At 45.0% G+C, this 268465-nt stretch overlaps 8 protein-coding genes across 8 annotated transcripts; 5 read left to right on the top strand and 3 right to left on the bottom strand.

Annotated features, from left to right (window-relative positions):
- Positions 1 to 17489: 17489 nt before the first annotated feature.
- LOC131260044 (protein ultraspiracle homolog) lies at positions 17490 to 35050 on the bottom strand. The gene is made up of 7 exons (XM_058261697.1): positions 34963 to 35050; positions 27704 to 28181; positions 20098 to 20299; positions 19865 to 20014; positions 19035 to 19205; positions 18693 to 18927; positions 17490 to 18594 (listed from the first exon to the last, which is right to left on the bottom strand). Exons 1-7 carry the CDS (start codon positions 35048 to 35050, stop codon positions 18350 to 18352), a joined length of 1569 nt encoding a protein of 522 aa, XP_058117680.1. The 3' UTR covers positions 17490 to 18349.
- A 17792-nt stretch (positions 35051 to 52842) lies between these two features.
- LOC131270642 (beta-1,3-galactosyltransferase brn) lies at positions 52843 to 54852 on the top strand. Its single transcript, XM_058272451.1, has 2 exons — positions 52843 to 54284; positions 54358 to 54852. The coding sequence occupies exons 1-2, from the start codon at positions 53278 to 53280 to the stop codon at positions 54551 to 54553; spliced, it is 1203 nt and encodes a 400-aa protein (XP_058128434.1). The 5' UTR covers positions 52843 to 53277; the 3' UTR covers positions 54554 to 54852.
- Positions 54853 to 54959: 107 nt separating this feature from the next.
- On the bottom strand, positions 54960 to 55511 carry LOC131270658 (uncharacterized). The gene has a single exon (XM_058272452.1). It carries the CDS (start codon positions 55438 to 55440, stop codon positions 55123 to 55125), a length of 318 nt encoding a protein of 105 aa, XP_058128435.1. The 5' UTR covers positions 55441 to 55511; the 3' UTR covers positions 54960 to 55122.
- A 310-nt stretch (positions 55512 to 55821) lies between these two features.
- LOC131260600 (general transcription and DNA repair factor IIH helicase subunit XPD) lies at positions 55822 to 58605 on the top strand. The gene is made up of 6 exons (XM_058262368.1): positions 55822 to 55899; positions 55958 to 56767; positions 56834 to 57497; positions 57569 to 58095; positions 58165 to 58303; positions 58375 to 58605. Exons 1-6 carry the CDS (start codon positions 55895 to 55897, stop codon positions 58507 to 58509), a joined length of 2280 nt encoding a protein of 759 aa, XP_058118351.1. The 5' UTR covers positions 55822 to 55894; the 3' UTR covers positions 58510 to 58605.
- A 414-nt stretch (positions 58606 to 59019) lies between these two features.
- LOC131260601 (transmembrane protein 104 homolog) lies at positions 59020 to 60997 on the bottom strand. The gene is made up of 2 exons (XM_058262369.1): positions 60811 to 60997; positions 59020 to 60728 (listed from the first exon to the last, which is right to left on the bottom strand). The coding sequence occupies exons 1-2, from the start codon at positions 60847 to 60849 to the stop codon at positions 59217 to 59219; spliced, it is 1551 nt and encodes a 516-aa protein (XP_058118352.1). The 5' UTR covers positions 60850 to 60997; the 3' UTR covers positions 59020 to 59216.
- A 1669-nt stretch (positions 60998 to 62666) lies between these two features.
- LOC131272630 (dynein axonemal assembly factor 5) lies at positions 62667 to 65902 on the top strand. Its single transcript, XM_058274445.1, has 8 exons — positions 62667 to 63562; positions 63625 to 64000; positions 64071 to 64649; positions 64739 to 64834; positions 64914 to 64989; positions 65056 to 65165; positions 65247 to 65613; positions 65684 to 65902. The coding sequence occupies exons 1-8, from the start codon at positions 62745 to 62747 to the stop codon at positions 65782 to 65784; spliced, it is 2523 nt and encodes an 840-aa protein (XP_058130428.1). The 5' UTR covers positions 62667 to 62744; the 3' UTR covers positions 65785 to 65902.
- Positions 65903 to 130076: 64174 nt separating this feature from the next.
- LOC131261152 (isoleucine--tRNA ligase, cytoplasmic) lies at positions 130077 to 134180 on the top strand. Its single transcript, XM_058263084.1, has 2 exons — positions 130077 to 130398; positions 130486 to 134180. Exons 1-2 carry the CDS (start codon positions 130247 to 130249, stop codon positions 134003 to 134005), a joined length of 3672 nt encoding a protein of 1223 aa, XP_058119067.1. The 5' UTR covers positions 130077 to 130246; the 3' UTR covers positions 134006 to 134180.
- A 6187-nt stretch (positions 134181 to 140367) lies between these two features.
- Positions 140368 to 261367, top strand: LOC131258676 (nephrin). The gene is made up of 19 exons (XM_058260036.1): positions 140368 to 140860; positions 211778 to 211910; positions 216123 to 216325; positions 219990 to 220103; positions 220573 to 220776; positions 228282 to 228433; positions 233673 to 233817; positions 237758 to 237891; positions 239726 to 239885; positions 245968 to 246182; positions 250275 to 250356; positions 250757 to 250916; positions 253609 to 253745; positions 253816 to 254091; positions 254148 to 254470; positions 254567 to 254713; positions 258361 to 258630; positions 260958 to 261086; positions 261200 to 261367. Exons 1-19 carry the CDS (start codon positions 140698 to 140700, stop codon positions 261365 to 261367), a joined length of 3315 nt encoding a protein of 1104 aa, XP_058116019.1. The 5' UTR covers positions 140368 to 140697.
- The last annotated feature ends 7098 nt before the right edge of the window (positions 261368 to 268465 follow it).

Raw genomic sequence — 268465 nt, 5'->3', positions numbered from 1 at the left:
GACACTCCCCCCCTCTCTCTCTCTCTCTCTCTCAATCCACCTTCAATTTGAGCTTTACCGGAGTGGCGGGAAAATTCATTCAAAGTTTTCCAAGCCCTGCAATTACGCATCCGCTTACCGCCGAAAGAAACGAACGAAACTCAAGCCCATTAATTAAGGGAAAAAGGGGAAAAAAATCGGTGCACATTAATCTTCAACCGCGACAGGCGTCTTGGTTGATAATGGCATTCATATTCTGGGGATTTCTTTTTTCAAGAAGCAACCTAGCTCTAATGTATGCCAAAGGATGCCAAACGATGTAAAGGATGTTGCATTTTCCCTCCCCCTCGGCCACCACCCATGTAGCTGGTGTGTCCTGTTGCCCGCCGGCTTGGCTGTAGTGGAATAGATTTCACTTTTCATGTATCCTGTCATGGTTGCCAGTTCGTTTTTTTTCTGATGTTGCAAATAAGGTACTAGCTTTGATCTGCCTACTCTACTCTGCGCCTCCAGCGCGCTCAGGCCCACAACACGGCATTCCTGTGGCTTTTCCCACGCATTATAAGAACTCAGCAAAAAAAAAAACAAAATTATAAACCACATTGCAATGGTTGATGACCGCGGGGAAAATAGATGCTTTGATTGAACCTAAGGCATGTTCGTTCATTACCGACCAGCTTTGGTGCAATCATGCAATGAAAAATGAACCCGCAGCAAATGAGACCGTTCTGAGCATGATTTATGTTTGCTCCAAACAGTATTGGACACTATCATTTTCCATCACTCCTGTATGATAAACTGAGCTTTGGCGCAAAGCAGAATGCAGCTTAATGGGGAGGCTAAGGTGATAAAAAATTTAGGGGATAACAACTTATTTTCTTCCAATTACAATGATACAGTATGGTAGGTAAAGAATGGTGTAATAGAGAACTTCATAGATAAAAAAAATGAATTCATACTTTAATCTATAAATTAACGAATAGCGATGTTGTGATTAGTATGATAAAAGCACTTTCTACTTTTATATCTTATCCACATTTTATTTATTTGTTGTATTGTAACAAACAGGGCATGATCAAATATTTATCAACAAAAAACGACTACATCCAAATATTTTCGAAAAATATCACTCGTTCAAAGTTGAGAATTTTCTAGTACTCGGTTAAGGCAGCTTAAGGTTGTCTACAAACATAACAACTATATTTACATCTATTTTGCTTGATAAATCGTGGTAAACAAATTATTCCTGGCTATAAGTTTATGTTCAAAATGATAATTTTCAATGTGTTGCATTCGTAACATTACGGCCAACGTAATGTCATAGAATAATATTAATGGATATAGAATTTGCTAAAATTCGTAAAAATATTTCACATCATCCAAATCAAGTTTGAGTAGTAAAACAATTTGGTTTGAGATAGTCTTTAGGTATCCACACTATTTTTTCCAATTACGGAAGCTCAGAAAGGCTTTATAAAAAAACTTCAAAAATTCTTGCACCTAAAAGGATACGTGCTGTGAGCATCCCTTACTTATTCTCCAACCAGCACTTAGCAACGTGTCCCATGTTCTGTTCGTGTTCCAAATAGTTCTCCCAGTGAGCTGCACTCGAAAGAAGCTGTCGATGGTAATTTTTATCTAACCTCATCCGCCTCAGCCTTCTTGCCAGTTGCATCTCGACCCCATGAAGATCCCCAAACTTTGCTCACCGGGTACGGCGGTAACGGGTTTGAGAGTTTGTGTGTATCACATTTGAAGTCACTAAAAGGCCAGCCGGTTTTAAGGACGCTCCGGTCGTACAAAACGGTATTCATTAATGCGATGTCACATAGCTTGCTTCCCACCGATAATGGTTTTGCTTTCAGAGGTTCTTTAAAACATTCACAATGAGTGCGCGATCCTCTAAGCAGCGAGTCCTGTGCCACCTTGAGACCGCCTGTGGCTAACAACAACGTGATAAGGTTATGCATGCGTGGGTCTACACTTAGCTCCAACTTAAGAAAAAGAAAGAACAGACAACATGCAGATCCTTTCCAAGAAAGCACGAAACATTTCGCACTTAATGGCGGGTACCGGTTCAAAGATGTTTCTTTAATAAAGGTTGTACAACTGTGTGGGTTGTTCGGACGAGCAGGAGGACAGTGAAAGAAGAATCCGTGATTAAATGAAAACCCGCGCGGAGGGGCTCCCATTTCGCCTTCCCGGACTAAGGCTTCACCGTTGACTTTCGAATCGTTCCGGTGTTTGTATTAGATTTTGCACTAACTGACGGCTCCTCCTTTTGGTTCCCGTTGGCGCGATCTAGCTCGGTGGTTCAAGCCTTCGTCGGATTTGTCGTTAATTCACTTAATTCTAGGATTTTCCTAAACCCCTCCCGTCGGTTCGGTTCCCGAGGAACGTTCGATTGTTGTCGTTACGTCCACCTTGACAAGCCCTTGAGCAGTGATACCCTACGGCGCATCGGTTGCTGCTCCAATCAGCTACCAATGTTTCGCGAGGTCTCTGATTATGAGCCACCGGTGCCACGGGAAGGTCACAGAGGTGTTCCGTGCCGTAGGGACGACCCTTCTCTGCGCAGGAATTGCGGTGATATTTGTGTGCCCACGCCGGTACAATTTTACCACCTAATCCCGCTAATCCTATTACCAATTTGGTGCTCGGCTGGTTCTGCTAGTACTTCTACTGCTACTACCACTACTACTACCGTTCGACAACTGAACCATGCAAGAGGTTGAATAATGTTCTTCCTATTCGTCGGTAGAACGCGTTCTCCATCTGTCCTCGAACGACAGATGAGCAGCGGCCTGTCAAAGCAGCAACATGAAGCCACAGCTGAAGCCTATCGTTACCGATGGCGACAAAGGTCATTCGAAAAGTGGTCGATACACGGACGAATAGGGCCATTCGATTCGCCCTTCCTAGAACGCTAGTAATTAGTCCTGTTTTGCAATAATACTACACAACAAACCGATTTGCCACCACCGGTGTCTAATCGGTAACACCACGTGTGTCACTTGTGTGAATCCTTAGGGTGGCTGAATACCTTACTCAGACAATCGTACGTTGGACGATCGATGACAATTTGATCGATAGGAAATTTTACAATCAAAGGCAAATCTAATTATCAAATTCACGCAAGACGAGAATCTGAAGCTGAGGGCATTAGCAAACCATTCTAAGTTTTCACAGCTAATCGTTACTATAAGTCGATTGTCATGGTAACCATCCATCGAAGGTGGTGGTTTGACTTATCGAGTAGCGTAATAAGCCCCGGTTTAATTTGAAGTTCCATCGAAAACCGCACGCTTACTTATCGGCAAACACATGAAGCCCTTTATTTTGGCGTGCCGCACCACACAATCTACATAACAAATCATTCCTCGTGCCATCTGGCTGTTTGTAGTACGGATGGTGGTCTGTTTTGTTCCCCGTTCCACATGCCACAACCGATCACTATCCTCCCTTATCCGCACTAGCACATCCAACTCGAGAGCACTAGCACTGGGCCGCCATTTCTGATTCATCTGCCGGCTGACGCATCTGGCTTCAGTGAAAATAGTAAAACTGATGCCAGAAAATAATTCGCAAACACACGCACATGGGCACGCTGTTGTGGCGCCACCGCAAAATATAACTCCAACGCACAATTTACTTTTCCGGGGGATAAAACAAACAAATAAAACAGCTCGCATGCCTGCGTTTGGTATATTAGATTGGTAAATCTATTTTTACACTTTGTCATTTGATACACACACATGCACACGTGCGGGAGAGTTTAATTTGTAGCCCTAGGCAAGGCAGTGCGCTACACGGACACACTGCACTGGGGAGCACTGGGAAGAATCCATCAGCGGGAACGACGGGAAAGTAATATTAATCATTTCGCGAGCCCGCGTGCTCACATGTCACACCGACCGACTGACTGACTCATCAACACCACCCAGCGGGCACCGATGATTGTTTGCCAGCAAATGCAACTAAATCTCGTCATCCACCATTTTTCCGCCTCCGGTTAAGCACGGGCGATGATTTAGTGGTCAGCTTGCCCCCGGAAGGACACCAGCTGATGGAAGGCGGCGGGATGTAAACAAAATTCACCCGTTGCGGTGGAACAAACGCGCAAAACCCGAAGCCGAGTCGAGCGAAGTAAAACCGCGTGAACCGTCCCGGACGACGGCAGTCAGTCAACTGAGCGCACTCCAACGTCCAACGAAAGGCGGGCTGCGAAAGCTCCACCGAAAAGCTCGTGTGTTTACTTCGGCCGGAGCCGAGCGGGTACTAAGGTTTTTTTTTTTAGTTTTTTGGTGCCGTTTACTAAACGTTTTGTTTTTAACAGTCGTGGTTCTCGTGCTATACTCTTATTCATCTCATGATGTCCGATCATGATGATATTGGCAGAGATAGCGATCTTTTGCTAAGCAACACTTTAACATTCACTTACATAGAGCGCTCATGCTCATAATAATATAAGCGATTTTTAAATATCTATAGTTTCAACTACTTCCTATCATTTAGCCAATTCTTTATTGGTTTTATGCTATCATTTTAAAATTATTTTGGTCTTTCCTGTTTGTTATGAAATTTAATAATTTTTCGGAATACAATCGGAATAATATGTTTAAATCGTTACTTTTATCGTAGTAGCAACGACGACGTTCAATTTTTTGCTCTCCTTGAGATAGCTCAAATTTTACAAAATAAAAACCAGTCAAAAGAAAAGCAGATCATTTCGTTTTCGTTCCCAAAACCACCGCCACTGCATTGCCACTTAAGTAGAAAACGCGATTGAGCGACACCGGGCCAGCTGACACATTGGGAAAATCGCTGTCATTTTCATCACTCATGGCAAACCGGGCAACACTCCGCTCCTTGCCACCGGTACATACACGGTTTTACATTTAGCGGACGGCCCACAGCGAAAACCGGGTGAACCAACGTGGCTGCAGTGGCTTAATGCAAGGCGATGCAAAGCCTGCAATATGTTTTGCGACGCTGTCCACGAACTGGGAAAGTAAGCCCAAGGTACTTTTCCGCGCCACCGATCGAGAGAGGCAATTCTACTGTCCGGAACATGTGACCGGAAATGTGTTTGGCAGTGTGTGTGTGTGTGTTTGTGTGCGGTTTAGTTTGGAAGACACGCTCGCTAAGCGGCGGTCACGAACCACGGAATGAGTTTTCTTTCCAGCGCCGGGCCTGGGGAAAGTGATAAATTGTTGCACCAACCAACGGGAAATTGTCGGTCCGGACCGGCTTGAATTTCCTGTGATGGTGTGGAGTATGTTCTCAGTTCTTTTTAATCTTTTTTTCCCTCCCCGTTTGCTCGGTGTTTTAACCCGTCTGGGAAGTTAATTTTTCAAGCCGGTCGGCCGTACGAAGCACCCGAAGCCTAGAAGATACCGGACGCTGGCGCTGGGTTAGATAATGTTTTGGCAAGCTTATTAAAAAGGGTGAAAAATCGGCACGCCAATCCGTTTAACGCCATTTTTGAGGGCCGACCACGGTCAACGGTGGTAAACAAATGCCAGCCGTCGTAGTGTAATGGTTTTATGGGTCATTCAGATTTACCGCAAAGTAACTGAGCAAAGGTGTATCTAGCGGATCTGTTTTGAAGTGTATTTAAACAATACTTTCACAACATTGAAATTTTATGGCACTTGGCGTAGCATAATTTTAAATATTAATCGTTGTGGTTTTAAATATGAATCGTAATGACCTTTGATGTCATTAACTATCAAGGGAATGCCTTTGTTTACCATGCGATAAGCAATGTTTATTGATCAATATAGTTGTATTTTTACACAATCATCAAATGACATTTCTTTTTATATCAGACCAATATTTCATTCTCTTTGCTATTCATTTTTTTCAGGGCTTTCCTCGACCAGCGGTACAAAGCTTTGTTAACGCATTCATCTGGACAGGTATTGTCCGTACCATACCCCTATACTTGTCCATGCACCACATACCAGTCTTCTCCATTTGTTCATGTCAGCCCAGGGAATTGCATGCAGACCAGATTTGACATGCACAGATTTTATGCTGCATGGAAAAGCTTTCCCACATGGCGGATAGCTTGGCTTTGTTCGGCAATCTTGAAGCAAACGTTCTACAAGTAAAATCCTGCACAGGTTTTTTATTCTGCCTTGGTATAAAGCTTCCAGTGTTCTCTGGAACTCGTTTCTACTTCAAAGCAAATGTCCCACCGTCATATGCTGACTTCCGATAATGAAGATTCTGTCAACCTGCCTGCTCTCGTCATCTCAGTCGTTTCGTTCACTTTTTCAGGGATCCGAGGCTTGCACTGATAAAACTGTGTGCTTCCATAGACATGATTTTTACTCTTTTTATAATTTTCAACCTGAAGGGTGGTTCAATTTGTGCGATGTCGTATAACACTGTCAAAACTTTTGAAGACATTTCTGTCAATCGATTGTGTAATTAAATTTAATTGAAACAAAGCGTTTCTACCCCATTTATCCGTTATATAAATTTTCCTTTGGGCATGCCAACAGCTAGCCATTGTCGAATGTACATGACAGAGATTCGACGGAGATTCCACCAAAGGGCCCATGCGGACAGATAACGATTAACTAAATTCTCATTTCCATTTTCTATTCCAATTGCCACCACTTCCATCATCCCGTCAATCCGTCATCGTCGCTCGTCAATCCGTTCGTTACATCCCATATTGATAATGATGCTCTGTTTCAACATTGACTCAGCGTCCCGTTGTGAAATATGTAGCCCTGGATAATGATCTATTCTGAAACGTTTCGGCAGGATTCCGCCACTCGATACATATGACACAATGATGAACTTTGCTCCCGGCGTTATGCATCCGCTCGCCTTCCTGTCCTGCGGAGTTGGATGAATGTTTAATTACAACCGATCGAAAATCGAAAGTGAACAGCTGGGGATTTTTGAAGCCTCCCGGCGAGGGATTAGTCATGCTGTCAGCGGAGAGATTGACAGTGATGGTAATTAAAATCAGAACTTGTACAGAACGATGGGGCGCATGATGTGTGTGAGGCACAAGTTAACTTCAAAAGCATTTACAATTTTTTAAGCAAAACGAACAATTATTTGCTTTGTGCTTCAGCTTGTGCGGTACAAATTTTTCTACCAAGTACTGCAAATGATGTGGGCATCAGCGAGAATGTAATTTTCATTTGGCAGAAATGTTCGTTTTGTCAGCTCATCCTTGGCCACAAAAGGAGTCCTTAAGATCTCAAAGGTCGAACATTGCAGATACAGGAAACGGTGCCGTGCCAGAAGATGGGAGCAAAAACTGCAGCAAGTTGCATCGGTGCAAGTTTTCTCCGAGCTTTGATTGATTAAATTTTCCCCTTCAATCTTCCAACATCGTAGGCAACAAAACCGTGTCTTCTATATTGCGCTCCCTCCGACAATCCCAAGAAGCCATCGACTGACTTGATGAAATTGGGTGGAAAAGAAAGTCATTCTCGTACAGGAAACGATTACGGTTTAGCTTGCTGGCGCTTTCCCTTTGGATCCCATGGTGGGCGCGTTTCCACTCCACAAAAGAGTGATAAAAGTAGTTGGAAAGCTGCCAGCTGTCCGACGGTTAGAACGCGGGTAGAATGGTATGATTATTAAAAACAATAAAACTAACCTACATGCGATGGGAGTGGTTTCTATTTCTCTTCGTCAGTAAGGAAGTCAAATGTGTAAGGAAGAAAAACACAAACACGGAACTCCTGAACGGGGGAACTAGGGTACCGTTCCGGAGGAAAACGAAAGACAGAGCAGAAGAAATGTTAAATTATGTTATGGTGTAAAACTTCAACCCCGATGACATGGTATGTTTGGTGGAATGTTGCTAGTTCTGCCATTTGTTTCCCTTGTTGCCTTTTTGCCGCGAGCTCCACTCCCACTGGCCCATCGGAGTTCCACGGGAAATGTACCACATTCCAAGGTGACAACTAGCGAAGTGGAAACAAAAGAAACGCGAAATGAAAAGCGAACATCGCGGAACAATAAAAACTTATACCGGTCGGTGCTAGCCGTTGGAGCCGTTGGGATGAATATTTTACACCGATGGAATCAATCCTTCGCGGAAGTGGATGTTGTGGAAATGCAACGCAACAAGAACAATACCATATCAAGCCATAGCGTGGTAACTAATGTATGAGAAAAACAATGTTTTGCGGCGGTTGCTGTAAACGTGTTTTTTTTTTGTACTGCGTGTTTGACGTCGGAAATGTTAGACAGTTAACAATCGTCGGGTTGGAATCTGGCGGGAAGATCTTAAAATAATTGCAACCTTGGAAAGAACAATGTGGGAAGCGTACACTGTGACAGAAAAAAAAGGATACTACCAACAGGGCCATGGCATTGCATTAGTAATGGACCACCTTGTGCTATTTTTGCACACATTATGTTTGTTTTCCTTCAGCACCACCAGATGTGGGTTGTTTGAGTGTTTACTTTTATTTTAAATGTAATCCAATAATAGTGAATCTCATAGAAAATAAGCACACATTTCAAATAAACATAAAATATTCGAAGAATCGAAATAAATAAAACCTCACAACCAGGAAGCTACCCGAGGACCAATTAAACCGATTACACATCATTCAGCATAGTTTTAATGATGCAAAGCGTTGGACATCGTTTCGCGGAAAACTTCAGGAAACATTTCGCCTTTCAATGCGCTTTTACTGACCCGTACGGGGAACGTTTCCATATCAATTAAGTGAATTCCGGTAGGGATTTTGCGCCCCACTGACACCATCGGATCGCTGTCCACCGAGAATTACGTATGGTCGTTTATATTTATTTTATTAGCTCCTACTGCTGCTCCTGTTCGCTTTTTTCTTCTAACGATGGAGGCGCCTGGTGGTTGGTTTGACAGATATGGGGCTCGATGGGTGGGAAAACCCGTAGGGGAAGGGAGTCGTTGCTACGGTTTGCTGTGGGGTTGGTGTTATTAAGGATTTTCGTTGTTTATATAGTCCCTATAAGCCCTCGATATAAAGTACGATCCACGCTGGCGAGTTCTGGGGTTATGCGTTCGCACCTTTACCTTCATCTTTTGTTTATTTTTTTTATATTTTCGTTCTCCATTCAAAACCTAACCCTAGCGAGTGTTTCCACAGGACAGTGTCATTGGTGCTACCTTCTTAGTTTGCATTACGACGGTGTCCGGCTAAATAATTCCCACCGTTCGAAGGAAGGAAGTAAAATCTTTCCAGGAAAAGAAATGTAAAGAACCAGGCCAGGTAGGGGAGAGTGGCGCAAAAAAAATCACTTTCTCGTAAAGAAAACAGATTCCACGCGACGGTGACTTTGGGGTGGGTTATATTTATTGAGGATTTACTTTGCTTCTCAAATCCCCAGGGATAACGCCGTACCGTACAAAGTCACCAGTGGCAAGGGGATCGATTCGTATCGTGCCCACCGTCTGGATACTCCTTGGGGTAGGACACGGGATTTTGGGAAGCCCTTAGCTACTACATCAATTGGCTGCTTGGTCGGGATGATAGGAACCTTTAGGAACACTCGAAACATATCCAACGTTCGCATAGACCCTTGACGGCACCATAAAAGCTAGCACCTTGTAGTGGAGGTAGTACGTGGCGGTGGGTTTCAAATTGGGCCAGATGGGTAGTTGGTATCTTTCATTTTTGATTTCCAGAAAAAAAAAAATAATGAACTCCAGTGCGACTCCTTTTGACCAGAATGACACTCTCTCGAAAGTGACACGTTCTTAGGTCGTTCAGTTGGCAAAGCAATAAGAAAATAAGAGACCAGGTGGAGTGTCAGGGACTACAAGAGGTATATTTCAAAGGAAGACAAGATCGTTTGTTCCCTATTGGCCCTTTCGCTAATGTGAGAAAAAGTTAAGTAAAAAAGGATGTAAGATTGTAAAAAATCACTTGTACAGTTAAAACGTAGTACATAAATTTTTCCCGGTATACATATTCAAAATTTCCACATTGAACTTCACGATTTTTATCAATTTATATAGTCGCTAAAATGTGTATTTCAATATTCTGTCACTTTTGTAAAATAAACACTGTTTTCAAAACAAAGGAAAGGTGAAAACAAAAATTATTAAAATGAAAATAATTTTACATCATGTTTCACCAAATAAAGACAAAGTAAGAAAATACTTTCTTTGCTTTTCATTGACCAGATGGCTTTAAATTGCCACCAATCCCATTTGGGAAAAAGTTTCGGGCTTTAAACTTTGAACCCCAACCGTTCGTATAGAAATGGGTTGTATATATGAAGTGTTGTACACAAGCAAGAAAGAGATAAGAGCCAATATTGTGCGTGTGAGGATTACTTCTTTATGTTTTTTATCAAAAGAGCAAAAACGAGCGATGGAATGAATGTATTTTAAAATGAAAGAATTCTATACATCCCATACTAGCTGGCGAAGGGCGGGAAGGAGACGATAAAACGAAACGAATGAATGGCCAACGGAGGTGACAACTCCGGAAGGCGGCTGGTTGGTAAAACGATATTAGTTTCGGATTTTCGCTGCGTTTTGCCAACTGTAAAGCTTCCTCCCGCATTTTTCGCTCCAAACGGTCGTCGTCGAGTTTCAGTTTGTCGCTTGGTTTGGGACGGAAGAGTGAGATGGAGCTCATAAAGATTTTTCGAGTCAGCTTATACCACCATCGGTATGTTCGCTACCATTTACCATCCTTGCTGAGGGTTGAAAACCTACGATCCGCAAGAGGTGTTTGTAATGGGGAGGAAAGAAATTACCAAAATCATTACCCCACCAAACGGAAGGAAGAACAGAAGGAAGCGATTTAGGATGAAATTGAATCCGTTTTTGTGTGTACTTGGTGGAGAGGATTTTTACCAGTAAAGTCTGTATTGATACAAAGTTTATTGCTTACACCAGGGGAAAAGTAATGCAACCCGGTGGAAGGCGGGAAACCGCAAGAATACGACGTGTGATTTCAGTTTCATAGCAGCTGGAGAATTTCTGACGCGACGGACGTAAGTTTTAGCACCGAAACAAAAACTGAAAACTTTTGAAACACGATAAAAAGGAAACCTGTGCTGGAATCATCCTCCTGGAGGAAATTAAAAATTCCTTCACCAGTTGCTTCACTGTTGAAGTGCGGTTTGGTTGGTAGTTTTAAGCCCCACAAAGGATAAAATTGTTGCCCAAACGGGGCTTCTTCTGCGGGGCTCGTCGAAAGGAAACCAAGCACTTTCACACGTGCGAAAAGGTCGTTGAAAATGGAAACGGTAGACGCAGAAAGATTTATTTTTTCTTCATTAAAATTTTTCGAATCATGTGAAAATAAAACGTTGCATATTTCAAAAATGGCAAGCAGCACAATTGTTGAAATAGTTTGAGTTTTCAAACAAAACCATAAATAGTTATTTAAAAAAATGAATAAACAATCAGAATTAAATCGGATGATACATAATTGACTTGTTCGCAACCAACTAAAGTTGGCTTAAAAAATAATTACCATATATAAATACTACTACTCAAATTTGATTAAGTTTGATAGTTCAAATATACGAATATCCCAAAAGCTTAAATCGGGTGTTGTTGTAGTTTGCGCTCGTTACAGGCAGATTCCCCTTAAGTAGGGTCATAAAACAACCTCAAAATCTTAAAAAAGGTATCAATTTTACCAATCGGCTTTCATTGCTACCTCGCAAAGAAGGAAGTGGACCATCAAATTGAGGGCAACCCTCTTGAGGTTCCGATCGTGTCTTAGAATTTGTTTTTTTTGCGCCAACGCTTTTATCGGGGTCGAAAGCCACGACCGGCTCGTAATGACCCTTCACTTTCTCCCTGCGAAAAAACACAGCTGTCCTCGATGGAGACGCCTGGTGTCTTGTTAAAAAAATCGCCACCTCCACGTGAGAAGCTGGATATGTGCGTGCGTCTGCGTTTGTTTATACTTCACTCGATCGTCAAAAAGAAATAATCAAACAAACCGGACCAAAAACCATTCGCTCGAAAACCGAACCAAATCCTTGACAGCCAGTCGGACCGGTTGAACCCGTCACATCAATAATGCATAATGTTTACCCTCGAACGATGGGCCTTCGAACGGTGTGGAAAAGGAGTGAAATCGGAAAACAAAATCCCTTCCCCACATCCGAGAAAAACTCGGCACGTGTGTTCGGCGTGCAAACGTCTCCCTGAAATATGAACAAAAACGGATAAACTGCATGGGGCCGAGGGGGAAGGTACAAAAAATTGACCACCTGCGGCGAAGCTGGCGCCATCATCGGGCAAGCATAATGTTCCCAGCAGTGGCGGCGACTACGAGCACACACATTCGAACAGCTGTCCAAGCGCACCGTCCGGGACGCTGTGGATTAATTCGTTTATTTCCAGCTTTGGATTGACCTACAAAAAATATATATAAATACACTCGGTTTCTGGGGGAACACACTCTCGTCGCGAACGTTGCCTGCAGACACACCAAAACAAAAGCCCGAGCAGAGATAAAGAGGGAGGGGAGGGAATCGATTTTCGTCCCGTTGTTCTGCCACCCGCTCGTGTTCGGGGCGCTTTGGGAGTTCGGAGATCCTTTGTAAATTTCTTTTGTCGTAGCGCAGAACGGCGTGCCCGTTCTGAGTGGAAAGACACATTTTTCTCTACATCTTATTTGTGTTGGTGGATAGTTGTGTCTAACCACTCCAGTGGGATTGCATCCCCTTCTTACGTCGTGCCCGAACATGTCACGACGAAGCGTGTCAAACCGAACCGAAGGCAAACAAAGAAACCCCACAATGGCTGCCATCGTGAGGTAGTACCCGTGACACGCGGTGGAGGAGGGGTTTTTTTCCCCGTTGCCATGTGCAATTATGAAACTTCACCTTTCTACCCTTGGGTAGCTAGGTTCGTCTGTGTGTGTGTGTGGGAGGGGGGTTGTTTGATTTATATTTTTAAAAGGAACAGTAGGCGACAGACGCCCAGACAAGGCTTGACATTCAGTGCATACTTACATCACGAAGAGCCGAAGGCAGCGTTAAGTTGAATGACTTTGCCGTTGTTGTCGTCGTTTACATAATCCGAAACGGGAAAATCGTTGCCACTCGTTGCTAATTATTGTTTACTCGTGCCCGTTTGGCTTCACGGTCCACGATCCTTCCGCCATTTGCGTCTGTGAAAATTGCGGTTTCACACCGTCCCCTTCACAGCATCCGTTCTCAACCGTCGAGACGATGAGGAAGATGTTTTAAGGTCGCTTGTTGGTACAATAATATAACACCATCGTACTGGTTACCCACACTAACACACTTTTTCACCTAACTGAAAACGCACAGATTTCACAACGAAAACAAAGAAACGAAACTAATGTAACCTTGTTAGACGTGTGTCATATTGCCAAAACGGAAGTAATTCGCGAACGGTAAACGAGCGACACGACTCCACACTGTGCATCAACAACGAAATGGCTACATTTCCGGACCGAATCATAAATCGTTCCAGCGAACGACAATGAGTAAACGACCGAACGACACACAAACGCACACAAACACACGCGATTAGGAAAGACGGTGGACTCAATTCGGTGCAATAAAATGGCAATTAACTACCTTTTCCCCTTCGGAATCGAATTTTCCGTCCAGCCGCGGACTTGACCTGTGTGCAGTTGGAGTCCGTTTTGGAGTGTTCTGTTGTTTTTTTTTATGTTTGGTTCCGAAGGGCAGCCCGTTGCTTAGTTCTTGCTCACCGTCGAGCCAGGAGCCTTCGGCAGGACGACGGACACTGACGCGACCGAGTGAGCGAGCGCGCCTGCACGCAAAAATTCCAAACCTAGAGAGGGGGCTGTCGGATTGGTTGGGAAGTTGGGGGTTAATGTTGTTAATGTTAGTTAGCGGTGGCTCCCCAGTTCACGCCACGACGCCACGTCCAGTGGAAGGTAGCTTGTGTGAGTTGTCTGTGAGTACTTGGATGCTGTACCCCATTTGCACCTCATTTCACCATGGTGATGGCAACGGAAAATGCACGGTTTTCACGGCAAAAATTCCAAAACGACAAATCGTGTCTCTTTTCGTCAGTGCACACTTTCACTCCATCACGGACACTATTACACATCGGCAGACAGTGGCTGGATTACCTTTTCGGTGCAGTTCCAGCGAAACAACAAATGCTAGATTCCTGCCAACGTCCGCCATCAGCGTGAACGGAGGAAATTTAATCCAAGCAGTTTTTCTCTCCATCACGGTGGTTGGTGCGAGTGAGCCGGGAAATTTAAGCCTCGCACGAGACTGTGTGGGTGTGCTGGGAACATTCAAAACATTGGCAACTCAGCGCGTGAACCGCTGCAGCGCCTGCTCGGAAAGGATATTTGCTTTCTTGGGTGGATATGGAAAAACATGCTGTGAAGTTCAAGGAAAACACTCACGACATTCGGTAGCTGTCAGTTTTCATCCACCACTTTCAGTGTTCGGGAACCATAAGAAAAACTAAGTTAAACCAAATACCAAAATCATGGTCAACGGTTTTCACACTGATGTACAAGATTGCACAAAGTTGATTCAGTCTAGAAAAAAAACTGTACACACCTTTTTGAGTTTTTTTTGAGACACTAAAATTATTTTACAAAAATTTGAACAATCTTAAATCCTGGCACATGTAAATGAACCAATTTGACCTTAAAAACAACAACAATAATAATAACTATGAAAATACTTTTGGGTACTATGCAATTAAACAAACAATGCAAAATAATTGCGGGACAGAAATTAGTCATGGGAAAAGAAAAACTTCACCAATTTCTCCGTTTATATGCTTTTTATATTACGATCGTGAAAATCCGTAATCTTCACGTAATAACAAGGGCGATTGTAAGCATTTGAATTTTAAATATCCATTATCAAATAAGAAGAAATAAAAATTCATTTTTAAGACATTTTCTATAACCTACGACACAGAAAAAAAGATTGATAAGAAATAAGATTAAACGTAAGGACATTTTCAGTTCAAAACCTTTATTATCAGCGAAAACAAAAACTAACTCACACTTCAAACCACCAGTTTATACATAATAATGAATAAAACTTGCAGTAAATGAATAAAAATAGTTGTAAGGAGTAGATCTTGCAGAGTCTTTTGCTTTCTCGTCTTGTAGGATTGCATTTGGGAACCCTGAAATACGTTTGTTTGAGTGTGTGCGTGCATTGGAGCCCGTGAGCCACTCTACGAAGGATCCATCCCGGCACTCACAGGAACCCCATCCGGATGTCAGTGGCAAAGCAGGGCTGTGCGACACTACGGCGATGGAAGGTGGGCGAAATTTGTTACCAAAATTGTCACTAGTCATCGCTACTTTTTGACTGCACCGTTTAACTTGGTGCCATAATGATATTTTTTCCTGCACACCAAACAAGAAAGGGAAAAGAATGGCCTAATGGGGTGGAGGCACGATTCGAACTTAATGAGGAAAAATGATTTGCGATTCAAACCCACACCCCCGGTGGTGCTTGTGTTAATGTGTATGGCGATGTTGTTACTTTCCGGGCGAACCGTTGTGACTGAGGTGCTACAATGATGCACAATCTGGCAATAGTGGAATGAAAAGAGCGGGACAGAAAAATCAATGACACTGAAATTTATTGACGTCTTCCTTAATGGCTGCATTATTGCGTGACCCTGCTGTTCAAGCTATCAATCATTCGTCTCGCCGATTCCGGGACAGACCGTCGTCCCATTTAGAGAAATAAATGGTCACCAGCCGGACATACTAATAGCACATTACACGACCGTTTTAATAATTCTTCGCAGCAACTGGTTGTTCCTGGACGGTGTTACGCAAATAAGGCACCAAGGGAGGATGGTCTTTACTTCAAATAATTCATTTATTTCATCACTTTCCACTTGACAGGATTATGTGGGGCGACATGATCGTCGACACAAGCCGTAGGGCGCACGAGTGAAAGGATTCTCGGTGGTCACTGCACATATCCCTTTACGTGCATGCGTGAATACGTTCTTACAGAACATTAATTTATAAGTTTTGTATCTTGCAATCGCCCACTCCAATTCACACCATGCAGCACTTGCTGTGCGTTGCTTGTTTCTCTCTACAATTTTGTTCGCTTGAGTGTCCCTTTTTTATTTCTTTTGAAAAAGCTTAAAAATATATAAATTAGTTTCATCTATGTACCAATGCTTACTACTCGACAATGCAATTTCGATAATTTTCCCTGCAGTTTATTTGCACATTCTGCTTCCATCTCTTACATGTTCCTTATTTTCCTGAGAGAGTCCAAATCATTTATTTTTTTCCTCGGTACATATTGATGCGCTACAGCGTCAACCCTTTCCACTCATCCTGTATGTATCATTGCTCAACGTTATTCCTTTCATCGTCCGCACAAACAATCAATACTAAAAAGCAACGCTTTGTGACTGGAACTTGCATAACTTTTCGATCCTCGAAGTTATCATGCATAACTTTACCGAACGATGCTTATTTGAAGACATTATGTCCCATTCTGTTTTAACTTGAGCGTCTAGAATACATTTACATTTCGCTTCCATCTTAGATTGCGTTCAACAACTGAACAAATTGTTTGCACGTGAATTCTATAGTTTAAAGAAAACTCCTCACTTTCATCTCACTTTAGACGAATCCTTAATCCCCAAATAGTGCCTGTTTCTACTTCTTTGTGAATGTGTGTGACAGATAACGTAACAGGAAGGAGGAACAGGAGAAAAGCTCACTTCACAGGATGATAGTACAAGAGGATCGTTTTAATAGCAGCGCCACCGGAACGGTGATAAAAGGGAATAAATAGATCTCTTTCGAGTGCTCGTTTCGATTCCTGGTGCATGCCAACAAACTGTACATTTTCACTCATTAGTTTGCGTTTGCTTGACCGTATTAGACTTTACTACTTCCATTTTATTTACATTTACGATCATTTCACGTTATGCGGTAATGTTGGCGATTTGAATCAACAACTTTCTTACTCAACAGTGCCTACACGGGATACGTTTATGCGGATTACGTGAAGTTTCAATGCGCCAAAAAGAAGCCAAGCTCTGAAGTGTTTTCCCGAATCCCACGAAGTGCTAGCGCAACTTTAACGATGATGAAATAATAAACTTTCTCTAGGTCCATCAGAACTTGTACCGACGGTGACATAATAAACTGGTAGACAAATGCATTATGCAAGTTAGCTCTTTCATCCTTCTTTCTGCCACCTATAACTTACTTCAACAGAGAGCCACACTCGCGTTGAGAGGGTGGGCACTTACTAAAGGTAACGAACATAGTAGTGAACTGCCTGGAAAGAAGAGAGAGAGAGATCTTGTCGAGGTGAATGACCGAAGGTGATAGGATACGATTAGTTTACCGCTTTGAATTATGAAAGAGAACAACAGGTATTCGTGAAAGCGTCAACTGAATTCTTGTGCTATTTTCTGCATGTTTATTGAAATATGTTACACTAGCAATTGGGCCGATATCGCATCCAAATCTGCTCTCTAGAGAAAAACCAATCGGAAAATATTTCAATGCCCCTCCCCACCTCATCGACCGTCCCGAATCACCCTCCGAAGCCCATTGCCATCCCTATCCCAGTATCACTTTATCAGCTACGTAAAGACTTAACGTGTAAACGGGATTAAGTTTGAGTTGAATAAAATCTATTTGCACCATTTTTTTTGTTTCCTTCCTTGCGTTTTTGCTAATGTGTAGGTTGATTCATTTTTTGTTTATACTTTAGATTTATTTCATACCTTAGCATCATTTATTTTTACAATCAAACGACACGTCACCATTAATAACATGTTTCCTATCGCCAAAGAAATTCAGCATGTTTGCTTTGCTAGTTAGTAGTCAACTTTTTTCTTAATTTGATCAGAAAAATTTGTATCTCAGTGTTTGCTACTCATTCAAATTATTTTTTAATTTTGATTTCTGGTCCACACCCCTTCAGAAGGTTGGGAGGTTTCCACGGAATCCACGGACTCGCCTTCTTTGGAAACCTCCATCGTGGTTTCCTAATATGCAAAGGCGGATAAGTAAAGATATATTCACATTTATGTTTGTAACAAACATTCGAATACGGAAGAAATTCAAGTGTCCTCGGGCCGCCCGTTTCTACGCGATGCCGCGGAGAAAATTTAAACTTTCAACGAACATGTCATTCTCATGTTTTCTTATTTTACTGTAGCCCGCTTGATCATCGTTTGCCGTTTTGTTTTGCTTCAGGAACGAGAAAGAAACGCCTTCAGAAATGCCACCGTGAATAGTAGAACGAACGCTCCCGTGTCCTTCGGAAGGACCAGCGCGAACAGCACCACCAAGAAGAGGGTGCTGCTTAGACGCTCCGGTGCCGCCGCTCGGGCATGTGCCGCCCGACAGTGGTACCTCGATGGTGGGTCGAGGAGTTCCGCCTACAACGGCGTGTCTAGCATTTCGATGATAAAGTTATCCAGCTGTTTGTCACCGAGCAGCCGCAGGAAGTTGAGGTGATCGATACACTTGAGGCTGATCGAGCGCAGGGCAGGCAACCGGAGCAGCAGCTGCGCGAATCGCCCATCCTCCGAGGGATGCTGCGTTTTACAGTACTCGTCCAGACAGGCGTAGATTTTCTCCCTCATCTGATCGATCTCCTTCCGACACTTGAGCCCTCGGATGTCTGGAAAGCAGAGAATAGAAAAAAACCGTTATATATTTCCCGTGTCTTTGTTCGTTTTCACGAATAGCTGTTCTTGCACCCCCGAGTTTGATACTTACCGGAGTTGAATAGTATGATCGCCTTGAGGATGCCCAGCTCGGCCCGGTTCACGTCCAGTCTTTTCATTTTGATCGCCAGCTCGCACAGGATGCGATCGAACAGCGAGTCAACCCCCGCCTGCTGGGCACTGTTCCGGTGTAGGGTGAAGTTGGGTCCCAAGCACATCAGCTGTGGCTGCCGAATTGTGACCCGTCCATCGTTCCGTCCATCCGGCGCCCGTTCCGTTTCGATGTACTACGCAAAGTATCAGAAATAAAACAAAAAAGAACACAGTTTACATTATGAATTTCATTAATTAATTGATGAATTTCAACACGCCGATGCGATTCCACTGCATTTACCTCCATACTTCGCCAGGCTACGGATGCGATCAGCATTTCGTTCCAGCCGCTGCGAAGCAACGTAACCTGGTCCTCGCGCGGAAGGTTCGTGAAATTCGGCAGTCTCCGGGCGAACTCGATCAGCTGGTAGATCTGTTTGTTCACCATCTGACATAAATGCGATACGGCGCCCTGAAAGAAGTGTGATAAATGTTAACAACCTAATGAATCATTGTGTATTTGATATTCATTTACATTTAATAGCCTACAAATCTAGTCATATGCGTGTGTAATTTCAAAGAAAGGCAAACAATAGACAATTCGAAGCGTTTAAATGAAAAATGAATGATTTTGTACACAAATTGACATACAAAAATCCACTTGAAAAGGCATCAAAATATGTATGAATAGTTATGGTATAGTTGTTTATTAAAAACAGTTACGGTGTGACTCATAAAAAGGAAAAATTCGAGTTTTAATTTGTTCAAGTTCTTGTAGCAAGCCAAAACGTCATATTTTTAACTTTGGGTTCCGATCAGATTAGGAAACCAAAAATAGATGCAAAACAGCAGCTACAAACATACGAAATTATTTTAAAAAATAAATGAAACAGTGTCAAAATTATGTAGTCCAGGCTATTTATTGCGGGAGTGTCAGTTTTTATAGCAACAAATTGGAAACAATTCCTTTCTTTGGTTCCTGGAAAATGGCGTTTATTTGAACTCCAAAGAATATGCTACTACACGAGCTCTGAAAAGTACGCCCACGAAAGGATTACATTGAAAAGTATATTTTTCTTAACCACGCTTATGTATGTTTGCCTTAAAGTATCATTCGAACGTCTAACTTACCTTATATTCCGGTGGAATCATCGAGTTCTGGCCAACCCGCAGGTAGGGTATGGCATTATCACCACTCTTCTGCTCGCCCAACTGTTCAGCCTCTAGGAAACGATCGACCACGACGTCCCGCACCGAGCTGGTCGAGTTTATCTCTTCGGTCTAAAAGGTGTGGAGAAAGGAGAAAAACGTGGGACATTAAACACATCCCGGCTTGATTGGGGTGCCGTGCCGGCGGCGCATACCTTCATGGAAAATTTGGAACTCCGCTGCCGTTCCTCCTGGACCGCTTCCCGCTTCATGCCGCAGGCCAGACATTTCTGGTACCGGCAGTACTGGCAGCGGTTTCTTTGGCGTTTGTCTATCGTACAGTTTTTGTCCTCCCGGCACGCGTACGACAGGTCTTTGCGTACCGTGCGCTTGAAGAATCCCTTGCAGCCCTCACAGCTGTGAAGTGAAAGCAAAATGTGCGCCACCGATTGGGCATGAGAACGCGTGCAATGGAACGCATACGCCAAAGGAATGTTAAGTATTAAGTTATGTTTGAAATTCGTCGGCGATTATTTTCGCCTCACAATCCACTCAACTTCGAGCGCCGTTCGGGCATTAGCAAGCTCGTACGTGTGGTTGGGAGAAATTTAAATATTTATAATCATTGGAAGCACCATCCTGCATAACGAAGCAGTTGCAAATGTGACGAAGAACTTTGAGAAGAGTTCCGAGAAATTTCCTAGAATAATGTAAAGATTTATTGCATGCTCAAAGTGTCGAACCATTGGGAAAACTTCTTGACGGAACGGAACAAGAAACACAAGTGGGTCTTTCCGATCCACTAGTAGGGAGAGTATTTTTTTGTTGCTGTACAGGATTACATTTCAAATAAATGGCAATACCCGCGAGGCAAACGACAGGCCAAAGAGGTTTGCCGTATTTACTTGATTATTAATTACCGCTCGCTTTCATCGGAATGCCTCGAAACACCTCGGAACTCGGCCCGGGGAACGAACCGCGTGTGGGTCGCAACCGATCGGTGAGATGGCACCGGTGTCACGAGAACCATTCGACACGCCAGCCAAGCGTTTCCGATGATGCACAAACTGACCGACCGCCGCTCGGAAGCGATGGACACACGGAGGCAAAACCCAGTCGTTGCAGTCGTTGCATGTGCAATTTGTGTATGCAAATCGTAAACCGGCCCCTCCTGGGGGGAGAGAAAAGTTCAACCGAACCAAGAGCAAGCAAGAACGGCATCGTTGCCCGGTGGTGCACCGTCCATCGTCGTCGTCGTCATCTTCTTCGTTTGCGATGCCGCTCGTTAGCTTAAATGTCAAACGAAGGCAGAGCGGCGTCGTCGTCGTCATCGGTTTCGGTCCCGCGGGTGGCATATTAATTATCTAATGGAAAACTGCATTCATGCCGCGGGGAGGAAAGTATCCCGCAACCCGCGCCGTTCCCAACGCCTCCGTCATTCGCATTGCATCTCGCGCTTCGCGGGAGGAAGCAAATGTCGAGGTCAGGTGAATAATTTTCGCGTTAAGATGTCTCCGCCACGGTTCTCCCCGCGGCCAGGCGATTGCTTTGCACCTTTTGGCATCGCATCTAACACCTAACTGCCGTGCCATCTCTCTCCCACCCGCCGTTCGAACGCGTCGAACTGTTCGTTCTCATAAATATTCCACCCGGCCGGTTTTTGTGTGTCGAGTTGGAGTTTCTTCTGGTGTGCCGGCAAAACAGTTGGTAGAACTATTCGATTCATCGTTGTGGCAAGAAAAATCTATATTTTCCCTATCTTTACCATGGGTCAATTTACCGTTCTTCGTAATCCAAGGAACAGTTTGTCTTAGTTAAAACGACATCAATTAAGTAGAATGCCAAACAAATTGGATTTTGTTATAACTGAAAAACAATACTTGCGTTTAAAAAACCTAAAATGATCATATTTACGTAACTTAGCTTAAAGTTAGTAAAGCTTAGTTTTTAAAGAGATCTATTAATATTCAAAAAAACAAAACAAAATAATCTACTAAATTATATTTCCGTTGGTTTGCGTCTTGAAAAAAGAATGCACAAATGCCTTGTGTAATTTAAGCTACAGTCGACTACCGTTTATATGCGGCAAAAGGTAGCCGCGAATGCCCCACAAAAAGTTCGAAGACCAACATGGCGAAGAAGTTGATTGAAACACTGAATAAGTTTCATACTTTGGCAGCCAGTCCAGGGTATCTTTTTAGGGGTGAAAAAAACATTCCGCATAATGAAAATGGGTAGAGAATACAAGGTTTTCGACCTATATTATGGAATGTAGTTTAGTAGAGGGAAAGTTTCATCGACGCAGGGGATGTTTACAGACGCATCGGGGAACTTTACAGCCATACAGGGAAATATGACCAATAGCAAAGGGATTCGTGCAAACCCACCGGAGAACTTCAGGGGAGCAAACTTACAACTTCGTAAAACTCTTCATTTCTTGTTAATAAATGATTTTCTTTTCGAAAGCATTGTTTTCATCCAAGAAAGTATTGTTTTCATTAACTAAAATACGAAATACGAAAAGAGTCTCAGTTCGGCAACGCATCATCGCGAACATTAGCAGTGCACGGGGTTCCTGAAATAGGTTAGCGAAAAGTAAGGTTATGCCGACCGCATGGTGCAGCCGAGCTGGGACTCAAGTCGGACAAATCCCAGCTGCCGCTCATCTCGTGCTGTTTGAGTCAATCAAGCGGACCACGAGTTCTTGTGATCTGACAAACGGAAGGAATTATCCCTCCCGTGGACGGCGGGTGGACATATGGCTATTGAAGCCGGTCCTAAAGGACGAGCTCCTTCATAGGAGTTCGGACAGAGTCGGTACGCCTCTGATTACGAGTAAGGGAACAAAGTGTTCGATTTAGCGTAGGAGGATATACCCCGACTCGTAAAATAGAAGAAGAGGAAGAAAATACGAAAACTTTTTCCTATTTTACATTTCGTTTCGTTTCCTCGAAACGTTCAGTATGGAAAACCATCCTTTTGTTTTCTCGTCCAACATGTAATATTGTTAAATAGTACGTAAGGAAAAATTGTTGTACAAGCGTAAATAAATACCGATTTTATAAAAAAGGTAACCCGATTTAACGATTTCAAACCTCGGATGAAAGATGCATCTGGTGTAATACAGATGAACCGGATGGACTCGAATGAACCCGGATGAACCCGGATGAACCGGATGAACTCGGATGAATCGGATGAACCTAGATAAACCGAAATGAACTCGAATGAACTCGGATGATCCTGGATGAACCCAAATGAACCTGAATGAACTCAAATGAACCCAAAAGATGAACTCGAATGAACCCGGATGAACTCGAATGAACCCAGATGAACCGGATGAATCGAATGAACTCGAATGAACCTGAATAAACTCAAATTAACCCGAATGAACTCAAACTAACCCGAATGAACTCGGATGAACTTGAATGAATATGGATGAATTCAGATGAACCCGGATGAATTGGATGAATCTGAATGAACTCAAATGAACTCGCATGAACTCGCATGAACTCGAATGAACTCGCATCCCCACCAACATTTCGCTATGGAAAATGACTGCTGCTTTTCTGTGAAGTGTTCGGCTACTTTTCCTATTAAAGCAGCTCCGTTCATTTCTGATGCAGCACCGGAGTTCATGAAATAATTGAAGCGTATGAAATAATTAATGAAATAATTCAACAAATTTAAGCTTTGTTTTGAACCTTTGCAAAAAAATGTGAAAAAATTCCAAAAAACATTTCACAACTCTTGTTCCGTTTGTTTCTCTTTCTTCTGTTCTGTTCTGCCTTTCTCGTTCTGCTGCCTCGCTCCCCTCTGCGGTCCTCTTGTTGTGTTCTGCTCCTCCTGATGTGTTCTGCTCGCCTGGTAGCCGGTGTTCCGCCGTTCCTTCGGCTTTGGGAGTTGATATGTTGCCTGAGGGTGAAAGATGTATATATTTATCTTTGTTATTAAAGTTTTTACTTACCATTTGATTCTGCCAGTCCGAAGCGTGTGGGGTGTTAATCTCGAATTGTTCCAGTAGTCCACCGAGATTCTTGTACACCCTCGGGCTTAACTAGGGTTTTCTTTGACCGCTTTGGTGTTTGCGTGACAGTACACGGACGCGTCGCTTGATACACACATGTGTATAACGCACGCGCGTTGACCTTGTAAATAGAACCGCTAACAAGAACCAGCTGATTCTTGTTTTGCCACCCTGGTGTGGCGACAACCGATCGCACCGTATGATTATCTTTGTTATATTTTCGCGCAGCATTAAATATACATATGCGCATGGAATTTCTTTGTGTTATCATTACAGTTGTTCGTCACATTTTTAACATGTAATAAAAGGTACTAAAATATGACCGCAAAATGTTTGATTTAAATTTCAATCCAAACTGGCGCTAGGCCCAGTGTACTGCCGGCGTCATTAAAAGTGACCTAGCGACTAAGTTGCATGTTTTTTATGTAACATGTGCTTTATACGTTAAGAACATGCACAACAAAAGTGGATGCGGAGCAAAGAACAGTACGAATGATGAAAGATGTACTTTTTCCTCTACGAGGAACTTTGCTTCATACCTAGCTTGAAATATATTACAGATAAGTAATCACTTTTACAAAGATAGGCCATGCCAAAATCTGGTTAAAAATAATTGCACAGCTTACCCACATCCACTATATCCAAGTAACTGCAAGTTGCAATGATTTTTTTTCAGATGTCGATGTCGCATCGCATTTTTCATTGCTTAACATTTGATTGTTTCATGAGATTACGTCTTTTGGAAACTAGTAAAGATCTACACACAGATCTATACACCGATTGGAGACAACATTCGGAAGTAACGGATAAAAATCTAGCTCTTATCAAAAGCTACTTTTGTGTGCAAAATACGTTCCAACATCTTCTTCCGCCGGAAACATAATCGTTTCCCAGCATAAGGTGAAATCATGTGTTGACAGTTGTTATCTCGAAAATAACGGAATAGTTGTTTTTAGAAGATGTTCGAATGGCAGCTATATTTCACACAATTTCAATCCTCCATCAAGCCTTCACCAAGCGTTCACAAAAAAAAATACTATTACAACCTCCTCTCTCAAAGTCTTCATTGCAACTAACTATTTCTTGGCTAACCTCTTCTATCTTATTTTACTAAGCCTTCTTTGATTGGCGTTTATTATATTTTTCTGGCAGCGCTAACAACAGTTTAAAAGAGAGCAGGTTAATGACACTCCTTAGTCAAAACGCTTTCGTTTTTTTAAATGCTGGTTACCCTAATATAAATACATAAACTCGTGTAGCAACTGCTCAAGGGGATAGAAAATTAATCACTGCCGGACAAAGATTACCGTTACTTTGTAATTAACATTTGAACTGAGAAACACGGCCACGACGTTTGCATTAAAAAATAGACAAATTTTCGTTGACGATAAGAAAAAAGTCAACCAAGTACATTGAATCAAGTAAATTTTATTGAAGATTACATATTTAATTTGCTTTTAACAGAAAGTTGCTAACGTGTTCCGTTTTTTCATGAAAAGTCGTTAAAATTTGTCTCATATTTTAAATGCCAACGTTATTGTAATATTCCCGAAATGCAAACGTTCGTCACTAATCAAGATTTAATCGGTATAAGGACAGTCTATGTCGATTATGTTGGACCTCTTTCACGCCCGAAGATGAAACTCGAAAAAGAATTCTATATTTCAAATATCAAATGGCGAACATGAATCCTTAACATCAAACACCTCGCAATAGTTGGCGTTCGAGATCATTGATTCAAATGATCAATGTATCACAGGGATATATTTTTGATGTTTTGAATATAATGGACACACTTTGTGAATAGCCGATCATATGTTAGTTTGATATGCATTCGTTTATTCACAGGTGCAAAACGTGCAGCGGTAGCAATGGTAGCAACTGCGGGAGAAGAGTAAAAATTGAATGCGGGAGAAAAAAATATCGCATCCACCCTTCTTAGAACATAACTTGAGCCAGCAACTAGCAAACTTGTAATTTGTTTTTCCAGCGCTATAATTACTGATATGCATGTGCATGTGCATGCGCAAACAGATCGTTCCGAGCTAACAGATAAATATCATCAATTAATTGAATAATATTTGTCTATTTTCTCGTTGTCATTATAAGTATGTAACACTTATACGATTTTGTAATAAAGTAAATGAAAACTTTCCCACATATAGAAATTCTGTCGAAGGATTCTTTATTCTATCAAGTGTTGCCTTGAAGAGACCGCTCGAGAATGCTTCGAATGCTTTTGAAATCATACATCTTTGATCATATAAAACACAATCATTTCTGAGGCAATTGAGATGATATAAATATTATTGCATAGGTATTTAGTGCGACTATCTTTTGTCTGAATGATGCACTTGGCTAGGAATAACCATTAAGGAGCTATTTTTGTTTTATTTCTTCTCTTTATAGTGCATCGATGATAGATTTGAAAGCGTCAATGTTGTTTACATTGGAAAATGCTCTACCGTTGGTGGCAGCGCCGGGGCCATCCAAAGTTCAAAAATACACTTTCCGTTCAAACTGTAACGGTTTATGCTTTCCATCCGTCGCTTTGTTTCATTCTTCATGCAAAGTTTCACTCAAGAGCGGGTTGAAAAATTTCGGCGCTGCAGCGCGAATGCGACGGGGCATAAGTCAGTCGCTGCGTCTCGCTCCGATCCACGAGGATAGGCCTGAGTTCATTCAAAATTGGTAGTAGGGATGAACTCGAATGAACTAGAATGAATATGGATGAATTCGGGGTGCTACTATCGATTATGGTACTAGGGTCAGCGATAGCGCCGATCAGAAAATTGGGGTGGGTTCGAATCCCAACCAAGACCGGACCCTCCCTTGTACGAGAGGACTCACTATCCAGGGTAAAAAGTCTCGTAAGCTGTTAACGGGTAGGCATGACCAACAAGGTCGTTACGCCAAGAAGAAGAAGAATGCTTCTGAGGAACACTCGCGTCCTTCTTATACTGCAATGGAGACCTATACTAGTTACGTACTTTGCTCAAGCCACTAAACCAGGATAATAATATCAACTGCTAAGATTCTGATTCCAACTGACAACATTATAATAAGCAAGATCGCGTTATAAAATCAACTGATGCCGTTGGAATATCATGTGCTGCAGTTAAAAATAATACTGCCGCCGTTCTGATATCATCTGAAAATCCCTGTATTCACTTTTCTTGCGCGAACGTAGTTGATACCGGCGCGGCTCAAAGCAAACAAACAAATTACCACAAACGAGGACTTTTGCGGGTTGGCGTCTTATGTTCCACAAACCGTTTGCATAGCTACCCGTTTCCCATTATCTGTCTGACACATTCCCTAGTATGATTGCAATGTTTTCTCTACCGATTGAATTTATCCCTTATGATTTGGAAGTATACTCTCAACATATTGAAACATTCTAATAAAATCAGCGATATCTGCCGGCATCGAACGTGAATCGCTCGACCATTAAATTGGTAATAGAAACACTATTCCCTTTTTTTCGTTTCAAGAGGCTGATTTGAAAACTGAAGGTACAAAATGAATTCATTCAGGCAGAGGGAACTGAAATACCACGTGTTGTGACTCATATAGTTTTCTAGGAGATTCTTCAACAGTCGGCACATTCTGCCCAACGTTTTCTGGGAAGCAATATTCTAGCTGGTAGATATGTTACTGGTACTGTTTTAATTTTCATTCGTATTGAATGAAATTTATGCAATCCACAAATCTTCCACAAGTCATGGTTATGGCTTAACGTTTTCGGAAGTTCTAACACTTGCCCACCTGACTTGACCGCTGGAACCAGGTCTTACCTGTAGACACCGTAATGCTTTCCACTAGCCCGATCGCCACAGATCGAGCAGAGGTGCTTCGAGCCGCTGAGCGGATGGTTGGGCGGGTACTGCTGCGTGATGTTGGTGGGCGTATTGGATCCACTTCCACCTCCTCCTCCTCCCCCACCACCACCGTTGCTGCCCTGCTGTTGCTGCTGACCTCCGCCGCCCCCTCCACCGCCACCGATCAGGAGATTCTGTTGCCCACCGGGCGTCCCATTGCCGAGGGCGGCCCCGACGACGAGCGCATTCTGTTGCTGCTGCTGCAAGACGGCGACCGCCACCGGATTGAAGACGCCACTGCCACTGCCCGGACTGCCCGGGTTGCCGCAGTTGTTACCGGGCGAGAACGGGCCGCCACCGCTTCCGTTCAGCAGTGAAATGTCCGGTTTCAGGTCGGGTTTCAGGTCCGGCGGTGACAGCGGGCCCATATGCCCGACCAGCGTGGCATCGAAACCTGCATCGCGAGAAGAGAAGGCAAACGAAAAACGGGTAAGTTTCAGTACGATCGCAGTGACATCATTTTCGCTGGGAGAAGGTTGAGATGATGATTTATGCTCCGACGGTCGTCGGTCGACGTCGCCGGCTCCGTCTTGCACTAATTGGAATGCTCTTTGGCCGCGTCCAGCGTCGGCCAAGTATCGGGGGTGGAAAATTCCACCAAACGGATCATCGTTTATAGCATTCCCTTCGCTCGTGCAGAGTGCTTGCCTGTTGGATGAATATAATTAAACTAGGACTGGAGCACGGGAAAGCATGTCTGCCGCGTGAGTTGTTGACATACAGTGCTGGGCCTCGGGAGTGATTGATGATGAATGCAGAAAGTAATACAATTATACACGTCGAAGAAAACAAAGACAATAAATGTGTCCTTTCTCATGTACCTTGACAGTTGTAGTAATTGCTAAACAGTAAAAAACATTTTATCGTGTCCGAGTTTGAAACATTTGCAGTGAGTTAAGCATAGGAAATATACCATCCAGCACCCTAGAGCGACACAAAGTTACGACACCCACCGCACAAAACAAAAAGGATGCAACAAAATTGAATGAATAAATTTTAAACGTTCGTTCGTGCCGGGCATGACAAACCGTGAAGGGCGCACAAGAGTGTTACTGTTAAAAGAAAAAAACACGGCAGTGGTTCGTGGTTACCGTTGCCGAGCGAACGGCTGTCGGTACGGTTGTTTGCGTGCCGGTTAAGTTAAGTAAGTGTACCCCGATGATAGTGCACCCAGATGGCGCACAGCACACCGGCGCGTCGTCAAACGCGACCACAAACGGCCACTTTCAAGGTGAAGGGAATTCCGATGCATTCTCGCTGCACCGCGCTCTGCTGCATCGGGAATGGGGTGGAAGGGGGAGCGGGGAGAGGATAAAGGGGAGAAAAACATAGAGCGAAAGAGTGTGAGGATGCAAAAGAGAGATGCAGTATGAGACGAAAAGAGTGGAGGTATGCTAGCGAAACGCAAATGCAGTTGCGTTTTTATGCAAAGCGTCACTTGGGCGAAGCTGGAACATTGGAAGACGATGGAGGTGGTTAGTGGCCACTGCTTCTCTATAGACAAGGTCTGTTTTTCTTACCCACTACCACCCACTGCCCTGGCCAAACCCTGGTGTACATCGTTCGCAACCACAACGGGACAGTTGCTGCCGGCGATTTGAATATGCATTAGATCTCTCTCTCTCTCTTCCTTTCTCATTGGTTCTGTGATTCTGCAGGAACTTGGGTTCTTTATTTTGTGTGCATGTACTTCCGCAGTCGGTTTGAAGTTCCTTCGTATTTTCAAACGGTTTACTTTTAAAACATCGTCGTCAACGTCAAGACCTTCAAGTGAAACATGAACATTGGCGCCATAATTCCATAACCAACACACTCATAATGAGCCACGGGGCCTGTGTTCGGTTCGCGAACGCAGTGGAGTAACAATTAAAGGTGCACGGTGAAAGTGTATTTCGAGCTTGTTGAGCCGCATGCAGTTTTAGCCTTCCCCTTCGTTTCATTCGCAAGCGTTACTTTTCTAAATACGACTCGGGAGCGGTAGCTCGTTTTCAGGCACAAACAATTTAAACTATGGTTCAACACTGGGTATGGGTAATACTTGTAGGGTGTAAATGTTAAACAAATATTACAATTTCCTACTTATGTTTCACATCAAACTAATCATGTCGAACAGCGTATTGTGAAAATTTTCTCGAGCCACGAACCAAACCAGAAAGTCACTATAGACTAGTTGGTGTAATATTGAACAAGATATTAATGTGAACAAGATGTTATTGTTGTAAAATGATGTACAACTATTACCTGCAACGATTGGATTGTGATCGAAACAATTAGATGCATTGCAAATTAATTGAAAAACCACCAATCAAATCGGTCTTTAACGAGTTCATGGAGGTGAAATGCAGTACAATTCCTTTGCAAACCCAAAACTTTAAGCAACGGGAAAAGTTACCTGATTGCTATTGTACTGTATGCAATTGATAATGCTGCCCATCCATGATTCATTCCGAAACAACAACAAAAAAAAACATTGCAAATGTAAATAAATATTACATCTTAATCGCATCTCGTGCGGTTTCAAACTGCAACCAATCGAATCAGATGGTGCAACATCCACAATAATTTCACTTATAAGTGTCGTAAATTATTGTTGGTGAACCATACATCTGCGAGGCTAGCCAGCTGGCTCAAGACCCCTAGTACGAGATGAATACATTCGATAAAACGCAAGGCAAAGTTCGAAAGGTGCAATTGCAGTCTCAATCCAACGTTGTGGCATGAAACTGCCGAATGAATCTAACATTAGAGCAATCTGTTCTTACCATCTGACCTGCTGCGGATGCAGTTGGCACACTTGTCCATCCTGCACATTAGTTTGAAATTATTTATCGGATCCCTTTTGCCCTGAAGCTGCCGTAAAAAGGATGAACTCACTTGCTAGAGCCACCAAAAACCATTACAATGCAATGATGCATCTACAAGGACGCAACGTACCATGAGTGTTGCAACGCCCGTACACATCTAAGATAACAAATTGAAATAATAATACAATTAACACAAGCAAAGGGGACGAAATCAAATCAAATGCATTGTCGAACGATGAAGAAAATGGATGTAATGGACAACAAAAAAAACGTATGTTATGCTGCAAGACATGTCCAGTGCTGCAGCTGCACTTGAGCAACTGCATACACACAGCTGCTGAATGTCGAAAAATAATTAGAGGAAGACAAAAGCAAATCATGCCGATGGTAGGTAAAGCAAACGCAAACTAAGAAAATGGAACAGGGAGAGGTAAAAACAAAGTGCATTTATTTATTATCACATTGCATCCCCATTAAATGTGGCCCAGTGCTAAGACGAACCACCTTCCTCTTTGCACTTGTTTCTTACGAAGTGCAGCAAATTGCATTAGAGAAACACCATTAGACACCAGCTGCCTTAACGTCGAGGTTCGTCGCTTCAATTTTGGCGTTTGCACCCGATTCCTCCGTGTTTCGCGGACAAGGGGGTGCTGGCGGGTGTGGACATCGGGTATGATAAAAGTGCACTTGTCGACTGTTTTTCGAGTTCGTTACGTACAGTGTCCGCTCCCAAGGCAAGGGCAAGCCAACATATCCGGCAAGACCTTTCTCAGTTACACCTTGTTCATTTTAACAAACTGTGTTTTTTTGTTGTTGTTTTCCGGAACATGTGCAACATTACCACATTGTGTCTAATGATGATGTTGTTTTTTCAAATAGTTTTTTATCATTCCGTCTTCTTAGATGAATGTTTCATACTGTGACATGTTCATTAGCTGGAACATAAGCTGGTCCCGAACACCCCGGAAAATCGACGTTTTTATATCATAAATATCATGTATCGAAATTAATTTAAAAAAAAACTAACTTTTTGAAATTGCAGCGACAACGAGGAAATTCCTTGAAGTACAAAAATAATTTAAGAAGATCTCACATCATACATTGAAATTGGAAAAAGTATCATTAATGAAATTCAGTCGAAACAAACAATAAATAAAGAAAAACATTGATATTTGTGCAAAAATTACACCTAAGCATTGTGAATATTTGCAAATGAAGTGAAAATAAACGACCTTATCGCAATTGCATCGGTAGAGAGGAAGTGCCTTTAAAAAAAACGTACCCATGTATGTACTAAGCAAACAAGTGAAAGGAAAACAAGATGAAAATCTTGACTGATGAGGGAAAGTGAAACACATACCCACACACGGTAGCCAATGGTGCGCGAGCAAAAAACGGCAACCACAAATGGTACCTTCTTCTTACACCATCCTTTCAGTACGAGGAAGAGGAATAAAAAAAACCCTACAATGCATGCTCGAAAGGTAAAACATGGGCCCGCTTGGAGATGGAATTGGATATGGAAGCACCTTCATCATGCATCGGTTGCGCATCGGTGAAAATTGATAACGCAGAGCGGGTTGGGCTTGGTCATGGTATTTTCCGTTCGTTTTGTTTTTTTCGCTTTCGTGTATGTAGTTTTTTATTGTTTTTTGTTTTGCCACTACACTAAATTGTTGACTTTTGTTCCATCTTGTTTTTGTCGCACGTCGAAACGACCATCGCACATGCAATCAGCAGAGTGGAGCTGCTTTGAATAATTGAAAGCATATAACGTCGTATGCGCTCGGTGTGCCGGGTTGCTGGAATGCTAGCAACACGCTTTCGTCCCCCTCCTCCCTCCTCTGGTCAGAGTCGATCGCCATCCGTGTGTCCTTCACCTTTGCAAGATATTCCACGGCAAAACCCGCGCTTGCAGTTTGATTCTTCATTTTAGTTCGGCTCCTTTTTTTCCTTTTTTGTTTTGGCTTGCAGTTTGCTTCTCCTTCAAACACTTGCACGGGAAAATCTTTTCTCGCGCTGCAACGCTTTTATTATGTGCCGAATCGGAACGACGGCGAGCATGCGCGCGGCGGAAAAACTTCGAGTCGAGACAACTCCATCGTTCACAAGGGGTGAAAGAAGAAAAGTGAGGCGGCGGCATGGATACTTGCTCCGCAACGGGTAAAATAAATAGAAATAGCGCACGAAAACGCTGGAAAAAGGACGAGAGGAAAACGCTAGCCCTGCCTGCGGGTGGAGCGGGTTAAAGGAAAATTTAATACCCTCTCCACGCGCGGTAAATGCAGGAGAAAAGTGAATCGCGAGTTTATGTAATCCAGACACGATCCATCCTTCGCTTCTTGTCGAGAATCCTTGCTTGCTTGCCAGCGTCCCCAAACGGAAACACATTTCGTGATTTTTCGTGCCTGCCAGCGATTCGGAGGATTATGTAGCAGGATGGGGAGAAAAAAGGACGGCACCGGCACCGGGGTCTACCTTCGCTCGTCTTTCACTCCCGTCATTCATGCCGACTTCCAAAACATACACACACACAGAGAATACATAAGCGCCTGGAATGGAGTGGCGTCATTTATCGATTACGAACAACCTTCATGACCTTAGTCAATGTTTTCTCCATTGACCTCGGGCCGGACACAATAATGCACAGCTACAACACACAACTCAAGCCCTTTTCCCACCGTAATCCTTTCCTTCTTCCTTGGGTTGTCGTCTATTTTTGCTCGCTAGGACTCCGGCGGTGTGGTCAGAACGGACTCGGAGTGTGGCCCCTTGGGGGGGGCATCGATGCCATTTGCGGTGTGCTGGTGCACCAACCAGCAACAGTTGGGCGGTGTCGCGGCGTAACGGAGGACCATTTGTTTGGTGCAACGGAAGCCACTGGGACTTGATGCCGATGGGATGGGAATGGGATGTGCACTAAAAGTGTTACTTCAAGGATGTCGAATGACCTCGGTAAAGTTCGCACGCCGCCATGTTTGACGTGCGTCTTACGTCAGCGCGGACACACGGACGCAAAGGGTTGGCGGGGGAGGACAATCAAGCTAATCCTCGAACGTGCCGAGCAGTATATAGCGGAGCCCGGAGCAGTTAGGGCCGATACATACGTGGCTGTCAGTTTCGCGAAGGCAAATATTGAACACGAAATAAATACATCTAAGGTATCTTATTTCATTTCTACTTTTCCGGACACTGATTCTTCGCGATGAAGCTGAAACTTGTTGGATAAATGCTGGTACTCGTTTAGATAATTACCGTATCAAATAGTTGGAGCTGGTTATGTCTTGACAAAACTTTAACGATATATCGTCCGGAGGAAGTATTTTCAATTTTGAAAGAAAAATGTTCACTCTGAACTTATTTATTCATAAATTAAAGTTTGTTGGTTTGACCAAATCTGTATTTATCACGTTGAAAACAGATTTAGAAATGGGATAGTTTTTAAAAGATGGTTTAAAAGCATTAAAGCATTAAGCATTAAAAAGCTGTGCTCTTTTTTGCAAAAAATAATAAATACAGAATAAACTACAAAGTTCTTTGTGAGTTGAATTATCAAGAAAACATAATTTTACTAATTGATCACAATTCTGACAATTTACAAAACAAATACAAGTAAATCTAAAGTTACGTAATATTTTTCATATTGCAAACGATATTACTTTTGACTAAGATAAGGCCAATTTTCTACTTTTTTCAGCTTTTTTCATAGCACCGCAAAGGTGCGCACAGTTTTCAAAGCACTTAACATGTCAAATTACCCCCTTCACAGTTTTGCCCGAGCCTGACTTTGTCCGTTTTGTTTCTACTTTGTCGGACTTTTGGTTTTACTTCTACTTCTTATTTTGAGTGTACCTTCTTCGAAAACGCGTTCTTATGCGTTACACTATTCGATGCAATTGAACCATTTTTTTCAATAATTATTGCAAAATTTATACTAAACACAATCACAAATAACATATGTACAAAACATATGTTTTCTTCGTTTTTAGACCAAAAACTATACAAAAAAGTAAAAAACCAGTGTGACATGTTTTGAATTAGTTTTTCGACGTGGCAGGACTATGAAGGGAATTAGCAAAAGATGATGTTTGCAAAACGATTAGTCAGATTGAATAAAATGAGTAGTGTACTATTTCAAAAATAGACTAAAAAGGGCCATAAGGTGAGGGAGAAGTGTACATAGTTTAAAAATTAGGCCTAAACATTTCTGCTCCTTCTTTTTGCTGACGTCTTGATTTTATTTCGTGCAGATTTAACTTTTCTTAATAAGTAGATTTAAAAGCCTATTTTATAACCGTTTTTCTATTCAATTTTGCTACACCCACAACTGGGCTCGCTGTGTCCCCATTTACAACATAATCATTAAAATACCTGCTAATCCGGCCAGTGACCGATCCCACCGGCCTTGCGCTTGAATGATGGCAGCCACCGACAGCATCGGTTTTTCCTTCTTCAACATGTTTACGTCACGATTCGAGGTTGCACTGCACACCGCATGGAACTCTGCTACGGCATGTGACTGCACACAGCTAAACACGACACTGAACCCCTCCTGCTGAAGCTTAGGTCGCCAATTCGACTGCAAACATTGACGTGACGTGTAATGTGTGTTTCCGATTCGGTTCGGTCAATTGAGCAAAAACATGCACTAGGCGTTTAATCACTGTTATGTTTGATGTGTATTTGTTTGTGAGCGGGTGCGCTTAGGCTAACACTCTCTTCGGTCCGCCAAAGTAACGAGATATGCAACAGCGGTTGGAATCACGGCTACCAAAACCAAACATAAACATAAAAATCAAACAAACCGAGCAAACAACGGATTCACTTTCGTTCGCGGGTTCGGGGGCGTGCCGGGGACTCGAGCTCGGCCTTGCCTATTGTTTGTGTTTTAAAACGCCGCTAAACCGCGAAATTGATGCAATCGGCGTGGATCGATGTGCACAGCTGATGGATGAGAGTGAGACGTTTTTGTTTTGCTCCGGGTCCGATCTATCCCGTGGACTTTTCTTCGCAAATCGATGGCGAAAGGAGTAAGAGAGAAAAAAAACAACCTACAACTGCACACCGAATGCAGTTCCGAGACTGGCGAAGGATGGTGGAACATCGATCACGCTTCGCCGTATAAGTTTCATTGATTGCCTTAAAACAAATCGCGCGAAACACGTTTCAGCCACCCTCCTTTCGGCCTCACTCGTCTCGTTCGGTCACGGGTTGGTAGATTTAACTTTTATTCCACACAGCCGATTGCACTGCAATTATTTTCTCCACGATGTTGTTTTTTTTTCTCTCTCTATTTCTAACGGCAATTACCACAAACACTCACACGTATCGTTGGTGTTTTGTTTTTCTTCTATTTTGCCTTTGCTACATTGTTGCCAATTATGCATTCGCCGTCCATCTGTTAGAAACTGCCTTGTACGATTAAAACATTGTTTTATGCATCCCAGTGGGAATCACAAATGAGCGGTGGTGGGAAAAAACGTTTGGCTTGTCAGAAAATAGTGGAAGAATTACCAACTGATTAAATTAAAACCTACTCTAGAAAACAATCATTTATGTAAATCAAATGCCCAAGTGAAGCAGCTCCAAGCGTTTCTGATGGTTCCCGATCGACGTTTGATGTCGTACTGCCCCACAAAGGTACGGCACAGATTCGTCTCACCCGAACCCGGAACTGGGACACGGATGACGCCGCTGGAGGAACGCGCCAACCGGCCTTCATTCCCAACCAGAACCAGCAGGATGTCTGACATTGACTCGGGCAGAAATAGAAACAAGAAAGAAAGAGCCATCATCCCATCCCATGTCAAGGTGAAGCCAAAAAGAAACAGGAGCTAACTATAGCACCAACAACCCGTGCGGAAGAAATAGCATTCCCTGAGCAAGCCAGACGCAACAAGATAAGCGTTATCAGTATGCAAAAGTGCAGTGAAGAACCACGTCTGATATGGCACATATACACAAACACACGGAGGAACATGTACCTGGAGTGGTGTACAGCGACGTCAGCGCCAACGTGAGATAAGAGGTCCTCCCCCCAAAGCTTTCTTCAACCCCCCCGCAAGTCGAGGACGGACGCAACAAGGAAGCGAGAAAAAGAACACCCCTGTCTGGTGGATAGAAACAGACACACACACGGACATACCGGTAATGTTGGCGGAATTTAGCGGACGAGACTGGGGGGTTGTGTTTGACGAAGCAAAAACAGCGAGGAGGGAGAGTTGATGGGTTTTAATATGAGATCGGGTACCGACGACGACGGGAGTCCTTGACCCAGTTTGGAGGCACGTCGGCACGTCTGGACACGGAGCGGGGCGGTGAATGTGCTGACGGTGGCCGGGAGCGGCGGGAAATGGCGACGACAAAGGAGAGAGTGCACTTGCAACTGCACTCGGCGTATGCAGTACACCGTGACGCACCGAGCTGTGATGGCCTGTTGAATCTGTGTGTTTGGGGTTTTTTTTTCATTACTTTTCCCGACCTGCCTTGTTTGCACTGGGGGGGTTGGGGACTCTCATTGCTCTTCTACTGTTGTGTGCGTGTAATCGAATGTGTGAATTGATGCTCGGGGGAGGTGTTTTCTCATAGCAATAAAGCAAATGAATGACAAAGGAAAGAGGGTTGGTTGCAAATTTTATCAAACAAAATAGAGCTACTTTTCCATTCGAAGGAAAAACCCATCAAAATTGAACAAAACCATACCGAAGGTTCGATGTATTTTGATGGGATAAGGAAACGTTAAAATTTGGTCCTCCATTGCACCTCAATGATTTTTGTTTTTACCTTCAATATAAATGTTTTTAAAGCAATCTGAATTGATAGATCTGCACACGAAACGTTCCATAGGGCAGGGGAATGTTTTTTCTTATTTAAATGAAATAAGATTCCGTGAAGAAACACGGAGCGAGAACCGACCCATCATAGGGCGTGTCAACAGCATGACCCTGGAGTGAATGATAAGCCAGCTGGACGCAAAGCAAACTATCGACACGGATGGACCTCGCAAGACCAAGACGTGCTGCAATGGCATGGAATGGACATGGAGCCAGACTGCGGTCTGCTGCAGTTGCATCGCAATCGGAATTGGAAACAAGAAGTCGTAAAAATCGTGAAGAAAAGACAAGTATGACGGCAACAGCTGGGAATCCCACCAAATTGCCCCGTGACACGTCACACATTGCGAGAAGATAGGAACGATGATGAAGAAGGACACAGACGGACATTAGAGTGTTGTGTAATCGTTGTGGAATGTGTCCATTTGCATAGGGAAAAGGTAAAAATAGTCATCCAAACACCTCAAGCGTGCAGTAGATGTTAAAGGTTTAAGAAATTTAGGTAAGTTGTGTGAAGAATCAAGTTTCGTTTTTCAATTTCAATTTACTTTTGGTGTTTTGATGCTTCTTTTGATTATCTAAAGGTACGCTTCCCGTACGTGATTTCATAAAAAAATAGAAGGGCTTTTGGATTAAAACATGAAAGCACGTTTCAACGATCCCCCATACCCATTTGTACCCCACGAGGACCGCAATCCTTTCCATGCAATTCATCGGGGTAGCATTCTTTCCCCCTGGATAACACGAGCAAGAAGTAAAACCATTAACTAACCGCAACGGATAGCAAACACTTGCCTTTTCCGTGCGTCGTCGAGTAGGGCAAAAGAATTGAAATTAATGGTCATACGGGATCACACTTCAGTACCCGGAGGGGAAGGGGAGGGTCGTGAGAAAACGGTCTCAATTAAATAAATAGGTGCACCATCGTTTCTGTAAAGCATTACGATGGCTTAAAACGTGAGCCAACTTAGGAAGACGCTAGTGGGAGATATAAATCATGCTGCTTCGTCAGAGACATTTGTTGAAGTTTAATGCTTTAAGCTACACACCAGCAAACACGTGCAGTTGCTGGAGTGTAGGATAGTATTTTATGAACGTGTGAGACAAGAAATGAGGCATACTAAACGACATGAAACCGCTATCGTGAACGGCAGAAGGAAGCGCATTTAAGTGAGAACCATTTGCATGCAAAAAACTTCTGCTGAAGGATGAAGAACGACCATGAAACTAGGAATGCGACGGAGGTCAATCGGTCTCATACGAGCACATCTAAGGTATCAAATAAACTTCAGGACTTTGAGCTTGAAGAAGCATCCGATTACGGTAAGCCGAGCGTGCAGTTTGAATTTGATGGCGCTCGTAAAAGAGGGAATTCTTCAAGTAAAATGGAAAAAAGATGAAATTCCCAGAACGTTAACCATTTGAGCCTCTCTCCATGTTCGCTTGTCCAGTATTGTTTTCATATGCAGCAAAAGTGCAATTATGATGCAGATCTTATGCTCTACAGCATACATAGACTCTAAAAGCCTGCACTAACCATCATATCGAAATCCTAAGCTAATGAAATCATTTGGATTTGGATTATTCAAGCAAATAAATTCATTATTGCACTACCCACGCAAAATGCAAGGGCTTCCATACGAAACAAATCTCTCCTATTCACTCCAGATCCATACAACCGTCCATCTTCGATACGAATCGTAAACCTATGCTCCTGGGAAGGTTTCCGCGGTATTTCTTGCACCAAATTCGGCCCGACCCGCGTAGTGATAAAACAATAAAACTGTAGCCAATCGATGCGAAATGTGTAAAAGTCTGGAGCGAAACCCCGCCGGTTCGTGAGCCCAAAAAGAGGAAAGATGACGTTTTGGGGTGCGCAGCAGCGTTACCATCGGTTCGCGGAGTAATGGCCGCTCGGTTGGACACACTCATCGTGGACCGACATGGACCACTGGGGACCTTGAAAGCTGCGAGTGTTGTGTTTTTGTTTGCGTGTACGTCATACTACGCGCTACGGCCACGAAACGATGTATTTACAACAGTTTAATACAAAAATAAGATAGCATAATATACCTTAAAATAGTATTGCATTCTATCGCATTCAATTAACGTTTGATTACGTTTTGATTTTTGAAAGAAAATATTGATTTCGAGGAGTTTGTTGGGATTAAATAAAAGACCAAAACTCCTTTCCCTTTTGCAGAGAAGAATAGTAACAGACCGATTACCATTTGAATTAATGATTTAATTAAGTTTTTCACTTGTTTCTCGTGACTGAATCATCGAACAATTGTCGATAACAAAGTGTGAAAGAAAGAGGAATAGTTTCTAAATGTTATAAGCCATAGTGTCTGCTATTAATTAGTAGTAAATTTAACTCCGTGAAGAGTTACTACGAGATTAAATTTCTTTATGACAAATGAAATATTTGATGCATCTTTTTTAACAGGAGAGAAAAATGCATTCTGAAAAGAGCAGTTTTCCTGAGGCAAAACGTAACAGGCAGTTCACAAGAATCACAGCTGGCCAGAGGCAAGCAGCTGGCGGCTGTCGGATGACTTTTGTTTTTTTAGCCAGAACAAATCACTGCAAATTCGTTCGCATCCACATTTTGCGATTCTTTGGGGGATTCGCCCCGGTTCGGGGCAGAAACATTCCAAAATGTACCAACATAAAAAAAAGGCAACAGAAAGGATGAACGAACCGCGCAGCAGAAAAGAAATGAACAACAACAACACGACGGGCTGAGCTCCTCCAAACTCCGAAGCGCTTCATCCTCACGAGGCCTGCGGTTCCTCTCTCCGCCGGACCGATACGATCGACAACAAAAATACCATCTTTCAAGGCCATCTTCACCTCTCACACCACCACCTCACCTCGATCACCGCCACCCAACCCGCCGTTTGGGGTAAAGTCGCGGGCGCGCGCGCGCGCTCGAACGCTGGCTGGAATGCTTTATATGGCCATAAGACGCCCCGCGAGACGGTGAGAATGGATGTTGCGATGTTGCGAACATTGCCGTGCGTTCTTTCTTGCTGTAGTTTTTTTCTCGGTCCCTCTCGCTCCCTTCTTCATTTTGGCACGGAGGATATTCCGCGACCCTGCGGTGCAAACAATCAATTCATTTATTTCACGACCAGGCCTTCTGAACCGGCGCCGGTCGACGAAGCCGGCTTCCCTGGCGACACCTTTGCTCTAACTCTACTAAAACGCACACCCAACGGAGCCCTCGTTGATCGTTGGTCGATCGTGTGTGGGTGACTCCATTTCACTGACAACCAAGACGATCGTTACCGGTCCGCGACTAATTGCTGCAAACTCGCGCAAATCGCGGGAAGAAAGCGATCCCCCACCGTTCAAAAATGTGGCGCCTTCTTACACACACACATCACACATACACAGTTATTGGATCTGGATGGTGTGGAGCACAATTACGAACCGGTTGCTTCGGATGGTTATTCGGTTGGGTGGCGGCGACTTGTGACGCCTTCCACTTGGTTGGCTATTAGACGCCAAATGACGTCTCCGAGTCGCGTTCGAATTAAGCTGTCAACGATTTGCCGCTACCGAAGGCACGCGCTTTGCCCAACCGTGTACGCCACACTTGCACAGCGCCACTTTGACCGGCCAAGGCGAAAGTGACGGATGGAATCTTCTCTCGGTGGAAGAGACTGAACTGTCATTGACTAAGCTTCCCTTCCGGATGGCGGAACAATACGCGTTGTTTGTTTTAAACCACCGACGATCGATCGGCCGGTTTGAAGGAGGAGGGCAAGGAACCAAAAAAAAAGGGGGAGTAACTACTGCCGACAAACCCCGACGTCAGCCATTTGACTTTCTAATCCGAATGCAAATGTGGGGAACGACCCGTCACCTTCCTCCCGCGTGGAAATGGGGGGGTTTGGGATCTCTGTCCGGTGTTGTCTCCCTAAAGCCGGCATTTTTTTGTTGTCGATTACGGAACAGTGTCAGAGTGAAACCCACTGTTTTTCCAAGGGCAGAGGTGTAAGGGGGGGTCGATTGAGCTGCACATAACCTTGAAACGGGTGTACGGGTGTGCAAATGACGATACACGAATAAGGTTTATGGTGCGGAATGACAATCACATGTTGCGATGCGCATTTTTTTCATGTCGGGCGACGCATTTTAAACCGTTTAAACCTTCAGCGTGTGTAAGTTACTCGTAACTAAATGTAGGCTACCGAGGCGATGCATTCGCCAGTGGTTGGGGGGAGAAAATTTGATCCCTCAAATGCGATGCCCCAATGGTTCACAAACAAACAAGGGAAATATGAAAACCATTACGACCTTTCATTCAATGTGTAGAACGAAGTGAAGCAACTTCGAAAACGGTGAAATTTGCAACCCCCATCCTGGTACGCTGATCACACGTAAGAAGGTGGAAAACTTTTGCAACACATTTCCCGCCCGCGGGGAGAACTCGGTCCGGTCTCGCCGATGATCGTCGTCGCGTCTGGGTGACGATCAAATTTCGACCACATTCCGGTGAATGTCACTCAATATGGCGTTTGCTTCCCTTCCTACATGCAGGGGTAGGAGGCAGGATTTATGATGGCTTCCGAATGGAGGCACCAGAAAATGTGACAACTCGGCTTAGGTGTTCGTTTTCCTCGGGGGTCTGCTCTGGTGCGAACACAAGAATGCCATAATTCATTGAAGTCATAAGGGAGAGCTGAAAATTGAGGCGGGCCGGGGCGGATCCGCTCACGTTGGGACATTTGAGCCGTTGGCCGGGGAAAACCGGTGCAAAAAACTAACACGCAGAACCGAGTAGAGAAAAGCACACCGGATTCACTTTGATCGGTTTTGTTTTTCTGTTAACTTGTTCAAATATTAAACTAAACCCAATATAAACAAGGCGAACAAGGCGTTACGTATAACTTGAAAGCGAAAACGAACGTGGTGGCGCTTTCCATTTGCTTTAGTTTGAAACGGGTAAAATATGAAGATAAAGAGAACAGCACGAACAGAAAAATGACATCCGTGCGAAAAGATGGGACGAGCATCTTTCCCACGTAAAAACATCATGCCTTATGCTTATGCACCACACTGAGTAAAGTTCGCGAACCGGACGATAAAACCTTATAATCTCGTTGACCATCATTTAAAACAACATGTCTGACGGACGGCGGGTCTGGCAAACTGGTTGTGTCGTCTGTGGATATGTTTCACCGGTTCTGTCACATTAAACACGAATCTGCCCCCTACCCACCACAATCCACGGGTTGCGAGAGATGGAGGGACGAGAAAAAGGATTCCCCAAAAAAGGGCTAAAGGCGTAAACGGAGGTCACGGCATCGTGGAAACTTTCTGCGGTTAGCTTTGAGCTGAGATTAAATAAACCATAGCATATTTGTTAACCCATCGAATGAGACATATGTTTTTGAAACAATTGCAGTTGAACGTGGAAAGTGAAGACGGACGGGAAGCGGTGGCAATTTTATAAGCAAAACAAAAAACGTTATTAAATCACACTACAAATAATCCATATCATTGTACTCTTCTTGTTGATATTTTCTATGTTAAACTGTCGGACACTTTTCACAACCGAAATGCAACACTAACACACCATTTTCTCGCACATCATAAAACACAGTATAGGTTTTTCCACTCGTCTATTTTCATCGCTACCTTTAGTAAAACAGTTTGTCAGTACCACCTTGTATTGACTACGATCAATCCAATGAAAACCCTCTTAAAACTGTCGGCCAAACTGCCGGTCGGTCCGGCATACGAATGGATCACGGACCCGATGCACCGACGACGATCTCGCGATTCAGTGCAACTTCTGCCGCCTTTTGCGAAGACTGCACTCCGAAACCCCCTTGTGCAAGTGCAAAACTTGAGCGAACGTTCCGCGGCGCCACGGACAACTGACTACGGCCCCAACCCGACGGGCGATTCGAAGCAAATGCGCGGGGCCAGCCGTATAACATCGTCGTGGAGCTGCACAATTTGCCGCGAATCCGGAGAGCAGAGCGAACAAGCGGAGAGAACCCAAGAAACGCCAGCCCATGGAGATGACGCTCGGCGTGAACGCGTGATTCGCGAAATGCAACGGCATGGGGGGCAGCAACAATAACAACAGCAACAGCAACAGAACCCGCGGAGAACTGGAGAGCTTGCGCAGGGTTTTCCAGAGCGTGCCAAACACATATTTGCCTGCCATTCGTGGAGTGAGAGTGAACGAGCCCACAGTGAGTGGGCGCACGGAGTGAGAAACGATTTCTCAGTAGGACATGATCCTTGTTATACATGTATGACAGCATCAAGATGCAGCAACGAAGATTAATGTACACGTGCACTAATTGTTAAACAAAATTAGATAACCACACTTTACCACGCGTGCCAGTTCGACTCTTATTACACATAAGGTGGTATGGAATACGGATTTGTTTATTCAACCATCGTTTAATTTGCCATCAAGCGTTAATTTTTGATGAAACGGATGCATTTTTCAATCGTTTTGGTCGAAATAAATGGTCGTTATAATCAGTACAAACGATCATTACTCACCGAGGATAATTTTCAGCTGACGCCTAATCTAGGAAAATGGCCGATTCAACCTATATTTTCAATATAGGAATTTTTGGTATCCTTGTGCGATTGGTCAGTATGGCTGGTTTAGTTTTTTCAAAATAGCCCTGAGAAATTTAAGCATTCCCATTTCCACCAATGTAATACAATACAAAGAAGAAAGTAGGAGAATGCTTGATTTGGACATTCGTATCTGCTAGAATTATACAAAGCAGCTTAAGAATCTCATCATTTCTTGTTCCACAGTTCTCTTTACAATATCTAATAACTATCGTTTACTACTTGTAAACAGCAAAAAAGTGGGAGCCCAAAACAGAAGGTTTACTAATAAGTTTTTAAGGGCATCTCACAGAAGTGAATTGCACTTATGACAGTTGAATATTATTAGTTTTTTTCAATTATTGAGCCAATTCTATCTGCTTTTTTAAATTGTCTGCAGACAAACATATTATTCGTTTTACTAACGGTGTCGTTTCTCATATATTTGAAATAATATAATTTATATGATAAAAACTCATTTTATGAAACACATTTATACCGCTCTTGTTGGTTATCCTTAGAGTAGTCAATTGGTTTTAAACTGTTTGGAAAGCATTCCATTCCATCAGGTCATCGTACATAAAAGTGTCGCAAAATAGAGATCATCTCGATGTTGATTACCAAGTTTTCACTTACTGCGCTTAAAGCCATTCATATCGCGTACACTCACCTGCAAATAGAAGGAAACAATAAACGGTATTAGCACAACGGAATAAACATAAATAAAACCCACGGCCCGAATGAGGCGACCGAATGGCATGAAGAAATTGTTGACGATAGTGAAAACCCCTCCCTCGGTGAAGAGATGGAGGAATGGTGGCAAAAGAACGGTAGGTGCGTAGCGAAACATTCGAAACTGGAGACTGGACCAAGTTCAAAGTCCTTGCGGAGGGTCCGGGATGCTGCCGTTGGGTTGGAATTTTATTACGAAAGCAAAAAAAAAGGGAAAACCCGAACTCAATCAACTCGAACGCTTCGCCTGCTAATGGCAAACCAAGCATCCCTTCGGGGCGCACTTAAAAGACGTGCAGGTCGGTCCGTCCATTTCACCTACATCGGGAATAAGGATGTCCTAGCTAAAAGCTTTCACTCAGCAACATAAATTCCTTCACAACCACCCACTTTTCGTACAGAACAAACCGACCGAACTTTCATAACCACAAAACTGCACAAAAAGCAAACATCGCATCACAGCAACCCGCGTCCGTCCATCCATCCACAGCGGCATGGAAATGACAGCCGGGAAAAACCGCGGGAAGTGAGCGAGGTGTTTGGTGAGTTTAATGTGGTGAGCAGCAGAGTGCCATGACCTAGCTCAATGTGAGATTTCCCAGGCCGAGTTGTACCCAATTACGCGCTGCCGGCGCGCAAGGACGACCTTTCCAGCGGCATCCGTTTTTCTTCAATTTCTTTTATAATTAATTCAATCAGATTTGCACATGAAAGAGGAACTAATTTATTAAGCAATTAGTTTTTAATACGTTTTCCACGTGCGGAATTTACGTTTTGGTCAATTAAAAGTAATACTTTTAGAATTTTACAAACATAAACACAGTGGATAGAAAATATTATTCAACCATAAGCCCAACCATAAGTAACAATAATTTAAAAGTCAAATCCCAAAATAAAACAATTCTCATGCACACAATCAAATAAAGCAGCTATAGACATGAACAAATGAAGCCGAAAGCTGAAAACATTTCCAGCCGTTCCATTCAAAACCTCTGCACCAGCATTCTAATGTTTCACAACTGGAACTACTTGTACAACATTGGGTGAAATAAAATTTTTTTAGGTTGATGTATTCGGTACATAATGAGAACCAACTTTGGACCAATCTATGAAGAAATAGCATCTGCCGAAGTAGCAAAGGAGAAAAGGCAAATCCAACTAAGAAGAAAACCTCCTCAAAAAGGGTCTTCGTTCAACGAACGAACGAACGAACGAACGAACGAACGAAAAAAAACCCAAGTTAAAGTATCGCTTGTTGTTTGCCTTTCCCGATGGGAGCGTCGAGGCGACTTGGCCGCTCTCCTGATGGAAACGACCTTTCCGATCGGTTCCTTGAACTTGGGCGTTGCGCCTGGCACATGGCATGGTGCCGTGCTTCAAAGGCCGTTGGGACATAGAACAGGGCTTCGCAGGGTAGATGGGAGCAAGGCGGGGAGTTGTGCGAGTAAGAAGGCAACACCATACTTTCGAAAGCACCCCCCCTCGATGCAGGAGCGACAGGGCAGAGAGCAAGACAGTGGAAGGTGGTGAAAAGGGCTTCCAAAAAAGCGGGCCGCGAAAAATCGAAACTGGAAATTGTTGGGAAATTTAGTTATGCTCTTCGCCTAGCGCAACGCAGTGGGGCCTTTGGCCTGTCCCTTTTTTGTATTTTGTTTTGTTTTGGGATTTTTTGGGATCTGTGAGGACATCGACTCGGTGTGAGGTAGTCCCGAGCAAACATTAGTTTCATGTAGAGTATTCACGGGGCGCAGTGGGGAGGGACGGACGGGCACAGGTGAGAAAAGGACATTAACGGTGAAACAGGATCCCGTCGTTCGGCGTGAGGCCACCGGCCGTACACACGACCACATTACGGTGTGAGCACATTATGTGAAATTGTTATATAGACATAGGAAAAACGACGAACATATCCCCGACGCGAGCGCTCCTTTCGAGCGATCCGTTTTCCACCGTTCGCCGATGTTTTCCACCAGCGGAATGGGTAAATGTGAGCTTACCGAAATGTGCTGCAGATGCACGGCGACGATGCTTATGTACTTTTGCTTGACGTTCGTGGAAACCGAATATTAATAATGATGCGCCACGACCGATGACTTGTTTGTTCGCATACAAATATGGAGCAGAGTACGTCAACGGTACACATACCGAGCGCGGATGGAGGTTAGTGGAATACGAGTGGACGTCCTTTTTGCTTCCCTCACTCCAACACTTACCCACTCACCCAGTACGCCAAAAAAGTGACGTTTATGTTGCGGTAGGTTCGCCCCTACGGGGGGACCAAGACTTCGGTCATCTGTCAGGCAAAAATTGCCAAAATGATCGCTCGCAACTTTGTTAACGAGCTCCCTTTGAAAAGCGTTTCTTCCAACGATTGAGGATGACTTATGTAACGAGGATCTATACTGGAACTGTCACAACGCATCGTCCACGGCATTTGTCTTAAGGTGAAACATTGCGAAGATGAAGTTAATGTTTTTACAATAACGAAGACAACACACCCACCTCAAAGCAGAGAACAAGCTTTCTAGAGACAAACGTTAACCTATAAAGTTCGTGTTTGACATATTCCAAAACCGCATAACCAAAGACCGACCATTTACAACCTGCATAATGTATTTTTTATCATATGCAAACCAAACACGCATATATACAAACACACCGCGAACAAAGGCACGGAACCCGGGAGGAGGGCAAATTTATGCAAAACGAAAGAAAAAGGCCAATTTTCTTGCATATCAAATGTTGGATTCTTCATTCCACGCCGTTTCACTCTCCCAAGGTCAGCCTCTACCGGTTTTTTGTCCATTTTTTAGCATCCAAAAGCTTCGGGGTGCCTTCCATCCGGTGCCGGCCAGGTTAGGAGTGACAATAGTAATCGGTGGAATTTACGATGCGCCTTTACGATCTGCTAAGTTCGTTAGTTCTATTGGTAGAGAATAGAATGTTTGCTCGTTAGATTTGGCAACTCTTTATACTCCTCTGAAACTGAGTAGTTCCATTTCGAAAATGTTGGTAATATGTTTCTTTTCGAGAAAAAAACGAACAGCATGAAAGGAAAGTAATGAAAATAAAATAATAATGAAATAAAAATAAATTTGCTTATCCAAAACTCCAAACATACAAATCAATTTAAACAAATATGATGTAATTCTTGGGGGTCGTTCTGACGCAGTTCTACCAATTTCATCATCTAGCAGCTTGACATTTGCCCACAGGCAGACACACACCGGTCTCGGTTAATAAATCGCACGTCGGTCCGTTCGTCCGTAACATTTGCACCCCGAGAAGGTTTAGGCGAGAAAAATAAAAGACCGTGCGTTTGGCGCCGATCGGAGGAAGATCATCGGACACCCAAAAGCCGCATCAACCTGGCGGTAGTAAATTGATAAGAAATTCTGCTTCTTCGTCTCCCGGGGTTCGGTCGGTACAGGGATGGGGTTTGGGGGGCGGGATGAAAAATTAAAATGCATTCGATGTATAAACAAATAAAAGCCCACATCCGACCCGCAGCCGGTAAACCGGGGCGGGCTTTGCGGATCCTTGAAAAGTTGGCCAAATAAACTACCTTCCCCGCATGCGCCCTCTTTTTCCTCTTTGAGCGGGGAGCCATAAATTTTCTTTTGCATAATCGAGTCGCGCCTGAAAAGTAGGAAAAAAGACCAAACCCACGCACGTTAGCCCCCAACCAAGGGGGCACGCGGAAACCATCGACGAAAGGTTGGTTTGAATGCATCTTTTTGTTTAGCAACATTGAGCCATTGGCATTGAAAATGTTTGCAAAGGTGATATGATCGAAGACAAATTTAAAAACATTTAAGTTTGGTCAACGTTGTTTTCCAAACTTATTCAATTAGTGGTTTTCACACACTATTTCTAACATCTACTTACAGAACAGTAATACGTAACGATAAGAACTAATCAGACCGTTTATGTAAAATCTTTCTTGGCTTCCGTTGAAGCTTTATGGAAATTCCGTAAGGAGTAATAGAGTTATACCATAACTGTCTCAAAAGGAGCGTAAAACATGTTTCATTTAAATAGAAATTTGAAATTGATTAAGACTTCACAACATAAAAAGGGATGCATCGGGTAAAAAGTGGTCGATTGAAGGAATGCTCGGTGAAGGTTTTCCATGGAAAATGGACAGCCCCATATCTACTAGCCTGCCCCGTAACGGCCAAGGACGGACAAAAACTGTGCCAAGGATATGTTTTCCCACCGACCGATGGCAAAAACGAAATGGGGTCAGTGTGGAGATAAAGAAAAGCGTCGTCGGTGGCTCGGAAAAACTGAGCGATTTCTAGGGTCCGCGGAGTTTCCGTTCAATGGTACGCAACGAGCATCTTCAACCGAGTCCCGAGGCCATGGTCATGTGCGATGTTCCATTTCACTCGTAACATAGTGGGGGGAAAACCGTCACTGGAAAGGCGGGAAGAGCACAATTAGGAGACGTGTTAATTACTGGCGAACCTTGAGCGAAACCGAGCGCCGTACCCGCTCCGGAGCTGTGCAGGGCTCGGCAGGGGGAAATTAGGCCAAGGAACATCCCATACATGGGCTTATCGTATTCTGTCCCCGTAAAGTTTTCCTTCCCCAAACGCGTGTGGCGAAGGTTAGATTTTTTTTTTGTTTCGCCACCACGTTGTTGGATGTCTGCTGATAGTGAGACGAGACTCCGAGTCGGTCTATGATGGACCGGAATTTTCCAGTGTATCGCTACCGGGAACACCGGTTTTGTGCCTGCAGGGATGAAACCGGATGCGCGAAATCACCAGCAAAGGACGGCGTTTTTTCCGGGATCGGACGAGAATTAGACTGAGAAACCAATTAGTCCAAACGGGGAATGCGAATGCGTGCAAAACCGGCTACCATTGTGCTGACTTAGAAGGAGAACTGGAGAAGATCGAGCAAGCAAAACTGGTTTTAAAAAAGCGGAAAGTAAAAGCTGGTCTAACTGATTGCAAATGTGTGTATAATGCACTATAGTCACACACATCAGTAACACTGATTGTGGTACGGATAATTGATATGATTTCATTAAAATCCATCTGAACAATTAACAAGGGTGAACCGAAGAGAAAGTATCATACTATTATTTTGGCATCAGCTTGTAAACAAAGAAAACTCCGTTGAGAAAAATGTCTGTAGTAAGCATCCATTAATATTCGTACTCACAAATAGATACTGCAAAATGGACCGAGACCTTGAAAACCGATGCTAGTAGCAATTCTCACGGTCAAGGACGAGCATAAAATCCTTCAAATACCCTTCGAGAATCGCAGATTTTCCTCCCACCCACCCAGTTACACCCCTCCGTCTAATGCCTTCAACTCACCTCTATCTCCCGGGTCCATGATGGTGGCGTAAAGTGGAGAACTTATTCTGACGCTGCTACTACGGCGACGCACCGGCGAAACGACAAGGATTCACTTCCGTCTTCCGCTTTTCTTCGACGCGTTGGAATTGGAGCTGGAGCTGCTTCGCTCAGCACCTATCGAACATGGAGTTGATGCGCGTCCTTGCCCGTCTGATGGCCTCGATATGGTTCTGAGGAATCAGGACGAAGATGTGTTCGAACAAGCAGTCGGACTGTTAGGAGGACGATGTTGTTCTTTGCTGTTTAAAGAATGTGGCCTTCGTGTAGAAGAACTTTTCACCTCACTGCTGTGTTAACCGGAGAAGTAGTAAAAAGATGTTCCGGCTAACGGGATATCCGGGTTGCTGCGACCATCGGTGGTAATGGGGGCTGTGTGTAGTAGGCGAAAAAATATTGTGTTTCGTTATTAGCATAAAATCGTCCCCGATACACGCAATAGACGTGTACACACAGTCGTTGTTGTGTTGTTGTTGTTGGCAGACGAAACACAGGAGAAAGGGGAATGGGAAAGAAACGTGCAGTACTTTTCCTTGCTCTTTCTCGCCCAAGAAAGCGCGCTCCGTCTTAGTTCTTGCTTTGCTTGCGCTGCCCGTCTTCGCCTACTCCGGTTTCCACCACACACCGCACTTCTTCCCACCGTTTCCACCGACGGTTGCCTACCTGTTTTCGTGCTTCGCTGCCCGTTTTTCTTCTTTTGCCACTTGCGAACGAGGTCACGGCGAGTGCGAAAGAGAAAGGATGAACGAAGTAAGCAGAAAAAAAACTAAATAAATAGCACAGACACCACCGCACTAAACCTGGTCGCGGGCTCTTTTTTTTCTTGCTTGATTTTGTTGTTTTGTTTTAACCGCGGTAAACACACGCACACACACACACACATGCGCACACGTTAACGCACAACACGAAATTTACGTGGAATAATTTCTTTTCGCTTTACTACACTCTTCCTTCCCTGGACAAAGGTAGCACAAAACGAGACGCCACTGAGCGCAGCATTTTTCCACACTCGCGATTCTGTACACGCGGAACGTCGCGTGGTGGGAGGGGGAGAGATTTTCTTCCTAATGCCCACGTCGTTTTCCCGACGAAAGATTCTTCAGTTTTTTTTTTCTTTTCCGTACGCAAATGGTTCCGGAAGATGACACTGAAAAGCTTGGCGTGTGGAAGGAAACCCAAGAACTGCCTATTCTGCGCAATGCCTTTGAAATGAACTGATTGTTCTAAATTCCTCAACAACAAAGATTATGAGATGACAACAATCGAACAAGGCCCCGTGCATGCTATCACTACCACTACTGCACCCTGGTCGGGATGAGAACAATCGGAATATAGAAATAAAAGGAAGCAATGATGTGGCGGTTCTAGGCACTTGTTTCCGACAAGAGTTGTTGGCAGTGTTTAGGCTTCAGAGGCCTGTACGCTCGATTGGTTACTGGGACATCATAGCATTCGTACACTTGTACAGGATGCACGTGAATCACGGCGCACAGCACGATCGCAAATGAGCTGCAACAGTCCACATCACACCTCCCCGCGCCGTACGACTCTTGGGTCATCGACCTGCGCCCCCCCCACTCCCGACAGGAGCTGACGGACGCTAGAGGAGGTTTGTGGATGCTGAAGAGGTGTTGATGCTGTGGCAGCCGTAGTATAGTACACTTACGTTGTGAAGTACTTTTCGGGAGCTACAACATATTTCAATAAACCTTACACCATCTAGTCAAGCACCGCGGGACGTATTCCCAGCATAAAACCACTCGCGGAACGCTTCACGGCCGCGATGGATCGCACTGTTTCAGCTTTGCTGCGGACAACACGGCTCGATCGAAGGAAGAAAACACGATCGCGATGCTAATCGGCGGGGCCAAAGGGAGGCGATGCACGCTGCGATGCGTTTTGGCAGACGTAGCAACAACAACGGCTGTGGTCACCTTTTTACCACATATTATCATTGATCAGCAATAACACAGCGCACTTTTACTGCGTTTTCTGTTTGCCTCGAAACGCGAACGCGAGGATGAAACGATATTTGTCGAGATGAAGCTAACAAACACAGTAGGTTCCCGTGCCAAACAGTACTGACAGTTTCCATATCAAATTAGTGTTGGGTTATGGGATCTGGATCGGATTCTGGGATTGGATCCCAGGTGGAATCACTCTCACACTGGGATCGTCTCGATCCCAAATCCGGGTTCATTTTAGTTAACGCGTTTTATTTAGCTGCATTACATTATTTTTTTATTTAGCTGCATTACATTATTTCGAATGACTGAACGAGGTTATGTCGAGCGTTTAGACAAATTTACTCTCAACATCTTTTTCATTTGATTCTGAAAATGAAAATTGTTCGGTGATTGGGATCCGGAATAGCCGAAGATTCGTTCTCTTGGCGGATTCTAAAGGATTCGTTTATGATTTAAATCAGATTTTTATTTGATAGAGGCAAGTTTTGATTCGACTCGGACTGGATTTGATTCAGTCTTGATTCAAATCATCAGTCTTGATTCATTCGAATTTGATGTGACTCGCTTCAGGCACGAGGTGAGTCGAATAAGTTACGTAATGAGTCGATGTAGAGCGAATGTGATTGATCGAATCGAATGTTGGTCCGAAACGTCAACTGCAATGCTGTCAGCATTTGACGTCCATTTTCGTACTAAAACACCTTTCCTTTTTGTTTACTTTCAGTTTGTCGAAACATAGGGGGAGTGTGGCTGGTTAGCAGTCGAAATACAAGAAACGTGCAAACTGCTAGCAACACCCGGGTTTTGTGGGATTAACAGTCTGCAGTGTAGTGTTTGTGATTCCATCAATTAAACAAACGCTTTTTTATGTTTCTACCTCATTCCATGGGAGACTTGTTCAACGAGTCTAAGCATAATTTAGCCGCAGTTTTCGTAAATTAATCCCGGCTGAAAAGATCCAGTTGGTTCGTAAAGAAAAAAGGCTAACCGTGAAACAATCAATCTAATTAAAGGTTTCACATGGTAGACAACGGGTCGCCTTAATTAAATTAGGCAGTGTTCCTCTTTACGCGTCTTTATTATGTAATTACGATCCAGCAGCATCGATACGGGCCAAACGATATGATAAGACTAGAGCACAGTTAAAAAAAAGAAAAGAGTAAACAACAGCGTCTGTGACACCATGTTACCAAGAATTTGTGTAAAATTTAAGCTCAAGTACATCTTTGCTGCAGTCTGCAGTCTCTATTTGCTGCAGTTCTTCGGTGCCTTTACACATTTCTTTGAGAAAGATTTCGAATCAACATTCGACTACCCGTTAAACGGAGACATTCTTTCCGATGTGTATCAGCTGCGGCATGGCCAGCAACCAGCGCGACAACCGATCAACCGCTACAATTACTCCTACATCACCGACTGCGATCACAAGTGTAAAGAAGATGAGCGTCTTATCGCCCCACGGTTGGTGTTTATCGTGAAATCTGCCATGGATAACTTCGATCGGCGGTCTGCGATTCGCAAAACCTGGGGCTACGAGCGACGCTTTTCGGATGTGAAAATAAGGACCGTATTTATGCTGGGCCGCTCGCGGACCGTTCCAAACCGGCGGTTGCAGTCGCTGGTGGATCTCGAGTACAGCACCTATCGGGACATCATTCAGGCCGACTTCGTTGACGATTACTTTAACAACACGATCAAAACGATGATGGGCTTCCGGTGGGCCGTGACGTACTGTCCGCGTGCAAAGTTCTACATGTTCGTCGATGACGACTTTTACGTGTCGGCCAAAAACCTTCTCCGGTACGTGCGCAATCCGGTCAACTATCCCGAGTACTTGGAGGAAACGGACGAAGCGCTGAGAAAACTGGCACGCCGGTTGGCCCATACGACGGACAATAATAATAGTAGTAGCAGCAACCATTCGGATACTGCTGACTCGTCGCTTCGAGTGTTGCATCGTGGTAAAAGACAGTTAATGACCGACATGGAACTTCCGCCAAATGTGAAATTGTTTTCTGGGTTTGTGTTCCGCTCCGCGCCACATCGTCATCGGAGCAGCAAGTGGTATGTTTCGCTCGAGGAGTACCCGTGGGATATGTGGCCAACGTACGTGACGGCTGGGGCATTTCTGCTTTCCCACGAGGCTCTGTTTGAAATGTACTACGTCAGCATGTACACGAAACATTTTCGGTAAGCATCTTTGCATACGAAAAACACTTATCAGTTCTTTTATATGGCACATTTTACCTTCTCTCCTTTGCAGGTTTGACGATATTTTCTTGGGAATTGTTGCCATGAAAGCTGGAATTGAGCCACTGCATTCGGAGGAATTTTACTTCCACAAGGCTCCCTATCTTGGCCCGCAAAGCTACAAGTACGTGTTGGCCACGCACGGGTACGACGAACCGGCCGAACTGAATAAAGTATGGACCGAAATACGAGCTTCCGGGTACGCGTAAGATTACCAACGAATGAAATCGTAGATTCGCTCTCTTTTGCTGAACTCTTAATTAAATGCTAACGAGAGTAGTTTAGAAAGTTTTCCGACTCATACGTTCATTGTAGGGAAATCGTTATCAGGTACGTTCGACGATTAGGCTAGTGGTTTTTCACATTTTAAACGTCCCCACCTTACGAGAAAAGGGTCCAAGGTAGTAACATAACGGTAGACTAGAGGGCCACCCTTTTTTCCTCCCACAAATATTACGATACTAGTCTCGACGTAGCGAGGTGGCCACAGGAGCTGGAAAACGCGGAAGGAATTTACAAAAGGACAAAACTCGAGGCCAACGGGTCGACGCGATCCCGGTATAAACGAATAAATAGCGACGGTAGGCAACGAAGCAGAACGTTAGTGAGTAGCGAGTTGATTGCGTTTTTATTCGAGGCAGTGTTTTTGCTCGTATTTATCTTTCCTATACCGAATTGTGATAGCATCAACTGGGTAAATAAAACTGAACTCATAACTTTCACTGATATAAAATTATGTTTCATTTTCTGTACAGTACATTAAGCATAAATTTGGACCTCATTCGTTGGGTACGCCACTCTTTTCTTTGGCAGACATAAGCAACAGTTGTAATGTGTCAACCACTTTGTTGTAGCCACTTTCCGTTTCCGAGATGCATTTCACACAGTCGTTGAGTTTTTTCGTATCGTCCGCTATGGCGGCCTCCAGTTTTGCCAATGATCGTTGTAGGTTTTCGATCTCCTTACGAATGCCTTCCCTCTGTTGTTCCTGTACTGCGAGGCGTTTCTCCAGGGCCATGCGTGTGTTGCGAAGTGAACTGAGACATTTTACCATTTCTTGGTTGTGGTTTTGCAAACGAGCGGCAGTATCGGACATTTTCTGGAACTGGTTTATGATTAACGCACTTGCACTAGTAAAATCGCGTCCTTTTCTCGGTGCCAAAGCAACCAGCATTGGAATTTGAAGGTAAACAAACGCACAAATTATAAACAAAGTTAACGGTTCATTTTGCGAGCTGCTTTCACGCACATGAAACGCGCTGAAATGATGTTTTTATTCATTGGGAGTATTTCTTGCAATCGTTTAGATTTTCATAAAATGTTATAAATGTTCGTTAATCCAAAAATGCACTGTATAAATGATTCTTTATTGTATATCGTGCAAGTTCAACCTTTTTTTCTTTTAGTACAAAATCCAATGTTGTTCTAAATTAGCCGCAACCGGCATGTCCTGTGATTTGACAGCTGCCATCGTATAAGAAAACATAAACAGTTTGTGCCGACTGCTTTGCACATTTCTTCTTGCAAAACGGATGAAATAGAGCCTGAAAATGAGGTAGGATATGTTTATTTCTTAAAATATTACCCTAAACAATAAACGTCTTCGGTTTTAGGATAAGTGTCGATGGTTTGTTGGTGTATTTTCCGTACGAGTACATCTACCCAGAGCAGTACGCGTACATGCTCGAACTGAAGCGCACCTTCGATGCGAAGGGGCACTGCCTGCTGGAAATGCCCTCGGGAACTGGTAAAACCACGACTCTGCTCTCCCTCATCGTTGCCTACATCATGGAGAATCCGCACATCGTCCGCAAGCTAATCTACTGCTCACGTACCGTACCGGAGATCGAGAAAGTAATCGCCGAGTTAAAGCACCTGATGAACTACTACGAAAAGCAAACCGGCGTCATGCCGAACATCACCGGTTTGGTGTTGAGCTCGCGTAAAAACATGTGCGTCCATCCGGAGGTGAGCAGGGAGCGGGAGGGAAAAATTGTGGATGCCCGGTGCTATGGAATGACGGCAAGCTACGTGCGGGACAGGGCAGCGCACGATGAGACGGCCCCGGTATGCCAGTACTACGAAGGTTTCCAGGCGGAGGGCAAAGAAAGTCTCCTACCGCCCGGTGTATACTCGATCGATGATTTGAAAGAGTTTGGCCGGGAGCGCAACTGGTGTCCGTACTTTTTGTCCCGTTTTGCCATCAATCAGGCGCACGTGGTTGTTTACAGCTACTACTACCTGCTGGATCCAAAGGTGGCGGAAGTGGTGTCCAAAGAGCTGGCCCGTGAATCGGTAGTCGTTTGCGACGAGGCACATAATATCGACAACGTATGCGTCGATTCAATGAGCGTCAAAATCAATCGACGATTGATTGAACGCAGTACGACCGGCATTCACAACCTCGAGAAGCAGGTGGCAGAGTAAGTTTACCGTGAAACTTTTTTGTAGCGAAAAAATTTCCTCTAATTTTCCTCGTTGTTTTCTAGACTAAAAGAAGACGACAAGCGTCGATTGAACGATGAATACGTGCGCCTAGTGCAAGGCTTGAAGGATGCTTCGTACTCGCGTGAAACAGACATGGTGCTCGCGAACCCAGTCTTGCCGAACGAAATCCTCAAAGAAGTCGTCCCAGGGAACATCCGTAATGCGGACCATTTCCTAAGCTTCCTTAAACGTTTCATTGAGTACATCAAATCCAGGCTTCGGGTTCAACACGTCGTACAGGAAAGTCCAGCCGGTTTCTTGCGTGATGTTCAGCAGAAAGTGTGCATCGAAAGGAAACCGCTCCGCTTCTGTGCCGATCGGTTGCAGTCACTGCTGCGTACACTCGAAATCACCGACCTCAGCGAGTATGGTCCACTTTCCGTGATAACGTCCTTCGCCACGCTCGTTTCAACCTACACGAAGGGTTTCACAATCATTATTGAACCGTTCGACGACAAAACACCAACCGTTTCGAATCCGATCATGCACTTTAGCTGCCTCGATTCGTCGATCGCAATGAAACCGATCTTTCAACGGTTTCAAAGTGTAGTGATCACTTCCGGTACACTTTCGCCCATGGATATGTATCCGAAGATACTCGACTTTGAGCCCGTGGTGATGAGTTCGTTCACAATGACGCTTGCCAGACCCTGCTTGCTGCCGATGGTAAGTGTGAAACATGCGTTTAGGTTTTGTAAGGATTACTTTTTGACATACACTCCTGTTTGTCTCCTTAGATTGTTGCTCGTGGTAACGATCAAGTTGCCATCTCGTCACGTTTTGAAACTCGAGAAGATACGGCGGTGACGCGCAACTACGGTCAATTGCTGGTGGAGACGGCCAAAACCGTACCGGATGGTGTGGTGTGCTTTTTCACGTCCTACCTGTACCTCGAATCGGTCGTTGCGTCCTGGTACGATCAGGGAATTATCGATACACTCCTACGCTACAAGCTGCTTTTCATCGAAACGCAGGACAATGCGGAAACATCGTACGCGCTGATGAACTACGTCAAGGCATGTGAGTGTGGACGCGGCGCTGTTTTGCTGGCCGTTGCCCGTGGTAAAGTTTCCGAGGGTGTCGATTTCGATCATCATCTCGGACGTGCGGTGCTTATGTTCGGCATCCCGTACGTCTACACGCAGTCGCGCATTTTGAAGGCTCGGTTGGACTACTTGCGCGATCAGTTCCAGATACGCGAGAACGATTTCCTTACCTTTGACGCACTGCGACATGCGGCACAGTGCGTTGGCCGTGCTATTCGGTAAGATTGAAACAGACCTTTGGAAAGGAAAAACCGTTTGCAAAAATATTAAATTGTCTTTCCTTTTAGTGGTAAAACCGATTATGGTATTATGATATTCGCCGATAAACGCTTTTCGCGCCAGGATAAGCGTGGCAAACTGCCCAAATGGATTCAGGAGCATCTGACCGATAACCTGAGCAATCTCAGCACGGAGGAATCGATGCAGGTTAGAAACCTTTGTAACCGATTTTGTACCGTCCCCTAATGTAACCAATTTGCTTTGCATTTTGTTTGTAGCTTGCTAAACGCTGGTTAAGGCAAATGGCACAACCATTCACGCGGGAAGATCAACTCGGTGTGTCCTTACTCACTCTGGAGCAGTTGCAGGGCATGGAACGGGAAAAGCTGGAAAAACAGGCCCAAGGCAAATAAATCGTAGTTTTTCTGGTTTCAATTTCTTTTCGTTCGCCATTTTAAAAATGTAAATAATTACAGAAATGAAGTACATCATCTGTTTCCGTCAACGAATATTTGTATACATATATATTTATTCCGTAGTTTCATTAATCACAACTAAATAGGTTACCATCTCTTCTTTTTCTAACGATACACCATTAAACATGTCCTTTTTTATTACTGTTGCAATACTTTTCTTTTGCTTTTTGGAATTAAAATTTTCCCTACACTGTACGATCAGGTTGCCTTTGAAAAGGATATCGGAAGGATGGGTAACAAACCCCGGAACTAAATTTTAGTTTAAAATTGGTTGAAATATGCCAGCACCGCACCTACGGAAGTGGATTAAAGAATTACGATACTTGTCTACGGGCTTCCTGAGAGCTAAAAGAGAAATCATTCTAATATTCATTAACATTCTGGAAAATACGACCAGCTTTCGTTGGGAAGATCCTAAAAGGTTTTGTAAATATAATAAAATCTTTAACGTTTCCTATATCTCACGTAAAAGCGTCCCATTATTGTGTGCGCTATTTAAAGTGCCCAGTTTCCCTTTCCTTCCCGACTTAATGGCCATCACACTCCACCGCTGGAACGCGGATAGGACAAATATTTGAGGAAAGGACTTATCCTCTTTTAACGCTCAGTCTCCTCGGTTTTGGTTTAATGTGCAAAGGGATGCCTTAAATGGCCAGATCAATCGTGACGATCACCAGGCAAGCGATGGTCCAACCAGGAACGGCCATCGACCAAAAGAAGCCATTGAACGGACTGCGATATTCATTCACAATGCCTCGCCCAATCTTTTGTTCACATTCTCGTCTGGCCGATAGGACGAGCGCCATGGGGATGATGTATTGAATGCCCGTTCCGGCGTAACATCCGGTGAATCCAACCAAATTGCTGACGTTCTCGGTGAAGTAGCACACGACGAGCGGCGGTATGATGGCGAGCAGCGGAAAGAATGCACGACGTAGGCAAAAGTTGACTGCCCCCTGCTGTGAGTCATCGTACGCCTCTAGCTGCGTTTCGCCGAGAAAGAGCGTCTGGAGGTTGTTGCGCAGCGTAATGGCCACGATGGGGAAGCTCGCGGACAGCGTGAACACGGGGAACAGTGCGAGGAAGTACTCGATCGCTTTCAGCAGCCCGTTGGCCTGATCGGGACTCGGCACAAAGTTGAGCGTGTACAGGTCCTTAATGTCGGCGAACGCAAAAATTCCGGTCAGAGCGAGTGCGAGGTAGAACCCACCGATCAGGGCATAGTCGAGCGAAATGAGCGCTTTTAGTCGACCTTTGTTGGCGATGGGCGTGAGCAGGCTTGGCAGCGAGTGGTGGCACATGAAGGAATAGATGCACGTACCGATGAGGTACGGTATGCCGTTAATGTCGGCCCGCTTCGGTACGATCGGAACGCTTGACGGTGCGAGCAGACGGTGGATCGCGATGCTGATCATCACGGAGAACGCCAGCCAGCGGAACAGAACCGTGAGCAGTTGCAAGTATTTGGTTTTCTGCACGTTAAAGAAGGTGAACGGACCGAGGACAGCCACGAACCCAACCAAACACAGCCGGTAGACGTCTAATCGCGACAGGAGCCCATCCTGCCAGCAACGTTCGGTTCCGTCGTCGTCGTCGGTCGCATTTTGTCGGTGATTGTGGGCGCAGGCAACATCGCGCAAACTTTTCGCCACCGCTGCCGAGTAGATGCTCAAGTCGCCGTACAGGTACACGGCCAGGCAGAAGTAGAACAGGAAGCGGCCGGTTCGCCCGAAGAAGAGATTCGCCATCTCACCTAGCTCGATCTTGTTCGAGAGGCTGTAGTAGGTTTTACGGCAGTAAACGGTATTGAGCGGGGTTTGCTCGGTACTTGCGTCAGTTAGAAGTTGCTCTTGCTCTTCAGCTCCGCTGTCCCTATCTGATCCACTATCCACCGGTGGTTCCACGATCGTTTCAACATTGCTATCCTCATCGTACTTAATCACACGATCACGCTTGATAAACTGCAGCCGGTTCCAGTTTTGGACGGCGTTTGCACAGGCCATCGTTTCGATCACGAACGTAACGGTAACATAGCTCATGAAGGCAAGCACCACGATGGCCAATGAACCGAGAACCCATCCAGCATGGCTGAAGGCGGACGGGAGAGCAAGAGCTCCCGTTCCAACAATCAAGTTGAAGATGAACACGAACCCGACCTTGGTATAGAGGAGCAGTTCAGGCATGAGAACAACGTATCAGTAAATATAGCTAGAAGGTTATTCGCTTATCAATGCTTACCCATGTCGGATATTCTTCTTGTGCGGTTCTTGGAGGCATTTCATCTGTTCGGGACTGGCAAGTAGGTTACCACTTCACCCTACACATTGATCGTATCACACGGTAAAGCGGCTATGCAATAATGAAATGTATTAGTCACTTTTTTCACGGACCTGCATAAAGTCGACGTTGCAAATTCTGCACTTTATCGTTATGGGTGTTTCAGACTACCTTTTTGTTGTTTGTTGCTGATATGACAAACAAAACAAAGCAACGTATGTGGGCGGAAGCAAGGTTGCTGGAACGAAGCTTCAAGAGGTTGTGAACTAGTGGTGAGAATAACGACTCAGTAAAGTGATTCAATTCAGAGTTAGTGAGTTGGCATAGTGATTCAATTCTTTAATTCACTCAGTAAGAATTGACACAGTGAGAATGGTTTGGCTCAATGAGAATGGATTGGCTCAGTGAGAATGGATTGGCTCAGTGAGAATGTTTCGACTCAGTGAAATAAATTGGCTCAGGGAGAGTGAATTGGCTCAGGAAGAGTGACACTGGCCGACCGACGCGACTCATGAATTCGACAGTCCCTAGAGACCGACGTGGCGTGAACGGAAACTTCACTGTCAGTCTCCAGGGGCTGACATAGCGGTTAACGTGTTAACGTGTTAAATAGTATCAAATGCAATCGATTACCAAAAACTTTGAAACGCAGTGATGATTGATTCGATTGATTCGGCCATCGAAAAAAATCGTAATTTTTCTTCTTCTTCTTCTTCTTTCGCTATGCGAGTCGGGGTATATCCTCCTACGCTAAGGCAGCGCTCTGTGAACAGTCCAACAAACACGACAAACACGACATTGTTCGAAGGGTGCTTTGCGACTTGTCGTGAAGAACTGTCACTCTCCCAGCAGCAAGGTAGCAGAATAAACAAGGTATATACTGTTTCTCCGTGGGATACAGCCCTGCACGACAAAATCAAACTGTTTTGTTCTGTGTCGTGTTTGTCTGACATGTTCGATGCAGGTTGACAGAGCACCTCCATATGATTGCATGGATTTGATCGTTTTTTTTTTGTCGTGTTTGTCGTGTTTGTCTTGTTCGATAGCTCACAGAGCGCTGCCTAAGTCGAACGTTTGTTCCCTTACTCGTAATCAGAGGCGTACCGACTCTGTCCGAACTCCTATGAAGGGGCTCGTCCTTTAGGACCGGCTAATAATAGCCATATGTCCACCCGCCGGCCACGGGAGGGATAATTCCTTCCGTTGTCAGGACACAAGAACTCGTGGTCCGCTTGATTGACTCAAACAGAACGAGATGTGCGGCAGCTAGGATTTTTCTGACCTGAGCTCCAGCTCGGGGTGACCACGCGGTCGTGCCGTAACCTTACTTTTCCGCTAACCCTTTCAGGAAACTTGTGCACTGCTAAAATCCGCTCTGATGCGACGCCGAACTGGAACTGTCGTAATTTTTCAGCTCGCGAAATAGTCAAATTATTCTGAGGGAGCCAATTCACTCTTCCTGAGCAAATTCACTCTTCCTGAGCCAATTCACTCTTCCTGAGCCAATTCGTTTCACTGAGTTGATACATTCTCACTGAATCAATCCATTCTCACTGAGCCGAATCATTCATGAGCCAAAATAAATCGTCTTGGTGAATTGAATCGTTTAATTCATTGCTATAAATTGGCTCACTCACTCACTCTGACTCACATTGCACATCACTACTGTGAACGTCACCAAGATTATTATAACGAAGCACACTTGCAGTTGTTTATTTACTTCGAGAAACGTCATTTCGGTACATCACCATAGCAACTGGTAGTTTTTAGCCGAAAGCGGGATCACCCGGCAACCGATCTAGAAGTTTTTGGTTGATGTGTGTTGATTTTAGAACCAAGCATTCTTTCCGGTGAAACACCATCGAATCGAAGACGATTTAAGATATTTGGAGAGAATGGCTACTGAAGCAGAAAGCGGGACGTTCATCGAATCGTTTTGCCTGAAGACACGCAACCCGGACCGCATGGTTCGACAACGGGCGCTAAAGGATTTCGAAGCGAATTTTCTGGCCACGGTGTCTAGCACCGAATGTGCGAATATATTCGATGAAACATACCTCGATATCCTCCGGTGCTACAGTGACCGCTTCGAGTCAGTGCGAATTCTTGCGGTAACCACAATCGACACGCTGCTGGAAAAACTACCGGCAAACGAGTACTATCTCGGGTATATCGTGCCAGTTCTGGCAAAGCGAATCGGACGGGCGGAAATCGTCGAAGAGAGCGAAGAGCTCCGTTTACAACTGCTGGAACAGTTGGGCAGATTGGTGGAGAAGTACAGCGACCGCGATGGACAGCGTGGTGACCCGCTGCTGAAGGTATTCGACGATATCGTGGACATACTGATCAAAACCTTACGCGACCCGTTCCCGGCGGCACAGAAAAAGAGTTGTGAAATTGTGCTGGCCATCGCAGGCGCTACGCCCAGCTTGCATTATCGAGCGGAAGCACTCGTTGCCCCGGCCAAGTCCGTACTTGGGCACCGTCATGCGGCGAATCGTATTGTTGCCGTCGAAGCGCTCGGTGAGCTTTCACTGCACATACTCACCAACGGGGACCGGATTTCGGAAATTATAATGGCAATATCGCCCCTCTTGATGGACGATGTGCCGTTTGTGAGGCGTGCCTGTGGACGAGCCGGGTGTTTGATGCTGCTTAAATTGCGAGATCGCTATTCTTTCTTTCATCGTATTCTTCCATTGGTTTTAAATTGGTAAGAATTAAATTCCTGGTAGATTTTGAACAAACATTTATTTGATGTTACTTTCCTCACAGCCTTACTGACGGCACGGCCGAAGTTCGTGAAGACATCGAGTTCCGCTGGAAGGAAGCAGGTGAACTGTATTATAAAGAAAATGAATCGGAATTGGCTAAGGCTGCTTTGATCGAAAAGCTGCCCGTCGGTTATCCGGTGGATCGGTACACTCGACCCACGCTTGCCTGCCGCGCCATCGTTCAGCGCAGCCTGCGGGTGGTCAATCTGGTGCTGCACGAAATGGAAGAATGGAAGGAGGACATCCGTCTACATGCAACAAAACTGTTGAAGCAAATCGTTCTTCACTCCGAGCGGGCATTTTCCTCCCAGTTTCTTGAGGTGAACCCAGTCTTGGCGAAGGCCTGCATGGATTCTGAAAAGTCGATCGTAACCGAGGTAGGTAGCGATGGATGTGATCAATTGTTTTCGCATTTTCTCTTCAATTACTTCCATTCTTTTTCCGCAGGCTTTGAATGTTTGTGAACTGATGGGAAAGCTGCTGGACTATGAAACGTGGAGCAAACATGTGGTAGCTGAGTTTCGAAAGTTTCCCTCAATCGGTCAACTCCGATGTATGCGAACGCTATACACCCATTCCGTGCAATGCGAAGAAAAACGGAAGGACATCAAAAAGTTTGCTGCACTTCTGCTCGATCCGGACGTATGCCACAATTTGAAGGAAACGTACCAGCTAGAGCTGCTAGAGTTTTGCAGCATCCTAGCGTTGGACGGACAAAGAAGAGAACTATCGGCGGCCTTGGAAGAAATTACGGTTAACGAACAGGAAACCGTCGAGAACCAATCCCTTGAACGTACACTTTACACAGTGATCCTTAAGGTGATTGCATTTTGCTACGAGGAAAAGGAACAAATCCGTGAAAAAGGCCTAGAAGTCCTTCGGCTGCTGGATAATGATATTGATAAGCTGCACGCACATCATTTAGCGAACGTGTTGGGAAATATTGAGCATTTGGAGAGCGAAAATTCGGATGCTAGCACCAACATTTTACTGCTGTGTGGTATTGTGTCGGTTTGTGGTTTCCAGGTAGGTTATACTACGGTGTTTAATAACGATGAAGTTTTTGAAATTTGATAAAAGCGATAATGAGAAATATGTAAACTTTTTCTACCCAGCAATCCTACTTTGATACACTTCGGGTAACTCTTGTCAAAGCTTTAACAAATGCGTCACCCGAAGGAAAGGTTAAGCTTTTCAGTGCAATATCGGTGGTAAGTATCCAGCTTCTAGTTTTTATTGTTTTTGGGCAAAAAAAGCTAATACCATTGTATTTGTGCTCCTTACAACTAGGCGATGCTTACATGGGAAGAGAAAAACAAACAATCCAAAGAAGTACAAATGGCCTTACTTAAACCATTCGTGGATGGTAAGTTTTAATCCGGTCGCAGTTGTACTCAGCCAAATTAATATCAAAATCCCTTTTTTGTTTCAGAACTCATTGCGCCGTCTTTGGTATGGTCTGTGGGCAGAAGCGCTGAGTCGATCCGTGCGATGGCAACTGCCTGCTTCGCCTCAATGGCACAGGGTGTAACGGCTGAAGTGGTATGATTTTGTGTTTTAGTAAATTATTTAAGCATTATTCAATTAATTTGATTCTTCATTCGAATTCGTAATATGGTCTAGTATATGCCACTGCTTACCGGATATTTGAATGTACTTGCGGGGCTGATTGACGATAACAACATTGCTACGCGAGCGTACACGCTCAAAGCGTTGGTGCGTTTGGACCAAGGGCTGGATTTGGAACTCCTGAAATTGATTGCATTCCCCATCCTTTCCCGGCTGGACGATCCCAGTAGCGAAGTGCGTGAGTTGGCAGCCATCTGCCTAGGGCGTTTGAAACTGAGCAAAGCCTGCACTGGGTCTGTCGATGCCACCGAATCGGTCGACTCCGCTTCCCAGCGCTGGGAGGACATACTCAAACAAATCCTGCCCGTTATGTTTCTGCATTTGGAAAATCCCGAGATTAAACTACGCAAAGCTATTACCGGTAAGTGATAGTTGTAACACAAAGGGTTCTCTTTTGATTTTGATGTTTTTTCTTCGTTCTTTTCTATTAGCTTCCCTTCAGCGACTTTATTTAGATAACCGGGAGCTCATGACAAGCTTGGCTAAAGTGTCAAATGTAACGGAGGATAACTTTATCGGTAGCATGCAATAAGATATTTCAATAATGAAAAATCATCGTAGAAGATTTTTTATGGAACAAAAAGAAAAACCTTTGAATAGTCTACGCACATTACTGTCGTTTTATAATAAACTTAATTTTTCAAATTTCAAATTAATATTTATTTGGAAATACTACTCATTTCAAAGCATCCGCGATAAGGATGCTGGCGTATATTTTTAACCAATCAAAAGAATACTGCCGATTTTTAACCATGGAATGTTCGAATGCCATTTCATTTCATGGGTAATTATTTTTTATGTTTTCTTTTTTTTTTTTTACACGAAGCCTGTAAAGTTGCACAATTGATAAAACCCTTTGTGCGCACTTAATACCTTGAACATCGGCGATGCTTTTTGCGCGCGAACCTTATAATGCCGTTTTTTCGGTGGTTAATTTACTGCTGAAGCGTGCAGCCAAAGTAATGCCCGCCGTAACATGGTAGTCCCAAATTCCAACGGTGTTGATGATGCGGCTTTGATGCATCGCTATGCTCTGCGTGAAGTATGCACTTTTATGCCACGTTTGCCATCCCTTCGGTGGCTTGTTCTTCCTGCCCTCTTCGTTTCGACGGAGCATATAATTGGGTTACGCGAGAGTACACGTTTAGTATGTGGACGGAGCTATGAACGGGTGATGAGGTAAAATGTTCGCTAGCAATCAGTGGGATGCGTCCGGGATGTGACGTGATGGGGTTTAATGGGCCTAGAAGCCATTACCGACACTTAAAACGCAAGCGCGGGAAGCTGCTTTCGACATCCGTTCCAACAGACGTTTGTTTTTGCTCAAGGTTGATATTTTATTATCACCCAAACACCGTAGTCTATATGTTAAAAGGGACACATTTTGTTTCATCCGGTTTGCGGCAGTGCAGGGGGAGAAGTGAAGAGCATAAAAGGAATCGATCCATTGATCGTTTTGTTTTATTTTCTACCACTATTTGAAAATTTTGTAATATTTTTCCTGTAACGTTTTTCTTTTCATGCGAGCTAACCATAATTGACAGTGTTCGTTGTTAAAAGGTTTCACGTTGTTACTTCTCCATTTTTTTCCATCTGCTTCATGCATGGAAACACCTGTTTTCACTCTTATTTTTTATGAACGTTCCCCTTCCGGATTTATCATGGAATTTATAACGTAAACGTATAACGTATTTATAACGTATTTTTTCAATAATTTATCCCAAATTTACTCCAGCCATATACCTGAGGAACTAAAGTCACAAGAAGAAATAAAGATTTTGCTAGCAAACCTTAGTAGGGTTCAAATATAGTTAGATTCGAGTAAAGTGTTAGTAGGTTAGTAAATTATTGTACTCATAAGCACACAGTGATTGACAGTGATAGAAAACGATTTTCAAAATGTATGTAGCTTTGTCATTTTCACAAAAGAATGTTTGTGCAAAAATGTGTTTAAATGACCACCGAATTCAAAGGACACCCGGTGCACGTATTGTCCGCTCGAAAGCACTCCAATTTAAGAGTTGCCTGGGGGATGTAACGTAATTAAACTTTATCCATCAAATGCAAACCAGATGTTCCAGCCACGTGCCAATATTTCTTCTCGTGTACCGTCTCACCTTTTACTGTTTGGCGAAGAAATAAAACTAAATATCTGCTAACGGACAGATCCTTTACATTCCCACTAATTACATTCGTCAAAGTTGCCACCATCGATGCCAAGTAGCTTCGTTTCTTCCAGTGGCCAATCGAAAAGGCAACTCCGGACATTCCATTCCGGATGACGTTCGTACGTTGCGTGTGAACGTCGCTAGTCCGGACTTGTGCCACCTCCCGGTAAACGTTACCAATTGGCCTGGGTCGCATCTAGGTGCAGGTGTCTGGTCATTTTTTTTCCAACTTGCTCTGCTCAGCCAACCAGCGTTGGCATGACGAATGGGAAGTTTTAATTGCTTTGGGAATGAACTTGGGCGATGCGCTCAAACAACGCGCTACGTTCCGAGGTGTCCTACCGACCGGTTGGCCTTGCCTTCGATTGGTTTCGTTTGCGCGAAAGGACGATGTAAAAGTTCCAAAACAGAATAAAAACGATAAACGTAGGACGAAAGTGCGTCTGTTGATTGTAGAAACACAAGGCGTCGAATGAAAAACGAAATCGCACCCTACTCTTGTCCATTAAATTATCGTTCCGGTGACTTTCATCCTGTTTCTAGCGACATGCGACACTCCAGACGGTTCATTCGAGAGACACAGCGGTGTGTAGCCTGCCGTACTGGGAATGTCGGAAAACGATAGGCACGTTCGGACAAGATACTGCGTACACTAAAACACTCAACGTTCAATTTTAATTAGAACATCATTTAACGGTTCGTCCCGATTTCGCGTTCCCGCCACGGTCGAGCATTCGCCAAGTCACGCTGTACGCTTTTCAGGAATGAATGAATCGCGCGAACAAACACACCAACCCAGCGTCGTCGGAAAAGCGAGCGGACGGAAAGCACCGTGTCCGGTGAACGGTTGCTCCGCCACAGTGCCGTTCACTAAATGGGTGCACGAATTAATGCACGTAAAATATGTTACCACCTAATGAACTGATTTTAATTGAATCAATTAGGTTGGAAATAAATCGACACCAAATCAATAGGCGCACCCAAAACGGTGGCCGCCTGTGGCCTAGGGTGAGTGGGTGGAGTGATGGCGGTGGTGATTGAGGTTTCCAACCGGATACAACCTGGCCGCCAATAAATTGTTGCCCGGTAACAAAACTGCGGTTTCAAATCATTGGCTTGGCAGAGTCACAAAAGGGGGTTGACACTCATTCGGTCACCAGAACCGCAATGCAGCAGCTAGTAATTTCGTTTCCGCACGCAAATATTGTGCCGCTTGAAAAAGAGTTAAATTGTGATCGAATTTGATTTTCCACCTCGATTTTCCCGGGGGTGGGTAACCGATTACCGAGAGGTTCGGCGTTGGGCTATGTTTGCCAGCAGACACGTTTGTTGGTGAATGCTTTAGGCAAACAATTTTATGACCCATTTCGGAAGTAATGAAAATATTTTCATAGTCACACATTTGGTTTGAACGACCCTATTGTTGAGATGCGGTGCGTTATCAGTGCTAACAGAAAGGAAACTCATAATATGTATTATTGTTGAGATTAATGGAATTTTAAATTCATTGGATGAATAGCAACTGTTGACTTAATTTGGCAAAGTTTTTACCTTAACTAAATGATAATAAGCCTACGGCCTACTGTTTGGGGTGTTGGGCAAGTGGTATTATTCTCCGAAGCCTAATAAACCATTATCTTAAACAGATAAATGACTTTAGAACCTACACTTTCCAATCGTAGAAATTGGTTATACGATATATTTTGCGACCTGATATGACTTTGTAATTTTGTAGCTTACAAAGCACAATTTATTTTACTAAGCAATTTGTTACTGGTTGTTGTAAGTAACAACATACAAAAACTCATTTGCATTGTAATGGGTGTGTTAAAAAACGATGGTTATATATATATATTTTTAGATAATATTGTAAAAGAAAAGTTTTTCCGAACCACAATATAATCTGTAAATTAAATAAAAAGCGCACGATTCTCGTTTAAAACTTCAATTGTTCTATTCCGTCTGGCACTGTATCCTAATCTGCTGTGGTTTACCTCGGTCAAATCTCCCTGTCCGTTCACGCAAAACGGACGGTAGGCTGGTTGGATGGCCAACGTTAATGGCAACCGGTTTTTACGGACCCACGGTTGTACCTCTCGTGTGAGGCGAGGTGGCTTCATCGACTGCGGGAAGTCAATAAGCGACTGTTTCAAGCCTAACTTCCTCCGATACGTCCGATTCCCGTACGAATGAGGTTGTTGGTCACCATCGCACGGAAGTTGTTGCTAGGTTATTTGTTATACGCCCGAAGGATTGACCGTACAACTTCAGACAGACGATTCGGTACGTGTACGATCGAACGTTGCTAGTTGGGTTTGAGAGGTGAAGTATTTTAGCTGAATTCCGACTGGATGCTGGAGTTTACAAAAGTGCAACCGATGATCTGAATGTTCGATGGAACCTCAATGGAGCTTTCCATTAGTCAGCGTCAGAAAATTCCACCATGTGTCAGCGTTTTTATCAACAACAAAAAAGTGCAACATTTTAATCTATAAAATAAATTTACCATACCGTAGGGACACCCCGGTAGGTTGGAGGTAAAATGTGTCCACCCTTCGATTTGTTTGTTGTTTGTAATTAGTTGCACATCAAACATTAGGCGAAGTTTATTAAAATCTCATTTTGTCGTTACACCGTCTGCGCGGTTAAGCCCCGGTTGGCTTATGGAAATGAGGAACATTATCATTTATCCACCATAGACACGCCAAACCGCAGCCCCGACCATGCATCGTTTTTCAATGATGTTGTTGAAAATGAATTTTGCAGGCAAAAACCGACAGCAAAACACAAACACATAAAAAAAACGAAAATCCCAGGACCAAACTGTGTGTCGCAAAAAAAAAAAAAACAGAGCAAAAGGAGTATTACCCACGGACCAATCGCAAACAATTCCGGCAAGTAAATAAATGTCCCAACAAATAAATCAAACACACATACCCGCGCGACCGTGATTTTAACGCCCTTTTATAGTCCCGGTTTTCCCGATCGTTCGCGCTGCGTCCACCATGAGGGTCAACCACGAGTGGCTGTCACGAGCAGACCACAAAACCCAAGGCCCATTCCAGTGCGCTGTCCGCACCGAGTGGCCCACGTGCTGCTGCTGTTGCTCATCCGGATCATCCCGGTCCGGAAGTGGTTCCACCACCGGTTCGATCGAGCCCGGAAAGCGAGCCAGCACACGGCCGTGTATTGACACGACCAGAAAGTTGATGCGTAGCACTGCTGTGTACGCGAGTCGTTATGCAAGGGGGGTGAGGGCGCAAGAAGGCCAGTACCGGTGGCCTACCGGGAACCATTACGATAAAGCGCCATCGGATGGGGTCAATCGAACCTAACCTAACGAGCGCCCGCGCACACCGCAGCAGCTCTTATCGTTTCACCACAAATCACACCGGGATGATAAATGAACAAATATGATTAATATTTTTATTTCCAAACTCCATCCACGGTCACCGGACGCATTTCGGAGGGGTTTTTGCAGGCCGAGCTGGAGGTGGTCGACAAATACTCAAATACATATACACACTCGCAAGCGAACACAGTGTGCGTTGCTTTTGGACAGCGTTGGGCAACGTTGTTGAAAGCACAATTTGAGTCTTGATACAGAATTGATCCGGTGTTGTACATTTTCTATATTTTTAGTTTTATTTTCATTTGTTTGTTACTATCTTAACTGACCGTTCTGGTAAGTTCATTTTAGATTTTATATTTTCTGTCAAAACTGCAACACCACATTCGCATCGAAATAATTTCTTGTTCGTTTATACATTTTCCAACAAAACATCGGTCACACTAAAAGCATCAATTAATTATTGTTTAATTATCAACCAATTTAAAAAAAATAAGTTTTTATGTTCATTTCTTGGAAAAAGAAAACACTTTGTGGTCGGATGAATACAACTTTATATTTTTCCCTCAAATAGACTTCGAATTGATTACAAGTCCGGGATGAGCTTAATTTCTTCATGGGCCGGGTCATATATAAGGCTTAGGAAACTAATATCTATTTGCTACGTCCGCCATTGGGGCAACCGCAGTGCGCGCACAAACAACCACCAATACCGACAAACAACTGGCCCGATTTGCGGATTGCGAATTGTTTGAGTTCGAGCACCGTGGTGGCGTTTTTATTGCTCATCGTTACGAAATCTATGGTTCACTGAAGCTCACCCGCAAGGGGAAAAGTATGAAGTAGGAGGAGATGGGGTTGCTTGGGGCGGTGGTAGGATTAACCCGTGGTTTCCGTTTTCGGCTCGCGTTCCTCGCTCACGGGTAGTGGGCAGGGGTAGTTTTTCTACACCCACCACCCAAGTGTGGAGTGAAGGTAATAAAAAATAATAAATAACAGCTTTCCGCCATTTTCAGTCGTGGGAGGGTCGTGCGCCTGTTTGCCCCGGGTCATAATTCCTGCCCGCCAGCGTTTTCCATCAAACACCGAGCGGTTGGAGGAAGAAACGGAAGTCAAATCTTGAAGCCCCAACATCCGGTTTCGGTGGTGGCGTCGGTTGTAACGCGCTTCATGAGGTTAGCGACACATCAATAAATAATGACAGTTGCCGCTGTCGGCTGTCGGCTTAGGATCGTAGGAGGCTGTTCGTAGGACATACACACACGCACACACACACACATAACGAAAGACGGAAACGTTAGCGGTCGGAGATGCGATGTTCCGGAAGCGAATGGAGTAATTTTTCATACGATTCGCTTCCGGGCGCCGCCGGGAAGGCTGCCCAGATTAAACCGGGTAGGTAGCGGAAGGCGCTATCGTGCCTTGGGGAAGGGGTGGTTAGAAAAATTGACCGTAGATGGCTTTAATCTACCGAAAAACCGGATATACGGCATTAGCAATGGGCTGCGGATTAGGATAATATATCATAATGGCGGGACCCGTGGAGAGTTGGGGTTAACCGGAAAGGACAGGGAGGGAGTTTGTGGTGCGACCTTGGCTCTGCATGAAGGGGCCGACATGCTGGAGATAAGCTGTAACTAAAGCGAATTCGAAGCGGAGTATTTCCCGTTTTTGTTCGCTTACGGCACAGTTTGCTCGTATTCCGCTAATAAATTACAATTTGAATTATTCAATTCATGAGTAGTTCATTCGACCGGCAAAATTGATTCCAATTATTTGATCAAGGGTTAATCTGGTGCTAACTAAATATACAAATTACCGTATTTAACGGATTACTGCACCCGGCTTTGAATACGGGATATGATATTCTGTTATCGTAAAACTAAAAGTTTAATTCTTACCCTAGTGAAAATGCTGGCGACTCATTTTAAACATATTGTATTGAATTGTAGGGAATGCAATAGAATTAGATAACTCAAAGGAAAACTAGTTCGACAAATCATTCTGAAAACCTGTAGGCTAAGCAGAAAGGTAATTAAACATCTGCTTTCTCAAAAGAAACTATGCTATACTCAACCATTATGTTCGGTTTCCGGTTTCCAATCAAATGCACATTTTAATCTGCTGAATACGGTCACGTGGACATTAATGGATTGCAAATGAAGATCTCTCATTCACAACTGATAAGAATTTTAATCGGATAAACATTTTTATCTGTTACTTGCATTGTGTTTAATGGCCTGCATGCTGACCAATGACATGATTCGAATGGAGCTGATTGTTTGGGATGCTTTTTTCCACGCGTGTTGTAGGTGTGTTAAGGATAAGATCCCCCACCCTCTCACGTGGATAATTGTTTAATGAAGACATAAGTCAAAATAATGCCTTTTAAATTGAATGCACCAACGGTTACGGACTGATTTAGCCTCAAAGGAACCGGGGCAATAATTTGCTTCGACCGTATCCACCAATTAATTCCTTCCGGCGGACGGGGAACCACTCGGACAAACGGACCCTTCTGTTCGCATGTGTGTGTGTGTTTGTATGTGCGTGTTCAAACATTACATTCCCGGTGGCAGAATGGCTCGTTTTCGGATTCTCGTCCGGTCCTCGCGTGCTCCATTTAGATCCGCCGGCGAATATCCCATTCGTTATCCATATCCATCCATGCCTGGGAATGCTGAAGATGCTGCGGAGCGTTTTCCGTTGGGGGCCTATTCACTGGCACCTTTGCAAAGGCTCTCCGGGGTAAAGGATATTCTTCTATTTCTTGCGGAAGCCATCAGCACACATGCACACACACTCAGTAAAGCCACAGTCCAAGGGTCGAGAGTGCATCGGTGCGAATGGGGAAGTGCACGTTCCCCTCAAAAGAGATTTTAATTGCTCCTTCCTTACGTGACGAGGCAGTACTGCCGGCGTTACCAATGGTCTGGATTGAGACGGATAGTCCATGAGTATGTGTGTGTGTGTTGGAATGGGAATCCATAAATTCTATCCATGCGCCCGTAGCAAGTTATCTTAGGCGTGTTATCTAACAGTGGCTCCAGCGTACGCCGTATCCTTCTGCTGATGGGCAAACCAACCTGACTCCCGGGTGCCGATTGCGTTGTTGGTACCGAGTAAATAACTGTGCGCCTCTCCAAAGAACCTCCAACGAGAAATGAACCTACTCACCTCAGGAGGTACTTTGGGTGGCGGAACCGGAACTAGAACCCTTCCTCCAAGCAATCGGCATCGGAACGTGCCGTGTTCAACCATTGGCTTTGGGCACGCCGGCACGGGTGGAAGCTACTCTGGCGTGCGCTTAAAATGTTCCCAACGGCATTAATCCACCGTTTGGAGCGGAGGAACTCTACCAGGAGAGTGGAGGAAGGTGATTTTTGGCACGCCAGGATTGATCCAGAAGCCAGCTACGACCCCGCTGCGATAATGCCAGTACCGAGCATTGCCTAGTTTCGGGCGAACAGGGTTACGGGAATCGACCTCTTGAGATTTTGCCCCCGGGAAAGAAGTGTTCCACCGCGTTCGCAACGGATGGAACCGAGCTGCGTTGCGTTGGGCCCCCGGGTTTCGCCTCAGGCACCGTTTGGTTGAGGTGGCAATCAATTTATGCATAGAACTTGCGAAATCTAGCATGAGTGGATAAATCTCGAAACAAGTGCTTTGAATGCTTGCACCGAGTGGAAGTGCATGTCTGCTTGGATGACCAGTGCTTGCCGAAAAGTTGATGAAGTGTGTGTTTGTGTGATTTTTTTTTGTAGATTTTGTAACAGTTTAATTTTGTGTTGGAACCAGGGGCGTTGGAAGTCGAACAGCACTTCGGAGATATTGTAAAACTGGTAGGTTCTGCTGATCCTTTTATTACGAAAAAGAAGGCAGTTAGTATCTTTAATCCTAATTTTTAAATTCTTTATCTAAGAATTTATTAAGAATCTATTAAAATGAAAAAAAAAATCCATCTGACCATCAACTGTCTGATTTTTCTTAGGTACAAAAATCCACTTGTATTACAGCCAGTAGATTGGCGAGAGTGTAATTGAATTTCCCTAGACTTTAATTCCCCCCGGGGAGTCAAGCCGCCGACCAGGATGCAGATAACGGTGACCATTTTTGTCAGAAAACGGCACTTAAGACAACGACCCTTTTGCCGTCCAGAGTTGGCCCATGCTGCACGTTGGCGACCAGAAGCACCCCCTTATCTGGCATCCTTTACCCGACACTTGTTTGCCGTCTGATTTGCCTATCTGTAATAGTAATCGACCTGCTACCTGGTCGATCTGGTTGCAAGAGCACATCCTTCCGACTGTTCCGCTCCGGTTTGGCATCCACAGTGGGCACGTTTCAGGCACGCGAACGTGTGCTTCTGTTTGACTATTGATAATGGAATAATAACTCATGTCGGAACGAGCGCGCGCACCCGTCCCAAGTGAGCGGGTGGGCAGATTCACCTCGGAGGAGAAGAGTCAAAAATTCACACCGGAAGCTCAGCCGGTTTCGATTTTCTTCTTTTCACCAAGCTCTTTGTGCAACCCGAACGGGGACACATCATGCCCTTCCACAGTACGGTTCTTACGGTGAGTTTGTTCCACCTTTTTACAACCACCTCACCGGACGTGATTTATTGTTTTATGATGGCTTTTCGATGGGATCGTTGTTGGCGTCCCAGGAGATTTGACTGTTGGCACGTTTGCTCACCGATGGGGTATTAGCATTTTGTTGACTTATTGCACACATTCAACCTTCCGCATTTGATGGCAGGATGATGGTGATCAAAGCTAATGAACCCTGTTGCATTTAATTAATTGAACAAATGTTTGCTTCCATTTTCGAATTTTCATTCATTGCATCCCGCTACAAGTGTTTATGACGTTGCACAAACATGATTAGTTTATGAGCACGAATGTTTACGGGTTTGTCCCAGGAATATGGACATGGTTTGTTTGTTTTCTATTACTAAATAAGTAAATATTGTTTTAAAGTTTGTTGGAAAGATCATTAGAATAGAATTTGAACTTTTTCACCATTTGCTTGGAGAAATTCGTTGGAAATGATGTTTTTTTAACTTCCTCGAAATTGTCCTTTATTACGCAATTTGATCAGATTCTTCACAAGAAATAAAATCTATATATAACCTCCGGCACCGTAACGAGATTCATCGGAAAACTTAGAGCTCAAACCTTTAAGAATGGACCAATGTAGCTGTGCAATATTATGGCGAACATTTTTACCTTTAATCGTCAACTTTGCTCTCGCGAGCGTCCTTTCGATGGGTAGTTAAATTTGGATGGCAAAAATCACATTTCGTTCTCCTTCCACTCGTTACGATGGTGTCCGATGTGGTGGTGCGATCATCTCGTATTTTTATGCACCAGCAGTATTCGGCCCGCGGCATTCGGTAGCCAAACAGAATAAAAATTCCCGCTCGTACAATGTACCGAAAAAGAAAACAAATCGGTAGAATATTGAAAACTAGCGACAGGAGAAATTTTTCAATAAAAAATGGAAAACCACCAACCGCCATCTTTACCACGAGCTGCCAGGGATTCACCATTCGGATCGGAAGAAAATTGGTATTCTCTTTATCGCTCGCTTGGATTGGTTGTGTGCTGTTATTATATTTTTTTCCCCTATTTCAATTCCTTCCCCAACTACCTCCCCTCTAAGACCGTCGCCAACTGGGTGGGAAGCCGGTGTTGGTAAGTGGGAATCTTGGGACATTGTCTTATTGCTGGTTTGCGAACGACTTGGTGGAGACGCATGGTGGATGGAGGCGCCCGGTCTTTTGTGCAAGGAATTTCAACGTCGAAGCAAACGGTGGTGAGTTTTCAATTTCTAATAGCACCACGCTTTTCTCCGGTTGCTGCGACCTTTGAAACGGAGTGTGTAAGTAAAAGTTGTCTTGCAATTTGTGCAATAAATGTACGGATAGGATGTATTTTCTTATGTTTCAAAAGCTACTGACTTACATTTGAGATGTTCTATGTTTTGTGGATTTTCCATTTCAGTATTTTAATTGCATCGCAGATTTCGATAACATTACTAAAAATTATGTTAACATTTGAAAAAAAAAAAATTTTTTCAATACTATGGGCCCCAAAACTTTTTTTTTTTCATACGAAATATGAAGCGCGTAATGTTGCCAAGGAATTGTGTAATGATGAACATAAATTGGGTCCTTTCAAAAGCGTCAATCCTTCAAGGCCATCTATAACCCAAAACACAAACGAATCTTAATGGGCTTCGTTATGCTTTGTACATTACGAAGGGCACCTTTGGAATTTACGTAATTCGTAAGATCTATTGACTTTACGATCCTTTGGGAACCACAACCGAATGGCGCGAATTTTGATTTCCATCAGCAAAATCGTTCAACGATCTTCGCTCCAATGTTCCTCCTCCTTCACTTTTGCAGAAGATATGAATTCGTGTTCCTCAGAATCTATTTAAGTTTTCAGCTAGTTTGTGATCAATGTTGGAACAGAAAAGGGAGAGAGAGAGAGATAGGAAAGGGATAGGAAATGGCAAAAAAGAACGTGATAGAAACCTGTCCCGCTGCTAACTAGCTTGAGTTCGCACATTTTAGCCAACGTGGAGCGAGAAAGAGGAAGCAAAGTGGATAATGGCATCGAAAACGGTCCGAAGCACGTCCAAGTGGGTTTCAAGTTTCAACTGGCTGGAAAGACCGGTCGCGTAAGGATGTCGCTTTTAGCTATCCTGCGCGCATTCAACATGAATTTTCCATTATTTAAATCAACTGAGAAAATTAGTGAAATTGATTTTATTCCAAATATTTTTACTATATAATTTTACCCACAAACTGGATGGTGTATGTGTGTGTGAGTGAATCGTTGCTCTCTACGCCGCGCTTTCCTTCTTTTCCAAAATGGCCAATGTGAAGTGTCTTCCAACAAGCGCAGTGGAATCTTAAGGCGAGGTTTTTCGAATTCCGACACGCGGTGTACGGTGGAATAAAACGTTACGAAGGGTGCGAGGTTAGAATTCCGGGGTTCAAATAAGCATCGGAATGGATACTGGCCCGGAGGGTGTGAGAAAATCTTTCCAGGAAGTTGCCCTTCCCGTGAAGCCTTTATCATCCCTGAATCTATTCCCCCTCCACTTTCTGGGGTTAGTCAATAAATTATTCAAGCTCGCAACAAACGGTGCAACCGGCAGGATTTCGTGTTGCGTGGCAAGTGGGAGGGAAATTTGGTGCGCGAAAATTCGATAACATCACAAGTGGCCCATTTCCTATCGAAAGTGTAGTGGATTGCATCCGTTCGACGATTTAACCACGGTGGAATGAACGCAACAGCAGAAACGGTAATCAGGGGATACTGGACGATCTAATCTGTGATCTTTACGATTTTATTGACTTACATATTTACTGTTAACCAATACAATAAAATTCCAAGAGAAATATATCTCGCTTCCTGGATTTTTCCTTGTATTTATTGAAACTTCAATATTCAAGTTTATATAATATTTATCTAGTTATGAACATGGTGCTCGGTTAATGCGAATGAATATTTGTTAGACACTCTTGCCCACCTTCAATATCATCGAATCATTCTCCAAATCAAACGAAGATTATTGAGCCTCGGCACAGTTTTAGCAATATATTTAATTGCCCCAACATATTCAAATCAAACTCCCCCATTCGCTCCCTGAAACATACGCCATCCTCGTGGGATATAACCGACGCGCACGATTCATACCCACTCGAATAGGTTTTAGTGAAAAGCAAAATCCACAAGCTGTACAAATGAATATTAAACAAACAATCGAACACACACCCCGGACCGCGACCGTGCGGATCTGTGACCGGAAGCCGGATCGATGGATAAAAGGCAGTTCATTAAATTATCCTCATCTCGGGCTTCGAGGGCCACACTACTTGCATCGGTTTCAATTTCTGCACTTTAGTTCAACCCCCTTTCCGCGCCTGCAAACCCGATGTCATCAACGAAAAAGCGATGAAATTCTAATTAGAGCTAATAAAATTATCTCTCCCCATTTTTCCCGGGACCCCAGCTTCCATTGGTGTTGATTCAGCTTGTCGTCGTTCGGGTGGGCCTGGGGTTTTTTGTCCACCGTTGTTGCCTGTGCCGTGGGCTCAACCCATTGACAAAACATACTGCAACGTTCGGTGAAAGTGTGGCCCAGTTGAAGCGTTAAAAAGCGAGCTTTCGAATGCAGCCGCGGGAACGGAAACGGTTGCTGGAAACGTGCTAGGAGAAGGACTGATGGTCTAACGTTTGTCCAGTGCGACGATGACCCGAACGGGGCAAGTGGTGCTCGGACCGAAAAGTGCAACCCGAATTAAATTGAGTCTCATCAAATTTCAACTCACAACTTCCTGCCAGGGAACGTGTTTAGTTTGGCGTCCTTTTTCTCCTCGAACCTCAACGCGATCAACCCGTTGACAAGGTGTGTTCTGCCGAACATTGTCCCTTTTAGTACCGTTCCCCGGGTAGTGAGCGCAGTTCAAAAGAACATTCGTGGGAAAGTACCACGATGAGAGAACGATGGGAAATTTCGTACACTTTATGTGTGCATCGAACAAACGGCACAAAAGTCCTGTGTCCGATGGTTTTGGGGGTAGGTTATAATGTTGGCTCGAATTTTGAAACTTCCACACAGAATTCCACCTCTCTAGATAACGATGGCTCATTTATCAACACCTCCATCGAACGACGAGGTATTGCCTTCAATCAGCATGATTATCTTCTTCATCATGAACTTCCGCGCGTGAAGGGTTCACTCCAACCATGTCCTCAGCATAAATGGTAATTACGCCACCGGTACACAGGCATCAGAAATTGAACCTAATTGATTTATTTTAATTAGGTAAAAACATCCAACATCCTGTGGCGTCGTGTTTTGTGTGCCGACCGAAAAGCGAGTAGCAAAATCCAGGATGGAAATCAAGGGAAACCAACCACCGTACGCAACCCGCAAAGTTACTCCCGCTCGATCGAAAAACGGAAGCGTGTTTGTGCGACGGGTCATATTTTCCGTACACCCGTCATCGGTTCCGTTATGAGAAGGTTGTTTGCCACTTTTGTTTTTGCTTTGTTTGATCCTCCCGCGGGACCCAAGTCAACGGCACTCGTCAAACGTTGCGTGAAGCGCTACGCCACGTGAACCGGTTGTCGCCACGATCATCATTATGATAATTTAATCTAATTACGAAACATGCTTCCCTCACCCGTCCGGGCCACCGACTATCGGGTACTGGAACATGTGCGTATCTTTGACAAGGAAAGAGGAAAAAAACCATAAAACAACGAAGGAAAACAACAGGTTTGTTTTGAGCTCGTTGCCGATGTGATGCATGGATGATGGCTTCCGCGGAATCCACGCACATGGTCGTGGAAAAATTGGTTGCAAAATGGAAATTTACTCGCGCACACCTCGCATCTTTGCGATGAAACTTTTGTGTTCACGTGCCCTCGCACACACACCCATTCATACATTCTGTCCAGAGCCAAACGAACTGGTTCCCGGTGGGTGTGGGAAATGAAGTGATGGCGAGTGCAGGTGAGATGAACAAGTGATTGAGTATTTTAACGCAACCCTCTTCGCATGCTGGTTGCGGGACTTCAATTTTTCGCGTGGAAACTTTGAAATCTCGTTTGGGTAGATTACGCTTTACACGTGTACCATTACCCGGAGGCTAATGAAATGATGTCGAGCTTATATACCGGGACTGTACGGTGTGGGCTTCGGTGAACTTTTCCCGAATTTCGATCGCTTTGCAAGGCGTCGTTTCAGCAAATTACGAGTAAGCCAGGTAACGTCCTATCCATTGCGCAAGCAGCATGACTCGCATGACTAGCGAGCTCGCCATCAACGGTTTGCTGGTGCTTTGCAGCGTGGGTAATGCTCGCGTAATTGATGGCGTGCGTTGGGTTATGCATGGTGATAGCTGGTGTTTTTGGGTTCCGGCTACCATGCTCCAGCTGGGGAAACAACCGAAGTGTAAGTTAGGCTTCGGTGGCCTCGAATTAGGTGGCATCGAATAAACAGGGTGGTTAGATGGGAAGAGAATGTTAGTGTTTTATTGTTAAGAATACGCCAGATCGAGCGGAAATTATTATAATTTCTTGTTTGGAGTGGACCAAAACCCTACGGATTCCGGATTTGCAAAAATGATCCGTCCATGACGAACTGAATTCTCCATACCCTGCCATAAGCTGAAAAGGTGCATATGCCAACATAACTCTACTTACTGTCGAAGGCGGATCTGCCCATGAGCAGACTGAGCAGCCGTGGGAGTAAGAGGAAACCCAAGAAACTACCGATATAATTTGTCATTTATATTTTTCACTTTTGGTTTTTATTATTGCTTTATTATTGTTAATTTTCACCTTTAAAAGCTTGGTGGAATGTGTTTTTTTGCTTTTTTGCGGTCTAATGTTATCGTTTGAAGTGCCTGTGTATTTGCAAAAGTGTGTATTACTGCAAATTAATTTCCTCATCGTAGTGTAAATTGATCAAAGGATGTAATATTTGGAATATGATTTCAACTGTATTGTGTGACCGTGAAAAATCCAAAGAATAATGGTAGTTATTTGCACTTTACATAAAATATCCTCTATTCACAAAAAATAGCTTTGAATGCGTTAAAAAAAGAAGAAAAGATCAAAATAAAAAAAAAGTATTTAAAGAGTAGTTTCAAACAGAAAACTATTATGTCTGCTCGGTATAGGATTCGTAGTTGTTTACTCGTCTCTTCCTTAGACCCAGAAGGCAGAGTTATACAGGAGGCAGAGTTTAACAAATTATTTGTTATCTGTTTTGTTTTGGGTTGTTCATAGAGACATGGACTGTCGTTATATTTCTAGAGCTAGTAATGATCATCGAGGACAGGGATTTAAGAGATTGAAACGATGTAGTGAATGTGTAAGTTAGTTTTACCGACTTTCTGTTTAGAAAAGAACGTTGGAAGGTGCATTTATTCTGCTTGATGTTCGCTCGTAAATTTAAACTTCAAGCCGGTAAAGGGGTTCTTAGGTATAAAGCGTGCATCCTCAAGATAAAGGACGGGATGCGTGTAAATCAAGCATCAACACCCTATAACTCTCGATACATCGAACTACTTTTGCAGGGCCATTCATTTTCATTGCCCATCCTCCCGGGCGAGTGATTCACGACTCACGAAACCCTTCGGTTCGGTTTTGAAGATTTCAAAAATGTTTAACGAATGCCTGTACCCCGCAACGATTGTGAAGAGCTGCTGTGTCTGGATGGAAAGGCCCCCGGCGGTATGTGGTCAGTGCGTCAGGTGGACGCGAGGCGAACGAATTAAATTCATTGACTAAAGTTTGCACCGGAACTGCCGGCCAAAGACGGGCCCGGAATTAACCACAGTCGCTAAATCAACCGACTAAGTCCCCACATTCAATTTGCCATAAATTTCTTGGGAAAAAAGGAACCGATGAAACGAAGGCGTGGAAAGCAGAACCAAAATGAACCAAGCAAACCGAAGATAAAAATAAATTCAACAAAAGAGCGGGCAGTTCAAGCCCACCGACCGCTCAAGTTAGGCGCCTGAGGCTGAGGGAACGCTGATGGGCTGGAGGTAGTTGTTGTTTTCGTTGAAGCGTTTCTGCTCAAACGGACAACGTGAAGAGGGTTAAAGGGAAAAGTTTCCATTTCCCCGTTAACAAACTAATTTTCTGAAAACTTTGTTGCAGCTTTGAGCGAACGAAAAGAAGTGTTCGAAATGCCTGCCAAGGGTCTCTCGAAATAAGTTTGGGAGCAGATTATTGGAAAAATTAAATTAAAAAGTTGTAAATAGGTTAAGATTTTTAAGGAATACCAAAAAATGTCAACCAGTCGTACACCGATGTGAAAGTGAACCTTACCGTCTGATATTTTTTTTTCAAATATGGTAAAATCTCTGAATATTCTGAGTTTCTAGGTTATGAACAGAAATTAATTTATTTTCTTTTTTGTTGAAAATGGGCAACTATTTAACTTTTACATTTTTTCAACTTGGTCGAATAGAGTATAGAACTGGTTTAGTTTCAATAGTGTATAGTCACATTTGAAAAGAATTACAGCCTCACAAATTTTCGAAAGGACTCTTCCCACAGCAGATGAAGAAAAACTGATGACGACCACAAAACCCGGTGCCCCATTTCGTGGTTAGCTCAATTGCGAACCAATTAGCCATTAGTTGAATGACTAAAATTGCTTCTCAGAGGCATTTTTTTTCGTTTGCCGTTGTTGTTATGACCCAATTTCAAGCCGTGACTCCGTGAAGAAAGCGGAAATGGTCCTGGAGTACTTCGGGGAACAGATCGTTGTCCTTTTTCCGTAGCGCCCCGGTGAGCCGGAAGGATCCTTCCGAGAGCCACATTTGACAGCATCGTGTTGTGATAGGTGAGCGAGAAAATGAGTTTTAGTGCACGTTTTCTTTCCTCGTGAGGTATATCTTTTCTTTTTCCAACCCCCGTAACGTTCGTCAGCGTTTTATGTCGATCTACAACGAACGCCCCCTTCGGGCGTGCGGGCACGTTTGATGTAAATTATCGGTCCTCCCCCGGTGAACCTGATCAGCATTGGACCACCGACGGCGATAAGGGTGGACCTCAAAAAATACCGGACAAAGGTGGTGGTTGGTTTCGACTTTATTTTATCACATTCTCCGCTTTCTCAACTACACGAGGTGAGCCGCATCACATGAGCCATCGGTGAACGCGCAGGACACAGATGTCATAAAAAAGAAGCCCTGCCGGAAACGGACCCTCTCTCTCTGAACACAACCCAGCCCAGAAATGGCGCAATCAGGAGCGCAAATACCGTTTCATGTGCGTCGGCACGGGCGTCGCTAAGCACTCGACTAATTAGGTTTTCATCGGAAATTATGGCCCATCAGCCGAGGCGTGGTGTCAGGTGCCCCACTGCATGTGCGTCCCTTTCCACTGCCCACATCCACTGCTGGAGTGACACTTACTTGCGGCATTTCACCGCTTACCGCAACGGCAGCATCAGCACTTGTCATTTTCGCGCGCCCGCCCAGGGGGTCACGGTAAGCGATCGTGTCACAAAATGGCCTCCGGTCGGTCGGAAGGCAGCAAGTGCATCGGCACGCAAACGGTACGGAACCCCGACAAAACTCTGGCCCCGGTTTTTCCGTCCCGGCAGTCAGTTTGTTTATGTTTCTATTATCGTAAATTCGCCGCATTAACCTGACGACGACAGGCGGAACACTTATTAATCAACTATTTTTATGTGGCACGGGCCGCAAATAAAAACGCCTTCGGGTCAACGGAACGGCAGGTGGAGGGCAGGGCGGCTACCAAAGTTTGTGCCAACGGTAGCAAAACGAAAAAAAAAAAAAAATCATACAAGGTGGAAAATGTCAACGCGATGCGCTTGCAGCGTCATGCAATCATCGCGACCGCAATCTGCCCTCCATGAGAGCATAGCTGCTGGAGGTGAAAAGTCTTCGGTCGTAAACTGTGTGTACCCCAACCCCCGGCGGTGGTTCCGTCCGGGAAAACGGAAATGATTTTTCCACAGGCGGCCGGCTATCCGGTTATCTTCCGTGCCGGATGCAGCACTCACACAAGGTGCTAGCGCTTGGAGGAAACAAATGTGTTTTCGTTTTTATATTCATTTCCTACATTTTTGCCCCCCACCCATACACTGGGTGTTTGGGGCAACATTTTTCGGCCAACCTTGCGTGGGTACTTTGTATGATGCTTGGGCGAATGCGAGCAACCTACAATCGATGTGACGTGGAACCGTTTCGGTGGAAAATTGTGTTTGCTTCCTAATTTCAAGCAGCTATGGGAAAAAAGGTAGATAATTGTACCTGTGAAAATAAACAAAAGAATGCCACACAGCTTACATATATTAGATTACACACTGCAAGGATGAGGCGCTGGATTGGTGTAAACTTTTCCAAACTGGCTCGCTGCAGCGGGCGCGAAATGCACGGTACAAATTGCATAATGAATAGAAAGTGCTACAATGGATGCGGATTCGTGGAAGCGCACGTCCGTGTGTATGTGCGCAGGACATTTTGCCGGGGACGACGTGGCAAGCAAAGTGTGCAACTGGCTGCTTGTAAGCTTGTCACTTTGCGAGGGAAAAATTTCATTTGCCTCGTTTACTTCCGGCACGCCCGGTTTTGTCACGCTGGCCGTTTTCCCGTCGCTTTCCCACGCGCTACACTCCTCGCGCGGGAATGGTAAGCATCATTTGTGCGTTGCTCATTTTTGTTTCGTTCGTGACTGTTTTTTTGTTTTTCGTGCTTTTTTGTTGTTGTTGCTCCAAACACGTCGCTCATTGCTTCAGCTGGGAGACGCGCATCATGAACAGCGAGCATGGTCGGAAAATCAACGACACAGCGTGGTGCATAAGCTAGAAAAGTGGGAAAAAACACACACATATACAATCACACACACACACACACTCTCACCGAAACACTCGGATGCAGCGACAAAGACAAAGCGGCAAAACGAAAAGAAAGCCACCGCGGTGCGACGCGGAAAAGCGTTTTTCGCGCTCGTGTTCGAAATTCAATTCTGTTAAGTGTCAATTTTGGATGAACGACGTAATGCACTTTCGCGCGGCTGCATAATGCAGCAGGCAGGGGCGTGTAGCTAAATAACCTGCTGCTTTTTGTTTACAACGAAACCACTCTCCCTTTGCTTTTACGCCGAACAACTGCATGCTGTTAGCTTTGGTTTGGGTGTAATTTTTTTGTTTTGTTTTATACAACTTTATCTTTGATCGATCTCGGATTACAAGGTCCCGAGTTTGCAACATAATACTCCACGGTGAACATAAAAACGTGTTGTATATGCTTAGTTCTTCGTGGGGGTTTCCTAGCTTCTTTCGTTATGGAGCTTTTGACTTTGATTTGAAACATATAAAAAACACGGTTTAACCTAAATTATACCAAATATAACCAAAGTCATTGAAGTTATTTTTCCAAATTCGATTGATTCAGTACCATAAAATGATGGGGTATAGTATGAAACATTTGAAGGTAATATTGAGGATTAGATTATGTTTCGAGGTATCTGATGTCGCTGGTCGACCACCTGTTGTTTTTTACAATGATTATTAGATCGAGCTTGTTGGCTATTGAACTGTTTATTGCTGTGAGTTTTAAATAAAAACCTTTAAATAATGTAGAATAATTTGAAACTTAATCTTTATTTTGCTTTGAAGAGCTAAAAAATATATGTTAAATAGAATTGTAGCAGATACTCAGCCTCAGCACGGACTTCGATTGTATCGAACTGTTAATTTTCATACATATTATGCCAAAGGTTCGATTAGGTTTGTCGTATATGTGTGATAATTGACAGCTCGATTCGATCGGATTAGTTCTATCAAAGTCCGTGCTAAGGCTACCTTTGACCGTGTTCTATATTTTAAATGTGTTTCTCATAAGTGAACGAACTATTAATTGATTCTATGCTATATAACGTGGCATCCTAGGAAAATTAAAGGTTTTGCTGAATATCTCAACAATATCCCAGCTTGATACAAAGCAAATGTGAATATGTTTCAATTACAATGAAAACTGATTTGATGTAATTGATACGATAGTTGCTTTCTCATATGCCCGGTAAACATAGTGAAAGGGAAGAAATGCGGGCAGGAAACCCGTCGACGGTCTGTAAACGAGGAACACTCAGGCATGGTCGGTCCGATCCAGGAGCGTCTCGGTGAGGAAAAGCGCTCCCGACAGATTGTGGATGGAAATTGAAATTGAAAATGAATCATGTATGATGTATTATAAATCGTACCGGTGGGAATCGCCGTACGTCCAGGGCCGGTTCGCTGGGTTTGTCCACCAGTTCTGCCTTTTGCCGTCCGACCTGGCTATCCTCACTCTTCGTTACCTTCTACACAGTTAGTTGTACGATGTGGATCGTGTTAGTGCGTGTATCGGTGTATTCAGCAAGACAACGGGGTAAGATGCTTCCACAGAGAATGGGAAAACTTTAAACAATATTTTCTTCACCTTCGATTTCCCCCCCGCCGTCCCGTTGGGGCCGGCTCTGGATGGTTTTGGGAGGTAACGGTAATCATTTCGTTCTATTGCGTTTCGTTTCGGTTTGTCTATCAATGATGGATGATGAGCATCGACAGGGAACCTGTGCATGGAACCGTGCACACATACTCACATACGGCACAAGTAGTTTTATATTCTTACCCTTCCAGCTGCTGAATCCCTTCCCCTCTTCCGGTACAGGGTTTCATTGCTCATAGCACGTGGCACATGTCGATTTTCCCGGACAGCTCGTCGATGCAAGTGCACCGGTGGGGTGGGGGTGTGGTGGAGAAAGTTTGCTTCTTCGGAAAAGCTCTACCCAACGTGCGGCGTGAGCAGCCTGCAGCCATCGTCAACGTCGCTGTTCGACAAGGAGCGTAATAAATAGTCTACGAGCATGGTATCATCTTTCGTTCGCGCGGACGACACGGGCTGGCTGCATTCGATTACTTACTTCTCGCTTCGGCTTTCGGCTCTCCATTTTGTTCCCACTTTTCTCCTTGGAAGCATTTTTCCCCTCCGCACCTACTCCTTCTTACCTCGGAGGGGGGGAAAAGATATCAACTCGCAGAGCGAAACATAAGGAACGGTTCACTTCCGGTAGCGATTCCTTGGAGCATTCCAGGAAGATTTCTACACCCCCCAGCGAGGGCGGGGTCAGTGCTGAGTCTTGCGTGCCACCCGGAAAACTCCATCAATGCCGGATGTAACGGTACGATAGGTAATCCTATTTCCGGTCGTCGTCGTTCGTTCCATGCGGAGTGCAGCTCGAAGAAATGCAATGAATTGGGAAGACGGTAGGAATCACTATTACTTGCACGGTACCGCACAAGCGCCGTATGAACTGACCATCGAGGAAAATTGTTAATTGTTTTAGGAAAAAATAAAAAAGAAGTAATGTCTTGCCAATGCGGAAGACTTGGGATCCATTTTTTATTTAATAAAGTATTGTAGTTTTTCGGTTTTCCTAGGTACCAGGGATAATCAGGTTACACTATCATCGATCCGGAACCCAAACGATTTATTGGTTGGCAGTAGTTGAATTAGTATGGACAACAGACTTGGCAACTATTCGTTTTGGTTTGTCGTATGTATGTATCAATTTTCGCAATGCTCACAAATGTAAAATAAAATTATAAACTTCCGGTGGATTGATGTTTTTCCAAAACTGTTTTATTCAATTTTTTACATTTTAATTACAATACAAAAGTATCGCAAAGTTATGTTTCAACTCATCCATGAAAATGATGTTTTATTTGATTAAAAATCCTTTTCAAAGAGTTAAGCAGATTTAGATAAAGAAAAGTTTACGAGGGGTAAAATATAATTATCATAAGGTTGTCTTAGCAACTTCGTTAAAAAAAACCTCTTTCGTTTTCTATTTTATTCGGAAAGTGAACAGAATGTGATAATTAAATTATGGTTTAAATACATTTCAATTTACACTCACATAAATGAGTCTGACACTTTTTCTGCCAGCCATGCGCCAGAGAAGGCTTGCTTTTTGTCAAATTGTTTGATCAAAAGTGTCGAGGCAATCTTCCCGATCTTTTTTTTTTCTTCGCACGCTGCAAGAATTTATAACCTAACCAACCATCCGCCATAGCGCTCGATCTGATTCTAATTAATCCACTTGACGTCGACGGCGGCCAGCACTAATGCACTCCGCGACGTTGATTGAGCAAATGAGCGCAAAACTTTTCCCATTCGACGCCCGCCGTCATCATCGGGTTCCCGACCCGGGTAAACCGCCGGCGAAAAGTTAGCCTCCCGCCGGCTAATGGTGGAGTTTGGATTTTGTTTTCCTTGGCCTTCCTTCCGGGCGGAAAGTTGGATTTTGATGGTGGCTTTATGTATTGCTTCATTTTTACCATCCCGGGCGACATTCTGACGGGTTGGTACGCAGATTACGAACACGAACAGTGGGAAGATGCTTACAAGGACCTGCTGACCAACCCTCATCGCCCTTCCCTTCTCCGTTACCTCTCGTTATCTCTGACCGTTCGTGTAAGTATCGATGGCATCAGCAACGCCTTCGCGATTGACCTATCTTGCTGTGCCAAGCAAAACTGGAGGAAAATTTTCGAACCACAGTGAAACCCACTACGAGCGGGCGAAGTACATAACGAATGACGGTTTCCTACAAACGAAATTTAGTTGATCAAAAGTTGTTGCGCTTTTCCGCAATTTCTTTCTCGCTTGTGTTTACCACACCCAAACAATACCAGTAGGCCTGGCGGCGGGTTGGAAAATAGGCTCCGAAACTTTGTCCCGAGTGAAGTGAATTGGCCTACACGGGGCCGGCAAAGTTAAAGATAATCATAATGATTTTGGCAACTTGTCCGTTTGCCGGAACGGAGGTGTTTCCGTGCCAATACATTCCATTTTCACGATACCTACCCGCCAGTAGAGCATCCAGCGAACCCAACCAATGAGCAGTATGTGTGATTCCAATGCCGATTGCGCTCTGATTACCGAATGCTTCTTGGGAAAACTTCTTGAATTATGTCCCGGAACACAACGGGAGAGCCCTTTTGCGGGAAGCTCCTTGAGATGAAAGCTCGTTCGAATTTGATGGATGATGTCGGGATGGCGAAACAAGTTTGTCCGACAATTTCGAACCGCCATGGTGGTGGTAGTGACGGTGATGATGATGATGCTGAAGTCGGAATCGAAAATAGATAAGAATATTAGCAAGTTAAGCGTGGAGGATGGCGAACCACGGAGTAATGCGGTAACGATGTGATTTGATTGATTTTGCCGAAATTTTCCGGCGCCCTTCGTGTGCGGGCGTGTCCAACCGGGTGTGCCCATCAGCCGGACGCCACCACGCTCGGGTGGGGAAAGTTTTGCACCACCCCACATCCACTTCCGGGGTAGGAATGAAGGAGGCAAACCGAAAGGCATAATGCATACGCTCGTGCGTTGGGAGGCGAGTGGAACACTCGAGCGGAGAAGCAGACTAAATGACAGCAAGTTGTTACTACAATGACACGCAGGAAAATTCCTAGGCGCCCATCTAATGGACTAGATGGCTTGTGTATAATGGGGGAAAAATCGCAAATGAAATAAGCGCGAACGGGCGATGAGTGTGGGCTTGATGCACGTGGACAAAGAAAATTAATCCATCAAAAACACCGGTACCCCGGGCACTCGTGCAAACTCCGCACGCCGTCCGACCGGGGTTGTGGGTGAAAAACAATAATGGAAAATCTCATCAATCGACTGATGAGTATGGGCTCCGTGGCATGATGTGTTTGTTGTATGGTTTGTGTTGCGTACTCGCCTCAGTCGCCTTTTCTTTTTAATTATAGCTACTGATAATTTAATCGACTATTAATAGTGCATTAATAGTCCCCGGGAACCTGGGGTCGGCAAACCGGACGATGCAGCGGAAAGGAACCGGCCTCACATCGGATTATTGTGTGCACAACTCTCGATTCGGGATGGCCCGTTTTGCCGGACAAATTGCCGTTGTGTTTCGATGACATTTAATGACGCCACCAAATGTTTGAAGCCGTACTTACGCGACACCTCCTGCACCTGTTTGCAATTTACGATATTAAACGTCCCACCTCAAGGTAACGCTCGCACCGCGGCCACGCCATTCCCCCCGAGGGAAGGGGATCTTTTGTTTTTCCAACCACACGAGGCTTTTATTGTCGGGCCCGTTGTCGGTGGAAAATGTCGAATTAATTTTATGAACAAAAGAACAATTAAACGAATGAAGCGAATAATTATTCCAATATGCACCGAATGGCCTTTGGGAGGAAATTGGTTGGTGGATCAAATGCACCGTTCGGCGTGGGCCTCGCCTTAGGGAGGGGCCGCTATACGGTCAGCCAAAGCCAGATCGGCAATGGGTTTTTCGGTTATTGCTCTCCCCATGGCGCTTCGCTGCACAATGGGCGGGAGCGTTTACCGGAAAATCTGTCCGATCGGGGATGTCAGGAGGGTGTTGCGATACTGCATTTATTCTTTCATAATGGTAATAATAATAATAGTAATGATGTATTTAATGAACTGTGCATGTTGATGGCGGACGAGATGCTTATTACCGTTCACAATAAAAAACCATTAAATCATTAAGTTCCGATAGAAAAAGTTGTTACATCATATTTTAAAATGTTGGCCTTAAAACCATTATTACTTATTTTATGAAAAACCGAGGTGTTTATTAGTCTTCTCCCACAAACGAGACCACCTGAAAACACACATCGGCTATTTGTATGGCCACTCAATACATCAAAAACACGAATGCAATGAAAAGCGAACAGTTCTGCCCGAAATTGATTGGCGTTTCATGCGTTTCCAGTGATATTTATTTGCTCTCCTTCTGCCTCGACCTTTGAACCCCCGCCACCGTCTTCCACCGTGGTCCGTGGTAAAAGGTTGATAGCAGTCATAATAATTTAACCGACCTGCCATCCCTCTCGACCCGCGGGTGTTTTGCGTGAAGGTTCTGCAAATCGATTGGGTTTTCAATTTGGGACCAGGAAAGGAAGGATATACTTTTTTTGCCGCTCAAAAGTGCCACAACCTTTGTCCATCCCCGGCTCGTCTGGATGCCATTTTTATGCAGTCCATTTCATCGAATCGCTTTCCATCGGGAATGGTCCCTTCTCCTCCCGCCCCTGTACTCAATGAAAACTCTAGGGCGCGGAATCAAAAAGAGGTGTCACGTTCATTTGCGCCACGCTGGCTAATTTATATTTTATTAATTTTCCAATGAGTGATGTGTTACTTGCCGTCTGTTGAGTTATTTGCAGGAATTTACGTGTGTGTGTGTATGTATGTGTGTGTGTGGAAAATTTCCACCAGATGGGAGCTTTTGGAAGAGGCATAGAGAGAGATATCGCGATAAGGGAGACGATATAGCATCAACAAAAGAGTCCAATGAACGGGGGGGAATTTTTTTCTTCACATTTTATGAGGTTTTAATTTTTTCATACCCAAATTCCGAAGCACCAAAGGGACGCATGCATGTGTACACACACGTACGTGGACAGAACAGAGCGGGGGGCGGATGAGGTAGGGCTGGAAAGCGAGACACGCTTTTCGAGCAGTCCATTAAAAACCTTCACAGTGCACCGGGAAAAATCAGAGGGAAAATTGTTTTATGCCCGAGTTATTTCTCTCGTCTCGCATGAGGTTTTGCTGTTTTTAAATGCTTTGTTTTTAATTTTCAATGCATTCAGCATTCTATATATGCACGCTTTGCGGGTGTTGTTTCGATTTCAACACGTCGCATCCCCTTTGTTTTCCCGCCTGGCAAAAGGGAGAATTTCAATTAGTTTGGGACCGGAGGTTTTGCTTGCCGGTTTTTGTTTTCCATACCCCGAAGAAAAGGGCTCACTCCTTTGTCAGCCTTTTGTGTCAAATGATATTACACGTTATTTAAAAAACCAAAATTAAAAAGAACAAGGAGATGTCACAATATGAGTTGGTATGGAAATCCCTCAGGTGCACGTTGGCGGAAACTTTCGTTTCCTACTTTCACTGTTTGCCGATTTTCTACAATTTCCACACCCGCTAGCCACACTTTGTGTGTGTGGATGCCGGGTGGTGAGAAAAAATATCGTTTCACAATGTTTTACAGTATATAGAAGAGCGGAAAACAACACGCGCGATTTCCGGTGCGCTATATTTATTTTCAGTTCAAAAACTCGGAAATTCGCCTCACTGCTCGTTATTGCAAGGAGAATGAGTGAAGTTTTTTTTTAAATCAACAAACTAGTCGCCAATTTCACGATGTTTAATGAAATTTTGTCCCTACGCTAATGGAGAGCAAGTGGGTGGAAAGCTGCCTGGAGGATGCATTTCAGTTTTCCCTGGTTGATTAGTTGGTACTCGCCCTTTTTGTTGTGCGGAGGAACTTGTATACTTTGATGGCCGTACGGTCAGTTGAATTTGTCACCACAAACAATGGTGTTGGGAGGAAAAATGTGGATGAATGTTTCATGTTGAATGTTACTTTATGGTAAAATTGGTTTGCCATATATGATGGTTCCAAAGAAACAGATTCAAATGAACAAATAGTTCTGCTTGCAATAAAAAACATCAGCAAAAACAAATGAAAGAGGTCTTTCTCGCGAAACAAACGATTCATTGCAAAAGGACAGTTTTTGTTAGCCATAAAATATAAAACTTCGAATGTTGAATATAGTTTTTAACGATTTATTAGACATTCTTTTAACAATGATTCGATTGCCGTAAAACCAAACAACCTAAAACGAATGCTCTTTGCAATCAGATGCAACAAATTCACTTGAAATGGTGTTCATTCTTACCCAGGCGCACCAAAACACAAAGCACAATTGGTGCAAAATTTTCCGGCTCCACACAATGGCTGCCACAGACACACTGTAGCTGACATGCCGAAACGTTTATTTATTTTAATTCCCAACTGCCGGTTTCCGGAAACTGGTGGCGCTTCTTTTTTCGGCCATTTAACGCGCTCACATTGTTCAACCCTATCTTTCTCCGCATGTTTCCGCAGGTTCGAGGGCCCTAACGGAAGAAGAAGTTGTTACGCGGCCGAACGCGCACAAATTAAAACAAAACACCAGGTTAGAACACACGGTAGAACAAAACATATCGGCCGTGGGTTAGGTTTTTTTTTGTTAGCAAACAAACAAAAAGGAACCCTGTCCCTTGTTCACAACCGCATGGCGCTAGGCGGGTTTTGATAAAATAGGACGTGCAGGAAAAAGAAAGAATGGCAAAAAAAAGGATAAAGTACCGAATGCCAAGCGAGGGGTTCACTCTAATGGGTGTCCTGGGTGCACGGTGCAACTGATGCGGCCTGTCGATGGTGCGGGACAAAGTAAGAAAATAAATAAAACGAAGAAGCACAACGGCAACGGAAGGGGGAGGGCCGGTGGAGGACCAAGTGGTGGCCGAATAAAAAGCGAAGGGGTCATCCGGTGGGACCCTTTTTCGGTGGTGCATTGAAAAGCGATGGTTGTGATTTATGCGGTGCATTGCGACCACCCGGGGTGGCATTATCGGTGGCGTGTGGAATATGCGCCAACGACACCGGGAACGAGCGTGATTCGTTTACAACTTTTTTTTTCTGCTGTTGTTGTTTTCGTTCCCACCCGGTTCACCCTCACCCTCTCCTAACTGCCATTCCGCCGGGGTGAACCATTTTCCAATTGTATACGAATTTTATTTTATTCCAGCGGGCTTTCGGTTGCGATTGGTAAACGGAGCGTTGCCTCTGCAGGCAAATATCGGGATCGTGTTCTTCTGCTACTCCCCGTTCCACTGCGGGTTCCACCTGCCGTAGCTTCGGCCACCAACGCCGTGGACCGCAGGGCCGAACGCGCGCGTACAATAAATTGAATGATCCTCGAAACATGCAAATGAGTGCAATTTACATAAATCACAATCTTTCGGTGGCGCGATTGACAGCTCTATTGTGGCCCGTTTGCTCGGTATATCTTGCTGTTTTGTCTTTCTTTTTCGCTGAGCTTTGTTTTCGGTGAAATCTGCCGGACGATGGGTTGGACCCAGGAAAATCTGCTCCGGGATGACGACGGACGATGGCGAGCATCGGGTCGGATGGGTTTTGTGCATCTGCCCGGCCCGTCATCGACGTCGTCGGTGCTGTCGTAGTGCGGATGACCGCGTGCTGCTGTCGACGGCCAGCTCTCACCGACGACGCGCAGATAAATGACCGTGGTCATAAATTTCTGATTAAGAAAACAGCACGTTACACTTTTCTTCATTACCACAGCCACACTTGGCTGCCCGCAAAACGGACACCATCGTAACGGCTGACATTTGCAGACCGACAAACTCCACGTTTGTTGGAGGAGGACATGGTTTTCATTTTTTTTATTGACGCTAAACTTATGGCTCGCAGTTGGTAGTCACTTGACGAAAGTAGTCCAGTTTTGTTTGGATAGAGCGGATCATTTAAACAGTTAGAGTGGGAGGGACTTAATGAATTTTGCTGGCATACGTTCCCTTCGTGGTTAGATTGCGTCAATTGATGTGAAACGGTAAATAATAAAACTCGCTCCAGGTGTATTGAGTGATTGAAATTAATTACAATGGTACTTATTGCAATTTTGCTTATTCGTTCCAAAACCGTTGTACAAAAGGGTTAGCATGTAGTATAAGAGAAAGATTTATAGTTTGGCTGTCACTCGAAGTATGTTATTACACGGCTAGAAAACAAGCTTTTAAAATAAACGCTTTTAAATTTAAATTTATCTTAACATCTAGTGTAGTGATATAGCTTTTTAGTGGTCATTTTGTCCGCTCTTTTTAAGACGCTATATAACGTGGCATAATGAAAAGGTGCATCCAAAACCAAAAACGTCAAATGATAGTTTGTTAAACTATTTACAAATTTGAAAAATCTTCAAAAGTAATAGACCAATAAAAAGCAATATACGGGTGGATAAATAGGTTCTTAGAAATGATAAAACAGAAAAGTTTGAAATTTTTGTTTCAGTTATAGCATTGGATTTGAAGTAAGGCAGCGCTCTGTGAGCTATCGAACAAGACAAACACGACAAACACGACAAAAAAAAAACGATCAAATCCATGCAATCATATGGAGGTGCTCTGTCAACCTGCATCGAACATGTCAGACAAAGGCAGCGCTCTGTGAGCTATCGAACAAGACAAACACGACAAACACGACAAAAAAAAAACGATCAAATCCATGCAATCATATGGAGGTGCTCTGTCAACCTGCATCGAACATGTCAGACAAACACGACACAGAACAAAACAGTTTGATTTTGTCGTGCAGGGCTGTATCCCACGGTGAAACTGTTATACCTTGTGTATTCTGCTACCTTGCTGCTTGGATGAGTGACAGTTCTTCACGACAATTCGCAGAGCACCTTTCCGACAGTGTCGTGTTTGTCTGGTTTGTTGGACTGTTCACAGAGCGCTGCCAAACACGACACAGAACAAAACAGTTTGATTTTGTCGTGCAGGGCTGTATCCCACGGTGAAACTGTTATACCTTGTGTATTCTGCTACCTTGCTGCTTGGATGAGTGACAGTTCTTCACGACAATTCGCAGAGCACCTTTCCGACAGTGTCGTGTTTGTCTGGTTTGTTGGACTGTTCACAGAGCGCTGCCTAAGTTTTGTTTTTTAATTTTTCAGCCGTTTTTGAGATATTACACCGTTTTCGAGCCCAGGTAAGCATCGTTCAACTGCTTCTGTATCACTGTTCAACCGTAAGTAAACATTTGACGTCCAAGTAAAATACTGCTGCCTTTCTGTGCATGGTCCAAACGTAAATGAATAAAGTTCAAACGCAACGAAACATTTGATGCATCCAAGCGGATACATTTACATGTTAAAGGTTTAACTTCGTTTTGTTGATTTCATTTGCAAAGACCATTAGAATAAAAATAAATATAATTTATAACTAATTTATATTTGTATAATTCAGTTACATTAAAATTTTATGATAATCTGCATTCGGCGTAAAAAAATCTTGATCTTCGTAAGAAGTCGTTTTACAGTTGTTGTAAGTTTTCGTGAATTTCGGGATGACATTTTTTCATTATTTTCGTCTGCCATGTTCGTCAATAACTCACTTGAATGATTAAAAAAGCTCTTTGTGCTCCGCGGCTAATTATTTACCATAAGATTTCCTACTCAATGATTGTTTTCCAACGATTGTAAACAGCGATAATAGGACAAAAAACGAATCCGGGCAATATAAACGTGCATTGACACCGGAGGCATCAAATGTTTCGTTGCGTTTGAACTTTATTCATTTACGTTTGGACCATGCCCAGATAGGCAACAGTATTTTACTTGGACGTCAAATGTTTACTTGCGGTTGAACGGTGATACAGAAGCAGTTGAACGATGCTTACCTGGGCTCGAAAACGGTGTAAATTTGAAAATTTTGTTTGACCAATATTTGGATTAGAGTGTTAACAATATTAAATAGCCTACCTTTTCATTTGGCATTATAAATATTATTAAGAAAAACTTCGGCGATACGAAACAATATATATGGATCCGACAAGAATGAATAAAAATGTAATCGTTAGTAAATCTCGCGTTTCAATGCGAATTTCGATTCTTCTCGTCCGGCGCGGAACAATCAATTCCAACACCACAATCCGAATGAAACCCGCCAAAACGTAAACTCCAAATGTGTTTCACTTTCCGTTGCTGCACGAGAGGAAACCCGGATTGATGCTATCGGGATCGTTTATTCACGCTAGTGGACAGCAAGCATTTGGCTGGGAAAGTTTTAAGCAACGGAGGCAGGTAGATCAGGCGCGGAATAGATTTAATCGACAAAATTCTATCCAATTGCGTTTGGTGAAACATTTTCGCGAACTGCTTCCGATGGAACAGTGTAGCTGGATTTGCTTTCCAAGTGCAACCATTGAGTTTTATTTAATAGAGTATGTGTGAAAAAAAATAATGCGTACAGTGTAGTAAAATCCCACTCTATTACACTAGCCCGTCATTTGATTCCCTACATTCTTTTGCTTTGCGTTTTGCGTTACGTGCTGCATGGGTTGACGAATATCCGAACGATTTGGTTTAGTTAGAAAGGGCTCCAGAGGATCTAGTTTTTTTCTCTCTGTTCTCCTGAAAACCCACCCACAATACCCACGGGTGCAACAATTTTCATCCAATACTGCCCCGAGGTGCTGGTTGGAATCAACCCTGTAATCCGATTTATCGTTTCAATTTAAACCATCATCAGGACGGCGGTGTATAGAATGTGGTGCTTCATTTTGGACCGTTTGTTGCGGAACACCTCGGTGAAGCTTTCGCGGCGCTTAACGCACGTGCTAAACTGTTATTGGATTTTACACGCCGGTGCATGGTACGTTTAGTTATCGCACCGAAATTGTTGCCCCAGACAATGCAATGCAACCGAATACTATCAATCCGAGTGGAAGCGCTAGAACGGCGACGGGCTTAATTTTTTGTAACAGGTTTTACTTATGAATGGAACGATATTGTGTTCCACTGTTGATCTTTTTTAATGCGAAACTGTTGAGCTAGATTAGACTTCAAAAATGTTTAAGTTTGGTTTTTAATATTACGTGCTGGGGCAAGATTGTGATAAATAGACATTTAGCACAAATATATACTAACTACAATAAGTTGATTGAAGGTAAGTTTATTTTATCCTTAGATGCGTCGGGTATTTATTTATTTATAAATAAATAAATAAATATATATACCGTGTATTTAAGTGATTAAAATTACAATAGATTACAAGAAATTGCCAATAAGTTGAAAAATTGTTAAACAGCTAATTTGCAGATTTTCTTCTGTTTTTGAGAACAACAAAATTATGATAATGTCTTTAAGGATTATTTTCTTTTCACGTGGATTGAATAAAAGTTGTCCGCCTTCTCGTCCCATGTTTTCATGCAACATAACTCAAACGTGCTGTCATACAACGTCTGTATTATGACGATGCTTTCGTGAAAACCCTATCTACCATGCACAGCTGCTAGGAACTCACTGGAAAACTGTCCCCTCTCGTTCAGGACATGCGCGGCGATGTTTGCTACTCTTCAGCTTTGGTGAGAAAAGAAAATCTGGTGAGTTGTGAGAGGCCGTCTACAACAATAGTGAGAAAATTAAGATGAACGGTGGAATGCACGACAGAGTGAGTTGCCGAAGTGAACCGAACGTGGAAGTGCATTGGCAAAATTGCTTTACCACCGGTGTTGGTGACCGGTTATTCCTCTGCTCAATAACGAACGCTTCACGAGGCAGCGCTTGCTGTGAGCTTGCAGTGAAAGTTTTCTCTCCACACACAAACACTGAGCAAAGCAATGGTTTTTGTTTACGTCCAGCTCCCATCGGTGTGCCACTCGGTGGAAAACATATTGCAGAGAGGTGTCCTGCGAAAGGAGGCGGAGAAAAAAGAAAGCACGCGAGAATTAAAACCGACCGAAAGGGCAAAAAAAAAGCGGCCGAATGGTGTTTACGTTCCCCGGCCTAGGATCGATTTGGGCACAGGGAGGGTGCGGGCAATTACTTCAGGCCGGAACATCAATCATCAGCAGAAGCGGCGCACGCGGTAGAGCGGGAAAAGCTCGGGTGCGGTTTTTTTTAACGGCGCTGGTCACATACCGAAGTTGAATACCGATGGGGTACGTCAGGCGGTGCGTTTTTTTTCCCCGAGCATGTGCGTGGAAAGCCGAAGCAGTCAAGAACGAGTTCCATATTTCACAGCATCCGGCTAAGGGCTGGTGTATATGCATTGGGAAAGCTTTATGATCACACGGAGGGGTAGTGGGTGGAATGAAATTAAACCAGAGTGTGACTGAGGCGGAGGAGTGTAAGAGAACAACCCCATCTGCTCCCCTCCCCTCCCTTCCTGGTGTAAGACACTTCTCGTGAATGATTTAAAGTAAAGGTGAAGGACGACAAAATCGAACCTGAAAGCTGCCACACAGCTGCCCGTTGAGCATTGATTGACAGCGTCATTTAAAAACAAAGATCGAGGGGAGGGGGTGAGGTCGTTGGGGAGCGGGTTGGTAACACCATCCACCATCCGTGCCGGGCGTGCTCGATTACATCGGGCTTTGCGGATCGTTCGACGCCGGTTGGCAAGGCAAGCGACCGAGGGATGCTGATGTTGTTTTGAACGTTTTCCATCCCGTATCGTTACGCTCTGGTCCTCTTGTTTTCTTTTTATGCGCTGACACATTTTTTTCTCAAGCTCTACCCACCGATCGTTGCGATGGCCATGATGATGATGGTGGTGGTGGTGGTGGTTATGTTTAATGTCATGTCGCGTCGCATGTCGTACGGTCGCTGTAATGAAATTGTTGAATTTATGACAATATTTGTCGAATGTTTGTCATGGCGTTAGTTTGTATACTTTTTTGCGTGTATGTGCTCTAGCCACATCAAACTAGCCCTTGGATGAGGATTTACATTTTTTTTCTCGTCTTTATTATTTTAGTGTTTGTTTGTGCATGCGATCCGCCATCGCTTTCCCATTTTCCCTCATTCCGGTGAACGCGATGTTGAGGAAAAGAGCAACACTTTTCCTCGTCGCTGTTACAAATTTCGACCATGACCGTGGCCAATCGATTGATTTGACGCCTTTGTTGGGGCGGTGAACGCTGTTGCAACAATCGGCTGCGATGGGTTTCAATTTTCCTCGACCCCGATGGGGGCGCCCAGTCCTTTTCCGACATTGTTTGCATGGCGAAGGGATTTTTTCGCTCGACCCACTCCGCGCGCCACACTTAATTGCAGGCACGCGCTGTGGTTGTTTGCAATGAAGCAATTGTTGGGTGTGTGTGTGTGTGTGTGTGTGTGTGGGTTGGGGGGAGGTGAAAACATAAACCCCTTTTTCTTCATCCCTTGCTGACTCGACAGACGATGGCAAACAGAGCGAAGGCAGGGCTGAAGGCTGGGATCACGTTATATGGATTTTATATTGATTGGCGTCAGCTCGAATGGTTCTTGTTTTTTTTGTTCGCTCTCTTTTTACGAGCACTTATTATTATGACAAACGGTACCATTACGAGTGACGGGGAAAAAAGCTCGTACTTCGTACGGTTGGCTGGGGCAAGAGAAAAAGTAACGAGCGGTTGGAAGATTTTGTGCAACTTTTCCGTGTCACAAGGAGTGAGAAATTTTCCGAACAGCGTTAACTGTACCGAAGATCACCGTCGCAAAATGATGCGCCCCGAACACTGTTATCCGAAATTAGGGCGGAAGCGGATGATTGGCTGAAAAAGTTACGCTTCTTCGAAATTAATTTTATTTGCCCATTAATGCGTTCGTCATACCGGGGGCACTCGGGGACAGGCGGAACGGTGAACACTGGGTCGGGTAACTGGGACAAATGATGTGTTATGTATTACGAGGCGTAATTTAAGCCTTTCCTGCCGATGGATATCTTCGCTCAGACAGGCTCCCCTTCTCGCTGCTAGTTCATTTCGTGCAACCGAGTCTAATAGATTTGGTGCCGGTAATGACATTCCAACCATGAGGAAGCGACCAAAAGCACTCCATAGGGCCGCGTCGATTAGATGTCGAGCTGCCGGAACTTTTCCCCGCCGGTTCCGGCTCGACGTGATACTGAACTGATGATGATTAAGCAACCCGTGGGGTCGTAAATCTGCACCGGCAAGCCGTTGGGATTCCTCGGCTTGGCCGGGGGGTATCATTAGGCCCGAGCGGTGCTATTTTTATGACCGAATAAAATGAAACAATCATCGAACGGTACCAAGGGGCAGATTAGGTAAATGTTTCCGATGGGCATTAAACTTGCGCATTAAAATTCGTTTCGAGGATGCGCTGGCTGAAGGTTCGGCTAGACATCCATCGTATGGGAATTGATCGATTGTAAAATGATTCATATCATTCGTGGTAGTTGTAAGCTCTGTTTTGAAGTTTAAGCTCTTTTTTGTTGTCATTTTCTAGTTGGATTTGAGGTATTTTACTTAACTTATTCTAACAGAAAGCAACTATAAAACCTGTGAGGGAAATGTTGAAGTGAATTGCTTCCATCCAAATCAAATTAAGTTCCAGTTATTCTCAGAAAGCTTGCTTATTTCCATCTACCACTCAGCCAACTTAAAAAGTTGTGTTTGTGACAGGATTTGTAGCTGCCTTACGGACGCAACCATTTTCTATTAGTCCCACTTACTTTTTCCACTTAATTTGCTGTTGTTGTTTTGTTTTAAGGCGGAAATAAGGATTGAAAAGGATTAATGCTGTGCTTTGAGGGCGCTTCCTCAAACGTTGCGGTTTACATTGTTGCTGTTCGCTGGTTCGTATAATATTTTTAATTGCCCTGTTTTGATCCTTTTTCTTTCCATCTTGAATGACGGAATTTTACTCTAATTCTACATTTCTTTATCGCACTGTAGATGTTTTATGAACAGTTGTAGTTCCTCTTCAGATTTATTACGACTCATCCCATCGGGAATACATTTTAAATAGCACATTGTAAATCAACACGATGTAAATTTGAATGCCTTCCATACAAAATTGCCTTCGGTGCAACTGATTACATGTAGCTTTCTGTCTCTCTCTGAGTAGCAAAACCAGTACACGAGTGTTAGTTCCCTCGACGCTCGTCACAACAATATGCGATCGGGGTGGAAATCAACAATCGGCCTTTCTGTTTTCTAACCACGAACCACGGTACTCTATCCGTCCTAGCCAGAGGGGTCAAGCCGGATCGTTGCGGTCGGGTGGACACCTGTTTCGTCGCGCCATCCGCCTGGTGGAGTTCAGGTGCGGGGTCGCATGATGCGGTTCGGCATCATGAAGCTGTCTCCAAGCGACATGGGTCACCTCCCCACCTCCCGTGCGCCGGACGAAAACAAACGGTTCAAACCGATAAGAGGATATTAATAAACGGTACCGGCGGCAAAACCCATCGAAACCGGCTGCCATACAATGGCACGTAAATGCAGCCGGTGGAAGGTTGATAAGTTGCTGGAAAATAGTCCTCCGTAAAGTGTAAATTATAATGTGTGGTTGTTTCATTGTTCGCGTCTAATCGAAAATAATTATATACATGCTTTTAATGATTGTATTTTTTTCAAGGGTTGTATTCATTTCCGTTTTAGAGTAACCCCTTTAGTAGTTTCATTCGGTGTTATGCTATCAACTTTTAATGTAAACAATGTTCGTCTAGTGTAATGTTTGGCAAGCCAATGTAACATGGTCAATCAAGAATTTCGCTCTCTACTTTGAAATCAATTTCCTCCTCCTCGTTCAACACGCACTGTGTGACCCAATGACGCACAACCTCGGATGCTCAATGACCGCCGTTTGATGGCAGGACCGGCAGACCTGCACAGAGGCACGGGTTAGATAATAACGAGATAAACCCTCCAGGGGACTTCCAAGTAAAGCGGATCGACAACTCGAACCACAGTATGCGCAGGTACGGCCTAGGGTACAGATGTGGTTGGTGTCAATACTATCAACGTAATCGAGGCACTGGAATCATGATGAGCTGCATAAACGGTCGTGCCGATGATTGTTACAACACGCGAATACTTATATAGCTACCTCAGGGCACAAATAAGCTGTAACGGTAGGCTAGACTGTGTTTGGTCTAGATTAATGGATGAGTAAGTTTTCCCCAGAGGAAGTTAACAATTGAACCCTGTAAGGATCAAACGGAATTCTGCTCTCTAAGGATCAAACTGAATTCTGATAAAAATTAGGATGTTGTACTATATTAATATTATTAGTCAAGTTTACAAGTGATATTGTCGATGTGTTTTTCAATAATTTGATGTTGTCTAGACGGTTCAGAAGAGGCTAGAATAATTGTGTTATGTTGTGAAATTTCATTCGTTTCGTTTTTAAAGCTTTTTGTGATTTCCATTCTGAGCTATATTTATTTCACGCATATTGACATGCACAGCGTAATTTAATTGCTTCATATACGTATCTTGTATCGACATGCGTTTTGAATAGAGTTATCGTTACGGGAAACACCACTGGCACCATTTAAAGTTTATATTACGGTAAATATCAAATGGAATGTTATTCATGGATTATTATGTTATTGTAATTAACGTTGAAGTTAATTGCGTCCGGCCAGTAAGGTCAACCAAATAGCCAAATAAACAGATTAAAAGGAAACAACACACTTTTCCTTCGAAATGAAGACAACAATGCACCAACAGCTTCCGAATATAGCTAGAGGAAACGTAACTCGTACCCTTCGTTTCACCGGAGCCGCCCGGAAAAGGCTCGAGTCAAGTTGGAGCTGACAGTACAGTGTATCTAATTTTCCCGACAGTACCCCCCAGAAAGGGATGTATTCAAGGGCAGTGCGGAAAGCCGAATGAAAGGTGGGTGATAATGAACGGGTAGCCTGGGATGGGTGGTTCGGGTGGCATATTTGAGGTTTTTCGGCACAAAACTTGCCTCGGGTTCGCGCTGGCTGGGCGAAAGGGCGTCCGAACGGACGACGGTTCGGGAGGGAAGGGTTGAAATTTTAATTAAAATGATACGTTTCGCACTAATGCTTAATGCTATTCCAAGAAGCTCCGAGGATGTGAGGGTGGTGTGAGGCAAGTGCACCACCGGGGGCGGGTAGTATCGACAGGCGGTGACAATTGCGGCGAGTGCGAGCTGTCACCCTCGGAGCTTCGAGCAACCTTTCCCGGGCCTTGCTGTTGCTCCGGATGTCGATGGTGAAGCTGCGATAGCGTCGGCCAGCTTATCGGAGGTTGGTGCTGGCGCTCCGAGGCGGAGGCGGAAAAGGGATGTTTGCTTTACCCCATCCCCAACCATCATAGGCACCCGACCGTTGCTCGTGTCACTCGAAACAACGTCCCGGTGGTGCTGGCGGGGTTTTGCCCGAGGATCGGGGTCGGGATCGAATTAATTAGTTTAATAAGTTTGGCAAACGCTCCATCTCCTATCGATAACGGGCCGAATGAAAATCGATGTCACAGATGGCCGGATTCAGGCAGCATCCAGGGTTGATCTTCGGTAACGGTTCGATTCGGAGCGGAAGTTGTAGGTGGTATGCATCATGTAAACTTGCTTCGAACGCTACTGAAGAATGAGTTTTTGAGGTCAACAAATGTGGTATAAAATACGCTCCAGATTTATATCAAAAGACATTTTCTAAACGGCCACAAAAGTAATAAATAATATCTACCATCATCAACAAAGTGTCGTACGACACTGTACCTCTAAACCATCGATAATTAACTTCATCACAATCTAGAAAATGCTATCGATTGCCTTCGGTAGCGAGACAAAAATGGCGCTGAGAAGTAATCACGAAGATGTCGAACAACATTTTCGCTAATCCCCCTCGCTACAGTTTAACGCGGACGGTAATGATAAATTGGAGTGAATGTTTATTATGGAAAAAAATATGTTTCCCCATATTTTCCACCAAGCATGCTGCTGCCCTTGCATGATCCTCCCGTTTGTGCATTAACGTTTCATTTGCAGGATGTCATACTGCTGATGCGAATTGGTGTTTTTTTTTAAGGAATCGAGGGTGGAAAATCTTTCCATGGGCTAGTTTTTTCTCTGTGTGCAGCTCGAAGAAAAGTGTCGTGAGTTTTCGGGCTTCCCGACGGCCGAACCGGGGCGCGGTGGGTGACGGAAAGGTGTTGTTTTTGGCAAACATTCATGAGACAGCAAAGGGCAGTAACATTTCATGCGATAATTTATTCATACCGAGCACTCGTAGGAGGACTGGGAAGGAGATGCTTGTTCCGTTGATGGAGGAAAGGTGTGGGAGTCGTTTCGGGGTTTTCGTGCGCCACAACGGACGGTCGGTCGGTCGGTGACTGTTTAAAGGTTTCGGTTGGCGAGGTCTTGGGGTTGGAGGGAAGATTTCCTCGGCCGACGCTTCGGTGGTGGAACACTGTGTCATGTTTTCTTTATAACGTCTTATGTTAATGTCCTGGTGCCAAATGAGGAATATGTAACCATTACCCGGGTGTCCACCAGGAGGGAGAATGCGGCGCCAAACACCGAGTGGGAAGAGAAAGTGCTTACACGTCCGCCACTGCTGATGAAGATACCGATGGACTGGGCTGCTGTCTTGGTCCCTGCGGTTCCAGAGAATGAATGCCATCCACAGGAATGGGGCGAGTGCCTTGTCGAACTGTTGGAACCGGAGGGAAAGCAGCCACCCAGCCAGGGGAAGAGCAATGGGGGACTGCAAAGGCGAGAACATGGAAAATAGCCAAAATGGCTCTATTTCGTTTGGGTTTTTGTTTGCTCGCCCATCGTACGTACAACGCTGTGGTACATTATTCTAATGGTTTTGCCTTTATTTTTCTCCACCTCGGTTGTTTCGGTGTCGTTTGGCGTAAGAAGTGGGGCGGCTTTTGCACGGGGCCGAGGCTGCGAAGATGACTCTCCGCTGGGCAGTCCTTCGCGTCCTTGCCCATTCCGTTGCAGCCATTTAAAATTCAAACACCCGAAATGAACAACATTTGCGGCACATTAAGATCGGACCGGAATGGCGCTATCTGGCCCGGGGGCTGGGCGTTAGTGCACCGTCGGGCAGCAAAAGCCTGGGGAGAGCGTTCGGAGTTTGCTGGACGATTTAGCTTTAGCACGGGCGAAGTACACTACTCCTTACCCTGCTCCTTACGAAACTACTCGAACAACCGCGCAGAGATGGGAACAGTAAATGAGCTAGAAAACGGAAAACGGGGGGTTGCAAGGGCGAGGTAAGTGGATAGTTGTGCTTGAAAGCAGTAGATAGTTATTTTTTGGATGAAAGAACTGGCGTTAAATATGGAGAATAATTTTCGATAACTGCGATGATGTGCACGAAAGTGAGTGTGAAAATGAACATTCGCAGATTTGAGAAAGGAGGAAAATTATGTTCATTTGGTGGCTCCTAATAAACATGCATTTGACATTCGAAGGAAGTAAAAGTATCGCGTTAGGTTGGATAACAAAGATTACAAATATTTACATTGTTTAGGTTTATTATGATATCGGAAGTTTACAAGAAATGTTTAGCTCGTATAAGCGGGGTTTTTATTTAAAATTTAAAGTTGTTATCACGACTCTATTGTTAGATACTTCAAAAGACGCGCTACTCTCTACTAACTATTTTTAATGTCTAAGTAACATATGAACGGATATGATTGAATATGAATTTAACTTGATCTATGCAATGCGCGTTATTTGGTAAACTCTAAAAGAATGTAACCAATTCTGAAATCTTAGGCCGGAAACGAGTAAAACGTGCGATGATTAAAATAATTTTTCTATGTTTGAAAAACTTAATCTGTTTTCCAAAACAAATTACCAAAGCAAATTTCGAAAAAATTTATCCACATTTCGCATTTTATTAAAAACCGAATATAGTACGAAAATACAGGAAACATTACCCTCAGCTATAAACATTATTTTACCTGGCATGGCAATTAATTTTGGATCAAATATGTCGGCAAAAGGAATGCCGTTTTAAATAGGTTATTTGCATTATTATAAGATAGCCTTGAAGCTACGTCTATTTGTTATTTTTACCCTTTGTTTGTTAGCAACTAATGTAAAATTAATGCCTAACGCTTTTCTCGCAAACCGGCTTAAGATTAGTCCCGTCTAGATGAGCTTCTTCCAGCAACCACCGAAAACAGTACAGCGTACTGAAGATTATCGTGCAAAGAACTTATGTTCGGGCCGATTCGGGGTGGAAAATGCGGCCGTTCGGGGGGGTGTAAAATTGAAAAATGAGCCCCAGAAGAGCTACATATTTTTCGCAATTGGAGCAGCTTCAACACCTTATCAGGTGGTAAATTAAGGCAACCTGCCCCGGTCCGTCCCCTTCGCAACCACAACCCGTTGTCTCTGTTGCGTCCACCGTCCGATGTAACGTACCGGACGATGAGCAACTATTCCACCCAACGCCCTTCCTGTCGGTGCTCCCGACATGGATAATAAACAAGGCGATGGTTGCGACTCATTAGCGGCCAACCGGGGTCCGGGGTGGAATTGCCGTAGCACTGTGTGGAAGCAGCTGTGTTTGTAACCGGATGGAGCGCGCGCGCGGTCTCCCGGTGTCTTATCTTAAGCCGGTAATCAACTTTTCCGGGGTTGAAAAGTCAGCAGGCACCCACGCTAGTTGGCGTCCCGGTGTGGTGGCGACTGGGGCCGAGTTTCCTCTTGTGGCGTAATGGGGCGAACATGCGGAATTATTATTTGCACCCGGCGGAAGGCCAAAGGCCCGCGCTCAAAGTAGGGCCTTACGATGAGGACATTTATTTATTAAATTACCGCTACAACGGAAGCGTTTCAGGGGCGCTTCGGGCTGGCAGGTGTTTTTCGTGACCCGTCTGTAGGTGTTTCGAGATTGTGCCCGGGGAAAATCCTCACACCGAAACAGACACAGCGTTGCGCGAAGGGAAAGCGCTTCACGTAGCGGTTCGGTCGGTTTTCCACGCCAGCACCAGTTCACAAAAGCCTCACGAAAGCGTAGAAAATCTTACAAGACGGCTGGCTTGAGGGTTCCTTTGCCGGCAAAGCTAGTTAATAAAGTGAAATTCTCTGGAAAATTGTGACACTTACCCTCGTTCTCGCACAAGTCCAATAACTCGCCCACAGTCGGTCGGATTCCATTCCATTTGCATCGAGCTTCACGTAGCAGAGGCTGTCCGAACGGACGCAGCAGCTCGGATTGGGGCTGGTAGTAAAAGGCTACAAAGCCTTCTAACCTTGCCCGGGTCTGCCAGAGTCTTGGACAATATGGTTCCGGTGGCAAATGCCACCAGTGGCTGCTCCCTGCGGACTCGCTACTCTCTGGCGCTCGTTTTACATTTGTGACTTTATTCGTGCGGATGAGGATTTCCTTTCGATACCCGATCCCGTTCTTTGGGGATGTTTCCCTGTGCCAGCAGTACGAACGGCCCAAGGGTCGCCGCCCCGGGGCGAAGGGAACGGGAATGAGATGAGATTATTTGGGGAGAACCAAATTAATTTCGTCTCCCACAGTAAACCCTTTTTTCTCCGCCCGTCCGAAGCCGAATTCCTTGGATGACGATTGACCTGGGAGGCATTTTCCGGAAGCAGCTGGTACATTACGGGAAAACAGCCGTACCGTGCACACGGCTGGGTGCGAAACGAACCGACGCTTCCGACCCGCTGGTGATATCGGACTGGTTTGTCGGAGAAAAATGCTATTACCGATGTCGTTGTGGGACGCTTTAAACTCGCTGCCCTACGGGTGGATAGCCTTCCCGGTTCCGAGAAGGGCCAATTAGAAAGTGGCCGATAATTTGTCTGCAAAAATAAACCTATTTATGCATACGCCTCGGGGAAAAACCGGGCAGCATTTCGACGACAGCCAACTTTGGGCGATTGTTTTGCAAAGTCATTTCTTCCCTTTGGGGGCTTGTTTGCTATGGTTCTTCGTCGCGGACGTTGTTTATTCAACGGCAATTGCCGAAGATCGGTTAAAAAACCCTTACCCAAACACAACGGCCAGGACCGGGCTAAGGGCAAAGTTGACTAATCATTTTAGTGTCTGATGACACAAATTGGACGATGAAATGTCTTTCCTTCGCTCACACACTCCGTCCGTCCACCGTTTGCTGTTCTTGTTTTCCATGGCAATATTTTCGATTATTGAAAGTACATTTACTTCGGGTGCTTTTTCGGCGCGGCCACGTTTTCGCTGGCACCAACGAAAATACTACCAATCCGCACATATTTTTGGCTCTTCCCCGTAATTTTCGCAATCCACCGCCGGGCAGGAAAATTACGTCGACCGGTACACAAAACATCGCATAATCGAATCCAAAAAACCATTCCGCGCACGGCGAATGGCGGAAAACTCGGCCCCGATGGCCCAGTGGCCGTTAAATGAAGTGTAGCGGAAAATCTGCTGACGTTATGGGGAAAATATCATCGACCGTTGTTGCGATTGTGGTTGCGTTCGATTACGATTGTCCAGTGCGGAATGTGAAACTCCGGGATCGGAGTCGACTGCGTTGGACAGCACACGACAGAATACGAATGTGTGCCTCGAGTCGAGTGTTTGTACGCAAAACAGAACAAAGCGAAAAAGAGTACGTACTCCCGTAACGCACTTTGAAACTGGCGCAAAACCCCGGGATGGCATTGGGGGTTCGCAGTGGATGCGGCCATAAAGCTAGGGACTAGCGTTATGAATCGAAATCTGCATAGTGTGGTGTGTTTGAATAGGGATATTGGCGATATACGATTTTCCTGGGGTTTGCCATTAAGGAATGGCAATGGGAAAGGGGAGGAGGAGAGATGCTACATTTGACTCCTGAAATGTTCTATGGAACCTCGAGGATTTAATGTGAAATACCAAGTTGGTACTTATAAAATTTTCAAAAGTTGAAGACGAAAATTGATTAACTTGTGCTTGGAGCAATGCTAAACTTTACGAAACTTGCCTTTTTAGAACAAACAATATCAACATCGTTCTTGGAAAACCAGTATGAATCGAAACGATTTCATTTGGCACACAAATGTATTTCCCTTTCTCCAAACCGGTTTCGTCCCGGATGCGGCCGAAATCCGTTGAGATCGAAATTGAATTTATTATTCACGGCAGCTAAACTCGATAGCCGGTGCGCTGTCGTAGGCCCTACGTTGTGCCAACGAAAATGTGCTTTCATTTTCCACAGGCCTTTTGGGCCCGAGTGTGCTGTGGCTACGCGCGATGCTTTTGCGAGGCAGCACCGGGAGTGGATTTCGCGTGAACAACAGTACAATAGCGTGTGCACGGGATATAGAAGGGGCAGGCTGAGGAAAATTCCCCCGGCTGAACAACGAACAAAACACTGTCCAACGCTGCGGAAACGGAAACGGCGAATCCACACGGCGAAACCAACAGGTCCCGATGGAAGGTGAATAGTGGGGGGTGTGTTCGTAGTAGGGGAAAACGGGAGCTGGTCATCGCTTTTTTGTGACGGCGACGTGCGGGGAATCAGTACGGCATTGGGGGAGGGTATGTAAACGGCATGCATTTGAACGTTCCGTTCCGGTAACAACTTCCGAACAATTGGCCACCAATGGAGCGGTGCCTGGTGCTTGACACTTCCCCCCGCACCCGTCCGGACTTCCCGCGGTGCACAACGCGCTTGATGGCCGATGGCTATCCTACTCCCCGTACCCTCCTCACTATTCCTAAGCAGCAAGGGAGGACCACGGAAGCAACAGGAGCGACGAGATGATGACGGTTTCGTCGGTTTCTTTTCTTCCCTTTTTTCCCGTTATTTGACATCGTTCCGAGGACGCCGTCAATCCCGCTGCCCACAGACCGGCCAAAACCGCACGATGAAGCGGAGAAAAGCTAGGGAAAAATCCGTAGGGAAATTGTGTACCGAGGTGTTGAAAAAGGTGTACACGCTTAACGATGGTTCGAGTTGGCGAGCGAGCCCAGGGTTTCCCTTTGTGTGTGCTTGCGCGCACGCGTGTGTGTGTGTACGTATTTGTGTGCGGAAAACAGCACGATTTTTGTTGGGAAAGCGTTTTTCCGACGCCATTAACGACGGTCGGTGGCGATGGTGTGCCAAAGAACAAGGAGCGAATCACGATCACATCGTTGCGCGCTGGCTTCGCGTATCGGTTGGCTGGTTCCGTTCCCTCGCCCCTTCCCCGCGCCCTACCAGCCTGGCCACGGTCTCTTGCCATCATGCCAACCGGTTAGGGGGGAGAGGTGGAGGTGGACAGAAACCAACCAAGTATCCGCTGTGTGGCGCGTGGGAATTCTTTTGATCGCCGTTGTGTAAACTACAGCGTTCCGTGCGAAAATGATCCGGAAAAATGTGCCACTCGAATGCTCGTTCGCCTGTTGTCGAGGAGTCGGTTTCGCCGAACGGGGGGGGGGGGGGGGGGGTTTATGTGTGGTAGTTGTGTGCGTGTTTTTTTTTGTGTTGTAGCTCCCTGTTTAATTTCTTGTCATCGTTTGCATCTTGTCTCTTTTCGCTTCTCCGACCACGCGGTTGGTGTCTTGCACCGATGACGACTCAATCGGGTGTTAAACCATAATGCGAGCTTGTCGAAAGCCGCGGTCGTCGATGGCTATGGTCACGAGCCACGGGCGGTTGGTTGGGAACAAGTGGTCATAAAATCAAACACAAGAGATCTAATTTTATTCCTCACAGACGGATGGCGCGGGACGAGCTGATGTGACGTTCATCGACAACGGATTCTAAATTGGTGGGGAAATTATTCAATAGACGTTGTTTTTATGATGGCTGTTGGATGACATGAAATAAGTAAGCTTGGAATATATTTTTAGTATTTCAATTTATGATATCTGCTAGATGGGACACGTAGAGAATGCCACCTTGTATTACTGTGCCAACAAAAGGAGGTTTTCGAAATTTAATTCCTTGAAAATATAGTTTCGTGAAAAATGAACTTTAGCGCCTCTCGTAGTACTTGGCAAAGTTTTAAAGCTAAAACTTATAAAAGCATAAGCTGCAAATTGTGTTCTGGAAGTAAGACTCATGAAAGTTAAAATGTTTTTTTTTTGTGTTTCATTACACTAGTTTATACAGTTCGTGATCGTTTTAAATGGAAATTATGCAAAAGCTACATATTCGTTGTGCAGTGTTTTGCTCATCGGTTTATAGATTTAAAAAAATAAGTCTGTTGATGAAATAGAAACAAGTTTAAAGTAGACCAACGAAGGAAGATTAATTATTTACGACTAATTTATGCAAGAATTTTATTTCTTTAATAAGAACCAGTTGTGTTTAGTTTCAGACATCACAATTAAAAGCCAGTTATACGATTGCCTTTTGATTTGATGGTTTTCTTCTGATTGATTTTTTTTGCCTAAACAACATTCACATAAAAATGTTTAAAAAGCTGTTCTTTTACATATTTTAGCTTTTTATGTACTCGAACAATACTGAACCCTAGCTTCTGAAACTTTCTGCAAATTAAGTTTAAGCTCTGCTGATGTTGTTGAAGATTTGTTTGCTCACTAGTTTTAGATAAAATCATCAACATTTTACAATTGAAACTCAGTAACACAAACAAAACAAGTATTTACACATAAGTCAAGGTATATCCACCAAAGTTATACAACAAGATTTATACAACACGGGGAAATTGATGAACTATTAACAATTTTAAATATACCGTTTTTGTAACTATTAAATTAAGTAGTGAATTAAAACCATTTTTTTTTTATTTCAATCCCTTCTTTACCGAATATCGCCGGGCGGTCAAGCAATTGTTTCATATTTTTCTGTGTTTGTTGGCGAGCTGAAATGATGAAGGTTCGCAAAACGGGGTAGATATGTTTTTGCAACTGAAAGCTATGCGTCCTCCCTCCCAAAGAGCTAAACATCTCCCCCCTCCGTCCCCATCCCACCCCGTCGAGAAGTTTATTGTACAATAGGTCAGCAACATTTTCCCGTTTGCCCCGACGTGTCCCGCACAGAAAGGCAAACTAATTTCGATTTCATTCAGTCCGTAACTTTTCACTCAATGGACTGGTCACATTCCAGCAGTTCGGCATTCGTTTGGAAGCTGCGCAGCTTTGTTGAGCCTTTCTCGGAATTCGCTGTTAATGGTGAGTTTATTCAACACTCGGGCATGCCCGGGGCAACCGTTCGTTGTGTAATTTTACGTTCGGATTAGTAGCTGTGGCAACGCCGGTCGAACCGCGGGTGAAACCAGATGAAAGTGTGATTCGGAAAGGCTGTAAGCTTGTATCGATGGGTGATCGGTGGATAATGTTTACGCCTGACCACGGGCCCAAGTTCCCGGAACCATGGAAATGTAATTTCCGTTCGTGTGGGGAAATTTGTTGATGATGAAAAATTAAAGTCACGCTGCCTTGGAGCGATCCGTTTTCAACATGGTACGTTCAAATCAGAAAATACAAAAAAAAAAACGTAACAAATCGATGCTGAACCATTCTGTCGTTTACGTTGGATTTGATTGAAATATCGTTGTTTGGGGTCTTATTGGGACGGTCGACACAATTCGCCCGAACAAAGCTGTATGTTTCAACTTTTCTTTCCATACTCCAACTGTTCGAACCCATGTTCCACCGTGACTGGAGCAGACGGGGGAAGTTTTATAAATTTCATTCGGTCCTTCGTGTACTTTGCTGATGTTTTTCGAGAAAATAATGTTTCGTTTGTACCGGCGTAAATGTTTCACTTGTTGTGGAATAATGGGCAACATTTGACCGGTGAAACTTCACGTCGAATGCTATTGCTGCTGACTGCGTTCTGATTCGTATCAATACTCGCGCCCAGTCGTAACACAATGGCCGCTCGTTTGGTGCCGCCACGGAAAACCCGATTTGCAGCGGAAGATTTAATTTGTGCCCAGTGCATCGGCACGCCCCAGAAATAAGATCGTGGTACGTCGTAAGGAAAGCAAAATTAGGTGAAACTTGCCTTATCTCACACATACCGCTTCCACGTGATCCGAGGCTTGGGAGAGAGGGGTTTTTAAAAAGTGGCTGTCGGACGAACAAAAACGAACCTGGAAAACTAAGTTTGGGTCCAGGAGCTTCCCACTGTCCATCGGCTTCCTTGCCAATTCCACTCGCCTACGAGTGAAAGTGGCCACTCGAGGTGTTCATTCTCCGCTTTTCAAACATCCCGAGACGTTGTCGGTGCCCTTTTCTCCGGTTCCAGGAAGCATCGATAGAAATCGAAAACGGATACGGGGTTGGTTGAAATTGAGTAGCGGACAGAAATCGAGTTAGTTTCACAGCGTATACCTGAAGTGAGTTGTTTTTTTATTTTCTACCATCATCGGTTCTTTTACTCAATTCAATAGTAACCCTATCGGATCATCCCCGACCCCTCCGCGCTCCGCCATCCGTCGGTTCCGCTTGACCCATGCGGTTAAATCCACGCCAAGATTGTCCTATCCTCCGGCTGGCAGCATCTTCGATGCGAGCTTTCCACGAGGGAGTGATAAAAGTGAGCCCCTTGCCCTCCCTTACGTCGTCGCCTGCTGGGGACACTTTCCGATTCCGGCGGGGAAGCCTCGGAAGGTATCGGCTATCGGGCGATAACGAGGAGCCCGCTCGGATCGTGCGCTGAATCGTTCTCGCCAGGACATGGAGCGCGCACGTGGCCCACGCTCGGTACGTGCATGGGCTCCGGGCGCACCGGTCCCGGCCAGATCAACACGAAATCCGGAGTCGTGTGCGCTTTTCGCAGGAATTTCCAAGCACGCTTCAGAGCTTTCGGGGCTTCGGTAGTAAACCGACACTGTAGTTCCTGGCTACATGGAACCGTATTCGCTTCGAGCTCCCTTTCTTGGGGGGTAAGGCAGAGCCGAAGAAAACCCCCAGCAGGGGATGCAAAAAAAAAACTCCCCGCGTGGCTGGAAAAATTTCGCCAGCTTGACGATTGAGGGTTTCGGTCTATTAACGGCCCCGGGGTGGCAAAGGCACGAGCTGAAAATCGGGCTCCGAGCAGGATGAGATTGGTAAATATTTATTCGCCGCACGTAAAGTGGATATATTGTTGCCAACTTTATACATGGCCTGAGTGCTGCTGAGTGAAATGCAAGCAATTGGACTGGCCCTACGTTGATGTAGTCTCACCGTGGGTTTCCCGCAAACGGTGGTATCTTTTCTTGCCTTCTCTCGGATTTTTCCCTCTTTAGCCGTAGCCTGTCATGTTTCAATCCGGTCGGAGTGCAGGAACCTCAACTACCAGCGCTGCTCGAAAGCAAAACGGCAGCCGATGGGTGAACAATACTTGCTCGCCCATGTTCAAGTGGCCTAACCAGGGCGCGGTTGAGAGCGATGGGAAACTCTTTGAGAAGTGGTTGGCCGCTTCAAGCCTTTTCGCACGGGGAGAGGTTAAGTCAAGTTAGCATTCTTGGCGGCGGTGGTGCCAATCTTGCATGAGTGAAATGCCACATACACACACATACGCTTAGCCTCATTCTGCTCGCGGGCCAACCGAGAAGACGGCGTGCATCGAATGGTCAAATTGGACGGACGGTGGATGAAGCTTGTCGAAGAATTCCAATATGAGCGCACGTACGCACGGAACCCAAGCACATTCCGTGTGCCTCTGCCCGGAAGTGGCTGCAACCAGCGTATGGCAATTCAACTCTTGGTCTATGGTCGGCGCCGGCCCTTGCAGCACGACGGCGATTAAACCCCGGCCATGTCCGGTGAAGGATGACATTAAGTAAATGCCAGTCGAATGTACCCGAAGTGAAGTTCAGCCTGGGAGGGCGTGAGTTGGACACCCGGCAAGAAGGGTGTCGATGGTCCAGCTCGCTTGCGGTTCTGGAATCGATAATTGATTTCCCTAGTGTGTGACCCCGGTTTCTTAGCTTGTTGTTATTTCTTCTCTTTGCGTACTTCATCTTACCGGAGTGCTTCAAGATTTTCTTGCAAAAGAAACTGTTCTCTTTTTGTATGGCATGATTTATGGCAGCAATGAGGCTGATAATAATCTGTTGGCATAATTTTTATTCTATAAAGGGTACGGGAAACGAAGCGTAATCGCTAGCGTAATCGTGTCATTCCACTGCTCCATCTGTCAAAAAGAATTTTGGCTTACCTACGCTATAATCGCATGCGTAATCTTGTTAGAACGCAAACAAACGAATCGAAAGTTCAATCGATTGCGATTTTTTATCGAAATTCTGTGATTATTTAGCGTAGTTTTTGTATTTCCAAAAATACCCAACAAAATAATAGCTGTGGCTTCAAGGAATGTTGCAACTTTTACCAAATTGCAAAACATAAACAAAGCACAGACGACGCTTGGCCCGAATATCGACGATACACGAGCGACCAGCGATTACGCTTCGTTTACCGCGCCCTTAAAACTTTTTAACCCCATAAACATTCGAAGTAAAAATATTGATCACTTTGGATTTGAATATTTATTGATTTGTAATCAACAAATTTGCTGCAGTTAATTTCAAATATTTACATTACATATGTTAAAAAGTTCCAAAACTATAACATTTTTTTTATTTTTTTTTCGATATTCTGTTGACTTTGCTATGTGTTTTAATTAAAACTGCTTTGTGTCATTAGATAGATGGTATTAATTATATAAAATGTGTTTAAATTCTAAAATTACTTTAATTTGTCTCATGTAGAGTTTCACCCAAAGTTTTAAATTTTTTAAAACCACTGTTGTATCTTTAAGTTATCATTTCGTTTCACTTCTTCTTTCTATTAATCGAATCATTCATGCTTGTCTTTTGTGTGACTAAAATGTAAGAATACAATCTTTATAGAAATACTTGTAATATATTGAGTATTGTAGGTTGATTGGTGAAATTTATTATTTTACTTTATTATTCAAATTTAAAGCACATGTCATGTGGATTTTGTTTTGTACATAAGAGTGTTCTTAAAAAAAAAACAAACCACATGATTAGAAATTGACTTACATCATTCTTAAAGGAAAATATTAAAATTAAAAGTGTTCACCACAGGCTTTTAAATACCTGAGGGGTCTGTTGGAATCATAAAACCGCCTTAATATGCTCTTGTGAAGCATATGGGTGCGTGCGTTTGATGCAGTAGGTTTCCAAAAACTGTTTCGTGGTGGTTTTCTCATTCACGTTAAGTAAAAACTACACAGATTAGGCTTTTGCAGATTGATAATCGTTAGTTCTGGTCCACGAAGCTCTCGAAACCGTCAATCCCAACACCCCAAACGGTCTGCGGTTCGACGAGGGATGATTAAGTGCTCGACCGGAGCCACGAAGCCTTGCTTCTCATCGACCCCTCACGGTGCGGCAGGATCTCGAACGGATGAAAACTAGCGCGCGGGAGAATCCAGCCAGTGGAAGTGAATCCTTTCGAGCGCCGTACCAAAGTTTATGCGCCCGTTGCAAAAGTTTCCAGCTATTCCCGGATTCAATTGGAAAAGTTTCCCGCTAGCGAGGCCGATAAAGTGCCCTTGTCGGCCCGTGTATGTGTGTGTGATTCTGAGCTGTGCTTGGGATGTGCTAGATAACGACTGGCATCGTGTAATATCGTGTGAGTTGAGTGTTGCCCTCGCCGCGAGCTACTTCCCTGAGTCCTTTTTTGGAATGGCAACCTTAGGTCGGTTGCTTGACTCCGTTCAAACAAAGGGACTGGGGCCAATCCCGGGCATCTCGATGATCCTGCCCGACTATCGCAAATACGAAATCGCCAAACACCCTGACACGGTGGCTGGTGCCATTCCCGATCGCGCTTCCAGGCAGCGATAATCAGAGTGCTGTCTGCTAATGGCGATATGTTGCCATTTGAGAGCTGTAATCGGTGCAACATTTCCACCGGGAAAACCGTGGTAACACTCCCCCCAGGACCTGGATGCGGGATGGGTGGAGCAAAAAAACACCCAGCTTGAAATGTTCCCACAACGATTGTGTTTGTTGCGATTGAAACATCGCGTACTCGGTAGCACGTTTTAAGGGAAAAGTTTCGCAAGTGTTTCGCGATCTCACGCCCCGATAGAGGCGGGAGCGATTTCAACAATACCGAAGCAACGTTACATGCATTCCTTCCCCTCGAGGGTAAGCTGGCAGACAGTGGGACGGTGGGATAGTGGTGGGTGGATACAGAACCCCGACACATACAGTCATCAAGACAAGCGCCAATTTTCGTTCGACGTGCGGATGGGTTGGGGAATAAAAATATCTCCCAATATAGATCGAGCTCACACTCGTTCCCACGCCGAGTGAATCTTCCCGTACGTAGCCGGGAAATTACCTTGTCTTTTAGCAAAGTTTGTGCTACAATCCGCGCACTCCGAGTGCTTCCTTCGGCCTGATCCTTCGAGACGTAACGCCGCGGATGTACCATCCGGGCGCATATGCAAACCGTTTTTCGAGCATAGCGAATCCAGCGCGTTCCGCCAATTTTCGGTAATTCGCCATTGTTGATTTTAACAATGAATGGAAATAAGTTGCTCCATCCTGAGACGAGCATTTCGACGTTTGGGTATGGGTATGCCTCGCGTCTGGATACGGCACCTCCGGCGAACATCGTTCATCGGTGCAAAGAACTGATTCCGACGGTTCGGTACCCCGGGTCTGTATGTTGGCTTTCGTGGCAGTGGAATATTACTAATTGAAATGGTAAATTTTCCGATGACGTCGGTTGCGAATTTGAGCACGCTCGCGTGTACCGTTTCTTCATGCAGAACACTTTTCACGATTCGTTAAAATGTGTCTTCCCCGCGTTATCAGCCTAGAACTGGCGAGAGGGCGTTGTTTAAAGAAAACTCGGGATTTGGTTTGGAGATGAAATTATCGTTAGGTGCTTCTGTAAAGATATGGTTTTATGCAATGCGGTACATTCCATTGGCAAAAATATTTGCTCAAATGAGTGGTTCGTGTGCTAAAAATGCTTGCATTATCATCTTTCCGATCCATCACTGTTGTGCAGCAACGATCGATTATGGAATTTCACCGCTTTCAATATCAAATTCTCTTATCGGTTCTTCTAACAAATGGAGCTTATAATTTTTTTAGAACTTTGCAAACCGATTTCCACCTCCAGAGAAGGCTTTTAGCATCAACAACTCACTCCCAAGCCAACCATTAGGCGCTTTATCAGTTAGCCCTAATGAGCTCGTTGCATCTTCGCCGGCATCGTCGTTATCCTTCCCGGTGCATGGCTTCCGGACGGGCGACGGGCGCTTTCACGAACATGTGGAAACTTCCGCCTGGTGGGAAAGGCATTCGGAAGCCACAAATTCCCCGTTAATCCAGAACGCCCCACAACCCCCAACGGGTGTGAATGTGTAAAGCGGGAGTTGTTTACACTGCTTCATTTGCTGCGCTGTGCCTGCTGGTGTAGGTGGAAATCCATCAAACATTTTCCTACCTCTAAAAGGGGGAATTTGTGGCCGACGCGAAGTAAAGTTGCTTACCCCATTTGTTCGGATGAAGCAGCGAAAGCTCATTAACTCGAGCCTGCTGCCATGGTGCTGGAAACGAATGTGGGGATGAAAAGTTGGCTTTTCAAACCCCTCGGATGCATTGCAGGGGAGGGAAAGCAATCGAGAGCATAACATGTTCTTTGTTTTGCATACAGGTTCTTGTTTTGGTTGCAAATTATTTATTACATGCTGTTGCAAAAGTGCTCTCACTTTCGTATCGCACGTGGTGAATCGCTTAAAAAATGTGGTTACGTTTTTGTTTATTATTTCTGCCTGGGAACTTTAAACCATGGATGTTAATTGGGAGTTTTTTCAACTAATGTTTACTAGTTGAGACCTAGAGTGTGAATGATAACGAATCAAACGCATCAACACCTTCCAAAAGTAACGATGATTGATGTGTACAAGATTCTCGGAACAGGTTTTTGTGTCCTGCGAGAGCCCTAGAATTTTAATGCTAGATGAATTGCATGAGGGGTGTCCCATCTCGAACCTTCACCTTTTAAATTACTCGTACCTGCTTCTGTTTTCTCGGGTATAATGATGGTATCAGCGGTTTATCACAAATGTGATTTTGTGTCGCGACAACCATGCTGGAACATGAATCCAGCCGAACGGGAACGAAGAATTCCGGAGAACATGTTGACAACTGATTGATGTCGAAATTGTACACCCCGAAGACTGAAGAGTTCACGTACAAGCTTCGCTTGTTAGCGTGACTCGAAGAAAACGTCTTTTTAAGGCTGGTAAGGATTCGTGAAATTTTATCCCGGTAAGGATTAAACTTCTTTGGCACGAGGTTAACGGTAAAGTTGGTTTGTGGTGCAAAGCTTACAAATTCCGAGAAGAACTTTGGCCGTGTGGATTAATTGGGAGATTCCAAGGAACATGTTAACAAATCTTTAAAAAAAGTGTTACGATATGTTTTTGCAAACGTTTAGACAACACAGAATTTGACGTGAATCGCTCGCAAATTATTTTTATTTCAAAATGAAGTTATATGAAGAAATGAAGGTAACATATGTATTATTTTATCAGGAGTAATTTAGGAACTGTATTAATCTTTTATTAGAATAGTGGTATTTTTGTTTTATAATTCTTAATAAAAAGAAACTCTTAATCTTTGTACGCTTGAGCAATCATGTCATCAGAGGCTGTTTATTTATCTCGTAAATAAGAAAATAGTAAACCACCATCAAGAATAAACTTTCATCCCTTTCTTAACCCCTTTCCTGCCTCGGGTGAAAACGGTTTTCCGGAGAGTCTTCTCCGTCTCGGAGAAAAATCCAATGCCAACTCTCCACCCTGAACCGGTTCCGAAATCGCTTCACCCGGTTCGCGGTTTTGGGTTTTTTAGTTCTGAGGCGTATTGTGTGCTCATTTCTCGTTCCTTGATTCTTTGCCATTTCTAGGATCAAGGTAGACGATAGCGGTTCCGTGGTTGGGTCCCAGGAACGCCATTAAACGACAACGAAACGGTTTCCCGAATCGTCGTGGCAGGAAACCGACCCCACCCTCCCAGTTCTTCCCCCGTCGGAACAACAGGAGGACCAATGTCGACAGTATTGTATTCTCATTGTTTATTCATTATTGTGCAAATAATCAAATATGTTTTGCTCGAAATTGTTTTGTACGGGCAAAAGTTATGCCCTCCTCATATTCGTACCCGGTGCCATGGACGGTGCGGAGCAAGTTATCCGGGGCCCGTTGTCCTGGTACAATGTTGTTGACAATCGGGCAGGGCAGTGGCATTCCAACAGTTTCTTAGCTGCACACACAAACATGCTTGTTCACGAATACACTGCAGAGACATTTTGGGGAGTGGGTACCAGGAAACCCATCGCAAGGTAGGGCCTGATCTGGAAAAGTACACGACGTTCGCTCTCGAACGGCATCAAAGAGGAAGGTTGGATTGTAAACCGACACCGGAAACAGCATTGGAAAGAAAATAAAAGTTCAAAAATGTACAGAAGATGCCATACCTATTGTTGACGGTCCGGAGCCGTAGTGGAGTGGTCGGTTTTATTTCACTTTTATCGTGAACGATGGATGATGAAGTTCCCGGGAATTTATCTCCGCGGCGAAAGGGCTGGGGAGTTCGCTGGTGATGGAGTGGGAATAAAGCTATAGCAGCGTAGTAGTTAACAAACAAATTGAAGCATGAGAGATACACATGCCCGTACCCGTACACTAGCAAAGTCAAACAAATTTTCGGTCGAGTTTCTAAATTACTTTTTAGCTTGCTGCTTTTTCGTGTGACTTTTCCGAAGCGTCAAGTATCCTTGTGTGAGCATACACACACAGACGTATGAACTCTTGACGTACGCTTTTTATTTTATCATTGTGGACCATCCAACAACATAGACACGCTCCTTCGAGCGGTGGAATGGAACGCTCGTTAGAACCCGAAGAGGCCTTTCCAGTGCGTGGCAACGCATTTGTTGGATTTGTTTTCATCAAATGTTTAAGTGCCATGTCGTCGTGAAAAAGTCGTCCTTAACATTATTTCCCTCCGTTTCCTCTATTACTACAACGTTCGGCTCGACTGGTTTCTAAAATTAAATTTCCACATACGTATCCGCCAGCGTACCGACCAGACTGTTCGCACTGTTTTCCATTTTATTTGGTTTTCCCAGCACTCCAGCCCGTTGGAGGCCCGAGCAAGGGTCGGTAAATGTTGACGAATGAAAATGTTTGCACGGTGCTTGAATTTCTTGATGCGCCTTTGTGCGACGGCAGGCAGCAGTTCAAAACGTTCACCGGCGAAACGTTGTCAATATTGTCCTAATCAATAAGCGGAAAAATTAAGCAGCTAAATAGTACAGAGCTGCTTGAAGGGGGCCTTTTATAAGTATCTGTCTGAAATACAATTGTTTAATGAGATGAGAGGCTGTCTGTGTGTTTGGAAACGCCTCGATGAAGTTGTGTTGAAATTTATTTCACATGATAGCATTATCCAGAGACTTTCCATGAACTGTGGACCTCATATAACGCTGTGTTCTTTAGGCAACACAAAATAAAAATTACTGCTTCTATTTATATACATTTCGAAATAGCACAACCTAGGCGAAAAACTCTTCATAGATCATCAAGCATAACCCTTTCCCCGGCGCACCTTATCTTGGTTGTTTTATTTACTCTCTGGCATCCGTTTTTATCGTTTATCATTCATAATTTATGATTACACGCTTGAAAGTGTAGTGCAGCGCACGCGAGAACTGAACTGAACTGAAGTATGTGATAGTATTTACCAACACGGTGCTCCATCGTTACTCGGCCACCAGAAATGAAACTATTCCATCGCATACCATTCCAATGCATTCGGAAGCTGTAAAATGGTTTCGCCCTTTTCTGTTCTGTGTACAAAAAGCACTGTAAGAGAAGAACTAAGTAATCCAAACTGAAGCAGGTCTACAAGCCCATCTGAAAGGGTCTCGTCCTTTGAAGCATATAATAGACCAAAGTGAGATACGAGGAGTGCATATCCGCACGTATCCATGTCGTTTGAAGGATGATGCCCCAAACCGAGCCGATCCTCCGGAACGAAAAATATTGCGCTTCTAGTCATTGCCATTCTTTTTCCCTCCCGTCCCCATCCGATGAATGTATGCAGCTTGTGCAGCACGAACAAAATGAAGGCTTCTCGTGGGTTGTTTTTCCCGAGCTGCTACGCCGGAGTTAGCCAGTCCGTGTCCTTTCGTGTTCGTCGGTTGATGCAATCGCGCTTTTATACCCCTTTACATTGGGCGTGTGCCGTAGCCAATTTTCCACCGAATTTACCCCAGCAGCTCGTTCGGCTTTGCCTAACGGAAAAGAATGTACGAAGGATAAATGATCATCATCATCCTCTGTATCGATTTCCGATCCCGTGACTTCGTGACCGTGGCATTGTATGCTCGCGAAGAACGATTGGGTAAAGCTTCTTTTCCGAAACCCTCTTCGCGAGCGATGCGATTTATCAGCGATATGAAATATGAATTGCCTCACAGTGGGAAAATTGGATACGCCAAGGACGAATCGGGTGGCCATTTAAAATTAAACTCCTTCGTTGTGGAATAAATTGGTGACATTTACAATGCATACCAATGCGCATGGAATTGGGACCGCGTGGCGTCGAGCTTGGGACAGGCTTGGTCGGAAAAAAACAGAGGAAATCTAGAGTAACAAACAGACAAACAAAAACTATCAAAAAAAAAACCCCGGCGAAAGCTTCAAAATTGAGATGGCAGCCTTGTTATCTTGACTGCGTCCCGGCACGGAAGAAACTTAGACAAACTATGTTTTTGGCTGCCTCAGTTCGGCCTGTTTACGCTGCTGCTTGCGCCGTGTCTGAATTATTCATGTCCCGGGTCGTCGGGCTGGCAAATGTCCTGCCATGGGCTTGGATTTAGCAGTGTGTGTGTGTGTGTGAATGTGTTTTTTATGTTTGCGGTAGACCGGCTAGAAAGCGGTAACCGGCATGATTAGGAAGGAAATTGTTATCGCTGCTGGCTGAGCGCTGTCGTCCTGCCGGACGAAGTATGATTGCTGTTAAAAATAGTTGCCAAATTAGCGGTTGAGTCTGGAAATTGTTTTGGAGACTTCGGTTTTTCGAGCGAAGTAATTGAATGCCAGACGATGGTGGAGGTTTTTTTTTCTGTTGCCTTTATTGTGGGAGCTTGTCCGCCCATGTGAGGCAGATTAGATACATTATTGATAAGGGTGTGTTTCTGGTTTGTTTGTGTTGGCAAGTGCAATGTAAAGCTAGAGGAACGAGGCATCGACGATTTAACAATATATTTTTATATGATAGCTTTCTCTTAATGAAATGTTTATCCTTGACATACATAAATGTATCAAGATAACCTTACCTTTCGTAATTTTGATATTTTCTACATTTTTGATAAGCAAATACAACATTTCACAAAAAGTAAAGTAGAACGCAATGCATAAAAAAGATGGCTTTTCTTTCAAAAACCAAATCCCATAAAAATATGATAATGGACTGATATTTTTTCAAATGATTATTACTGTGCATACCGTCGGATACCTAAGTTCAAAACTAGACCACGAAAAGAAGCTTTCCCAACTGATGGTTTGCTGGGGCCAAAAGAAGAGATAACGCCACAATTCGCGGTGCAGAAATGGAAGCCAGTCGCTCCTTCGCAGCACCGCTTCACTGTCAAATTAAACGTTATCTGTAGCAGTTCTGTAAACTTTGCACTTCCTGCCGACACATTCTGCTGCATTTCGGTGCATCGTGTTCGGTGTTGCATTATGCATCGGGCTTCGTCGAGCGTTCGTTTGCCCCGTGCGGAAGGAAAGTGCGGTTCAAAAGTTTCAAGTCCTCGTATGTAAAAGTGTTTGTGTGTGTGTGTTTATGAGAACGCGCCACTGGTTTTTAGCCACTTTCCGCAGATCCTTCAGATAAATAGTGGCAATCTTTGGCCGCTCCGCCAGCCGTGCCTCCGGCTTGCACCGAAACTCCGAAAGGGGCTGGTGAGAGCGCTTGGCCTCGCGCATTGTTTTGCGACCGGATATGCAAATATGTGCGTTTAGTTGTTTTCCGGGCGAAGATGCTGAAGGTGTGCCCGGGCCGTACTGGGGTCGTCTTGCATCCCGCTCTGGCGGGCACCGGGTTTCGATTCGCTTTTTGCGGTCGGTGCACGGTGCAGCTTTTGCGTTTGTTTACAACGACGTGCCTCCACGATGACAGTCAGTCGGGAAACTTTTGCAAGGAAATGCATAAACTTCGGTTCCCACTTTTTGCCACGCGGGAACCTTCCCCCCACGTCTGGTGTTTCGACCCCAAAACCCTTCGCCCACACGACACATTTCGCTCCGGTGACGGAGTGGCTGCGGTGTGGAAATGGAAACACGTTACAAACACCTTACACACGCGCCCGGTACGAAGGACGCTCGGGGAAGAAAAACAATACCATGGCACGGTCGGCTGCTTGGGTGTTTCCGAGCGAATCCGGAAGTGCCGAGCGTACAGGATCGTATGGCTCGTCCCGCCGGAAATCATTTCACAACACGATCGCGTGTGTATCCTTCCGTGCCCGGGACGTTTAGCAAGTGTGTATGGGTGTTTTTGTGAAGCTCTTCTGGGATGTGTAGTTTGCATCTTCTGCGGAAGCATTGGCTCAATGACATTGCACCTGCCTGGTAAAGTGGCTTTGGAATTGGTATCCCGCAAAACGCTTTCCGTGTACTGAAAACATCTCTTTTGGGTTCGTTTCAGTCTATTTTAGTTGAAATTATTTATTTGCTGTATGCTGTAGAATATATAACACATTGACGAAATGGGATGATTTACTGATATAAAAATAAATTTAATCTGTGATAAATAGTTCGGTATAATCGATAACCGATCATTCACATTTCAAAATATTCTCTTTGGGTAAGTTTGACTTGTCTTTTTAAATTTAAAAGAGCGTTTTCATTTGATTTTATATCAGTTACGTAGCATAAAAGTAGCTGGATCATCAGCAATTATATGATTCGTGATGCTTTCAAATCCATGGTTCTATCAGCTTGCTACTTACAAGTACACAGGACTTGCATTGCACGCCACCCCCTTTGTTTTCCTCTCAACATACCCTTTTTGCGTGCGCATTATGCATTCCTGATGCATCTTCGAATGTTTCTACAGAAGGTTTCATTTGTTCGAATTCAATTTAATGCTCGACAAGATTATTGCGTTTGGTTCCTGTTCGGGACCAAAAAATAGTCAATGAACAAACGAGCTTTTAACGTACGAGCAAAATGAATTTCGATTTTGCTATCACGGATTTTCCAGCGCTGCCCTCCTCCCATTTCAAGGGTTACCGTACGGTCGAAAATGGTATTCGTTGGTAATTCTTGCGTGGCAACCAACTGTATACCGAATGTACCTCACGTCAAGTCCTTCATTAGAATGCATTGATCATTAAATGGTTTGTGATGTGGGTAAGTATGGTGGAGAAAAACGCACAGAAAAATCCATCCGAACAGTTAATTGCGCCTATCAGCACAAACTGTAATCAGGATTCTTTTATGTCCTCGTGTTATACGTTTTTCTCCTTTAAACTCGAAGTGTCATTCATATTTATTTTAATCGTAATTTTCCAATCCGCAACTCCAAATGATTGTATGTGAGCGATTTTCCCAAATCCACCCAATTCACTTCGGGGAAACCACAGCAACCTTTAATGGCGCAAAAAAAAAGAACGCCATTTCCAGTTCCGATGCACCGCCATTCGATGGCGGATGATGTGCGTTTCTGTTTTATGTTTTACTTCTCTCGCCATTTCCATTGCGGCATGGATTTTCGCGAACGCTAATCGTTGACGGTACTTGATTGATGAAGGGCTTCGGAGCCATCGCGTTGAAGATGCGTTTTGGAGTGCGCGCTGCTCGCGTTATGCTCTGTCTGAGCCTGTCATGTTTGGTGCCTGCTATGCAAATGAACAATACTGCATCGAAAAAGGGTCGTAATGTAAAAAAAACAGGGCCTGCTCAGACAAGTGGGCAACGTTTTTGAGAGTTTAATTGGAACCAGGCTCATACCCAGTCGCTGTAAATGGATCGAAATTACCCGTTTGGAGACTGTGTGCTGGAGTTTTTCAGCGCGTGGATATTCATTGGCCAAGAGAGAGATAGAGCGATCCCCGTTTCATTTTTACGTACGACAGAGTTTCAAAAGCTTTTGATTGGATGTACTTTTGCGCATTTGTTAGCCCTGCGGTGCAGTAAACTACGATCGTTAAGTGGGCAATCAATGAAGGTTTGGCGTTTGCTTTTATAGCACCGCAGTTGCTTCTATCCCAAATTAGGGAATTTTTTATGGAATGATTTGGCAGGAAGCATAAAATGGAATATTTTTATCAGTTTCATAATTTTTATTCTTTAAATAACAGTTCCACGGTATGGTGGTCTGTTTAAGATAGCATTTGGTATTTGATAATAGATAGGTTTCTTCAAACGACAGCACCAATATGATTTATGCGGCATTCAAAGCATCTTTCTTCATTTACATACATAGGTCGCCAACAATGGAGCCGGCTGAATGCAGAACAAATTTGTATAATTAAATTGGATTACTAATCGGAATAAGTTATGAACGCTAAGCCCGATGAATGCGGTGACTTTTGATGATTTTATTGCGTAATTCCTAGTATACAAACAATAATGGCATCGGAGCTCCGAAGCGGCCGATTGCAAACGTCCCGAATACCATGGAAGCCATTTTCCATTTTCAAGCCGATTTACTCCTTCGCAACTCGTATACCTGGGCGCACGTGTTTGTGTGTCAATCTGACTTTTGGGAAAGAGGTGAAAGTTAAGACATCTGCATGGTACCACCCTACGTACCCGCTTCCATATGGTGGCCGGTAATCTGTATGGCTCATAAATTTTCCCCTCACCCGGCGATAGTTTTGCCGCGAACCAATGTCACTGTGGCGGCACCACCCGAAGTTTGAGGTCGTTGCCTGCAAAAAGGCCAACCAAAGGGAAGGAGCTCGCCCGGGAGCTAATTAATCATTTTACGAAAATTGTTGTTAAGCCGGGAACGTGCGATTGTGTACGCCCGGTTTCGCGGCGAAACCCGATAAAGGGAGAAGCCACCGAGGAGGTGGGGCCGTCGGTTCTGGGTTTGTTTAACGACACGCAAATCCTATTGAAAACATTTACGCTCCGTGTGGCGCAAGTTAATCGAAACGGGAAAGTGGTCCCGGAACGATTGTGGGGAAAACTAGTGGAATAAATTAAAAGCTTTGTTACCCATCCGGTGTCCTTTAAGCTTACTTTGATTTCAGAGGGAACGGAATTTGCTACGGAATTCGGTTCGTTCCTACGGTTACGTTTTTCCCCGCGCCAACTCCTCGTGGGTGGTGGCATAATAATTTCTCGCCATAAAAGCCCACCGACGTTAGCTCATTGAATGTCGGACCTATTAGCGCGCTTGTTTGAGGAGCCGTTTGGTGATGATTGGAGCAAGGAATTATTTCTTTCCACGTGACACCATCGTCACCGACGTACTCCAGCTTCCGATGCCTCGCAAGAGCGCCGGATACAGATGCTTCCAGTGGAAGGATATCCGGCCCAACGCGTCACAGGATGGGGGCCCGGGAAGTAATTTCCTCTCGCGTGCGGTGTTTCGGTGGTTTCTTTAGCGGTCTCGGGAACACATTTTCTTTAATGGTTTCGGTTTTGCTTGCGCGAATTAATCATCGAGCGGATAAAGGCGGCCAGGGTTGGTGGGTTGCAAAACTTACCATTCTTCGGCAGATGAAAAGTGTTTCTCCCCTCACCAGTCAGCCGTGTCGCTGGTGTGAGGATTCGTGAGTACATATTATCCCGCCAGAGTTGAAATTTGATCAGGATTCCATCATTAGCCTACGGGCGAAGAAATGTTGGTACTTCCGATTTCAGCACCCAGAAGCCGAGGAGGATTATGTTTGGGGCACTAGGGCAATATTCATGTTTCCACATTGGAGCAAATTAGTTTTAATAGTTCGCAAGGGAGGGAGCTCATGGGGAGAAGTTTGTCGGCTGTAATCAGTATTAATCACGCCGTACCAAGAAAGGCTGACGGGGAAGGGCGGTCGCACAGGGGGTGAGCAATGTGGATGATATGTAACTTGTGTTTTCGTTTTTGTAGCGTGTCATGATAGCGATGAGGGTTTATTGTTTCACTTTTTCGCGGAACTCGATACAGTCGCGTAGGGTTGCAGCTAGCAGCGCACGTGGTTCGTTGATTTGGCGCCGCAAAGGAAACTTTACCAAATGTCTTACGACGGATGGTGAAGATTTTTGTTTCATATTCTTTTCCCGAGGGTCTCTTTGCCGTTGAAAAATCGTTTACACTTATTAAGTGCCTTTAAAGACCATACAGCTGATCAGATGTATGGATGGTGAATTGGAATTTGTCTCAAAAGTTTAACAAGATACAAATAATTTCATCCGAATTTGTCGGATAGTAAAATAGCGTTTTTAAATTTAAAATTACAATTTTTGAAGCATTATCTAATCATATTCACGTTTTTATTTTATTTTGTACCATGGCGGTCAAATAACAACCCTCCAACTTTTTTCATCGCAATTGAATGAAGCGGCTTTGTCCTACATTTGACCACGATTGTAGTAAATTGCGCGTTGAATGTAGATAACGCTTACCCATCAATGAAACTGGAAGCGCAACAATGCATAATGCAAGTGATGCAATTTCACAGTTTACGACGAACACTTGGCAACAAGCAAAAACATTCCTGAGCGCTGACGCATATTGCAGCAAGCGTTTTAAAAAAACGTGTTTGCAAACACACGAGCGGATAGAAATGCTCAACCTGTGGTCACAGCTTTCCGCAACCGCATGCGGTTGCGTTTTTGATCTGTCAAACGAGCACAGCTTTTTGCCAAAAATAATACTTTAATGTTTGAATATACCACTTATATGAGCATACAATCTCATTAAAGTCTACTAGGAACAAAATTTACTGTTGACATATAAAAACGCAAGAGTCTGCGGCAAGAATCAAACTCGTTTGATTTTTTAGTACAGCAACCGCAAGGTCTTGCGTCTGCGGTGACAGCCCATGACAGCTCCTATCTCTCCCATGGGAAAAAACGCAACCGCATGCGGTTGCGCAAAGCTGTGACCAGGGGTTCACCGGGCATTGACAGACGGTGCCAAAGTGCCTATAGCAATCAGGTTGCTCGCACAAAGATTATTTTGACAGCTCATGTTTTTCAACATCATATCGCGAATACTGTATGAATAAATTTTGCGATAAACAGCAGAAACAGAAGAAAATGATGAATGAATGAACGGTTTTGATATGGAACATTTGGAAATTAAATGATCTCTCTTTGTTTCAAGCAGTACCTCTCTCTGCGCAAAAGCAAAACGAAAAGAAGTGAACTGTCAAAAGCAGACTCGTACCGGAATGTCAGTACACATTTGCCGACGTCAAAACCTCACCAGGTTCTTCCGCGCGTGCAACTGCACCACACGACGTAAAAATCTGACGAAATCGGAGCGCGGTGTGTTGGCAGAAAACGCTGAAGGTGCATTTTTGTGCAGCTAAGGTTCATTGCATTTCCACGCCAGCGAAGCGAACTGCCGATTATTGTTATTTGTGCAGTTGCGGGTAACGCATGGCCGGCGGTATGAACAACATAACCACTGACGAGATGACGAGGCTGCCGGAGGCCATCAATTTTCCGGCGGAAGAGGAAAAAGTGCTCGCCTACTGGCAGACGGAAAAGGTGTTCGAAACATGCCTGAAGCAATCGAAGGGAAAACCGAGGTAAGGTATTTTACGCAATCACGAACAGGTGTGATGTCAGAGTACAGTGGAGGCCATTGTTGGTAACCGTGTTTCTAACCACAACAGATACACCTTTTATGATGGACCACCGTTTGCGACCGGTTTGCCACACTACGGACACATCTTGGCCGGTACGGTGAAGGATATTGTGACGCGGTACGCGCACCAGCAGGGTTACCACGTGGAACGTCGCTTCGGGTGGGATTGTCACGGGTTGCCGGTGGAGTACGAGATCGACAAAACGCTGAACATCCGCGGACCGGACGACGTGGCCAAGATGGGCATCAAGGCGTACAACAACGAGTGTCGCAAGATCGTGATGCGGTACGCGAACGAGTGGGAGCAGATTGTGGGTCGGATGGGCCGCTGGATCGACTTCAAGAACGACTACAAAACGCTCTACCCGTGGTACATGGAGTCCATCTGGTGGGTGTTTAAGCAGCTGTACTCGAAGGGTTTCGTTTATCAGGGCGTTAAGGTGATGCCATACTCGACCGCCTGTACGACCGCATTGTCCAACTTTGAGTCGGGCCAGAACTACAAGGAAGTGACCGACCCGGCCGTGTTCGTATCATTCCCACTGGTGGGCGATAAGGATGGGGCGGCTTTGGTTGGCTGGACGACAACTCCGTGGACGTTGCCGTCGAATCTGGCCTGCTGTGTACACCCGGAACTGGTGTACGTGCGTGTGCGTGAAACGAAAACGAGCAAAGTTTACATCCTAATGGAGTGCCGTGTTGAGGCGCTGCTGAAGGGACCGGAAAACTACGAAATCCTTGATCGTTTCCCGGGTGCCAAGTTGGCGGGGGCTCGCTATGAGCCACTGTTTGATTATTTCCGTAAATACGATAGTGTGGCGTTCCGCGTGCTCACTGATACGTACGTAACGGAGGAATCCGGTACGGGAGTGGTCCACCAGGCACCGTACTTCGGTGAGGACGATTACCGCGTCTGCCTGGCGAACGGTGTAATCAAGCGCGATCAGGAGATCGTCTGTCCGGTTGATGCGAGTGGAAAGTTTGTCGATCCGGTCACGGACTTCTGCGGCCAGTACGTTAAGGACGCCGATAAGGCCATCATTAAGCTGCTGAAGGAGCGCGGTCGGTTGGTGCTAGCCTCGCAAGTTAAGCACAACTATCCGTTCTGCTGGCGATCGGACACGCCGCTGATCTACAAGGCCGTACCGTCGTGGTTTGTGCGCGTGGAACACATGAACCAGCAGCTGTTGAACTGCAGCTCACAAACGTATTGGGTGCCGGAGTATGTGAAGGAAAAGCGCTTCGGTAATTGGCTGCGGGATGCGCGTGATTGGGCGATCAGTCGTAATCGCTACTGGGGTACGCCGATTCCGCTGTGGATCTCACCGGACGGTAAGGAAATCGTCTGCATCGGTAGCATCGATGAGCTGGAGCGTTACTCGGGAGTTCGAGTAACCGATCTCCATCGGGAGAGCATCGATCACATCGAAATCCCGTCGGCCGTGCCAGGAAATCCCCCGCTTCGCCGTGTCACCGAAGTGTTTGACTGCTGGTTCGAGTCCGGCTCGATGCCTTTCGCCCAGAGTCACTATCCGTTCGAGAATCCTGCCGAGTTTATGAACAATTTCCCGGCCGACTTCATTGCGGAGGGCATTGATCAAACGCGTGGCTGGTTCTACACACTGCTCGTTATCTCGACGGCACTCTTCAACAAGGCTCCCTTCAAGAACCTCAACGTGACTGGGCTGGTGCTGGCCGCCGACGGGCAAAAGATGTCCAAACGCAAGAAGAATTACCCCGACCCGATGGAGGTGGTTAATAAGTACGGTGCGGATGCGCTCCGCCTGTACCTGATCAATTCCCCGGTTGTGCGGGCGGAAAATCTTCGCTTCAAGGAGGAAGGTGTGCGTGACATCATCAAGGACGTCTTTCTACCGTGGTTCAACGCGTTCCGGTTCCTGTTCCAAAACGTCGATCGTTTTGCGAAGGAAGAAGGTATCGTTTATCGGTACGATCCGGTGCGCCATGCGGAAAGGCGTTCTACCAACGTGATGGACGTGTGGATCATTTCGTTCAAGGAGTCGCTGCTGAAGTTCGTCACGGAGGAGATGAAGGCGTATCGGCTGTATACGGTGGTGCCGAGGTTGACGAAATTCATCGACCAGCTTACCAACTGGTACGTGCGCATGAACCGGAAGCGTATCAAGGGCGAATATGGCGTGGAAGATTGTTATCATGCACTTGACACGCTCTACGATGTGTTGCTGGCTATGGTCAAGATGATGGCGCCATTCACGCCCTACTTGACTGAGTTTATGTATCAGCGTTTGCGATTACTATCAAAGGAACCGATGGACGGAAGCGTCCACTACCAGATGATGCCATCGTCCAATGGGAAGTATATAAACATTTCCATTGAGAGGGCTGTCGCGCGTATGCAGGCCGTCGTTGAGCTCGGTCGTGTGATGCGCGATCGACGTACCATGCCGATCAAGTACCCACTGACGGAGGTTATCGTCGTGCACCAGAGTGAGGAGTACCTGGCCGACATTCGCTCGCTAGAGGGCTTCATTTTGGGTGAGCTTAACGTGCGCCGTATTACGCTGAGCTCCGAGAGGCAACGGTATGGGGTAAAGATGCGTGCCGAAGCCGACCACAAGACGCTCGGCGTACGGCTAAAGAACGACTTCAAGCAAGTCCTGACGGCCATCAAGCAGCTGTCGGATGAAGAGATTTCGCGCCAGCTCGCCCAAGGCCATTTTACTATCGCCGGCCATCGGGTGGAGCTGGAGGAGATACGTTTGATCTATCAGTTTAGCGGTGAGAATGCATCGTTCGAGGCGCATAGCGATAACGACGTGCTGGTGCTGCTCGATATGACCCCGAACGAAGAGCTGATGCGTGAGGGAACGGCCCGTGAAATCATCAACCGCATTCAGAAGCTGAAGAAGAAGGCCAAGCTCATCCCGACTGATCCGGTGCTGATCTACTACACCGTCGCCGGTGGTGATGGAGAGGTGCGCAGTGTGGCCGAAAGTCATCAATCGTACATCGTGAGCACGGTGAAGTCACCGTTTGCCACCTACGGACCGGAAGCGGCCACCAAACCGGTGCTGATCGAAGAATCGCAAGAGCTTAAGGGATCGACGCTGACGATCACCATCTGCTCACCACAGGATCGCGAGGTTCCGGCTGCACCGTGGGTGAATCTCCATCTCGACGAGCGCCTAGTACCGCGCTACCAAGGGCAAGGTGTTTCGTCGCACAAGGCGTCTCTTCTGCTCGCCGGAAGCCGAACTGGGCAGGCGCTCACGTACGCCCAGCTTCGTCAGGAAGTGGAATCCCTTTTCGGACTGAAGGATGTACGATTCAACGTGCTCGCCGGTGCCAACGGTAAGCTGCTGACCGACGGCGCAAAGCTCGACGTGGCTCAGCTCAACCGACAAACACTTTACGTGACGCAGGGTGAAAGCCTACCGGCGTCGGGCTGGACCCCGCCGAACATGCCGTTTGCCGCGTTTCGGAACGTCAACGGTGCGGACGGTCGTAAAACTACCGTCTTCGAAGAGAATCCGGTTGGAGTGAAACGGACGGTCCTGGCACAGTGAGCACCGCAATACATATTCTACGACCTTGGATAACGATACGATTTGTTTGCGACTAATCATAGGCTTAACGTATTTGGAATTTACGTTTTATTCCCCCGCCGCATGCGAAGCAAAAAAATCATGGATTTAATTTTGAACTAATTTAATAAAGCTGTACTTTCTTTCTCAAAGAGAATTTTGTGTGTGCGTTATTTAGGCTTCACGTATTAACTAGCCATAGCGTCTTCGATGTTGATGTTGATAACGAGAAAAATGAAACATGCAATTTAAATCGATGTTAATGTGCCACCTCTATGACCTCCTGGGTCTAGCGGGATTAGGCCGATGTTTCGATTATGTCAGCACCGTGTGATAACGATAACGCTTAGTCTATTAGACTAATCACCGCCCACGGCTAATGCGAATCAATCACCGTGTCATTAGTGAAAACATTGGAAGGGAGGCCGGCTTGTTAACGTGAGACGAACTAGACCTCCGTAACGAAGCATTAGTTTGCAGGATGCATTGCTAGGAAGAATTTCACGACATACGCCTGACAGGTATGCAATCGACTGTGCACGTAACCAACACGTCTGATAGTGGTTAATTTTGAAGTTGCAGAAACGATCATCATGGATTTATAAACTGTGTGTAATTAACGAAGAGCTGCATTAACTACCGTTAATAATTGTTCAGCATGAAACCGACTTTATGCACTGGTAGAGTTTCTGTGCTTTTGTGTAAACAAATAATTGAGTGAGGGATTAAGATCTCACCTGTGAACGCACATGATATGAAATGCATATGGCTGTCCCATTGCTTTTTGTACGTTGTAAGAGGAAATAAAATACCCCGAATGGATGAGCCTAACGAACGGCTGGCACATTACGTTCCGTGGGAAAACTTATTTGTTCATATCGTAAAGCATCCGTTGGCATAACACGGACCACACTCATTAATTATGTGTCACTAGCGATACGTCCATGGCATCATGGCAACATGCATCGATTTATTCGAGCTACAACGACAACAGTTTATGGCGAGTTTACTGGCGGAGAATGCGCTTCTTCAAGCGTTTCCAGATAACGATCAGGTTTCCAACAGGGCACCATTGAGTATTTTGCCCGATACCGTACCCTGCCATGATTGGTCTCTTCGCCAACAGGAGTGTAATAATGTGCTGGTGGTGTTTTTTTCTCGTTCCACAAACGGTTGCTTCATCGTCGTAGTTCATTTCCGATTGAGCTCGCATTACATTCGTTGATTGGAACGGATGTGTTAAATAAAATGATAGGTCCCCGCGACGGGATTCAGTTGACATGGGCATGGGATGGGTTTATTTCTTTAAACAATGTTTTAAGCTTTAACATACACGGAAATTTAAAAAAAGACCTGAACCAATACTGCCCCCCGAGCATAAACGAAACATTCTATCAACACAACTCTGTTGCTCATTTTGCAGACCTTGCACGAAGCAAGTTAAACGATGACGACGGGAGTGCGAAATGATGCGAACAAATTTCATTTACTAGCCTAATTAATCAACCGCTGAGTGGGCAAAACTCCGTACGTAATACTCGACTGACACGCGGTCAATGGGACAGTCGAAAGGGCCACCGGAAGACCGCACCATTGACCCGATCCCGAATGGTTGCTTCAGACGGGTTGAGGTGCAGATACAATAAATATGCCCCACGCATCCGGCTCGTTTGGCCAGGGACGTTTATTTACGGGTGTTAAATTTCACCTTCCGCTTCGTGTTACTTCCACTTTGGCTGGCGGCTGGTATTAAATGCATATTGGGTCGTGTGGCCATGGCATCGTTTGGTTGCAAAAAGTTTACCGATTTATTGTTCGGGTTATTTACTTATGAGCGTTAAAAACCGCTAGTAAAATCAGGAGGAAGCATTTGTATTAATAACAAAATAAATAGACAAGTGCGGTAAGATTTACACTAAAATGGTTTAACATTTTCAATTGACAAAATAGAACCTGATATATTTGTTAAACAAATCCACCTTGACGAAATTAAATATAGAATCTTTTTTAATAAATTATAATTATATACTTTCTTTTCTTCTTTCTTTTCTTTTTGGTCTACATTTTTTAGGTATCCATATTCAGAATGTCTTTTCTAATGACAATTCTTAGAAATAATTACTTCTATTTATCAGAATTGAACAAGTTTCTCTCTTAGCCACGCATGTTTCCTGTAATTCAATCTACGGATTGCGTATATTAGATACAGGTCCGAAATTTGAAGATTGGTAATTGAATTAGAGCAATTACTTTCTCATTGATTAAAGATTACTCCATATCAGTAGAAAATATGTTATGTTCATTTGAGTAACGTAAATATACCGAGATGGTCACATAGTACAACAATCGGAACTTGAAAGCGAAGTGTAAACGGTTCAATTGAATAATCTCATCTGATGCGATTAATCTTTGCCATCTACTCCTAATTTCGTTGGAAGCAACTGTACTCCACCGCAATCAAAATTGGTTTGTTTTCGTACAACTCTCCAAGCGTCCACCATTTTGGCGGAGAGTGGACCGCCAAGGGCCAAAATGGATGGAGTTTAACACGAAAGCCCCGACAAACAATCGATCAACTGGGGGATGTTTGATCAGGTGGGTGTATTTTCGATCCAACAATTGGAATGCAGGTGGCTCATCGTACCCCGAGCATCGTTAGCAAGCGTTCGATGATAGGGAGTTTCGAAAATCAACTCCAGGCCAACCAAATGTTTTGCTACATTTGGTATGCAAATGATTGTTTGTCCCTCGTGTGAACCTCAACCGATACAATGGTATGTGGTCAAATTGCAATTGATTGGTTTCCTAATAAAGTTTAAATTGTTGAAACAGTTAACTGTACTTTCTTTGAAGATTACGAGGGAGCAGGAATTTTGGTCTGTAGCGAGTTGTTTTTCCAACGATAAAGAATCTGTGGGATGCCGTCGTATGTTATTATTACTAAGTTAGAAACCTGCCGCGCTATACTAGCTGTTTGATTTGTATAAATTAATACATTTCATATAGCAAAGTTGAAAGCACGTTTGTTGGGAAGCCTGGGAACACTATAAAAGAGCAGCTTCTTCGAAACGGTGCTTAACATTTTTCACAGCAAGATGTAAGTGATAACGTTGAGTGCAGTTTTGCTGATAGCCTTTGGTTTCCAGGCTCTTCGCATGATTTCTGAAAAGGTCAAAAGTTCGATTGGTGTGAAGCGTGGACATTTTTATCAGATCTACCCACACTCTTATAAGAATTCCGATGGCGATGGCATTGACGATATGAAGAGTTAGGATGAAGATGTTTTAATTTTTTTTACACCAACTCATGCAGAATTGGGTTCTTCTAGGTATAACGAAAACCGTGGGCTATCTGAAGACGATGTGGTATCGACGGTGTTTGGTTGTCTCCTATCTGTGTGGCTTAAACCTCATAGTGTACAATTGATACAATGCACTATACATTTGGGATGCGGAAAATATACCTTTACAATGTAAAATTGACCGTTGGCTGTCGCCGTACAAACCACGTGGCTTTACCTGTTAATTTGATTTAACGAAGAAAAAAACACACCTACAGTGTATCGTTAAAATGTTGTAGCACCGTTCCAAATACTACTGTTGCACAGAACATGCTACAAACATGATTGGTTCTCATCTGGATCTCTTTAAGGTGAGGAAAAACGCCACTTTCCCCTATCGGTAGGCTCACTGGAAGCTAACAGGCGTGAGTACGAATCACCAATCGTTTTTCTCATTTCTCATCTCGCAGGATGCTGCGAGAAAGTGCTTTCCCGCTGGCATTGCCAATCGTTGTTATCATCTGTTTACTAACTTGGGATGTTTCTCTTCGTGGAGAGGATTATGCCGAAGAGAAAAACAAAGAGAGAAGCAGCGGAAATGATTGGTGAGAAATAAGGATTTTTCCCACCAGAGTCCAGAGGATGAGAAAATCCTTTTACAATTGTGTATGTTGCCAGTAATCCGAGAAAGGAGGGTGGTGCGTCGAGCAACACCGAATGGAAGGGAGCGCAGAGTTGATTCTCTGAATACCTAAACTGGCCCACTTGAAGGAAACCCATTACTTTCCCCCTTTCACCACGTGCGACGTTGTGGTACGCCGTGTGATTTCCCTTTCTCATCTTGGCGAGAGAATCGTCTCAAGGCTCACCGAATATCCCTACGCAGCCGTGAGCTGAGAGGCGCTGCGTTTGTCATCGTCGTGTTTTCACGAGGACACAGGTTTCGGCTGCTGCTGATGCTGCGCTGGTGTGGTGTGGTCCATCTTCACGCGCTTCGGCTAGTTTGGCTGGTTCGTGCAGATGATTATGACAATGATGGCACGTTCGCTCGCGGTTCGCCGTTGATCCGTTTCGCCAAGCCGTGCAGTGAGAGTTTGGCTGCAAAACCGAACGGTTCGACGACGCCAACGGAAAGTGTTAACTTGCGTGCGTACGTGCGTGCGTGCGTGCGTGTGGCCCGTACGTGTGTATAGCGTTTACTGCGGGTTTCGGGTTTCGTGGGCGCGTCCCTTCGCGCAAGGTGTTACGGTGCGTGTTGCGGGCATTGTTCCGGTGAGCAGATAGATTCCTGCCTTCATTTTCCTGCCAAAAAACTCAACCAGATGGTTACTGGTGAGATATGGTGGCAGGAAGTAAGGTGTAAAGTAGCGTTACGACGAGAACGCCAAAGCCAAACAAGCCAAGGTTCGCAAACAATCAAGCGCAGCTCACGCACGGACACAATCCGATTGGTTTGTAGTGCCGCCTGTACGACAGTTATTTGCCTTCACTTCCCCTCAGTGTCGTGGTTATGGACCATTGCCTTATCCTCTACCACCAATCCAATCACATCGAAGGCCGTGTTGAGCTACTTTGTGTGTCCTGCCAGTTGCTGCCAGCTGTCTTCTCCTTCCTCGCCTTACTCGACCGATGGATTTCTGTTACTTCGTGTTACTAGCAGTTCTATTCAGGGGATTTGACACATCCGTGTGCCAAGACATATTCCGACTAGTAAGAGTGTGATTTCGGTGTGCCCCACAAACCCCCCGGTGTATCTCTCCCTGGTTCTCGCTTCATGTGAGAAGATGAATTGGGAAAGAAAAACATCGATGTGAATCGAGCGCACGTAGATCTCCGCACATACGTGACAGTTGAGTTGGATTTATTGATTGTGCGTGAAATTGCCCCAAACCGGTTCCGAGTGGTCGGCCGGAAATACCCTCCCCCTCGACAGTGGATAGATCACCGGTCGAAGAAAGGACTTCCGAACAACACACCAATCGATCTCACGTCACGTGGCCAGCAGCGAACACTGTGGCAGATGAGGAACCAGTTGTGTGGAAATTGTCACTACCGCCAAACTATGGATCGTTTCTTCGATGTCTGTGTCTTTCCAATGTTTTCCCTTGTCTCGATGATCTTCCCGACGACGGGGGCTGAGGTTTTCGATAGCAATCTCCAACCAGTTCCGGACCGGACACAGCGTCGCCGCTTCCTCGACATGTGCTTCAATGGTTTTCGATTTTCTGATTCGCTCCGAACTTTGTCGGACGCTTTTTCCCTTCCCATCGGGTAGCTACACGACCATTATGAACTGCGAAGGTCTGGCGCGTAGCTGTTTCTCGGATCGATTGGAAACAGGCGAACCGAAACGTGACGTCTCGACAAGCGTTATCGGTCGCTGAATCGTGCGTGGGTGAAGTGGTTGATAAATTAATTAATTTCCACGCTCGCCCCTCACCCGCCGTCACTGGCCAGGGAAGCTTTTGCGCCACCTTGCCACCTTTCCTTAGGGGATGGTGCTAGGTCCGAATTTGTCCGAAACATTGTTTTTTCAGCATGAAGAATTTTCGTACTAAATCAAATCGAACGAAAGCCGAAATCAGGATGAGGAATTTTGCGTACCAAATCGAATCGAACGAAACCCGCAATCGCATCAAACATTGAACAATCGATCGGGTCACGTGGTACGGTGGTTGGAAAAGTTTTCCCTTCGCACACCACACTGATTAGCGGCAGCGGCAGGTTACTCCGGTAGCCTCGCCCCCGTCGACAAATCTTCCCTTTTGGGCCGAATAAGCCCCCAAGAAAACTCCGGCAAAGCGGAGAGGAAGTTTCTTCCAACCGAAATCGTAAATAATACCACCAGGCCAGGTGGTGTTATTTACACGTCACGTAACTTTGGGTTAGATTTGTGAGTCGCAGGAACGCAGCAGGCGCGCGTCGGCTGTCGTCACAAATTTGCTGAAATGATTCTGCAAAGCAACCGGTGACCAACTTCACACCAGTCTCGTTCGTTTGTCTTCCGCCATACACAGCCGAGGTCGCAGTCAAGTGTCGGCGTGTCGAAAATTTTCGCCAGGTTTTCCCTCAGCCTACCAGTGTGCGATGTGTAAATGCGCGTTCGAAGTGAAACCGGAACATCGGGGTACGGTGGCTTTGGGCGAGTGTGGAAGTGATTGTGCGTGTGTGCCCGATGGTGGTGAATAGTGTGCTCAGATGGTTTTTTCCTATCCACGGCTGGATTAAATCTCGAAAGCGAAAGGTTTCTCTCAAACCCCGCCATGGCGTGGCCGCAAAGGTGCGTGTCGTAGTGTGCAGCGACGGTGAATAGAAGGCTGAAAAAGTGTACCGAAAAAAAAGAAGAAGAAAATCGCTTACCGAGAAAAAAAAGTGTATCCCAAAGATAGTAATTATGTGCGTCAAACAATGTGGCCGGCGGGCGGGCACCGGTCGTTCCGGATGGGGCGCTGGAAAACGGCATCCGGTGCTCCTGGTGGCGCTGTTCGCTTTGATCGGATTCACCTCGTCGACAGCTGATAAGGCAGCGACCGCCAAGGACAGCGAATACGAAAACAGTAAGCTCATTTCCAGTAATCTTTTGGTGGGACTTTCGTTTGCTAAAAATGATGCCAATTCGTTAGGATTATTGGATTAGTTTGATGGCCGTATGGTTTTGTCGAATTCACTCGCTGGTAACGTGGTTCCTCATCTTGCGGCGTGAATGCCGCAGATAATCTTATTCACCCCCTTAGGAAAGCTCTCACTCAGACCCTTTGCCCCAAGCACGCGTTGAGAGCATTAAATTTGTTGTATAATGTGGCGCAGTGATGCCTGTGATCCGTCTGATTTATGTGACTTATATTACAATGAATCAGGACGTACGCAGCGCGGCGGAACGGGGGAAGAAAACGAACCGAAAGGATGCTCTCCACCAGTGGGGTGTGTATGTGTGTGTAGAAAATTTATAAGCTTGTTTTATTCATCATCCACACACGCATACACACACACGCATACACACACACGCACACTTATACTGCGGAATTCCCGCAGACCTGGGGGGTGGGAGAGGGAATCTCATACACGCAAACCGGCAGACCGGCATAACTGACCCGCACGGGTCGTTTGCGTACGTAATGTAATAATGCAAAGTGCCCCAAAAAACCCTACGACATGCGCCCGGCGAACATGGTCCCCGCATGGGTTTTTTTGGGTGAGGAATTTTGGGTTCATAAGACCCGACAGCCCCGCACCCTCGGGCATCGGCGTACTCCCGCCCGTACGTGCCACCGTGGTCAGGAAGTTGCGCCAACGATGGGAAGTCGGGCACGTAAACAAACTGTGGGAACAAACGATTCTGGCGACATCGTTGGGATGTGCTTTGCACCCGCAAGCATCGGTGCGGTCGGGGAGGGACCGGAGAGTTATTTCAATTTTTGGAGTACTGGCTCGTAACAAGCGCCCACCGAAATGAAAGGTCAACTCATTTCGGAACACTCCCAGGACACACGCTGGCACGCGGCCTGTGGTGTGCGTACGGTTACGGTCGGCCTGCCAACGAGCGGCAGTGTGTCGCCGTGGACTGGGGGCAAACTGGGAATGTAAATTTCCGCTCCGAACGAAACCGACGCCGGGCTGCGATCCGAGTTTGGCCTAGTTCAAAACATTACCCCCGTGATGCTTCGCCCGGGTAACTTCCGGGCCTGATTCGCAATCGACCGGAACTGGCGCGTACTTTGGTCGGCCGGCCGGAGTCGGAGCCACAAAACATGGATGTACGAAAGCCATAAAATATTGTGATGCTGAACCAACGGCGGGCCGGTGTTTTCCCAGCCCCCCAGTGGGCGGGATTGCGTTGTGCAATTGAAACGATTTGCCTGCGATGTGTGATTCTCGATGGCTTTTGGCAGCCAGCGCAGTGTAATGGAGCAATCGTTTTCCGCTCACGGCATATCGGGTTTGTTTTGGACAAGTTTTGTACCTCCGCACACGTCCTACGCCCTTTTGAGGGTATGTGGAGGACTTGATTCCCGGTTTGGGAAGCGATTTTAGATTTTTTTTTGCTGCCTCAAAAACTTGGTACTGGAACTACGTTTCTCTACCGACCAGCAAAAGCCTACATGCAATCACGTCACGGTAAAAACCAGCAAAAAACCGTTCTCGACCGTACGCATCACCTTAGATTACGCTGGTGAGCTCTGGCAGCACGCAGAGAATCGGCCTACGGGATTAAAAGTATTCGTTCGGCCTAATTCTTGAACACTCGCTGCTGAGCTCTTGTGGAACCTCGACACGGACAAGGCCAGGCTTCGTACCGAAGGTTTCTGGAGCGGGAAAAAGCGCATCCCTTATCCCAGGACCGGTTATGCACGCATTACATTCACACGAACAAAGTTTCCCAGTTGTTTTTCTTCTTCTTTCGGATGCCAGGACGAGTTTCTATGGAGGGCAGATTCCCGGAATCACGTCGGTCCGTTCCAGTGCCCTGCCGGGCACACAATAAACGAGCCCCGGAAGCCCGGTTAACAATGGAAAGTTGGTCTCTAGTTGCCCGAGGGTCCCTTGGAAGCTTTCCCAGCAGGATCTGAAGGGAGGAAGGAGCGACGATGGAGCACTCGATGATTGTATGCTGCTGATTAAAACAATTGGATTTTGGGCTACACTTTATGGGATCGGGAAGTGGAGGTGAATGGCCACCATGTCGGAGCGTCCCATTTTGCGCAGTTCATTCTGGTTCTGGCCTTCCCCGGGCTTCCCGAGGGTTAGGAAGTTATGAAGGCGCCTGGAAGCGCTGGAATATTTTTATTCCTCTACTTAAACATCCTGTAGTCCCCGGGGGGAAACATCCTGGAGGGACTTTTTGGCTAGCAGAACCTCCAACTTCGATGTGGAAGGCGTGTGCCAAGGCTTATGGACAGAACCGGCACGATAGGCGTGGGAGAATTGGAAAACGGGTTTCCTATGGTCCACTCAGGATACGGTGGCGTCCGGGAATTGAGAGATTGGTCTGGGATTCTTGTTGAAGTAGAAATTATACGTTTCATGAGGCTGTTCCTCGGCTGGTTCTACGGCATTTCCAATGGATGCACTTCTTCCACTTCTTTCTGGCCTTTTCATGAGTGAAACTTTCTCTTTCTACTGTGCCTCTACTACATCCTATAATGAGTTGTAATAACGATGGTAACGAGCAGCTGAGAGTTTGCCCACCCCCCGCCAGCTGCATCACTGTATGGCTTATGAAGGTGTGAGGTAATATCTGGAATCTTTGTTGCAACCGCATGCTCCGGAATTGGTAAAATCTCTATCCGTCCGGAAAGATATGGTCCGACTAAAGCGGAGTGTGTGCGTGAAACGTCGGCTTATGTCATCCAGCTGCGTTTCCCAGCGTGACTTTGTTCGAGAGACTGCTGAATCGTTTGGTAACTTGGTCAGATTAAATGTGTACCATTTGAGATTAGACCAACTTTCCAAATTTTACTTCTAGCGTGCAGTTGGAGATAAAACTTTTCATGTACTATGGGATGGTACGACGTTAAATTTATTTAAGTAAAAGTCGGACATAGAAATATGTCCAGTTTGTTTAGATTACCTTTCCGTTTTGATAAAATATAATCGGTAATTTATGATTTAATTTCATAATTAAATTCATATTTCAACTATGAAGCGGTAGTTCGAAAAAATTAACTTTTGAGCTTATATTTCTTGTGATAGATATCCTTTTCAAAAATTAAGCTGAATTCACGATACCGTCCAATCGAAGCTTGAATGTTTCATCAAATAGTCTGCTTGCTTGCTTTCCAAATCTGCCCGTCCGAACGTGCTCGCATCGAGTTTATTTCTCGCCTGCCTGCAGAAGCGTCCGTCTGAATAAATAATTCGATAAGACGTACCCGGGCCGTCCGACGACCTACTTCTCCCGGTCTAATTTTCCTCGGTAGGCGAGCACCAAAACAAGCCTAATTCGGTTTCGCATAGCATAGACCGGTGCCACAGGAGTGTGCACTATGTTGCGGTCGATAAATACACCTTTAAAATTTCATAATGCTTTGCGCACCGGACCGTGTTGATTGATGGATTTTCCAGCGAGAAGAACCCGGCTTGCGTGCTCAGCTGGGAAGAGGGAAAAAGATTCAGCTTGGCTGATGGTGGGCTCCCGTTCTGAAGGCGTCCTTGTGAGAGACCCGGTTCGGGCGGGCTGCCTAGCGTGGGGTTTTCTTCCGGGACACACAAACATCCCGGAAGGATGTCTGGGCATCAATCAAACCGTAAATTCTTGCTTTCGGACCATCATCAACGCCCCGGGTCGGGTGCTCGATGAAAAATGTTAAAATGAGTGGTTTATCCAACGCTTTTCTCCGCTTCTTCCTCGACCCCTGCGGAGAGCACGGTAGCCAGGAGTGTCGGACCTAATTTCGGGGAGGTGTTAGACGAATGAAATTTGCTAGTTGTAGGGCGTGAGGGCGCTAAACGAGAAAAGTTTCGACCCGCCCCGGCCGTTTTTCAAAAACAATGAAATTTTGTATAAAATAATAATGATTGCTTGCTGTACTGGATTAGTTACGGGCCTATTTTTTCGGTTGCCATTCTTCTCCCTGCGCCCGGACCTTGTGCGGTACAGTGAAGCGGGAAAACTTTGCCCCAGCGTCCTTGATGGTTTCCGTTTGTTCTTTTTTCATCTTGTTCCGGCCCAAGCCTAGCCAGGGTTGGATAGGGATGTGCTACTTTTTGATGAGTTCTTCGCCTCCTCGGACGCCGTGCCGAACGAGCAACTCCAATAGTGAGGGCGTTCCGAAGCAAGCCGTCTGACAAATGGCACGAACAAATTTGAATATTTTCCCAAACTCTTCGGGGTTTGCATGGGTGTACTTTTTACTTAGTTTGGTTGCGTTTGCCTTTTTTCCTGTTCCAGTTGAAGGACTGAACTCTCGTTTTGCTTACTTTTCGCCAGCACGTCGGATGAAGGTCGACGACTGTTCGGTGAACTTTGAGTTTCGCTCCAAGGTCTCGGCTGTGTATGTTTTGTACCATGGTACGCAGTGTGAAAAGAAAAAATGGACGGATTGTTTTTTTTTTCGGTTGATTTAGGTTCGTTAACGAATATATTTTGAGCTAGGAAGGACACGCTTACAGTAGCTCTACGTTAATCTTAACGTTTACGGAATGGGTTAAGTGCTTGTTAAATTTTCCAGTTTTACCGCTAACAAGCTGGTTCAGTATAATGTCGGAATTCTTTGTGCATACTGGTTGGCTTAATCGTTTTAACTGTTCTGTACTTTATGATATTACTTTGTCGGTTTTTACAAATGGAACTCTAACTAGGGACTAAAATTTACCTCATAAAGCATATTCGTGGTAATATTTATGTTGTCCCTTATAGAATATTTAGTTAGGAGCAAAACAGTGTACTGGATTCACACGGTTTTCTCATTCTTAAACACTTGCATCATAGATAAAAGGGAATCTTGTTCGATGATGTAATTTTTAGTAGAATTGATATTGTAGTGGAAAAGTTTGTATTTTTTTAAACTGGTAAGTGGACCCTATTATCTCGTTTGAACGGCGTTTATAATTTATTTACACCTTTGAACGATGGATAATATTCATAAACCAGTAATTATTAGGTAGTGTCTATTCGTAGAACAATTAACAAAGCATTTGTCGGTTACATTTATGGACGGTAGTAAAGGGTTTTTCGATTAAAGTCCTGCGATTAACCTTTGCTTTTTTCACGGTTTTTATCAGTTTTAGCAAATGAAACGCGTACTAGGAATTAAAAGTTATCCCGTAAAGCAAATTCGTGTTTAACATAAGGTAGTTTTATCATCAAGTTGAAAAGTTAACTTGAAGAGTCGTTTTAATTATTCATTTATTGCGGTACTAGTTACCTGGTTTATGTTGCATGTATCATAATAACTACGGAAAATTTGGGATTGCATTTCATGGTATATTTTTTCACTACATTTTTCCGAATACTCTTACCCCCAGAAAGATGTACGCAACCATTGGAATAATTGTCTGTCAACCGTGATTGTAGAAATTTGCTCCCCAACCATTAGGCTTAATCGAACAAAGCCCCACTCGACGCTGTGGCATTTTCTTATCGTTGCCACACATGTTCCCCCTTCCTGCCCGCTGCGTTCGGGGATGTTTCTCCCTGCGGTAAACTTTTCACCGGGCGAGCATGTCGAAATAAAATATAACCATAAAAAAGCACCTTACGTAAAGGGGATTAAGGTATAAGGAAGCGCAAGGAAAAATCTGCCCGTGAAATGTCCTCCGACACACACACACACACACACCACCGATACGCGCCGTTTCGATGCCGTCCCGTGTTTCCACAGCCAATAATGAACCCAACGAGAATGGAAAAAGTGTACCGGTTGAGAATTTTAACGGGGTGTGTTTGTGTGTGTGTTTTTTTTATGCTCATCCCGCCAACCGCAACCTATGGGGTTTACGTTTTTTGCACAAAGAGCCGGTCGCAAGGGTTCGGTGGAAAATCGACTCAACCCCAACTGGTTCGCAGACTCATCAAACAGTGTTTGAGAGCGGCTTAACTAACCTTTAAACTTTTTGTACCGTTGTCTGCCGCAGAACCCGATCGTCCTTGTGGATCGTGACGAGTGTGAGTGTGTATGTGTGTGACGTTGAGCTATTTAACATGTGTGCTGCGGGGAAAGGACAAACCAAATCGGGGCAAAGGTCATAAAAAGAGGCGCGCCACGGGGAAGGGAAGGGTTGCGCCGTATTACCAGCGAGAAGTTTTCCGTTGACTTTTCCAAGCTGATTTCATTATGATGGAGATGAGTATGTGCTTGAGGTTGTGTGTGTGTGTGTGTCGAGTTGGGAACATTTTGACAGCGGAACAAATGAGACCACCGCGGGGCAGGGGGCAGGTGGAAAAAGGGATCGGATAATTTTCGGCAAGGGCAACCTACGTGCATACAATGTGTGGAGTTCGCTTTTCATAGGTTGCCAATAATGACCGCCCCACCAACGGGCGCCTCGTGCACGAAGGATTATGGTAAATTGTGTGCTCTCCCGGATTGCCCTTTTCCACGTCGGAAAAGCCCAGCCTCCTCGGGATCGATCCCGTAAGGAGCGTCAGGCGAGATCGTGCCGCACCGAGCCGGAGGTTATCCGACAAGTGAAATGATTATGACGATTGTTAAACTTTCCATCCGTGGGATGGGAGGGAAATCCGGCGCTTCGGTGGAAATCGTACACCCGCGGGCTGGGGACGAGGTGTTAGGTGGTGAACGCTGAACCATTGACACGTTTTACGCGTCACGGTTTGCCGTCTGCCGCGACGACGACGACGACGACGCCCGGCGAGGTGTTGGGTGGGGATTTTCCATCGACGGCGTGCTAACGTTGGTGGGAAGGTGGGAAGTGTCACGAGGTCACGGGGATTAGGAATTTTCATTGGCTTGCAATCGGGCTGCTCTTTTCTTGGTGCTACGGTGCTGTTGTTGTTTCCATCGGGGATGATTGTTAATCCAAGCGGATTTGTATCACGGCGGACGGCATCCACCTTTTTGCCTTCAAGACCGGCTGGAAGGAGAGAACGAGGGCGAGTTGAACTTTTGGCTTTGGCGGTGCCTTTATCGAGTTCTGCATCGCTTGGTTGGACGAGCCACGCTTACAGTTGACTTGGGAAACGTCGACTGGAAATGTGGAAAATGTCGATTGCGCCGGGCGTTTATTTAGTAAAGCTCGTTTATTTGGTCTGAAATATTTCGATATTCACCATAAATTTTATTGAGTTGGTTTAAGTTTCAATATTTAAACAGAGAAAATAGGTTAAAAACCAGTTTCTTACGCCTTATTTTCTTCGATTTTTCTTCATTGTGTTAGGTTTATTTGTTCGTAAATTAAAACTGTAAGCTCGGTTATTGATTTGAAATTAAAAGCAAATTGAATATTTAAACAAACCAACTATTAGCCTTTGATTTAAAATAACTTTGTTTGAAAGCTGCAAACCAAACGCTTCGAATCTCATGCCCTTCGGCTGCAATCCGGGCAAATCAACAAAGCAGACGAAGGAAGGATGGAAATCGAGTGCTCCAAGTTGTGTTGAAACTGTTTGATCAGTTTCTTGCTTGCCGATAGCAAACTCTAGACATGCTGCTCGTGCATGTCGAGTTATACCAAACGTGTTTCGACTTCTTTTTTTTGGTTCCTCCTTCTGGTCGGAATCATTCTCGCTGGCAGACGGGAAAGGAAGGAAGGAGCTGGTACATTTTAACATGCACACACTCCGCCATTCGCAGAACCACCACCACCGAACGCGCCAGCAGCAGAAGTAGAAGCGCTTTATGCTAATATTCATCTGCATTGGCACATTTTTCCACAGATTGGCGTATTATTGAGGCTAAGCTTGGCGAATCGCATATCGCTTGGGAGGGAGGAAGTCCTTTTACGGAGGATGCAAAGGGAGAAAGGCTGGATCCTTCAGTTTCCATATATTGCATGTGTATGTGTGTGTGTTTCTGCTGCCACCACAGGGACGCAAAATAAATGAGCTGAGATGTACGTGCAGTGGTTTCGCCACGATACCGATTCCTGCAGGCGCACGTGCAAGGAAAGTGTTGTGCGTGAAGCCAGCTGGATAGTTTTCCTCATACTCCTCTCTGGACCTTTTTCCAGTCGGAAAGCAAAGCTAAAAAAACTCATTACCAATCGATGCCTTGATTGCAATTTTTCTTCGTTAAAATCTCGAAAGAAAAAGAAACAAAACAATTCGAAATAAACAGAACCGAATCATGCTGGAGGCTTAGGGCAGTGGGAAGAAATGTCCATTGCTCCCGAATCGAGCAAACTAATCAAAAATAATTTGCAATGAAGGTTGGACATCACAAGCCCATCATTTTCGCCGAAAGGAAAGCGATAAGTCGATACGATCGTACCCTTTTTACCAGGAAAACTCCGTAGCAATAGCTTTTGAGTATATTTCACCGTAAACAATCAATGTTTTACTGTAGAATAAAACCGATTCTAAATTTATTAATGCTCTCTTATTACAACATACGATCTGTAAAGGTCACTGTTCTGTTGATTTCCTTATTTCACGAAATGGATTAACAAACACTGGTTCAGTAAAATGGTTGTGAAGCTCCTACAGAAAATATTTTATATCATTACTATTTGTAATGCTAAAAGAAGAACTTCGGATCCAAAAGCATTATTTTCGTTTCATGCGAATCGGGTTTTTGAAAACCCCCGATCATTAGAAACGCTCAAAGCGCTGAGGTTGCGAATCGACAGAGTATCGTTTTTCGTAACAAGCGCGTTTTTGTGTTCCGATGAAATTCCCGGAACCATCCTCCCAATGAGCTGTTTTCATTTCAAAGCAAACAGACGTTGCAATTTATTTTAACGTATCTTTTCTAAGAAGAAAATTTGAGCGAGGTGGTTCTTTTACGGTATGTTTTGATATTTAATACCCGGTACAGGTCCGTAAGGTTGTTTGATGTAGCTTAACTTTTCTTTTGGCTTTCAACATCATTTAATTGTTCCTAAAAGGTCGATCGTCAATCAATCCCGGTCGTGAGCAACTATTTTCAAACAGCTTGTAACATTGTATACAAACATCAAAAGGTGTCTGAAAATTCAGTAGTAAAAAGGGGTTCAAAACCCGACGTCACGTGCCTGCAACGTGAGGTAGGTTCTTTGAGGGAAATATGTTTGGGTGTTATAGTTTGATTCGGTATTTCCAACAGGCTTGTTTTCCGATGCGTGACACAATGTCCGAAAGTCACCAGTTGTGGTGCTACGTCCGTAAGCCGATACCGAGCACCTGTTGTAGCGGGACCTTTGCGCCCAGGAAAAGCACGTTTTCCCTTTCGACAACGGCTACACCGAGCGACGTGCCGTACGCTGCTGGTGACGTCGGTCGAGCTAACAAAATTCCTCAACGCATCCGTCATCCAGTCGAGTTCGGTTAGTTTTTCAACCTGCCAAAATATATCAAGGTCCGTTTCGGCTCGCGGTTGGGTGTACGCTGGAACATGTGGGGCTTTTTCGTGGTCAGTACAAGTCAGTTCCGGGCAGTCCAGGACCGGCGTGGGCAACGGTTGAACCTGCTGTTGTCCGCCATCCGCTCGGTGGTGAAGCTGAGCTTTCCGGAATGACACGTAATTAAGTTCGTTTGCGTTTGCGTACGACGGGAAAAGTAACCACAAGGCAGCCCGAGCAAGGGCTCACACACTGGCGTAGGATTTCCAAAGGAAAGTTTCCGATAGTTGATCACGACGCGCGTCCATTCAATCGGTTTATTCTGGAGCGAGGATTGGCCCGTGGAAATATGTAGTGGCAGTTTTCCTTTCGGTGACCTTTGCCACAGCAGCTGGTGCTTTAAGGATGGCCATTTTCAACCACTCTTCCTCACGAAACACAACTGCGGTGGTCAAAACAAGTGAATGGTTGGCCGGGTCGTGCACGTGTGTGTTTGTGTGCAACACAACTTTTGACAGATAAATAAAACTATTTAATTAAGCCAAAGCGTCCCAGCAAATGGACTGCGCCACGCAGATCAAACACTCCGTTAGTTAATTAGAAAATTAAATTATCCTCCTCGCAAACACTCGTAATCGGTCGACCACCGACCATTGCCTGGCGGAAAATGCAAACCTTTCCCCCAGCACACCACGTGCGGGCAGCTGACCACTCGGACATGATGGCGGTTTTTGGGGGAGTCGGTCCGCCTCGGCCTCGGGAAGTTCGGTGCCGGACACGCCATATGGACACGCTGTGAGGTTCGTGTAGCGATCAGTTCGTTGTTCACCGCAAATTGACTGCGTTTCGCGTGGGTCACCGTATGGTGTTGAGTTTTTCGGGACGAAAAACATGGTACGGTTCGCTGCAGGCATTGGGGTATCGCTCTGTGGATGGAACAAACAAATGTGTGTGTTGGGGAAGGTTGTGACACGAAACAGATTTGTGGGTGGTGTTGTTTGAAAACAATTTAAACTTTGCATAACAGATGAGTTACCGCTGGTTCGTGGAAGGGTCGTGGACTGTTTTTTTTTTTGTGGAATATAGTTGACATGGGTAGTAACGTAAAACCCTGACTCATTTATTTTGGTATGCATTAATAGCTAGTTAACCAAAGGAAAAAAGAATAATGAGCGCGATTGATAAGGCCTCAAAATAAAACTCTGATGATACAAAAGAAGTATCCTGGACTTTTCCCAAGCAAACACATTTGAAAAACAAAAAATGTTACGACGTTTTATGCTTTGTTGTTGGTGAAAGGAAGTTGACAGCGTTGAGCCCTCGGACCTCGGTCTGACTTTCTTTCGTCCTTCATTATGCCAGGTGGAAAGCAGCACTGAATGCTACAGGAAGTCGGGGAAAGTTTATTTTTATTTTTATTGTACCTTTTCTTTTCGGGGACGAGCTCCTCCCCAGGCTGAAAGTTTCTTGCTCACATTTATTGTTCTCATTGCGGGCAGCTCAATTTGGGCACCGTTGTGTGTGGTGGCAGTACCGGAGCAATGGACGTGGTTGGATTTGCCGGTGGTCAGCAGTTCCGGAAGGGCCGAAGTAGATAAAAACAAGGAATACCGAATGGGCGGAGGATAACCACCGTCCAAAGTTGTGTCTCTACTGCCGCCGTGACGAGGATAAAGATGCGATACAAGATTAAGAACAACGGTTCCAAAGTGTCCTTGCCTCGAGTGTTCGATAAGACCCTGCCCGGTGTGCTGGTGGATGGAAAAGCTGCCGACAGGCTGCGGATCGCACGGGTTTAAACGAAAAGTGGCAAATCCCAAAAGGAATATTGCGCTCCTTGCCGTTTCTCGATTCACGTTGCCGACAGCGAAGTTCGTTACTCACCGGCAACTCAATACAGATCGGGTGTACTTTAGATGGGACAACTTTATTCACCTTTTACTCCTGCCCGGATGATTATAACGGGCCGATCGACTGGGCGTTGGTATTGAAGCGAAGTTTCCAGCACTTCCTTTTTCTCTTGTTCCCCTTGACTTGGGGTTCCTTATGAGGCAACCATTATAGTTGTGGGTAGGACCGTTTGAATTGGATCGCATAGTGCAATACAAACAAGTGTTACAAACTTTTTCGACATCATTCCAGCTTGAAAAGAAAATATTTTGCAACGCGTTGTTATTGGAGACCGCAGATGGTTTGGTTGGCGCGGTTGATTTAAAGTTTGACATACAATTTGGCACGGATTAAGTGAACTTAAGTTTGTGCAATATTTCCTTCAATAATTGCAACCATTCTACAAATGTTTGAAAACTAAGTCAATCTTAAATAACTCAAATTTTCTTCTTTGTAATTGTTGTAAGATTATTAAATCATTGCTTAAATGTGTTCGCTCGTTTATAATGATGTACTTGTCTTTTATTTTTTTCCGAAGTACGCATCTTTTCCATTCTGTTCATTTTAATTTGAAATATAAAAAAAATGGAGAAATGTTTTTGGATTGCAAGCATCTGGAAACGTGAAGCAAATAGGAAAGAAAGTTGGGGCAAGAAAAAAATAATAATAAAAGCAACCTTTACTTGTAGCCAAATGGTAACCTTTTCAAGTTTTCCGGTCTATCCAGTTTTTCCACGCCACTGACCGAAATCCTTCCGCATCCTTCTGGGAGTTGTTGAGGGTGGGCAGAAGCTGTTTTATCCCTACCGAAAGGACGCCCTGTGGTCGTTATACAGTGTGCTGGAGGGTTTGGTTTTTTCTTTGTTGCCTGTTCCTGAAATTTATTTTCATGACACAGAACACAGCGATACTCTCCAATGATGGATTTTTTATGACCTTGAAGTGTTGGTTTTTCTGTAAACTTCTGTACAGCACATGATTAAGGAGTTGCTAAGGGAAAGGCAGCCGAAAAAGGGGCAACACTTTGATTGTGCTCTACGAGCTGGGAAGGGTTGCGTAAAAGTGTAACAGTTGAAAGTGTAGGAGAAAAAGTGTGGCCTTAAAAGTTTCGCAAACTACTTTGGTGTGTTGCAAGACCACTTTTTCAGAGCAGGCTTTTTTTTCCTATCTGCCTTTTACCAACGCAGCAGAAGAACTGAAGCGAAAGTTGTTTTATGTTTTTCCTAACGGCTTAAGCCCTTGATAATGATTGGTTTGTTGCAGTAGCTTATCGCTTTAAAACGTCGTAAAATACTCAAAAGCAGTTGTTTTTGCGTATGAGTAACTTTTGATATGTTCCAATTTGGGTTTTGATAAATTGCTGGTTATTGTTGAGAAACAAAAACCATTCAAACTAGTCTTGTACATGAACTAGTTAATACATTACATCGATTACCATTCATTTCTAACTGCTTACATGTTTTATTTTCAAAGTTTAAACACATTTAAATAAAACTGCTACGAAGCAGCTAAATCAGAAAAAGTTGTCTCGCAAAAAAACGATCATTTTTATTCACCTCGCGAGATCCATCGGTTTCTTCATCCCGAGGTACGTCATTCCGTTACATGCACCGCATGGTCCGCCCACGCTGCAAACGCTTTCCTACGCCGCGCACTCAGCACAAACGACAGGGACAAACTTTTTCCGAATCTCCCATAACCGTCGCAAGAAGTTGCCGCTAAGTAGTTCAATAAAAATAAACAAACTTTGTCAGCGAGTACGTTATCTTTGTGGCACGCAGCCAGTGGACCGTCCGTGTTCGCGGTTGTCGGCGTCGTCGTCGTCGTCGTCGTTGTCGTGCTTTCTTATTCGTTTGGTTTATGTTTCATCTTCCAGCATGGATTTCCCGCTGGATGAGTGTAGTAAGGCGCGCCCGAAAAGGCGAAGCGACGCAAAATGTCAGCTGCTTTCTTTCGGCAGCGGAAAAGCCATCCGGTGAACTTTTCACCATATCAATGATCGCGTCGGAAACTGCGGTGAAAACGGAATGTGCGTTAAATAGGTGGATGTCCGGTGTATTGGGTATGTTTTGTTCAGTGTTTAGCCCCATGCGCTTACGCGCTTTATACGAGGCGCCGCGCAGGAAGATGTCTCGAAGGGTCTGCTCATGTTTCAACTTTAAATTGGGCTCCGCTGTGCTGGCTCCGGGGAAACGAAGCGCCCGGTCGATGTGGTGCACAAGTGCGTCGTGTTTACACGGTTTCATAATTCGTGGAAATTAATATGAGTGTGCGGCACGGAGATCCGCTTACACCGGGGAGCTCGCGGTTGGCCCGTGGGGAGGTGAACTGCTGCCAGTGGTGCCCTCCCGAGACTTTGGAGACCACAGATTGGCCCGATGGTGGATTTTGCAAATCTTGTTTACGCCCGCGGAAGTTCACCGGGGAGGTGGTGGAGAGGGGATATCGGCGTGGAGCTTCAGATTTGTGCCGGAAGGGATTTTTCGGAATCCACCGTCGTCCTGTGTCTCCCACAAGCCTCCGCCCTCGTCCAACGTGCTCGCAGCTACTGAGTAGGACGATGTGGTTCGGTAGATCGCAAACGCAACAAAATGGTGCCTTGCAATGGCATTCTTCCCCCTCCCCCCCCCACTCGGCCCCCTACCGCCCGTGTGGTTCGCCTTGATTTCAGCTTCGTTACTTTCTGCCGGCTTTGTTTACAGCAAATATTTTGCTTCAGCAAACATTTTCCAGCCCAACGGTGAAGCGCGTTTGCATCTCGGGCGATGTATTTCTTGCACGAGCTTGATACTTGCTTGTCCTCCATTTTAACGTTGGTCTCGTTGGCCCCGTTGGCGCCCCCGATTTCCCCGTCCCCGCGTCCCTAACTGTTTCCAATGTTTTTAAAGCTTCCGCTGTGGAGTGGAAAAGAAAAGTCAAAACGGCGTAAGTCCACTCCGCATCGGGCCCGAAGCTAAAAATCAGAAAACTTCGGTCATGGGCCATGGCGACACGCTCATCTGGGTTTAGGCGGAAGGCGCCACAAGGAGGTTTACTTTGCAAGTCCTCCCCTGGCCGGGCGCTGCTCTTTGGAAGGAAGTTCAATTTAATAAAGCCAAGTTCTAATGAGTTCACAGAACTGTTTCGGCGGAGTTTTGTTTCGTGCTAGTCTCATTTCTTGGAAACAATGGCATCAGGCATACGGTCATTTTATTTTATGATTCACCAGCATAGGTAACGTTTGATGTAGGTTGAGAAGCATGTACCTAGAAATATTATACATGGTCTCATTTCTTATCCCTCCTAGATAGAAAAAAACGCTGCTGTTGAGGACTTTTGATTTTACACAAATGGAATAGAAACGTGTTACATTCGAAACCTAATTGGATAGTCTCAGTTATCGCTCGGTAATTTTCCATTTCTTCCACACACTCTACTAACTGCTTAATTTACGGCGTTACGATTGAAACAAATTGCTGAAAGAGTTAAGACCTGCACCGAAATTGCATTACTCCGCTTTCGCTTTGGTAAGCTTGCCCCATCGAATTCGGTTTTTATGAGAAAAGTTTAATTTTTGTTCCATTACGGGACGGGTTACCAAAAAAAAAAGGAAGTATGCTCCCATGTATGCTATTTTGCATGACGTAGCGATTCACTGTCTTTCGTGTGAAAGGTGCTGTTCGTTAGCGCCGCAAGTGCTCGTTTCGTCGAATTATGACTTGGCGTGAAGGAACACTGTTGGGAACAAGTTATAGAGAAGTTTTCCCCGATAGAGAGCTGTAGTAGCTGGAACGGGTAATCGAGTTATCAAAACAGGGATCGTGAGAAAGACCAGGAAAAAAATGAACCGTGGGATGAAAAATAGCGAAAGAAGTAGCGCGTTGCTTCGTTTGGGAGCACCGGTATAGGGCATTCAATTATGTTTTATCGTTACCGATGACGGTGAAAATATGTGACGTTAGTTCGAAAGTTGATGTAAATTACATATCCACCGCGAGCGATGAAGGGTGCAAGGGAGGACAAAAAAAACGAAAGAAGCAGGTCCACCGTGGCAAGCAGGGAAGAGAAAAGTTTTCTCTCTTCTTTTCACTTTACGGTGAAACTGCAAAGAAAATAACTCATCTCCCAACATCTTCATACCATGAGTAGCGAGCGAAGAAAAAAGTCAAAGTTTCCGGTATTTCGAAAAAGTCCCCTTGGCGGGTGCCTTTGGGTGCTTCTTTTAAGAAAAGTAAAACGATTTTCGTACGGCGAACGTAACGTGGAACTTGCGAAAGCAAAAATAAACCATCGCTTCGCACAAGGACGCCGACGGTGACAAATAATTTTTCCATTTTCTATCGACTTTCGTGACTTCCCCTCAGTACCCAAGCCTTCCGTGCTTGCTGTAATAATTATTTTCTCTTTAAACCACCCTGCACGCTTCGTCACGTGCCTCCGTGCGTAACGGTAAGGTCAATAAGGAGAAACCTTCAACCGAGTGTGGAGGCGAAAATAAAACAGTAAATTCCACACTCGAGCACAGGACGAGCTTAAAGCCAGAAAATACTTCCTCCTCCCGGGCAGGGTGAAAGTTTCTTCGAGAGGACCGACGTTCCTCTCGGGACCGTTTCATTGGCGGAAAATTCCCCACTCCCGGAGACAATGCATTGCTCAGCTGCTACGATCCCCCGAGGGTCGGAGGGAAAATACTCGAAGGAATTACGCCAAGATGCAGCGCTCGTGACGCTCGTTAAGGATCTTTCGTGGCAGGTTCCATATTATTCTTTGTACCGTGTATTTTTTTTTGCTACCAGTTCTTTTCGGTATTTGCTCGATTTTATCATCTTCCTGCCTTGCGAGCTGTATGGTAGATCCGGTCGAATCGCATGGTTGGTGATTTCTTACAATTCCTACACCTCCCCCCCCCCCCCCCCTCCCATCGAACGTTCATCTGCTGAATGCACTGGAATTGAATGCATTCAAGTTGACAGACGCTGTTGCGCTGGTATTTTTCGGCCCAGAATGTGGTATAAACGATGCAGCGTTCTGGCTGTTGGCTCTTTTCTTTCTTTTCTCAACTTAACAGAATTTACTTGAAACGGGAGTGTCCTTTTCAGCACGCGTTGGTTGGCTCGAAACTTTACTCTTCAGGTTCATAATAATGAACACGGTGTGGCAGTTTTGGAATAAAAAAAAACATGGTGTTTTGATTTATATCTCACGTAGATGGCAATTTGTGCAGCTAGCAGAACATTTCGATTCCATGTGCGAGTGTCTGCTTGATGTCCCGTGGGGGAAACGAGGAAGAAGCGTTAAAAAAAGCAACTAACTGCCAAGAGCATCATCGTTTTGACTCGACGATAAATCGGACATGGATGGTACGTGGATGTGGGAAGAAAAAAACACACACACACAGACACGCTGTGACTGAGAACTAGGACGATACCCTGGAGCAGATAACGGTGTCCATCATCGTGGCGGAGAAGATCTCAACACCGCCGTAAATGGGTGCTCCTGGTGGAACTATAAAACTGTCACACGTTTGTGCCATATTTTGACACACGATCCCGGGGAGCGAAAGATCGGTGGCGAAGTACGGTGGCTCGCCTGGCCGTGAATATAGCTAACGGCGTGGGTGTCTCGCTCGGTCTCGAGCACCGAGGACGGTGGATTTGTGTCACCATTTTCCGTTTGACGATGTTCCGTACCGCCAATTCGTTACTACGATGGCTTTCATTTGCGAGAAGGGATCCGCTTGGAAGACGGATGATAGAAACTTTAAACAGATTATGACGCTGTAAAGTAACGTACTTAACTGTTACTTTTATCAAAGGATGTCGCACTGGATAATTGCTATTTCGCAGCACTTTGTAAGCACATTTAAACGGATGATGATTAAATTGTTGGAAATAGGAAAAAAGTATATATTTTGTGGAAATGAATCTCATCACTTCATTCACATTGTGATTTTGGTCGTGCCTTAAATGCAATTATAGTCCTAAATAGTTTGAAAATAATTACCCTCAAATGTCGTTCTTTTTCTTGGGCAACTCATACTTGAACCTGTTTTTCGCTCTTCGTAGAGAAGGCATTATTTGTTGGAGTGGAATAAAAAATATAAATATCCTTTTCCAAAATGTAGCTGAAAATTGCTGGCCAGTTGGAATGTCCTTGGTTGACTTTTTTTTGTTTTTTCCCCGCAATCCTTGCTCAAATTTCCACCAACCTTTTTTGCGCTCAGGTTCGTTCGATCGAGCCCTCTTTGAATTAAAACCGGCAATGAATGGCCTCTGCCATTGGGGGGGCCGGTAGCGGCAGGTTTCATAATTTTCCCCGTTTTATGCCGAAACATTTGCACGCCCAGACGCGGGGGAAAATTTTTCATTTCCTACATGACAAGGTTTGGGCAAAAAACAAAAAAAAAGCGGCCACATTCCTTTTTTTGCTTTCACTCTGCCTCGCTACGTTCCGGAATTATGGTTGAATTTAAAACTCTTTATGTGTGCTTGCTTGTTGCTGTTGTTGTTGCCTCTCTTAAGGGGTTTCGCGGGTGGAATGTTTTTTTTGTTCCATACGGTTCACATTTCCCTCCCGTTTGCGTTGCGAACGGATGCGGGTAGACAGTCGCGGAAAGGCTTTCGGTGTGGACGTGGATTTTTCCCCGGTCGCCGAATCGGGCTGGTGTTAAATTATGATCACTCGCACAAATTGCAACACGGCCATTTGCCTTTTACCGTACGAAGGGCAAACTGAAAAGAAAAGAAAAAAACAAACAGTGGAAGGAGGAGGGAAAATGTCCATGAACTTTAAAATTTACTAGCTGCGTGCGGCGTAGGAGTGGCCCCATCGAGATGGGGGGGCGCTCACTTTCAGCATTCTTTAATTATTGATGGCTTAAGTTACTGCAGATGGTGGGTGCTGGTGTGTTTACTCGTTTGTTTTCAGCCATCGCGTCTTTCAGGACCAATGGCGTCCAAAGTGTACGCTTCACCTTTTTTCCGGATCGGCCTGTTTTTCCTTTGTATAAATGAGTTGGGAATGTCCACCATTTTGATGGGATTTTTGTTTCATCGAGATGGGGAGTTCTCGCTGCGGAGGATGAGAAAAGTTTCGGAGAGAGCTTCTATCATTCCTTGCGAGCGAACCCTTTATTTCTGTTTGTTTGAAGAAAACAGTGAACACGACGGGGGAAAACATCGGGCTAAGTGAATTTCTGTTACGTTCTGTAAGATCCACTCTGGCGCTCGCAAACCGTAACAGCGATCCGCCAATGCATCAGCGAAAGTGCCCGTGGGCTAGCTTTCGGTGCGAAACCATCCTGCAGGACTTCTTGCAAGGGAGCAAGACGCGAGCGGGAGTTATAAATATTTTATGATAAATCTTAACCTCCAAAAGCTTTTGCTTTGCCCCTTCGCGCGGCCGGCTGAAGTACGGAAAGCATTATGATGATGGTGAAAAGTGGCGCCGATGTGGTAGCTCATTGAGGAAAAACTCACCCTCGTCCGTTCCGCGGGATGGGGCAAACAGGGTTGTAATCCAGAAGTAAATTTTATGATGTCCCGCTGGAGAGAGCGCATTCCGAACGGTAACGTCTCTGGGCGGGGGATTTCAAAGTTTATGAAACGGACGGCCAAGATGAGATGATGATGGTGCCGCCGACCAATCGCCACCACCCGCCCGAAAGGGGAGGGGGGGGGGGGGGGGGGGGGGAGAATTTACCCATTTTCTTTGGAGAAGTTTGCGTTTTTGTGCCATCTTTTGCTTCATTCTATCCATTCATATCTCGCCCGAGAAAAGCGTCTTCCGTTTGGCGCATTTGTATCCGGTCGCGTCCGTGGTTGATGAGTCTGGCAGAGAAGATGGATAAAAATAGGTATGGAAATTTTTAGACGACAAAAGCTGGTAGGAGCGAGGGGGAAGAAGGGTGCGAGCGAGTGAAGGATAATATCCATCCGGTCCCCGGTAAAGGCGACACTGTTGGACCGAGCGGTAGCATGGAAAGTGTACGGGAGGTCTTGCGAGGGTAAAGAAGAAAAACAACTACGAGGGGAAAAAGGACTTTTCCTGTTCTCCGCAACCAATTTTCGCGTAAAGTGAAATGGATGTGGTTTGGCGCGTGGTTGCGCTAATGGAATGAAAAACCGGAAGAAACCGGATTCCGAAAACCCTTCGCACGCTGGTGATCGTACGGGCTAAATGGTGACCATTTCCGTGGGGATGAGATTTTCAATTTTTCCCCTCCCTCTGCCCCGCGCCTTCCTTTCTTTTGCCACGGGTGGAAAAACGGGTTATAAGAGAAAAAAATGACGCGCTCCGCGTAACCGAAGAAGTCATTTGCACTAAGAGCTTTCAGCGAGTGTAGCGGGGGAAAACTACCCGGTTACAGCGGAAAACGCGAACTTAAGTTGATACTTTGCCTTAACAAAGAACGGAAACAGTGAGTGGCATACACACTCGCACATAGTTTGAAAATAAAAAAAATCATCAAACCCCTGAAGTGGCGTCCGCCAGACCTCTCCATATCGGGAGCAAGATTTTTCATCTGGTTTATTAAGGTGAAAATGGGTTGGGTATGCCGGTGGCGAAGTCTTCGCTCACTCTCGGGGTTTTTGTCGATGCTTTTCCGCCGTTGGACCGGTTCCAATTTTTCCACGCTAAAGTGGGTTGATGACGATGATCTGTGATTTTTCCTTCGCTTCATGGTTTTTGTTGCCTTCTCGCAAACCCCCCCGTTGTATCTGTCAAACGCGCTGTAAAGTATCCAGATTTATGGCAGCATATGGCGACTGGCGAATGGTGGGGTTGAAGCACATTTATCATCGGATAATTCTAACGTTGGCTGGCTTGCATCTCCGGTTAGCAGTTGTTTTGAGAGGATGCACGACGGGCAGCTTAAAAGCTAGTCGGATCGGGATGGTTTTCTGTTAGCAAATAAATTATTGATAATAATTTTCAATCCACTTGCTTCCAGATCATAAGTTTCAATCGTTGCACGAGCAGAAGATTGAGCGGTGCAGAGTTTGATTTGAAAGTGTTTTCAGTGGTTTGAAAAACAGTCCCAAGTTTTTGTTACACTTTTAATTTTTAGTGTAAGGTTAGAAAATATTTTTTTTATCTTCTATTGTATTGTTTTCCAAACAACACCTTGATGATAGAAATTATAAAAGTATACATGATACGTAAAATGGGGTTTTCTAAATTATATAGAAAGTTTGATTGAGCTTTAAAACATTAGAAAAGTTTTTACTGATTGGTTTCGATCTTATACAACCTTGAACCTGTACTGTTGATGCAATAGTTTTATTGTAGAGATGCACATACACGTAAAAGAGCTAACAACATCTAGAAACGTGAAATCATAGAATTGATACTTTTTGTGTGTAATTTTAGTATTAAATAATTGTAAGGATTGGCTTCAATTTTTAACAAATTCTGCAGAACCTAAGCTATTGGAGAAAAGTCTTTAATATTCATTATCGTTGGATTGCATATTTAACTATTCACACAATTATTGTTATATTTCTTATGAGTACATTTCTTTTGAACGCTAGATTATTGCCTTAAAAAATCTACTGTATTGTAAGCAATTGACCTAGTCTTGTGCCAAGGGAAATATGTTTATCGTTAAACAATTATTATGATTATTGTTTGAAAGGAAAACGTTTTCTTCAAATTTTGAATGTTATTTACTTCTTGGAAAAGTGATCAAAGAGAAAACACTATTCTTACCTGCACTCATAGGAAACCACTCAAAGGGAAATATTAAACAAATTGTCGTTTTTTCTTTCTTTTTAGGTAAGTTCTTCCTCCATGGAGCAATCTATCAACATTGAAAGAGAACCAGTAAACATAGCCCCTGGGGGGAATAATTCCGTTCGGTAAATAAAACTTTTACGATGTTTCATACGTCCTGTTCCAGCCCGCAATCATTTGTAAACTTTTCTTGCGCAACGACTGCATGTGATGCACCACATCGTCTGCATCCTGGAAGGAAAACATACTTTCCTTCCGAGCGGACACGCTCGGTGTGATGGGTTGGGATGTAAGGTGAAGGTTTCGGCGTAAGTGCAGTTGCGGCCACAACGGCTCATTACCGTTGTGAAAGTGGGAAGAGTAAAAAAGAAATCTATGCTTTTCCCCGGAATACCCTCAACCGCTAGGGCTGCCGCTTGTATATTTACTCGTGATAATGAGAAGCACTTGCGGCTCGGACTATCGGGTTTGTGCTGTTTAGCACTGCTGGAACCGTGAGGAAGTGTCGAGAGAAATTCGAAACTCTAAACCAGCTCCGAGTAACTCGGGCCCGTATGAAACCCACCACTGTCGCTCGGGGAAGGTTGCGGTTCTGTTTGCGGTGCACGGCGGTTGTGTGTGTGTGTATTATGATTCGGAAACAACTTGGGGCGATTTTTCCGACCAACAAACGGAGGCCGGCACGGTTGAGTTCTGCAGCTTGCTGGACATTGGTGGTGAAGAGAAACTTACCCCGAGCTCGACTGCACACACAGAGTGCAACCGGTTGCATGTGTACGGTTTCGAACAACATTTCACTCAGTCGGGAGTTGGGTTTCGCCGTCGGTTGGACGGCAAGTGAAACCTCTAAGTACATGCCGTTTGTAGACATCCTTTCCCGATGGGAGATCGCACACAGGCACAACAACCGCTGACCGCACGAGCCGAACCGAAGGACACCGGAACAAATTCCTTCGTACCATCATGCTGAACAACTGGCAAGCATTTGGGGGGGCGGCGACGAGTTACATCGCACACAATCAAGCGCTCGAGTGCATTCGGGTGCGTGAAGGAATGCCTTTAACGAGAAAAACTTCGCATGCCCGGTCTTGTTGTGTTTGGGTCGGAAAAAAAGGAAAGGTCCAAAGGGAGATGAATGTTAGCATTCTTTATTCAAGTTGATTTCGAATAGTTTAATCACTCGTGTTAAGGTCGGAAAATTGGACGGTTGTCAAAGCGTTTTGGTTTTTTTTCGACACACAAACTACCGAAAAATAAACCACCCGTCCGGTCGGTTTATGATGAAACTTTTGATTATTGAGTTTTGTGACGAGGCAGTAAAAAGTTCCAGCATCCGTTGATTACATTGATTTTTGACACATACACACTGGCACACACCCTTTAGGATGGGTTTGGTTGGGAGTGAAAAACTTGTGCTACCAAGGGCAAGCATCATTCCTGTAGTGTCTTGTTTTGGTGGTGGAAAAAGTTGAACTAACTCTTTGTTAATATACGTTTGCGTCTGTATGTGTTTGTGTGTGTGTCAAATGGATGCTGATTGACGTTCGCCAAAGCGGCATAACGGGGAAAAAATGAAATAAAATGAAATAAACCGTCGACCCCAACCGAAGGACGGCAATGCTCGGCTAATGGGCAACATTGTTGGCACCATCCGTTGTGAAGGTGGCAATGGTGGTGGTAGCTCCTCTTGTTACTTGCTTCTCCCCCCGCCCTTCCTCCTGGGACGCACTGGGTTCGGACTGTAATTAACCCAACGGGGTCGTTCATCTGACCGCCGTTTCGTCTGACGTTTACTTCGGGCGTTCGCAAATTAGAACTTTGCTGCCCGGCAGGATTTTCTCTGCTTCTATTTTTCACTCATCCCCATGGCGCCAGATGCGTGGCGGGTCAGAAAGGCAAAACACAAAAGGCAGTCAGTCAACTTGTCCTCCGGACTTTGTGGCGAAATTCTGCGCTGGATCTGCCTTCGGGGGGCAATCGATTGCGTGGGGCGTGGGAAGGCATTGTGGTGTGATAAAGTGTTCATTTATGGTAAGAAATAGCCAGAGCCAGAGTGAACGGGAATCTTGATTTCTTCTTTGGCGGTTGCAAGCAACGGATGGCCGCAACCGATTGGGGTCAAGGAGAAATGAATGAAATAAAAAGGAACGGGAAAAAAAATGTGAGGCCATAAAACGTCCCTCGGTGTTGGGGGCCCCTAATTTTCACCACCAATGCTCATTAGGAAATGTGTTTTGCTACGGATCGGCAATGCGCCCCTGCAAAAATGAGGGACGGAACGTTGGGCGCCAGTAATGGTGTCTAATGGAGACGCCTGGTGGTTCATAATGGAGGCGCCCGGTGCCGCGTGAGGAGTGTTGCGGTAATTAAACGTCTCCACCTTCCCGGGGGATGCTTCGTGCCGAGAAGCCGTCGCTGGTTCGGCCCTCCTGAGTGGAGACCCGGAGAAGACAATCGTTACCGGTAGTACCGGCGTGCAAATTGCTCCGTCACGTGACAGGCAGGTGTCAACATGTGATCAGAATCAGGGCGAACCAGTTGCCCTTCGCCAGAGGACAGCCTGTCATGACGCGGCACACCGAGAAAGACACCGAGCGTTACCGAGTGTTGAACCGTTTCGCTGCTACGGCACTCGTGCCGAAGGGTGCCAACGATGTTCGCCCTTGTTTACAGTATCTTTCACGTCCCCACGACTTCGGGCGCTCGGAAGATGAAGAAGGCTTTTGGATGAAGATTCTTTCGCTTTAGCTTCCTTTCAACTTTTTGCCGTCACGCAAGGGTGTACTGTCTTACCTTGACCTGCGAAGACGATGCGATTCCTCTGCCAAGGTAAACACAATGACAGTGTGGTGGAAGGAGGGAGGGGGGGGGGGAGATGACGAAACCGCCACTAAGTGACTCATCACCATAAACATCACGTTCTGCCGTCGCCGGAGACGGCTCCCATGCCTGGTGGTGTTTGAATAGCTTTCGGGAAGGATATCGGACTCTTCAGCTTAAGGCAGGTTGAGCCGTGTACACGCCTGACAAGAGGTTGAAGTGCCTGACGAAGCGCTTCCGCAGTCGATCAGCTACGGGTTGTTTTCGTTTCCGAGCCCAAGCCGAGTTTGGTTTCGTTTGCTTCCTTCTTGTAGAAGTGAAGCTGCTCGATGGGGATGGGCTTTCTACGTCACTTCTTTCAACATGTTCTTCGGCTTTGTAAATACACATTGCAAAGTCGGCCACCGCCGTAGACAAAGACCATTGCAAAGTAAAGAAAAAGAAAGGGACTGAGAACAGAATTGCCCCAGGCAATTGTTTCGTACCAAGTTAACATTTTTCTTGCTGGTGTAGATCTGAGAGTCGGGAAGGTAGCGTTTGTTACCACTTCAGGTGCGATTGAGTGATCTTGAACTGAATTATTAGCCGAACTCATCATTGAAGGGAAATCCATTACATAAAGAAGTTGCTGGTCTGCCGGAAATTTTATGTGGCATTGCTAAATGATACTAGGTTAACATTGCAAAAATAATAATATTATCAACTGAAAAGAATAGTCACATTATTCTAAAACTTGATCTTCGTGTTCATTCGTTGGAAACTTTCATTCGTTTTCATTTTAATTGACCGAAAATTTCCGAACTCATCACACGTTTACACGACTCACAACAAATTAACGCTAACTGTCCACTGACAATGATGAGCCGATGAACAAACTATGCAGAATTGTAAATGAGATATATTATTTCATGCCAGTGATTTTAAATGACATAAAACAACGCTGTTTATTTCGTTTAACAATCATTTTAAATGGTTTTATACTGTTGACTTCTGTTAAAGCTGTCAGTTGAGCAAGTTTTCAAACAAATGTCATATTAAGTGAAATTTTACTTGCGCAACTAAAATTGTTTGTTTATTTCGCGTTTAGTTAAGTTGGGCTTCACATGAGTAAAATGAGTGTTTGATAGTTGCTGTTAAGTGAAAGATGCAATAGTTTAAAATCCCTTTAAAAATGGTTGAAAATGTAAAAAATTTATTTCACTATGAAGGAGGTTTATCAATATGGTTTTCTCCATCTAGATTGTGAATCGAATTTTGGCTTTATTTGCATTTGTCGATTCTTCTTAAAGGTGTAAAATCACTAACACAAACTAACTCTACCTTACTTAAATCATCCCTCATTATTATACATCATATCATAGCCTAATACCATTCAAGGTGTTTCTTTTTTCCTCTAATGCCGCTTGCTTCCATGGTAATGTTCATGATCGTTAGAACGCTGTATCGCAAGGGAACACCGAGCGCAAGAAAGAAATTCATCGTGCTTACCATTTCTTTGTCATATTTGTACTCTTTCTGCGTATTAAGTGACTCTTCTATCTCCAATCGACTGCTTTGCTGCTTGCGTTTTGAATACAAACATTTCCGAAGCAATTTTTGCTTTTGCTGAGCTCAATTTTCCATTCCATTTACCAGCGCACACTCATGTGCCGAAATAAATGTCTCTTTCTATTCACTGCCAGCCTCTGGCCAGGGGTTTGGGCGTCTCGTTTCCGTTCAGATTCGTCCTAAATTTTCATTTCATTGCGCTGCAATCAATTCAACATTACGCGGGAAGAATAATATCCCACCCGTTCCCGCCCATCTTGGGCGTCCCCCGGGGAGTACAAGCGCCCCGGGAGTCGAACGGCTCGGGCCAGGGTCATGGAAAGTCAAATAAACGTAGCTCATAAAAAATTAATTGCAACCACAGCGTAATGATGTCGTATTAGTCGGTTTTTTTCCAGTGCGTTTTATTATATTTTTACTTGAACCAAGCAGTACGTAATACATTTGGTAAAGCTTGTCAGACTTCCCGTGCTTTCGGTACTGTTTAGCATGGGATGCTTCATGAGCGTTTTTGTTGCAAAAAGAAGAACGGTGGCTGCTGATTTGAAATGTATATTCATAAGGGCAACGGAAAACCGAGGAATCAAAACAAAAAAAGGAGGACAAAGAATTCATAAACCGCGTCCCAATTTAATGATTGCAGTTGCGTACAGCTTAGCGTCGCAGCGTTGGAAACGCATCGCCACAAATCATTGAGGCGTTTTAATGTTCGGTGGGTTGGTAAAGGGACGAACCAAAACGTTCGTCGAAACCGTCGGCGACGTGCGATAAAAAGCGTAGTGAAGGAAACCGGAAAAGTCAACCATCGTAAACAAAGGGAGGCAAACAATGTTTATGATTTTGAATCGATCGCACTCTCACTAGAAGCAGGAAACAAAAGGGAATAATTTGGTTTGTTTTTTATGGTTCGATTGTATCATTTGACCCCATTTAATTTTCACGACTTTCTATATCGTAAACGAAACGCGTAGCAGAGCAAAACGACAAACAGTCCTTTTTTTATGACGATGTTTTATTCACTAATCCAGGAAACGTTAAATCCATTTCAATAAATATTAAAATATACATTCGTCTTTTGATATTTCTCGCGAGAAGAATAGATGATTATTCGAAAAACATGTAGGGTTAGTGTTATCACTAAAAAAATAATAAATTAATTCGATTTAATTTCGTCAAGTTACGTTTATTACTAGGTTAATGAAGCTTGAGGTTTAGCACGATTGGAAATATTTACTAGATTAAATAATATGGTGGCTAATCTCGATATGCTTTTAATGTACCAAACTAAAAATAAAACTAATCGTGAAAGTTGAAGCAAATGTTGAAAGATTAAACTACAAAGCACGTGCAATACTGCACGCTGATGCAACGAAAGGCATTACTATAAGTTTTCCAGTGCGCACTGCATTCGTCCTCATTTTCCAACAAAGTTAGGCAATAAATTGAAATTAAATTCAATTCTAAAAACGGCATCGGAACCATATTAGCCATCGGTTACTAGCGTTCGGGTAGCGGGTGGCTCGGGTGGGCGGAAGCTGCAATGTATAAGTTTTTTTTCCGCATCGTATACGATAAGCTTTCAACGTTCCGAGGTTCGGATCCCGTCGTTCGATAATCTGCTGTAGGTGGAAAGAGATGGAGAAGCAAGAAGTGCACGCGTCAGGGTGCATGTAGAAAGCAGGAAGCAAAGGGGAAAAAAGAAACTTGCTCTTGCATACCGTTTCTTATGACAACCATTACCTTCGGCAAACTTAAGAACTTACGGCGAATGTCATACGGTCTTATACGATCATGCCATTTGTTGAAGGAGCAGTTCTTTTTTGTTGCTGTCCTTTGCTTACCGCCTTTCTTACATTCGCCGGCGTGCTTTGCGATTCGATAATTCAACACACCGGCTTCGTTCGGTGAAATTCGTCCAGCGTTCCGGGCGCTCGCAGCGGGAAACCTGGCAAAGGACCTCCGTAAATCCTGTCCGTGCGCTGGTAAAGTCGGAAATAAAATTTCCAACATGCTCCACTCGCTGATCAGCTTAACGTCGAGCATCGGCCACTTTGTTGTGACTGGGCGGATGGGCAAGGTGCTGGCGCCCAATACCCCGTAGGACGTGCGACGATGGACCGAGAATCGATTTCCGCCGTGCCAGCCGCCATCGGAAGACATCGGCGGCGGAGTGGTTGTGATATCCGGATTTACGACATCGATGGCTTGCGTTCGCTTTTATTTACCATTGGGCCTGTGGCAGCAGTGAAGTTTTGCCGGCGGAGACGTGCCGGGGCTACGTTCCGTTTGCAGCTCGTGCCGGGTAGAGCCTTCGAAACGGCGGAGCTAAGCCCGCGGGAGTAGGACTTTTCATCGTTCGCTTCTTGACTCTGAGCCCGCTGAACGGCTTCGATGCACTTTAATCTCGATGTGCTCATAACGTATTTATGCTTATTTTCTTGCTGCTTGCTTCTTGCACATGATTGGTGCAGCTGTTGCCGGCACGTCGTGATGGACTCAAGTGACGGGAAGCTGTTGGGAAGTTGTGTAAGCTGGCAAACTTTTGACTGTTCCGTTTTGTGATAGAAAATTCTGTACATCTGTTACCATTAAATGATGAATTGGAAAATAATTTAGAGGATATATTTTTGGTTCCTACAAGTTAAGAGAATATTTACTATAGACAGTAATTAAAACAGTAGTGAGAAGTAAATTGAATCCATCTTCATCCCCGGGTGGAAAATCGCTAGATAGGACCTTTATCGATTTCATATTTTTTCCCGACTCGATGCTGAAAACGATCACGTGTAAGTTTGGATGTGTATTTCGGAGTTGCGCCGTGTTGTTTTTTCCCCCGGTTTCGTTTCGGTTATTCAATTTGCATTCCTTCCATAAACCCATTTGGTGAAAATATTCCACTCAGGTACACACCACCCGGTCGGATTCGACTGATGATGAGGGGGGAAGCCGGTTGGTTTCTGTGGTGATGGCAACCAGAAACAAGTGGAATTAATTAACGTGGAAACCGAGTGGAGCGTAAACTGTTTCCAACAATGCGCTGCTGGCGAACCCGATCTCGTGGATTTTGCTGCCAAGCGCACTTCGTTGAAGCTGCTGGGCAAAATAAAAATAAAATTTTGCTCAATTGGTTGAAGCGCGAAAAAACTTTGGGCGGTCGACCTTGTGAAGGTTGGTTTCGGTGGAAAGTGTAATGAAATTGATTCGCACACTTGAGCTGGCTTTTCGAACGCTCCGCGGTGCGTTGTGAGTACGGCATAATATACGCCACTGAATGGAAGGTTTAGTTATGGAATGAAACTCTTAATTGATCGCATGTTATGCTTGTATCATTAAATGAATGATTTAAAAAAACAGCGTTAAGCATTGTTCATTTTGTGGTAGTTAAAAGCTACAAATCAATAAAAATCATTTCATACGACTTTAGAAATGTATTATTTGAACCTAATTGGTAGTAATAACGAGCAATAAATCGGTTTCTTGTTATCCAAACCAGTTGTTCTAAAAACTTTTTTTTTTAGAACTCAAGTTCTTTGAGTCCGCTCGAGAATACGAAAAATAAGATTCTCACAGATTCATATTTCATGTTCTGAAAAAGAACTCCGGTAACGATAAAATGTAGAGACTCTCAACATTTGTACACATCCAGGCACCAGCATGACGTGGATGGGAAAATTCACCAGCATTATTACCAACGCTGGTGAAAACGCTTCCACCGAAGCGCTTTGGGGATGGCGTACGGAGGAGGCATTCTTTAAATAGCATCCATTGCGAGCCAGGTCCTGCGAGCAGAGTGATTCTTTATGTATCCCTCTTGACAGCAGCCAGCATTTAGACAGGATGGCCTTGAGCGGTGGAGTGCCTGGTACTCGAGTGTGGAGTGCGATTGCCATTGATTTCGCCGGGTTCCGAAAAGCTTCAGCCTCGACGGACAAATTCCCACCACCGAACCGACGCGTGTGCCCGGCGTCGTCATCGGATGGGAAACCACTTACTAAGGAGGAGGGGAAATATTGGAAATTCAAATCCAAATACCGTAAAGCATAGATCCGGTCGAATAAATACACTGTCGAAACTGTCGGTGCTGGGAGCGTTTTCAGAGCAACCGTCGGAGTGCTCCATCCCTCGACCGACGTTGGCTAGGAGGATGGGAGAAAAGAATGATAGCAAGGGGAGGAAACACCAGACGGGGTGAATGGGACGATGAGCAGCCATTCTAAAGAGTATGGAACCATGATCATGATGGTATCGTTCAATAACAATGTCGCTTTATGACAGCATGGAAGCAGCACGAGCAAGAAAGGTCGTTCGGTGGAACGAGGTGTTGGCAGCCCGGGGTTGAGCAAGCGTGTGAGTTTCGGCTCCTTCCCAGGTTCTGACGGATCGAACAGGGGTTGGGGTGAAGAAGGGAAATGGAAGGAGAAGGTATGTCAGGACTTACTCTACCGATGCTTCGAAACAATTCTCGAACGGCAAGTCGATGAAATTCCACCGTGAGCTGCTGGTGCTTCTTGTTGTTGTCCCCGGGAAGCTCTACAACACAAAAACGGGACATCCAATAGCACATATCGGGGGGATGCGAGATTTCCCAACCGTGCGAGGAAAGCTGGATAAATTGGAGCATCACATGTGATGCTTGAAGCTTGGGTGTAAAAGTAAAAAGAAATCCTTGCGACCAAAAGCCGTTGAAGAGGAGCAAAACAGTCGCGAGAAGATGCTGCAGGAATATGACGGAGTCTGCCGGCTGTCGAATATAATATTTCGGCGTGCATGTACTAAGTCACGCTGACGACAGCCAAAGCCTTGTCCTCACGGGACCGATGGAGGTAGAGAGAACGAAAGAAAGAAAATAAGTAGACTAAAGGGTGGCCGGGTTAAGGAATATTCCACCGGCAGCGACGCCATCTCGCCGCTGTCGAGACATTTTTGCATTCAGGCGGAAAACTGGCGGCACGCTGTCGCAGCACCGGAATCACAAGACGGCCGCCACTACGCACAAAAACACTCGATGGGATACACATGTAGTGGATACAAAAAAAACCCCTTCTCTATACGTGGAGAAAAAATGGCTAAAAGGGAAGAAAGCAACAAACAAAAGGCAGTCAAACAAATCCTACCCGAGAGAGGCTTCTGTATGTGATTTCAGTTTTCATTTGTTTACGCGCAAAGATAATGCAAGCACACAGTTTGCTGAGGGTATTGATTTTTCGTATGCGTGATGCGGAGTTAAAAGCCTGTCATAAGTGATTGGATATTGCGATTCCAAAGAAAAAGCTTAACCTACGCTGTCAATATCAGTTAGGTGAAATAAAAGTACTAAAACAAGGTTCTACGAAAACATTTTTCGGAGTAAATCAAGGTTTCGTGATGTGTTGAACATTGATTTAAAAAGAATTCAAATCAGGTTGCAGAGTAGAAATTGTTTCAGTTCCTTTGAAATATGTAAGTTTGTATTTTATGTACCGAAACATTTCAATTATGCAAACGCCAATCATTGAGTCCGAAGCTTGGTAAAAGGGAGTGAAACAAAATGACGGATTTTTAGAACTTGAAAAGTTATTCAGAGGTTGTAAACGCCCAAGGTTTTATAAACCCGTTATCTGTTTTATTCTTTTTCATTCTTAGGTTCTATAAATCCACACACTTATTTGCTTCAAACTTGCCTCAATAATGCTCGAAAAATGCTTGTTATTTAGAGTTTACCAGATGGAACTAAATATAATATTTATAAAAACTTTGACTCCATGAATTACTTTTCCAAATAAAATGTGTTGAGTGCTCGTTTTCTTTCACATAGGTATTAATTGAATTTATTTACTATTCTCAAAGTATATTTCTTACAAAAGGAGATTGAGTAAATGATTCAAACTTATTTGAATAATTCTCTAATTTTCCTTATACCTTACCATAAACCATTTTTTAGGTTTTTGTGATTGACATCACGAAGAATTAAATTAAAGTTGCAACCTTCCGCTTTGCATCAATTCAAGTCGAACATTCGACGCTATTGAAAGGTCACGAACAATGTTTAGTTCCGCCAGAACACACATAAACCACCTCACTGCACCATTCGCATCAATCACCATTCGCTTACATGAACGTGTGCCACCGGAGCTCGCATTGGCACCCAGCTGTGTCGTTTGGACATTGTATTTGTGTTGCGGATTAACCGACTGCAAGCTGCAAAAGCGATCCGATCGGTTGTGAAACTCCGCAAGCGAACGTTTTCCGACCGAAGAGCGCTTCATTGGAGTGTTATGCGTTGCGCTACAATGTTGCCATGTTTAACGTGTGCTGTTTCGATGTGCGACTCTCGCATCTCATGCCACGAGGTTCGAGAAGCGACCGGACGGAGTCGATTTTTCCAGTGATTGAAGATGACACGGTTGACATTTGAATGTGCATCTAATAGGGAATGTTCAATTTAATTTCAATTTAACAAAATGTAGTTAATTAAAGCTTTAAGTGTGTTTCTGGGGTCGTGATTGAATGGCGATTATTCAAGTTACTACATGGATGGAGGCGCATGGTGCCTCGTAAATAAGGGCTCGTTTTCTGATGTAACCAAAATCAGTATTGAATAATTAAGTATTGGAAACCAATATTTTTCAAATAATGAATAAAATATGTTCACATAAATAAATCTAAGTAGTAATGTGCTTGACAACGCGAACACAGTTACAGTTAAATATTTCACTCAAATGCCGCCAACCACCAATATGCTACGGCATCCGGTGGTGATATTGATACGTTAATTAATTTCGAGTTCTAGGTAGAGTGAGCTTCCAGGCGAAACACGGGTGAAATTAGCTCTGACGGGTATCGAAAACAAGTGGCCACAACATATGCCCCCCTTCCCACGGTGTGGAACGATGCGATGCGATAGCTAATGCGCGCTCGTATGTTGCGTGTGAATGTGTATGTTTTTGTTTGCCCCTGTGAAACAAGGAATCCGGTTCGGCTCCCTTAGTGCCGCTCAAGTGCAGCTTCAACCGCGCGGCATGGGGAGGAAGAATACTATTTAGGAGGGTGGGCGGCTGTGAAGGCCGTGGGTCAATATTTGGCTTCTTGCTTCCTGGGGCTTACTGCCGATTACGCGGCTTGAGTGGCTAATGAAGCGAACCGAATGAAGGCACTCAAGTGCGATTTTAAGCGAAGGGAGCCGGCTCGTTGCAATTTGTGGAACTCGAGCGGAATTAAATTGGGGCAATCGAACAACCGGGCAAATCACAAAACAATTCAATCGCTTTAGCGGGTGAGTAGGGGGAGCGGGTGTGTAGGGGGAGCGGGTGGGAGGGACACGAATCGATAGTGTGGCCATCAGCCCGAGTTGGTGTTTGCTTAAGACACCGTGCATGTTTACCACTAATCGGTACACTTTGTTGCAGTTCGCAAAGCACAAATTGATTGTTGCATGTGAAGGTTCGACTTCTTTTCTGCCCGATGAAATCCGTTTGCCTGCAATATGCGATATTGAATAAGCAGAAGCGATCGATACAATAATACCTACTTTGATTAACGTAGGCTAAGTAGTGGAAAAGTTAAAGTGTAGTGAGGTTAAATTGCCTCCACTTTAGAAATGCGCGCGGCGAAATTCCATTTACATCACAAAGCCTCTCCTACGATGTTTAATAAACTTTACCGAGTGCGTCGTTAGGCGAAATAAAACTTTGTTCTTGCCCGGAGTGATATTGCGTAACATATGCGACTACATGAATCGTAACGACGCGATGTGCATGTAGGTTCATAAATGTAATTCGATGATTCGCATGCGGTCCATCGAGCGTCGAGATTCGTCGAAAGCCGCCCCGAAACGTCCACCCGTCCGTGTGTGTGTGTGCGTGCTTGAGCTGTGGCTCTGTCATCGGAGCAATGAATCATTACATAATTTCCTACACCATCAGTAGCTTCCGCTGACACGGCAGAAGCCATCTTCGGTGCCGCTTGTTTGTCTTCCCGCTTCTCACTCCGGGCCGTTCGGAGCGCTCGAGCTCACTCCAGACGGCACTTCGACACGTTCTTAGGATCCTCCAAATGGGCCGCCGGGTAAAGAGGGGGAGCGGTTGCTGATCTGGCAGGAAAATTCTGCCGCTGCCGGCAATCGACACCGCCGTCGGTCAAGTGTTACGCCGAGACCTCGCTTTCCGGGTGACCGGATAACAGTGGAGGGTTTGAGCATCAGAATGCAGGACCATCGTCCGTTTGAACATCGTCGAACGAGTGATCGTCGGGCTGATGATGCACAAAGCGAACGTAGCAACGAAATTCGTCCTCCAGGCTGCACCGGTCAGCACTTGACGTTGGGTGCCATCGAAGTGGCGTGCTTGAAATGCGGGAAAATTCGAAACGCGTCGCTGGACAAAAAAGGGGCGAGTTAGAAAAATCCTTTATTTATTGGATGCACACACGTGTGTAGAATAATTTGTCAACGAGGAAGGATTTGTAAACACGAACTGAGTAGTGGATTTACATAATTTATTCGCATTTTACTACTCTCAATTAAAATGGGAAACACAGCTCAAACCAAATACATTTAATGCTCGATTCATTTGTACATGGATGGATTTTAGAAACACACCACCATTAAAAAACATGGCGTCATGGAAGAATTTTGTTTCGTAAAATAATGTTTTGAAACAATTTGGCCAACGAATCAGGACTTTTCTGACAACGTACATAACGCAATGTTTTTTCTTTCCAACGATGTACGCCCGAACACGAAAATATGTCCATCGTCGACATCGGCCCATGCAGCAACGCTCCTCAATCACTGTCAGAATCATCTTGGCCTTATTTTTTCCTCCCCCTTTGCTGTACAGAACAACCGCCGTCCCCTCGCTCGCTCGCTCGCCCTTTGTCTTTGCTAACCGGTTCGTTGTGTTTGCGATCCCGGCGAGTGAGTGAGTGATTGGTTGAAGCATGCGGAAACGTCCATCACTCCGCACAGGCTCGGGCGAGTGTTTTTTCCCCCGTTCCGATTTTTGTTGTTCATGTTTGGTTTCCTTTTTCGCAGGGGGATCCTATCCTATGCCATCGATGTAACGTTCGAGCGTTTGTCGTTTTTCTTGTTGCGTGGTGTGTCTCCGGTGCGTTTCCCTTGTCTCGCAACTCGGTCTTTCCCCCGCTGATAGGCTCAAATTAAGTGACCCATCAGATGAAGGGAGACCGTGGAATAACAAACCGAAGGCTCTGAAAAGAAATCCGTGGCACGCCTTGAACGCGATGGAATGAACTGTGCAGCATTCGACACGGAAACCGAACCCATTTAGCGAAAGTGAATGGATGCAGTGTTTTTTTTTTCTCTCTCCCCTTTCTATTATCGTGGAATGAACGAGAATTCCGGCTGCCCGTTTGGTAGAGATTTGAGGGGTAAAAGAACGAAGAAAACAACAAAAAACACACACATACGCCATGTTACTTGTGCTTCCGTGCAATTCGTCATCATACGAAGGGTGGAAGGGAAAATCGATTTCACGCCCACGATTTTTCATCGACGGCCCGGGAGCGATGTTGTGCCGACATGTTTTCCCGCTGTCAAGTCAATTGTCATGAAAAGGTTAATGTTGTCATATTTTTTATTTGCTTGTCGATCAAAAAGCTAAGTCGAAGCCTTTCAGAGATCATTTCATTGATGTTTCACTCTTTTAGATCAAGTTTTTTTCGACTCCCTGTATTTTTAACAAGCGCAGAATTTGTGTGCTGTTCCGTCATTGAACAAGTTATCTTTTAAAAGAAATTCGCTGGTGTTACGCAATGCAAGATGTTCTCTGTGGAAACGGAACAAACCGGTTTTTGGTTGAATTGTATATATTTGTTTTGTAGCATGAATTATAACGAACCCGCTTTGCAATTGGACTCGTTTATTTAAAATAGTTTTTACTCTTTTTTATGTTTTCTTTAGAGCATCATTTCTCCTTAAACTGTGCCAAGTGGGATGAATTCTGAAGCATGCTCTTTTAGTATCTATTTCTTTTTTTCCAAAATTTATTTTTCCCGTTTTTCCGCTCCTCGAAAGGCCACATTTCATCCGGGCTTCCGAAATCGGAGCAATTTCTATGAGCCATTTAACATAATGACGTCATAGTGAAATAGGATACGTAAATGTATTTATACACGGCATTGCCGGCCTTACTTTCAACTCCCGGGCCCATGGCCGGCCCGGCGGTCGTTTGGCGCTGGCCTCGTATCACATTATGCTTGCTCCGCATTCGAGAGGAATAAAATAAAAGAAGGCAACGGAAAAAAAGGAAACAAGGAGTGGCATAAAAAAAAAAATCTCACCATTGATTTCCCGGGTTCCCTCGTCGAACCGCGTGGCCGGGAAAATAGCGAAACATATATTTGCTCTCCAGCGGCCGAGCGGACTGCCGGAGGGAACCGCAGGAAAAACATAACACAGCCCGCCGGTACCGTTTCCCGTGCATAACTCCCCATTCCATCCGCCCTCCGCCCCTTCAAAGCAGAGATGGCGACCGAAAGATGGCACGGACACAGTCAACTGGGGAAAATATAACGGGCACAATAAATCGTTCGTAAATTTCCGCTGGGAAAACTAGCACCGGGTTTCCTTCCCTCCGCCCATCGGTGTGGTTTATCGGACTTTTTGGAACGATTTCACTGCCGTGGCCGGAACGGGAGGTTTTGGAATGGTTCTCTCGTTCCGGCACGGGTTAGTTTTTCGACCCGGAATCGTACCCGGAGCCTTGGCTGCCACTATCGGCCATCAATTTCTGGCCGTAACGATTGTCGCTTCGCTGGGTTTTGGAATCGATCTTAGTGCGATCCCTACCGCTTTCCGGCCTTGATGTCCCCTCCGCTCCCGGTGGGACCGGGCTGTTTCCTTACCAGCTGGTTCGGCTGCCCGGCAGTTGCCCTACATCGTCTTTTGCTCTGCTTACGGAGACCGTACCGGCCGTGCAGGGCAATGGGCCGGGGACACGTTTCCGGTACGGAAAGGTGTGCCCGTGTAGTTTTGGTCCGGTGCAGATTTGCACCTTGGGTCGGATGGGGGAAAACCGGTTTTCGAAATGTCTGTGCCGTATTCCGAACGCCCGCCCCCTTCCACGGTATCCATCCCCGAACCCCGGGCCACGGCAAGTTCAAGGTAGTTTAATTTATTATTCCTCCCAAGAAGTACCCCCCCCCGGTAAGGGAGCATGCACCGGCGCACGGGTACAGGCGCAGCTGTTCCTTTGCATTGTCGCAAAGCAGGACTTCTTTCCGAGTTCCGGTTGCGATTTCGATTGTCAGATAACGAGAGTCGCCGGCTGGCCTTTTCCAGGTACCGTTCGTTTGGTTTCTGTTTCGGAAGGATTTAAGGTTCCACGACCGGTAGAACCGAGACCGAAAGCAAAGACCGTTGGTGGGTGGGTGACGCGAGGTGGATGACGGGAAACCGCAGAACGTGTCGGTGCTCGTGTTTCTTCGTTCGCATCTCATAGATACGGTTTCGATTGGGTTCGAGAGGTCGACCGAGAACACGATCAAAGGAAGAATGAATCCTGTTCCAGCAGGTGTTTGAAGGGGAGGGGAGGGGAGGGGGTTGAACATGAACAGGACGTCCGAGGAGCAAGAAGAGGATAGTTGATTTTGGCTCAATCCAGACGTTCTACAATATCCCGGTTTCCGATGGTAACGGGCCTGGAGCTCGTTCTCGGGCGACATTCAAATCAAGCGCCCGAAAATGGAGACGGGGGGAGAGCTGTGGCCTGCGGTGAATGGCGGTGTAGCATCCAAACCAAAGCAAAAGGGAAAAAAGAGAGAAAAAAACACGAGAATCTGTCAGACAATCCTCGAACGAGAAGGATACGGCGAGCAACTGGGAAAAAGAACTAGGACATTCGCCGGAAACAATCAATTTCGATTCACGCTTCACCGGTAAAACAGCCATATCGTATGACTCCCCGAGCCCGAGCCAAGGCCCGGCCGTGTTTGCCCTATCGATTGCAGACCCCTGGGTGGACCCGGGGCGCCCGAAGAGACGATGATAATAACGGTTGTCTCTTCCGATGCTGGCGTGGTTTCATTGCATGTTCCCGGCTCGGTAAGGTCCGACCGAAAGAAGATGGCAAGAGCTACTGCGCGGATCGATTCCAATCGAACTTTAATTTAATAAATTTTAAATCTCAATATTGTTAGATGCAAGCGACCGACCGTCGAGGCAGACGACTAATGCATATTTTATTGCTTCTTTCTTGCTTTCGTTTCAGGTACGTAACGGAGGCCGAAAGGGGGAGACTGGATGTTTCATTATAAATACGATTGCCTGCTGATGATTTTTAAATCAATTTCGAGCAGGATCGTCTGCCGTTGATATGTTGCTTTTAATTTTCCACTTGGAACCAACGTAGAGATGGAACATATTTTAAAGTGGTGAACTTCCGTAAGTGAACGATGAAACTTCCTACCAATTTATTGAAACCGGTGAAATAGGCAAACGATTTAGACTCTCAGACAGCGGACGCCCATAAAAACTTACTTAAAAACTCATAATGAAGTCGGCCATGCCACCCTGTCGGATTTCGGCCCGGAGTTCACCGTCACCGGACCGGATCGTTAAAAAAGTGCCCGAGTTCATTGTTTTATTAAATGCTCCAAAGCTTGACACAACCATCTGGTATGGGTGCTTCGTTCGTCCGAAGTGAGGTCCGTTTTGGCTTGTGATTTTGTTCTCCCTTCCCTTTTTTTATCATTTCATCATTAAACTGCAGTAAAATGATGGTGCACTTTTATGCTCCCTTTGGCAGCATGTTTGTTTTCTCGTTCGCGTTTTCCTTCAGCTTGGGTGTTCGTCTGTGCTCGGATATTTTGGGTTTCTTTTTCGCTGTTTTCCGTGCAAGTGAGGCCCCTTGTAAGAATTTTCAAGTCTTTGAAATGGCAATTAGGACACTTCATTCGGCAGTAAGTCGCTCGGTGGCTGCAAAAAGAAAACAAAAATATAAAAAACATTAACCGTCGACGCAAGACACGGTTTTTATGATTGGAGCGAATAAAAATTCACCGTCACCATCATGCCCCGAGAGGTGTGTCGTAGTGGCCAGTACTGCTTGTCTCAGGGATAAACGCGAGATAAGCGCAACCAAACCCGCAGCGGGTCGTAAAAGTGACCACAAGTGCAGACACCTTTTTTTTCCCGATAGCTCGCTCAACTGAATGGGCGGTCGTAAAAGGGGAATAATGTTGTCGCACCCCGGGCGCGGGGAGGACGCGGCCCCGAAATCTTATTTTATGCACCGAAAACCAATCGAAATTTTGTCTGTACTTATTTTTATACGTACCACTTGGCCGTTGTAATCCGTTCCTGAAGGAGTGTTTCCCCCCGCCCTCCGCTCCTGTGTTCGTTCGTGTTCGAAAGATTGGATTCTCATCGCACAAATCGTTTGGGTTCCCGTATCGTCTTTTTCTCCCTCTATGGGTTCTATGTGTGTGTGACAGTTATTCTTTAGTCCGACCAGATGGGGGCCGTCTTCATGAGCATCCAATTGCCATCGACAATATCCCGCCCATCGGCCCTGGACGACACCCAATGGCTGAGGGCACGTATAAAAACACTATCAAAGGGCTGTCGGAGTGCTCGAGGAAAGAACGATACACGAAAATATGGCACAACGTACAATTCTTTTTTACGAGCCCAAGCCCTTTCGGGGGCTTGGAGGAAAAATGCTGCTGACTTCGGTAGAGAGTGTCGCAAGGATATATTTATTCCTTGCTTGCCTACACGACTTGTACGCTAAGACTTCCGTCTCGTTCGTCCCATTCCATTCACTGGTTGGGCCCTGGGATTCTGCTGAGTGCACAATAATGATACATCGGTGACCGCCAGCGTTTTTCCAGGCACGAGCACACGTGAGGGACACATGAAAACGAGAAAGAAAGAGGGCGAAAGAAAGGGAGCACTTCCGGCGAAATATATTCAAAAATTTGACCACATTAGATCGGTGGCACGTGAGCCGCATGCCAAGCGGGCCAAGTTCGTGGGCGACGACGATGACAACTGCAACTCCGGTACGGCGACATAAACGCAAAACCAAAGGGATAGAACCCGCCAGGGTACACAAAGAAAATGGACCACCGGACCACCGAAGCTTCGGTACCTACAAAGGCTGCCTCCTATCTCCGTGGTCACGGTTGAGAAAACAATTTCGTGCGATCGAGGACCTCTTCGGTTTCTTGCCGCTTTCTTCCGCGGCACTTACTTGTCCTCGGCGCTGGAGTATCTTTGCGTGTCTGTTCACTTTTACGCCGGCACGTACCGCCCATAATGGACGTGTATGTGACGGTTGCGTACGTTGTTCGGTGTGTGGTCCGCGGTGCATAAGGTTTCGCCTGCGCCTACCTGTCGGGCGAGGCATTATCGGCGGCTGAAGAGAAAAGAAACTAGCTAGATGCTGGCAACATACTGGCCCGCTGGGGCCGCAACCGCTAGCCAAAACGGTCGGATGGCATTCATTTTGTTCCGTAAGAGCCCGAACCTGATGGGCCCGGCGATGATGATGGTTATGATGGTCATGATTATCATTTTCAATTTACGCCATATGGTTATCATTTACGTGGTCCTGCTCGTCACGGGCCGTCGCATGCTGCGGTGCGTACCTTTGTTGGCGCCGATATGAAGTCGAAGCCTGCCCCGCACCATCGGAGGGCCGGGGGGAAGGGAATTATGCTTTTTTGTTTTGCCGCTCGCCGAACATGTATACAATTTAGCTACTTCGTTGTGTGTGATTATTTTTGCTGAGTGGATAGGTCAGACGAGCTGTTGCGCTGCACGACCGGCTCGTGGAGGGGGCGGGGGGGGGGGGGGGGGGGGTTCGGGAAAGGGTTTTATATATCCCTGTTGATTGCTGATTAAATCAATCAACCTTCGGTGGGGTTAGCTAGCCACATGGCACCGGGCAGCGAGGTTTAATAAAATTGATTGATCGAACTGCTGATTGTAGTTAAGTGGATTTTTCTCGTGTGGATGAAATATGAATCATCACAAGGGTGTATTTGCAACGCTGTCATAGAGTGTTATCATAAATGCAAAAGTTGCATGTTTTTGCAGAAGAACTGAACTTGTTTTTTCTTTTAAGGGAAACAGAGTCCAGACATCATTTCTATTTAATATTCCTCTGGAGTCAACATTTGCCATCTTGTTGGTTTAATTCTGTTGACCACTTTCTGCACGTGTTTATTTTAAGTCCAAATGTTTTTGAATCTGCTGGCAAAAGCTTTAAAGCTAAAAGCTTTGAGTAAATGAGTTTTATTTTCTTTCATACAGTGCGCGAAATTCTTATAAGCGCACCCCAATTTCTTTAAATTCTTAACTTACTGTTGGCCAAAGAAGTTCTGTATTAGTTTTCATGTTTGATGCAGTGACCATTTTATAATGAAAAGATTACTGTTTTTATTGAAGGAAATTGGTTTATTTCTATTAAATTGTGATATTCACCTATGAAAATCTTTAGAATATGTTCAGATAATCCTAGCCGGACGATTTTATTTCAAAGACGCAGTTTTAAACGGTTCAGGTGCTTATATCAGACAAGAATGGCGCAAGATACTCTTGACTATAGTGTAAACTCTTGCAAAAATGGTAATTTATTTCTATAATATAATAATCTGTTCATTAACAAATGGTCACTGGACCAATGCTAGTGAAAATCTCAATTAAATGTGATCAAGGAGTTATCTTCGAAAAATATTACATTCATTAACAGTAAGTTCCGAACTTAATGCAATGGGGTTGCGTGTATAAAAATCTAGCGTACTGTTTAATGTTATCATTGAATGGGTGTAATATAGTTTTATGTAAAACTAAAGATTGACTAAGTAAAACTTGCCCAACGATTAAATGACCCTTGAAGATTAGGATTGAAAATTATGTCCATCGGTATCAAATTTACCTTCAGAAAGAAGCGTAATAATTTGAAATAAACCCATAGGGGTGTTCTTTATGTCTACATTTCATGTTAAACGAGATCTTGTTTTCACGGAATAGGGTTTAAACTTAAGCTATGTGAGGTAATGAACACTAACACAATTCGTTAGCTTTTCGTAAATGTGATTTGCAAACTATTGACTGTTAAAGTACAAAATAATAACTCTGCGTAATAACCTGTGGGGGTAAGTAAAATTGGTTTCCTCGTTATGACGCGTACAGTTGACAAACGCATACGGCCAGCGCGGAATGACAAATCAATGGAAATTTAAACCAACGACCAACGCTTGACACTTCGTACAACAATGCACACGAACGGAGGCTTTTTCGTGAAATAGGCAGATCGTTGTTTTCCGTTGAAACGACTGCAAACTGCAACGTTCGCTGGTATGTGTTTGATTCAGGACTGTTATTTTCTCGTTTCCATCAACTGTTTCCACAACCGACCTGGCGCCGGTTCGCTGGCTGGTACGGCGGGAAACAACGGTCCCTCTGTGTATCATCTTTATTTCCGACAAAATTGCGACAAATTTTGCACCAGTTTCCCCCATCGACCTCTCCCCCCCTCCGAGTTGCCTGGGAAAGGTTTAGAAAATGTTTCCCTCGGCGGCAATCGGTTTGCAGTCAATCGAATAGTTAGTACGTTTCCAGCTGTCGTTGTTCCGGTTTCACGTACTTTCTCCCCGTCGGTGGCTTGCACATGGTGTTGTGGGGGAACTCTCGGGACACACTGCCTCCACCCTTCACCATCCTACACACACACACTAACACGCTCGTTTCCTCGCCGCGTACGTGCGGGGGTTCGTTTTAGCGCCGCCACTAGTTCATACGTATGCTATAAACATAAATTTTAATATTCTACACACGAATCAGTGCGACGTGAAAATGATGACCGAGCTACCGAGCTGGGAAGGTTGTATCTTCCCCTCAACCCGCTCACCCAACCGCCAACGCTCATCTTCCACCGCTTCTTCGAGGCGTGGGGTGTTGTCGATGTTCGATGGCGGATGGCTTGGAACATGACACGCGGATTTTGCTGGCGTACGTGAATGTTTTCGCGCACAGCTGCGTACACACTGGCTGGCTGTTTCGTACGGCGACACTTCGCCGGTGGAAAGTGTTATCGAAAGAGAGGGGTGAGGTGTACCGAAGAACCGGTGCCTCAGTGATACGGCATCGACGATTGGCTTAGGAACGCAACTAAAATATTGAAAGCCGCAGCGAAATCCGTAGAAGGCCTCTGCTAAAAATAAAAAAGGGAGAAAAAGTATGCGGGCAAATAATAATGTAGAATTTACGGAACGGAAGAGGAAAATACGTGAAACAATCTAGCCGCGGAGGTGAGGGAGAAATGGCTGGCGGCACCGTTGGGTTGGATTTCGAGTAGGAAACCGAGCCCTTAGGTGGAATGTTTTGCGAGTGGAGTGAATAAATCATTAGATTACTACGCAGCCGCCTCGGGCAGCAGATGCTTATACACGGGCCAGGCCGGAACTGCCTGCCAGCATCCGTTGATTGGGGAGCAAAACCCATCGATGAGCGGGAAGCGACACCGGGAACAAAACGGAACGGAATGGTTCATCGGGGAAATCTGTGTGAAAACGTTCTCGCCCGCGTTTCGCCGCTACAGAAAACCCCACGGCAGCTCTCCAGTTGCGAGTTCCCTAGGATTTTCCCTTTGGCGCAAGGCAAGGGGAGCGTGTGAGGGGTGCCTGCCGGACAAATCGATAAACCCTCCCAGTCCAGTTCGACACCCGGCATCGAGCAAGCGTAGCAGTTTTCACAATAAAACACATGTTCACCAATCGACGCCTGCTTTTTCCGGACAACCCGGGCGCGTGTATGTGTATTTGTCACAATCATGAAGTGACACTTGCGCGACATGTCCTTCTCATCCCGACTCCACCAGCCAACGCCAAGCAGGATGGCCACCCCCAAAAAAAACCCATCAAACGCTGCTGGTGTCCATTCGATTTTGATGGTTACTCTTCTGTTGAGGAGTGATCTGACTAGATACGGGGGAGGGTATCGGGGTAAGTGGCGGTAAATGATGTAACCCTTCCGAGGACGGCCCTTCCAGAGCCTTTTTTTTTTGCCCAGCAAGGAAAATTGAAGCTACCTTCCCGGGATTTCCACGAGGGATGAATGTTAAATTTGACGAGCGCATTTCATCGCACACAATGTGCGCGGGGTCGGGTGAAGGTTTATTAGGATTTTTATGCGAATCCGAACACATCCGGTCGAAACGCGCTCAAGGATCACACGGACTTCCACTCACACGTACCAGCTTGGTGGTTTGATAACGTGTGAAAGCTTTGCGGCCGGAGTGCTGATCCAAAGCCCGACTGGATCGACCATTTGCCAAAGGATACTTTTATTCCCCCCGCTCTACATGAGTATGTGTGTGTGTGTTCTGATGTGCTCGTAACATGTTATCGGTCCGGGTACGATTTGATTTCTGCATTCACGCGGCCCAGAAGGCGGTCTCGTGGGGGAAGGGAGAGGGAAGAGGCCGAAAAGGTGATAAGATTTTATGGACACCGAGCCGGGCAGGTTGCCGCCGATCGTTAGCAGATTGTTTGACGCCCGTTGGCGGGATTATGTTATACGGCGCCCGATCGATATGCTCGCACAACCGTTGGATAAAACGGTGAAAAAGCAGCAAAACCAACCGTGACAGCGGACATCCCGGCGCGTGTCGTAAAGCAGCGTCACACCGCAGACCCACGGGAATATTAATATCGAGAGGTGCCGAGATTTGGTGCCGGGTGGCAATGTGGCTGACGTTGCATTATTATTATTTTTATCATTCCTGGCTGGCCCCGGTAAACCAGGGGAACAGGCAGTTCCCGCAGGAACAGCTAATAATGGGTTGTGGCATGCTGTCCCGCACCCATCTGTTGAGGGTCAGCTTTAAAGGCTCACCTCAGGTGCCATTTTATATCGGCCATCGAGGGATGCTTTACGATAGCTTATCGCACGTTATTGTCATAATGTGCGCCTGATAATGTGGATTGATTGAATGTATTATGGATGCTTATGGCACGACGGTTCCGTGCTGCTTTGCATAAGCGGGGCCTTTAATGGCACGAACGTTGTCAGTCGATCAACAAACAGTTACAAAATGTGGCAAGCGCAGAAAAAGGACGCATTTAAACTTTATCCAGGTAACAATTAGTGAAACACAAACTGAAATATGTTATTGGAATGGGAATAAGATAAACATGACGCAAAGTGATAGAACGACTACAGGGAACTGATCATTTTTATCCAGCATGTCACCGTAACATAAATGGTTCGGGTCTTTGAAATTAAGAGTTTTAATGAATGTAATGAATGAATCAGTTTTAAGGATAAGGACTTTTAATCATTTTGCTGTTAAATGTTTATAATTAAGCAAAGTTGTCTTCTTTGAGTTGGCAACTTTGTAAAGTTGTCAAAAAAGGATTAATCTACGAAATCCGTTAATTATTTTTCTTCGATTCGCATCGTCATAAAAATATATAATTTATAATGTTTTATATTTATAATTGTAGAGTGACGTTGTTACAAAAGTTGTTTGTAAAATTAGAGAACAACAAAAGGAATAAGCTGTTAGATTTTCCCCTGAAGGAATTCCTAAAAAAATGTTTGTTATCTATAAGATTTCTTACTCAAGTTGTAATTGTCGACGTTGACCTTCGTTGTTGCTGCAAACTATTTCTTTTTCTGTACCGTGGAAACTAGTTCATTCTTTCTTGTGGAATCTTGTTGCCAATGTAAACGCACCCAAGTAGTGCTAAATACAACATCCCACGCAAACCGGTTCCCCACTGTTCGTACCATCTGTTGACCGAAAAATGGGACCGGTCGGAGTCCATATGTGTCGAGCGTAATTTCGGACGCACCGGAACGTCGGTTTTGGCTTTTCTTTCCTAATCGCATCCGACCGGGCGTGTATGGCAGGCGAATGCCATATTTCGACTACCGTCTCGTCGCTAAGACGATGTCATTTGACCGTGCGATGGAGACGTGAATCCTTTCTTGCTGCTTGCTTTGCCTGGACCGTGCCGGGTCTAAGGGTTTCCCTCCGCGTGGGCGGCACGGAACGTAATCGGACTGTCACGCAAGCTGAGAAAACATACCACCGAAGATGGGTGCGTGTGTTCGGGTGCATGGGTTGCCTAATTCCTTTTGGGTGCCGTTTTCGGTTGGGCGACACCGTGGCAGTTTCGGTACGTGGCAGTCGTTTTCCCGGAACGGAACAGTGGTGTTCCATGCAAGCGCATACAAATTTGAAGGTCACATATTTTTTGCAATTTAATTTGATGGGCTTATTTCAATCTTTTCCCAATGGTGTTTGGTTTCTAAACATGTTTTCTGATTCACTAAATCTAGTTGGAAAATTTTCTGTTGCATACTGTGTTTAACATTATACGCGTTGTAACATAATGTAGGTTACTAAAGCATAAGCGTTATTATTTTCCTTATCATCATTACAGACATTTGCAGTGGTACCTAGTGCTACCATGTGTTTAGTGTCAAAAAGGGGAAGCAATAAAAAGAAGGTTTAAACGTTTCTTTCTGTCCTTCGGAGGTCGGTAAAATAACCTCACATCCTGCGACGCGGTGTTAAGCGGCTTTTCTTCTTGGGGTTGCGTTTTTACTCGCTGAGTACGTCCTTCGTGTGTTTCGTGAAAGAAAAAACAAAACAGAGATCGTCCTAGGCCATAAGTATCCTTTTATCCTCGGCAAAACCTTTCCCGACTGGCGTCTTTCAGTCCCGCTCCTGTCTGTCTCCTTGCTAGACGAACATTGGATACCGTGTGCGTCAAACATATCCAACCCACAAGCCACTTGCAACATTCGACCCACACATATAGAGTATAGTTCTTATTATATATTTTTTCTTTTGTGTTCATCTGCAACGTGATGGAACTTTGAATAGCGACGGTACGATGTGTCCTTCTAGCAATTGCTTTTAATTGCTGGCAGATTATGTCTTTCCGGTTTGCGGGAGGGGAAACATAAGTGGGTTGTCGTGGTGAGCTCCAGCCCACATTTCATCACACAAGTGTGAAGATACTGATCAAAAGAAGAAAGACGGATCCTTTCAGCGGAATGCCTCCACCATCTGCATGGCGATGGAACTCATTCCATTCGGGTATTTGTTATTCATTACGGGAATTATTTTTTCACCAAAGTGCGTGCCGGAGTGGGCAAGCAAATGTCACCCGGCGTTCGTGGTGGGTTCCGGCCCGAGGAAAACCCGTGGCATTTCCGTGGCCGGGCCCATTGCGCCATCTCCCTGGAACCATTATCTGCAGTGGCGGCTTTTCCTATTCATACGGACGTCTGGGCTGAATTGCCATCGCCGTTATTGTTGCTGCTGCTGCTTTTACTATTGTCTCTTTTGTTGTGCCGTTTAGTCGCCATGCTCACTCATGGGGATACCTTTTTTCCGTTGAACGGCGGAGTAAAGGAACATACTCGTGCCACCAACCCGTTCCCCGGACTGACAGCGCTCAAGATGATGCATAAGTGATCTTCCTTTTGTAGATGTGACAGAGGTGGTGCGGCAAGGAATGGGAGGGAGATGGAGGGTGCATGGTTTGTGTACGATTTCCACCACGCGTCCTTGACTGGAATAGGCTGGCTTCTTGGGCCGCTTGAAGAAGCATTTGAGAAGAAACCTTTTTTTGTGTCGCCTTTGGCATTGATATGATTGTTTTCCCTCTTTATATGCTTTCGCGCGCTATGAAAGTGATCTTTTCTAGTCTCCGCAGTTTATCACTCCTCGTTTTTTACCTCTTTTTTCCGTTCGGAACGGGTTTTGCATTCACAAGTTTATGTAGTCGAAAAGGGGCTTTGTGTATCATTTTCCAGGCCACTCTGTTAACGTCAGCACTTTCTTCTTTCCGAGACTTTCGTGTCTTTTACGTGAAAATTGATAAGTGTGAATAGCAAACCACTCTCTTCGAGAAGGATTATGCTGAAAGCTGATGAAAGTGAAAGAAGTTGTGAAAATTAGCTTGAAAATCAATCTACTTCCTTGATACGTGACGCAGTTCATAACGTTTGTTTCCCAACAACTATGGGTTTTTTGATTTTCGAGCAAATAAATTCACCACCACCGAGAGGCAATGGTGCGCGTCTTCGTAGCTCAACAATCAGAACAGCCGTGTAGATAATCAAAATGGAAAGCGGATTACGGTCGCACAATTTATCAGCATGGCTTAGTCGAGTGTCGCCACCATCGAGGTTATTTTTTCATTTTCCCGAAAATCTCATTGCTCCGACGCTCACTCACTCATGCGCCCACAAGCGTATGTGTGTGCCTGTACCAGGATTTCCACATTTTGTCGTGAAAATTGTGTGCCTCGGTACGGTGTTCTTGTGTCACATCGGATCATTTGTTTCCTCGAAGGCGGCCAACAGCTTCACCGATGATGGGGATGGCAATCGGAGAGCTTTCAATAAAATGAACCCACTTGCCGTTCGTACGCTCGCAGCAACATATTTATGCCTGACTCGTCGGCTTTGCCGCTCCCCTTCCTTCAGGTTTTTTTTTTTGTACCACCAAAAGCTTATACCAACCGGAAGAGTAATGATGTGACACCCGAGAACCGGCGTTGATACGTGATGAAAAATCAAAATCACTTCATTCGATCAAAGTATTGCCGGCAGACGTAAGTCGAGCTTTGAGCCAAAAACGGTCGGTGACGTTTTTCAATCGATGCGCAATAATTTTCCAACCATCTTATGACGATGAACAATCACTGATTATACTGTTTCTTTGATATTCAAACATATGCAAATAACTTGAACTTGATACTAACATTTATTTAAAAAAAATCATCACACATTCTGATCACATCCAAACTGGTTGAAGCACAAAACCTCCTCCAAGCGACAGATTTTGGATCTGTTTTTTTTTTCTGATAGCACATCCAGCGAATGTGCGTCGTACGAACAGTGGAATTTCCTACACAATTGTTTAGGCAGTCAAGTCGGTGGAATGAGGAACCTCACCGATGCCAAACATGTATTGCAATTTGTTCAAGTGGATCACATGTTCCACCTTGCTTATCAAGCACAAACTGATACTGTCTAGACTTTGTTTGTAAAAGTTAAATATTTTTGAAAATTGTACTGGTGCGAAGCAGTTGCCGAACCAAACGCAGGTAACGCAATGCCGGTTATAAAACTCGTTATTTTCGCTACACTTGGTACAGTTCAGTTGCAGCAAAGAACCATCTAGTTTCTGAAACACATCCTTCAAGATGCAGCTTCCACTGTTGGTGATTTCGGCTCTGATGTTGGTGGTGTTGCCATGCAGCGAGGCACAATTCGACATTGTCACGCAGGGTTGTGGTGTTTTGCGTAAGTGGTTTGGTTTGGTTTAATTTAGTTAGCAAATCGCTCTAAATAATTGTTTGCTCTTCTACTGCTTAATACGTTCATAGCCTATTGTGATCCGCTCAGGAACCAAGTGGCTGCCTGCTGTGAGCCATGCTACTCCGTCTACTGTTACTATATCAACCGTAACTGTGGAAAGAACTGCATTAAGGGTTGTTATTGCAAGTTAGGATACGTCCAGATGGCTCCGAATGCACCGTGTGTACCGAAGTTAAACTGTCGTAAAGGATAGAATGTAGCTTAAGTGTAAATTTTAATTAGTAATGCTAATTTTCAATTGGTTATAGGAATTCATATTTCTATTAATAAAAGTGAATATTGTTTGAAGTATTCAAAACTAATAAATTTTTTATTTAGAACCATAATCGTTTTTACTATCTTGTTACCTTGGGAAAGTAGGTATAATGTTATGATTCAAAACATGTATCCATATTTGTCATTTTCCTTGACTGCTTTTTACTGAACCGAAGTTGTTGAAGCTAGTCAAGAGGGAGCCAGGAGTGAAATAAAATAACCGAATTTTAACATATCTAACTGGCAAGGAGTTAAAAAACCAGTCTTTTATTCTCCAATGTCTGCTCTTAACTGATTGATAAGCTTTTAACTCGCTTATCAACAGCGTCGATCTCCTAGGCTCAGCTGCCCAAACACGGGTTCCTGTTGTTCCTTTTTAGAACTATATCTCTCTTTTTTGTGTTCTAAACTAAACCTTGCTACTACTTTGCCAACTACAGTGTTTTGCATGATAATTTAACCGGCTTCCAAACCTTCGCCTGTATGAAGAGGACTGACTATCCACGCACACAATGGGAAAAAGTCTAGTAATCCCTTAATCGGACAGGCATGACCAAAGACACGTATCAAGAAGAAGAAAACCGAAAAGAAGAATAATAAGAAGAAAAGGTTAACATGGACATTGCTCAGAAGCACAAAGCTACTGTCTTGTTGCAGATAAATTGCAATCCTAGAGTAGGATATTATTTTAACCATATTGAAACTCATTATGGTCATTACTAATGGAAGTGTATTTTTGACCTTTAAAGGTTAACCCGTCACAGGCGTTGTTACAAATGGATGTGGCCAATATGGCTAGATGAGTATGCCAACCATGAAGAATCAAAATCACTTCATTTGTTCAAAGTATTGTCAGCAGACGTATTTCGGGCTTTGTGTAAAAAACGGTCGATAATGTTCTTCAATCGTTACGCAATAATTCTCCAACATTCTTATGACGATGTACAATCACCGCAAATAACTTGACCTTGAATTAAACATTTATTTAAAACAAAGTATGTGATTGTAATCACACATTCCGATCATATCCAAACTCCTGCTTCAGTTGAAGCACAAAACCTCCTCCAAGCGACTGTTTTTCTATCTGTTCTTTTTTTGATACCACATCCCGCGAATGTGCGTTGTACGAACATTGTTTAGGCAGTCAAGTCGGTGGAATAAGGAACCTCATCGAGGCCAAACATGTATTGTAATTTGTTCAAGTGGATCACATGTTCCACCTTACGTTGTTGTGTCGTTGATAAAGCACAAACTAAAACCGTCTAGACTTTGTTTGTAAAAGGTAAATATTTTTGAAAATTGTACTGGTGCGAAGCAGTTGCCGAACCAAACGCAGGTAACGCAATGCCGGTTATAAAACTCGTTGTTTTTCGCTACACTTGGTACAGTTCAGTTGCAGCAAAGAACCATCTAGTTTCTGAAACACATCCTTGAAGATGCAGCTTCCACTGTTGGTGATTTCGGCTCTGATGTTGGTGGTGTTGCCATACTGCGAGGCCCAATCTGGCGTTATCACGCAGGGGTGTGGTGTTTTGCGTAAGTGGTTTAGTTTCGTAAGCAAATTGCGCAAACTAATGGTTTGCTCTTCTACTTCCTAATACATCGATAGCCAAATGTGATCCGCTCAAGTTTCAAGTGGCTGCCTGCTGTGAGCCATGCTACTCCGTCTACTGTTTCTACATCAACCGTAACTGTGGAAAGAACTGCATTAAGGGTTGTTATTGCATGTTAGGATACGTCCAGATGGCTCCGAATGGACCGTGTGTACCGAAGCAAAACTGCACTAAAGGCTAGAATGTAGCTTAAGCCTTAATTTTATTACGTTGTGCTAATTTTCGATCGGTTACAAGAATTTATGTTTGTATTAATAAAAGTGAATATTGTTTGAAGTAAATGTCCCGAAATAAGTTTTTTTTTATTTAGAACTATAATCCTATTTATTATCTTATTTTCTTTGGAAGTAGTATGCTATTATTTTAACCACATTGAAATTCACTATGATTGCCATTACTGGTGCCATCCTATCGGTTGTGTTTTTTTGACCTGTGAAGCTCAACATTCCACTAGCGTTGTGACAACAGGATGTGGCAAATTGCGTGAGTTTACCAAGAAAAGTACCAGATCTTCAAAGTCACTTATTATGGCTAACTGTTCTGCGTTTTTATGCATTGACAGCAAAATACGACTATTAGCTTATCAATTCATTTATACACGTACTTTGAATATGTGAATGTTAACTGTGGAAAGAAATGCAAAAAAGGCATGTTACTGCAAGCATGCTTTAAAAAAAGCAAAACTTCGCCAAACTTAACAATGGAACGTGCGAGGATAGTCACTTGAAAGTAAACAGTTTAGTAGACACAAGGTTTTTGAAAAGTAGTTTGCGGCCTAACCGCTGCGTGAAATGCTAGGAATTCGCAAAAAGTTAATTTGTATATGCAACGTATATACATATGAACGTATATACATGTTGGTGAAAAAGGTGATTACGGAATTATTTTCATCTTGTGTTGACTTATTGCTTTGCTACAATTTTATATTGGTATTTTTAAACATAGGATGCGAACTCCTTCTCCAATGGGGTTTTTTCACTGACGTTGAATCAATTCGGGTACTATTTCCACATCGTATACTTCCCCATAAAGCCAATCGGTGGAGCTGATCTGGTGATTAGTTTGTTTAGCTCGGCCACGTTTATTTGCACAGCAATCTGTTTGCCCGAGCTCGTCCACGTTGCGAGGTAGTGGATCTACATTCACGTTCGTCCTAGGTGCAACTAGTCGACCTCGTTTGTTTGAACAATTGGACATCGACGCATAGTTTGGCAACGTACACCCACTAGTTCCAGCTTCAACCGCTATGTACGCAAATAGATACTGGGTTCAAGCTCTTGACAGATACACTTGTCACCCATTTTTTCGTGTCTTAATGTTGTATAGATTGTTTATTTTGGTGTTAGATCATAATTTATTTTCAATAATCACAGCTAAAAACGCATACATTACTAACTCATTTAAGATGAAACAAACACATATAAAATTCACATTTTACTATACAGTAAGACAAGTAGTAGAACCATCGCAGAAAACGGAAACCATTCTGCTAGAATGTGCTAGTGGAAAACTTTGCATTAATTTATTTCACCGACGGTCTTTCCACAACTGCTCGGGTACACTCGGTGTGCAACACAAACAAGGGGAAAAACAGATGAGAAATAATTCAGATATTTGCACCCCGAACGCCACCGTTTTCTCCGTGTCGCATCCTTTCGCTGCTGCATTAGAGTGTTCCCATGCTGGCGCTTTTAATTTCATTCACCGAGAGCCGGGCGATTTTCCCATCGCGTTCGCCGGCGGCTGCCGGCGTCCAACAAAAACAATGCGCGCCGTCGGGGAAAATTTCGGAAACAGTTTCTAGTTTTTCGTCGTCCCTTTGTGTGCCCGACTTTCCACCTGCAGCGGGCAGGAAAGGGCTCAGCCGACTGGGTCGGCGGTTTGTCCTACACCGAACGTGTTGCATACGGAGCTCCAGCTGCTGCCACGACGATCCTGTCCGACCGGTTTTTGCACAAGAGGCAGACTCAAAAATCCGTAACACGGTGAACCAAACAGACGTCAGCCATCCGTCGAGTGAGATCCGGCATTTGGGTGTCGGGTGCGCCGTCGCGTAAAACAAACATAAACTTTGTTTATTTGCATTTCTGGTGTTATTTTTGCGTTTCACTCGGCCATTCTCGTGGGCAGGAAAGGAGGAAAGGTCAGCACGCGGGAGCCGAGCCAAAGGGTTTCGAGAAGTAGGACACCGAAAGGCATAACCAGTCCGGTGCCACATTCGGACCCGGCATCGACCCGGGACGGCCGGGAGTTTTCCGCTAGCAAACCCCTCGGATCCATTTCGACGACGGTCCAGGTGAGCGAAGGAGGCGCGTGTGAAGACATTCGGACGGGACGGGAGTGACTTGGGCTTTGACTTTTCCTGCCACTGTTTTATCTGGCCGACTTAAGCGCTCGGGTATTTTTGTTGTCTCTGCAGGCAGCCCTTTGCCGGAGCAGGGATGCCGTCGGCGTGGGTCACGTTTAGTTAGATTTTCAAAACCGAAAGGACACCGAGGCCGGGGAAGGCTGCGGAAAGACTCGAAAAGGGAAAGATGATGCATGCCAATGAAAATAACTGCCGGCAAATTGGAAGGAAATGAAAGCAACCACGTAACCATCTGCTGGAGACGGCGCCAAAGCACACACAAACATACACACCCACTGAAAGTAGAAAGCGTACGTGCGACGGATTTGGGTTTGGGGAAAAACATTCACGGCCGGAGAAAAAAAAACGGCACCTGAAAATCAACAACATAAACAGCCCCGAGAAGATGGGATGGCCGGTTTAAGTTGCACAGTTTAAGGCTCGCCGGGCCTGGAGCTGACTGCCGATGAAAAGTGGTAAATTTTAAATCCTTTCTGCAGCATTTAATCGCCGCAGCCTGCCAAACCTCCCCGCCCCCCGGACCCCTCGGGCGTTGTTGGCTTTCGAAAGCAGCATTTGCCGATTAAGGTTGATTTCTGGGAAGAAATTTTCGTATCGCTTCGGGAGTCCTGTACCCTTTTCAAACCGTTCGTCGTGTTTTCTAGAGCATGGGTATTTTCAATATGGAACGATATTTTTGAAAACAGCGACTCCGAAGAGGAAAAGGAAAAGCTTTATTGAAGCGTTGTTGACAGGCGGGTTTATTTAGCAAAAATTATACCGTCACTGGGAAAGAAAATAGGAAGCTTGTTTTCAACGAAATAGGTGGGCTATTTTTCTACGTTTCCTACCGTTCGGCGAGATCCCTAAATAGGTTAAGAAGTGGCAAACAGAACACAACTGGTGCACGCTTCCCGACTAATGTTTTCTTTTTACAACCTCTCGATGGATTCGGGAGTGAACGTGCGTTTGAAGTGGCACTTCATTGAAATTGTACGACGTTTAACGCTCGTCGTGGTGTGGGTAAATCGGATTTGTAGCCTTCGCTAGCGAAAGCACAGCTCCAATAAAGGATGGTAATTTCCAAAGGACGGAGTCGAGTTTGGTGTCACACTTTGGCACCGGCACCGGAACGAACTGCGAAAGTGCTCCGAGGTAATGACTGAACGGGGGGGGAACCGATTTACGGCGAAGACGACGTTCATTTTGGGTGGACTTAAGTGTTTGCTCGAGTTTTCAAAGAAAACCCATTTCCACGAAAGGGTGTTCAAAGGAGTTTCAAAAAACAAAATACTATTTAAAAACCAATGGTTTCTAGGACTTAGAGAGAGAAGGAGACCGTAACGAACCGATACTAAGAGTTAATCTTTTTTTCCACACATTTGTTTGCATTGTAAAGACTTCACTTTGAAAAGAAACAGTCGTATTGTAAGTATCCAATTTACTCTCTACAAATAAAAATAACCTGGTCTATTTAGTTTTGTTATTCGATGACCATTTAAAAGGTACACAATGTTTTCTTCTGTTGTGAAAGAAAATGTTCTCATGTTTACCTGACTTTAGTAAAAAAAGCATCCATTTTCACAGCCAGCCATAAAATGGTTCATTAGTTTATAAACTGCAATAGGTAGCTTAAACATATTTAGAGGGCAGGAAAAGGTCTGACAGAATTCAAAGCCTGATTATGTTTCATGCTTAGTTTCTACAGATATGCTTTATTTAATGCATGACACGGGCTAATGTTGGACGTTGGTATAATTAAAACATCAATTATTGAAACCTAACCGTGTATCAGCGCTCCGGGTTCGGAATGGAGCAGACGTGTGTGTGCCACTCTTTAATTCAATCTATCCTGCAAATTAACTGTATAATCTCGAACTAATCTTCACCGGGCACTAACCGAGAGCGATAGCTTGTGTGATTTCAAGAGCGTCTCCCAGGCCGTCCTGCAAACTCAATGCAGCATCAAGAGAAGCAAAAGATACTCCATTCCATGCAAGACCGGTAATCCCACAAGTTCCACAAACCATAATATCCCGTTAGCATTCCGAGCGGCCGATGGGATGGCGTTTTGAAGTGGCATTATGAAAGGATGGGGCGGCGGTATCTTCTACCAGGCCGGCGTTTTTCCTGGCGCTTCTGAGAAAACCGGCTGGGCACTTTGCGGACCGTCGATCAAAAGTCTTCTCCTCCGTAAGCGGCCGGGCGAATGGTTTGCCGATGGAGTTAATCTGCCCCGGCCCTGGCCGTCGATGTTGGTGACAGTTGAGCTGAGTTTCCTCGAATTTCCCGCCGGTACCGAACCGCCGCCGCCACCGCCCCTGCCCCTGGCGAAAGCGGCTGCCGATCCGTTCGAGTAATCGTCACCGTGTCGGCCCATGTCGACCTTTTCCATCGAACTCCGCAGGGAATGTCGCTCAATTGTGAGAGCGATATACAGGGTGGGGGAGGGTGACGTCTGCTCACGCTGCAAAGCAGGCGTAATCGTTCGGATCCGGATCCGGTAAAACACACGCCCTGAGACTGTTAATCCTGGCTTGTTCGAAAACAAACCACAGCCAAACCGATTCCATCCATGGCCGTGTGCCTCCCGTCTGTCTTGCCCTAATTGGAAGCTAGAGCCTCGTCGGGCGTTGGGGGTCGCCCCGGGGACCGGTAAGACTCGGGTTTATGTGTGTTGAACACATTTTTAACCCACCAGCTCCGGACCCGGTCTGTGCTTACGGTCATTGTGCTGCCGAGCCGATGGTTCGGCGAAGAGGCAGATCCCCGTTCGAGCCGTTGAACCCAATGACGCCAGTCCCGAGCCGGTGCCAATCGACAAGCACAATTATATGACAAATTTCAATAATTGATAAATTGATCACCGACCAAACGGTCCCAGCGATGGGAGTCTGGGAGTTGCCGTTCCGATATGACTAGTTTGAAGGGGGTGAACTTTACTTCCGACTCGACTTTGCCAATTCTTCCGATATTCTACACTCGTGTACACAATTGGAGCAATTTAGGGAGCATTTTTAATTTTTATTTACGAGTGATGTTTGTTACCGTCTAATTGAGTCATTTATTGTCGTGTACTTTGAAATCCTTATAAATATCCTTATGCAAATGCCTTGCTGGTAGCAATTATGCTACTCTTTTGCTACTACCTGTTTCCAGTAGCAAGCTTTCCATTGCATAGGTGAACGTTTTCCCGGGTTGATGGACACACACTCGCCGGCATCAGGTGCACTTTGCGGTTCTACACATGCAGGATTATGCGCGTTGTCGATTGCAATGTTGACACGAACGACACATCCCCCGCACGGGAGCTCTAGAGCCGCCGGTCTGGCAGGCTTTATCGCTCACCATCACCGCACTTTCCAGTGTCCAACGGAAACACCGTCGACATTCGAGGTGCTACTTGATTTTCATGTCTCATCTCCGTGCGAAAGGAAAACGACCGTTGACCGCTGGAGTATCTTTCCCTTTTCTCGGAAAGCGATGTCTGCCCATGGGCTGGAAGTAATATTCTAATGACATTCTCCTGACCGGTGCACACTCCCTGCATTCCCGTTGTGGTTGCGTTTGAGAAATGAATTCTGATAAAAGCTTAGTTTAAGAGTGGTATTGGTGGAATGTGGAATTGTCTATTTCTCAGTGGATTACAAAACTGAAGAATAAGTTTAAACATAAAACTATTTTTGAACTTTCAACTCTGTCCCAAAAAAATTGTCCCAAATTCTCCTCGTCTACACTGTTGGTAACAACTTTATAGATGGAAGGCAATCTAAAAAACTCATCGAAAATATCGCCCCTTCACAAGTGCGCACAGCGTGATGGAAAACCAATAAATCATTCATGCGAATTTGGAAAAGTTTCTGGGCGAACAACGGTTTCGATTGGTAGGGATACAAGTGGAAGGTAGTAGACCACTAACCAACGGAGCACTTTCTGTACTGTGCCAAGGGTTCGGAAAAATGCTGCATTTGTCGGAAAAATTCCTCCCCTCTGCACGATTGTGGAAAACGCACGGACGAGTAAAAACTGAAGGGAGCTCTGTGACGAAATGCATGCAGCCATCTCGAGAGTGTGATGGCAAGGGAAGATAGCGTAGAGAGCAAGAAGAATGGCTTCAAATCGACCAATGGTCGAGTTTAATTGCATTTGTCCCAATGAAAGCCCGGAATCGCTTCCGGAGACGGAAACCGTAGAAAAGTCTTTTGTCTATTCATCGTTCGTCGATAGATTTGCTGCGTTGCGTTAGGCGAAGGGTGTGCGAAAGTGATTAAAAAATGTTGGATGAGGATCGGTGGGGTTGGGAACGGGACGGAAGAAAACTTTCAACTGCATTTTTCCGTTGCCATGGAAGTAATTTTGTCTTTGTGGATTATATTGAATGAAATGTAACACACAATAAGTTAGACAATTTTATCTCTTAGCTGGCCAACTCAGGCCAATAATCGTATCCTCAACGCTTCTTTGCGCAATCGGTATTTACTAAGAATATAGGTTTTCGTTTTGTTTCGTTTTATAAGTGAAAACCGAAATGAATCCGAAAGGATCCTCATATGTCTAGATCTCTGATATCTCTCACAGGTTTTCAGCAAAGTGGGGACCAGTTTAAAGCATGGTAGAAATGTAGAAAAAACCAGGCAGAAAATCTCCTGCTGCGAAACATAAAATGCACATTCCCAGACCGGATACGGCTGAACAGCATCCACCAGGCAGTAATGCGACACAGAGGAATGCTACGGCTTGAGCCAAGTTGAATGGCATTTTTCAATAAGTGCTTGATGCGAAACCCCAAAAACCTGATACGAAGCCCGGCTGAAGTGACACAGAATCAGAGCAACGCTCATAATGATGCCAGAACTGGCGACGGAAGTCCGGATGGAAGAAAACAGGAACACACGGACTGCCATGTTGTTATTTCTTTACCCTTTCAGGAAGGGCGCAGCCTGTTCGCACTCCTACAGTTGAGCATGTTTTGCTCGTTCGATCAATCGATCGAGCGAACGCATATCCAATTTGATACAAGCCCGGAGGACAGTTGCTGGAATATGGAAACAGTTATTTCATAACATCGCCGTAGGTTTATCTCTTTCTTTTTTTTCGAGTTTGTGTTTCATTCAAAGGTTTTAACGCCTGAAAAAGTTGTGCGGAAATTATAAAAGTTTAACTTTTTTACCAGTTTTGTAAAAATGTTTACTCTGGAGAATGGTCCGTCTCAGGCTCTCAGTGGTCCAAAGAAAAACGTTTGGATATGTTTATCTTAAAGTGAGCTCGGCGCCGAAAAATGAGGCGTTTACCCTTCGAAGAGTCCTTATCTTACTCTTCATAACTATGTTTTCTTGAGGATGTTGATATTTTTTTCTTTTTAATACATCTGATGACGTTTGCATTTATCCCGCGCTTGGAGTGCCTGAACGCCATCGGAAAGTTAGCCCATTCGTCGAGCGCTGGAGAAGAGAAAAAGACGAAAAACACTTGGTGGCAGGCTGGCAAGCGTCGGAAGGTTATCAATTTATCATCTTCACGCTTGTACGTCGAACTTTGACTTGCGAGCCCAAGCTCAGCTCGGAGTTTTCCCGCCATGCGCTTCCGAGCAGTCCAAACATCCGATATCCGTCGCCATCGGCGGCCTGTACGGGCCACCACTCCGTGGGTAAGAAATTCATAGAAACTTTTCCCCTCCATCCACCTCACTCTCCCATCCTCCCCCTAGGGACCCATCCGGTTTGCCTCGCTGCTACCGCTCGACACTATAGCGAAAGGAACATTTGCAAAATTTGACGGCGTTACTTGAACCGTTTGTCGAAGGGCATCAGCCAATAACAGACCTCTTGTCGCGTCCGTACAACATCCGGAGCCTTCCGTTTTGCGAGATGGAAATCTCGACGCGTGCAGGAAAACTAGCGAGCAAACTGGAGAGCCTAGCCACATCCGACGGTTTCGCCGCATACCGCCACTAATGGCCTAGTTTAGTTGAGTGATTTTGGAATTTTAGTGATTTTCTTTCGGTCATTTTTCTCTTCTTTGCATTTGATGACTTCCCGCTGACATTTGAAGAGAACTTTGTCGGCCTTACTGAATTTTTAAAAATGCCTTTGCCTAGAGCTGTTATGACAAAGATCGTTTGACTTTTGCAGATTCGCGAACAATGTTAACGTACCTTACTTGGAAGAAAGAACTTATAAGTTAAACTACATTTGCGTCTCGGAGTTATGTTCCTTGAAAAGTGGCAGCTCTGATACTCTGTATTAGTTTTTCAATGAAACAGATAGAGAAATGTTTCTTTTCGTTGTCATGGAGCGTATATTTCGAGCTTAAAAATGTGGTTTAAGTAGGATTGGAACTGCATACAAAAGTGTCTGATTTGCCTTGCCGACGTTTCCTTGACAACGAAGCTTGGACAAAAAATACCCTCCTCTTTATAAAATATCAGATTTGGTCCGATGCGATATCGTGGCAAAGCTTTAGACTTGCTACGTGATTGCTAATGAACGGAGGAAAACGAAACTGCCAAACTAGAAGCAGTTTCCATAAAAAAGTGAATGGAAAATGGAGCAAGAAAGCTTCAGCCGCACTTCAACAGACTGAAAATTCTGATGTCTGCGAGTGAAACAAAGCAGAATAGTGCTATTCACAGAAACCACCGAAATGAGTAATAGTTCAGCGACTGCCAAGACAACAGCTACAATGCTGACCACGAACCGTTGCGGGTTTGTGGGTCGCTTGCAGTGTCGACAACGCCTGGCCCGAGCTTTAAGGAGCGTAACGGGGGGCGGGGGAAATTAAACAGACACACAGCACCGGGGAGATTTAAAAAAAGTAAGGAAGAACCGTAAGGGACTTTGGCAAAGCCAAAAGAGACTCCGCGGCTGAATGAGCATTCGCCGAGGGGAATGAAAAATGGCGCACTTCAACCGTTGACGCTTGAATTTCCACCGCTGCGCATGGGTTCTTTTCTGCTGCCCAGTGTCGTCCTCGAATGAAGGAAAAGTTAGCGCGAGTTACGCTTTTTTTCTCCCTTCTCTCGAGCCCTTGTGTGCGGAATATTTTTTCAAGCCACCAACCAAACCATATCTTCACAATGGTTTATTATTTCATTCAGTGGGAAAATAGAGCGAGGCAAAAAAACCCGGGTTCCTTCTCCAGAAGCCGCGTGTTAGCTTTCCAACACATCACAACCCATCCGAGGGTCGTGGTGGGGAAAACTGGAAGGGAAGTGAAAATGACCGACTGTCAGCCATTTGGACACCACCGGGCAGGGGAAAAAGTAGTGCTTTGTGCGTTGAAAACTAAACAGAACAAAAAAGTGAAAAGCAGGAGGAAAGCCACGTTTCACTAGAATTGGGCTTCAAGCCTCCGGCCACGTGGGCGTAGGGAGGAGCTTCCTTCGTTAGTGAAAGCTGCTGTGTATAGGAACAGCAGGAAGTGAAAAATAAAACAGATACAGCTTCCGCTGGATACAACGGTTCACGTGGTTTCTCTCTCTGTTCAGCTCACGACGTTGACGAGCCTGATGACGACGATGTCCTTTCGAGAAGGTTGGCTTTCGTTGGGGTTTCTTTGATTTGAATAAAATCCTTTCGAATGATTTTTTCCTCGCTTGTTAATCTGGCAGAAAAAGAGGATCCGTTGACAGGAAGCTGAAACATTTTCGCAATCGAGAAAACGTGGGTGAAAAGGGAGGCTTTCGACGAAATGGCCATCGCGGTGGTTAATGTTGGTGCCTTAATTTATAACTAGCAGCTTGAATTTAAAAACTCAGTTTAGCAATGGACTGACGAATTTTAAAATTATTTGATTTTAATTGAAAGAATGAAAAGAAAAATAACTATTGGAACAATCTAAGTTCGTGTTAAAATCGAGCAGACAACTATTCAAAAAAATGAAAAGAAAGTTGTAAAAACATTTGCAAGACTACACAAGGCAACCAAGTGGACGGTGGACTTAAAAAGTAAACCTTTCAAGCTTATTCACAGACACGTCGTCTCTGCGGACATATTCTCGTGGGAAAATTGAATAAACATTACTCGTGAGCTCATAATTTACAATGACTCTCAAGGGAGAGTATGGCTCGGTAGCCTATACATTCTTACAACCATAGCTTATGGGGCTGCAATATAACCGTGTAGGTTAAAAAAAGGAACGATCGAATTCCTTTTCCCCGCACGGGGTTGTTGTGTTTTCAAGCCAAAATAAGTGTGCTTGCTTGAGAACCGTTGTTGGATTCATGATGGCGTTCTTTACCCAGTCCAACGAGTTCATATGTGTTATGCAATCGTTTTTTACGGAGGTTCATGAAACGTTCGGCATTGTAAAATGGCATATTGCGAAGGTGCTGTTCCACATCAAACGATACACGATGCGTGAAAATGGTTCTTCTTTTGTGAGTGGGTTTGTTTCCCTCGCCGTGTGTGTTAGGAACGAAAAACGCTTATTGTAACAGCATCATATGCAACGATATGGCCGAAACCGGCATGATTAGAACACATACACACACATACACTGTACATAACTACGCACGTTGTTGGAGCTACTGGTGTTAGTTGGGTGGCAAACTTCCGTCGTTTCCCACGTTACACCGAGAGGAACGCTAGCCCGGAAGCTGTTAAAAACAATCAAATGGAGACATTTACTCCATTCACACCAGCACGTCGTTTTGGCATGAAAGGTGTTGAATGAATTTTTTGTTCCTGACTGTTTTACTCTAAAGGTGTGTGAGGGCATTAAGTGAGACTTGAACTGCCGCTGGATGATTATTGCCTGTATGCTTCCTGTTCAAAAACGTCTGTTTTGGTTTCGCAAGTACATAACAGTTAATGTAGAAAAAAATAATATTCTTCCACTAGTACACAATTGGTCATTAACATATACCAGATGATAGAGAATAATGTTTTTTGGTTCTAAAATCATTGCCAATACTTATTAAATAAGTTTTTAAAATTAGATAATGTACTAATATCTCACTTGGTTATCGTTACTTAACCCTATTATAAATTTTTGTTTGGAATAGGTTTTAAAAACCAAATATAAAAATGATATATGACTTTTCTCATCAGTTCATTTTAATAAAAATTTATTTTCTATAAAATTTTATTTTATTAATTTTTTTTGAGCAATTTATTTTCTCATTAAAATTTTCATATCAAATTTAACTTCTTGAGTCGCACATGTACAGTATGATGCAGCTCTTGCATTATGATTTTTTCGGTAATTCCTTGCAGTCTTTCTGACGATTGCCAGTATTCATCAAAATTTACATAAAACACAAACATAATATGTTTTTAAATTAAAGCGAAATCAATTCGCAAATTTCAGAAAATAAAGAATCTTTCGCAGTTAAGTGGCAATATTTTTTTCCCAGTTAGAGCAATCAAATAGGTCACGGATGTCACTTTGTTCGACCAATCTGATATTCGCGGAAGGGACAAAAACGGAAGGATGTTGATGTATGATTCTATGGCCATTGGAAAAAAAATGCGGGTACAACGCAGTTTGCAGTGTTGTAAGTGCTGAGTTGTTTTTATGATGCGGGTTGGGTTACCCTTTTCGGATTTTTCCATCGAAAACAAAATTGCAGCCCGCGCAGGAATCCTCTATTTGGGGCTATTCGAAAAATATTTGCAGCATTTTTAGTGATGGTATCTGCGAATCGGAAGCAATCTGGATAACTCGAACAAATGGCCAGCTTGTTCAGTGGTTTTGTCTCTCCGTTTCGCTTGTTCCCATTTTAGAATGTGGTATTTTTTATAACGCAAAAATTTCGCACGCTCACATGAATGCGGCACTTTATATCTGAACGGTTGCACTAATTTTTATGGATTGCTGAAAGACGAAAGGTTTTATGGTGCACTTTTCTGTACCTGCATGAAGCCATTAGTGGTGATGATTTTTGCTCTTGCTGCGCGAGAGACGGTAAATACTTTTATCAATTACACGATGTACCATTTGAGTAAAATATGTAAAACCGTCAAATCAGTATAAAGTTTTTTTTATATCAATTCTTTTTCTTTTTTTTTCTTTATTCAATTCTTTGAATGAAATAACCTGAATTTTATGTATAGTGATGATTAGTAGAAGAGAAGAATCATTTCAAGATTCCGTGTTTTATTGTAATGTACACTTTAACGGAAGGTCGGATCAGAATAGCTGCAGTGTTGGAAAGTGTTTATTACATGAGCAGGATTATTTTAATTTTTATTATAAGTTGTGATCTTCCCTGGTAAGTATGTTGTTCCCGTTATCTAGAATCGAGCACGGCTCAGAGGATAGTAAAAGAGGATGCTATTGGAATAAATCTTCTACCATCGCTGCAGCTTACCAGCAGCATAAAAAAAAAAACAACCTTTATTGGCCACAAAACCCTTCTAGCTACTGAAGCCGATTCGAAGCCGTTCAAAATCCTGTCCCCATTCCGTTGGCACAATAAAATGGAGTCTTTCGGACGTGAACGCATACGTTCTAGTCACGAGGCACCCCAAAAAAGCAAAACTTCTTCACCCCGAAACCGACGTTCACGCTCTAGGGTGCGATTCTAGTCCACAGCGCCCCTCGCTCTCGCTCTCCCTTTTTATGGGTGTCAAATTGAATTTTATTGCTTTACATGACATTTAACATTTCCTGCCACTTTACTCGGCCCAGAAACATACGACCTGAGCGGCTTAGCCACCCACCCAACAAGCACCCAAAGCGTGGTCCAAAGTGGCTCGAAAGTCTCCCGATGGCGACTGCTAAGGGGGCGAAGCCAGACCGAGCCCAACCACGGCGGTTCCCTTTTCATTATTGAGGTTAAGTCGACGGGTCGGAATTGGGCTCGCATGGTAATAACATGGGCTTTTTCTGCCTGCCGCCGGTGGATTTGGGTGGAAAAGCCTCGGTTCGGGAAAATCGAACAACAATTTAATCCAATTTTAGCGGCGCCCGAACATTACAAGGGATTTTTGTGTGTTTTGTGTGACATTTTGTTTTATCGGCATACGGGGGGTTTTACGTTTATTCTCCGGATGCGCGCCGGATTGGGGGCGTGGGGCTTACCTAGTGGGGAACTATTAAACCGGGCCATAGACTTTAATTATGAACCATCGTTTACGGGTGCAATCACGTGGAACAACCTTGACACATCTGGGGAGTCTTAGAGTAGGAAGATTTCTCCAATTTCCTTAACTATGTGTAAGGTATAGGCATTTGAATGATTTAAAAAAACTCTTGGTTAAGTGAAGTGAAGAATCCTTTCCCAATATTGACCTCCTTGACTGATAGAAGTAATATGTCGATTGAAACAAAGAATTTACCCTGGCACCGTCTTCCAACATGCCTTTGCATTATTCATCAGCGCTTTTACACGCTGGCTGAAGATAATGTTTAAGCAAAGTTGAGGGGATAGGATGTCAGCGCGTTTAGTGAAATGAATATTTTACTGCAAAACATGATCCACCCTCTGTCCACGTCGAGAACCTCGAAGCCTAAAGGGCCTCAATGTAAATGTGTAGCACTTCAAAGGCAGCCGCATACCCTCACGAATTCAAATGCTGTCCCCGGCCAATCGTGTGCCGTTGGGTGTGATGTAAACTCCGTTCTGGGAACCATGTACGATTGAAGTGGGGTCGAGCCTGTCGTCGTCGCCGAAAGGCCACGCTGAGCTATGATGGATCGAAGGAAGTGGATCAATTTGGAGCACGCTGACGTAATCTGTTTGACATTGTTATTGATCCGAAACCGATCGCTGCCGATGGTGCAGGAGTCTCGGTCGACCTCGGAGCACCTTCATATGTGCTTCCAGCTCGGTTTCCTGCCGACGAGGTCCACTCATGTTACATTTAGGCTGCGAGCATTATCGTTTGGCAATGGAGTGTAAGTCGCGTGGAAGGTGTGTCCTTGGCAAGGACAAAGGAACCTTGTTGCAGCTTCCTTGCCGGCTTCTAGCTTGTTCGTTCAATCGTTCTTCTTGACGCCGCAACCGGTTGAACGATAAGCAGCGAATCATCGGGCAATCGCTCGGCAGGATAAAGGAGGATACGAAGCAGTTGAGCCATTGTTTGCTCACTACTTAGCCCTGGTGCTGGTGTGCGAGTCTCTGTGCATCCTTGGAAATGTTACCCAAAGCACCGCTTTGAACCCCAGTGCGATTGTGAGTGTGTGTCTTTGTGTGTGTCCGTGTGATAATGCACCTGGTTCCCGGGACGTGGTTGGGAGCGTTCGCTGCTCACACAGCTTGACAATGTTGCTCGAAAACATGCTCGCCTCTTATCGGGCCATACAAGAACACCGTGTTTGTTCGCCTCCCACAAGCGTGCCTCCGTCCCTGCTCCTCGATCACCCTTACGAGGCAGATTCTTTCGGAATGTTTGTATCCTCCCGCGGGTGAATTCTGATCGTCGTGGTCACGATCTAACGTCGCACCCGCATAATACATCGCCCCGGCAGGATTGCCATCGAACATTGGGATCCAAAGGGTTTTCCAACCGAACGATAGGAATACTGACACAAAGAAGAAGGGGTGCCCGTATGCTCCTCCCAAGAAACGGTTGAAACATTTGCTACCCACTTCCCCAGCTTCCACCAGCTTCCGGTTTGCGGTTTTCGTAAGCGCTATTCAGTGTTCTTCCCGACCAAACCCGCTTCCCGCTTTGTCAACTCGTGGGCAACGGATTGTTGGCTCGGAAGAAACACAGCAGAACTCTTGTGGTTTTCGCTAACGCGAATCGAAGCTATCTTGTTCCCTGCCGGAGATGAACCCATTATTTTGCGTTGTCAAATCGACTCAACGTTCAATTTACTTGGTCCACCCGGTACAAGGATTGAGGTCCCGGTACCTACGTGCGTGCTTTTGAGGAAGCAACTCATTCGTGTGCAAGTGCTACTATTGATGCTTGTTGAATGTTGTTTTTTTCCTGTCGAAGCCATGGTGAGATATCCACTTCTCTTCTTTAGGATTTTTTCTGTAATGATCGGGCTGAACAATTTTGTTAACTTAAGAACCTCATTAAAGTCGACTATGAGAAGGAATATATTTTTTTAACTGACAGTGTATTGTGCAGAGGTTTAAACTTACAAATTTCAAGTTCTTCGGCAAAATTAGAATGTGTCATACTCGATTCAAATTACTAGAAAATCGTTTTTTTTCATTCTTGATAAGTTTTTCTCAGCGTGATGTGATTGAATGATGTTTCAAATGCTCTAAATTATTATTTATGTCCAATTAATATCGGCTATCCAGTGATTAATTGATCATAACTTTCAACTGCCGTTGGGAGGCTGGAGCAGGAAAGATATACATTATCTGAATCGCCATAAAAATTGGATTCTTTTTTACGATGTCTATTAAGCACAGCTTAGCTGCGAACCGTGCCGGTCCGAGCGGGATCGCGGGAACCGATGTGGAAGGAAATAAAATGTATCCTTTAATGCGAAAATCAATCATATCCCACGAGACTTAAAAAGCAACGCCAAGCAAGTCCAGAATCGAGGTCGAATTTCAAAGCATTCGAAAATAAATCTTGACCGATGCCAGAAAACGCTGCCTTCCGGTCAGTTTGGATCACTCCCGTGGTTGATTGTGCTCTTATAAAAAAAAAGAGGAAAATAAATAAGGTCGTTCGAAAAGTCAAAAGCTTCTGGATTCGCTCGGAATGTACGTAAAAATGGTCTTTAAATTGTCCACTAAACTGCGAGCTGAAGCACCGCGACGAAGCGGCACCGTTTGAATGTCGTGCGAAACAGGTTTCACCAATTCACACCTAGCACCAGCTCTCTACCTGATGCTTTGCGGTGCCATCTGGTTCGGCCACCGTACCGGCCACCGGGCGCCTCCATCGGGAGGGAGATTGTTGTTTTTTGCTGCAGCCGCCGTTTTTCTCGCCGCCCGAAAGAGGTGGCTTCGGTGTGGGCTGCTAATGGTGTGGCGCCGTGAGCCAGCCCACCGGGCACACCAGCGATCGTTGGAGGGAAATAAATTCTTTACGATCCGTCTCCTACCGTCCCCTGAGTCCCCTCCTCTGCCGCCGGTCTCGAACCTCATTGGGCAGCTTGTTCGCAGTCCGTTTAACACCGAATACACCGCGCTCGCCGTGGTGTTTCTTGCTAAAGGGGCTCAATTTTTCCAATAAACTTAGCAATTGTACGATTTTTATGTCCACCCGCCGCCTCACCCGATCCCGCCCAACCGCGCGGTGAGGCTTCATTTTATCACCGCGCGTCGGCCATTTTATTGCCGGTCAAAGCATTCCGGCAAGATCAAAACAACAAAATGACACTTAATGGCCGTTCGTCCGGCCCGGCTCCGTCCGTCCGCCCGTCCGTGAGGTTGGAGGACATTGTTCTCCGGCTGCTGCTGGTGCTGTTCCGACACAAATGCGCCCGGTTTTGATGGGTGATGAGTGCCCAAAAAGTGGAAAGGAAGCGAAAACAAGAAAACACATGAAAAACGGAACCGTTCACTGGAGGATCTTATAATCGCATTGCCGGTACGGAGAACCGAAACCGTGCTGAAAGCGTTACGCAATCATCAAAGACACACGCATACAGAAATACACAAGTAAGAAACATATACAAAAAAGCATCCGAAAACACAATGTTCCTACGAGACGATTACGAGTTGCGTCAGACCGCTCGGAAGGTCATAAATAATACAACCGAGGCGAACCGGGGGTCGGCTGTGGTGACGAAAAGAAGAAAATCTCTCGAAAACTCAAACTGCTTCTTCTCATCATAACCGAAAAGGAAACGATGGGCTCTTTTATGATGGCTTTCCAGTTTCCAATCGTGAACCCTGCGGGGCGCGGGGTTCCCTCGCCTCCGTTTGCCAGTGTGAGAACTTTGACAGTTGATTTTAACATTCATGTTGACCACATTTCGATGTAAAGTTCGTGAATATTTTGGCACGGGAAAGTAATAGCTACCGTCTTCTTGGAAATCGTCCTACATGAGTGTTGAGATCTGAGAACAGGTCGCTCGACTGTACATCGATCTAAAAATTGTCCACAAAATGTCATGAGTCTTCAAACCGTGGACCGGTGTGTTCGGTTACCCTTGGCGAGGGGTCGGACCATCTAGGAACGAGGTCTTGAACGAAGTAAAATCTTTGCTGAACCATCATTAGAAGGCCACATTGTGGCGCCTTGTCGATGTGAATTTGATGGGTTCGAAAAAAGTCATAAAGTCGTGAGGTGCTGCTAGGCAAACGGAATGAAAAAATCAAACACACCGCTAGCGTAGCATCAAAGGCAAACCATGCCCTCACGAACAACTTGCGCTGGTCGATTTTGTGTCCGCAGAAATCGCAACGCGATACGCAATATATATATGTGACATCTGTCATGGAGATGTTTCCCACGGGATGCTGCGAGTGCGTGTGGGTGTGTGTGTGTTTGTGTGTTTGCATGTGTACAACATCTAACACCAACCATCACGAACATCGTCGATCCGTGCGGGCGGACCTGGCTTTTGTTTGTTGCGCCGGTGGAAAGCCGACCCGAGCGAGCACGGGAGGTTGTGTATCATAAATTTTCAATCAAACATAAGTGGAAATGATGAATGATGCTGCTGCTGACGGAAAGGCGCCGGAATGGGGCGGGGGTGCACCACACGGGAAATTTAGCAAACTCCCACCCCGAGAACCTTTCCCACCGCCCACGGATGGCAAATGTTTAACACTTTACTTGTCAAACAGCATTTTCGCGCGAATATTTCAAATTCAATTTCACAAGGGCGCGAGTTAGGCAAAATTTGCATCCGTTGCCGTTTTCCGAGTCAAGCATATCGGTACCACTGGGTGATGTGAAACCGAGAGATAGGTAGAGAGAGAGAGAGAGAGAGTGAGAGGGATGGCAATAAATCGAGTGTCGACAGTATTTCACTATCGAAAATTCAACAGCCAGTTTCGGAAGTGATTTATAATTTGTCACACCATGGGACGCTCGGTGAGACTGTGTTTATAAATGTGTGCATGTGAGAGCACGATTTCAGCCGTGATTTTGGCGCTGCTCTGGCTCTGGCAAAGAGAGGTAGCAAAGGGTTCGTCTCCCGGCACAAATGGACCTGCTATTGACACCCTTACTTACGATTCGCTAACCGGATATTATATTGATAGTGATCAGCCGAGTGAAATGCTGCCGATTTTTGCTGCCTTTGATAATTAATCATCGAAAACTGGCGCTGACAGTCGCTGGCGTTTCAGTGATGTGCCCTTTCATCAACACCAGGATGGTAACAAATCGCGTAAATGGTTTTGATGCACTGTTCAATTGAGAAATGGAAATGGTTCTTGATTTGATAAATCTTTCCAAATGCAGAGATTGAGTAGAAAGGAGGAGAGGAAGGATACAACTAGTCAATACGCCCATTGTAATATTGTTTATGTTAATTAATTTAAAGTATTTTCCATTTTATTATTAAACTCGTATTCAAATGAATATCTCCAATGCATTAATTTTAGAGAATGTGCTGTTTTGAAATGCCTTTGCCATGATGCAATCAATTCCGAAATTACATCTCTCTGTCCGGTTCTTGGTTCGCTTAAACCGACAATTTATCTGAAAGCACCTTGACTAACTCAATCATGAAATTCTACAAACACTAGCAACATCCTGCACGCCTCAAGAAAATCTTGGCTTTAAAGATAAATTATTTGCGTCTTCCTTGCGCTAAACCAATTGTAGACCACACGGAACACGCTCGCAATCCCGAAAACAAAAGATCCCATTTTACAATTTCCCATGCACAGTTCCAGAGATCCATCCCATTCATCGCTTTTCAGCGGCAAACCCTTTCCCGAACCCCTGTGGCATTCAGCACTTCGAAACAATGCCGTTCAAGAAAGCCGATCCGAAGTGTTTCCAATTAGTTATTCATTTGCAGTCCGCAATAGAGTGAACGTGCCACCGATGGTTCGGGTGTAACTATAGTGGAAAGTAGGTTCGTGTGTGTATGTGTGAATGTGTACCAGTGTGGTCCATTTTAGGTGCCAGGAACGGTTGATGGAGCAATGAATAAATGACTTAATGGCGTACCCTTAATGGGTAGCGTATCGCCTGGCATCCTTAGGGCAGAAGCGGAAAAAAGAAAAACAACACAAGGTGCTGCTCATTGGTTCGGGCGGTTTACACATAACAAATGCATTTCCATTTCCTCGTGTTTTGATGAAAAGTACCTCACAGTTCGGGAACGGCTACCCATCGTTCACAGAAAGGGAACGGCTTTCTGCTTTCTCCGGATGGAATTGTTCTGTTGCTAAATGTAACACAATCAAGAGTAGTTGAAAGGCTTTATTTGTATTTGAGAATTATTTTCTCTAAGCTTTATGAAATTTAAATACTGAATGCTTCCTTCGTTTAGAGTCGACAATGTAACGGACAGCCATTTAAGATTATTTTTCCATTCGTAAGTGCTTTTCCCATTAATCAGAGTGACATCAGAAAAATGGCACCTAATACATGCAGAATGCATTATCATCTGAAGAATAGCAGCTACTATACGTGACGCTTCACTCGTTGTCGATATTTCAAGATCCAATCGAATCGATCGATTCAGAATCCATCTAAGTGGCCTTTCTCTTACGTTCCATATTTTTTTCCTAGCATCGATGTCCACGCTGTTACATTTTTCGTAACTCTAAGGATGCTTTTTGTATGAACCATTTTCACTGTAGCTCACGTAATATTCACGAGAGTAAACATTGAAGATGCAAACTAGCTGCCAGTTTACATTGCTACACCATTGCGAAGCTGCGAACTACTTCAATTAGCATTAATGGGCTGGATGAAAAAAGGGAAAAGAAGGTGACGAATGATGCCCGGTGCAGGAAGGCACTATAAATTAAATTTCATTTCGTTCATCCATTTGCCTGTCATTGTTTTGCAGGCGTTCTTTTATTTTCTAACCGGAACGCCTCACCATGTACCCCGTCGTCCTTTACGACGGTTTTATCTTCACACCTTACCCCTTCACATGCTTCCTATTGTAGCTTCTCTTCTAATTACGCTCGTTGTTTCCTTTCCAACCTTCTTTACAGCACCACTGCATCTCTCTGAAGCCGTCCAGGGTACGGTCGGGCAGCTGGAGTGCAACATCACATCGCCAATTAGCGGCGACCGCGCGATCCTGGTGATCTGGTACAAGGGCGACCAGACCATCCCATTCTACACGTAAGTTAAAGTGTTACCACTTTACACCTTGTTTCAGTCAGTTTTTATTTCCCCAAGAGTTTCTCGATACCGTCTGTCTTATCGTTTCTCTTTCGATCGGCACTTCAAATCATCGGTTGCAGTGAAACGCTGGATGCTGTGGTGCTGCGTCCCCGTAGACCACCAACCCTGGTAGTGCCTTAATTAAGCTGGCAGAAGAGTTTTTTTGTCGTTGGTAATTTTTTCGATCCCCCCAAAGCGAGTGGTGCTATGACAAATCCTGTTCTTGTCACGAACTGTTTGCGAAACCATACTGATTGTTTTGGGCGTGCAGAACAAAAACCTAACAATTAGTTTGATTGCTTTGGACTGCTATTGTGTGTGTTCAGGCGTTGCTAGTAGTTTTTATTGTCGGTATCGCTATGTACATTAGGTTCCAACCAAAATTATTTTAAATGGTTGTGCAAAGCTTTTCTAGCCTTCTATTTTGCAAACATGCAGTACAATTGAAGAGAAGTTTGACTTACATTTATTTATTTACCTTAATGCTAACAGATTTTCCTATAAAGTAAATCAAAATCTAAGAAAATCATTCGATCAATTTATAATGTGAAAAAATTATTGACTGTAATGTTTGTATAAAAGCAAAAGTAAACTGATTCCATGAAAACCGAAATCGTTGGTTCGGTTCCTCTTGCTTTCCAGTAACAACAAAATGTTTTCCAATAAAAATAAAAATTGTGAGCGACCAGGCGTCTCCATCGTGCACGTGAGAAAATAATTGTAATACTTAAATAGAAAGAAAAAATGCAATCATGGATACTTATCAAGATACGGTTGAATGGTTTGGGTATGCTGATAACAAGATGAAATGCATTTAGTTAAGACACTCTCCAATTTGATGCAGTGTGAAGACTTTCAAGCGTCCACGTGCCAACCTGGAAAAATCGATTGACTACATTTTGAAAAGATTTATTTGCTTGCCTTTTGCCTCTCTTAAACTTAGTCCGTTTAGGCGGCTTAGTGTTTGATGTAAGAATGGAAGAATCGTGTTTCACGGACATGGACGTCTTTTTGTCTTTGTATCAAATATTTCTACCACCGCTTGTTTAACTCATCAAACTAAGAAATTAATTAATTCTGTAGGAAGAATTGAACACAATAACGCAGTCCACCCGGTTGGATCTGACATGTACATGAGAACTTTGGTTCAATTTCCATCATTTTTTTCACGTCGAGTATTATCTAACCATCACGAAGACGAAGGATACCAGCCTTGGAATCTGAATTGTTTTCCAGGCATTTTCCCACAAATCGTATGGTGTGGGGCCAGGAAAAAATCCAATGTGAGTGGAGGCTGTTTGTTTTTTCGTTGCTGCTGATCGAAGAGGTTTTTTTGCTGCATTTCCCAAAAAAAAAACCTTGTTCTTGTTCTACATTGTCGTTGGAACTTGGTTGCCGATTTTGTTCGATCGAGCTGAAGCTGGCATACACCGGGTACATTCCTCATGTGAAATCGCCAAAGCATCACCGACAGCAACGGGTTTCAGGCTCGAGCTTCTGAGGAAGCTTCTGCCGCATTGCCATGAAGCAAAAATAATAAATAAATAACGATAATTTTTTATTTGCTTCCTTCGGTTCCTTCCCGGTACGTTAGGTTCAGGAACAAAAAGGAGTCGCTTGTCGCTTCCGGGATGAGAGCGGTGTACATTACTGTCCTTTGGTGGAGCATTTAAAAGATTTCCCAGGCAAAAAGGTACAAACAACACCACGATGGGGTGAAGTTTGGAATGGCGCCAGTGGAGACGCGCGTGGGGAAAATAGAATCATATCAGTTTGTCCATGCATGCCATCGGAAGCTGCCGCATAATAGTAATCGTGTATGTGTGCCTCCACAGGGATAAAAATGGGGTACAAAAGACACGCTAGACAAGGGTACGGGTGGGGCAGAGTGTTCTCGACGAGCAACAACAAGGGAGAAAAATAAAATGAGCCAATGTAGGCCGAATCCCATGGGAAAAATATGAATGTGCCACTCCTACCGTAGCGAAGGAGCTGATAAGGGCAACCATGTGCTCTAGTGGGGATTTGCGATTATTTTTTTCCAATTCTGTTTTACCCTGATTTATCCGTGGGTCTTTTCCATACACGGATGAACTTTGGGAGCAAATACTAATACCTGCACAAGCTTTATGATTGGTGCAATAGCATTTTACTGTATATACTACCCACTCTATTGAATAGTTTTATACTCATATTTAGTTTTTATTGCAAAAAAACTTAGAACTTTTAATCTCCTTTGACGACTAGTTTTATTATATTTAACTTTTGGATAGCAGTGGTAAAATATATCCACTTATTTTAACACGACTTAAATTTTTCCAAATTCTGAATTCAAAACAATTCGCGAGCGAAAACCTCACATGATCGGTTTTTGAGGATTCACAAAAACGCCAACGGATACGATGTCATAAAAGCGAATTTATCATGGCGTTGCTATCTTTTGCAGCGGTTTAAATCTTCTATAAGAATGTCCAGCTGTTCCGTGAACCTTGGCTCCCATGAGACAATTTGGTATTGCTTCAGCCGCACCATGTCGTTTTTTTTATTTGCCAAAAGCAAGTAGATCCGCAGTAGAGACAACGTCTCCCGAGGGACAAAGAAAAAGCGGCTTTACCCGTTTACTTAAATTCGGATGCGGCGAACGACGATAGCCTAACGTATAATTCCCCGTAAAAGGAATGAGTTTGAATTCATTTTTGTCTGTTTTTTTTTTTACTTTTCAATGACAGGTTTGCTGCGGGATGTATTATGAATGAGTTTTTTCCCGAATCTTGATATGCACAGTAGAATAATTGGAGCGTTATGTTACATTCAACGTTTCTCCCTTCGCTTCAGGTTGGCTTGCCTTTGGAGAAATAATTTGTGGTGCTGTTGTTAAGCTTGTCGTGTATTTTATAACATGAGCAAGATTAGAATAAATGAACCATGTTTACTCCAAGGAATCCTGCATCTAGAAAATGGAGTATTCTATTATACTAAATATTAATGATAGAAGTTGTATTTATTAGGACAATACACACTATGAGCTTTGGTCTCCGAGCTCTGCTCGATTTGAAATGACTCTGCTCAATTAAAAATACGCAGCAGGTTATGTTAAAAAGAATAGGAAATCAACATGCTTCGTGGTGATTTATGATTGAATATTTGATGGGCTGAACGATTCGCGAGAAACATTCCCTGGAGGAGGTTAACTCTGTTCGCATGCTGAGTTTATAGGCAAGTGGAGAATTATTTATGCTGTTGATTTATGTATTTCAATGATTTCAATTCTCATCACATTTTAAATTGCACAAGACATGCATCATTATGCTGCCACATTCATGAGTGATCACATTTTTTTCTTGCTTCGCCGCTGCTGCTCCCGTTGATAAATGAACGTATGTCGGAAAGGTAATCAGTGTCATAATTTTCCTACCTCAATGCCTGAAGCCATCCGTGCGATGAAAAGATGAAAGTGAGCCAAGTGCGTCGGGGCAAAGTTGTTTTCTCGTGAGATTATTTTCCCCGCCCACCCTGCCACCTAGGGCTTGTTGTGGGGTCGCTCGGAGGGAGTTTATCGTGCGACCACAAATCGGCACCGGCTGGCGTTTGGAAGGAGGCGTTAACAGGAAGTCAAACACAGTCGTTTTGAAAATGAACACCGACACTCTGCCCGCGTGCTTCCCGGAAAATTCGGCAGCAACGGCTTTGGCGAAACGCCAGACCCGGACCGCACACGAGACGCCATCAGCTTGATTTTCATTATTTTCAATTTGTGTTTTTGATTAAGTTTTAATGAGAAAGTAATTCACTGAAGTAGCATTCGGAAATGTGTACACATGGTGTAGCGCTAGGGCGCCTACGCTTAGGCGTCTCAGCTGGAGGCTGCGGTTGCCACAATCAAGGTGCCCCGGGGGCGGAGGACATTATGTCCGCAAAAACATGATTTGTCGGTTCGCTCGGTACTTTCAACATGATTGTTCATTTTCCATCAATGAAAAGCACCGAACTTTATAATGACTGTGTCGGGGAGGACTAGCTTCTGACTTTTCAATACCAATGTCCATTACTATAAATGTACTACCGTAAATTATCTTTTCTCAAATTAGTTATGGATTTAGATTACACTTTAAGCCGACACACTCTATTTGCATACTTTTTAAATCCTTACTTCCTCATTTGCTTTCGCAGGTTCGATGCTCGAGACGTACGGGAAGGATCGCATCGTAGCTCAAACTCGTCCTTCGACGGACGGGCCAACTTCTACCCGAGCCGAACTCCGGCCATGCTGGAGATTCAGCAGACAAAACCGACCGACAGCGGGATCTACCGGTGTCGGGTGGACTTCCACAAGAGCCCGACGCGAAACACGCGGGTCCAGCTGACCGTCATAGGTAAGTGATGTAGATTGCTTTACCATATAACATAATATACGAGCACGAATGACGAATTGGGGAGAAATTCGCAATTCCTACCTTCACTTTCGATCTCCATAGCCTTTAAAAGCGTCATACATGCTTCGCTCAACATTACCAGGTCATAAGAACTTGAACCGTCGATTTGTCAGAAAATTGTAACTTCCATAATGGATGCTCAAGCGCACTGAATCCCTTTCCCAAGTCACTTGATCCATGGCGTAAAATAAGTTTTACGGACATTGAAATATTACTAAGCTCCAGCAGATCCTTCAACATGCGAATACTTCAGCCCTTCTTTCCATCGGTTGAAGGAACTGCTCGGTTCTCTATGTCGACTGACAAACTCTCTAGCAGCTGTGTGGGAAATCCCACACAAACCACCCGGCTGGAGATGGACGAACCAAGAGCCGAAGAAAAAAGTCTGCAGCAAGATCGTAGGAAAAACCGACGCTGCCTTTTGCAGTGCTGCCATCTGCAGGCGCACTCATAGACAGAAGTGACACCGAGCAGTGTGCAACGCAATGCAAATGCGACGCAGCAAAGGAGCGTGGACGAAAAACATATGCCGTACGCCGATGAGATGCGAACATAAATCAAGCACTGGTTGTGCGGGCGGGCGCACAAAAAGACGAACCGACCCGAAAGTGGGCCATATTTTGAGCGGTGCGCTGGAAAGTTTTTCCCCAAGTAGGGTTTCCCTAGCTCCCCGCAAGCTCCCCGTTCAGCGTTGATCTTTTTCATCCTCCCTCTCCTATTATTTGGGTTTGCTTGTTTCTTACACACCGATTTCAATCGCTCCCTTCCGTGGTTGAAGGTTGAAGATGTTCGCTTGCGGAGTTGAGTATCACTTTTTGCCTTCGCAACCGAAACGAAAATCCTGGTTGAGGTGAGGGTGTCGTGAGGTGAGGAATAAAAAAGGCACTATTAGAAGTATCACCAAGATGCTTCAGCAGTCCTCCGGAGCAACTCCGAGTGCTGCTTTGCCACTCTTTTGGGGTCGTTCGGTACCTCTGCGAGGCCCGTCCTCATCTCGACCCGATGCGCTCTTGAAATAGTGCCGATTTCGGAAGCTTCGCCACCGAATGGTACATTCAATTAAGTCAACAGAACCGGATCGGTTGCCGAAGTTTTGCTGGCACTTGCACTGCACTGCTACACTCTCTCATCTGCTAAACCTGGGCACGACGAGCGGGGGCCCGATAGTGATGAGAATGCTTATTTAAAATTGCAACAGTTTCAATTCTGCGGCAAAGCCCATCCGGGTGCCGTGCGCTCGGGTTGATGTTCCAGGCTCCAGACCACCCGAAAGTGCTTGCCATTTTCGTAGACCAAAAACCCGGATGCGGAGTTTGAATAATCTCTGGTAAGCGGCTCCACTACGTCCTCTCCCCCGCCGGCCACCGATTGAAATGCACTCCAACGGAGTACGGTAGAAAATGCATCTCCCAAACCAATACGTCTGTGTGCCGCAAACGAGCTGCACCCCGATCCGTTGCCAATCTGCAACAGAAGCATTAAACATTTGCAAATCGGGCGCTTAGTGCATTAGCTCGTTAGTTTATCAGTCTATTTAGAGAAAAATCGTGATCGGGAATGTGAAATAGTTTCCCCCTTAGGCCTTCCTCCCGATGCCGACGTCAACCCGATTGTATATTCAATCTATTCAATTATATGTTCGCAATTCGTTACGCAAATTTTCTTCCACCCGTTGTCGGATAGGCCCCCTCCTTCCGTGTGCATCGCATCGGAACGCACAAATGCGCCGGATTTCTTTTGCGGTTTTAAGCAAGCAAAGGTCGTTGAAGGCGAGGCGAGGTTTAAGGTGAAAGTTTCCCATCGGAATATTGATAAGATATTTTAGTCCCGTTTTGCTGTGTGTTCGTTCGATATAAAACGCACTGAAGTTTCCATAATAGCATCGTTAATATGCTGCCCAGATATGATGCACAACTGTGTGCGTGCAGTTGAAGAGTGGCGTCACGAATTGGTAAAACTACACCGTCAGGGACGAACGTGAAAACTCTCATCATGTCTGTACGTTGATACCGTTTGGGCTCTTTCATTTATTCCACTCTTTTTGGCGATGTCTAGTAAATTTTAGCAAAATCTTGTATGTACAAAGCCAATTTTTAATATGAAAAGTTTATCTTCGAACAGCTATATTATTGCATTTGGTATTCTTAATATGTTTCGTAATAGTAACAAAATAGAACACGCTTAAGTAAACATAAACGCTCTACATCCTTGATCGTTTATTTATTTTTTACTTTTTTTTGGCATCCCCAATTGCTTTTACGGCTGCGTCTCCATGGTATGTGGCATTCAAATGATAAGCAAGACAAAACACCCACTATAATGCAAGCGGTCGGGAAGCGGAGGCTAGAGCGTCCGGGCATAATTTATATCTGCAGTATAACATTCCGAAGTGACAGCACCCGAAAACCCGAAACAGCCGTTTAGGGTTTGCCTTTTGTAGCGGTAGATTTTTAGCTGCTGCCAACCACAGCACCAGTCCTGCGGTTCGTTGGGGGAGAAACCGAGCGAAACTAGGAGGAAAGTATGCAGTTTATCCGTCGGTCTAGCATCGCATGGTGACGACATTAGATCGTATGCATTGCGGTGGTGGAGTTAATGTTAGGATATTTGAATAAATCTGGGTAACTTATATCTAATGGAACTTGGATTAATTATACAAATAAATAGAAGCTTCAAGCCTTATGACACAAAAATATCTCTTTAGCATTAAAGAGATTTCCTAAGAGAGTAGCTCTAGATTTTCTTAATTGTAGCAAAAAAAACACTAGCGTTACGTCTTTGTTTCCTTCCCTCCCCAGTAGTTCGTTAACCACAAAAGATTCTCCAACATCAAAGTCCATTTGCAGTTTCCTTCGGAAGGAACGAATATTTCTCACCACCACAACCACCACTAAAGTTTTCCAGCTCTTCCCGGTCAGTTTTACATTAAATAACTCTTCCATTCCGGTAACGGTGTCCATTTGCCAGCTTCTTTCCCCGTCGGAAGGAGTTTTCTCGAAGGGATTCGCTTACAGTAGAAGTTTGCTCGCTCGGCCCATGCCGGCATTGGTGTAAATTTATTGCAGCCAAATGTCAACGGCGCCGTGCCCGGCCAACGAACTTCTTCCCGCGGGAAGATGCGTCCCAATTCTTGATCGGTCGTCCAGAAAAAAAAATGGAGACAACAAACAAGAAAAGCTTGGTGAGGCAACGTTCGTGCAACAGCGTGAACCGAATGCCATCGGTTGCATGGTGCAACTGGCTTCCGAATCCGGGAATGCTTCTCCACCCGGAAGGGAAAACAGTCGGACCGGAACGTGACCGTCGGGAGGGGGATGGGAAAAGTTTAGTTTTCCTTTCGCACTATTTCCCCACGGTGCGAAGGTAATTGATGTCGGCCCGGCTCGTTTAATGGACTGCAGCGTTTGAAAAGGATGGGAACCGTTTCTCGGTACCAAACCGGGCAGACCGGGATCTTTTCCAGGGTTTCGGATAGTTGTTCGGACAGGAGGGACAGGATCAACAGCGCCAGCGGGGTTTGGTCAACGTGTCGGAAATGTAGTTTTGTCGCCATAAATGCTCATTAATGTTTCCCCCCCATCGCGCATTCCCTCTCCACTTGCAGTGCCTCCAGAGAAGCTGTTGATTGTGGACGAGAAAGGGTCGCACATCCGTCACTACATCCTGGGACCGTACAACGAGGGAGCCACGATAAACATAACATGCATCTCGACTGGAGGTAAGTGATAATTCTCAAGAAAAATATAATACCTTTGATGTTTGTGTTCGATTTGAGGAGATTTACTTTCTTCGGAGGTTTATCTATTCCGGAGGTACGCATGAACGATGGTTTATGTTGGGTAATTGCATTTGCACTGAAGGAGAATTTTAATGAGATTTCTGCATCGGTGAACAGGTTAAACAAAAGATCTGCTTCCAATTAATTGACTGGTTCAGATGAATTTTAATTGATTGTCTTTCTACATGGTCGTAATAGTTTTCTGTCTCTTATATCCCAAGAGTCGGATGGTTTCAAAATAAACAACGTTGTTCATTTTCAAACGAGAAGAACAAACAATTTGATAATTTAACCAAACAAAAGGGCGTTGTTGATAAATAAGTTAAATTTTTACTAAAAATAAATTAAAAGCTATAAGCTAAATCATTTTTTTGAACATATATTCAAACAAACTACTTTAACATTTCAGGTCGCCCTCTGCCGAAGGTGCAATGGTGGTACGAGAACAAGGTGATCAACAACACGTCGGTGGTGTTGTCGGACAAGCGGGTCAAAAACACGCTCGTCCTCCATCGGCTGGAGCGAAAGCATCTCAAGTCGGTGTTCACCTGCCAGGCCGCGAACAACAACGTAACGAATCCCATTTCGGCTTCAGTAACGCTCGACATGAACCGTAAGTAGCGCCAGACACACGTTCTAAAACTTTAAACAAAACATCCCCCGTACGAAGATGCATCTCAATCAATCACTTGGCGCCGTATGGCGAATAATGAATGGCTAACCCATTGTGGTTGTGTAAAAATGTTTCACACAAACCACCCCGAAAACTCCAAAGAGCATTGATTGGTATCGGACCGCTCCGGGTTCACTTTTTCGTCACCCGGAAATCCGCCTTTGCATTGTAGTTTATCCCCCCCGCTCCTTGCTGTTCCTCCTTGTACCGAACTTTCCCGCCAGCTTTCCATCCGAACACGAACCCCGTTCAGAAGCAGCAGGTGAACCACAGGTGATTTATCACCCGTTTGCCAACAATCGAAGCTCGAATCGAAGAGAAAACTGGCTGGCTACGAGCCCGCTGGGACGACAGTTAGAGCACTATCGCGTTCTTACACTGCCTGCCACTTTTTGTACTCTGTCGGCTCTCGCTAGGGGGGAAATCCGATGACAATCGGAAAAAGATTCAGCTAGACGTACGACGGCCAAAGGTCCCGTGTAAGGATACGTTGCCAGTACAACCGGGCAGCGGATGGAGAATCTGTTCGCCGTTGTCTGCCAGTGTCCGGCTGCAATGGAATCCTTTGTGAGAGCCAACCCGGAACGGAACACGCTCCTTGATGGCCGAGCCGCACCGAGGACAATGGCGCGCGCGTCTCGAGCGAGCAACAGGAAAAGGGAGTGTTCCCGATCATTGCCGCTTCCGACAGCGCACGATTGAACTATGGTCGGCAGCTTCCTCAATGAATCACATAGGATTCGGGAAGGTAATTTATCATTGGTTTTCGACTCGAAACACACGAAATTTCCTTCTCCATTTAACCTTTGCCGCTGGATGACCGGTTTTGTATCTGGTGTATTTGCTGACACTCTGGGGGTTTATTTAGGAACCTCAAATCGATTATCTACATTTGTGCTGTCGAATTAATCACATGAGCCATTGCAGAATGTGTTGCTTTATTTTTCGTTCATTCCATATTTTCTTGTGCAATCACAAATTTATTTTTTATTTACTTACACTCTCATGTGGATTTTCACAACGTTCCGTGCATAATAATCATTGAACAAAAGAATCTAAAGTACAAAAACTCATCTAATCTGTCAAATTACTCTAGGTCACTGGATACAAAAGAGAGTATTAACTACGGAACAGCGTTTCAATCAACAGGGCGAATGAAAAGGATCGAGAGCAAGAAAAAAAATGTATTTGAAAGAATAGGAAACGCAGAGAAAAGCTAGTTTTAGCAGGGTAGCCCAGAAAAACCTGACAGCTCGAAACAAAGGCGCAGAGTAGCTGCTCGAAAAACTAGCAGCTTAATCATCGTGAAATCGTTCGTCACTAATTGATGTCCCCATTTAGCGTGGCGGCCAGCTACGAATTCAGTAAGCTTGAAGTTTTACTTTTCGAATATTTATCCTTTTTGTGCTCACAATCCGGAGCATCGTTTCGAATGGTCGCTTGCAGAAAGGTTCGGTCCATTCGTATCAACCCAAAACGGAATTCTAATGGTTGTTTTTTCGAGCAAAAAGCAAACCCTAAGCGAAGCTAAAGCTGCTTTCCTTCCTAAGCGAACAAGGGCAAGTAGTCTCTAGTGGTCGGCAAGGACGTAAAAACAGAACGAACGATTCCTTTCTTATTTATTTCCTTCCCCCCGAAACTTGCTTCCGGTGGCTTGCGAAATACGACTAATGGACTTTCGCTTAAAAATTCATCTCCAATTCGATTTCGGTCCAGCTCTTACTGGGAGAGCCAGGGCATTAGGTTCGATTTCTGTGTGTGTTTTTCCCATGTTGGTTTGGGTTTTTTTTTAACCTCTTCCACTCTCTTTCTCATGTAGCTTGCCTAGTGATGGACTATCTAGTCTCTCGGGTTTTTTTTCCCCCCAAAACCTGTTGTACTTTGGTAGGGATAGTAAGCTTGAGGGCTGCCGGTTGTCCCTGATTGCAAAGATGATGCAGTAGTTTTCCTTGCCCCATGCGCTCAACCACTTGCAACACGAAATCCACTTAGATTATGGTAGGATTTTTTCGCTCTTTTTACTCTTTGCTTGTGGTTCGTTTTTGTTTTTGTTTTTTTCCTTTTTTAACAATCCCATTGCATACAGACAAGGTGATGGTTTGCAATGGAGGTTAAATTTCATTCTACCGTTGGTTACTGTACATGCGGCACATACAAACCCAAGACCTGGAGTCATCCATATGCATATTCGTATGAACCAATACAGAAATTGATGATGACGTTACCATTCCGGTGGCTTGCGGCATGTTCCGCGTGAGGGGATGGAATTCAATTACAGCTCGTTGCTCTGTTTTGCGTCCAGCTGGGAAAAATTTGTCATTTCTTCGTTAGCGAAAACCGAGCAAAACATGTATTTCCATCCTCCAAACCCTCGCCTGTTCACCGGGTTGGGCGGTTTGTTATTTTGTCGCTATGCCGCCATTATGTTTTACTTCTTCGTGTCTTCACTCTTGACCGTTCCCTCCTCGATTCGTTTGTCCCAGCAACAGCGTTCCCCCCCGAAGCAAATCGAATCATCCCGTGGTTCACCGGTGCACATTCCGTACGCCCGTAGGTTGTGAAAAATTGCAGTGGTTAGCTCGAACCGGGCTGTGGTGATTTTTTGATCAACATTCCTGCATACAACCATCATTTTCGCCGGGAGTCAAATTGGAACCTATTTTTATTTGATTACCAACGCCGTGCAATGCCGCAACCTTTCCATGTGAGGACAATGTTTTTCCCCATTTTCCTCGCAATAAACAAGTGCGAACATGTAGAAGGGCAGAAAACAACCTGTACAACAGTTTAGATCTACTGCATCAGCGGTCGCTAAGGGACGGGAATTGTTTTTCCCACCGGAATCTTGCAAAATATTGTGCTGCTGTAATAGAAGAGTTCACAACATTTTGGTATGATTTGATTTTATTAGTTTCAGTGCGAATGATTGATTATTGTTACATTTTCATTATGCATTTCAAACAATGCGATAAACAAAAATTGTCGTGAAATATTTAATGAATACTCCTAAAGTGAAACTTGATCCCTGTATCGTTAAGGCTGGTGTAAGTACTTTGCCGTACGATATTTTATTGGACGTCAGATCCGCCAATGTTTGCGTAATTTTTAAGATCAGTTTTATTATTTTTTGTAGATGAAAGCCAACGGCTTTTATTTTACCGTGCAAAAATATCAAACAACAGCTTGCAGCTGTCAAATCCCATACATTTTCGTCTGTCAAAACCTGACGCGGTAAAGCTCTGACGCTTGCCTAAAGCCAATAGTAATTTTATTTTATGCCATTGTTTAAAATAGGAAAATTTATTCTACGAGTTTTTCTACGTAGTAAAAATCTGATTTTGTTCAATTTATTATTTATTTCGAAGGACTATTAACTTTAAGTTTAAGTCCCGTATGTTTTGGTTTTTCTTTTTCTATTCATTTTATTTATTTATTGTGTCTTGTCAATTAAATTATCATTAGGCGCAACAATTTAATTTGCGGATTTGCAAGAAGTCTAGCTTTAAAAGTATCAATGGAATCATAGTGTTGTAGTGACTTGAAATGAAACATCGTTCATAACAAATCATTCTATTCTCTTTCGTCTTGCAAAAGAAATCCAGCGTCAGTGCTGATTCACAGGCTTTATAATCGTGATTAAAAGAACAAAGTCCCTCTGTGCTGTGGAAATCCTCCTCCACTTCCGCAACCACAATCGTTGGCCGTAAGAAAAACAGTATTCGCTAGAGTGCTGCTTATCGGAGCAGGTACAGAACTACCCTGAAACGGTTCGCATCTGTTTTGGATCGCTCGCTTCCGATCCTTATGGTGCTCAAGGGGCTCGTCCCCCAACGTTGGCAGCAACCGAAGCGAATTAAACAGCTTTTCCACCTCATTGGAAATGGCACGAGGTAAACAGAGTGGAGGCAAGTGGATTTTCTCCACCGCCAGGTGTTGATTAATAAGACGTCGAAACGGCGCCACAGGTAGTCAATCTGTGACCGGACGGCTCGATGATGATTATTATGGTGGCAATGATTGGCTGCTTGGAAGACTTTTCACGTCGTTCTTGGGGGGTGGGGGGATATTGGATCGGTTTACTTTTTATTTTGATGTTCGAAAAAAAGGTTCGATCAAAAGGCGACGCTGCGAATATTTTGTATTCATAAGGATTTAAACTTTAACAAGCAGTTCATGCCCTGTAGGTTTATGTTTTATTTTGTTTTTATTAGTGTATGAGCATTGTTTAATCCTAATGGCAGACAATTTGAAATAATGAATGTAAAAAGTAAAATGTAAAATGAAAAGACGGAAGCAATTTACATGTAGTTGCAGAATGACCGCGTTACGTTACACAAAAAGCAATCCATTAAAATAAACTACGATATTTCGAAACGCAATGCGTCCATTCATCCGAGGTGATGGACCTTATAGTTGCGAGCGCATTCAACGAAAACCACAAGACGCTAATGGAGAATAGAGTCTAGAGGCAAACCAACGAAATTCCACTAAAATCCTCCATGCGAAGGGTTTGGTGAGGTGGGGAGAGGGGATGGCGAGCAAAAACTTTGCTTTTGAAAATCGAAACATTCCACGCGCACTCCGCCAGCTAATAGCATTAAAAGTGATATCGCTTTCCCGACGATGCCCGCCTTCGTCATCGTTGCGTCACACCCAAGCACACACACACACACGCCCGCCCTGGCGGCACCACCGCAGTCGCCGCCCGATCAAGCACCGAAACCGTTCGATGTGCTTTTTATGTCCCATCATTTGGCGCCGTCTACGATTGGCAGGGCGGCCGGGAAAACTTACGGATTACGTTAGCCGCCGCCGCCGTGCCGATTTTCCATTATCCCGGGGTGGCGGGTGAATGATGACGAAGCACCACCACCCCCTCCCTCCACTCCAGCGTCAACACAGCGAGTCGCTCTGTTCGCTCTGCGTCAGCACATTTCCAGCGCCAACCACCTCCCCCCCTCCCCCTCTCCCACGACCACCACCAGCGATCATTCCGGCCCGCAAACTCGATGCGGTACGATGGAAAATTGATAATTTAATTGACTCTGAAAGCGAACTTCCCGCTGAGATTTTACGCTTTTATTAAATAAATTTTTCAGGAGCATCAAAGTTTTCTTTCATCATCATCCACCCGGCCCGGTCCATTTCCTCCACCTCCCACCCACCTAAGGGAGAGCCTTTTTGCCATCCTTTGCGCGTTTGTCATCATCGTCCTCAGCCCGGGAGGAGGGAAAATAATGTCGTTCCTAGGGGTGGATCCCGTCCCATGCTTACCCTCCCCCAACGGAAGCGGAATGAATTCATGACGTAGGGAAAGTTTTGTTTCGTCAAAGAAAAAGGACATCCCACCGTATTTGATGGACCATTGCAACCGTCCATTTCGTCGCTCCTATAGGAATTTGTCTTTCTTTTGTGAATGTGTGTGTGTGTATGTGACAGCACGCCAGCACACCAGGAGTCAATGGCAGTGTGGTGGCCCTGTTGTTCGTGCATTAGTGTGCAATGGGGAAAAAGAACAAGAAGGAGAAAAAAAACTCCTAAAACCTTCCGAAGTGGGTACCACTTTCCACTCAAAGCAAATGGCGCTACAACGGTTTGTTCGTGTAGCTTATTTTTTTTTTTGTATCCATCCATCGTCCATCCCACCAACCGGGCCCATAATTCGATTGCCAACTTCCATCTCGAGCGTGTTTTTTTTACTCACTCTGCTTTCTTTTATGTTATTTTTCGATCCTCCAGTTTTCCTCCCACAGCGCTGTGTGTGTGTGTGTGTGGAACTGCAGCCACCCTCGGTTTCTACTGAAAGCGCATTTCATCGTCGAATTGGCTCTATTATGTTCGTGTCGCTTTTTCGTACACACCGGGTATTCGACGGGCGAGGGGCAGGTGGGGGAACACAAATGGATACAACCGTGTGTGTGTGGAGTGACGGCGATAAATGTCAGCAACTTTCTGCACGCTTCCATGCACTCGAATGGCGATTAAAATTAATTAAAAACCTGGACACAGTTAGGTTTTCATATGCATTTTTCGTAGTTCTTTTTGTAGATTGGTATAAAAATACGCGGTATAAAAATTAAATATAAAGTTCCATTGGTTGAGGGTTACTTCATTCGGAAAAAAGTTTGATGCATTATAAACAACGCGTAATACTTTTCACTTGAGATCAACTGCGGGGAAAGAATGACCGAAAACGTGGCAAACAATTTCCGCGTCGTGCCATTTCCGTGAATTACACAAACGATTGATTGGAACGACTTTTTTGCAAGCGCCGGTAATCAATTTGTACTGCGCACGACGGTAAGGAAACCCGTTGTCTTATCATTTGGCTTTTCGCAAACTTATTGAAATTGATTCGAATTATATAAAGCCGGTGCTTATCGGACGTGTCGCATTTCGATAACCGTTAAACCGGCAACCCAACCGGCACGCGTGTGGGAGCTCGTCTATCCGCAAATGATCCACATGAGATTCCACTTAATATCCGATAGCGATCCGATGCTCACGACACGGAACATTGCCGCCGGTAATGATGATGATGCTGATGATACAATAATTCCCCCGACAGTGGCGACACTCTGTCTCTTTCTCTCTCTATCTTTTCCATCAGCGTAGCACCGCGTCCCCTTGGGGAAAATTCCTTAACCCCAAATCAAGAGTCTTACGACGCAGGACGGCTCATCTTCTCAGTCCCAGCCCGCAAAACAGGACTGAACCAGCACGAACTGGTGGCGGTGCGCTTGCCTCCCCCGCTGTGCAATTTTCCGCCAACCCTTGGCGCTGCAATATGCTTTTAACCCACCGGTCGGTTGACTTAAAGTCGAGCGTCGGAATTTTGTGCGCACTGCAGAGGCCGGCTTTGGAGTTTCCGGTGCCAAACGCCAAACACAGCCCGGACTCCCTCCCAGGGCTTTTGCTGGGCGGATTAATCTAAACTGCTTTGGGAACTGTGCACGCTGTGCGGCACTCGGGCGTTCGGCTTTCGCTCGTTTTGCGGCCGTTTGAAGTGCCACTCGGAAAGGTAGCGGAACAGAACATTTTCATTAGGGGCAAATCTCGGGGGCTTCCTTGTTGGGCAGATTGGATTAATATGCTCGGGCTCACGAGTTCACGAGAAAACACGAACACCGCAACCGGAGTTACCTACCGCATGCTGGCTGCACTTGACTTTATTCTTGCCCCCCCCCCCCCCCCCCCCCCCATTTCCAACGATGTCGCAGGGGGTCGCAGGGGGTCGCAGGAATGCAATATGGCCGCCGTTAATTGCTGCTGCCCATTGTAGGGGTTTCAATATTTAAATGAAATAATTTTCACTCCACACACAAACACACAGACACATGCTTTCAACGGGGATGATTGTTTTTGTTTTTTCTCCTTTTCCCAACAAGCAGTTTGGTTTCATTATCGTGTTTAATCTTTTATCGCTATCATCTCTTTCTCCACAGTGCGACCCCTGGCGGTGCGGTTGCAGGGCAAAAACCGACCCCTGTCGGCCAACCACACGTACGATCTGCAGTGCGAGGTGCTCGGTTCCCGGCCGGCCCCGACCATCACCTGGTGGAAGGGTAGCACGCAAATGCGCGGCCATCACGAGACGGTAAGTGTCGTAATGGGTTACGTTATCGAAATCCGAATCCCAAAACCGGCTGGGTGGCGTCCAGGGAAAACTGTCCGGGGAAGGGAGGGGGAAGACCCGGCAGTAGTTATCGTACCGGGAATAAACATCTCATTAACAGAAAATGGTGCAACTGAACCTGAACCAGCGGGTTCTCTCCGGTGGGGGAAAGTTTAGCCCACGCCCGGCCTTTCCCGGAATTCTACGGTTGAGTTTTCGAGCGAGGTGACGCTATTTTAGCACATTCGGCAGTCGCCATTTCCGCCCGCACCGATCGCCAGCGGGGTTTTCTGTGCCGGAAGAACGTTGCTACCATTCCCCGGCTTGTAGAGCTAAGCAATTATTTGTTCGAAATGTGCTAAAGTTTCATAACTCACGCCGCTTCCGGGGCGGGGGGCAACCGGATGCAAACTCCGGGCCCCTCCAAGCTCCGGTATGTTGAGCGGAAAAACCGACTGCCAGCTGAAGGTAAACATTTTTCAAAACAAAACACACAAAAAACAACACGTTGAATTGTTGAATAATTTGTTTGCGTACGTGCTATTGGAAATATCTAACTTCGCTTTCGGAAAACCACTGTTCTCCAACCATAAACATCCGATTTGTAAAGTGTGCTTTGGATGGCTGGTAGATTTATACAAACTGTAACAAACTTTCAGCCCGTGCGCTCACTTATTCTCCGGTCGACATTGAACCCGAGTCTACGATTCGATGGTCATTAAATGTTTCAAAATATCGCCGCGAGCCAACACACGACTGATTGATTTCTCCCGCTTACTCAACTTCACCGAATACTGTGGTTTTTTGGTTCGGTCTTGCACACAATTCCGGAAAGCCGAACAACAAATTTCCAATCAGCTCGCAGTTGTACAATACGCCATGTAGCAAAAAGTCAATCGATCCGCGATCTGGATGCCGCCTTTTCCCGGACGTTCACCGGAACGAAAGCCACGTTGGAGGGAAAAACGGGGGCTGGTAGACGATTTTGACTTTGATGTGGCGAAAGGTTGAGCACGGGACATGCCGGAACGCGTTGCGGAAAACCACCGGTCAACAGTTGTTGCCGTCCCGGTCGCGTGCTGCTTCGGATTGGTTTATTGCGATTGCATTACATCGTCGCATGATTTTGTCCCATTAGTTGTCCTCCGTGTACCTCCCCGAGTGCACCTAGCCTCACTTTTCTGCGGTTAAAATACGCGAACCGACCAACAACATCATTAAACATGCTACGCTGTGATTAAGGATACAAGGGTAGTTTATTGTCGCACTGTGCATTTGCTCGTGACGTTCGCTACAGAATCGTTATTGTCTAGTGTGTTGGTATGTCGCCCACCACGTCCGTTGGCGTGACGGTCTGATCGGGTTACGTACTTTTTTTTAGTGTAGATTCTACCAACGTTACGCTAACCGCAGGAGGCTAGAAACATGTAGGGCGTTCGGATTTGAAATATTATCAACCTCAATCGGCTTCATAAATTCCGACGAAAGTTATTTAGCTTACGACTAACTAGTTGAATAAAATCAAACCTATTGAGTGTAGGAAATTTATGCTCATCTGTTGTCAGGGGCTTTTTCAGTAGAAAACTATAAGTAACTCGTAATGTTTCCGATTCATCTCGTTGTGAACTGAATTAAAAAAGCAACCCAAACAATTTAAACAGAATCAGGGCTTACTGTCGTTTAATTGTCTTTGTCTGGATGTATTAATAACATCAACTTCTACCATCGAGCTTGCCTCGTTAGCGATGTGTATTAATTTGTCCGCAAAAATGTTCTGTAAGGTCACCGCGTGACGAAGGTTCACTGGACGCAGGTATAAAAGGCATCGAAAAGGAACGGTGTTGAACGCGATGAAAAAGGTTCTCGGGCGTGAACATTCATTCCGCTTCGATTGTTTCGTTAAATATGAAGATATAATTTGAAAATGAAATGTGATAGGGACGAAATTGGATTTATTTGGAGGAGAGTATTGCTTTTACAAATTATTCGCGGAAAAACACGCTGTTATGGAAGACAGATATGGCACGAAATTTCTTCTCCTCCTCCACGTTGTTTGATGATTCGAGTGTAATTTTCAGTTAGTAACCGATCGAACGAAACTTCCACAGCGAAGTATGAACCAACACCGGGAAAATAAGATGAAAAATTCGGTCTTTCGGATCCCTCCGACTGAGTTTGTTATTTTTTCGCCCGCTCCAGCTCCCATGCAATCTGCCGGTCTGCTCCATTCCCAACCTTTCTAACACCTGGGTGGATGTGTTTTTCTTTTTTAAATATACTCTTCTCGCCAATACGTCCACTCGACCCTTGTCAGGCAATGGAGATCACGACGCCCCGGGCACTCAATCCTCCCGGCGCGCGTGCCACCAAGTGCCGGCTGCGGTTGAAATAATGATCAATTTTCAATTTAGTTTTTCCGCAGCTGGGTGCAACACCCGTTTCGGTGGGATGTTGGGTGCGCACATGAACACCTTCACTAACACCGGATGATGGTTTGCGGTTAGAATGGTTTCATTTTTCATTGCTGTTTTGTTGTGTGGAGGTGAACTTAATCAAGCTGGCGGCCAAGCGATGGAGCGTGGAGTTGATCGTGGTGTCGACGATTTGATGTTGGTAATAAATATTGTAAAATAAAACTCACTGTTTGAAAATCTCTTCTTGTTTGTTTTGAACATGTTAGTGGCAAATCTGCATACAAAGTATCATGAAAAGATTAACACACTTTTGTCATTACTGTTTAACTTTAAATACCAGTCAAAGTTAAACTATATAAAATAACTTACTAATGCAACACAAGATGTAAATTTGCAAAGATTAAACGAAACAACGCTTAAACTTTACAATTTTTCCTTGAACTTATTAGTTGCCTCCTTTCAAATATGAGTTTTTTATTATCCTTCAACTAAGAGATTTCTTATTTCATAGATTTTCAAATGCTACCTCTACCCACATTTTAAAGTAAATGTTTTTTAGTAAAATATAAAGCAAAACAAATGCCTTAAGCTGCTAGACGACGGATGCAATCTTTCAATGCAATGAAATATAATTTGACACTTCTACCAAAAATGACAGCCATTGCAATATTTCGATGCTTAACCATCCCGGGTTGGATCATTGCAATGTTTTAATGAAATACACACAGAAATATTTCAATGACTGTCACTTTCGGCTGAAGTGTCATATTTTATTTCATTTTATTGAAAGATTGAATCCGTCTTCTAGCTGCTTCTTTTATTCAAAATCAGTCATTTTATGATCCTTTATTCGTTCTTTTTTGTCGTTTAATATATCAAACGATTACAGATGAAAACCAAATATTTCTTCACGTCCTTCAAGCGACTGCACAAAGAACCATTTTTCCACGCCCAAGGTTCCTTACTTTCTGCAAAAGAAATACTCTCCTGTCCTTGCTTATTGCCGCCCGGCATCAGCCATCCTTCCCAGGAACGTTTGTCGGCCAAGCGGGCAACGGATTGGTGGTGGTGGAACTATGTCAACGGCACAAATGTCACAGATTCACTCGACTCGGGTGCACAGAAGGGAACGACATGTGAGAACCCCTCCCACCGCTACGTTTACGTAAGAAATGAGCATGCACACGGATGGCCGTGATAGCGTCGCCTGCGGAGGGTAAGAGATTCCCGACTTCCGTGGCCGGGGCGTGCAACCTATTTTCACGTCGTAACTTCCTCGAGGCGCACAGCAGATCCCGGGATCGCCCGGGAGTTGATTTTGCATTCCTCGCAGCGGGGCGTTTGGGACGCGCTCTAGGGTTGGTGGTCGAGGAAAAACGGCCGGGTATGGAAATCAGTGTGGTTTCTGCGAAACTGCACACGAAAGTGAAAAACAAAGACGGACGAAAAGTGGTGGAAAAATCCCGCGCCCGCAAAGGCAACGACCGACGGCGACGGAGGCAACCGGAGTTTCACTCGGTTGGTGTTGATAGAAAATTGCAATTTGTATGCAAATTTCGTCCCAATAATAACAATAATAATACCAAATTTATTACATTGTGACACTCCTTCTACGGGAACGCACGGCACGTCGGAGCCTTCGGTAGGGCAGTGCGAGGGAGAGGGACAGGAAGGAGGACGGAAAGCGAGCGAATGATTGTGATAGTTGCGCGCCGGTGGTTGGAAAATTTCGTTCGCAGCAGCAGCGCCCTCCGAAGCCGGGGCGTTCGTTAGGGGTGACCCGCTTTGTTCGCCATCGTTTGTTCTAACGAGTTTCGCTCGTGCAACTGTGGAATGTGCAATAATTTGTGGCGAATGCCGGGGGAAAAATGTCCTCCCTCCCCATCCCCCCTCCCACACCAACATACCGCATGACCCGTTCCGGATGCGGGAAAATCGCCTCACGCGCACGGGAAGCGACGCTGGAAAAGAAAAAGGGTGTTGGAAAATCCGGTGCACCGTAAACATGGCAAAACATGGACCATTCCCGACGAAAGCATGTCCCGATTTTTGCTTCGCCCATTCCTGCGTCCACATTCTACGCCACAAGGGAGTAAAGGGTGGAGGGAAGTGGAGGTGTGCTTCAGTGGGGGGAAATGGTTTAAAATCCTGGCTCGCCCGGTTGCCGATGACAGCGGGCAGGGCCAGAGGACGGCACTGGCAGGTGGACAATTTATGTCCGGACCACCTAAATTAGCAGCGAAACGAAATCCGTTGATCAACCGATCATTGAAATGGTAATGCTGTGGCATTTATGGTGGAAATATTGGACGACCGGCTCTAGAATCGATTTGCAAGTTTTTAACAAACGATATACCGTTTGTTCAACCATAATGACATATAATTTTTTAGCGCACGATATTTTTCATACGCGTATTAAATACACGAAAAAAATATGTTTTAGGTGATTCGAAGCATCATGCTTAATATTTGTTTGACAGGAAAAATCTGCTCCTTCTTGAATGGTAACAAATGTCTGTAAAACTATGTATTTCCTGTTTGGTCTTGTTCCGTTCCCAAATTCAAATTCTCTAATAAAGATGGGATTTTTTAAACTATAAAATGTTAAATTTACTAGCATATTTCGTGTATCTTATACAATGAATTATCATTACCATAGTCATACAACATCCAAGAAATTGAATACTCAGCGATAAGTAAAAATTGCTAACAACATAAGGATCTAACGTCAGCATACTCACTTGACACACTTATTACAAAATGCATACGTGATTCTAATCTTTCCTCCATCCCTCCCTCCATTCCAGACCGACCCGGACGGGAACATCACCGTATCGATACTAAGCTTTCGGCCCACCATCGACGATAAGGGCAAATACTTGTCCTGCCGGGCGGAGATGGCCGTCATCCCGGATGCGGGCAAGGAGGACGGCTGGAAGCTTGACATCTACCGTAAGTACTGCCACTGACGGCGCTCACTCAGGGACCGTCCTTTCGTGTTGGTGCATCCTTCAACGTCAGGGTGAATCCTACGGTGAACCCGTTGGGAAGCGCCCCGTCCGACAAATCCTTTACCGAGGTTGCTCGTTTTTCTCGCTTCTCGTCGCCAAAACCAAAGCTGCAGAAGAAACGGCACATCCTTGACACCCGCCAGTATGCGCTCGATATCCTCCTAGCGGGAGCATCCCACCCTTTCATCATCGGTCGATGTGGAGCATTCGGCATTTTGATGCGTTAATTCTGCGCTCGAGCACTCCGTGAGCGTGGAGGGAGATAATTAAAAATTCATTACGTCCGTCCGCGGCTTCATATCGGTCGGTGGTGGGAAAATGAACTCCTCGAGTGCTGTCACCCTTCCCTTCTCCCGTCTACGCACATATCTCCTACCTCGAGGCATCACTGTTGCGGTCTGGCTGGTCTGGCGCAAAATGATCTTCTCCCCGGGACGATCACTCTCGGGGACGTTATCCTTGGAACAGCTCGGTCAAATGGTGGTGGAACGCCCGGTTTTGCAGGGATATTCCTTCAACCAAGTGCCATGCGCCCGGTTCACAGGGGATTATCGTGACCTCTAGCCCATTGTGCATCTGTTCTTTTTTTTCCTCAATCCTCCCGACCTTTTCTTTATTCGCAAAACCGGCGGCGCACTCATCCGAAGGGTACGGATAAAAACGGGACCTTAATCAAATTTAAAACCATTTGTTGGTCGATTGTTTCCGCTGGTTGTTGCTATTTCATTTTTATTTTTTCTCGACCCAACCCAACTCAAAATGGTCCCACAGTGACGGACGGACTGTCCGCACTTTTGCCCGGAAAGAAAAGGAAGCGTACGAAGTAAATGCCAGAGAAGAGAGGCCGCTGGGAAGGGCAAGCGCCGGAGACAGATTGGACATTTTCCCAGTGTGCAAAAGCCGGTGGAGGTGGGGGGGGGGGGCTTGGGAAACACACGAGGGGACTGTGGTGTTACTGTCATGTCTGTCATCGCTGTGAGCGCCTGGCTGTCATTACGGCGAACCGATTCCAGCGAAAACTGGCCAACGCCTGCTGTGGGTGAATGTAACCCGGATGCTTGATGTTTGAGTGAGGATTTTCCAAGCCCGGGCGCTTTCATCAGCTTGAGGTTTTTCTCGACAATTGCTCCTGCTTCGGGTGATCCGGCGCTGCCGCTGATGGGTGGCACTAATTCGTTCCAGGCAGTGACACCAACGTTTTAGTTCGTCGCTTGAAGCGGGGTTTGCTCGGGAATGCTGGAGAACTCTCTTATGTCAGGGAGAAAAAAGGTTGGAAAATATGTTGGTGTTTGTTTGAATGCAGCTGCTATTACTTTTGCAATATGGATGGCCTTTTCTTTTCAATAGGGGTAACGTTCAAACGGTTTGTAAAACAAAAACCATGGTATGTTCTAGAATAGTATGTTCTGGTATCTTACACAAGCTGGGTTGCGTAACAGAAGCAAGCATAGAAGACCGTTTACAAATTAATATTCATGATCTCTTCGTGCTTCACCCGCCGCCCATGTCCTATGGTCTTAATTACCAGCCAAAACTGATAAGATTACACGGAGAGAAAACGTTTCCTCCCATAGCGGCTTCCCCAAAAGGGAGCGTGGGAAATTTTAAAAGCTATAAAAGGTCCGCTGTTTAGACGGAGAACGTCAGCGCCAGAAGCGGCGGCATCGGTATCCTTCCCGAAACTCATTACGACCGAACTCGATCCATTGTCCAACCAGTTCCCGTTCGACTTCTCGTCATGCTACACGCTCGAGACGTTCTTAGGCATGGGGGTTTTCCTGCGGCAAATTACTTATACCCACCCCGCGCGGTGCGTCGGTGGGGGAGCGGCGAGGAAGCTTATGATTCAAGTTTATGGTTTTATAACCGAATCGAATATCCCGGGCGCCCTTTGAACCGGGTTCTCGAGCACGCCGCGACGGGTGGTTCCGTTTTTGACGACCAGCAGGACGCACATTAGCGGCATTTTCTCATGATTTATTCATTGCGCCGCTGACTTTTCCTTTCGCCGCACACCTCTCCCCTCCGCGAGATAGTAATGTTTGCCCCGGCGACGCTCTGCTCTCTCGAGGGCGGTTTTGACTGGCAGCATAAGCGTCGGACGCTCCAGTTTCAAGGGTTCAAAAGCTAGCGACATGACGCAAAAGGCTGCTGTCCTTTAATCGAACTGCTAGTTTCGACGGATGCGCAACTCCATCGGTTTTCTTCGCGGGAAGTTCATGCTCTCCTGCTGCGTGCGTTTCGACGTAGATCGGCACAGGATGAGTTTTATATTAATTAAAAGTCTACCGTTTTTCCTTTCGCAGCGTCCCGGGAGAAGAGGTTTTTGTCCGTGTAAAGGGGAAAGTATTTGCCAAAGTCCGCGTTATGAATGTTCATGAGCTCGTCGGTTGGGATGGCTTCAGCTTTCCGGCGATTTTGCGAAACGCAACTCGCACTTGGCCACGCTCGGCCATTTGGAGCAAGTTATTAACTACCTAGAAGTTCTTTGATCTTTCTGCATCGTTGCGATCTGCACAGCTGCAGCCAAACACCCGCTCGACTGGGGTCTAGGAAAACCCAACCATACTCGAAACTTCCTGGAACGGGGGGACACGATAGACGGACACGTTGATGAAATTTTGTCGCCTTTGGCGAACCCAAAATAGACCGATAGCTTCCGCTTCGATCCAGCGCACAACTTAAAGGCCGTCGACGGAAGACCGATCGTTGCGGGCAAGGGTCGGTGGAAATTGGACCGAAAAGTTGTTCCCAACTTCAGACACGTGTGTCAAAAGCAGGACATTAGCCCACCGAACCCTGGCCGGTGCGTGCGTTCGAGCAACTTTCGTGGACAGCGTCAGGGCCCTTGTAGGGTTGGGTAATGAAGGTTCCGATCGTTACGATATCCGGAATCCGTGTACGGGGCCGGGTTTTTGCGTATGGGGTTGCACATTTAAAGTTTTTCCCAGGACCCGATGTACGGCCCGGAAGCCTTTGATAGATGCTCGGAAGTTCAGCAACTAAATTTAGATTGTTTTTGATGATGCTGTTGACGTTAACGTTGTTGTTTTATTTTTAAACTCTAGTTAAACAGCAGGTCTTCTAAACGAAGTATGGCTAGAGTTTTTTAATCAAATCCAAACTCTTTTCAAGTCTTTATACCAACAAATATTTCTCTTTTCTTCATATCGTACGGAAAGTAAATGCTTGCAGTGTATACTATGTGTGGAGATTCATAGTAGATCATGTTTTCCGAGTGACAGATGATACTTGACAGCTGTCAAGTCTTAACAAAGAAATGGAAAGATAAGGGTGATCAGAATATGAACTACAACTCTATTATTAGATGTAATTGGTACAATAAAGATTACTTAATTTGTGGTGCGATCCACAAGCAACCGAAATTTACCCTTTTTTTCAAACCATTAACAATACTATACCTCCTTTTTTCACTCCGAAATCATAAATAGTAAACCCTTTTAGATCCCACCGTCCACTCTCGGGCCACATTTACCGGAAGAAAGAATAACTTAAGCATTTAATAAACCATAAACATCCTCTTAACCGCTTGTTTACTCCAAAGCAACCCTTAATCTTCGGTCTTACACAAGTCCATTAGAGACCGCTACTCATCCTCCTTAAAAATCCCATCTCCAATTTGCCTTTTGCTCCTCACCCTACACTATGACCCTCCGGATGGTCTGGTCCAGGTCGGCAAACCCTCGTTTGCCCATTTTAAAATGGTGTTCGCGTATTATTTGTTTGCTAATTAATTTTTTTTACTATCTCAGCTTCCCCCCACGACCACCTCGTCCAGCGTCCCGTGTGTGCTCGTTCGGCATTCGAAACTAACTACGGCTCTTTTTTTTCTGCTTCGAAATGTTTCTATTCCGTTCCAGACGTTCCCGTGGTGACGCTCGAGTACGGCACGAACTACAACTACACGTCCTCCATCCCGGAAGGAGTGGACGTGTACTTCGAGTGCAACATCAAATCCAACCCGTGGGTGTACAAAGTGATCTGGCGTCATTACGTAAGTGTCCACCACCACCACCGTGGCATGGAACCACATCCGCCCACCCTACAGTAAACCGATCCCGTTTATATTCATGCTGTTACGTTATTGTTTGACCCTTTTGAGTACTCATCTTTTTTTTTCTGCTTCGTGGTCGTAGCGCTGTTAGATTATCCACAATGGTTGCTGGCCATCTTAGCCGTCCCTAGTTCCACCTTCTAGGCAGGGATTATGCTGGGAAAAAAACCGAACGGATAAAACCTCCCACCATAAGGGTACTGGAATGCTGGCTATGGTGGCACACAAACACTCATGCACCCGGACAAAATGTCCCTCGCTCGTGGCACATATAAAAATAAATTAATCCTTATGTTTTATGATGAAGCAACTCGCTCGTTTACTTCCTACCCCAAGCCCCGGGGTTTGCCCCCTCGTAAAGTATCTCTCCGTGTTTTTTCTTAATATTCTCCGTCCGCGCAAAATGGAACAACGGAAACGAAAAACTAAAAAAAAAAATACACCAAAACTCATAGGAAATGCCAGCATCACGAAAGGGTCAGCATCCGGTCGTCACTTGATGCTGCTGCTGCTGCTGGCCAGCGCTGTATAGCGAACATTTCCCTCCCCCGCCCCTTGGGGTTGACCGTCTTTTTCCAACCACATTCGACGTCATTATCTGATGTCGTTTATTTTATTACGAATTTCCCTCCCAGCGCCGAGAGGTTGCGGGACCGCCAACTTCCGGTGGTGTCCGTGATGGTGGTGATTACCATTTGACTGCAGCTTTCGAGCAGAACAAAACGGGTCGCTGTGTGTGTGTATGTGTGTGTGTGCAAGGGAGGGAACACTCCACCGGTAATGGTTCGGAGCACTAATGCCTCCGATGGCAAATGGAGGCGCCCTAGACCGGGGGTGGCGGTTCGGTAGTGTCCTTCAGATGCGCCGGGGTTGACATGCAAAACAAACAACACGAAACGGGGTGAAAGGAGCGTGAAAGCGGTGCGGGACACTTCTGGGGGGAGTAGTCGAGTGAAACGGATGACCGCCTAAAGTGATGCGTAACACTAATTATCTTCTTTTATTGCCACGCTGGATGTTATTAATTTAGAAGGCTATCTTTGGAGGTCGAGATGTGTTCTACGCCCTAGCACCCCCCCCCTATTCGGCGGTTACCTCAATCAACCACACTTTTTCCCCGCCACCAGTGTGTTAGGCCTGATGCTGGAAACAATGTATGGGCGCACTGCGTTATCCGCAATGGTGGATCAAAGGCCAAATTGTGCCCGAGGACGACAAACACACTACTGGCAGGCGAGTGAATGAAGGAAATGGCGATTGTTGGATCCAGCTTCCGGTTCGTTGATGAGCAACGATCAGTTCCGACCCCAGGGTCGGCCGGTGGGGCAGGCGGAAGCCGCGCGGCGAGCGAGGAAGAAATAAAGCCTCCAAGATGTAGATTAAGTGTGTACCAAATTAAACGCTTTGGCAGAAAAAGGGCGTCATAATTATTCCAAGCACCGGACCCGGGGCGTCGCTAGTGGCTTCTGCCGTTGTACCTTATTTTATTTTCTTTTTGCTTTCTCCTCGCCTCGCCTTTCTTCCGGTGTGATGACCTCGGGACCGGGAATGCTCGGTGACCGGAAGAGACATTACCGCCATCGTTTGGTGCCCTTTCTTCGAGCGCGTTAGAGTTTGCCGGTACACTTGACCGTTGCCAAAAGATTCGACGAAAGTTGTCCACAATTTCGAGGCTCCCATCCTTCTAGAGATGTCCTTTCTTCCTTCCCCTTCCTCCATTCAATCTCATTCTTTCTCACTGGGTTTGTTTTTCTTTATTTCGGTTTGCTTTCAGGGCAAGGAGCTGGTCAACAATCCTTCCGAAGGCGTCACCGTCTCCAACCAGAGCCTGGTGCTGCAGAACGTTAGCCGCAGCCGGGCCGGCCTGTACACGTGCGTGGGTAGCAACCGGGAGGGCGACGGCGAGAGCAATCCCGTCCATCTGGACATAAAGTGTAAGTATGATGGCGATGGGGTTCGCCTTCGCTCGCACATGCCGATTATGCTGATTATGCGTATGTCGTTTTTGCGGTGCCGCAGCGATGAAAAATTCCGCAGGGCTGCCGGGAGAAAAGGCTGACTCGCTTTCCACCGTGTTTCTGCCTGTTGTGGCAACTGTTTCGATCTTCCTGCATTACGGGGACTGCCTCGCATTACGGGGGGGGGGGGGGGAAAAGGAATGAACTCGCTGGAATGGCATGTGATTTTTATTTTCTCTATACTGACTAAATCCGTACATAAACCTTGTCGTTAAGCGTAGTGTGGCCCGTTTTGTGATCGAAAAGATGGAGGAAAAAAACAATGTTAGTGTACTCTGCAACGACTTTTTAGATTTTTAAAAGAATCAGCCAATTCGTAAAAGTTTCAACATACTTTTCCATATATTTCACAGATCATTGCAGTTTTAATATTGTTTAATAGCAATACGGCCGAGGTGTTTTTTTTTTAAATAAATAATATTGTTTAATATTTTATTAACTTTCTTCCTTTTTGCATTAACACGTTGACTTCCATGGCTATAATTTTCGATAGCCAGCTGTCATTATTTCTAAAACGGGCTTTCGAAAAACCACCGGTTTGTATTTGTTTATCTAAACAAATTTTATTAAAAAAGATTGTACTAGGAAAGTGTGCTAAAAACCCTTGGCATTCAACGTGTTAAGGTGTTTTATACCTATAAAGGTAGCATTAAAAATAAGTAACTGAAAAGAATATTGGAAAACCACCAATTACAACAATTTTATCTTCACAGTCTCAAACAATTTCGATGAAACGGTTTCTACCTCAGTCGACAAGAAAGAAAAACGTTAGTCCGTTTATTTTCCAACTAAAATAATCTAAAAAAAAGTATTACGCAGTTGCTGTCCGTGAAGTATTACATCGTCGAATGTTTGAAGAAAAAAAAATTTGTTCGACTGAATGCTTCCCGTTTTTTTAATTTCATATTCTGTAATGCTTCAAGTATAAGCGTACATGAAAGATAAACGTGAAAAATGTCGTCTCTATATCTGTAACATTTTCTTCTCTCGATGTTCCATCCTTCGAGCGGCTCCTCTACCTTTGACCGCCCGCTAAGTATCGCTGTTTCCTTTCTGATTTGATCTTGCGGCATCGGGTCGCCACAATTCGTCGTTGTTTATTACGTTTCACAATTTTCCATCCGACTGGCAGCGCGTCGTCGGGCAACGGTTGTCGAGAAATTTCATTTGCTACACGTGTCGGGCCCCCGTTCCGTCCCGTCCCGTCCCGGCCATCGCAAGGACACAATTTACACTCCCTGCCGGTGCCCATCGGGTGCGACCTTTTGGTCAAAACGCCCGTCCTTCGAACGGTAAACCTTTCCCCCCCCCCCCCCCCCAAGCCCCCACCCACGGACCACGGCTTCGAGGGTTCTCTTTTATGTTGCTGGCCTAAGCGGGGGCCCGCCTTAGGGAACGTTGGTACGAAAAAGCGCGCTGAAAGCTTCACTGAGTTTCTTAATTAGATTTGTGGTGTTAAAAAGGATCGTCTATTAGACGTTCTCTTTTTCCCGCACGGGTTCTGCGCGTGTCGTTTTGCCCGATGTCTCTGTTCGGCCGTTGTCACATCGGTGCGCGCGTTTACCACCGGTTGTCGGTTGACTTCTGCGAACAAGAAAACTGCTTCTCTCCTTCAAACTGGCGGCTTGGATGAACGACATCACGGCCATTGGCCTACGGCAAGGTGCCGAGAACTCCTTCCGGCCCGGCCCCGAAGGGCCGAATGTGAGAGGTGGAATTTTAATTTTGACGGCATCAACTTCCGTTCGGCGTTTGGTTCCGGTGGGCGCCACTCTCGAGACGTTCGTCTTCATCCCGAACAGCCACCGTTTGCGAACCTTTTCCGACGATGGATGGTGAGAATCGGGGCGAAAAGTTATTTCCTGTGAAATAAAGCCACAAAAAGCAGCCCCCCCCCCATGCCGACATCCTGAAGCTCTGGCTTCCGTTGCACACGATCTTTTTGCGAGGTTTCAGCATCGGGATGCGTAAAGAAAACCAAATGTGATTCGAATCGTTTGCGGTTGGTGTGTTTTTAATTTTGCAACGCTTAGCATTGTCAGCAAATTGTGTTAACTGTCGTTCCTCTTGGGACTGTAAAGAATCAGTTTCGATTTCAAATACGATAACGCAAAAGAAGCATTTGAGAAGCGTTTTCAACAACACTCATCTGTAAACGGAACCGCAAGACGGTAGCATACAACCAAAATTACTACAATCTTTAAGACATTTTTCCACATTTCTCCGCAACACTTAAGCAAACTCTCAGCCTAAAACAAACCGCATTGCGGCCTCCCCATCGTATCTGCAACTTGAAAAGCAAAGTGTGCGGACAAATCAATGACACTGCTTCCCCCGGGGAAAATGAAAACCCCCTCGGCGAAGCTTGTTTTGTTTCGCTTCAAAACCTCAAACATCGGTTTCGAGAATTGGAAGGGGGAAAGATTTTTCCCATCCAAGCCTCCCTCGGGTTTGTGATCAGGTTGCAATCTTCACTTCAACCGGTTTCGTTTCTATTTTGATTATTTTTCATTACACTCCACGACGCTCGAAGAGGCGGGCGGCATAAAAAGTGTATTTTTATTGAAATCTATTTATGGAATACTGAAGCCTCTTCCGCTTTGCTTGGCTTCGGATCGCCACTCATCCCCACTCCAAGAAGGGAAGTTTCTCTTTATTCCTTTGTACATAAAAATCACGAAACATTATTTGGAAGTGGTTTTCTTTCCTCTCCACTTACAATAATACGCATATCTGTCGTGGCAGCGTCGAAAGCTGGATCTTTTATCCTACCGTTTTTCCCTTCCTCTTCACACATTCAAAGTTTTCTTTGTTTCCCTCGCAGAGGGGGGTAGGTCAAAAGGGGTAGCGGAAAGAAAACCGTAGATGGTAGAGAAAACAATTTTGTAACACTCCCCAAACCCCCGGCAGGAGAAAATGAACGAATGCCCGCCATATGCTGCACCCGCCCTGACAAACGATATAGTTTTTCCCCGCACCGTAGCCAAAACTGTTCAAGGACTGCCGGATTACTACTATTGACTCCCGGGGATAGTCATTGTCTACCGACAAACCATATGATGCCCGTTGTTCCGCTCCACCCGAAAAGGCGTTGCCGGCAGAACGGCGGGCTGGCTGGCGGGCTTATCTGGCTTGCCGAGTGTGTCTCACGCCGATATCTCACGAAAGGCGCACGCTCGGGAAGGATAGAGGAAAAAGTGTAGCCTTTCCGAACCCCGATCCTGACGGCAAAGACGACGACGACGACGACGACGAGCTGGCGACGACGTGATGACACAAACGGGGAGTATAATGATTGCTAAGGATGCGGAGGAAAACAATCAATTTTATCGCCCAGCTCGAGGCGGCAGCAGCCGTGGTGATGACACGGTTGGCGGATGGATCGATTGCGACCCGATGCCAGGTTCCCGGTTCCGGTGCCAGAAGCGTTACCACGGAAGTCGAACCAATATCCTTTAGCTCCTGGAGGCTCGAAACGCCACGCTGACGCCCATTCCCACCTTCCACCGGGGCATGTGATCGGTACACGGCTTCCCCGTGGCTTCCATCGGGTCGAAGGAAGAGCGGCAGCCGTTCCAGGGCTTCCGGTGTTTGATTGAATTAACACAAACCAGCGGAGCACGCGCGAACAAATAAGGGTGCCAGGCTCCCTGACTTCCACCATCATGAACTCTCCAACATCACTCCCGCTTGCGCTTTACGACAAACCGAAACTTTGCTCCATTACAGTAACAGATATGAATTGACATCCTCCCAGAGCCTGAGCTCCGGCCGGGGGGGTGGGAAGAGTGATGGGAATGCTGTGCTCGTCGTTTGTTTTTTGACACACTCCGGCGCTCGTGGCGAGTGCGTGAGGACGTGAGGTGACGATCCGGTCGCATGCCATCCGTCTTCCGGGGAACGAGGAAAACTCGGGAAACGCTTTCCATGGGCAGCTGTGAAAATGCGTAATATTGTGATACATTTCTTGGCAGCCTCGTTGCACCTGCTACAAGCGACCCTCTCACCATCTGGTCCGTTTCGGTGTGTGCGTCTGTGTTGTGTGTGCAAAAGGGGAAACAAAAGAAGTGGCAAAACGTGAGCAGATTCAGGCATCACGGGGCGAACCCCGGGAAAAAGGATACCATCTGCAAATTGTTTCTGCAGCTTGCGGACCGAAGGGACATTTTTCTCACCAAAGTGATGAAATGTTCACGCCTTGGCGGGTTTAAAAGTATACCAAAACAAGTGACAAGAAAAGCTAATGCGTTAAGAAAACAAACTTGTGATGGCTATCGATTATAAACCGGTTGCCAGCAAAAATCAACCATATCTTATCTTGCTCCAGAAAAAGACACGCTTACGAGTTGTTTGTGCACGGGAAAATTTGTATTCTTAACCAGTACTAATTTATGCAATCGATAGGCTTTGGGTTTGGAAAACCATTACACTCACTGTCGAGCGAGATAAGGGAGGAGATAATTTAATGAAAACAAAGTTCGCCCGAGGAGGCGCTTTCTATTCCGGTCGACTTTTCCCATTCCCTCCAGGGGAGGGTGGGTGGTACAAAACCCCCAATCAAAAGTATATTAAATGTTCCTTAATGTTCATTAGATCGCGGCAGGGGGGCGAGAAACGAACCACGGAAATGGTGAAATGTTTATAAACCCATCTAATAAGATCATTAAGATCGACATCATTCCTACATTAAACCCGAACCGTTTTCGATTAGAACGTCACTAACAGGCGCAACGTGCCCGGTGAGAGAGCTTTTCCGGATATTTTTCAATGCTGTGCCGTGTTTTTTTTTGTTTCTTTACTCTTGTTTTGGCGCACCGTTTATCCGTTTAGCTTATTCGGCTCTCGCAAAACTTGCCTAATTGTTGCCCCAACCGGAAAACGAAAGCGTCCCTTTTCCGGCCCGACCAGCGTGGAGTGGAGAATATTACTTTTCAATTAAAAAGCCACATTCCTACCGGAACCGAATGGTCCACGCTTTAAGACCCACTCCCGTTCCCAGGGGGAGGATGGAAACTCCTCCACCACTACGGGGCACCGAAGCGGTAATTGAAAATCTCGTCCAGCCCGGAAAACCCGGTTCCCCAAGCCGTCTTTATTTCCGATCTCCACGCTTTCTTCTCCCGCGTTCGTGCCACTTTAACTTCGGCAGACACTTCCCACTAATCTTCCCACCGGCGGCCGGGCACGCCCCCGAAACGCGCGTATCGCTTTCCCATCACGCTTCCGGTAATTCAATAATATCGACGCTCAACTCGACGGTATCGACGTGTTTCTAAATTTAATCTCCTCCTCCTCCCGCCGGAAGCTGCTGGAAGCCGAGCCGCTGGGTTTCGTCCAGTGTCGGGACGGTTTCACGATAAGGTTTTTAGATCGCTTTCCGCTTATCGGCTCGACCAGGTGCTTTTTTCCAGGACGGAAAAGTGAAACATACTTGAATGTAAAAGGAAAACCGGCGGCTCACTTTAAGATCGCACCAAACACTTTTTGCTGATCGGAATCATGAAATGGAAATCTAACTGGCGCCGGGCTTCTGCCGGGGGGTGTGTGGAAAGTGCTGGAAAATCGCCCTCGATGAGGCGCATTATCGCCGCATTATCGTATTTACAATGCAAAATAGGGTCGGCCGTGACCACCGTCGCCCTTTACTCCGGAATCTAAATAAACCCAATCACGCAAATGGGAGGAATGGGGATGAATGCTTGCCACTCGTACACTATCGCACCGAACGATCGCAGGGATTGGGAACCGGGGGTGAGAGTGTTTGCGTGGACGGTGAAATTTACTTGAGCTGATAATAATCCACCGTTTCCTCGCCTCATCGCCGGGCGCAGGTTTTCGAATGCGCAATTTATGCACAAGCATTTCCTCGTCTTTTATTGACTCGGGCCTCCCTCCAGCCCTGGAAAATTCGGATGAAAGTTTTCCGTTTTGCACCTTCACCACCGTTTACAGTTTCTTAACAATTTTCGCTACTTTTTTGCGTTGCTCCAACCCGCAGTTGCTCCCGTTTGTCGACCGGGGCTCGTGACGACGTACAACGTGGGCCGGAACGAGCTGGCGAAAATCGTGTGCGAGCTGGAGGCCAACCCGACGAACGTGACGTTCACCTGGAAGTACAACACATCCGTGTCGGAGAGCCTGGACATCCCGGCGTCGGAGGTGCTCAGCGATCGGACGAAGAGTGTGGCACACTTCAAACCGGTGACGGAGAAGGTAAGTGATGGCCAGTTTTCACTTTGCATAGAGTTACTTTCAGCCGGGTTTTATTTTACTGAACAATCAAAACTAAAAGTCTTTACTTTTGTAAGCAAACGGTGGAAATCAAAAAGTTGAAAGTTTCATAATTAAAGGATATCTCGATTGCGTTCATTATCATCGTGAACTTATTTCGGTGGAGTTTTTTGCTCTCCGACGTGCAATGGAAGTGGAAAATTGGTGGCTAAAGCTAGAACCACCATTACTCTACGATATTGTTCCCCTTGTTATGCCTAATGAAGTCTGGTGGTGGTATAAAAGGCAAACAAGGCTCTCGTGTTGGTATTCTTAAGAACAAACAACATTTCCTCTACCTCGAGCCTACGGAAAACTACTTCAAGGCACGACAATCCACTTTTCCGGCAGTGTGCTATGCGAGCCAACGCGTTGGTTCCCACTAGTGATGGGCAAAATGGCTCTGCACCAGGTCAGGCAAATAGCACAGTTGATTGCAACGTTAAGAGTAAGGGTATATTCATGCTAGTCATCATAACAATTCATTTTGTAAGATTCTACGTTTTAAACGAGCTACGAGTTTTCTTGCCATTATCTTATTTCACTTCTTAAATCCATTATAGCATCGCCTTCGATTAAACCATCTATTTTTTTGTTATCTTGAATTTGAACGGATCGAACTAATACACCTAGTTTTGATAGTTTACCACCGATTTTTCGGCCATTATTTCCTTTGTTGCCAAGTCTGAGATTTCTAGTTCCGGGTGGAATCCCCTCGAATCCGGTTGCATCCGGGTTGAATCTGTTTGAATACGGTTGAATCCGGTTGAATCCGGGTTGAATCCGATTGAATCCGGGTTGAATCCGGTTGTCTCCGGGTTAAGTCCGGGTTGAATCCGGTTGAGTCCAGGTTGAATCCGGTTGAATCCGATTGAATTCGCTTGAATCCGATAGAATCCGGGTTGAATCCGATTGAATCCAAGCGCCTCCGGTTGATTCCGGGTTGCTCCTATCGATTATGGTACCAATGAATGCTTCCAACCAACATTGTTGAATACAAATCACGAGCGATATATCGAGCAAATGCTGGCGGATAGTGAATCAAAAGGGAACTTGTCGAACAATACGACTTTAGCCTGCACGTTCCCGTTGAATCCAGTATTCATTCAGATTCGCATGTGGTTTTATAAAGATGAAATCGAACTGGATTCGCGAATCCACTGCGAAGTTCTCATCACTAGTTCCCACGGCTCGACAAAAGCCAACAAGTCAACAAGCCTGCTCCTTTCGGAAAAACGTTGCCAACCTTTCGCCGAAAAGGGGAACTCTAAGAAACTAGGCCCGAGCGTAGCATCCCTTTTGGGCCGCGTAAACGCACCGACCGGAACCCAGACTCGAGAAATAATCATAAAAGCGTGCCACTACAGGGAGGAAACAACACCGACACCTATTATGCTTTCAATTATCATAATTTCTTGTTTACACCTCGGGCCACTTTCCTTCCCCTGTTTTCCCTTTGCTTGGTTGGTCGTTCGACCTTTATCCGCCCGATCACAATGGGGTTTTTACCGAAAGGAACATTTTCCACTGTTTTTCGCCTTTGTGTCTGGTAAAATTCACGAGGTAGAATGGACGTTCTCTAGCTTTTTTTTCTCTTCATTTCATTTTGTCCCCACTCCTACGGTCCCAAGGAGGTCGTTCGGCCGATAGTCCGGTTATCGCTGATAACCGAAATCCTGCGGAATGTTTAGACCGTTTTGTCCATTTACAATTTTCCTTGCCCTTTTCTTGATCCGAACCGGCGCGTTCGCTCGAAGGATTAGAACTCGTTGTCGAGAGCTCGAGCCCAAGATGGACAAAACCGGGTCCAATATACTTTTCTGTTCTCTCCCTTTTCCGGCTTTTTCTTTGTTTTCCAACCTTTGGGGGGAAGTGATTACCACAGGAATGGAAGATTGGCGGCGCCGATGGTGTTACGGTGTCATCACCAATTCCTTCGGTTTTTTTTTCTTGTTGTTTTGATCCGAAAGAAAAGATCCTTCTGGGAAGCGCTGCCCGGTTTTAGGTTCGTCAGCCCAGCGTCACGGTCGGTTGGTAATTTTCCGTCGGGGTAAGATTTACGCCACCGAAGGATCATTGGAAACGGAGAAACCTCCTCGCTGGATTACAGCGCCTTTTGCTGTTTATTTTTTACTCTTCTCCTACGTTATCACTTGCTTTACGGGGGTGTAATTTTGTCCGACACTAGATAAGGGACCGTGATTGAGGAGGGAAAAGTGCGCCAGCGACAGCCGAAAAGATGAAGTCCGCTGTAATTATGGCGGGGTGTTGGTAAACATTGAGCGAGTTTCGGCTTTTTCTTAGATCTATTCTATTCTATTTTTTTGTTTTATTTAAGATTTATGAGAGTTTCATCGTCTGGCATTGTGCCTATGTCATCATTTACCCTTTTTCCTATCCTGCGCTGAGAACGGAAACATTTGGAACGCTTCAAATCCGGACATGATCTAGCCGCTCTAACGAATCCTTTTTCCTTTGAAGATTCCTACACACCACACGCAATACATTCTCTTCTCTTCCGGCTAGAAATTATTCAAGGGTACGCGACAGTTAAACTTTTTTTCTAGTAAAATTGCCACGGTTGAGTGAACGCTGGAAACACCCGGCGCACAAATGTTCATAATTTATTCATTAAAATTTACCCAACTCGCCCGGGGATGGACGGGTAAAGAAGTAACTCGTAAAAGATGCGAAAAGATTGCGAAAGTCCCTTTTCGAGTTCCCAGTAGGGAGGGTATATTTTTGTTATCCCTGGAAAGTTTACTACCACGGATTTTAGAGGAATGTGTGGTCGTGTTGATTTCTTTTAATCGATTTGCAACCTTCAACAGTTGTTAGCTTTCTTTCTAACCCTTCCTTGAGATATGTTTTTTTTTTCTTCAAAACTCTTAACAGTACTTGTTAGAAGTTCGCTTTTCTTTGTTTTGAGTTTTGTTTAAACCCTTTTATTTATTAAAAATAGCTTTATTAAGTACAGTTGCTGTCGCACTTCTTTTTCCGACATGTCGAGTCTTGTGTATTATTATTTTTTTTTTAATTTTCATCATTCAGTTTCGAACTTAAAATGCACTTTTCCAATTTTCAACGAGCAGATTATTTCTTCAATATACCCTCAAAAGTTGTCGAACATTTCGTGGGGTGAACAATTTTCAATTGAAAAAATCCCATCACGTTGAGTATTCAATCAACTTTGACCTAGACCTAAGCGGGCACCCTTCAAAACACCAGCCTTCAACAGCCGTAACCGAAACTTTCAATCACAAAAGTCAATAAAACAAATTCCAACAGTGGTCAGGGTTGAATTTTTTTTTCCCCGCCCGTCCCATTTTCGCACAACACTTTCGGCACGCACTCGGTGAAACACAACGCCGGAAGATAATTTATCAGCCCGAATGACAATTTCGGTCATACGTCTTCATCAACTGCGAGCAACTGCAAATGATGCCTGGCCCTGATTTCCCTCCCACCCTCGATCACTTTCTCGCCCGGGTGGGGCGGTCGGTTTCCGATTCCGTCGAAGATACCGGCGGCCTGCTTTCTGTCAATCACGTCAAAGCCCTTCATTTTTCATCATCCTTCGTTGATCTCCTATTTCCATCGCCTGCGGTTGTGAAAGCACGATGCCGGACGGATCACCCTTGAGCAGGGGGGAGGGGGTAGGGGGGGAGAGGGTGGGGACTTCCAATTTTCACCGACTGCCCCATTATTACGTTCGTGCGTCTCGGCAGCCCCGGGATCATCCCGGGCGTTGGCGTTCGATTTCGTTCGGGGCCTCGATGATTGAAGCGAACGGTGGTGGGGTAGAACTTTTTGATCCTGCAGGGAAAACGATTTCCCCAACCCACGGAGCTCCGGTTTCGGGTCGGTTCCGTTTAGTTTCGTAATAGAATTTTTGCAAATAAGAAGAAAACAACAAACGAAACCGAATGCGGCGTTGATTTGGGTATCTGGGATGCTTCATCTGGGTCAGCACTCACACAGAACACGCACACACACACACATTATGATGTTTCTGCTTTCCATTTTCCATTACAGGACTACGGGACGCTGCTGTGCTGGGGACGGAACGAGATCGGGGCGCAAACGGAGCCATGTTTGTTCAATCTCATACCGGCAGGTAAGGTCCCCACACCGATGCGTCACGGTGAAGGTGAAAATGTTTCAAACATAAATATGACTTGCGTTAGAAACCGATTCACTCAAAAGGAAACTTGCGAAGATTTTCCGTACACTCCATGTTAATTATCGTTAAGTGTTTTCTTTGTCACAAGGAATGATACATTCTACTCTCACGATATTGCGATTACTTTCGAATAACGATACTCCCAACGAAGGAGTGCAAGACGGTTCCGTAAGATTAGCCTTTTCCTCTCTACTGCCAATTTGCAGCTCTCTCGCTTTCATCGTTCACTGGCTCGTTAGCGTACCATCGCGAGGACACCATTATTAATTTCAATTTTCTTCCCCCACCAATTTCCGTCTCTCGTTTTCTCTCTCTCTCTTTCCCCGGAATGTAGGCAAACCGGATCCGCTGTCGAACTGCACGATTCTCAACCAGACGTTTGACATGCTGCAGATTGAGTGCCTGGAGGGCTTCGACGGCGGGCTGCCGCAGGACTTCCTGGTCGAGCTGTACGTGATCGGAAACCGGCAGCTAATGGCTTCGATTAAATCAAAGTGAGTAGCAAAGTCACCACCGTTCGGTAGTAACTCGAGAAATCCCCACCGCTCGAGCCGGGCACGTTTCATTCGGGGGTTGGAAAACGCAAATGGAGGCGCCCAGTACCTCATGGCGGTGGCCATTAAACGGCGCACGAACGCCAAGTGCCGCTCCTCGTTTTTCGCTCGCCACAGCAGCCAACTGCAGCCAGCCCGTTCGGGCCATCATTAGCCCCGGAATGATGAAAGATGCCAAACCACACAGCGATTGCGACGGAACGCCATTGAATCGGCCACGAAGGGGGGCAAGATCGCGAGCGTCAGTCCTATTGTGTGTCGGCCCGTTTTGGAGTGAACCAATTAAAATTAATTGAAACCACTGGGAAGCTGGCTCGCGCTCGGCGAACATGAAGCAGACCCGACGGCAGCTTCCAGTGTGCGCCGTTGCCCAGGGCCTGGGGCAATTAAAATTTATTAGCATCGATTTCGGATTAGCATTGCTAGCGCGATAAGCCCGGCCACTCGTGACCGGGGTTGGTGATGTATTAAAGCAAAAGGGGCAATTTTTTAATCCATTTATCATAATTATAAACCATTAAGTCGGTACAGGGGGCCAATTTTTCTGAAACGTTGCTGAATCAGCTATCGAATTTCATCCGTTTGATTTAACTGCTGTATTTATGTGTTTTTATTTTTGAGCTAATTTTTATGCAGACAATCTTTTCAGCAGGTTCTGCACTAATAATGAAGAAGTATTTTCTTCTGCAACTATTTAATGCATTTTTGAAAGCAACCAAACCGTTGCGTCACCCCCTCACGGCTGGCGGAACGGGAAACTATTTTGACGCACTCTCAAGTTGTTGGAAAGTTGCGCCGGTAATACCTTTTATTGTCTTCACTTCACCCAAACAAACTGCGTTTCAAAAGCATTCAACACCCAAGCGAACCGAATGCCTTCCTTTTAATCACTCGAATGCTACAACCAACCCGGGTGTCGTTGGTATGCCGGAGTTTTCGGTCCGTCCGCTGGCCTAGCCGAGCGTGCGTAACACCGGTGGCCAGTGGGGCGTGAATTTTTCACTTTAAATTTCGTTAGCATTTCCCAAAACTTAGCCACCCTTAAATGGCTTCCGGCTAGCAAAGGGAGCTTTACGGCACAAGGAGTTAATTAAAAAGTTAAACATTTTCCACCACGGAGCGAATGTAAAGTGAAAACCAACGACGGCAACCGGACGAAACGATTCTTGGGCCGGCTTCTTCCGTCACCTTCCGGCGATTGATTTAGTGGGAGTTCCGTGGGCGAATAAATAACGCAAAAGGCCAAAGTGAGCGAGAGATGTAAATATTTCTTCCCCGAGCTGGGTTCCCAGGCACGGGGGTCCGAGCAGGGTGACCGAGCGAGGCGAAAGTCGAGCCAAGAAAGTGCACGGAAGCTAATTAACATAGAACTTGGCCATTTCCGGGTTCTTAGCAAACTGGTCGCGTTTTCTTCGGTGTGTTTCGTTTTTCCACCGCGTCGGGCACGGAGTGCACGCATTTTCACTCACTTGACTAATTAGGGTCAGCACCTCTGGCAGGCTCCGGCGTAAAAACGGAACACGGGAAACTGCGCATGAAGAGGCGAATAAAAAAGGCATCACCGAACGGTGGAAAGATAAATCGCGCTCGACTCAATGCGATAAAGTTGTCCCACACCGACGGGACCGAAGCTGCCGCGTATTGATTTCAGTTTACATTTTCACCCCCACAATCCTTTTCCTCCACTTCCTTCTTCTCCCGCCACTACACATCCCTTCCCCATCGGTTCACTCTACGTGCGGAAAGTTGACGCGACCCGTAAAATCGCGCTTCCGGTGCAATTACTCGGAACAATGGACGCAACCCCCGGTGCCGGCCGGTCCGCATCGAAAAGGTGGTAATTATCGGCACTGCAGCTGAAGCGCGACATTTGCGCGCGTCGCTTCATTAAGTGAATTTTCCCGCCCGCCCACCCACCAACCCGGCCAAGGGTTCATCGCCATCACGCCCGGTTCGCGAAGCGGAATGACTTTGTGACGGTTGGAATCGGGTCCGCGTTTGAATGGAATCAATTCGATTGAGCTGCACAATTTGATCGATCGGGGGTGGTTTGAAATATATACTGAAGTTGGAAACGATGAAGTGTCGGAGGGATTTTATTTCCTCTTTGTTGCATTCCCTTGCACATGGAAAATTGGTTGAACACATAAGGAATAAGGGTTGAAGTGAAATAATTCAATTGAATACAATGATTTTGTACAAGCTTGTCAATTCCAATGTAATAATTTTATTTAAACTGGCATTCAACATTCAAACGAGTATTCAAAATCACCGTATGTGTTAGACTTAATTGCTGCAACCGTTGCTTCCTTTAACGTTGCTAAAATAATACTTTGAGGTATGAAACTTTATATTCTTCTTTCATAATAAAATTTTCATATCATATACAGTCTTAGCTGGATAAAACAAAATAAATTTCAGAGTAAAACAAACAAGTCTTATGAAAAGCATAGTAACTTTTAATAATAACATTTTGTGAACTTTCTCGGATTGTATGCCTCAAAATATAGATTTGGCTAAAACTTCAAAAACGAGTTGGTCACATCGATGATCTACGAATCTCTATAATCAAAAACAAACATCGATGATAAATAGAAAACAAAAATAATAATGGGAAAATTGTCCTTTCCAGATCGCCATCGTTTGAACTGAAAGGTCTCGAACCGGGCGTCGGGTACAATATAATACTCACTGCCAAGAACTCCAAGGGCTCCAGCGATCCTACGTACCTTCAGGCTTTCACGTTGAAGAATCCGGAAAAACAGACTGGTTAGTATCGCGACCGAGTGTGATGAAACCAAACCGACCACGAGTGCAATGCATCCCTTACTTCTTTCAGATCTATCCCTCGTCTACTCGCCAGCCCTCCTACAGATCAAGCCCTTCATCGGTACGCTCCTGGGCGTGGTGGCCGCCATCATCTCGATCGCGTCGATCATCGTGTGCGTGACTCGGCTGCGTGGTTCCGCCGGTCGCGATCGTGACTGCGGCAGCAACATGTCGACGAACGACGCGTCCGGCATCAGCCAGTCCATCCCGGACGCCGATCTTGCGCGCGAGCAGTGCAACGGCAGCATCGACAGCATCGAGAAGAACCCCGACATCATCCCGCAAGGTAAGTGCCAGCCCCACGCACCCGCGTCGTAAGTTTCAGTCTACCTCATTCCGCAGCGAAACTCCCGCACCTGCCGGAAGCAGACGAGAAGGCGTTCGAGTGGCTGAACAACGCCGCCCATCCGCGGCTGTACGCGACGGCGGCGATGGCCGAGCAGCAGAGCGGTGGCATGCTACCACCGAGTGCGGCGGCCACCTACGACACGCGCGCCTTCTACGCCCTTCCCCGCGATGCCCAGCAGCAGCAGCAACAGCAGCAGAACTGCATGCAGCAGAACGTCTACCCCGTCGCGACGTCCGACGGCCAGAGCTACATTCCGGTGCACGGTACCATCATACCGACGCCCATCATCGGCGGCTACGGAGCCGATGGGCACAAGGTAATCGCTCGACCACCGAAATCCGGCACCGAAGCGTCCGCTTACCGGTTGGTTTTTGTTTGATGCTGATTGCGGTTTCATCCCCCTTTTTTCCAGCACGATCTCACCTACGCCGACCTTTCGATGGGCGGCGGCGGGATGCCGAAGCTTAATCCGGGCCAGCCACAGATGTACGTCAGTGCGACGCTCGGCCGACCTCGGCAGTCCGATATCAAACGGTCCGAGCCGACAATTTACGCGCAGGTGAGTGAACGTGGACGAAATAAATGAGAGTGTTTTGGAATTACTTACCAATTTCATGGGAACCGTTTCGTTCGCAATTTGGGGCAAGGATTAATTGGCTTGAACGAATTAAATAGGTTGCAAATAGATCAAATGCACACAAATATGGGCGACACACACTGCGGACCGTTTGTGTGGAAAATGGAAAATGGAAAGCCCTTTTGATCAGAACGAATATTGTCCACTTTGACTTACTATAATAAGTTAACTACTCATCACAATATTGTTCTATAATAAAAACAAACTGTGTATTGAACATGAACACGTAGAGGAATGCCCTAGACGTCATTGCAATGCAATCGAACAACATTCTTTGTATACGTGATTTTTAATTTCATCCCCTTGAAGTTGCTTCAGTAATAATAATCCATGTCGTTATTGCACGGGTACCTATAATGATGATTTAATGTTTCAAGAGTAATAGTTAACCTTTTTCAACAAAGTATAAACTTTTTAAAAAGTACAGTTACATTAAAAAGTGGTGTAAGATAAAATATAAACATTTACATCATTACACTTTTGTAAACAAAATGTATTTGTTGAAAACGATAAAAATTCAACGAAAAGAAGTGTCTTTTGTTTCGATGAATTATGATCGGTTTTAACAAATAAATGTTGATGTTGATAAACTTAGCTGCGAGAAGCTATTTTGGATGCAAAGTAAATGAGTTTTTGCCTCCGGATTTTGGACTAGACTCATGAAACTAGGAAATTTAACCACGCTATTACGATAGAAAATGTCTATCAAAAAGTATAGGAGGAATTCACTTGGTATTTAACACCTCGTTCAAAAATTGACATTTTCATTTTTGAGAAAAAACAAAACTGGCATCGTGACAACAAACAAATTCGATGAAACTTGAGATGAGTTTTTACATTTTCTAATTTTCTTACGGGCCGGATAAAATCAGTTGGCGGGCTGAATTTGCCAACCACTGCTCTAAATCTTGTAGCATCAAACCAAGATGCAACGGGCTAAGAACAATGAGGTGACATAGTGGCACGATCAGCGGGGAACAAGTTTTTAAATTTCCCCTGTACGGAATTGTCATTGAATTCCTTGATTTACCTTTCATCTTTCCACAAACGGTGGCAATTAATGCTGGTTTCTAGTGAATAAATGTTTATTCTGTTCAAATTCATTTCTCTGACACACAAAAGCATTCCGATACTGCAATTTATTCATACAACGTCACCAGATGCATTTGCACAATTGTGTTTCAAGGGTATTCAGTTTGAAAATAATTGAACCGTTACAACCTTTCGAAGCCATGTCACTAGGAAGAAACCGTAGCAGCTTGCCCGTATTGCAGAAAACACTTGACATGTTATCGATGTAATGTTAGGTATGAGACGTTCTCCCATTCGTCAATACATTTCATTACTTCAAACACTCGACGCTCGACAAAGTAAGGAAGAGACATTGGTAAAAGGAAAAGGAACAGACCATCGCTGTGGCAACGCTCCGCGAACCCATCGTATCGAATCATTTCACAACTGATTGGACAAATTTCTCATTAGCGAATAAACAATGCTGGAAGAGTGGCCCGGAAACAGCGTCATCGGTTCGCTTCTGTCGATCGCGTCGTACAAGAAACTTCCCACGGTACACCCATCTTCCCTATGAGCGCCCCTACCGGAAGCTCCACTCCCAGTGTACCCCGGAGGGATGCTCCCACCCTCCCCCCGGTTTTGTACGAGCGCAAAACGATGACCGGAAGAATGGCGAGTGAATTCAAATCATAACTTTCAGCCAACAACTGGTGTCCCTTGCGTCGCGCTCGTCCCACCGTGGGCCCGGAAGGGACACGCGAAACTCTCCGGTGAATCCGGTTCCTCCCCCCGGGTGGAATACTCTCCCTCCCTTCCCGTCTGGGGAAGCGATACCCATCCCAAAGGACTGGCTCGAGACCAGAAAATAGTCACCATGTTTCGCATACCATCCCAACGAGTGTGCGCGTGTGTGTATGTGTGTGTGTGTGTGCGCGTCCGGTGTCCCGCTGCGTGGTCCCGGATGCTAGCGAGCATAAATTCAATGCACCGAGCACACTATAATTTTGTACCGCGCGTCGTTGCCCAGAGGTTGGCACTTTGTTATGCTAAGCTTGGGCACACCCTTCCTTCCACCCCCGGCCCCCTGGCCCCGCCTGACTTCCGGTATGTCAACACAAGCCACAACCGATTGACCTTTGGGACCGGCACACTTTAGACCGCAGGGCCAGCCTTTGGCCGACCTCCGGACCAGGTGACATCCGACATACCGGACCGACGAGAATCCAACCCACCACCACCACCCCGCCCGTGGGTACGTGGGTCACAAAGAACCACCTCTCGTGCGTGCCGGAGAATTTCGTCCACTCGGCGCGCGGGTCGGAAAAGTTTTAATGAAATATTTAAAATTTCATCATCAATCCCTCGCCCGGTTTGGTTACGCTGTGGATACACGTTCCGTCTCCAGTGGCATCACAATTCGCACGAACTCACGGCACACGAAAAATGTTCCCAACCCACCAAGCTCCACCATCCTGTGCCCGGACCGGATGCAAATGAAAGCAAATTAATGGTGGCAAAGTTTCTTCGGTGTCTAAATTTCGGACTTCGGAGGGCGCATCCGGCCGTCTACGATGCAGTGCGCAAATATTATACCATCGATTGTGATATTTATCACAATGAAGGAAAGTCGTTGAGTTGACGATGGGTAATGAGTATGGCGAATGAAGCGTCCGATAAAACCTACGGTCAGTTGTTGATGGACTTATGGATGGCCCACGCCAGAGGAAAAAAGGATAACGCATCAGGTGTGTTTGCTAGGTACCCTTACTCAGGCATTAGAACCAGAATGGCGGAACCGGAAAATGTTTGTGAAAAGAAATACAAAGTATATGCGTTCCATTATCAACCACAAAAACCCCACGCCGTTATGCACATGGCAGCTTTACCTAACGGAAAATTCGTTTCGTGAAACATGATCAACATCAACATCAAAGCAACGTTTCATGTCGCTTTCCCCAAATACCTTCTAATCCCTGGACTGTAAATCATTTACAACATGCACCGAATGATAAATCTAATACCCAAACTCGACTGCAACCCCGGTGCGATCGACACCCCGTGGATTTGATTCGTTCGTTGGAGCTAAAACCCTTTGTTGGGAAAATGTCGGGGAAATGTTCAAAGCCGTTGTTACTAGCCGGCACGGATTAGGCGACTCCCGATCGGGTTTCAATGCAAACGAAGTTCGACAAACTACGGATGCCGGTTGTGTGCTAATGGAAAATAATGCAACCACTGCATTTTCTGCCACCGTATTTCCTCGTATTGCGCGTACCGAGCGCTATCGGTTAGAATATTTATGACCGGTGCTTCAATGTTTGGGTCACGGGCACAATTTCATGTCGGGCAATTTGTTGCGTCAGCTGAATGTGCAAAGCAAGGGTACCGGTATGATTTTTTCATGAGATGAAATGAACCGATTCAGCGGACGGCACGCAACCCCGGGGACTTTCGATTTTCATTCTCTCACCGTGATGTTATTTTTTCCAACCATTTTCCAATTCCATGCGTGTGTGCCGGGAATCCGTGGAATCCACCACCGAACAACGCGCCAGATCGATCTCGCTCACCATCCCTCGATGCACTCGACCAACCTGGTCTACACGAACGCACCACGCCAATCGATTCCGATTTCCCACGCCGGCATGGGCCTCCCGGTCAGCACCGCCCACCTCCTCCAGCAGCAGCAGCACCAGTCCGTGCAGGCGCCACTTCAAAGGACATCGGAGTCCGGCCAGCCGTCCCTCACCGAACGGTATCCACCGCCACCGCTCTTCGGGGGTTCGCTCCCGGTCAGCACCCAGTCGCACCTTTCCAACGAAGCGGTAAGTCAAACCCAACCCCACCGTAAGCCCGAAATGGATTCCACCTTCCAAGGATTAGGGCTCGATGTTTCACCAATCAGGTTGTAAAAATCGTTGGAAAGCAGTTGTGGTCGACCGCCACCCACCCCTAATCCTAGCCTCCGGACCTGATTGTTTATTATCTATGTTTGTATGTAGCTATTTGTGTAACATTCTTTCACTTTGAGTTTATGTTCCTCTTAACATTTAACATTAGTTAATATGCGTATTCAAAAACAACGAAAACCAAACTATGTTTGATTTAAAATTATTTTGCAACTTATAAAGTCTAGCGTCAGACAAGACAAGTTCTAATGACTATTAAAATGAAATGATCATAGAATACTACTCTTTCTTAGTTTCGTTCAAACAAAAACCCTTCTTTTAGTGGAAAGTGTTTTGAACGCAACCAAATAAAACATTGTTTTTTTCAAATCAATTGTTGTCAAATTTGAAAACTATGTTGAAAATTTCAACTAAAATCTGAATGTCAAGCTTTATGTGTATCTTTTCATTGAAGATTCTTATTTTGTTTTTAATCTGAAAATGATTTTAACTTGTGTTTTGTGTCGATAATCTTCATGTGTTTAAACCAATGTTTATCATGGAGAAATTGCGACTCATCTACCTTGAACTTTTCTGAAGAAATGCATACCTTGTTAAGCGCTCTTCAAATATTTCTCCTAAAAATTGCATTCCTCATTATTTTACATCTTCTTGATTGGGTTTTCCTGGTAGATTCTTTTAAGCAAGCCTGGAAACGATTGATGTTACAAACGCAAATTTTAGAGCGATCAACAAAGACATTTGTCGCATTCCTTGCCGACGCCACAAAACTCGACCAATCCAACGGAACGGAAGTCAAACATTAATGAACCAAAAAGCCGTACCGAATCGGGTGCATCGATAACAGCCGCCTGGCATGCGAAACACATTCCCCGGTCTGGAATGTGTGTGTGGATTCCTGGCCGGAATTCGGTCGCTCGGCCCGTCGAGCAAAGACAATCTGGGGCGTGCTGTTATCTCTCATTCCCCTAATGGGTGCTTCCCGACTCATTTATCCGACGGAGCCCGACATCGGCGGGGCGGGGGGGCGGGGTCCCATCGTGATTGTTTACCGAAAATGATAATGGTAGGAAATTTTCAATCCCCATTTCCCTCGACCGCAAGGACCGGATGAGTTGGGTGGGTGCTGGGCGACCGTTGCATGCGATAGAGTGAGACAGGAAGGCCGGCCACCCCTTGTTGGCGACTGTTGCTTTAAATTGATTGATCGGCCGGCATTGGCTTTCCATTTCACCTTCGACTCCGGTTCGATTGGTCGGAAAACTCGGCATCCATCGCCTGGCGAGCATCCTTTCGTAGGTCGAGAGCAATCCCTCGGGAGAAAAGCCCTCGCCAGCGGACGAAATGGAACCGGATGCTGCGATAAAACAGAGAAGCCTCACATCCATTCACACACCAACACACATTCACCCGCTGAAAGGCGTTCCCTCCCCCCACGAGTCCGACCGACCGGCAAGCGGATCGCTGTAACACGGACCGGTCGGAGTATGGGCGTGGGGGGGGGAAAATGTGGGAAAGCGCTCTCCGGGGACACGGACAGCACGGGGGAGTTAAGTGATACCACAAAGCAGAAGTAAATCGAATATCTCGGACGCATCATCAGGGTGCGGGATCGGATGGGCGCCGCCGGGGCCGATTCCCCCGAGCGAATGATTTATGTGTCTGGGAGCGTTTTGTTTGCTTTTTATTTAAGCTGTCGGTCGATGATGGAAGAGTCCTTGGGCTAATGGGATTTTCCATGCATCTTTCCTCCCCCCCCCTTGTTTCGATCGATCGCTTCGGCGACAATGTGGCCCCGGATCGGCTTCGTCACGCGCGACGTTTTCCGTTTGCCTTTCCTTTCTTCGATTCCTAATTGCGGCTTTTTTTTCTTGCCGCTGGAAGGAAAAACCATTTGCTCCAAAGAATAACGCTATTAGGGACGTTTTTGTTCTGTTCTTTGATGGGCAGCTTTGAAGTGGATATTTCGTTTCTCAACGTTTTATCTCATCGGTTTTTTTTATTTCAACGATAGTTCACAAGAAGGTTGTATGTGTGTGAGAAGACAAAAAAGTTTAAGCATAAGTTAAATACTAACATAGCTGGATGCTTCTATACGAATTGTAAAGCAGAGTTTGTACTGTAAACTCTTTAGATTTAATGATTTATTACATTACTTTTCCACTATGGTTGATAACTTTCTTATAACTTTCTTTCGTTCAATCTTTCTTTTGGCATCATTTTGCACTTTTGCTTTCATAAAGTTTTTAACAATCCCTCCTCCTCCTCCTCCCACCCCACCACCTCCACCCCCTATACCGCCACCAAAGCCAAAGGCTACTGGAACTCCCAAGCGGCTGCATCAACCACATTCCTTCGACGACATTTCCATTGCCCCGCCACAATAAACATAAACATTTCGTCGTTTCCAATTTCCATACCGTTTTTACCACTAACAACTGAACTAACATTACAACAATAAACCCCCACCCTGCACCCCATTCAGCCAAGTTTACTGCAGACGGTTCCGGAAATGGTGCACAATCCAGCCGGAAGTGGCCCGGGAGGCGGCGTACCGACGCAGGATCTGTCCTCAGGTGGTGGTGGTAGCGGAGGCGGAGGCCTGCCGACGATCGGCGAGGGTCGGTTGCTGAACCACGCGACACGCTTCTGATAGGAAGCCCGCCAGCTTCACCAAACGACTGCCCTCTAGGAACGGGACCGGTTCGGAGCTGCTGCGAGGAATCCACCACCAGAATCCGTTTTGCTGAGCCCGTCAACGACGGCGCCGATACTTGCATATTCACTGGATTTTCTCAAACTTTCCTAGACAAGCATTTTGTGTAGAAAATCTTTCGTTGTGTCTCGGTTGAATTGTGTAAGGCTGCCAGTTTTAAAGATACTTTTTCGTTACTTAAACAGTTCCGATACTAATGAGATAAGGTCATTAAAATTAAGTTTAATTTATCGAACCAAAACATCTATGTTAGAATAAAAAAGTGAAAATGGTTACACAATTTCAGATTCAGAATCAAATCAAAAATTGCAGAGTCAGAATTGTTTTTTTAGAATGTTTTTAAGAAAAACTTGTTTTCCCCTAATTGTTTCCTAAAACTAACAAAAAACCAACGACTTGGTCAAGTTGGTGACTGCGGTCAGCAGCTTTCACACATAAATCGTTATTCCCGAACTCCTTCCGTAAAGTTGTAAATATGCAAGCTGAAGTGTAAGACGAAAGAAGACAATGAACGAGTAAAATAGAAGCAACAAATTTTTACCAACCTAGTAATAACTTTCCCCTTCTACTAAAGTAATGGAAAACGACAAACATTAAAACTTTAAACATGTATCCGCCAAAAATAAAAAAAAACAAAACAAAACAAAACAAAAGTCACACCGAACGCATTAACGAATTCACGCCCGAATGTTCCGGGACCTATATATGGGCATATGTTCATAGCTAATATTATTTCCGTCTGTAATCGTCGAACTTTAAAAAAACATGAAAAGAAACTAAAAAACAAATCCCCCTTAACGTGACTCCTAAAGTGAACCCGAGAAACATATAACGAACAACCAAACCAAATCAAACATAAGTAAACTCATGAATCATCATCTTCTACTCTAAAACTGACTAAACGCATGGATAACGTTAATGTAAGACGGACGCTCCTCGGAGTGGAAGTTTAAAAATGTCCCAAAAACCGAACGTTGTCCGGTTGGAGTGGGTAAACTATCGTCCCCTTTTGCTCTCCGGTTGGAGATTTCCGAGACGCAGGTAAACATTAGGGAGTACGGCATGTAAGTAGTTAAAGATATTCGCAAATTCAAATTAGATAACGGTAGGAAAGGTGGCGTGAAAGTACATTAGGGTGGAGAGGAATAGCAGAAACGAAGCAAAGAGAATGTAACAATCACCGAATGAAGGGAGAGAAGAAAAAAAAACTAGGACGAGTGTTTTTTAGCGAAAGAGAGTTGTTGTTGAGAAAGTCTCAAGAAACGGTACAACGGGGAGTGGGCGTGAGATTGGTGTAAAATATTGTAATTACTTCTAGTTGCAGATATGTTACAAAACGAGAAAAAAAAGAAAACACTTTAACCTTTAGCTGAAACAGTGTAAAGATGCAGCAACAACTAACAATACAATAACTGGTGCAGCGAGTGCATCAAATGAAAGTAGCGAAGTAAACGAGCCAAAAGGGGATGGGAAGTGAACGAACAAAAGTCGGCTGAATGGGCAGGTTTTTTTTTCTAGCGAATTGGAAACGGTTTTCCCGCTCGAGTCTTGTGTAGAGTTTCCAAACGGAAGGGCGTGTAACGGTTGATGGACAGAATGGAAGTGGTTTGTTTTGCCTAGCATGAATTAGTCTAGTACGCGTTGGGGGTTGTTTTGATGCGATCGGAGCAAGAATGTACAGCAAGGCGAGCCCGTTCTCGGGCTCGATTCGTTTTCGTTTGTACAATAGATTTAATGATGAATAGCAAATTGGAGTACGGAAGAAAGAGAAACAGCTAGCAAAGAGAGCCCCGCAAGTGGAGGAAGGATTGTGTACGTAAGTTGGAACTAGTTGTTAAATAGGTGGCAGGTGGGATAGGTACCCAGGAGCCCAGCCACCACGTAAGACTCCGTTCCCAGCGCCAACTAGGTTTAAGGTGGAAGAGTCGTTTTGAAATAAATGAAAAAAGCAGGGATTATTTAACTTAAAATCGTTCCTATCGTTAATGTGGTTCGTTGAAAACCACGACAAGCGGGTGATTTCCGAAATTATTGCAACTATTTCACAGGCTGTTGAAAGAAAGTCAACCAAACTTAGTTAGAACACTACAAAAAATTAAAAATGATACATTTAACAAATTTCTTTTCATTAAAAATGTTCTTTTGTCTACTCTCCAAAGGTTTTGAATACCTAATGTAAACGAAATCCGGATGGTTTATGGACATTAATTGACTTGATGCGCGGCTTTTCACCATGTCCTTCCAATTGCCTAATGAGCTGCAATTTGCGGAAACAGACTAACCAATTAATTGTCAATCCGGAACGGGGTTGGTTGTAACGTCGAAGCTCTTTTATCCTCAATTTTCACATTTTCCATTTAATCAGCTTCCTCCTGTGGCTTCCCGAATTCGAGCGGAAACTTAAAAAAGCTTATTCCCCCGTTCCTTTCGCCGCATTTTCCCCTTGTAATGTTGAAGTACTCGTCAAAAACTAACCCGTTACAGATGGATGCACTATCGACGTGCGCTTCCTGCGGATTGGGAAAGACACAAAAAGAGGACCGAACGGATCGCTTTCCCCCACGAACCGGAACTGAAACGAACGCTCGGCGCATCAGCTGCGAGATGAAAGTCACATTTTTCATTCCGTGACTATGCCACAAAATGGAAGGGAAGTGCTTTCAACGGCCGCCAAACGTACTCCGCCGGAAAGTGGTTACATGCGGTGGAAACGAAATACCGAACCGGAAAAGGGAAAAAGAGTAATACAAAATGGACCCGAATTCGACAACTGACAACCCGCCGAAGCGCAAAGACCCGACGCGAAAATGCAAAAATGCACTTCCCCATTCGCCGGGTGAGTCTTCCCCGTCCGCACGAGGAACGCCTTTCGACAGTTATTGCAAATTGGACTGAATGCAAAATTAATGGGACGCTTCATTGGCGCAAACGAACCTCGCGCCAGGATGGGGTTCGATTCACGAGCAGGTTCCGGGCAACGGAACGCGGCTCTCCCTCACTTCTAGAGGACTTCGCAAGTCGAATGATACGGAAGAAGGTTTGGGGTTTTTTTTCTTTCTGCCCTGGTTCCTCATTCACTCGCCCTCCATTCACCGGATCGGGCGGCAATCATTTACTATCCACAAATCTCCACCCGAAGGGATCGAGAACCGACGGCCGAGATCGATGACCCCCGGGTGGTAGAAAAAGCGACACCTGTCGGAGCCCGGAAGCGGCCCGTAGTTCCGATGGACGCATTTACATCGATCAGATTAATCCATCTAAATGGTTCCAACATCACTCGCCTCACCCGCCGCCCGTTCGCGTGGTGTGAACTGACGTTTGATCATTTATAATGAACGTTCATTATTTGCTAACGAAGTCGATTGAGTGAAGTGATTTAAAAGTCCTGTTTTTTACCTTCTCTTCGAGCTAGGATAGGTCGGACACGTGGGCGGCCAGGTTCGGAATGAAAGAGGAAAAGCAGACGTAAGGTTTAAATTAATTTCCGTATTGTGGAAAACTCACACCAATGTTCGGGGTTAAATCATTCAATTGTATTTTCTCCTTTTTATGATCAATTCAACCACAGTTTCCTCACCACAGTTTGAATATGGAACAAGGATTTTGGGAAAAATTTAAAAAAAATCAAACACCTTACCGATTAACTTTTCTACCCTGCAATGTTGGTTTTTCTTCAGTGGAACTGTCACACTTTTGTCCCGCACACCATCCGACTCGGGAAGGTCGTTAACAGCCCCCGGTTTTGGGATTTTTATCGCGAATCTTTTCACCCAAATTGACACATCGTTCGAAACAGCTCCACATCGGCTTTTAATGTCTCGGCACGGACAGCGACCGCAAACAAATAACAGAAAAGCAAATGTACTGAAGCCACATACATGCATCTTTAGGTCCCTCGGCGGCCATTAACCATTCGCCAGCTGAGGCCGCATTTTTCCGCATTCCAAACCGAACACGCATAAACCATCGCGCTTATCACGCGTTTGGCGTAAATTTGGCGATAAATCGAATGATTTTCCGCCCGATAGTCGGGCGATTTCCGTCCGGCTCCGATTCATTCCGACGTTTGTAATCCTTTGTTGTTTCTGCCGCACTAAAACTGTGCTTGGGTCTGGCCAAACGAGTACCCAACCGGGCGGTTGTAAATCTTTTATCTTACAGCAGTTCATTTTCCAGGTTTTCCTTCCCAAAAAAAAACTCAATATCCTTTCGCAAGATTGTAAAAGGTATCCAGGGTGGAATCGTTCCCGTTTCGCCTTTAGAACTGCAAAATAAAACTCGCCTTTCATTGCCATTCAGGCTCGAATTGAGGCACATGTGTGTTTGGAATGTTTTCAATGTACGTGAGTATGGGTTTGTGGTTTTCATTTCAAAGTATATCTCCAGCTCTCCAGTCTTTTCTGCGGGTTTCCTTCACCTCAAAGGTAGTTCGTTTTTCTTCTAATAGATTTGCTAAACACGTTTCCAAGCGACGTTGTTTACAGCCTCCTTTATGACTTTGTTGTGATCGCTCTTAATTCTCACTAAGGGATCTCTACAGCAACCACAAAAAGTGTCTCACGTATCGTCGGGTGGATTAGAACATCCTTACGTATTTTATTTACGTACATCTCCCTCTCAAGCAAATTGAGTTTTGTTTAATTTTCCGTATCCAAGCTGTCTGCAACGGCCTGAGTGTCGAGTTTAAGGAATCGTTTTACAGCTCTGACTATTTTGAATTTGTTGTTCAGTCTATTATCCCGTTGTAATTGAGTGTTTCTTGCGTATCCATTTAACAGAATCTTAAAAACCGGTTGTAAAACAGTGCACTTGGTATCACCCGACATGGGAAAATACATTAATTAGAACATATGAATAAACACACCCGTCTAGTGTAAATTGTCTAAAATGAGTTAATTTAAAATACATTAATTCCAAAGTGTAACATGAATCCTCATAACACAATTTCGAAGGAAGTCCCAAAATAATTGTTAAACAATCACATTGAAACACAGCCTACTGCCAGTCAAATACCGTTCGAGAGCCTTCCGGGAATTCAATTACATCCAAACATCTGACAACAGAATTAATTTTCCACCCGAATCTTCCATTCCAGGGAAATGTATTTTCAACTGGACCGGCCGCCCTTTTGAGCAGTGTCAAAATTAATTTCTTTTTTGCCCCTTCAGAAAATCTCTCACAATCCCGTCACTTCGGTCGTTGGTGAAAATCAAATCACTATCCATACTGGCCATGCGTGGGAACCGAATGTGATACCTAAGGCCACGGTTCTTCTTCGACCGGTGCCGTATCGTATTTTTTCCCCCTGCCCCGCCCGTTGGCCATCGCTCACTCATCCCGTTTCGAAGGCAGGTTCCACGAGGGACTACCCGAAAGCACTGGTCATTCCCGAAAAAAGGTAGCTATCACGGGTGTAATGCGTGGGCGGTCCGCTCCAAAGGGTGTTAAGAGGGTGAAAAACCGAATTCTGACACCCAGCAACGTGCAAACATTGTGCCACGTTCCCTGCCTAACCGCCTCGTCCCACATAGCACGTGGTGCCTGCCTTTTTGGAGGCGTGTTAATAAATTTTCACAGTCGATAAATTATTCAGTACGGTTGTGAATTAAAATTTCCAACCCCTGCGCGCCACAAAAAAAAACACACCGAGTGGGGAAGGAAATGCGCCAGCATGGTCCTTTATCCCTTTTTTTTTTGCTCACTTCCCACCTGCTTCGGTGTCCCTGGCCCAACTCGAAGCTTAATTTTACGTCCCCTAGCACGTGCGTAACGTGTGTACGAGCGAAGTTACCACACGGGCTGCTAGGGCCGGCCAAGTGTTGGGTGGGGATCAGTAAGGCATCAACAACAAACAAACGACCCATGCCGATGGGGTGCACTAAAAACCCGAGCCAAGCCAGATTCACCGCGGCAAAGGTGATGAAAAAGGATTGCCTTTGTGTGCCCGGCTGATGAGGGAGAAGGAGTGCGGTGGGGAGTGGGGGGAATGATTGTTTTGTTTTGTAAGAATTAGATTTACAACGGGAAGGTACAAATCTCCACCGATACCACCCGGGGTAGAGCGGAAAAACAAAAGCCCCCCCCCACCGATGAAAAGCAACGTGGAAAAATGGTGGGGGAAAAAAACTGAACAAGAATTTCCTTGGCCACCGAGGGCCGACGGTGGGTACGGTGTTCGGTTTTCATTAAATCCTTGTAGGTTTCCATTGTCCATTGTTGTTCGGGCTTGCTGGTCTGCGCGCTGCAGAATGCTGCTCGGCGTCGTATTATGAGAAAGCGAACCCGGGACAAACAACGCTCGTAAATTATTCTCCCCAAAGGAGCGCAACGCTGCGTTGCCTAATCTTTCAGTAGGGTTGCCTTTTTTGCCTCTGGCTCTTTTTTCGCTTCCGCTCGATGGAACTGAAGGGAAAACATGGCAAGAACCGCATGGAATGACTTGGGTTGAGTTTCTTTTTTTGTGAGCAGAAAAATCGTAACGAAGTGTGAAAATGAGATGTCACGATTGTTCCATTGTTTTCTCGTGCGTTTGACATGAACTAATAAACAAGTGTGTAATGCAATCACTGTGGCGCATCTAATTGCGGATAGAAAAATACTTAGATCAGTAAACGAGTGACCAAATGGACCGAGTAAGTCATCCATTTTAAATGGAAATAGATGAGTTTGATCATTTTTACACAATTTTTACACTGTAGTAAATGGAACAATTTTTACACTGTTTTACACTGTAGTAAGTACATTACTTTAACAGCTTCAACATTGTCCTAACATATTTGCGATTTTAATAGTTTCAATAAGGTTGGTAAAACTAGTGTAAAATTGTGGAATTATTCCGAGTCTCCCTACCATTTGTAAAATAGAAGCATTAAATAACTTTTTTTACACTTTGTACAATTTAACAGATTTCGTCATTCCATTTGTCAAAGTTCTTCACCTACAATGTATATATTTTTTCATCGTAGATGCAATAAAAGATTTGTTATACAAATATCAACAATCTACTTTCGATGGTAATATGAATCGATTGAA

The sequence above is a fragment of the Anopheles coustani genome, chromosome 3 (genome assembly GCF_943734705.1).
Source record: "Anopheles coustani chromosome 3, idAnoCousDA_361_x.2, whole genome shotgun sequence".
Lineage (NCBI taxonomy): Eukaryota > Metazoa > Arthropoda > Insecta > Diptera > Culicidae > Anopheles > Anopheles coustani.
This window is presented reverse-complemented; position numbering and strand designations above follow the sequence as displayed.

Bases quoted from the DNA above. Each gene is read 5' to 3' on its own strand.
- LOC131260044 (XM_058261697.1), bottom strand. From the start codon at position 35,050: ATGTTGAAGAAGGAAAAACCGATGCTGTCGGTGGCTGCCATCATTCAA. The intron at 20,015-20,097 runs GTATGCGCCGCC...CACACCTTTTAG, and splicing joins GTTCCAAATTTTCCATGAAG to ACCGAAGAGATAAACTCGAC. The intron at 19,206-19,864 runs GTAAGTTAGACG...CACTTCTTTCAG, and splicing joins TGATTCCACCGGAATATAAG to GGCGCCGTATCGCATTTATG.
- LOC131270642 (XM_058272451.1), top strand. From the start codon at position 53,278: ATGTTACCAAGAATTTGTGTAAAATTTAAGCTCAAGTACATCTTTGCT. The intron at 54,285-54,357 runs GTAAGCATCTTT...TCTCCTTTGCAG, and splicing joins ATGTACACGAAACATTTTCG to GTTTGACGATATTTTCTTGG.
- LOC131270658 (XM_058272452.1), bottom strand. From the start codon at position 55,440: ATGTCCGATACTGCCGCTCGTTTGCAAAACCACAACCAAGAAATGGTA.
- LOC131260600 (XM_058262368.1), top strand. The intron at 57,498-57,568 runs GTAAGTGTGAAA...TTGTCTCCTTAG, and splicing joins GACCCTGCTTGCTGCCGATG to ATTGTTGCTCGTGGTAACGA. The intron at 58,096-58,164 runs GTAAGATTGAAA...CTTTCCTTTTAG, and splicing joins TGCGTTGGCCGTGCTATTCG to TGGTAAAACCGATTATGGTA.
- LOC131260601 (XM_058262369.1), bottom strand. From the start codon at position 60,849: ATGCCTCCAAGAACCGCACAAGAAGAATATCCGACATGG. The intron at 60,729-60,810 runs GTAAGCATTGAT...CTCTATACCAAG, and splicing joins AAGAAGAATATCCGACATGG to GTCGGGTTCGTGTTCATCTT.
- LOC131272630 (XM_058274445.1), top strand. From the start codon at position 62,745: ATGGCTACTGAAGCAGAAAGCGGGACGTTCATCGAATCGTTTTGCCTG. The intron at 65,166-65,246 runs GTATGATTTTGT...AATATGGTCTAG, and splicing joins AGGGTGTAACGGCTGAAGTG to TATATGCCACTGCTTACCGG. The intron at 65,614-65,683 runs GTAAGTGATAGT...CTTTTCTATTAG, and splicing joins ACTACGCAAAGCTATTACCG to CTTCCCTTCAGCGACTTTAT.
- LOC131261152 (XM_058263084.1), top strand. From the start codon at position 130,247: ATGGCCGGCGGTATGAACAACATAACCACTGACGAGATGACGAGGCTG. The intron at 130,399-130,485 runs GTAAGGTATTTT...TAACCACAACAG, and splicing joins CAATCGAAGGGAAAACCGAG to ATACACCTTTTATGATGGAC.
- LOC131258676 (XM_058260036.1), top strand. From the start codon at position 140,698: ATGTGCGTCAAACAATGTGGCCGGCGGGCGGGCACCGGTCGTTCCGGA. The intron at 220,777-228,281 runs GTAAGTAGCGCC...CTTTCTCCACAG, and splicing joins AGTAACGCTCGACATGAACC to TGCGACCCCTGGCGGTGCGG. The intron at 253,746-253,815 runs GTTAGTATCGCG...TACTTCTTTCAG, and splicing joins GAATCCGGAAAAACAGACTG to ATCTATCCCTCGTCTACTCG.